Source organism: Triturus cristatus, chromosome 9, assembly GCF_964204655.1.
Source record: "Triturus cristatus chromosome 9, aTriCri1.1, whole genome shotgun sequence".
Classification (NCBI taxonomy): Eukaryota; Metazoa; Chordata; class Amphibia; order Caudata; family Salamandridae; genus Triturus; species Triturus cristatus.
In genome coordinates, this window is record NC_140592.1 from 957148863 (window position 1) to 957437220 (window position 288358).

Below are 288358 nucleotides of genomic sequence, written 5' to 3' on the forward strand. Positions count from 1 at the left end.
GTGATGTCAGTGTGTGGAGTATGTCTGCCACGCGTGGCTGTGCCTACACAGTACTCCATTCTAATTATCTGAGCCGAAGTGGTATATAAGGTGGAGCTAGAAGAGAGCCCCAGACAGCAATGTGAATTTGTGAGGTCCTTTCTAGTGGACCAGACTCTAAGGTGTGTAGGGTATGGAGACAGAAGGGGGAATACACCCTGTGCTTTCCTGCTCCAGATGAAATCTTTATTTGGTTAGTTAATTAAAACCATTTCAAATCAGCAATAAAACCCATTACAGAATCGTTATAAAAGTACCAAATGAGAAACCTCACAAAATTAATTAACTCAATCAATACAAAGTGCTATTGCGCTCTAATCCCCTTTCCTGCTCCATTTTTCCCTGGAAGGGCTAACCCCATAGGTTAACTTGTAGTTAAGTGAGGCACCCTCTCGTTCCTTTGTGTCTGGTTTTGGGTTTCGCCAGACAGAAGGCTCCTAAATCGACCCTACCTTCCTGCTACTACCTGAATACAAAGACAAGAGGACCCTTGGACTACACCAGCCTAGTGCGTAAATTTAGTAAAATCATGGGACAGAAATCAGCAACCTGTCAGAATTCACTAACCTGAATTCCAGATCCAGCTGGAGTCGTAAACATTTCTGCAGTTTTCAAAAACCACAGCTAAACATACATTATAGAAATATATTGGCTAGCTGTAGGCCTGGAGAAGGAAAAGAGATAAGAGAGAAACAGAGAGACAGGATAATCACACTCTGATTTGTTATTCTGTTGGACACTGGACTCCACTTAGTCATAACGGATATCAAAAGGCAATCTTCAGTACCCTAGCTAAGTAATGCAGCATCTAACAGTTACTATGACAAATCATATACCTTCAGAATAGCTCACAGACTCTCTGTATTCTAATTGAACTATGGTATTCCTAAAATTGAAACATAAAAAAGAATTTCGATGTAATCAAGATCACACACCGTCTAGGTAGAATATATGTATTCAAGATTGTTTTCCAAAACTAAAAAAACACAAAAATTAACCAGAATTATAGAGTATATCATTACCTTAATGGCTATCTCTGAAATGACACCTTAACAATGGAAATTTGTTTCAATAATACAACCGTACAACTAGATTCCTATGAATACTTTTCTGGAACTTGAAAATTGGAACTCATAACACGCTTCCAAAATAACATTTAAAAAACAATCTTCAAGGTTTTCCATGGCTTCTGGTAAGAAAGTTTTGGCTGCAGCAACAATGTATCACAATTGCCTAGTAAGGGCTTTCTGAAGCCGGAGGAAGTACTTCATAACTTAAAAATGGCTACCATTTGTACAATTGTAAGAGTTCTGTGGTTTCATGGGAAATGTATATTCCTGGATTAAACTCATATGCCTTGATTAGTGCATCCTAAAAAGGCACAAAGCCTCTCTCTAAGCAGCGCCAAAACTCTGTGTGCTCTGCCAGATTTTCCTTAGTCTGAATGAACACAGGGCCCTCACATTCAGAGTATTGCACTTGTGCACCTGCTAAGATGGAGAACATCATTTTCAAGTGTTAAATCATGACCCAGCCAGTGTGCAATAATTTCTCTACCAGAATCTGGCATCCTACAGCATTGAAGACAAACAGACAGTTCCATGTGTCAGGGTTGGGGGGTCACTGACAGCCAGGTTTAGGTTTAGGAACAGGAACCTGGGAAGTTATGCGTCATGTCAGCAAAAGACCTACCTGTGGCCTGCCTTGAGAAAAGTAGCTGGCTTCTGAAGAGTAGTGCTGGAGGAGCCATTGCATGAAGATGTTGCTCAGTTGAAGAGAAGGACTGCTCGGAATGGAGGCAGGAGATGCAGAACACAGCTGGACAAAGGATCAACAGTAATACTGTCAGAACGGGTGGTGAAGCCTGTGCTCCCTGTGGCCCCTGCAGTGTGCCACCTAATTGGAGCACATGTGATGTTTTGGCACTTATGGAGATTGCATCCCCACATTCTCCTTCCCTCACAGTAAGGTTCAGTGTCTGTGACTGACAGGCACCCTGAAGAATCATGACTGCACATAAGTGGCCACACTCAAACAAACCAAAGGCACGAAGAAGAGGTGAGATGATACTACGATACTTCATTGTACAGCACTCTGCTGTCTTTTGGCTAGGTTAGGTTTATAGAAATAGATTATACATGCCAATATGCATACTGCAATCTATATTGGAGTAATTCCCAGACTTGCATTGGACCATAACCATGGTCCATGGTGGGCTCTTTGCTTGTTTGGGTGGAGGGATTTGTGGTGGCACAGGGGAAGAGTCATCGATGAAGTGCCTTCCGACACCGAGCAGTCAGCTGGAGCATGGCATGGTGTGTCCTCACATCCCCTCACTTCTTCAGCCAGAGAGCAAAACTGCTGCTTAGCATAAATTCAGAGACACCAGTGTTTCCATCGGCCATGCTGCAGCTGAGTCACAGAGACTGTTCCAGGTAGGATGTGCAGGACTCTGCGCCACCAGGAGCTGAGCCATGCTTGCTATCCTCTGGCAAATGTAGGCCGCCTTGTGAAGCACTGAAAACCAAGAAGACTGTACTTGATCATTTGAACGTGGGGTGGGTTGCAAGTTGGGAAACCTGTGTTACATCCTACCTAACTAGTACCCAGAAGTGATTTTGGAGGGATGGTATAGACAGTAACCTGAAGGGGCACGCGGAAAAACAGGTAGCAAGTGATTTCCTCACCAGTGGCTATCAGCCTGCTTTTTGCGCTGACTCTAAATAACATACTACCAAAAAGGAAGTAGCCGAGTACATGAGTCCTAGTTTTCATCCACACAGTGATTCAAACTAAAGTCTCCCGGTATTAGTAGTCCAACCTCTCAACTGATATGTGATTTCATGTGTGCTAGACCTAAATTAATTTTTCTGAATGGACCTTCAGTTATTGTTATTATGTGTGTTGGAAAGTAGGATCTACTTGTATGGTTACCCCCACTTTCTGCTTGATGTGATGCAGTTTTTGACTAGTCTGACTGGGATCCTGCTAATCAGGACCCCAGTCTATCTGCTTTTCCCAACATTGTTGTGTTCAATACTTAGGTACATTCCAGATTGGATACTGTGGTACCCTGATAAGTCCCTAGTATATGGTACTCAGGTACCCAGGACATAGGTACCCCAGAGGTCTCCCATGGGCTGAAGCATGTATTATGCCACCCATGAGAGACCATTCAAGAGCCATTGCAGCCTGTGTAAGTTGGTGATTACAGCACTTACTAAAGATATAGGTTTGCTATATCTTGAGTCACTGTATTTAAAACCTATACGTCATCCCTATAGCAGGCCTTTTGCAATCCTGAAGACAGGGTGCTTGGTTCTAAGTGAGAGGGTGCCCCTGCATGAGCAGAACACACCTGCAGCCTACGGAGTCCATTGTCCCGGGTTGTCAGTGAAGCATCCATATACTATATAGAGGGGCATCGCATAATCACGCGTTGACCATCTCGAAACTGGCTGCAACAAACACTATCATGTATGGTATCAAACATGTTGGAATCACACCCCCACACCGTAAACAGTGTGGGAGGTATGATACCAAGCACTGGAAGAGCCCTTCATTAGGCTCTCCCTGTTCCCGGTGCCAGTCTTCCAGACCCAGACAACACAAATTGGTTGCTGCCCACCAGAGACACTTTTCTGCCTTCCTGCTGCTGAGCCAAGCTCGAGCAGGGGAAGGCAGAACAATAGGCATCCTGTCACAGGGAGGTGTGACCACCTCCCAGATAGGATTTTGTGTATTGGGACCGGGTGGGTGCACTTGCCAGTGCCAGAAAGTCTGCATGAGGGGCACATTTGGTGTCCCTAGTCCAGTTCAAACCAGTTCTGGGAGCTGTTGGCTTCTGCTCTGGAGCGAAACTGGACAAAAGACGTGGGAGTAACCTCCCCCTGTCCTGACCCTCCCCAGGGAGGGTCCCCTGAATCTTCCCAACCCTTTCCCTAGGATACTTAAGGGCTTACCTGGGTTTAGGTCCCTAGATTCGTTGAGGTATAAGATTCAGATCAGACACTACTGCACTTCTACCGTCTGGGCACTCTGGACTTCACTGGACTTTGTTTGGGCCTGACTTCGTCTCCCTTCCAGTCTGCTGCATCATTTGCGCCTGTGCACCATACAGGATCTGTGCAGGACCTTTGGAGCATCAAAGAAACTTGAAGGAATCTCCCTTGAAGTGAAGGAGTCACTTCCCTACATTCGCAGGCACCTCAACACTGCTGACTGGTCTGCTGATCCCAAGCTCCTGAGGACCCGGAGGGTTCAGTAACACAGGTGGTGGTTTTCTACATTCCTTGAGGCCGGAGCTGTCCTCTCACCAAGTTTGAAGCCGGTATCCCTTGTGGGGGCTGCAATAACTGAACCCCTGAGCACTGTGTTCTTTTCCAAGGGCAAAGGCTTGTTGGCAACTTTGCAAGAAGTGCATTGGGCTCCAAGTCGTCCAAACCTCCGGCAACTTCATCCACCAAGATCTTCAGCCACACCGCCTTGTGGGCACCATGGCCTGCTCCATTGGTGAGCTACCCCTTGTCCTCTCGCAACTCCATTGCCTCCGGCCTGTGGGTCCATTTGAGGGTCACCTTTGTTTCCTTTGGGCTCCCTTGATTGCTTGGGGCCTGCCCTGGCTCCCCTGCTTGTGGTGAATCCCCTGGACCTTGCTGGTCCCAACTTTGCACCTGCTTGACTTCCTGCATGGGCTGCATTTGCCAAGGCTTGTTGGTGCTCCCGCTGGACACCAACCCCTCAGCATTCAACATCCTTCGTGAGACAGCTCGTATCTGGGTTCTGGTCATCCTCAGCATCACCTGGTCTTCACAGTCGCAGAGTCAAGGTCATCGTCATCTTTCCCGAAGCACCCGACATCGGAGGGCATTCGTCTTCCAAGTCTTCTGGTCACTCCCGAGTGACATAGACTCTGTCCCCTCTACTTTCAGGTACACCTCTTCAAGAATCCATGTTTGGATTCCCACGCACACTTTCTCTTCTTCCAGCAGCAGCATTTCCCTGAAGTCCTCCACCGGGTTCGACGACGGTTTCTGACACCACTTCACCCCTATGCACCCGGCGTCCCTGGTGTAGGTAACGTGGGTACGAGGGTATCCACGGGTGAGGTGGCTCTCCAACCTTCTGCCTTCCAAGGGGTTTCTTCAGGGTCCGTTGGGAAGGGACCCTAATCTTTAAAAACAAAAGTGAATGGCACATATGCTTGTACGGAGCACGCGGTCATGTTCCCACACTGCACACGCTCTCCGTTGGGTCCCTGTCTACTTTCCTTGGGTGGTTCTTTGGGTCCCCAGCAATTCTACATCCTGACTTGAGTCGTTTTTCTTATACCAGTTTTTTAATACATGGTTTGGTCCCCCCTGGGGTCCACTGTGTATATCGTGCTATTTACTGCATTTCTAACTGAAGTATTGCGTGCATTGTGTTTATCTCCATGTTGGAGATACCTGAACATTCTAGAGAGTATTATATAATAAATACATATTTGTATAAATACCTGGTGTGGTTCTTTTTCACTCAATCTATACTATATTGCATTCTGGTAAAACAAGCTGCTTTACACTCCTTCTGGACTAAGCATGAAAGCTGATCTCGACAGCTACCACTTAGAGAGCTTTCTAAGGTTGTCTAAGACCTCTTAAATCACAATAAGGGTTGTCTGGACTGGTGCAAGGTGCCCACTTACATAAGTGGACATCATATACCAGGCCAGCTTCTCACAATGTGTTTTCAGTATATGCTGTGAATTTCTACCCAATACCACCTCCCAAAATCAGTTTTCGACTGTGCAACTTTACTATCCTGATGGTATGTACTAAAGGGGTGTACCTGTTGCTCAGTTTTGGGCTCACTGGTAGGGTAAAGCTCCATGACTGGCCACCAGTTTTAAAAATGTCTAATTGTAACAATGAGCTATTGCCTGCCATAGGACTGCTGAAAATGTTCCCACAGCGTAGCATACCCTAACTTAGTACCACATCCCACATCATAATATTAGAAGCTGGGTTAGACTTGGCTTTTTCAGCGGGTTCACACCCAGATTTTTTTTCTTTTTGGCCTTCTGGTTTTTACCTTGTTTTTGATGGATTTAAGAATCTGGGCACTTTTACCACTTCTATTCAGTGCTAACGTGCATCTGCTCTCCATGTAAATTGTGTTTAATGGATTGGTGTTCCCATAATTGGCGTATTTGATTTATTACAAAGTCCCTAGTACAGTGCACAGGTGTGCTCAGGTCCTGTAAATCATATACTACTAGTGGGCCTACTGTGCAACCCACACATGTATCTTTTCAACGGTGTCTCAGACCTGCCACTGCAGTGGCTGCATGCGGTTTTTAACTGCCTTTTCGGCCTGACAAGTGCACACACTTGCCAGGCCCTAACCTTCCCTTTTCTTACATGTAAGACACCCCTCTGGTAGGCCCAAGGTACCCCTGTGGGTACGGTGCAGTGTATGCGAAAGGTAGGGCATGTACTGGTGTGTGTTACATGCCCTGATAGAAAAATACTGTGCAGTTCGTTTTTCTCTATTGAAAGGCTATCTGTCCCACAGGCTAACAAGGGAAATGAGTTGTAATATCTTGCAAGCCTAATTTTCCATTGGTACAAGATAGAGAAATAGAGTTTAGTATGCCTTAACTCAGGATTAAAAAGTACATATTTTAGTAAAGATGATTTTTATATTATGTGTTTGAAAATATCACATTTAGGAAGTGGGTATTCTCTTGTCTAACCATCTTGTGTGCCTCTGCCTGTATGTGTATTCCCAGGGATGTGCATCCACACTAGATAGACACAGAGGGGCAGGCTTGAGGTGTGTTCTGCCTTTCCTGGGTGACTCATATCCAGGCTGTATAGCCCTGGCTGCATTCAGAGCAGTGAGAGGTGTTGTCGCTTGCACCTGAATGGGCTATGGCTGCCTCTCACAAAGCTGTCACCACCTCCTGTGGTGAACCTGGCCTGAGTCAGGCTGAACTGGTTTATGTGTGCAAGAGGAACTTTGTTTGTACCAACTTCAAAGGAAAATGTGATATAAATATTTGGGCCCTGACCCCAGAACTTTAGATGACTGCCGGACTAAGGAACCTGCCAGGAAGAAGAGCTGGAAGAGCTGTGAGGAGAGTCTACCACTAAGCTGTGTGCTTTGCTGGGTTGGCCTGCAGTTGCTGCTTCTGTTTTGGGCAGAGAAAGGACTAGACTGTGCTTTCTGCATCCTAAGTATCTCTAAGGGCTTGATGTAAAGCTTGCCTCCTGTTGGAATTCTCAGAGAAAGCAAAGACTTCAAAATCTGGATGTTTCAGCTCTGTGACCTGTAGGCACTGCAGTGGGCGCTGTAATTCGCACCGCAACCCTGGTCTCACCGACAACCTCATACGACGCCACCACCGCTTGCACCATGACCTGTGGGCACCGCACTCAGCACTGCCTCGCTTTACACCGCCGCCCTGGTATCCCCGATGCTACGTCATTGCAGCTGCCTGCACCGTGACCTGTGAACACCACTTGTGGAGAACACAGAGCACTGCCCCACTTCACACTGTGGCCCTGGTCTCACAGATGGCACTGCTCCAAGCTGACATCGACACTGCTGAAGGAAATAGGCGCAACCATTTTAGTATGCACAAAGATCACACGTTCGAAACAAAACAACATCCATTGTAGTGACAATATATTTATCATCTACATAAACCCAATAATGAGTACATGCAAAAATAGTTCTTACCCGAAATGCATAAGGGGGATACCTCACCTCACCTGGCAGCGGCTCAGGTGAGGTGAGGTATCCCCCTTATGCATTTTGGGTAAGAACGGTAATACGATAGGTTGCGCCTATTTCCTTCACTGTGTTACAGAAACCGTCAGCAGTACGGGATTTGCAGAAGGAAGGAGTGTACATTCCTGTTTGCAGGTGACTCAGTTGTATCTGTTCCAACCGTTTCAAGTGTACTTATATTGCTAATATGTTTTTAGTTATATTATATTTTTTCACACTTGCAGTAGCAATATAGTTATGGTCCTGAAGAAGGCACTGGATGAAAAGTTCTCCATATGTGCTGAAACATGTTGACCTCTTTTTTGAACAACAGACAGTTATTTGCTACAGACTGTCGTTTGCACTGTTTTTAGTTTGGGCTGTGAGGAACACTAATAAAGGCAGGGTTACTCATAGGTCAGTTTTAAACTCACATATCACATTATTGTGCACTGCATTCTTTTCCCACTCATACTCAATCGCTGTCATCTGGGAGGTTAGACAGGAGTTTGGTTACTCTCTCACGCTTAAAAATATGGTTACCCCATATAAAGCCTCAAGACCCCTTCGCTCCGACGCTGAACATCTTGCTACGGTGCCCAAATTCAGGAAGGCACGCACCGGCGGTCGCCGCTTTTCGGTCAAAGCCGCCACTGCTTGGAACTCACTCCCTCTCAGTCTACGCCTGGAACCCTCCTACATGGTCTTCCGTAAGAAACTTAAAACCCTCCTGTTCCCCAAATAAGACACGCCCTCCTCCTCCTTCAGGATCTTTATAGGTTGAATAGCGCGGGGATGCCTACGGGTCACCAGGCGCTCTAGAAATCGCAAAATAATAAAATAATAAAACATCCTCGGGGTCCCCCATCCTTCTGATGAGGTTGCAGCCCTTAGTGTCACTAGTGTGACATCAATGAGGAGACCCAGATGATGAAGCATGTCACCTGGTGGTGAGTGATGGGAATCCGTTTACTTAAATAGGACTTTCCATTTTAGTGATCTTAATTAAGATAGCTGGCGCACACCCAAATATTGTTCTGCTCTAAAGTTCACAGCGTTCAGAGTTTTGTTCTTAGACCCTTGGATATTTGTGTTGTACATATGTTGTTTTGGGGCAGGTTATCCAGGCTTGGTCTCTAAATATTGCCTCAGACCCTACTCAACTGTGTTTTTTCTTTTCTTTTCTCTTTCTCTTCTTCTCTACTTGACACACTGCCCCGTACCACGCTGCAGTCCTGGCCCACCAACATCAGCACCATCGACTCCAGATTGTCAACCAATGTGGCTGTTTGCACCATGACCTATGGCCCCACACAATGCATTGCCTCATCTCGCACCGCAGCCTTGGGTCAACCTATGAGAGCGCTTCAGCAACGACGACGCTGCTGCTTGCCCCGTGACTTGTCAGCAGACCAAAACGAACACGCCCCACTTTGCATAACAGCCCTGGTCTCACTGACACTGCAGGATGATTGCCACTGCATGCACTGCAACCTGAGGGCACCACACGTCGCTCCGCTCCGCAGCCCCGACGCCTGCTGATGCCGGCATTCCTGACTTCAAACTTACGGGTTTTGACCTGCAACACGTGTGACTTCATGGGCCCGACGACTCTTGCACCAACACCCAGACCCGACGCCTGCCAATGCCACTCCTCCGGAGTTCACCGCAAGGAACTGTTTTATGTGTCTTCCCTACACCGTAGCTGGCCCGCGATGCTGCAACAGGCCAGAACTATTGGATGTGTGTGTTCACGACACCGTGATAGCCCCAGAAGGAGCTATGAAATGAAAGGAACTGTATATAAATTAAGCCTATTTTTGCTTTCTTCGTATTTTGATCACTGTATGTTGGGTATCTATCATGTTGGTCTTGTTTTATACAGATAAATATTGGATTTTTTTCCAAAACTGGTGTGGTATCCTTTTGTAGTATTTTCATTGTATTACTGTTTGTTATGTGCTAATGCTTTACACACTGCCTCTGGGATAAGCCTGACTGCTCGTGCCAAGCTAACAAGGGGGTGAGCAGGGGTAATTTTAAATGTGTAATCCTCTTATCCTGACTAGAGCGGGGGATTCTGCCTGGGCTAGGTGCATACCTTAGCCAACCAGAAAACCCATTTCTAATAAGCTGTGACCGTCGACTTCCACATTGATATCTGCAGAAAGTGCATCAATCATCTCACAATCTTTTTTCTTTTCGAATTCTGAAGTACATTTATATATATTCAACAATGAAGTATATTTGAAAGCAATCCTAACGTCTTCATTGCTTTTGATATTGAAATGGAAAGTAAAGACTAAAAGAAAAAAAAGGTCATCTACCATGCACATGTTTGAAAGTGCTATGGTTTAAAGGAAGGAAATGAGTACTCCAAACAAATTGAGTATAATGTTGACCTTTGCTGTTCATATATGATCTTGTGCGTCTCTCCCTCCATGCCAGGATACCCTCATAGGTGACTAACCGCGCTCTACAAATTCACATAACATAACACAACACTCAGTGGCAGTCAGAGCTAGAAACTGCCTTATTAGATCCAGGCAGACCATGCATTCGATACATAACAATGTGAGAGTATATGAATCATGTGATCATTGAAATGTGATGCTGAAAGCATGCATCTCCATGTTACTGATATTTACTAAACTTTAAATCTCAGAGAAAGGGATCAAAATGGGAGAGATTGTTTTACTTTGGCCGTTAGTAAGACCTACTAATGGGACCTTAGAGCAGACAGGGGTTACTGCATCCCAAATATGATTGATGAGGTCATTTGCCACTGATGTTCTGGGGTCCATCCTACTATATTTCTGCAAATTGGACAACATGCATCCTTTCCGTACATGGCTCTAAGAGTAACGAGGACAGGTAGTTAAAAGGTTCTCTGGGAGGTAGTGTAGGCGGCAAGAGCTCAGAACTCAAGAACCAGGCGACACAATAGCATACAAATGCCATTGATTAGTCGCGGGTAACGTTTACTCCAAAGTACCCCACTGTCTAGATGTGCAAACCAGTTTCAATGTAGGTTTCCCCAATTCAGGTTCACACTGCAAAAGTCATAGGTTCATATGGCAAAATTCTTCTATGCTTCCAGTGTCCACTTACATTTAGGACCCTGTTTTACCTCCTCAGATATCTGTTGTTATGTGAAATCAGATCAGCAGGCTCACACAGCAGTATTCGTCTTTAGCAGTGGCTGACTCCCATAACCTGTTGCAGACAGGCTGTTGGGTATGGCAGATGTAGTCTCTGGGTCCTACATCAGCAGGTGGGTGTCTGGCAATTGCAGAATCCAGGATGAACAGGATTTCTGCATCTGTGAGAACCAGAGATCTCTGTCACCGACATCAACAGTGGCAGCACTAGTCTCTCAGGCACACATGGCAGAATTCCAAATGACACGTTGATGGTTGGCATTTAAAATTTGTGGAGCAATTCACAGTAAGAAACGTTCTGTGAGACCAGGGAATCCCTTCACTTCCTTTTAGTAGTTTGGTCCTCTGGGTGTTCTCAGCAGAAACATGCTGGACTTCTCCTAAAGAATCTCTCCTCCTGCAGGGCAAGCACTCTCGTTCCCTCTCGCAATAGACAGGCTAGCTTCTGGGCTCTAGGTAGACCATCAGCTTCTCCAGCAGAAGTGCAGACTTCAGATGATGTCTCCTCACCGCTGGGAGACTGGGTGTCATAAAGACACCAGCCCCGGTCACATAGCATTGCTAATATTCTGTGGAACACTCTTAGTCATGAAGAGCATGGAACTGGAACAAAGTTGGATGGATGAGATCTCATTTTTAAATACAATTGTCAGACAAAGGATGTGGATTGAATACACACTGGGGGGGGGGGCTAGAGGAGATTTAAGGACCTGCGTGGGCCACCTCCCCACTCGTAATATCAAAACACAAAAAAAGGCCAGTGGTCCAAAATAGAGTGGTGAAGGGTGCAACAAGGTCTACTCAACCATGTGCCGGAGGGGAAATCCCTTTAAGGACGGTTCCCCTCACACACCAAAGGTGTCATGCTTCATCATAGGGGTGCCTCCTCGCATGAAAGATCTAGTCTCTACATGGGCTACAACCCCCTCGCTGCGAGGGAGGGGCACAGGTATGTTTTGGTATAGATGAGGTGGGTTGAACTAAAACCCTATGTGAGCTTGGTGTGCTTCGTGAAAAGTGAAGTGCTAATGTGAACGTGGTTAAAACTGGCTACAAGGTTAGCTATGTAACAACTTTAATCGGCTACCCTGTGACAGGATTAAAAACAAATATCTGATAACACAGCTGCCGTCATTAGAGGCTACTGTGTTAGTGCATGACCAACATGTTTCGGCCTGGGAACCTATTTAGAGTGTCATGGCCTTCATCAGGGTCGAGTGTGCAGCTACTGCAACTAAGTGAAAATACAAGCACATGAGAAAATTAATGTGCATTCCATCACACAGGGCAGGGGTACATATCCGCTCAACATGCAGCCTTATTTAAAGATTCAAAAAAATGGCCAGATGCTAAAAAGTGAAAAAAGTGGCGGGTTTCCTGTCTGCCACATTTAGAGTGCCATTGACATCAATGCACTCCTACTACGGCAAATGGAAGAGCTGCCACTTTTGGGGGGATGTTCCAGATTTGCACTATTATAAACAAGGCCCTAGAGGCCCTAAAAAATGGCGATTTCCAACCATTCCATGACCTAGAGGGGAGATAATTACATTACCTTCTGAGTGAGTTGGACACTACTGCAACAGTGTACCAGACTCAACAGAAAATGATCAAATAAAATAAGCTCAATATGTTTACTTATTTATTTATGCATTTTAATATAGACCAGACATTACTAAAATAAAAGGTGCTAGAGAGCTTTATAATAGAAACGAATCACCGCATACGGTACAAATTCAAATAACCCAAAAACGTTGATATTTCAGAGTATATAACAGCAGGTCACTACGAGGGCACAAAATTACATTATCTGAAGATATAGGTACATTTTAAAAGCTGCAAACAGTGTAGTATATGTTGAAACATTCATTAAATTTGCGTTGCACGATATTGACTAGTGTCATGTTCAATATGGAGTCTAATGAAATGGAGGTAGTGTAATAAATTACAAGGCATTGATCAGGGCGGAGACTAGACCTGAGTGGTCAAAACTGGGAAAGAGAGGTTAGCTAAAATTTCCTGGAAAGAGGAGGGAATTGAGTTCCGATTTAAAGATAACCTTTGAAGTGATGGCGCATAAGTTTGGAGATAAGGGGATAAATATTCTGGTTACACTTCGTGAGATGGATTGGGGCATAAGCATTCCTATTTAAAGGTTGGTGGTTCAAGAAGCAGTGCTTTGACATTTTGTCTAGTGCCCCCTAATGGTTCTGGTTTATGCTATCAGGGAGTGCCACTATAATATAGTTTCAATCTGCCAGTGTTGCATGGGGAATGGTACAAGTTAATTGGAGAGGCAACTCAGTGTTGCACAGGAAGGGCAACAATCTGTATTTCAGTGATAAAAGTATTCTCTTCTCTTGAAACCAACCTCCATATACTGTATCCTTCATCTTGCTCTTTGGAATGTAATGAATTTTGCTTGGGTGACCGAGAATCACTCCCAGAAAGTCACTGACTCATCTCACACTCATAGCCGCTGGATGTAGAGGTGCAGCGGGTGCTGCAGCATCCCCAAAAGTAATTGCGCTCGAGTTCAGAAAGTGAGTAAGTAATAAAGATGTCTTTAAAATTCTGATTTATCTTGTCACATTTGCTCTGCATTAAAAGACAAAGGTCACAGGCAGGCTACGTATTCTGACAAATTGCTGCTTATTCTTTTAAAATGGACATTGGTGTTTACTTTTCACTCTAAGACTAAAAACTGAGAGGATTTTACAAGATGCATTATGTGACAATCTTATTGAAGTACAACAAGTGTGAAAGGAATGGCTGTAGGGCGTTAATTGTATTTCTAACACAACATAATGCAATTACCTGTAAATGGACTGTACAATGATAAAGATATATCAGCAGTTATGAAACTTCAATTGGAACACCTTTTTGTAATTCTGAAACAAAACTTTATAATAGTATTGATAGAAAACAAGAAACTTTACTTGCTGATATGCAAATGACAAATATTCACTGAAACCTGATTTACACAGACTGTCATTTGTGGGCTAAATACTTTAATCCATGAAACTGTAGATCTGTGCAAATTTAGTGTACAATTTTATTGAAAATGTGCTGTCTGTAAATGACAGTACGCTACCACACCATTCTTTAGTAATATATTTCTGACTGTGTGCTCCAAAATGTAGCATCAGCTACATACCACATCCTTACTACTCTCTTGCTACTCTTCTTTGTGTTACACTTGGGATTTTCGTAATTCATTTGACTTTGGTGATGTAATAATGATGGCAGCACCCCTAGTCTTAAAATTGTTCCAGCACCACTGGTTAGACCGAGGAAATGCAATTTTTTGTAGGGAGATAATTCAGATGAGCGTTGTTTTACACCCTACTGTTTCAGGCGTTTACATGACTCAATGATGTTGCTTTGTGGATCCTGGGCCCCACCATGTGGTCTCACGCTGCCTCGGCATACTGTCTATTGGTGTTACTTAAGAATGAATCAGAATGAGTGGTGGCTTCTGCTGTTGGTTAATGATGTGAGGATTGGTTAAAGGACTGGGGGGCAATGCCTGTTAACAGAATACCTGGAGTGAGAGTTGCATGAGGTAGGTTGACTTGTGATTGGATTGAGTGCCTTTCATCACTGGTGTGTCTGTTTTGTATATGTATAAGAGATCATGGCAAAATGCTAATCCTTCTTGAGTGAGTGTGAGCAGTGGTGCTAAAACAATTATCAGAGGGAGGGGGGATGCTATCAATGTAACATCACTGAATTCATAAGGGTTGCGAAAACTCCAAGTACTTCAAAAAGAAAATGAGCCGTGTTCATTCATCAGGAGACTGGTATGTGTGTGATATGTGGTTGATGAATCATTTTGGAGCACACTGTTGCAAATACACGGCTAACATATGGGGTGGTAGCACACTGTCATTTGCAGACAGCACATTTGTCATTGAAATGGCCACAAAATTTGCAATGACATGGAGTTTTACTGATAAAGCAATATTGCACACAAACGATAATGTGTGGAAATCGGCTTCCAGCAAACGATAATGACATTAGTGTACTAAGAGGCTAGTCAGTATTCATCTATATCATACACTTGGCCTAGATTTTTATCAGAGATGGAGCAACATTATCGTCTGTTAAATCTAACATAAAAGGTGACTGTAGAGCGCACATACTGAATGGAAGTATTTAAAAGTGTGCTCATATGTGGTAATTAAGAAAAAGGAGGCTCTATGAAATACAATACTTGCCTAGGATCACACAATTTGGACAAGCAGGGAAGTCGGAATTCACTGCAGGCTATCTGGTTTCACATTTTGCAATGCAGCCATCAGATAGGTATCCGTGTCTCCGGTTACTTCATAGGTCACTGTTTTGTCTTTCAATCTTGGCTCATCTCGAGAGATAGCAGACCCGACTCCGGCCCCAAAGCTAAAGTATATATTGGTGGGTTTCACCCACCAAACACTACGGACCTATTTTCTGCCCCAGTCCAACCCTTGTCAAGAGGCACACCTCATCTTAAAGTTCGATCTCACAACAACACTATTTTTTTGCTACAGACCTTCACATTTTCCAAAAACTAGAGCAATCATGTGAAAGAAAAGTAGGTCACTAACCTTTTTTATAAGAACCTATACAGCTACTTTAAAGTAATGTAATACAGAAAAGGTGGCAATGTATTCAATTGCATGGCCACAACTGTTCTGTTCTGCTTGTGATAAGTATCAATCATAGTGCCACATACACGGCATTGAAATGTTGGAGCAGGCACGAGGAGGCTTCAGAGAGAAAAAGAGAAGGAGTGGGATAGATATCGAGAAGCTCAAGCTAGGCCACCAGAGAGGGAGAAGGGTGAGAGAGATAGGAAACAGAGAGGGCAAGAGAGAGCGAAAGAGGGAGAATAGATCAATGGATAGAGAGCGAACGTGTGAGTTGACGAAAGGACCGGAGCTGGTTCGAGCATTTTTGCAGTGCTGCCCAGTCGGGCTCTGAATAGCGTATTTCTTATAACTGTCCTCTTTCCTCTGTGACAGCGCCATACCAGTCATATATTAGAAACAAAGTAGCTGCAGTAAAATGTTAGAAACAATGTAGCTGTTTTATATTTTAATCAACTAGAATGATAATGCGAACAAATTCCATGTTTCCAAACAAATGTAACTACTGTCAAAAAGACTACTTAACATTTCCTGGTTTCCCTCAAACGTCTACTACTGTATTAGCATAGAAAATATTATTTACAAAAAACATATTGTAGTAAAAGAAGGTGTAAGATTCATGAAGCTGCTTTGTTCAACAGAATGGTGGATGGGGGCACGAATAATGTTTCTTGGTCAGCGCTCTAGTTCTTTATTAGAATGTGGTGTTGTACAGTCTCTGTCATGGTGCAGTCCTTTATCTGTTTCCGAGAAACTCAAAAGACTATTTAGCAAAATGTAAGCCAAAGCGAGGCTTGCCCAGCAAGCTCGTGACATGTCATGTGACTTAGTCAGGCGAACTGCTCTGTCAGGCTGTGCTCATGGCTGTCCCGCCGGGTCTCTTAATACCCCTCCTGCTGTCAAGTTTACTTCTGAGCGTCGGTGCTGCTTTTTATGTATTGGATGATCGTGGAGGGTTAGGTCGGGAGTTCGACGGAATCGGGGGCCTGAGCGGCGGAGGGGTGAGTGCTCTACACAACATTCAGATAATTCTCCATTGTGGCAATATTTATATAAACTGTCACCTCCACTAGGAGACTGCAAATGTTATAATGACTAAGAGATGAATAACTTGAATGAGTCGCATACCTTAAAGCATGATTGTTATTAATCTCCTACAAAAAAAGACGGGAAAGACGCTGTCGACTGTTTTTTGTAGTGAACAGTTTTGTGTTGATATAGCGCTTACTACCTCTAACGAAGCTTTGAAGCGCTTTGTTAACGAGTGGTTCACTGCTTAGTGGAACCAATTGTTATGGTTAACTGAATCTATGCACTGTCATGCAGCTCGTGATGTTTTTCATGCAGATGATTCAGAGTAGTACCGGTTTCCATGGTGCTTCCCATGTGGTTTAGTTCGTGAGATGTTTTAAACTGTTAGACGAATTGTCTTGCAATCATTATTTCACATGCAGTCTATAGATCAATAGGTAATAAACACAGTTTTATTTGTGTGTAAGATTTAAAAAAAGAAAAAATACATAGATGTATCCTTAGATTCTTATAGGATACTCATTTTGAGGTAGACCTGTCCAACCCCCACTAGCTCTGCGAGCTTACTTCGGGCCCTCACACCTTTCCCCCATTTAGCTTCCACATAATGGACATCAAGACCTTTTTTGATGTGAGAGCGGCCACAGTTTATTATATTTTACAAGCTGGTACATACATTTTCCCGATAGCATCAGTCATTCATATGTTCCAGACATGCGGATATCTTCTACGTAACTGGTCATCCAGTGAACATCAATACTTTAATTTCATAGATGATAGGTAGCGCTAATAAGCAAGGGTGGCATTGTTCTGGTCAGAATAGTTTTTGTCCAGCAAGAAACACTTTCCTTCATAAACCGTATTCTTAGAGGCTTATTCCTTTTTGGATGTGCTCTGCAGAATACAAGACACATATAAAAAGGAAGTTACAATGAGAAATTAAAACCTTTCTCCTCGTTCAGCCAGCTTTGAGTAGGTGCACTATTTTGGCCCTAATCCAGGTTTACAGACTTTAATAAATCTGGGTTTACATCAAAATTCTTGGAAAATACATGCTCCACACATGGAACGACTCACCCCTGCAAAGAAATGCTATGCGCTGCCTTACGTTTTTTTTTCAGTAAGCCACGCAAAAGATTTTGTGATACTCGAAATGCATTTAGCAACAGGGCCCCATTAAAAAAAAAAAGATGCAACCCTGAAGCATAATTTTAGTAATTCTGGCCTAAACCTTTTAACTACTCTCTAGTGTTGCTTAATCAAAACCGTACCATCAGGAAGCAATCTTCCTAAATGATGAGTGTTTGTCTACCCAGACGTGCATGGCCATACAAGACTGGGCTGCTGCTCTTTCATAACTGTTTTACAAAAATGTCTAGTACCAGAACACTGTGCCATTGCACCAAGAAGATGTGATGTACTTTACAACAAACACATATCAAAGATACGCATATGGTACTGGTGTGCCAATGGGTTCGTCGATTGCAGATGATAGTACTCTTGAAAGGCATATAGAGCTGGGACATTGTCAAAATACTATAAGCTGTTTGCAACATGCATCTGACTATGTCACTCATTCTGCTTTAGCTCTGTCTGCATTTAGTCCACCACTGTAGTTGTGGTTTTTCCAATCTATGTCCTGTTGATGTGTATAGGTAAAGAGGCACCAGTGGTCGTGCTCCCTAACTAGGTGTACAGCATAAAGGTGGGTTGCTGTGCACACAGTGGAAACTCTTTCTCCTCACTTTGCAGCAAGCAGTAATGCTGTGGTCCTGTAGCTCACTGAGAGTGTTTGTGTTTTATTTTGGCTGTGCATGCAGACATACTCTTTGTGCAGTCCTGGCTCCACTGATTGGCTACTTTCATGTCCACCCCCTGCCTTCCTTTAGACATGGGCATAGAAGTGCCAGGTGCCACATGCCCTAACTGCTTTCAGCTGTGGCCATTTTGCCTGTTAATAATTCTGTAATGAGAGCATATGCACAAAGAGCAGTCCCTCCGTTGCATGACAGCAAACCTGTGTGCAAATAGACAACTTCCTTCTTTAATTGTGCACTAACTGCCACAGGAGTCACAGAAGGGGGTTGTTTGTTACAGAAAGTAGACTTAGTGGTAGTTCAGTACAGGATTTTCATAATTTATGATCTAGCAGAACGCTACCCATACAGAACGTATTACATTTAAAAGGGAGATCTTATATAATGCACTGTGATGGTCACAATACGCATCTCTTCTCAAAAATCAAAGATTCCTTTGCATTCTTTTTTTTTTTTGCTTTTTCTAAAGTGATAATTGTGAACCTGTGCACAAAAGCAAGAAATCAAAAAACTTAAATGGCACTTACCACAGTCAAGTGAACGAAGGGGGAAAAATTGTGTTTTTGAATCTCATTTGTGTAGAACGTTTTAGCTCTTATTGTAATTATCAACATTGACAACAGTATTGGCTGGCTTATGCATTTGGGTCATCCCGGTGAGCAGAGATTTCACGCAAGTAAATATAAACAAGACTGACTGTACTGTCACTTGTTTTTACATGATCCCTATTATGCAAGCGATGTGTCACTTATGCTTGTTGTCCACTGAGCAACTGTTTATTAAAAAGAATTTGGACGAAAAAAAATGACGATAGCAAAGAATGATCCAGATTTAGAAGGGGTTCAAGGAAACATGATTACATAAAGTTGCATCTGGAGGCGGGGAAATCACTACCTCTGGATCTGCTCCATAAATGAGATGTTGGAAAGCATTTTACTTGTTATACCTCCCAGCTGTTTTTTTAGTACTCCCAATGCCAAGTTACCTTTTTGCGAATGAGTGCTCTATAAAAATATAAGTACAACACTTTTCTGCCCAAGTGAGGTTGTGTCTTCAGCTCACATAAAGCTCTCTTTCGTGTCAATTTTAGGTTTACCATTATGAATTCATCAAATTCATTATATGTTTCTAGACCTCACTGCATCATGTTTTTTCCTTTGCTTTGTTACTGTGAAAGGCCCTCTTTTCTTGTACCTAGTTCCTGACATCAAAGACAGTTATGCATATGCCCATTCGTTGACTTGTACTTTCTTTTCTTTCTTTGGTATTTTACGTTCTCTTTCAGGCAACATCACGACTTCTTGTAAATTATCCAGAGCCATACCGCACACAGATCCTGGATTATTTATTCAAGGTAAACACATTTTACTGCTCATCATGCCACTCTGAAAAATATTAACAGTTTCAAATAGTTTTTGGCCTCGTTCTGTTTTTAAGGTGTTTTTTAGATTAGCTGTCTCTGGGATTTCTTAATCCAGATTACCCGATGCACTGATTTTTATTTTGTAACTATTCTTTTTTTAAACCTAAGATAAGTCAAAAGTTTATTTGTACAGTATGTGCTAATTCTTCAGGGTTATACAATATTTAAATAAATTAGCATGAGTTTTTAAAACCCACACGTCATTGAAATCGTAATCAGCAATTGTTCCCTCCTCATAACTGCAAACCTTTTTTTTAAATTTGCTCTCTTATGTCCATGTTTTATGTATGAAATGCATAGTTATGAAATGTAAACCAAACGTAAAATAGTGGAAACAACTTGCTGTTCTTATGTGGTAGCAGTTAAAAGCTACACATCCTATTTACATATGATTTCTGTCTACTGTGACAGGACACATTACAGTACCTGGTGGCCTCAGAAATCATGATTACAGTCGTAAAAATATGTATATTGCTGTTGATTAAATCTTCAAATGTAATTAATCGTGTAGATTAGAATATATTCTTTACCATACTTGTTAAATATTCTTATCTTGCATTCTAAGTTTCTTATGACTGCCACCGAATTAGGAAACGTTCTTAATTTTAGAAACAAAGAAAGTCATCCCTTGAGGTCCTCCCTGACTGCTTCGAGCATCTATTCTGACTTGGAGTTGAGTTTAAGTAATGGCTGCCCATTGCATTCCTAACCCCCACTAAATAGTGCTGAATATTAACTACAGTTACTAAGCAAAGTAGACTTTTAGAAACTATTTTGCTCCTACCCACTAAAACCAGATACCTTTGTGTAAGTAAGTCTGACAAGCAGCAAATATTATCAGTTATTTTATACAATAACAAAATTATATATTTGGAAATAAAAAAGAATTTCAGTGCAAAGAGTTTGTTAGATTCAAGTATGAGTTTTGATGCTCTCTTATTGACTGGCATCAATATATCCCCAGGCTGCAGGGCCAAACATGCCAACCGGAAGACATTTGCTCTTGTAAATATGGACTATTTCCATAACTGGCTTATGACCTAGACTCTGGGCAAACCGGAATACTGCTCCAACAGATTTTTGGAATTGGAGTGATCTCATTTTAGCAGAAATTCCAATTAAAGACAACGTCAAATGGAATTCCCAAGTATTGTAACATTTGAAACTTTAGCTATCTCTTTACCAAAGATTGTAAATGTCTGAGATTTTGAGAATCTGGAACCACTTTTAATGATAAATGATTTAGAGAAGTTTGTCTTCAGACCCGTTCAGACATAAAGGTTTTAAAAGCATCCAAAAGTGTCTGCAGCACATTAGCAATTCCGCCAATAGAACCGTGCCGTCTGCATGTAAGGGAACTGGAATGGGGCAGTAGCCAATCTTGGTCATATCTTTACCCCGTTTACGCAAAACACATTCCAGGTCATTGATATACAGTAAAATCAAAAAAGGTGCTAAAACCTACCCTTGTCGTACACCAACAGACTACTTTATTTTAGGGGATAAATTGCCCTCTTTACTATATTGAATCACAGAAGATATCTGCCAGTGTAGATCAGTGATGGCCCTACCCAACCCCATGCCTTTCATGATGTTCTATAACTTAGGCCGTTGCACTGAATTGAAGGTACAAGTCAGATTCATATAGGCTAAGTGTATAGTTTCTCTCTACTTTTACATATTTTTCTGTGATAAGGTAAAGGTTAAGGCTGATCAGAATGTTGTCAATGTTGAAAGCTCTGGAATTGAACTATGCCAGTGGGTCTCTCAACATGGATGTTAGGCACCCTATGTGATAATTAGGAGTCCTGCGGAGCACCATGAGTTAAGTGACTTGACTCTGAGACGATTGAGTTGAAGAGGTTTAATAAAATCAGGCACTATTTAAATTGGGTACTCCCAACACTACCATCTTGATTTTTTTTATGCCGTCATCAACCAACGCAGCAGGCTTTGTACTTCTGTTGGGGCAAAACCTTTTTGATGCTCATCAAACAGGTCATTAGGTTCGAAATACTCCCTACTTTGAATGGAGCAATAGGTCTCTGGAATATTAACTACTGCGCATAGTAATAAAATAAGATGGAAATTATAGGGTTGCCTAAATCAGATGACAGCCTTTTGGGTGGTTGGGTGATCATCACACATTTGAATACTTTGGCACTGTGCTTGTGTTTAATATCAAATACATTATGAAATACTCTGTTCAGCTTTGTGTTTGCAAGAACACAATCGGAGAACAACACACACTCCACTTCCCTCAGATTGAAAAGCGAAACCTTTTCACTTTCTCATTGAAATGCATTGATAAACAGAAGCAGTACCTTTAAAAACGTTAACCAAGTAAAGATGTAGAAATGACTGACCAGAAATAAAAGTAAGAATCGGTGCTCAAAAAATAAAAATATTTAGTACGTTCATGAGAAAGAAGTACCCTTGAATGGACTGCTGTTCAATCATAGACGCATATTTCCTTGTTCTCAATTCGTCTTAATGAAAGTAGTCTGTTGGATTATTTTTACTGCAATAATGGTACTCTGATCTCTTACCTTAAATGTATATAAACGTTCTTTTTATTAGGTCTCGGCCTGACGTGAGCAGCGCATGCGCTGCACTTGTTCTACGAGGGCTTCTTGGAATCGATACGATTCCAGAAGTCTTCTCACGGCACCGCCTCCAATTTTCATTGGTGCACGTCGTTTTGCGTCATAGCTGATGCAAAACACAGTGTAATGATTGCACCGGAGGCAATCATTACACTTAGGGTTGCCACCCTGTCCCCTTTTGGCCCCGCCCACCGCGATTGGATCGTATACTTGCGGAGGACAACAGCCTCCTTCAATTACTCTGTAAGCACTATTTGCTTGAGTCCTCCTTCTGTCTGTGTTAATGTGTGTTGCACTTGCGAGGCCTGCCCTGTCCTGTTAAAACAGCCGCAGCATGGCAAACAGTTGCAGCCATGATACAGTCAGCCTCAGTTTGAAGCACAGCAGCACTACAGCTACAGACAACAGCGCCGCTGTCACGCCAGCAGCACTAGTGCTACAGTTGTGCATGCACGATTACAGGCAGCAGCTGCACTTATAGCAACAGCACTACTCATAACATGGACAGCACCAGTGTGACACCGTGTCACACCAATGTTACACTGATGCTGTCACTGTGACACTCATGAGTACCAGTGTTACACGAACACCACCACCACGGCATCCGGGAGGCACCAAGAACACAACAGTTACTCCCTGGGGAAGTGGGGAGTGGATGAGAGAGGAAGGAAAGAAGGAAGGGGGGTGGAGGGAAAGGGAGGAAGGAAAAGAGGAAGAGGAAATAATCTCTCCCAGGGGTTCCTTCCAGGGGCTTGCACAGATAGGTGCCAGCCTGGCACCCTGCCCTCTGACAGGGCCCGGCTTTAAGCGCTCGGGCTCTACTGCCCCCGTGCTGTCGCTCACCTGTCCGCTGCGGGGTCGGGGCCTTCTCCTGCCAAGCACCTCCGGGGAGGAGGTCCCCTCTGCTGCGGTCCACCTCAAAACCAAAGGACACTTCTGCCCAAGATCAAACTCAGCATACGGGTACTGCACCCTCTCACTCCTTGAGTTTTTATAGGTACTGCGGCCTGACCCTGCCCCTCCCCACTCCTATCACCGTCCTGCCTATAGAGGTGCCAGCCAATCTGAAAAAGGGGCGCATTCGACAGGATTAAAGTTTTTCATTATTGGGGGTGATGGGGGATGTTTTGAAGCTTTGAAGGATAAGCCCTCTTCCCGTTTCGATTCAATCTGTGATTATGTCTTGGCTATAGCTAAAGAGTGCCTAATTCTTAACCGCCGCCCCCGCCTCCCCCTTTTATAGGTTGGTCGACAAGAAGGATGGCCGGGGCTGGTGTGATTTGTAAATAATATCCACATCTCCCAGAATGATCCATTCTGTCTCTTATCAGACACCTTCGACCATCTATTCGCTCTTTAGTCGGACACCTTCGACCGCCTTTTGTCTCTCACCAGACACCCTTGACGTCTATTCTGTCTCTTGTCAGACATCTTCTGTCTCTAATCAGACACCTTTGACCGTCTATTCCGTCTCTACATCAGACATCTTCGTCCGTCTCTTCTGTCTCCTATCAGACACCACACAGTCTCTTCTTTCTTTAATCAGTCTCCACCTCCATCCATTCGGCCCCAATCAGACACCTTCGTTCATCTTTTTTTTTTCTCTAATCATTCATCCATTTATTCTGTCCCTAATCAGACACCTCTGTCGATTTCCTTCGAAGTGTAATAAAAAACGGTGAACTGTCGACTATCTCTAATCAGACACCTTCACCTGTCTATTCTTTTTCTAAGACTCCTTCATCTGTCTACTCTCTCCCTAACCAGATGCGCCCACTCATTTACTTTGTCCTAACCAGACACCTTTGTCCATCTCTTTCTGCTCTGTACAATCGGAGAGTCACCTTCTATTTTATCTCTAATCAGACACTTTCACCATCGGTTTGGTCTCTAATTAGATACCCCCACCGTCTAACCTGTCACTAATCAGACACTGTCACTCATTTATTCTGCCACTAATAAGACATCTTCATATGCAATCAGACACAGTCAAATCAAAATCGAACTTTATTTTGCATTAAAAATGGATAAAAGTGCATACAATTTCATTTCTTGTGTTTTTACAATAGTTGAGTAGCCACGCAATTTCTAAAACAATAAAAAAAGTATATAAAACCAAATTTACAACAATTAATTCCAATTCAAATATACAAAGGTTGTTTAAAACCTTCTTAAAAATCCTATACAGTATGACGCACCCAGATATCATTGACATTTGAAATAAATTCCGATATACACCCTTTTACATAAAAGGAGAGTGTGCTATATAGATGGGTTAGCTGGTGAGCCAAACACAGCCATCAATTCACAAAGCATTACATACATAAAAAGTAATCTATACATCTATCCATGGACTAGAAGTTAACTGTGTCTCACTAAGCTACCATTGTCGTGGCAGCCCTTCTAGTCTTTACAGCAGCCTGTAACCAGCATTAAAAATGCAATAGGTCTCGTCTTTTATTAAGTTAAAGCCATTTGCTTAGCTATACAATACCATTAGCAAAGCAAATGACTTTAACTTAATCAAAGGCGATACCTATTGCATTTTCAATGCTTGTTTATTGATGGCTTTCATCCAAAATTGTGCCTTTTTAGTGCACTTTGGTCCGGGGCTGAAAAGCTTTAGTGCAAACTTATTGTTTTCTCCCATGGTCAGCTTGCTACCTGGATTGACTGCCCTGTCACCTGCATAAGACCAGCAAAGTGTTTTGACTTCCATTTACAGTTTATTAATTTGTGTTCTTCTGGCCTGAAAAACCTGTTTACAGATTTGAACTCTGTTTCTTATTAGATTATTACTTTTTTTTTTTTTCTTCAAGCCAAACTTTGGAGCCTCATTGCAGATCCTCAAAGTGGAGATTGGCGGTGATGCACAAACTACTGGTAGGCGTCTGTGTATTTCAAGCTGTTTTTTTTTTTATTTGAAAACTGAATTTTATTTATATTGTGTATTAGCTAATTGAACTATGCTCTGCACATAATATTTTCTGAAAGTTTCTGATTCACGGCAAAATGTGCAAATTAAGCACATGTGTGTCTGTGTCTTTGCTAACGTTCAGTGTTGTTTAGAGAATGTAAATCTGTTTTTACCGGTTTGATTACCTATTCCTTTGCAGACTTGACTATCGTGTCCTTGTTTATTGGACTTTTATTTGTTGGTGTCAGTTGCTTGAATAAGAAATTCTGCTACTGTCTGAGTGTTTCAAAAACAAGGTGTGGTGGAATAAAACGTGCTGCGAGTCGGTTCTGTGGTTATTGGTTTTCATTAATATTAATTAAATCTGAATATTCATGCCCATGCCGAGATTCCCATAATGATTTAAAAATGGAGAACAAATGATCTGCAGTAAAAAATAAAATCGATTGCCTGTGTATAGGTAACATTTTGTTTTCATTTTTCATGTATTAAACAAATATTCAATAATATGAAAGAATGCCATTATAAAATCAAAAATTGGCTTAAAATGTATACCAACTTGGCTGCTAAAACCCTATTTCCTATGTCTCTCAAGATACGAAACAATGAAAGAATATTTTAATTGGCATGAAGTCTCCTGCCCCCCTGAAATGTTTTAGTGCTCTCAACGGACCACCACCATCCCAAAAGCAGCAGTGACTGTTAGTCAAGCGGTTCTGTTTTTTATTGCTCATTGTTAAAGGAAAATGAGCACTTTGTTTTAGCATTTTTTCTAACTGAAAAACTCTTCAGTATTTTTATCTTTCGTTTTTTTTTTTTTTTACCATTGCCACAGTTTTATGCAGAGCATTTGCAGTTCTTCACTGTTGGACAGAGGCCAGACATCACATAAAGATCAACATTCCTTGTGTGTGGTGTGTCTGTCTGACAGACACCGTGAGTTTTGTTACAACCCGTTCAAGAGGATGCTAAGTGAAGTGGAATGTTTAGTTGAACCTAAAGAAAGGGACACCCCAAAGGGATTCTCAGCACAATGGCATGCAAAGGGCAGTTCTGACATGCCACTCCGACTCTTCTTTCAAGTGTACTGCGAAGCAGCAGCATTGCAGGTATTCCCACCAAATGATAATGTTGATGCCCATTTTTAATCACTGTAACCTATGACCACAATGTCATCAGTGGTACAAGTGACCGGACTATTAAATGCCGTTTAATGTTGAAAGCTTCTTCATCTCTGAGTGGTAAATTGCCCTTGAGAAGAACCACGTCACCAAATTATGCAGTAATAAAGCTAACATATAATGCTAAAGTCATGTTAAGGTTGAAAGTAGTGTCAAAGATATGTACATCACAATCCATACCTCTCATGATAATATCTGGCTCTTTGACAATTGCAGGGGAATTGATGAACAGATCCGTAGTCAACCCTACCCCACTCCTAACCATACCAGCCCTGGACCTGAGGTAGTGACTTCCTCTACGTTTAATTGAAAGTCCTTCCCTCTCAGGCTTTAGTGCTCCTCCAGTCAATTCTCAAAAAAGTTCTTATGTTGTGTCCCTTACAGCTCTGGGCAGGAATACAATGACCTGCAATTGGGTTGTTCTCCTTTGATTCTCGATACACTCCAATCGATTCACTAGTATTCTATTTTTTACATAAGACCACAGTTCACCTTCTTATCTTAACTTTCCTAAGTGTAGCTGAGCTGATGCCCTTTATTTGTTGCAGCCTAAATTGACCCTCCACACCTTTCACTGTGGTCGTCAATTTCCTTAGTCTTATCAATTTTACTTGTTGGCTGTGACAATGGTGAGGAGGGTCAAGGGTATCCAGTTCTCATTTCTACGTTACCGTCTCCTAGGTTAAAATTTATAGAGCTATCCCCACCACCATGGTGCTACTTATTGTCAATTGTTGTTTATGGAACGGCAATATATCTAGGAAGTGATAGAAAGCCAGAACCATGCAGCAGCCCACTACTATGCAGTGGACCTACAATATCCGCACATCCAGGCCGGTACGAGCCTCCCCACCAGTCATTACTTTGCCACACCGACAGACCATACCCGCAACATCTGCTTCATCCTGGACAGAAAGCTCACCATAAAGAGACAGATCAATACGGTCTCCTCCGCCAGCTTCCACACACTTCACATGCTCAGAGTTTTCAAATGGCTCCCCATCTGCCCATCGGCTGAGTCACTCATGCCCTAGTCACTAGCCGGCTGGACTACGGAACTGCACTGTATGCAGGAACCACCACTGAACACATGCAGAGAATACAAACGATACAGAACTTGGTGACTCCTCGACCTGCCTAAATTGACCAATGTCACCGCACACCTTAGGAACTTCCACTAGCTCCCCATCCAGAAAAAGATGCCAATTCAAGAGAGTGACACATGCCTTCAAAGCCCTCCACGGCCTTGGACCTGCATACATAAACCATCGGCTGAACATCTACCAACCATCTGGAAACCAGAAATGCACCGCCCTTGCACAGACAACTCATATCTGCCAATATCACAGCAGAGGCTGCTCCTTCTCCTCCCTCGCTGCCAAGTCCTGGAATGTCCATCCCCCTCCACCTCCGGGCATAACTCTCGAATTTCAGAAAGAGACTCAAGACCTGCCTTTTCCGACTGAGCCCTGCAGCCCAGCACCTGGATACCCTCACAGGTAAATAGTAGTGCTACACAAATACTGATTGATTTATTATCAACAGGCAGTGCTAGAACCTAGCCTGAACCAAGCACTCCTCTATGCCCCCCAAAGCTGCTATGCTTCTTCAACCTCAGCTAATCCAAATGGTTCTGGTAATCGTTTCATAGCTGAATGCGTTGGCTACCTGACTCCAAAATGCCATCTGCACGTTCCCTTTCACACAACACCCAAATGCTTGGTGAAGGAAGATGAGCTCAGAGGATATTGGTAGTTCAGTGCTATGCCTGTGCCAGCAGGACAAGAGTTCCTCATGACTGGATCCACAAATCCTAGAGTGACGCTGTATCGACTAAACCAGCAATCCAAGTATTTCAGCAGTCTGGCAGTCGAGGATCGGTGCACCACTCTGGGTTCCTGATTCTCAACCTCCACTTCTGTTTTCACCACTTCTGTTCTCAGCACAGTGGCTGCTCCTTAAATCAGCCACAGTCAGTAAAGGAAATCTCTCTCAATCAGGGTGTTCCTAATGTAAATGACTCTACTACTCCAGTGTTCAGCCCTGGCCCCTCCATTAGTTCGTAGAGGAGGTTTTTGTTGATTCTGGTGTAGAGGGCATTTTCATAGTCCAGTCTGCTGGTGATGAGGGCCGGAATCAACAAAAAACTCCTCCTCAGACTCCAGAACGTCCAGAATAATCCTCAATATCCCAAAGCTTAACCACATCACCTAACACCTCCACGACCTCCACTGGCTCCCCATCGAAAGAAGAAAAACTTTCAAGCTGCTCAGGTCCGTCTGCAAGGCCCTCCGCAACAGCGCACTGGAATACCTCAAGGACCGCCTTTCCTTTCATGCCCCCAAGAGAAACCTCCGCTAATCCGACCTCTCCCTAGCCACCGTCCCACTCTTCTGCAGGACCAGATCGGTTGGAAGTTGCTTCTCCTACCTCGCAGCCAAGACCTGGAACAATCTCCCTCTCCACCTGCGGCAAAGCCAGACACTGCACTTTGAAACCTTTTTTATGTATGTATCAGGAGGAATTTGCACTGAATGATTTACTGCTTAGTTATTGACTATTGTCAAAGAAAATGCCAACTTATGTCGAGACTTAAAAGTGTTTATTGCAATAATTAGTAGTCACAGAAAACTCAGAGAAGGAGGCCCCTCCCCCCAATATTGACTATGGAGGCGTGTTTTCCGAGATGAGGTACAACCCAAACATATACTTAATTACACTTGTTTTCTAGTATTGATCACATGAGTAAAATCTCACCTAGAATACAAAAACGTATCTAGTTGTGCTCATAAGAATTAGTAAATGGCCTTCACAAGTGACAAAATGGAGATTGTTTCATCTGAGCAGGTTTGTTTGTAAATTGTATGTCTCTGGTGCCAAGGCACACCTTTTGCCTTGGAGACGGGCACGCCCAGTAAGGTATGGTAGCATGGCCCCTACGGATTGCAGTTACAACTTTTTTAAAATCAGGTTGTGTATGTTTTAATTTCACAATCCTTCCGTCTTGTACTATGTTATTGTACAAACAAGTACATCTTCAAAATAGCTTAATATTCATCAAATGAATCAAATCCTACACCTCTCCATCTTCTCTACTTCCTAAGATACATTCATCAAATTTGTTATCATCATAAAGGGTAAATCGTTGAAGTTCCTTTGCCTCTTGTGTGGTCTTTTACAAAGGCGATACAAGACCAGAATGTAAATCAACAGAACAACCATGGCATTGATAAACATTTTAATTCCCCAACCTTTCAATTATGCTTTCTTTTCTCATGGATACATCTTCCTGCACATTCATCCGCTTATGAATTATCCTTTCAGGCTTCAGATAGCTCTGGAAAGCTTTTCCCTAGCAATACCTCTCTAGTGTTGCCAGGTGGTGTCATGTGGGTTCATCTGAGACTCGTCGACCGGACATGACAACACAGGAGTATATCAAGCACCAACAGGCTCACTGACATGAATTCCTGTTTTTCGGCACCTCATCCGCATGAATATCACATCATGGCTCACCCTGAAATTCCTACTCTGTAAATAGCTCATAAGTCTCTTTCAAAACTTTCAGGTTTCAAGCCTTGTCTAAGATGCCACATGAAGGTATCTTTTCTCGGCTCTACATGACAATTGCATATGCTGTATTGGTTTGGTGCATGTGGTTGATGCTTGCTATTCATGTGGACTGAATGTGGAGTGACTTACAAGTTCACTACCCCATATCACCCACACACTAATGGCCTGGTTGAGACATTCAGCAAGGACATCAAAGGCATGATCACAGGACTCCATGTAAAACTCAGAATGAGATGGGATGTCATTTTGACATGCCTGCTTTTCGCTTACAGAAAATTGCCACAGAATGGAGTATGTTTTCCCCCCTTTGAACTTCTGTTTGGCAACCTGTGAGGGGACCACTTTGTCTGGTTAAGGGAGGCTGGGAGAGACCTCTCAAAGAGCCTAAACAAGATATTGTGGGCTATGTACTAGGCCTATGTTCCTGGGCGGCAGAGTACATGGACAAAGGAAACCACAACCTAGAGGCCAGCCAAGAGCTTCAAAAACTCTGGTATGACCAAAAGGCTGCCACAGTGGAGTGGAGAAGATATGGGTGTTGGAGCCTGTGGTACCTAGGGCCCTACCCTATCATTTAGAGGAAAGGTGAAGTTACCTATTTGGTTGAAATTGGCACTAGTAGGAGCCCCAAAAGGGTTATCCATGTTAACTGCCTTAAATGTTTCCATGACAGGGCTGAAGTGACTATACTGATGGTCACTGATGAGGATCAGGAAACAGAGAGTGAACCTTTCCCTGACCTCCTTTCAAGAAGCCCCAAAGATGGGTCAGTAGATGTAGTGGCCTATTCAGATCTCCTCTCTGCTCAACAGCAAGCTGACTGTAGGGAAGTCCTGGAGCGGTATGCTGGGCTCTTCTTAACACCTGTAAAGACACATTGGTGTACCCATGATGTGGACACTGGAGACAGTTTGCCTGTCAAAAATAAGATCTATCAACAGTCTGACCATGTTATAGAGAACACCAAAGCTGAAGTCAGCAATATGTTTTAGTTGGAGGTTATTGAACCCTCTAACAGCCCCAGGGCTAGCCCAGGGGTCCTAGTCCTCCAAACACCACTCCAAAGGTGGAAAACCAGAAATTCGTTTTTGTGTGCACTACAGAGTTCTCAGTGCTGTCACTAAGACAGATGCTCAACCCATACCCAGAGTTTTCGAGTTGAAATACAAATTGAGAGCAACCAAATTTCTCATTACTTTTGATCTGACATCAGGGTACTGGCAGATCGGTAAGGCTCCTGGAGCAAAAGAAAAGACTACATTCTCACTCCAGATGGGCATTATCAGTTCACTGTTATGCCCTTGGCTTAAAGAATGCCCCTGCCACCTTCCAAAGATTGGTGAACCAAGTCCTCGCTGGTCTGGAAGCTTTTAGTGTAGCATATCTTGACAATATTGCTGTCAGGGCATTCCTTGGCTTGACTGGCTATTACAGGAGGTTTGTGAAGCGGTATGAGTCCATTGTGGCACCCTTCACAGAATTCACATCCAAGAAAAAGCCTAGACAGGTAGTTCTCAAAGGGGTTTTAATGCTGTGAACGGGGCAATGTGCTCAACACCCATTCTCAAAGTTCCAGATTACTCTAGACAGCTCATTGTGCAGATCGATGCCTCTGAGCAAGGTCCTATCCCAAGCCAATGATGATGGCCATGGCCAGCCTGTTGCTTTTATAAGCAGAAGGTTACTTCCCAGGGAACAGCGTTGGAGTGGCATTGCTGTGGTTTGATCCCTGAAGAAGCTGAAACCATACCTGTTTGATACTCACTTCCTTGTCCAGACCAACCACAGACCTCTCAGATGGCTTATGCAGATGAAAGATTAAAACCCAAAACTTTTAAGGTGGTCCTTCTCCCTACAGGGAATGGACTTTCCAGTGGAAACACTCCTGGTACTGACGATGCCTATGCATATGGCCTTTCCAGGTTCTTCTACTTAGACAATGAAGACTGTATTGGGAAAGGTTAGTCTCATCTTCTTTCGTTTGAAGGGGATTGTGTAGGAAAGTGCCCCTTTTCTCATGGTTGCCTACACATTTTGCCTGGTATCTGGTGCAACTTTGACTAAAAGTGTACAGGGTTTCTGCTAACCAGTTCCCCAGCACCGGTGTTCTTTCCATAAACTGTATGATTGTTCTGCCTTTTGCACCTTTTTAGGATCCTTGTAAACCCTCGTAAGTGGTACCCCTGCCAACACAAGGCACTTGGAACTAAAGCAGGCCCCTGAGGCCTGCAGCACGAATTGTGCCACCCTAAGCGACCCCTCACCAAGCTCATGCAAACTGCTTTTGCAGCCTTTGTATCTTGATGCAGAGAAAACCGAAGACTCGACATAGCACACATCCCTGTGTGCGATAGCGGCTAGCACTACATGTTGTATAGGTAAGTCTCCCCTACTCCAGGCCTTACAGCCCTAAGGAAGGGTGCACTATGCCCATGTGTGGGTATATCTGCATGAGTGGATGTGTTCACCCTTGGATTTCACAAATACACATGGAAGACATGAACAGTACATGGGCTGGACACTCATAATTACGAGTCCTCAGCTACATGATGGCTTCACTGCTCCTCAAGGTGTTTATTACCAAACATCTTGTCTTGATACATCCACACTGATGCCAGTGCTGGATTTATTAATAGATGCACCCAAAGAGCACCTCAGAGGTGTCCCCTGACAACCTACTGACTACTAGTGTGCTGACTGACCGGTCTCGACCAGCCAGCCACAAATAGACCGGTTTCTGACCTCCTGAGGTGAGAGCCTTCGCTCTTGTAGCCAGGAAAAAAGACTACTGTGGGCAAAGGTGTTCACACCTCCTCCACACAAGATGTGCATTCCAGGGCGGGAAGCTTCAAAGGCCCTGCCGCCTTTGTTATGTGACCCAGACCTCTCCATATAGTGGAGATGCCCACCCGCCTGTCCTGACCCAAATTTGTGACGGCAAAACAGGCGGGAACATTTCTATCATTAGAAGGCGTTCCCACATTCAGCCAGCACCACCCCTAGGGGGAGGCGGTTGATGTGGACTGTACTTTTCAAATTCGTCCCTCTTGTTTTGGATGCAATTAGCATTCTAGGGTCAGGGTTATTCCCACTTCCCACAGGAAGTGGTCACCTAGAGGGTGTATACACCCTAAAGGTAGGCAGCCCATTGGCTACTACCTGTTGCGACCCTTACACACCCCTCCCTAATGAGTACTTCGGTGGCACACCTGAAACCAAGAACTCCGATTTGAAGGATCAAAAGAAGGATGAAGAAGTGTCTTTGCGGCAGAACTTTGGACTTTGTATCAAAACCTTACCTGTCCTCAGCCCTCCCTTGACAATCGAGACTGACTGACTCCAGTGAGCTGGAAAAGTACCAACGCTTTCGGCAGCATGCCAGCACTTAGAAAATCACCTACAGTCGCCCTTGGAGTAGAGGAGCTACTCCTCTGCAGTCCGCAGGCACCAACAAGCAGAGTCCAGTCCACCGCCTTGCAGCTTACTTGCCAGACCAATGTCGCAGCGGAGCAGGAGAAGGTACCCACACTCTGGAATGTCAGATCTATCTCCCCACCGAGTGTGAAGACATTCGGACCAACCGGTGCTGTGCAGTACCAACACCCGGGGTGCCGAACAACCTTCACCAAACACCAACAGTGAGGAGTCCAGTCCGGATTCTCCCCACACCACAACCGAGCCGCCATCAAGGGAAGTCTGCATCACTGAGACTCACTTTGTGAGTGGCCCAGAGGTACTGATTTTGCCCCTGACGATGAGGTACAGCTTTGCGCACTCAGACCAGCTGACCAAACCACTCTGCACCTGAGCAGCCTGGCCCAGCCCGGCCCGTGTCCCGACGAACTAACTGTGCCTTCTTGCTCCAAGGCCCATTGCGACCTAAGCTCCCCTTATGGAGCTCTCCGATTTGTCCGCAAGTCCCCCTCTGCAACCTATTTCTGATGGCACCCTTCATCGTTGAGCACCAGCTACCAGCCTCACCAACATCCTACTCCCGGTAGAACCCTGACGGTTCCCGAAGAACTGCTGGTAGTACTTTGGACCTTGGCCCACTACAATTCCGAACCCTGACGGAGAACCCATGAAATCGTCTGTACCTACCTTTATGCATCTTTGACTTTTCCTTCCATAGGATTGCATTATGCGTAAAAGCACACAGGTTTGAACTTTTCTCTAACGTGGGATTATTGCTATCGAAAATAGTACTTACCTTTGAAAGAAGTTCTTGGTTTTAAAACCTATATACAAAGTGGTCTTGGATTTGTTCTTTGAGTGTGTGTGTCTCAATTATTTTCTTCCGAGTACAACAAATACTTAGCACTACCCTCTGATAAGCCTAACTGCTCGCCCATACGATCACAAAAGAGATCATTAGTATTATCTACTTTAGCCTCTGTAAACCAATTTGGGACCTACTGGACTCTTTGCACAGCGTACTTCGTTTTAGTACACTATATAGAGAGCCAGCTTCCTACAGCACCTTTCTCATTCAGTTGGAGTCTCTCCACCAATGGAGATGTTGCCCACAGAGCAGACCACAATGCCACTCTTGAAGCTGTTGAAGGCAGAAGACATTGGTGTGGTGACGAAAAAGTTAAACAAACTTAAATGATGCTCCCTTGGCAGAGTACGCTTTTTAAGTCTCAAGAACTTTCCAGAATGAAGAAGATCTTCATCTCTGACTCCGGCCCAATCGTAGCACCCTGACAGAAGATTATGACCATACAGAGACTAATGATTATAATACTGATTTTGAATTTAATAATACGAGTGGCTTGGACCCTTTACTGGAATGAGACATACCTTACTCTTCTGGTCATGCTTCATATGAAGTTTTTTCATGTATGACTGTAGTATGTACAGCAGCTGAAGCCTTGGAATTGACCTTGCCATTTGTGAAGGTGAAGTTGGCTGGGATCTTTCAACCTTCCTCGCAAGTGGCAGAGCCTTTGCATTGATTCAATCAATCATTCTTGGACCCTGTCATGCCTGGTTAGGAGAAACCCTTTTTTGGACCGGTAGTGAATCAAAATAGCTTGACTCTATGGGCTATAAGGTCTTTGTTTTTGGCAGGTTGGCCATCCACATTGTGAAGGCCACTGCTTTCTGTGTTGCTATGTTCATGCATTGTGGGAATTGGCAAAACATACAGTGGTCACCTTGATAGACTACATGAAAAAGCAGTTTTCATGCCTGGTCAATGACTGATTGTATGCATTCAAACAGATCTTGAAGCACATCCTGGATTTTGTGGACACCATTGCTTGATCCAAGGGCATGGCTGTTATGCACCACCAACACACTTCGATGCATGGCTGTTATGCACCACCAACACACTCTGATGCATTTCACTGGATTTTCTGGTGCTGCAGCTCCCCCCACCCCTGACACAGGCTTGCACCCCTTTTGATGGCAATCATCTGGTCTGAGGAAACACCATCAAGATTTTGTTGGACATTACCACCACTGTCTATTATATATAAAAGACAGGGCGAAGTGGGGTACTGGGAGGCAGTTAGCCTGTAGTATTGTTTTTACTGATGGAAAATATTACCAGTGGTGGCTCAAATAAACTGTTCCTTCAATGTGAAGGCTGATGCTGTCTCACTGGAGGACAATGATTGTGAGCTACATCGTGAAGTGATGGAGTTGATCACCAGATTGGAGTTTTCTTTGGTGGATCTCTTAGCCACAGCCCAGAAGAAGTAGTGACGTTCATTTTGTACCATGCACATCCCACTGCATAAGTCCCTGGTGGGGTTCCTTCAGGTATAACTTATTTCAGAATCTTCTGTAAATATTTCCTCTGATCCCGCTTCTGCCAAAAGTACAGCGGAAAGTGTTAGAGGACTGAGCACAGCGTATTCTGGTCGAAACCGAAAGGGCTCAGAAGATCTTGTTATCCCATTTGTTGATACTCCGCACTAGGCTGTCCCTTCCTCTGCCATATAGAACATACCTGCTTTCCACCTTAGCCCCCACACACTGCTAGTGTATGCATGGAGATTGAGCGGTGCCTGCTAGAATATTCTAGCTTCCCTGATGAAGTCACAGACCATGATGGTGAATACGTCAGCCACGAAACCCAAATCCAGGTTGCTTGGCTAGCTTCGTTCAGTGGAGGGAGTCGAGTCCTTAACCCCTTTCATGCTCAACTTTCTGATGGTTTGTGTTGTCCCCTGCAGGGTCTGATAGTGGCAGCAGTTAAGGGCTATGCCTCTACCCTTCTACTATCCTGTGCCTTCTATCAACTTTCTTTATTTAGATTTCCACAAGTGGCACATTTTTTGAGAGGTTTGCTTCACTTGTTTCCATCCACTACATTTATTGTTCCTCACTTAGATTTAAATCTTGTTTTGGCCTTCTTTTTGAATTTCCCCTTTTAAGCTGATGTAAATTTGCCTGGTTTAACTTCTTACACAGAAGACTGTTTTGTTGGTGGCAATAAATAGCAGTGTTCTAGGAGCATTATTGTCATGCCAAAATCTGTTCAGGTGGTCTGGGATGGCAGTTTGAAGTCCAAATACTCTTTTCACTCTCTGGTATCTAGCCCATATCTTGTAAGGTGGGCACGAAGTGATCAGTAGTTTGGGATACATGTGGAGTTCTATGAGAATTGAAAGACCAAATAATATTTTTAGCAGCATTATCTGCAAAAGCCCTGCCCCTGACTTGGGTAGTTTGGTGGGCTCCACACCTAACAATCATTAATTGTTTGGAGTTAAAGTGCATCAAGCAACCTGTTCATGTAGGATCCTTTCTCATTAGGAGTACCAGCAGAGTTCAGGAAACCCTCTTGTATCTATAAAAGTTAAAAATCATGAACAATGCAGAAGGCATATTGTGATTAAAAAAAAAAAAACAATTTCACTTATTCTGAATAGATAGGATACAAGCACAAGGGAGAGCAATTAGTTCAGCAACTTGTGCTAAATGTACTTGCAGTAATGTTGACTCAACTATTTCGTGCAAGGTGCAGAGAGCATTTCTGTGACTAGCAGAGTGAAAGGTTTTGAAGAATGAGACCACCCCAAATTAATAGTATAGGACACTGGGGTTTTCAGAAATACAAAGGCTTCCCCTAGATCAAGGCACAAGCTCAGGGAATGCTTTTTTTAGTAGATCGTGTAATTGTTTCACTATAGTAGCATACCTTAAAATCCACTGACAATAGAAGCCTGCCATTCCTAGGGGAGTACACATTTGAGATACAGTAACATGGCTGGGTAACTTGCAAATAGCTAAAGTGCAATCATTAGACATGGCTCTCTCTCCTGCTGAGATATTGTGACTTAAGACTGAATAGAGCCAAACCTATTACAACTTTTCCCTAGTAGCTTTATGCTCTTGCTTGGCTATATCAATGAGCAGATAGAAGGACTCTTGTTTGCATTCTTTCAGCAGCCTATAATCTGGGTAAAAACACATGGAAAGACCAAGGTATCTACATCTTTCTTAAGTGCTTGAGAGAAGAGAGAAGGTGGCTGTCCTGACTAAGCACATGTCATTAAAGTGCCACCGAATGAGAAAGCAAAAGGAAACTGGCTTCCGGTTGTTTAAGGATAGAGCAGATAGCTGAACATATGTCAACAACATTAAAACATGACATTTAGTGGAATACATGAGAGAATAGTAGCATGTTTGGGTATTGCAGGAAAATTGTGCAGCATAACCGTATAGAGTTTTAAAACCTTCACAAGTTTTAATAGGCTTCTTTACCAGGCTTTTTGCAGAGTAAAAAATATGTATTGAAGAGGCTTTGGGTAAAGATTAAAACATATTATTTTAACAGCAGCATTAACAAGGATGATTTCTTCTTCTGCCTTAGGATGAAGAGGTCGCATTTGTATTCAGGGAAGTTTCCTCATTGGATTTAATCAAATTTTAACAAGGTCAGCAGTTAAAATATAGCTTAAATCACTATTGTGCTAGGGCCATAAAGATAAAGGTACTTGTGCTAAACCATCTGACATTTCTTGCAAAGGCATATTTGTATTGGTAATTATAGCAGGAGGAGATTCATGTTTACTTAAGACCGCTAAACAGCATTTTCATTTTCAATAGGAGCATCCAAAAGACCGAATATCAAAATATACTGTATAGTTCAGCTTGCACAAGAGATCCCTCCTCAGTAGGTTAGATGGAGAGGCAAGTTTTAAAACAAAGTGTTACTGGTCTGTGATTGAGCCCAAAAAAATAGTCACAGGGTTAGAGAGGAACTCTGAGGTCTCAGGGGTGATCTACTAGCACCAGTATCAATAAGTCTTGGACTTTCCATTGATGACAGATCACACATCTGGGCCTTTCTGCTATATGGAGATCAAAGTATGTACAGACTAGTTGATTACTCTCGGACTGTCCTAAAATACCAGATATCTATTTGGGGGGAGGGAGGGAGAAATTGGACTGCTCATGGTGGTCTTAAATGCCCAGTCCTGCTTCTATTGACCACGCTGCCCACAATTGAAACAGTAGGTGTTATTAAACTGAGCAATCTCTCTCTGGCCCCAATGTTGGTCCCTCCCAGCCCTTCTGCCTCAGTGCCACTTGCCTCCTTTACCCATCCCTCTGAAAGTCTGCTTAAAAGGCTGAATTTGCAAAGATATTGGTTTGGACTATGTAGAGTCTTTCTTTCATCTTAAACGATCACATAGTGAACAGCCAGAGAATCAACTCAGAGACTCCTGTTCTACCAAACTACACATAATGTTCTTAGTTGTTCTTGCACCTTTTACAACAATTCTTGTACAAATGAATCCACCACCACCTCTTCTGTGGTTTTCACAGTATCAGAATGGGGACCAAAGATCTCTTTCAACTGATCCAAGAAACAAACAGAAAATTCATCCTTATTATGTTGACAAGTGTTCATTTCCATCTAATCAGTCTTAGTAGGGTAAGTCTCTGTAATGTTTGTTAAACAACGCATCCCTTGCAGTGCTTACTAGTGATTTATTGTGGTCAGTTGATCATAGGAACCAATCGGTTTCGGACATCTCCAGGCATGATATCATGCAACAACTGATTTACATCAGTCCATGTAGGATTATAACATACAAAAATATTGGTAGTTCTTCCATAAACATCTACGGATTTTCTCATATTTTGGAAATCTTTCTAGTATAATCATTGTTGGACGTCCACCCTTCTCCAGGGCCCAGAAACTTCCTCAAGTTGGGTATGTGCTAAAGAAGCCATATTATTCTTTTAAAATTAAATTGTGCATCAAATATAAAATGTGTCTTCCTCGAGGAAACACCTGTATTTATCATCCTAAGTGCTCATAGCTCAGTTAATTTTAAATCTGCATGCAGTAGTACTTAACTGGGGCTGTAGTCCTAGTTGGAACATTATTCTGTGTGGATTCTCTGGTTTAAATTTTCTCCTCTCTTACCCTCTCTCTCACCAAGGTTCTGAGGGTTTTAAGTAGCCTGCCGGCTTTCGTCGTAGCTCATCTCGTGAAGGAGGGAAAAAACGTTTTTGCAGTGATGGAAAGCTCAGTGTAGGAGTGAGGTCAAAAAGTGCACGGACACATGTCCGCTGGCCCTTTCACAATTAAAATAAGTTTGTAGCAACCAGTGTACTTTTTTCAGCATTCATGCAATGGAGTCTGCAGTAGGGACTTACGCAACTTTGCCATCCCTCATAAGCCTCCTGCACTAGTTAGGTAAAATGTCATTCACACCTCTAACTCCTAGTTCCCTAGACTTCCCCCTTCTTTACTTTTCAGCATTTCCTACCCAGATGTGTTTCTGCAATTAAAGTAATGAAACATTTCTTGGTTTTCTATTTCAAAATGAAATCATCCGAGGCAGTGTGATCTGATTGTCAAGCAGAGCAAGCACCAAGCTGTCCTCAATCCACGCTTGCATACAGAGAAACCTTCTTCTTACTTTGGCATCTGGTGTTGTCCAATGGTGGTCTGTTTCAGCTCCAGGCATAGCTCTCCGCTGTATTGTTGTGATTCCCGGCCAATGCCCCAAGTTCTGTCGAAGAAAACTCCATCTAGTGTTTAGGTTCAGCTTGAAAAGTGTTTGCTGCAAAAAATAGTAGTCTGTGAGTCGCATACAGTTTTGATGGTAAGATCCCTAAATACTGTCCGTGTAAATAAACTCCTCAAGAGAAGGCAAGATCCAAATTTGCGACTATCACATTAGAGCAAATGTGTCCATATGGGGTTTAAATGTGAGACCCCTGTACCCTCTGTGGGATAATACCCTTTTCCTGAGGATACTTCTATGACCCTATTGTCAATAGAAAGGAAATAAGGGGATATTAATAAAAGTATACAGGCTGACCTCCCACACAATCCTGGCTGTCATGCTTCATCATCGGTCATCCAGCGCTCACCATAGAATCCTCCAATGGTGGATGGGCCCTCAGCTGCATCGAGGGTACTTATATGTGAAAAAAAAGGCAAAGGATCCAGATGAAGAGCAAAAATCCTGATCACCTCTTCTATGGATATTGCACTTTATTAGACGGGCAGTGAGGCGATCATTAAAAAATAATTTTTGACATCGTAGGAACATACTGCTGCCATCCATTGACAGTGAATATATGTAATTGTTACTTACACTTCTGACTCAGCAAAGTCTTCCAAATTAGTCTCTAGTTTGTTTATGGACTACACTTCAACAGTTCAACTTAACATCTGCTTGTACTTCTGCAATTAGTACAAGCAGATGTTTTGGCCCCTTTCAATGTAGAATGTGGTACCCACTATTACTTCCCTCTCTCTCCAGCAATTTAAATTTAAAAAAGGTTGTTAAAATATTGCAGTTCCCATGGTTGGCCGTGTGTGGCGTTCGTTTAACTCCAGCTATCAGTTACATCTATTTTGGGTTCCATTTTGGTTGTTGTAACTTTCGAAGCGCAGTTTGTGAATAGCTGTATGCTTACTCTCCTGTGGGTAGGTGTCTGTCCCTCCCTAAACCCTTTCTTAGAACTCTCTAAAACCTCCTTACTCCTCGCTAAACCCCTCCCATTTAGAGTAGGTGTCTCTTTTTGCAGTCACTCCCCTGGTCCCTCCAACATTTACTACTTGGTGGTAAACTTGCATGTGGAGTATTTCTCCATAGAGAATATGGGAGAGATGGAGATTTATTCGTGTACTACTTAAGTACTACAAAATGAAATTTGTGAATATGCCCCTATATGCTGAGACTTAAATTTTGGCTGTGAACACTGGCCCAGACATTGTGCCTTGTGTTTATTCTTACAAGACATTCAAGGGTTTGTGTTATGCAGGTTTATCACAGCCCCTTTTAACTCTGCCATGCCAGCTATATATTGTAGAGCACACATATTTGGTATATCTTCATGACATTTGAGGCAATGGTATTAATTCCACAGTAATGTTTCAATTTACTAGTCTAGTGCTTGTCAATTGGATTTTGGTAAAATTAATAGCAAGAACTAACACTGGCATGGTGTGGAAACTTGAAATGCAGTTAATGCTCTGGTCCGAGTTTCTACTCTCATTGGTAGACATGGCCATTTTTATCTATTCCGGGTCAATAACCTTCTACATCTCAAATGTTTTTTTAAGAAATTATAATCCAAAATTATTTTGTTCCTCTGGAGAACCAGAAGATGTGGCTAACAACTCCCCCTTGTACTCCTGTGATCTGGTCCTGGATCAGCAGTACATTTTTCCAAAGTTAACAGATATGGCTGCTAATAAACAACCTTTAAATCAATTGTAGATTCAAATGCTGTCAGTTCTTACTTAGCCTTTCGTAAATCTGAAGTCATCAAAAATGTGTACCATTGTAGTAATGATAAGACTTGTTATCAGCAACTCTGCTGATCTGAAAGCATATGTCAATAACATTTTTGGGCCTAGACCATACAGTTAAATAGCTCACAAAATGCAAGTAATGTCATATGTGCATACACATGCCAATTGCTTGTATAACTCATTATATGCCTGTCCGAGTCCATTTAGGTTACTCAAGGCAAGCAGGGGCTTCTAGGCCTCACCTCTGAGGAATGGGGCCATTTGCCTCTGATGTTGGGGGCCCACCCTACTCTGTCTTTGCAAAATGTGTCAGACCTCCTTCAGTTCTTGACTCTCAGTGGTAGCAATGTGAGCAGTCTCAGACTTCTCAGGGAAGTAACTTTGGGGTGCTTCAAGCTCAGAAATCCAGTCACCCAGCACCACAATAACTGATTGTCCAGCCAGTATTTTACTTTGTTAAAGAAATGTACTTTAATGTATGGCATCCACCTAATTCTAGGAGACATGCCAGCTGAAGGTGCTTTCATGCTTGGGCCATGACCACAACAGGCAGAAGTGCTGGTACCACCCAGAGTCTTTGCAAGTCTCTGGTGTTGTTTCAGATCTCTGGCTGGTGACAAGCCCACTTCTAAGCTTCAGGTGAGATCAGGGCATATACAAGGATGTAGGCTGTCTATGGCAGCATAACCCCACCTCAGCACAGTTCATTGATGTAGCAGTACAGTCAATTTGGGCGCAAACTGTTGCTGCAGTGGCAACGGTTCTTTGTTGCAGTGGCTTATTTGCCTCAGGCACTGTCTGTTGCCGCAGTAGCATGGTTTGCTCAGGCACAGCTTGTCATTACAGCGACTTAGTCTGCTTGGGGACAATCTGCTCAACTGCAGTTTATCGATGCTAGAGTTCCAGACTGAAACCATTTGTCTAGAGACTGGGCTCATGTTCCTTAGAATACACAGATTGTTCTCAATCCATGTGTATGGACATACTCTCATGCTTCTCGGATCCAGCTGCTTCTGTCTCTCCCTGGACAATCTTGTACGGAGTTGGCAGGCTTCTTTTCTATCTCAGCAGGGAGGTTGGCTTCCAGGCGCTTGAGGACAGGGAAACAACTTCTTCCTTCCAGGTAAGACTTCAGGTGATTTCTCTTTACCTCTGGCAAGCTGACTGTTGGGCAGAAACCATCTCCGGTTCACAGCAGTCCTTTGAATGCACTGTGGAGCACTCCCTTCCTTCATATTGAAACTGGAACATGTGTATTAGTGGCTCCCGCTTTTATGCAGTCAAAGCAGAGCAAGAATGGGGATTCTCCGTTTGCCTTTTGAGAATCCATTTGGGGTGGTTCTTATTTCATGTGTCCTCTCCAGGCTGTTCTTAAGAAGGTAGTTTCCAGTCAGGACTACCCATAAAAGAGTAGTAAAGAGTGCTCCTTCTGCACCTGTCTATCAACAGCCATACAGAACAGTGATAAGGACAGAGATAAAAAGATAGCTCACCTGAAGGACCATTCTCACTCTGAACAACAGAAACTGCAATGCCCACCATTCACCCCACCATCAAACAAATGGCAGTGCTCAGGAAGGCTAATCAGCGTCCGCTCTCAGTAAAGGATGCTGAGGGGCCTTGTCTCCTCTTTCCCCAGTTCAGGGTCTGCCTCTTCCCTTGAGCTTCGCAAGTATCAGCAATACACTTCCCACTTTCTTCTTGTGCACAAGAACAGGCTAGGGGCTTCCAAAATGAAATCTGCAAGCCTCAATTACTCTGGTTCACTCATACACACAATGCATATATTACACTGACCATCTTACATGCACATGCATAACTCGCTCAGGATGTTAGTGCATAGAAGTGGAATTTTACATGAGTAGACGTGTAGACCTTCACACAGATGACACCGATAAAAAGGTCTGGTTACAACTACTGAGTCACAAAACATGATACCCTGCCACCTCCGCTCTACATACTGAACCACTGGCAGACAAATAAGGGTATCCTTGCTGTGCTTCTCCAGGTCTAGGACTTCACTCCTGTCAAGTGTCTGCCCAACGCTTGCATGCACACACTGGGTTAATGTGAGGCTGGTGCCAATATCAAGAACCAGGATAACTGACACCACTTGCAGTCGGGCACTTGGGCAGGAGTGTACACCATCAAGGGGATATTCCCAACCCAACAATGCCTTTTAGCCCTAAAACTACAATTCTAGATTGTTTCCAGAATGCAATATGTGTAGTAGTAGAGTTAGCATAAGTGTTGAACTGCACATTTATTTTTAGTTTTCCATTTTTGTCTCCTTGTGAAAATCACTTTCCATGGGGGGAGAAATCAGTCACTTACTTCCCTTGAAAGATGGCGGTATTGTATTGCATTTTAGAATGTATACAATGCTTCCAACCCCTTATAAGACCGTGAAGTGCTCCAAATATCATTAGGTTCCTGGGAGCTATCTGTTATCATGGTTGAAAGGGTAGAGGATTGAATTCTTAAGCAAAAAGTGGTAAAAAGGTGTAAATATAGACACTTCAGTACATGCAAGTACATTCTTCTTAGCAGGGATCTGTCTCAAAGAATCACGTCATTGTAAATAGCAAGTTTTTAAAAGTTTTCTATAATTGGAGGTGTTTTCAATTAACTGAATTCTAGCTGGAATTGAGTTCCAGATCTTGCCATGGGGATTGGGAAAGTGCTTCGTGGGTGCTTTCTCTGGCTTTTGCCTCGTTTTTTACTGCTTTCTCCTTTTTCTCCTCCATATTTCTCTACGACTCCTCCTTTTTTCACTGCTTTCTCCACGAAACAGCTAGCATCTGCAGTGCCTTGAGACTCTCACGGGTGATTTGCCTCGCTTTATAAAGCCTGATTCGTTGATTGATTTATTGACTGATTGATGGAATATTCATTTCAAGTGTGTGTGAAACCCCACAAAGGGTGTTAAAAACGGGCCATTTCTACTTCGAAAAATCCACTACTTGGTTACATTTTCCACTGTTAATAGCGCCATCTGTCCCAGCAAGATTCGGTGATCTTGATTCAGTGCTTGAGAATCTAACATTTGTGGCTTCAGATATCAAAATTTTTAGCGTTCGGTACCACTTCAGTGTGCAAAAATGTGTAAGCATTGGACCCAAAGTAAGTTTACTACTATTGTAAAACCTAGAGAATGCACTAAATTATGAAAATGCTAGAAATTCTACGGTTGGACTATTAGAAAATAGTTTACTGCCAACCTTCTCAGACGAAAGGCAGTACTATAGAGACTTAACACAGTTTGTAAACTAGCTTCAAATATGAATTTAAGTAACTAACTAACCAGTCAACACAATGTAGAAGATTGCTTCTCCATTTCCGGTTGTGCAAGAGTAGCTTATTTTTTTCTGAACCAGTATTGTGCAGCAAAATATCAGAAGGGCCGCTTCATAATTCTGTTCCTGGTTTTCTTTCTGGCAGATGGTACTGAGCCCTCTCACATGCACTATGAAGATGATCAGAACTACTTTCGTGGTTATGAATGGTGGTTGATGAGGGAAGCGAAAAAGAGAAACCCAAACATCATACTAATAGGTAAGCCATGCCATAGTGCCTGCGCCCATCTGCAGCTTCAGCTCTACTCTCTTATTTCAAAATTAAGAATGTCGTGAGCTGTCCAGTGAAGGAGGGGGCGAGGGGGGGAGAGTTTTAAAAAAATGTTGTCCTCAAGCTTGTGAGCCATGTCTGAAGAAATTTGTACTGGGAACGGGAGGCCATGTGGTAAGACGAGAACAGTCAATTTATGTCCTTCCACTTTTGCAATGTTGCAAATTGATATAGTGGCGTTGAGACAAACTCAAAAAGAAAATAGGAGCCACACCTTTGAAAAGATGGAGAAACTCTTCTTTTGAAGATCGTTCTTTTTCCTTGGCACCTCTTGGTGGTAACACCTCTAAACCTTTGAGGAGCATCCAGAGGAGCATAAGTGCCTCATTACAGCCACAATGCTGTACAATTTGAGAGAAAATATTTAGGCAAATCATCTAGTCCAGGGAAATTATTTAGCAGACTTGGAGATGGTTGTTACTAACCTGAAAGGGCTAGTGGATGAAATCACTAGCATGCTTACATTCAGCTGGTGTGAACTGAAAACCCAGTGTGTGATCAGTGGCTTCCATTTGTTTGGTTGTATTGCTTTCAAATGGCTAGGTGTCTTTGTTGAATTCACAGGGACCTTCTTTACCTTGAGATGTCAGCTAGCATGAGCCATTAGAGCATACCCTTTCTACTCTCTGGATAGAGCTGGTTGACTTGTCACCTAGGTTACACCCAGTGAGGTGGATTATCTGCTTCCATTCTAGCAGTGAGGGGCTGAGACATGACTCCAGCCATGACGAACATTATTTTCACCTTGTCTCCAAAGAAACACTGATGGGGCTTTACCCAGACCATTGCTTCACCAACATAGATGGTAATTCGAAAGACAACTAAATGCTAGTATCTATTTTCATTTGTTAAGAGCAAGGACATAACCAGAGTGCGTTTTATTAGACTTGGTTGGACCTTTCCAAACTTCCTTGAAATATATTTAATACAGATTTAGCCATTAATGTGATTACTTAAATTAAGATGTGGACATGTAGAAGAAATGACCACTTTGAAGTGAAGCTGTTGATCCAAAACTGTTATTAGCACTTTGTTAAATGACAGTGACATCAGCTCAGTCACCTGTCTTTTGTGTTCCATTGCATCACTAACATCTCACACCCCAATAAAATCTCATTGCACACCACACACATGCGTACACCAATTTTTAACACCCCACATTCTAAGGCAACCGAACTGCAAATGGAACATCACAAAAGAGTTTGAGGAACCACCTACTGCAATCCTAAATGTTGTCTCTTTTTTTTGTTGAATACCTGCTTCTTTGGTAGGAGACTCACCTATTGGCTCCTTAAGCTTTACTTTCTCCAACAACACAACTTTCTTTTGTACCACAACTTGTTTCTCATTAGCACAGAATGCCCTTTCACTGCAAGATTGGGACAGTGCTGACCGCTTCCCAGTTGCTTTCATGAGTTCAGCTTTTCCTATCCATCTAAGTGCTTATTAACTGGTTTTCTTCTACCTGTTGTTGACACATACTGGGGTAATGCCATAACATAATTTGGAGGTATATGATATGCATAACTCAGTTGCTCCCTATTCCTCCATAACAAGTGTGCAGTTTTTGTAGCTGTGTACAGTCCCAAGGCTATTTTCTAGCTTGTGGTCAGGACAAAGCAGCATATTCATGTATCATCAAAACCTGCTTGGAAAACCACATATATTTCCCGTTGCTGTTTTTGACGCTAAGACAATGCCCAATGTGAGGATTTTAGTCGTCAGTTGGCTCTTTACTTTATTGGTTGCAGGCTCATAAGACAAGCCTTCAATATGTTTTCGACTGTCCACCCCAGCACCTCAGATAGCAGGCAGCTGCTAATAAACGTTCACAGCCATAAACACCCATCAGATGCGTATAATGTTGCGAGAGCTTCTGGCCTTTCAGACACTGCCCCCAATCAGTTGAGGCTTAATTATGTGTAGGGGTAGACCTGCACACTGAATGCGCTTATAATAATTTACATTTATTGTGCAATGCTGCAGACACTGTTATTGGTGTCCCGTATTTTATACAATAACTCGTACTTCTTCTCTTTTCTAAAGGCAGCACATTTTATATTGCAAAGCAATACCTTTCTGTGAGGAACTGAGGTTTATTACATGCTGTGGCTGTGAGACCTCACGATGTAATACACTTCCAACCCTTCTACGACCAATCTGGTTTCATTTGTCAAACCTTCACTCAACCCAGGATAGCTCTGACTTCGAGCAACCTGGCTGCAACAAAGGAACAAGTATAAAACAATTTATCAGTACAAAACCAATTGAAGAAGAAACACGATCCTCAAGAAATCCGATATGCATTCATATAAATATTCTGTATTTTATGAATTTATTGACACAAAAATGAAAAAGATCAAACGAAGGATTCCCATGATGTGGAACAGTAAATAATAACTTTTCACTTAATGTCAAATAAGCATTGGCAAATTCAATTTTGTTTACACAGAATGTTTTCAAGGAAACTTTGAACAAAGTTGAATGATGCTACTTAGAGATATTTTGGGTGACCAACTCTAGCAGGGAACCATAAATAGGAGCAGCAAGGTCCGAATAAACTGTTACTCCATCAAGAAAAGCTGTCTTCAGTCCAGTTCCATTGTCAGTGGCCCCTTGCCATTAACCTCTGTGAAGTGGTCCTGGTGCAAGGGATACAGGATGCTGGAGATGCTCAAGGATGCTGTGCGGTCAACAGGGTCTTCCTAGGGCTGCTCCTCGGTCAACGATCCTGATAGGATGACTTTGTCCACTGGAGTCGACATCCCTTGAAGTCCTTTTAGGTCCAGCAAAAGTCCATTCACCACTGGACTACTGGTCACCAGGCACAACAAACTGAACAGTTTCCTTTTTTTGGAAAAAAACTCTCCTTCTTGGCGACCAATCTACACTCTGACGACTCTCCTGGGTCCAGCAGATGTGGTTGTAACTTTTGAGCATTGAGACTGTCTGCCTGGCTGTACTGTGATGAGGAGGGACGATCTGGTATTCAGGGCTACCAACTTGCCCAGGAAGGCTTCTTCAGCATTTGTGGCCCTGTGCTATGAACAGGAAGTCGGCTAACTGACTCTTAGAGCCCCTGCTTCTGGCTGGGCTACAGGGAAGACGTCTTCATGAGAAGGACACAACAGGTACAGTCCTTTCCTTTGCTAGCCCAAGGAGCTTGCAGGTGCAGTCCAAATTCTGTTCAGCCTCTTCTTTGCCAGTTCCAGGATCAGCAGGGCAGTCTTTCTGCGGTCCTCTTCTCCAGTCCAAGTGAGATCTGAGTTATGGCGGCCAGTGGTGCCCCTTTTGACAAGAAAGTGCCTCTAGGGTCTATTGGCTACATGGATCCCTCCCGCCTGATCACAACTTCCTGTGGAGTGTGGCTCCTGGCTATCACAGAGTGCTCTGTTCTGGCCACCCCCAAGATGGCTGAACCTCTCTCTTGGTGTGTGAAGCTCTGTAGTACGCACTAGAAGTGTGGCAACCTGAGGGCTACATGTCTATGGAAAAATTGTTTGGCCAGTGTTTCTCTGTCCTGATGCCAATCTGTCTTCCCAGACAAATAGCACCCCCTCTCGAGTGTGGTTATCATTTGCCCTTCAATGGCGCATTCCCCTTTAAAGCTTGACTTTTGGGCTAAAGGCCTGCGTGGCTTTCTTCCAGAAAGAGAACACCTCCTCCTGTGGCAGGTCTCTATTGTTACCTGTCCTGGGAACCGTTGACACATCTGCCGGCAGGCAAAAGGCTGTCTCGTGACCAGCTTCTAAAACGTAGTGGAAATTTTCTGAAAGTTGCATGTGGAAACAAGTTACATTAATTTCGCCTTATTCATCCAGTCCGGTTTAATGCAACAAGTTGTTTGATAACTTGAATTACCAAAATTGGTAGTCCCACTCAGAAGTTATCACAGCTGAGTTGTCAGTAAGTAACTCTGTATTCACCAGTGGGGCTACCATCTCTCTTACAGTAAAATGAAAATGTAAAATACATGTTCTACTTTTTAATATGCTGCACACTGCCTTAGGACTCGATAGGCCTGCTGTAGGCGAGTTAGCAGTTTAAATTGGCTCTGTCAGACTGCAGTGGCAGGCTGGTAATCACGTTTTACCTTCTACTCAGGGTGGCACAACATGTGCTAAATTCCCTGAGGGGACACTCTAACTTCCAGGCCCGATGTACAACTGGTACCATTTAATGGGGACAGAGAAATAAGTTAGCTCATGCCATTTGGCTATAGGCTAATCAAACATACACATTTAAGGGCTAGGGCACTTGGACTGAGGTTTGGTTAGCCAACCTCAGTGAAACTTTCCGAGTCGAAAAACCAGCAGCATCAGTCTAACTCTTTGAGGGTGGCCATATAAAATAGAGGTATTTCTTTACACTTCTACTAAATATCTTAGTGGTAAATTTGCAGCTGCTACATACAGGAAATAATTTATAGAGTGCAAAACTCAGTAAACCCCAGGTAAGACTGTCATCTTAAATCTGTCCTACAGTCTTAAGAGACACAGGGGCTGAATTACAGCTAGAGGAAAGACTTGGTTGGGTGGATCAAAGTGCAGTATTCATGCCGGAAACGTTTGTTGCATTTGTTCAAATCTTAAGAAGAAGCATGGACCAGAATGCTTGACAAAGGTACAATGTCTGTCAGAGCTTCAAACAGTCTAATAACTTTGTTATGTGAAACACCCACAAACAAACCATGTGCCCACATGCTACAGCTGAATCAATTATAATACTCTTCAAATATGCCAAATTAATTCTGTTGTTCTGTTATCATAATTCTAATGTGGTGATAGCTATTCCAGAGTATCTGGAGAAGGAAATTAACATTATTTATAATCTGGTGTATGTGGTTTCAGCATGAACATACAAATACATAGAAACCCAAATCATTTGGTTACAGTGATTTTGCGCATGATAGATTTTTTTTATTTTAGCCAAAGAGCAGCCACTTTCTTCATTTATTCCGTTGTCCACAATAAATTGCATACATTTCGGATATTTGCTTGCTGGTGTGCATGCTTCATTATATGAATGGAGGTCTGGATACTGCTATTAGCAAATTTCACAACAGATTTTCAGCTCCAGTTATAGGATAAAAGAAATATCTAGCCCGAGTAATAGAGCGGCTAGGACATTAAGGCTATAATCCTAATCTTTCGTCCTTGGTCCTGGATTTCGGTGAGGTCGACTCGGAGTCTGCTGGGACTGATTGCCTCCTGCACCCTGCTGGTTGAGCACACCAGGTGGCGTATACCGGCTCTGGAGTGGAATCTGAAGTTTCAGTGGTCCCAACATCAAGGGGACCCCTTTGACCACATTCAGGTTTTGGATGAGACCGCAAAAGGTCTGCATTTGTGATTGCTGGTCTGTGATACAGTCAGTGGCAGACCCCTCTCCTTTTCTTGCCCAGTGGTGACCGATGCCTCACTTCTGAGTTGGGAAGGCCATTTATGAGAGGTGGAGATCTGAGAGTTCTGGTCTCTGGTGGAGTCCTGGCTCCACACAAACCTTCTAGAGCTGAGGGTCAGCTGCTTGACTTTGAAAGCCTTCCTTCCTTCCATCAAAGGGAGGCTGGTACAGGTGCTCACAGACGGCACCACCATGTGATACTGCATCAAACGGGGCTGGGTGGAGTCACATACCCCATGCTAGAAGGCCTTGTGCCTCTCTAAATGGCTGGACTGCCAAAGGCTTTTCCTGGTGGGATCATTGAATGCTAGGGCTGAGGAGCTCTGCCGTTGGTGGCTGGCAGGCTAGCAGGACATGAATTGCAGTTGCACCTGGAGGTGGCACAAGGTCTGTTCCGTGAATGGGAAGAACCTTGACTCTATCTATTCGCCAACGCCAATGTCAGTATTCTGCATGTTTGAGTTTCCAAGGCATCTCTCACTCAGAGAATACGTTCTGCTTAGAGTGAAACTGTGGACTCATGAATGTCTTTTCACCCACAACACTCCTGTCGCTAGATCTCAAGATGATCAGGACCAACTGGGCCCACGTCATCCGAATTGCTCAGGACTTGCCTCAGAGAGTATGGTATCCAGTACTCCTGGACTTAAGCATATGTCTTCTGATCAGGCTGCCCCTCAGGGAGGACCTGCTGTCACAATAACGGGACAGGGTTCTGCAGCTGGGTCTTGCAATCTCCACCTTCATGTTTGGAACTTGAGCTGCAATAGCTAAACACCTTCAACCTTCCTCCGTAGGTGGTTGATTTCATCTTGGCAGTCAGGCATCCCTAGAGGAAAACTGTGTACACCTGCAATTGGTACAAATTTTGTGGTTTGGTGCAGCACACACCAGATTGATCCCCTCAATGCCAGATTATCTGATGTTCCCCTGTTCTGTCTCTTGCCCAGCAATGCTTTAGTGCTTGTTGTTTGTCACCGGTTGTGATGCGATTTTTGAAAGGGCTTCAACACATTTGTATCCTATCTCCCTTTGTAATGCCCTAATCGGATCTTAATCTGGTCTTGACGTATCTGATGTGCACTCCGTTTGAGCCGCTTCACATCTGTCCTTTACAGCTCCTCACTATTTAGACTGTGTTCCTCACTACCATCACCTTGGCATGGCGTAAGAGTGAGCTCCAGGCTGTTTGTGTTAATCCACAGAACACTTCCTTCTTCCCAGACAAACTGGTTCTGCGGATGACCGTTGTGACGCAGCTCCACATTGGTCAAACCATCACCCTGCCAGTCTTCTATGCTTTGCCTCATCCCTTTAAGGAGGAGGAGAAGAGACTCCATTGCTTGGACCCCAAGAGAGCACTGAGCTTCTACATAGATCTTACCAAACACCACCGGGTGGATGATCAGCTCTTTGTGCGGTTCTCTGGAGCGAAGAAATACAATGCAGTGCAGAAGAGAACCATTTACCCCTGGATCGTGCTCTGCATTAGGATCGGATACACACTGATCAAAAAGCAGCCTCCAGAAGGTCTGTGTACTCATTATGCCTGGGCCAAAGCTGCTACAACAGCTTTAGCATGTGGACTGCTTGTCCTAGACATTTGCCAAGCGGCTATGTGGCTGTCCCTTCATACGTTCATGTATTGCCTGGAAAAGTCATGTGCGCCAAGAGGGGCATTTTGCCCTCTTGGTCCTGCAGGACTTTGTGGTTTGATTACATTCACCAAGCAACCTCCAAGTAGGATTCTATTAAAAAACTGAGTAATCTGTAGCTAGAAGTCTCTAGCACAAGAACAAGTTACTTCCCTTCTGTAACGCTTTTTCTGGTAGAGGCTCTATCTTGCTGCAGATTCCACACTGACCCTCCGACTTTCTCTTTTCTGTGATTGTACTCTATCCATTAATAGGATCTCAAGTCTAGGAATCTGAACACTGGTCACAACAATCTGCTGTTGGGACTCTGCACCTAGAGGTGTGTACAGTCTCGAAAGCAACTGAAGTCAGATGCAGGAGTAGTACCTATATAGGTTCCGCACGTCATTTCCTTAGCAGAACAACTTTATTGCGGAGACGCATGGTGGCATCTTCTGACATGCAGAGGTATTACTAAAAAGTTTTAGATCCATTCTGATGCCTGGGAAATATTGAAAAGGTGAGGAATCAGCGGCTGGTTTGAGAGTCTACCTGAAAGAGTATTACTGAAGTTAAGTAACTTATTCTTGTGGTCCACGTGAACCAGGTTCTGGATTACTCTCTTCAGCCTCATCTTCCGCACCTTGCCCAGTTTCTTGTTATCTGTGTTGAGCATGGGCAGGGTCTATGGGACCTGCATTAACATGGGTCCTTTCTTGACTTTCAGAAGCTTCGCCATGATTGCCTTCCTCATTGACCTCGGTAGTTCTTTCCTCACCAGAGCTTCTAGGTATACTGTCAGTAATTTTTCTGCTAACATGTCTTTGTATGTCTGATACCATTCCACCAGCAGGCCGTCTACCCTGGTGTCTTAGCCGTATTTAGATGAATACGAATCTTAAGGTCTTCCCAAAGGGGTGGCAGAGCCTCAACTGAACCCTAAATCACATAAAAAATATAATTGCTTTTTTTCTGGCAACAGTGGTCTGCCAGGAGGTTTGATGATACGCAGCATACTCCCTGAATTCTCCTGTAGCAGGATCATTGTGACTAAATGCTGTGAAAGGAGTGAGGCAAGAGAATACATCAGCAGTTGGTGGATAGATGTAATTTTTGCTTTCCTCTCAATGTCCTGCTTCTGCTTATGGCACTTCTATTTGCACTAGATGTAACAAAAGTTCTCTTTTGATGTGACCTGCTAACATAGGCACCAAACTTTCAGTGCAGTCGCACAAAAAAGTTTGAGAAAACACATAGGCTCAAAGACATTTGCCAAGATTCAGACAGGCGTGATGGTGATATCGAGAATCGAGCAGTCGGTGAGCAGTTGTGCATGTCAGAAAACCAGCAAAGAGGAGGTAGAAAAGTGTGTGTTTGAGTGGGTGTTCCTCCTTTCGTGACCAATCTGCATCAAACACACAAAGGCCGATCGTGTGCTTGGGTCATGCAGTGCCATAGAAACCACAAAGGACTTTGATTAAGAGGCTGGTTTCTGTGTCTGGGGCGTACAGCATTACATCATGTCCCACTGCACCCTTACCTCTTCTTCTCCTACCTGAACGAAGTGGTGAAGCATATAGGTGCTGAACATGGTTTAACAATGCACTTAGTAAAGAAAAAAGGCAAAATAAATGTGTTTCTCCTTTCTTATCTTATTTTTGGGATGTTTCCATGGGTTGTGGTGGCGTGAAAATGGGAAATATGACAATGAAAGGACATATATGAAGAGAGAGAGAGAGGGACTAATGGGGACCAGGAAAGGTGGGAAACCGAGCTAGAAAAGGGATATAGTGGGGATAAAAGGAAGAAAAAGGTGAGAGGTAGGAAAAAATGCAGAGAAAAGGGGAAGGAGGAGGTGGGAGAGGGGAAAGGGCGGACAGAGGAGGATGACAAGGGAAAGAAGCTGGAAAAAGAGAAGTAGTGGAAGGGTAGAAGATTAAGGGAGAGAAGAAGGGAGAAAAATTAAAAAGCAAACCGTGGTTGTGATAGGGTTCTGTACACTCATGTGATGGTAATCAAATTACTGTAGCTGTACATTCTGAGATGTCAATTTATTTCTTCATGCTAAAGGGCACCCAGGCTGATATTGTAGGTCTCCGCCAGCAGTGGTGATGTCCATAATTGAAAAAAATGTCATGTGGAGATGGTTGCTGTCAATAGGGAGAAAAATTGCTCCGCTAATCTTCTTACCCCCATTAGGGGGGCTAAAATTAGGAGGAAATCCTGGGCTGTGATGCTGTGAGTTAGTAAAAACATTATGAAGTCCTCATGAAAAGAAAAAATGCTGGGAAAGAAGGTGCTACAGAAAGCGGGAGGGTGAATGGAACATTCCAACATCAAACAAGGGGTTCTGGGCTATTGTGTCTTAAGAAGCAATACACAGTTCCCTCGCACTGACTAAAGGGGGATTCCATCTCTCATATGAACAGACTTGATTAACTACTTAACCACCTGGCCATAGTTGATGGGATTAAAGGGGAAACAGCCTTTACAATGATTTTTAGGTCGAGCCTAGAACAGCGCATGCGCTGTTGCTCGAATTTTTGTAAGGGGATTTTCTAAGTGCTGCAGCCGCTGGCCTAAAGCCTGCGTGCATGTGCGCGTGAACGCGCGCAGCCGCCATATGTCTCCTCACGGTACTGTACTTCATGAAGGCGCTTTTGCTATAATCTGGCACCGGTGCTTTACTTTTAGTGTTAAAAATAAAGCGCCGGTGCCGCGATTATAGCGAAGTAAAGAAATAGATGCTTGTTTCTATTTCTTTACCTTTGGTATAATCGCGGCTCCGGCGCTTTACTTTTAATATTAAACATAAAGCGCCGGTGCCGCGATTATAGCAAAAGTAAAGAAATAGATGCTAGTTTCTATTTCTTTACCTTTGGTATAATCGCGGCTCCAACGCTTTACTTTTAATGTTAAAAATAAAGCGCCGGTGCCGCGATTATAGCAAAAGTAAAGAAATGGAAACAAGCATCTATTTCTTTACAAAGAACAAGCATTGGCATAGCCAATAGGTCTCGCTTTTGGGACCTTATAAGTATTTATTTATGCAGCACAATTTCTTTGGTGCAACAACAACTGTTGCATGGCTAAACACTTACAAGGTCCCAAAGGCGAGACCTATTGGCTATGCCAATGCTTGTTTTACTTTGTTGTGCCTTTGCCACACATTTTTAGCATGCATATTTTTACCACTAGCATGCCTTTACAACACATGCCTTTACAACACATTTAAGGTAAGTTGGGAGGTGTGCGGAGTTTCCCCCCACAAATACATTGTTTTTATATATAGAAACAATGTGTGGTAATGGCATGCGTTGTAAAAGCATATTCGTGGTAAAAACATGCATAGTAAAAAATGTGTGGTAAAGGCATACGATGTATTTACCTGCGTTGTGCCATCGTACAACTGGATTAAAGTGAGTACACCACCTAAAGTTCTGGACCAACCCATTACTAACAGCATAGAGGAAAATGAATTCATGACTAAACAAATGAATGTTTGTATTTATACTGCTTAGGCTATCCATAGAGCCTTTTGACACTGCCATCTAATGTCACATGAAGTAAGTGTGCTTTTAAACCTTTCTTAAGGCTACTAAAGAATTAGCTGTTTTATAACGCATAGGGCTGCGAATTTCACAGAATACCTGAATCTGCATTTAAGGAAAATGGACAAAAGGAGTTGATATGAGCTTGATAGATCTCCAGTTGGCTGGTAGAAGGTGGTTTTGCTCTCAAGTTATTTGGAATCTAAGTTACTTGCACACCTGAACATGATGTATGCTTTAATTTTGATTTATATTTGTAAAGCACAGCATATACCCTAAAGTGTCTTGTTGCTGTGTCTGCACTTCTTACTAACTGGAAAAGACCATAAAGCAATACAGAAATAGTTTAAAAGGGTGATGCAAACTACAAAGTTTTTAAATGTTTTCTAAAAATCATCAGATTTCCCTGTGATCTTAAGTGAAATGGCATTTGGTTCCTAAGAATGGTAGTAGCGTAGCCAAAACTTCTGCCTCCCCAGGAGGCTTTACAGATCTTGGGAACTTTCATAGTTTTAGATTAGGTGGGGCGCAGGTTTCTTCTGGGCATATGTCAAGACATTTTTTTCCTCAGATAGGCTGGGCTCCTTACCATGCAGGACGTTGTGTGCCACCCTACTTTTGATAGTCAACCAATGTAGCTCCTTAAACACCTTAGCCACCGATTCACTTTTCCTCAAATTTTTCAGGAGCCGAGCGGCTGCATTTTGCAATCTGTGAATCTTTATTATCAGCCCTTGTTGCATGCCTAAGTAGATGTCATTGCAATGGTTTAAATGGGAGAGAATAATGGAAACCACCACCATTGTCTGAAGGTTTGGGGTGATAAAAGGTAACACCTTTTTAGGTCGAGCATTCGAGACCTATTGTAATTTCTTATGTTGGGTTAAAGCCATCCCCCAGCTTTTGATTTGTTTGTTTCAATGCCCTTCAAAAATCCTTGCTTGCCAGTGGTCAATACTGCCTCTTTGTCCCTCCTTTCTCTACGTTCCTCCCATGCAGCTGGGACTAAGTACTGTCTTATCACACTACAGTTCTTTGTTTGTTCTCGGGGGGGGGGGAGGACTACTTTTTTCTTGGTTTCCTGCTCTGTTTCTGTTTGCCTGTGTGTAGTTTTAGCACTGTAGCTGATTACATTTAAATATAGTATTCCTCCCTCCCACCTCCTCCTAATTCCACAGTTGTAATGGGGGTACATTTTTCACCATGCCTCCCTCCTTGTTGGTTATATTTGAGCAATTGTCACTTTCCACCGTCATTTGTTTTTTTTTTCCAGTAGGCTGTTAGTTTGGTTTTGGGCTTTGTTTTAAGGAGGATTGGACTTGTTGAGTTTCACTTTCACAGAAGCCTGGACAATGGCGGCCGCTTGTTTGCAATGCCATATGTCTTGCATTTAAATGCGACACCTATAGCATTGCAAATATTTTTTTTATTCACTTTGAAAGGGTGGGTTTATGTGACCACTTGCCTGAAAAAAACATAAGGACGCGTCTTTGTCTTTTTAATTTGAACATGCTCGGTACTGCCTTAAGCACTCAGAATTTGCCGTCAATGAACGAACCCCTATTTGGTCGCCTACATCTTCGCTCTATTTTCGGCCTGGCACAGTTTGTTTAATCTGTGGGCGCTAATCACAAAAGTGACAGCTGGTGACATACTGACAAGTACTCAACTAATAACGTTTCGAGAAGTTCACTGCGCAGCTTACACTTCACAGCTGTGGAAGCAGTCGGGGCACGCAACTCCTAGGTGACATGCAATCCTATTGGCTGCTGACGTGTGGCTCTTTTCTCTGCCAGGATGATGACAGGTTGTGTAGCGTCCTCCAAACCAGAGAGAGATGAGAAGAGGTAACGTCACCGGAGGGTGAAAACACGAGCTTCTGGACGAAAGTTAAAGGCCAACATACACTGCCCTGTGATTGCAGTGGAACAGGAAAGCACTGGCCTCAACATATATATTCTTTTAAAACACTGCCACAAAACACCGCTTCTTTCCAGTTTCGCGTTTAAATGCGAGACCTATCGAATTACAAATATTTTTCGAAAAAGCTGACAACGTTCCCCTCGCAGCGCTTACTTCAGAGAAAGGTTCACCGGCTGGCGCTTGTGTGTGAACGCGCTTACATGAATTTTGTGTGGCAGCTCTTCCGCTGCTGGGCACTGTTCACGCTTGAAGTCATGCCGAATATTGTTAATCACCTAGCGGGGCACTGAAACTCGTGACATTTGTCCAAGAGACATGTCATCAACAGATAGCATAAACGCAACCAAGTGTTAACGTAAGCAGAGCGCGTAACGGTGGTCAACTTCTAGCCCTAATAAATGCGCCCATTTGCGAAATCTGTATGATAGAAATATAGCAGATACTGTATCCGTTATTGTATGAAGCACTGAAACCCAAAATTTAGCGAGTTTAAGGCGCAATGTACGCACACGTGCACACACGAAAGTATTTTGTCTGTTTACCTCCATTATGAACTGTATGAAGAAGTTCATCCTTGCAACACGTGCATGTTTCACCAAAGGAGGTACTCCTTAAGCGAAACATGCATGTGTTGCAAGGACAAATTTCTTCAGTTTCAGTTTACACGACTTGCACTCTTTTCCCTCAGACTTTAATGCGTATTTTTTTGGGTCCTGCTTTTTCCTCGTCAGATATACTTTGGGCACCTGTGTTCAGATTTTACCCTTAAGCTGTGGGCTTCTGTTTGTGCTCCTAGTTCATGGAGTGACTGCTGCCTGGCGTCTCTTTCTCGTCCCAGACCTGTACATTGACGTTTTGTGACTTTGTGTGTATGAGGGCCACAAGTCACAACCTCATTTCTCACATACACTCTTTACACGCGACTCTCGTCTTTTTCCAGTGTCAGATTCTCAATCAGTACTTGATAGATTGTTGTACAGTCGCATATTATGATGTCAAAAGTCTGTTAATCGTACTGCATAGCATCCCTTCTGCACCTTTTAAAGAGCTTTGGAGAAAATATGTACTGGCGAATGCTCTATTTGCTGTGCAACAACCCACAAGTTTCCAAATATTAACTGGGTAATGTGTGATAGTTTACAAGGACTGGACGCCATTTTGAGTAGAAACAGTAAAGGTGAGAAAATATAAAATAAGTGTCATGAAGGAACACAGGGCTGTATAATAAATGCTCTCATGCTGGTTGAAAATATAATGGGTCTGTTTCTGAAAAATAAAACATGGTGAATGAACTCTTGGCCGAGAGGGAAAATGTATCCAAAATAAAAAATACATTTAACCTCTGGTTATTTTTTTATCATTTTTATTGACTACATGCTATAGCAGTGTTTTGCAGAAGACCTACCAACCTGTAAAATGTCAACAGAATAACGTACTTCAAGCCAATCATTTTCATGGCAACTTCTCATAAGTTCGATTAGTACTTTAAGTATGTTAAGTATTTTTTTAGCAGAAACGGGAAAAACGAAACCACCCACTTTTTCACTCACAAAGACACTGCTGGAAAGGACATGGCAGGACATTTCTCACACAATGATGGCTTGTGGTATATTTTTAAACAACCCTCTCTGAAATTAAGACCCTGCAGCGAGATGATAATAATAAACAGGCACAAAAATTAGTTGTTCATCAATGTGGTCTGCAAATCTTGGCCTGTTACCCTCTCCAACGTAAGAAATATTGGAATAATTTTCGATTCGAAACTCACTTTAAAGGAGCAGACCAACCAGCTGATTTATTCTTGTTGCTATCGGCTGAAAATATTAAACCAGCATGTGCAATGCAATAGGTCTCACATTTGTGAGTTTTAGCTATTACAATGCCTTTTATTTATGTGTTTTGAAAACTTGCGAGCCGTGCATAAACACACACTTGTACTTATAGTCCTTACTTATGAGAAACCAGGTTTGCAGTAAAAGTTGCACAGTTACTGCTAGCTTTGCTAGTCGTAAGCAAGGACTATAAGTACAACATGCATGTTTACGCACCACCAGCAGGTTTTCAAAACCCATAAATAAAAGGCCCTATTTACAAGCTGAAGGATATATTTATTGTTTTTTCTCCATGTACCATTGCCTACATTTATCAGCCAGTGAGGAGTACAAGGCCTTTTTAACTTACTTGGTTAGTACTGACAGATAGCAGAAAGAGATGTTGAGGAGATGGCAGACAGAGGGAGCCATGGGTAGGGCACACTGTCATGCTGGCACATTATCCAATGAGACGTCATTGGGCTTCAGAGTGACTGATAAACTCTCAGCGTCCTCAGTATTGGTCAGCCAGAGGAGGGTAAACATAGCAATGGGCTCAACTGAGCTGCCATGCAAATAGTTAGGTCACTTCTTAATCATGGATATAAATTCCATTGTTTTGGTAGTTGTATTGACTAAAAATTACTTGAAGGGGCTTCCATCCAGCCCTCTTAATCCATTGGTCCATTTGTTGTGTCATTCACATTTGTCGTCCGCCCACTACAACATACAGCTTCCGGAAGTGAAATGAAATACCAGCATTTGTAAAGCGCACAGCTACCTCCGAAGAGGTGTCCCAGCGCTGGGGGCCGTCAGTAAAATTTAAGCAAGCTATTGCCCTGAGTCACATGGTGCTGTGCTAACCTGCCGCCCGCTCCGGGGATCGAACCGTGAACCCGGTGGTCTGGAGTCAGGCACCATGGCTGCTGCACCACACCTCTTCCACGTGGAAGTGGATGAGCCCACTTCAGCCATTTGATAACATCACCGTGATGGCATTCTGCCCTTTCTCTAGGAGCTGCATTGATTAGACCACATATCAGAGTAAACATTAATAATAGAGATGTCAATATTGTTTTTTTTAAACTCTGCATCTAAAGTTTGACCTTTAGAGTGAGTAATTGCTTTAAACTTATGTATTATAAGGAGACTGAAAAATAAGAGGCTGATTGAGCAGTGGATACTTCTAACCGGAGATTACAATTGTCTAAAATTTAAATGGACATCCAAAGAAATCTAAAAGAGGAGTTAACCATCTAGACTCTTCTCAAAGGGATGTTCCCAGAGTAACAAAGTGAAGGAATAAGTGGATGTAATCTGCATGGTGATCAGAAGACATTATCAATTGCAAACAGTATTTTTTTTTTTTTTTTAAAAAGCTAAACACTGGAAGGGAGATATAGTATATGATGGCAGCCCCTCCACCATATCCAACTATTAGATAGAATATCAAAAGTCACAGAGACATGTAATAACCATGATTCAGCAAGACAACACATGCCTGATTATTTCTTAGAAAAGTGTGTATTTCTTTTTAATGCTTTACCACTTTTGCCACGTCTACTAAATATCCCCACAGATATTTCCTCAACATTTGAACTGGGGAGAAGCACTAAGCAGAAAAAAGGACGCCTTCATTAGTAAAAGTTGCCAACTGGGAGGATGATGGGGTAAAGTCGGAGCTGCGAGTAGTAACTTTATAGAAAGGGAGCGCCCAGATGGGAGAGGCCACAATGAAAGAAATTAACAATAAAAGAAGAGAAGCCGAGACAAATCTTTATTTTATTATTTATTAATACAAATTTTAGAGCGTACACTGTATAACTGAATTGCTTTTAAGAGAGCGAGCAAGAGGCAAGGCAAACCACGAGGAGCTCAGAATAATAAGCTTTTCTGTTGTTTTTTTAATGAAAGGAACTTGTTATAGTTGTGTATGTTTTGATGCAGTTTATACATCTGCAGGGCCTGATTCACAAAGGTAAACTAACACTTTTATTCAAGTTTACTATTTTTTAGGTCTCGGCTGGCGAAAGCAACGCACATGCGCTGCTCTGGTTTTACGAGAGCTTCTTGGAATCCATCCAGATTCCAAAGCTCTCGGAGGCGGAGGTGAAGCCCCGCCCATCTTCCTCATTGGCTGGCGTCATCGTACACGCAAAACGCAGGCTTACGATTGAAAAGGAGGCTTCTTAGTCCCTCCTTGTTGCCACCTTGTCTCCTTTTGGCCCCGCCCACCGGGATTGGATCGTTTACTGGCGGCGTGTTACCATCCTCTTTAATTACAGGGTGAGGACTTTGGTCATTCCAGCTGGTTAACTTTAAACTGAGCGTAGCGCCGCTTCACGGACACCACGCTCGGATTATTTATATATTTCTTAACTTTAGCACTGAGCGCAGTGCCCGCTTCACGGACACCGCGCTCAGTGTTAAAGTTAAGAAGTATGTAAAGAAACCGAGCGCGGTGTCTGTGAAGCGGCGCCGCGCTCAGTTTTAAACTTAAGCATTTGCAATGCATTCAGACCGATTACATTGCAAATGCTTGTTCCTTCTCTTTTCCAAATGGCTTGCCCGCGCTGTATCTCTCTCCCCCTCACCTGGTTTCTCACCCATTGCCACATTGCAAATGGTTGTTCCTTCTCTTTTCCAAATGGCTTGCGCGTGCTCTCTCCCTCTCCCCCCTCACGAGTTTCTCGCCCACGGCCATGCACCATTTTCAGAGAAGGCGGAGGCATTCTAGTTTTGGCACGCTGGGTCAGTCACGTGATGGGGAGTTACGTCACCGAATGTTGTTGTCGGTACAGGGTGCGGGGGGTACAGTGGGAGTTGCGGAGATGGAGGAGGAGCAGAGGCGGCCCAGGCGGCGCTGAAAGCAGGGAGGCACGGCCAGGAGAACGGGCCCCGGAGCACTCTACAGCAGGTAAAGAAGGGACGACAACCAGCCTTGGGAGGATGTTGGAAGGTTAGGGCAGAGTATGGAAGGCATCTAGAGCTTGGAAGGTGCAAAGGTACATGGTATGTATGGGGAAGGCTAATGGTTCTCCTCTGGGGTAGAGGAGGAAGGTAGTGGGGATGGCTGTAAGAGGAGAGTGGCTGGTCGGAGTGGCTGGGAGAGGACAGGTAGTGGGGAGGAAGCTGAGGTAGAAGTGAGGGCTGTTCAGGACATAGGCATGGACCAGGTGGGACGATGGAGAGCTGGTGTCAGGGTGTATGTACAGCTACAAAGGTGAGGCGAGGAAGCTTATGAGGAGAGTGGTAATGGACCAGAGATACACTGAGTCGGGCAGAGTGTGGTGGGATTACTTATGACCGTGAATATGAAGAGAACAGTGTGAGAGAGGGTCATGGGGAGGAGTGCAAGAGTTACTTGGAAAGGGCAGAGAGCAATATGGGTGCAAGCGGAGTGTCTGACAAACGGGAAGGCAGGTATCTGGGAAAGAGGCAGTGACTGATAAATACCGTGACTTGGACCAGAGAGAGAGCAACAAAGTAACAGTAGTGATAGGAAGAGACTGGAGCGCCGATTTGTGGAGGAGAGTGACTAGGGCCTATAAAGGTGGCGTCTGAATAGAGTGACGGGACAAATGACGAGAGAGGGGCAAACGTGCTGCGGGGGCTGTGAATGGTGAGGAAAATATTGAAGGCCAGAGGGTGAACGAGGAGCCATGTTACGTGAGATGGGAAAATGATGGGACATAGCATTTACGAAGAAGCATAGCACTTACGAAGGGGTATGCAAGACACTGATCGGGATAGTCTGGTCGGTCAGAGACTGAGGAAAGAATGGGCAAGTGACGGATATTAGAAATGACGGGTAGGGACCACGGAGGAGAACCTAGATGAGAAGAGTGGCTCAGTAATTGTCAGGCCATGGAAGGCTCAGCGGAGTTAGGAGGATGGAGAGTAACCAATATAATATTGCAAGTAAGTAGCGTACACCACAAATAGAATTGTCTCTTGGTACCAAAATGATACATGTAAATGGACAGTGGAGTGCAAGGAAGGAAAGACTAGCGTGGCGTGCAATAAAAAGAGAGGTAAAGGTGCCACTCGGAGACTAATCAGGGCAAGACCATAAAGTAGAACAAGGGGTTGGAGATTGTCTTAACGGGAATTGCAGAGACCATGATGGGGACAGATAAATGTAGGACTACTGCTGAGTTTATGTTCGACAGACGCATCTCTCCCAAATACTTTCATCAATAGCTAATCACTGTATCATTTCACTTAATCACCAAAACACATCTGCTTTGTAAAGGGTTATTATGTCTTCTACTTTATTGGCATATCATTATGCCTTTAGTTTTAAAGCATATGCAGTTTTAAAAATAAATGTTATTGCGTTTTACACAGTTTTATCAGAAGAGCATGTACTACAAATGAACATGTTTCCTTTTTTTTCTTACTTGCCGATCGTAAAACAGTTCTTAAAGATTCTCCCATAATCTTGGGGCAAGTATAACCCTTTTCAATCGGTTCCTTGACTTACTGACACTATATGATCATTACAGTTTTCAGGTGGCTTCTCCTGTTTATTTCTGTTTGTAGGTGCTCTGGGGTATTTACATTATTTTATATGGTGCAACACTGCAAACTTAATTTGAGTTCAGGTAAGCCCCCCCCCATAAAAGAGAACTTTTAAGTGACATGGCAGTTGGTGAAAAAGAGATGGCAATTGATGAGAAACGGCCAATTAAATAAAAATGCCTGGCTGATGATGAGAAAAATAGAATATAAGGGAGGGAAGGGACCATTGACCTAGGAGAAATAGGACAGAGGCTGGAAAGTTAGTTACGCTGGAAGTGGAGATGGATGGAAGTTTACATAAAATGGAGAAATGAGCTTATGTCTGTTTTTTTTGTCTCAGGTATCATTCTCTGTGTCTTGTTAAATTCAGATCGGGAAGAAATGGTATTTGTGTCACTTTTCAGATTTGATCCCAAATTGCGCGGGATCCTGGGGATTGTCCCCGTCCGAAGTCCTTCACGCATTAATTGAATTGTGAAATCTATGTCGGAAAAGAGGATAACGTTTTGCTTACTTTAAAATTCTAAACTACACGGTATTTCCTAAAATCTCTCGCTATGCGATAACGTTATTTTCCCCCATTGATTTTACCTTAGAATGTTTTTTATCAGTTTACAGCGAGGGCGCTCAGGGCTCCATTCCGACTAACGCTGTAATTTTAGACTCTGGTGCTGACTGTGTTTGCATCTGAATCCGCATTAAACTTTGTATAGCAATTGCTATCACAAATTCCTCCTGGTACTACCTTAAAGAGTGTGTGTGTGTGTGTGTGTGTGTGTTTGTGTCTATGTAAGAGGTAGCTTTCAAAGGGTGGTATTTCAAAACGAGGGAAATTGTGGGAATTAGGATGTGGTACCTCCATTTCTGCATTCGGAATGGTGAATTGAATTTTCCCTGGCTGGGTTAAGTGCGGTTGGGAGAAGGATGGCGGAGGAGTGGCTGGGTAAACTCAGCCTAAGATCTAGTTTTGTTGTTTGGTTACACATATCAAATCTTAGGCCGTATTTATTACATAATCATAACTTGCAAAATTTCATAATAGTGGACATCATTTCAAAATACAAGGTATAACAGAATTCCTTTCAGCATACATAGCTCGCTAGACATTAACTGCATAAAAATCCTTTTGGTGAACTTGTGGTTTGCCCATCGACCTGGTTCTCCTGGCACCTCTGAACTTTCTGGGCCTTTTAATGACCATCTCAGGGCAGAAAAGTATAATCACTTTTATGCGAATCACTGCTCTCTTTACTCGTGCCAGAGACTCCTTCACCCCAGAGCAATCCTATTTGCGATGCCCCAGACACCTGCCAAAGAGTTAGCTTGAACAACCAGGCCATGTAATGGTCCCCCGGCACAGACAGCAGCCTCTGTCCCTTAATGCAATTGCACATGCATGGGAAGGTGGTTAAGGGCACCAAAAGCGACTGACTCAGAGCCCCAGATTTGCAGCATCTTTACCAAGTGCTGCATGCACCACCTTTGAGGTCCTCGTGACACTCGTATTCTCTGTGGCTTAATCCCTATGAAATGCCGAGGGGGGCTGAAGTGTCTCCGCCAACCATCAATTCCCCCCGCCCTAATACAACAGGAGGCATAACCTAACCCACACAGAAAGTTAAGGCGTAGGAGGAATCTGTCCCACTTCAAACTCCTGCAACAACTACATTCCCACAATATACAAGAGGGACTGTACTCATAAGAGCTGTGATCACAAGTAGGGGGAAACACACAAGGGTGTTAAAACTGCCCTCACACACAGCGAACTGTGTCATGCTTCATCATAGGGCTGCTAATACACCTCCACGCAGACCAACGCAGGAGGTTTCTATTGGTGTGCGTCATTTAGCGTCATAGCTTATGCTAAACAGAGACTTCTAATTGTAACTGAGTCACTCCTGGTTGCAACTCTGTCCTCTTTTGGCGCTGCACGCCGGGATTGCATCGTTTACTGGCGGCGGGAGACAGTGTCTCCTAATTAGCCGCTATGCACTTTTTTGTTTCACTTTGGCAAAGGCAGCCGAGTGTTTATTTTTGCATCGCTCTTTCACTTAAAGTGAAAACACAAGGCAATTATAAACAAGCAGCTGCCTTTGCACACACGAGGACAGTTTACCTTGCATGTAGTCAGTTTACCTCGCATGCAAGCAGCGCAACCATCTCAGTGTTGCTTATGTGTATGCGTACATTTTGGCTCTGAAAGTAAGCCCTCTATGGCTGAGCCTGAAATGCGCCCACACAAGATCCCTTTTTACTGTTCTATAAAAGCACCTCTGGAGGATGAGGTGACCCCCTTCCCTGCCGCTCATTTTTAAGTCGGGAACGAACCGAAGCTCCGTTGAGGAGAGTTTGTAAAAGTTATGTGAGGGCGGAGACCACAGTGACAAAGGTCTCAGCAACAGAATGGCGGAAAAAAGGGAAAATGCTGTATCTCTCTGTTGGCACCTTTCGCTTCGAGGCGCTGCACTTGGGGAGTTTCTGACCCAGTTGCGCAGGTAGTTTCCCGGTGAAAGTGAAATAAAGGCTTCTGGACCTGTGATTGAAAAGGGGAATCCTTGTCTCTAAGGCGTCTGCCGCTAGCCGCCGTCTCGATGATCGAAAACGGGGACGCAAACTCGCCTTACTAATGATTCCCGACTCCGCCCTCTAGTGATGAAGGGAGGAACTGCAGCTTGGTTCCACGGGCTTTCCCTGGTGCTGTTTCCTTCGCTGGTTTGGGGGGGTCAGCATGCATGTCCGTCTCTGTGCACCTTCGTCTTGCGATTCTGGAGCCTCTGCTCAGCTTGCAAGGAGCGCCGTGGCTGGAGGTACCGGAGTCCAGCCGTAGGGTTTCGCCGTGCACTCTTCCCGGCTCCTGCCTTAGGGGCCATGGATGGATTCAAGCCCTGAATGGGCTCGCAGGAAAAATTCTCAGAACGGATATTAAAAGTGACCCTGCCTGGCTCATGGCCAGTGTCTCTTCGACGTGGCCGGCTCCCCCCTCCCTCTCAGCGGCGGCAGATTTAGTTAAATTGGTATGTTGACATCAGGGGTTTACATTGGCTCAACATCCTGTGATTCTGGGCAAATCACTTAATCTCCCAGTTCCTAGAAAAAACAAGCAGACAGTAGTTGCTCTAGTGGGCTCAAGATTGGACTACTGTAATGCATTGTATGCTGATATCAACAAGGGTCTCATCTCTCGCCTCCAGGCGGTACAGAATGCTGCAGCAAGATTTGTTATCGCTGCACCCATTTCGTCCTCGGCTACTTTAGCCAGAAAAAGTCTGCACTGGCTTCCAATCCAGCAGAGGATTTCGTTTAAACTTCTGAGCCTAGTGTTTGGAGCCCTATCTGCTGGATCCTCTAATGCATTAGGTTCTTTGCTAACCTACTATACTCCTAGCAGGTGCCTTCGCTCCTCTGAGAAGAATCTTCTGGTAGTCCCCCATGTAAAGAAAGTTAGATGGGGCAGTAGAGCTTTCTCCAATGTGGCCCCCCGTCTATGGAATGCCCCTCCCGCAGAGATTAAGGCCCAACCGTCACTAGTCCATTTAAAAAAGCGCTCAAAACATGGTGTTTTATTAAGGCCTACCAGTAAGCAAGTCTTTTTTATCTCTCTAGCTTTTTGGTTAGGCACCTTGATGCCCATTGGGCTGAGTAGCGCTTTATAAATTTGCTTTCATTCATTCATTCATTAAAAATGCAATAGGTCTCGCCTTTCATTAAGTTAAAGCCATTTGCTTTGCTATACAATACCATTAGCAAAGCAAATGGCTTTAACTTAATCAAAGGCGAGACCTATTGCATTTTCAATGCTTGTTTTTTGGTATTCACCAACTGCTAGTTTAATTTTACTAATAGTTATTTTACAACTTCAGAGATACCGCACATAAAAAGATGGGACAGGCCTATCGTTTTATACAGGAAGTCTTTACAGTCGTAAAATTACTATCAGTAAAATTAAAGTCGCAGTTTATGAATTCCTGAAAAATAGTAAACTTAAGTGTAAGTGTACCTTTGTGAGTTAGACCTGAAACGTCCAGTCACCCAAAAGCACCAGTATGTTTGGGATTTGCAGTGGGGTTTGACACTGCAAGGAGGTGGAGTCGTTTTCGTGAAATTGCCTGGTCGAGGTGCATTTCTTGATTTTGGTCTGCAGATATTTTGGCCATGACCCATCAGGGTATTTTAAACATGATTTTTTTTTTAATAATACGTTTTTATGGAAATAAAATTTTACCATTGTTTTGATTTTATTTGTGTCGCAGAGGGTGTTTCTTTCAAATTAAATTGGAAGAGGGACGTAGATGGTGGCTGTTCTTTTCTAGAGGTAGGAAGACCTAGACCCATGGTTCCTATCTTCGAGCTGTTGAGTGTGTAGTTGTCTTGGCTCCTCTAGATTTAGATTTCATTAAGGACAGTAGCAACATCTATGAATTCTCTGTAAATTTGAGCATCTTCTGCATAGGTGTGGAATAGGCGATTGTGATAGTGAATAATGTCCATGAGGAGCTTTATGTACATTGTGAAGAGTAAGGGAGACCTTGTGGAACCCTAAGGTTCCCTTTATGTCACATGCAAAGTGCTCACTATTCTGTCTTTTCTAGGATACTATCCCCTACTTTTAAGAGGCTTATTTTCAATAAGACGGACACAGAAAATATTATCAAGCAAAAGCATGGAATGTTGAGACAATGCGGTCAATTTCAATGGAACTGCTTAATCAGAAGCTCGTTGCACAGTACGCAAGATATGCGATAAAAACAATGAAAATGTAAGTGGTATAGGAGCGGATAGATGTTCTGTAGACTAATCTGAATGATAAGCCTAGGTGCTTACCGGTGTCTGCCGAGTAAGACCAGACAGTTTGATAACCGGTTGTAAAGGTTTAATCCAATATTACACTGTCTCGCAAAGGGTCCGAAATAAATCGACCCATTGTGGTGCTTGTGAATGAGTTCTTGTGCGTAGCTCTATTCCTGAATCGGCAGAAAGTTTTCACAATTGCACATGTCAAGAGTGTACTACGCCTGACGGCGAAAGAGTGATAATATCCATGTATAATCTTGACTTTCTTTCACGCCAGTAGGATGAAGAACTTTGTGTTGAGGAAAACAACACGAGACCTGTGTAGTGAACTCTAACAAGAAGTTCAGCTTTCAAATATTTCTGAATTACTGTTATACCATGTCACAGTTAACAAGCAATGCGTGAAATTATATCAGAGCCAAAACCTGCAGGTGCGCATGCTGAGGGAGGCTTATTCACAGGGTGGCGGAGAATGCAGAGAAAGTACACTGTAATTAGGGAAAAGTTGTTTAATTGCAAATCTGCATTAAACGTTGGTAATCAAATAAAACAAAAAGAGAAGTGTTAGTTCCTCAAGCAATATTTAGTGTCTCTTTCTTTGTTGGTGGAGATTTCAATAGCATTTTCAATGAATAGATTATTCAATGAATAGATTATCACAGAAAATGGGTCACAAACTGAGAGCTGCCTGCAGCAGCCACTTGTCAGCGATAGAGCAGCTGATGACTGACGTTTATCAGGATGATGTATGGTTAGTGCTGCACACCACGGAACTTAAATATATGTTCTCAAAGCATATAGTATTTAAAACAAGCAAAAACTAATTGTGTTCTTAGTATTTTAAAAAAATAAATATGGTCTGGATTCGAACAGCTTGCAAGCTGTACTCCTAAACCATAGTCCCATCACTTCGTCAATTTCTGCAAAGAGCATCTAGAATAGCGTCTATTTTTAAGTGCAAATTTGACAAATGTTTGCTCTTTGATAGCTAATTAAAGAGAATAATACAGATCTGGACTGGAGAACACTTCTGCAACAATTGTCGTTCTGCTGCCAAGGGAGTATTATAGGATTTATTTAAAGGCTTGCTAAGGTACCAAGTTACTACTATGATGTTCATAATGTACAGGAAGAATGATCTACTGCAATAGAGTTAGAGAGAAAACACAATATGCATGTCATCTGCATAATTTATAAAACTAACACCCAGTTTTACAAGAAACTGTTGTAGCTGCTAGGCATTGATTAAACAAGAGTGGGGAAACCTGCAGTGCTCCACATTTAGTTGAGATGGTGTTAGCTGTGTCCTGGCCAACTATGTCTCAAGTTTTTTGCTCTTTCGAAAACGATTCCCTAAGACCCCTAATCATCCCAGCCAGTCTATTCAAAAGCATGGGGAAATCAAGGCTGCCGAAAGCCATTGGCATTTTCGTCAACATCAAGAAGGTCCGGTCCCCTGAATCCATTATCCACTACTACTGTAAATTTAGCAGGCAGAGATCTGTTCCTCTATGTCCGCAAAAGCCAGACTGTTTGCCTCTCAGGATATTGTTAAGCTTGATACATTTCTGCAGCTATATTGTGGCCATTTCCTCTAATGCCTTCAGCCATGGAGTTTTGGAAATTAGTTTGTACTTTCTTGCTTCAAAATAAGGAGGAAACACCCATGATTCTTTCAAATTAGCTGAGATCTCTCAATATTGATGATATCTCTTATAAAGGGAGCCATGTTCATCCTATGCTTTAGTTAAAAGGATTTATCCTTGTCTGGCCTCTACTTCAGCTGCTGGCATTCAAGATTGTGGCTGGACCATTTAAGCTCAGCTAGCACCTCATTAAAACATTTGTTGAAACACTGGAAGCCGGTCAAAAGCTTGGTTGATAGAAAGATTACTATAAGGAAATAAAGTAAGCTCCAAGCTCATCTAGCTTTATTGACACAGTGATTCCAGAGTAAACATATGTTATATGGATACAAAATGTAACAATTGCTGGCTACTGCTAATGATTCTAGAATAGTATATGGTTACATGCTGATGCATGTAGAATACTTGAGAATCTCAGCCTCCCAATTGAGGCAGTAGACATCTGTGTCTGTTTATTTGACAAACTGAATGCACCAGTGCCAATAAAGAGTAAAGCAGAAGTGTCAGTGCTATAGTTCTCCTACTTGCAAAGCTGAAACCTGGGTCAGGATGTCTGCTGTACATTTGGTTAGCAATGTTTTCTTAAACAGATTCTAGCAATATACCAGGTTCTCCTGAAACCTTAACAGATTTGGAAGTTCCAAGAGTAGGTTTTTCCCATCTATCTAAGCTAGTAGGACAGAACAGTTTCAATAATGATGTAAAATGACGTCCCTAAGTTCCAAAGTGCGAGCATCTGGTATATTGTTTTTTTTTTAAATCTGGTCCCTAGCCTTATGCTTGTGTACCATGTGTGTGAAAGAAAAGGACTGCAACTTTATTTTAATTTGGTCCCGGACCTGAAGGGGCGCATCTAGTTTGCTCTCCATTGTGAGAGAGGGCTTCTGTCCCTGGTTAAAGCATGTAGTACGGTTGTGGTAAGATACCAGGCGTTAAGTGATACTAGCATGACACACCGGTTTATATGTGATACAGGAGTGGTTGCCTGCTGGCCCACTCATGTAAAGTTCCTTTGCTACAGAGGAGCCCGAATCCCTGCACTGATATGCCAAATGCATGTAAATTATATTTGTATGTGTGCTCTGCATGTTGCTTGCATTGTGCCTGTTTGGGTGAACCAGAGTAAAGGATTCCATTTTGATAGCCCCCGGTCTGTTCATGTGCACAAGGCGCAGGTGAGGTTACTTTCTCAAACAGTGGACATGCATTTCTGACATTCCTGAGACTGGACGGGGAGACCGAGAAAATTAAGTGTGGAACATGGAGACAAACTCCTCTTATAAATTCATTGAGGTCCTTTTGTTACAGAGAGCTGTTGACTAGTCTGCCTTATTACTGACATTTGGTGGAAGGTAAGGGTGAAGTTTCTGCAGATCCTGTTCGATTGTGAAAATCCTTGAGAAAAGAGTCAGCCTTTTGTCCCTCTTCCTGATCACTGTCCGGTGTAGCTGTGATAACCAGGAGCAGAATGCTTACACCTCTTTTTGCTTCTTTTGTGGGTATTCTAACCTGGAGATGATCCTACTTTGAGGAGCATCACTCCACACAAAGGGGAGTCTGGGAGACTGCCTTGGAAGGATACATAAAAGGAGAACTGACTCAAAACGTTTCTGCAGATAGTTTCTGCAGATAGAAAATACACATCCCCAGTATGCTCTACCTTTGTAACAGGGGAGATGTTTATGCACTTGTTTTTACTACCTCTGTTTTCTTCCATCAAGGAGGGGATGACCTGTAGAGTACCCAGAGGACTACTGCTCATCCTGGGCTGGTGTCTGCCTAACAGACAGCGGTGAGGAGACATCACCTGGAGTCTAACCTGAAAGTAGAGTTGCTCTTCATCTTAAACCTGCAGGAGGAGCAGACTACTGGCGTCGGCAAGAGCATTTGACCCGGGTGCTCTGGGTTCATCCTACGGAGACTCCTGGAAGCATGACTGTTGCTTTCCACGCTCTAAGCCAGTGGCTATTGCCGAAGTGGAGAATTTGCAACACCGCAGAAGTGTGCCCAAGTGCATTGATCAGTCAACCCTGCCGTTGCATCTGTGGCACTTTTCCCAAAGTATGCCAGATCTGCGCCTCTGAAGAAGAGACTATTGGTAAAACCGGGTACTCTCCAAGTGTGGCTTAACTGACTTTGTAGTTGCAGCTGTGTCATTTGCACTTAGTGTCCCGAGCAGTCTGCACCACTGAAGAAGAGGCCTGTGTACTCATGTTACATTTGCTCCAAGTGTGCCAGAACTACTTGTAGTGTGACCATCCCCATGGCATTTGCTCAACATCTACCCTTACGGATTACAGCCCCATGGGTGAAGCTGCTGCCTCAAGGCACTTGCTACTGTGTGCTTGAGTGACTGTGCAGCTATGGAAGTGCAAACCAGAAGTGCACTTGATTGAACAAGACTCCTTTGATGCACCAAAGTGCATTAAAGTGACTCCGCTACCGTCCTTTGACCTATGACTAGAAGTGGACTGCATCACTGCCTCGACCCAGGGAGGATCAACATGCTGAATCTACATCTCACCCAGTCGTGGAGTAAGGAGGCCCACCTGTGACCTCTGACCCCATCCCCTTCTGACGCCATGTGCCCGGAAGAGGGCTGCTGACTGAAGACAGCCACATGCCTGGTGCTTCCTCAGGACACTGCTGCAAAGCCCGCATTTGCTCTAGAGGAGAGGAGCAGCCACTTGGCGCACACGTGACTGCCAAATCTTCCACCACAGGGAAGGACCAAGACTGAAGAGCGGGAGGCCGATGTGATGCCTTCCATAGAATAAACTGTGGGCGAGACAATCAGTGACAAACTGAGTTTCCCTCCAGATGAAAGGAGGGGGGAACACTGCATTTGTGCGGAAACCTAATTGGCTGTACCTTAGACTAGGGGATGTGGTTTGAGAGCAGAGAGGACATCCTTGCTGAGAGGCAGCAGTCCCACACCACTCTGAGTATCTGATATATTTTGTGTAGTTTAGAGTTTTCCTGTGTTATCAAGTACTTCTTTTTTTATCACAGAGAAACTTTGGGCTGTACAATCAGATTATTAAGCTGTTGGGTGTCTGAGTGCTGAAACTGTTGTACCCCCACACTAATGCCTTTGAGAAACCTGTGACGGCTTGCCATCGCTACCATAGAGAATAGAGTGGTGAAGTGGTTGGAATGGTCCGGTTTGTTGAGCCATATTAGGACAGACCCTGGAGCATCAGGGGCAAATAACCACAGTCACAACGGCTGTGGTCCAGCAACGCCTCCTTGCCCCCCCAAATGGGGGTCTGACATGAGCAAATAGTGAGAATCCACAACAACCTTTTATGTTCTCAGAAAACTTCAAATATATATTTTAAAGAACACCTCTTTGTTGCAAGCCATATCTTATGAGGAATGTATACAAGATATGTGCTTTTGAAATAAAATGTTTCCAACAAATATTTTGATCGGCTATTGTGCATTTTTGAGAAAACTTTACATGCCGTTTCTCTAAGACCTCATTGATTAAAATATGCTTTTCATGCATAAGGTATTTTGAAAGAAACAATACTAGAGATTCATTGTAAAACCATGGGAGTCATAATAACACTTTGATCAACAACTTTGCCGAGTTCATCTTTTGGAAAGTGTGAATGCTTAGTTATTGACAGACTGCTGCTAAATTATCATAATTCTGCCAAACCGAGGAACATAAAAATGAAGGGGCTATCCTAAGATTATACATTGTGGTTAAGAGAAGACCTCCTGTGACCAGTTTCCTTGATCATGAATATACGAAGGATTTAGTTATAGAAACATTTTCCTTAATAAGCGGGATGCACTAAAGTAAATATTGTTTCTCTGCAGGGACAATTTACAAGCCCCCTTTTCAAAATCAAGGGAAAAGGATAGCCCTATCTTCATCAAAACCATAAAACATTCAGAATTCTTCTGAAATTAGAACTGTTGCATGATTGAGGATTGGGCCTATTCCTAACCCTACTGTGATAAAAACATTTTGATAACCTAAACAGAAGGATGAATAGAGCTCTTGTAAAGAAAAATATAAACAGAGCCCTTTCTCATTCAGCGTGCTGTAATCACAAATATGGCATATTTAGAATCCCTGTACCCAGGCATAACATGATCCCTTACATATTTACAAACTGTAATATCAGATGACTGATTTAATGATAACAGTGCCATAATAGGTAACCTCACTGCATAGCAACTAAGTTGATTGTTCTATACAACACAAAGCTTTGTGGAGCATTTTATCCCATGGGCAAGTAGCTTATGTAAAACTCTCATATCCCTAGCTTGTTTTTGTATTATCGAAGAGTGATGGTATCAATCTTAATTGAGAGGCTCTCTCAGTGTAGGTTTTCTGTGATTTGTACTTATATGTTCACCCATACTTAATAATGTGGGTATTCAGGTTTGCGGCAGCTCTTCCATGTTACCCTTTGTTGAGCTGCAATGGTGTAGGTCTTAGTGTGTTCCTTTCACCTTTTCCTTCTGGCTACACTCAAATCGTCATTTCATTGAGCAGTTGGCAGCTTGCATTTTTTTAATTGTCTTCTGCTCCTTTCAAGGGTCCAGGATGTAAATAATGCACTTAGATGTCTTACTATTCAGAACCTAAGACTTTGAAGCTCTTATACCTCTCTCACTGATATTGGTAGAGACAGTGGTGTTGTTTTGACATCACACCATCCCAGTGTTGGAGTTTGATATAATATCCCAAATGCTGATGGATAATTTTCAGTGAACTTGAAGTGCACTCTAGTTGGAACGGGAATGTACCCTGCATGGTATACTTGCATATAACTGCTCTGAGTGCCTGACTACATGTGAAACTGGTATCATGACTTTTTTTTGTTGGTCCTGTTTTCATGAGGCCTGTCCATTGGGAGAGGAAGTGGTGTAATTCCCGAAGCTGCCAACTTAGGAGCTGGGAATCCAGGATTGCGTTTTGACTTCGGCTCAACATCCTGTGATTCAGGGCAAATCATTTCTAATTCCCGATGCCTGAAAAACTAAAATATTGAATGTGTCCATGTGTAATATAACTGGTGCTCATCTAAAGAGCTTGTATACCTTTGGTCAGGTCCGTGCTATATAAAACTACAACAAATAAAACAGAAGATCCACAACCTGTTCTGCGAACTGGAGGGGCGCTCCCAACATATGCTGATAACAGACATGGAAATACTGTCCATGTCCTGATTTGATCACATGAAGCAGTGGTAGCAGCATGAATTATCTTTTGACCAGACCTGTTTTCTGTGTCATAGTAGAGTCTGGTCTATTGACCCACCTGTGTAAATCTTCACTGTAGTCTGATCCCAAGATCTTGTGCTGACATTCTCTGTGACTGTTGAGTCCGTCTATATGCATTGGATGTGTAGCACATTTGTAATAGTGAGAGTCTGAGTACTGGGACAATCGGGCTCAATTTTTGGTGGCCCCTGGTTTAGCAAGGCACAAGATGGAGAGTGTAGATGGTTTTCTTAGTCAGTGGAAATGTATTGGCCTACTTCCTGTGGCTAGAGGCTGGGGCCCAGAGACTCAGTTGGGGAGGATGAAGACAAGGTTGTCTTTAGAAATTAACTGATGTCGTTGTTAGCAAAGGGTTGCGCATTCTGCTCACTACCACTTGGTAGATAATTGGGTTGAGGGGTAAATCAATCAGGATTTATAAAGAGTCAATTCACCCGATATGGTATCCAAGTGCTTGCAGGTCCTGGAGGCTTATTCAAACAGCCAGGTCTCGAGCGCCAATCAGAATTCTGGAAGTGAGGTGATGGTCCAGTAGATTAGCAGGATGTTTGTAATTAAGGCTAACTCTTTTGTCTGTTCCTGATTTCTGATTCAAGAAGGCTGGTGACAGCCAGGTGTAGAGATCTGACACTTTCGTGTCCTTTTGTGGTCCTCCTGCTTGGAGCTCAATTGCTACCTGCTTTGAGAGCTGTCTCTTGGTACAAAGATTGTGTGTTACCTTTAGCCTGAAAATTACATTTGAAAGGGAACCACCCAAAACCCTCAGTGGCTCCACATGGCCTTTCGGGAAAAATAGTTTAAAAAGTGGGGTCCAAGAAACATTCCTTTGTTCCTTTTCCAGGTTGTTCTTCACCAATGAAGGAACTGCCTCAGAGTACTCAAAATAAGCAGTGTGACCAGGGCTAATATTGATATAACTGCCCAGGAGACATGACCTAAAGACTTTAATGTGTTGAAGAAACTGAGGATCTGCTTACAGCCTTGAAGCCTGACTGTAGGCTCAGAGAAGGAAGTAGAATGCCTGTCACTACAAGAGGAGAGACTATCCTGTAGGAGAAGTTCAGCATGTCTCCAGTGTGTGGAACACTCAGAAGCAGACAACTGGCTTCAGGGAGTTAAGCTGGTGGCGACCAGATCCATGAGGGTTCACCAAGTCTCCCAGGACAGTTCCTGTAGTGAGCTGCATGAAAAAGCTAATAATCAAAACATTATCCTGCTGTCTGGCATTCTTGGCTTCAAAGTTCTGGTGTTGATGTTGACCCTGCTTGAGTGTGGTGTTCACCTACGAGGAGCCACCTGCACTGGCCCTGAGGCCGCTGCTGCCTAAGAAGAGCACCTGACTTCACTGGCCTGGGAGTGCAACTTCTGAAGACTAGCACCCACCTGCACTGGTCTGAATCGACAACTGCTGATGACGAGGGCCCATCTGCACCAGCTAGGAGACTGTGACTACCAAAGATGAAGTGCCTACTGAGCAGCCCTACACTGCTTGACGCTGTTGGCCAAAGAAGGAGTGAGACCACTGCTGCAGTCTCCCCTTCACTGTTGTTTGCACCAAGGGTGCCAGGTCACCAGTCTGCAACTCCATTGAGCAGGGAATGTGAGGCTGAACTCTGATAAAGTAAACTTCTGATTCTTCTAAAGACAAAACCTGCTGCAGAACGCTAACCTTTACCAGTATGAACTCTGTGGACGGGAAGAGGATTTAACTGGCCTGCAAACTATCCGTTGGCGTAACTGATAGTGATCTGCATCTAGTGATCTGCATCTTTGCCTAATCAATGCCTGTACCTTTATATTTGTCTAAGTTACCATAGACTTTGGGGACTTCCCAGAGGCAGGACAAGAATGTGTAGCGCTTCACTTAAACTTGTAGATGAGATTACCACTCTGTGACTGAACAATACTTGGAGCAAACCTTAGAGCGTTTAGTATTTTGTTTTGCAAAGAGTTTGGTTAAAAAAGTATTATGGTTTTTGTTTGACTGTTGAGTTCTAAGCTCTTGCACCGTACAATACAACCCTGAGAAGCCTTTGACTGCTTGACTTTGCTTGCTTGAGAGTCAAGTGCCAAAGAGGTGTACTTGGCTAAGTTTCCAAAGCCACAGTATAACGGACACAATGACATATAACCCCAAACACCATAGTTGTGGCCCAATAACACTTGTCTGCACTGTGCCCCCCCTCTTTCTGCCGATGGGATCTGACAGTTCCTTTTTTCAATCCGTTCTCTAAGGAGTTTTTTTCTGTTTCCATCTGTGAGAGCTACTCGAGTTCAAGCATGTGCCAAGGCAATAATGGAACAATATTCGAATTAGGCCTGTGCCATATAGGTTATACTCCTCTCATCCCTCCACTGTTTACTTAAGTTACTCCCATGTATAATGTTACATCCTGAAGGTTCTATAATGGTAGTTGCAGACAGTTAATAAGAAGTAGCTCTGGTTATGATTGGTACACTGATACTGTGCTGAATCGAAGACAGTTATCTACTTTCGATGTGTCCTGTCCTGTAGATTGCTACATCCATTTTGGTGACGGATGGAAGGGGCCCGAGTCGTGAATCCCATGGGCATTCTGTGTGATGCCATCATGAAGATGTGCCCAAGAACTTCATACTGTGAGACACCCCCATATATGTCCTGTGTTTACCTCGGCATCTAATGGCACAACTATTTTTGTGGGCTGAGCCAGTGAAATATGCACTTAGTTGTTTGAAAGGTATGTCTCTGCCCATCACATTTGGTCCTGCATCTTTGAATCTCCTCAGCACTCCTGATGAAGCCCCTGCAAGCAGCCTTAGGCAGCACGATCCTATGACTCCTTGTTCTCAATTCGGCCCCATCCATCTCTGTACTGAAGCATAGGACACCATCAAAGGGCCGACATAAATGCCACAGTTATTCAGGTGTCAATGTTGTAGAGATGCTGTTTTCCTGGAGTTATAAGCCTCACTGTAGATTTTAGCTGCCATTTTTCACAATGGGAAATGTATTTCTCTACGCTTCAGAGAAGATATTACTAATTGAGCCTAAATGAGACTGGCCTTTTGACTGTGTTTGTTCAAATTGAAATATTTTACCTCTTCGACTTGTTTTATTTTATACCTTTTTTTTCCCAAAGTCATTTGTAGTCGCAAAAGCTCTTCAGATTAATTACTTATAGGTATTGCAAGTTACCTATACTTATATTTTTTCTTTGCCAAAAGGCAGTTCAAACTTTCTCAAAATAAAGTTGATCCACCTCTTCAATGGAAGAGATTAAAAGAATAATTTCAAACATGTCTGGTTGCAATTTATGGTAGCAGACAGACTGTGGAGCTCAGTAAAGGAGTACTCCTGCATGGTTAGGTTCAAGGGACAAGATATTTTTAGAACTTTACCCAAATTAGAAGCTCCAGTGGAAACATAAAAATAATGATCATGATGAGGTGAAGATCATAGTCTTTTTTAACCAAAAACAAGTATAACTTTTCAAAGATACCCTTTTTATGTATATGAAGATGAAGGGATAATTAGTCTTTCTATGAGTTTTAAATGCTCTCGGGGGGGGGGGGGGGTTTATCTGCTGCACGTAATTTTAGTGCTTCGATTGACAAAATGATCAGGGGCCAACTTATGGTGTACATCAATAGTAAAAGGTTCCAGGAGCTATTATGGCTTATTGTAGACCCTATTGTGGAGGAAGTATTGAAAATGGATAGGTCTATAGAACAATCTGTTTCATGGGTGACAGAAGTCAATGTGGGGACGCTGATTGAAGAGGGCAATGAAATATGTGCTCTTACGAAGACTGGTTGAATACTAATGAAGGGTTGGTGCCCAAAGATTCGTTAGTTTGAGCAATCAAGTATGCTCCACCTCCTAATAAAAGAGAATTACTGATATCTTTCACAGAACTAGGTGAATATTATTCAGAATTTGCAAATGGATTTGCAACTCTCTTGGGGCCTGCTTTTCCAAGAGATGTGGAAATGCAGTATGGGTAGTGGCATATGCCTCAAGTGTTACTGAAAGGAGTTGTGGTGTAATTGAGCATGAAAGCATGTGTGTAGGCCACAAATCATTTCCTCTATTTCATTCAGGGGAGCAGATTTGCTTTACAAACTGATCAAAGACCTTTGGTGAAAATGTATCTCCTCATGGTGTTAGATTCTACAGCTCATATTGGAAGACTCTGTTCTGTTTTTTTTTTTTTTTTATCACGTTCACCCTGCCACGAAGAGAGGAATGTTGAGTCTGTTGAAGAGTAAGTGGATATAGTACCAATCATGAGATATGTATGTACCTTGGAAGATGTCACCTTGTCAGAAGAAATTTGTCAGTTGAAGTGGCAAAAGATGAAGTTCTTAAGAACAAAAGACGTATGGTGCAGACAGTTAATGTGATGTGTCTCATTATTCTTAATATACCGATACTTTGCTGAAATAAAGATAATTACCTACCTTCGATGTGTCCTAGAGACTACTGAAGGTTGAGCGGGACATCAAACAGCACAGATAAACTGTTTATTTTCTTCTATTACACTTGTAGCTCACAAATTGAGATTTAAAGATACTCCAACTGAAGCTATAGGTTCAAGGAAAATTAAGATCTTAGATTCTCAAAGAAATAGGAGATGTACTATCGTCTTTTTAGACCAAATGATAAATCGTAAAGAATATGGGCCGATGTTTTGAATATGTTAATTATCTGAAAATGAAAGTGGGTGAAGCTGGTTGTGAACAGTTATGGTGTCATTTTAACTGATGAAGTGTAATTAAGTTGTGTCTTTTTGCCTGTTGCAGAAGCTAGCATAGATTACTCCCTTTTGAATATTAAGGAATTCATATAATGATGACTTGTTCACTGTTTTTGGGTCTCGCCTAGTCAGCGTGCATGCAGTGCTCTAGGACATGACCTTTAGAAATCAGTCTGCTCCTTTTCAAGCACACTCGTGCTTGTGGTGGCATCCACCTTGCGGGAGCCAGCAGCGGCGCACCGACCATCTGCTTTCAATTAGCATGGCACTGCACGCCGCTCCTCGCTTCCGCAAGCACGAGTGCTTGAAAAACAGCTTACCCTTCCCTTCCCCACCCTACCTCACCTCCCTCTCCCTCCTGCAGTGTTTTCACCCGCTCCCCTGGAAACTTCGCGCACCGCTCCTCGCTCCCGCATTACATTAGACTCAATAAAACTATTTTTCTTTTCAACTTCAGTGAACCAGATCAGACTTGTCCTGAATACAGTACAAATGCCTTGTGTCGATTTTGTATTAGACCTGCAGGGTTAATGCCAGTAATGTATTTCTTCCCACAGACGCCCATTTTGTTGTCAAACAACCGACAAATAAAGTTTAAAATAAAAGGTGTTTGAGTTCTTTCTGTATGGCGCTTCATGGTTGCTGTCTCGTGGTTGGGATGCGTATTAAGCCCTCCAGACATATTCGGAATTCCCCATTTTCTTTTTTTCCTCCCCTTTCCTATTTGGTTGCAAAGCTAGCCAGGCAATGTTGCAGCTTTAAGATTTCGTCATCGACTTCAACACAGAGCGCATACGCAACTGCCTTCAATCCCCGCCCCCCAAACACACTAAAAACAACCCGGAATTGTGAGCTGCGCTATAAAGACGGTATTTCTGTTAAGGATTTTTTTTGTACAGCATGCGTATTTCTTGTTTGAGTGATAATTTACAGCTCATGCGTAGACCTTTTCGTCACAAATATTTTTCGGTGACTCCGACAATTTTTTATTCTATGTTGAGGAATTTTCAAATCCCATAGTACAATTGGTTGCTCCCTTGATATCACAAATATTTAAGTTTCCTAGATTTTTTTAATAACTTACACTGGGAGGGGTTACAGCGTGATCTAGTTCTCCCTCATCTGAACTGATAAGTAATCTCAGACCGGTAATATTGCCGTGTGCCCCATAATGTGTTTTTTTTTGGTCGCCAGTTTTGTAAGAATTCTGGCAAGGAGTAGGGGGAACTGCATTTTAAAGTTTAGGCATTTAATCCACTAATAAGGGGGAAAAATACTGGACGATCGTACCACATATCTTAATTACATCTCAAACTTCAGGCTGCGTTAAAAATCACATTTAAGACCTGCTTTTTTATTTTTAAAGCACAAGGTTCAATAATTGTTTACTGCAGGTTAACAAGTCAACTGGTGGCAGAAGGAAATCATGTAAGCAAATGGAGACAGTACCATCTTTGCATAATGTTTCCATTTTAATGAGGCTGTGGACTAATACGATAGTTGATTTGATTTATTTTTGTTCTGTATATGGGTTCCATGACTAGTCCTGTTCCTCCTCCGTTGGTGTAATTAATTTATTGATGGCTAGCAAGTTCTTGTTTAGTAGGTAAATAGTAATATGCCTGTGGGATGTTTAAAATATCCATTTATATAACCCAAGTATGCTTGGTATTCCTTCTAAACAAACATGCTTGTCCCATGAAGTGATGTGGAAATTCCGGAACTCGATGCCACAAAATATTCAAAGCTGCTTATGCATATAAACTTGGTTTGAGTGTGTAGGCGTTGTATTGGCCCAGAAAAGATTATTAACAGAAACCATATTTGTATGCATAAAATCTACTAACTGGCGGTAGCCAAAAGAATTCTGCTGTTTGAGGCCGACTTTACTATTCCAGTGGATAAAATAACAAGCATTGGCATAGCCAATTGGTCTCGCCTTTGGGACCTTATAAGTGTTTAGCCATTCAATAGTTGATGTTGTTGCACCAAGGATATTGTGATACATAACTAAATACTTATAAGGTCCCAAAGGCGAGACCTATTGGCTATGCCGACAGAATGTTATATCAGCAATAACTTCAGTGCACTGGTGTGAATCTAATAATGTATTCTATGTGTATCTTTTCAATATTGTTTGGTGACTTCAAGATATTCTCCAGGTTTCATTTATTGGTGTCATTTTTCACTTTTCTCAGGACTACCCTGGTCCTTTCCTGGATGGATAGGACGAGGTAAAAACTGGCCTTATGATTTCCCCGATATTACTGCTTACTATGTGACCTCTTGGATTATAGGAGCTAAACAGTACCATGATCTGGACATTGATTATATTGGGGTGAGTAATGAGAATTTCCTTATATTGTTCGATGACATATTCTCTCTCTGACTTCAACCTTTGCGCACCCAACACCTGCTTAAGTACTACTTAAAACTATTTAAGCAACTGTATATTAGCTTTCCATACTGACTTGGTGAAGAGTTGGATTTTATCACTTTTGTGTTTTTATATCACAGCGAGTGTTTTTTAAATTCTCTGGTCAGTGTTCACTGCCCTGACAATTGAGTGGCTTATCTGAGTCAGCTTTGAAGTGCACTAGATTGATCATTTTTATATATATTAATAAAGTATTTGAAGCTGCTGCTGATGGTTATGCTGTTGGTTAAAGGCCTTCTTCCTGATTTTTAATCCTGAGCCTCAGGCTAGGGTATAGTCCACTAAGAGTAAATGGAATGTTCTAAATTAGACAAAGCGAAACCTGAAAAACCATTTGAATGTTGAAAAATGTGGTTTATTACAGTCATTTTTAGCTCCCTGTCATACTGTTTCCTTCAATGCAACTGCAAGCATTCCAGTGTTCTAATGATGGTTATATTGGAAACCTAGCAGAGGTGTGCTTTATGAACATTGCCTTGATGTAGGGATTTCACAATAATAACTCACCCTTCAGTTCTAGATATTCTTACTGGAGAACAGCAGATGAGGGTATTGAACCTGCATACTCTGTAACACGGGCTTTACATTGTAGTATGTTGAATGAATAAAAGGGATCTAGGCCCTTATTTATCAAGGCCTCTTTTCCCAAAGACGCAGAATGGTTAAAAAAAACCTTTGATACACCAGTCCCCTAATAGTTTCAGTGGCTAGAAGTGCATCGTGTAGATTAGTGAAATACCCCTCTCGGGCACTGTATATGAACTGTCAATGATTTAGTGGAAAAGGAGTGTGTATGGGACTTCTGTTGTTAGATAGCTCACATGGGAACTATGGCATTTAAAAATGGCCTCTTTCAAAACCATTAATTTTCACTGATGATTCAGGCGTCTTTAAGAGCAGTGCAAAATTCAATGGAGAGAAGCAAATATTTAAAATATCCTCTCTTCTGCCTTAACATCCCCAGTACCTCCTCACACCTCTCCCATTGGCCCATTAGATCTTTGCCCAACTCATCCATGGGTGCGATCATTGGTTGTACTATTGCCGTATGTGCATTCTTAATGTGTTAGTGATCTTCTGCCTCTTGGGAACATGGAACCATGGTACTTCTGAAATTGGCCGAAGAACAGGCTTCAGACTATAGAGTCATGAGACGCCCGGGTGGGAGAGCACCTAATGCTGCCTCCTGTTTGAATGCTTAGTGGACTGTAGTGCCTAACAAGAGTGGAGGGGAGGAGGCTGAATGTAAGCGGAGCTGTGATCCTCCCTCCAAGGCACTTAAGAATCTGAGCGTCTCACTTCGGCGGTTATCCTTGTGGCAGCATGATTTACAAAGCGCATTAGAGGAAATCCAGGAGAATTGTCAATGGAACAAATTTCTCCTCCATAACATGGTAGGTAGGAAAGTAAAGAAACACAAAGCGGCTGACCAGAAAATCATATTTGCTCTCTGACAACCAGCATCCTTCATTTTGAGACTGAACTGACAAATACGACTTCACAGGCATAACTAGAGACAGGTGGGAGATCCTGGGTAACATGTAAGACACATTCCGGGAAGGAACAGTACAGTCACCAAGGTGGACTCCAAAGTCAAGGTAATAGAGGTTACAGCAGATACCATTGGAAGTAAAATGGCTAAAATGGAGACTGTGAAAGCATGCGCCAGTGATTTAAGCAACTACGTGGTGGGCTCGGTCCTGAAACTTGATTCACAAATGAAAAAACAAAAAATTAAAATCTCCCAAAGTGCGAATTCAAGGTCCTCATTATTGAATAAGGATAATGAACAAAATAACCCTCTTGGCTCTGAGACACTGGTACAGATGAAGAGGACTTGTAGGATTCCCACCATAAGAAGTAAACAGTAGCGGAAATGATAAGAGCATTAATTGAATATTTAGCAGATTGCATCAAGAGTTAAGCTGGGATACAATTTACCATTGTTCGAGTGGAGGTGTTATTCAGAGATCAAAGAAATCTGCTGTTCAGAGATCCAAGTCCAGAGACACTGTGAAAGAGGCTTGAGATACAGCAAATGTGTATATTAATGCATACTAGCAGTCTAGATTCCCGTATAAGGTAAAAATTGCTATTTTCTATCAGATTTCTACACTAAGATCTTTGGTAAATTCATTGATCATTGACACTGCACAGGGAATAGAAACTGGGAATTAAAAAGCCACTCGATGGTGGAATCACCCGAGTCAGAGAAAAAGTAAGAACTCTGCATTCGTTGGAGTCTGACAAATGCATTTATTAAAAAGAGGCCCGCAGTTTGTAGGAAGGGGTGGTTCCTTGAGCCTAGGCAGAACTCACTTTTGCGGCTGTGATTGGACCCTTTTGAAATCGGATCACCTAGTTAGATTTTAGTTACTTTGTAGCGTCAGGCTCAGGAATGAAATAATGAGAAACAGTTAAAATGAGAGTGAGTTACTTTCAACAATATCAAAACAGTGTTCACTAACCTCGTTATTGTTTGCATACGCAGTACAATTTTGAAAACCTTACTGCAGAACCCGGGCTTGCTGCAAGGCAAGCCCTCCCAGTAAAAGCATCAGTATGGTCTACTAAAAATGGCAACTGCAGCTTGAATGAGCGACACTTTATTTTGAGCAGTATTTTTGTGCTTTAAATTTTTAGGAGGTGTTTCGAAGTCTTGTGGACCAATTAGGACCGGTGCTAGGACCGGCCGCCAGTGGTGGCCGGTCCCGCACCGGCAATTAGGATGCCACCGTGGCATCCTCAATTCACAGCATTGTGGCGGGCGGTGCTCACAGCACCGCCCACCACAATGCTGGGTATGCACGATGTGCATTGTCATGCACAAGGTGACCGGCACCGCGTTGTGCCTGCCACCTTGTCCATGACAATGTCCCCCCCATGTGCACACCCCCAATACCCTGGGGGCCCGCAACAGGCCTCCGAAAGCAGACTCCGCATGGCTTTCCATGGCGGGGTCTCCGCCATGGAAAGCAATGCACCGCTGCCCATGCTAATATGGATGGCGGTGTCTAGCAGACACCGCCAACATATCCGCCCGGTTGACTGGTCTTTCCATCCGCCGGGGTTCCCCCCGCCATACTAGTATGGCAGGGGGAAATGGGTGACAGGCGGGGTAAGATGTATGACGGATCGCCACTGCCATGTGGGGGGTGGCGATCCGCCCTGCATCCTAATAGACCCCTTAATTTGCATTCTGCTAACTCCTTCCGTGATAACATTATTTTTTCTGGCCTGCTTAGAGCCTAGTTTCCTAATGTTTTCAGACTAAAGTTTTTAATTAATGGGCAATTGTTGTGAAGACAAATTAGTTATGTGGCAGCGTACACACACCTGACTGATGGTGGTCTCCACCGTGGTTTACTTTGCAGCATCAAAAAGCAGCTTCAAGTCTCCCCCTAGGCAGCAGAATACCCACTGGTTGGGAATAGAGGAATATTTTGACCTAGTACTGATAACCAACATGGGGCTAACTATATACTGATTTAATTTTGGATTTGCTTGGTGACGGCATTATAACGATGTTTGATGGCTGTCCAATATCAGAATGTTTGAGCAAATAAGTGAAGACATTTTCAATGCTGCTTATTTGGCAAAGATCCGGTGAATACTTAAGCAGGATGAGATTTGAAATAATGTGGCAGACGTGTGGTTCAATATTCTGAAGGATGCAATTTGTGCTGATTAACTACGTCATTTGCAGAGCATTACTACTGCTCCTAAGGTAAACTAGACACTGATAATCCGACTGGGTGTCTGAAGAGCATCAGGAAGTTGATGCCTAGTTTTCTTGTTATCGGTTTTAAACAGGGTGTCGGGGAACCTGTGCTGCAGGTAATCAAGAGGCCGTCCGTGGTTTAGACGTGCAGTTCATCTGCGCCATTTACGAATGTCTAGACATGCTTCTGGAGGATATTAGCTTGTACGGCACTGCTCTGAGTGGGTTTTGATTTCTACAGCTCGTGGAGGGAGATGCTGGGTTGCAACCTACCAGTGCTTGCTCTGGGTGTATGGTGCTTAGTATGGGCACATGTTAGTTCTTTTTCCCCAGGTAACTGAAACCGAAAAGGTTCACTTAGTAGATGGATGTGAGCTCAGTCTCGGACACCAAGCACTGCAGGAATGTTATCACTGTATTCACTATATAGGTACTCATAATGTTTCCAGAATCAGTAGTCTAGTTCTTTCAAGACCAGCTGCTTTCCTTTTGGTGTGATAGGGGGTAAAATTAGTTTGAAGAGAAAGTGTGTTCGTGGCTAGACAAGGCAGCTTCAGTATTGGTTGTATTTAGTTGTTTGCTGCGAGAGTCCACTGTATTAGAGTCACTGTTTGTTCTTAACCAGATACCAGTTACCGGGTCCAAACTGGCAATTTGTAACTGAACACTGAGACTTTTGGCACTAAAACGTCCTCCATTTCCATAGAACTTCTTGTTTAAACAGTGAGTTTTATGGGTGAGGGGATTGTTACTATTTTAGCAATTAATTAGTCAGCTGAGGCTTCAGGTGATTAACTGACAGAATATCGACACCTGAAATATCCCCATACCACAATATAGAGTTTTAAATATCGATGTCAAAAATATAGACCTCCTATATTTATAATGGTATGTACAAAAATATCGAAAAAAATATAGTTGTGCAAAATATTATGTGTGTGTATATATGTGTATATGTATATGTGTGTGTATATATATATATATATATATATATATATATATATATATATATATATATAGGTGTGTGTGTATGTGTGTGTATATATATATATATATATATATATGTACATATACCAATAACCTAAAATCCGTTAAAAATATTATCACATAAAATACAAAAATAATTTTCAAACAAATATTTTTAATTAGATTTATTTAGAAACAAAAGCATTAATTATTAAATACATTTCGGTTTTTTGTTTCCTACCCTATAACACCACACTATTCACAACCCACATCTACATGTTAAAAAAATGTACTTACATAATTATCAATTAAAGAAATATTAATTAAACACTTAAATAATTTAACTTCCCACCCTTTACCCCTATAATCCCCATAACTCACAGCTAAAATTAAACTGTAAAAAAATAATTACACAAAGTTTATTTTCAATTAAAAAACTAATAGTATTTAACTAATTATAAAGTAAGTAAAATTAATTTACTTCCCACCCTTCCCTGAATAAAACAAAAATCCACACACCAAAAAATAAACAATTACCTTAATTATCAATTAATTTTATTAATGATCAACTAATTATCAATTAAACATAAATTACTTCCCCCCCTTTATCCCTCTAAACCCCAACAATCCACACCTAAAATTAATTACACAATTACTATATTTAATTTTTAATTAATATTAATGAAGAACGAATTATTAATTACAAATAAATTACTTCCACCCCATAAACCCCACAACCCACACCTAGCATTAATTGCGCAATTTCCATATTTAATTTTCAATAAATGAAGTAATATGAATTAACTAATTATTAATTAATGAAAAATGTATTACTTCGCACCCTTTACCCCTATAAACCCCACAACCCGCACCTACATTTTTTTACGCAATTACCATAATTAATTACCAATTTGGTAATTAATATTAATGAATCGATTAATAATCATAAATTCCCACAATTAACACTATAAAATATTAATAAATAAAAAATAATCATTAATTTATTATAATTAAATTACTCCCCACCCTATAAACCCACAACCCCCTATGAAACTAAAATGCAAAATGTACTTAAAATAAAATTGATAACTACTAACAATTTAACAAATATATTAAAAACATAGACAATACTTATACAAAAAAAGAATTCACATACATTTAAAATGTATACTAAAATACATAACACTAATTAAAAAGCTTATACAAGTCAAACAATATTAATGACTTCTATATTTTTTTAAACGATGTGTATTACTTTAAAATCGATATTCTTGACCTCGATATTCTTGCTGTCGATATTTCTGTACCACGATATTTACAACTCGATATTTTTGTAAGTCGACATTTGTAACTCAATATTTTGTCTGAATACCGCTTGAGGCCACTACTTTGTTACGTGTTGAACCCAGATACCATTGACACAGAAGCTCATATGTAATATGTCAAAGTTGCTGCATTGTATTTAGTTGCCTGCCACATCTTTTTCATCAACTCATGCATGAATGTTAAACTTTGTACTATGCTCTGGTAGGTCCCTGAAATCTTCAAAGTTCACCTGATCTCCAGGATCTAGAATAGCGTAGACTATTGGCCAGTTTTCTAGAAAATCTTATTTGTCTGTGAAGACAGAGCATTGACTGGACATTGCATTTATTTTGTGTATTTCTGTGTCATGCTGTTTCTGGCTCTCTGATCTTTACTTCTTTGTAGAGTGAGATTAGACTGCTTGGATTTGCTACTCTTGGAGAGTCAAGTGCGCACCAGCACTAACTTGGTTATCCAAATGACATGGAGTAATTCTGGTTGCAAACTACAGTGCACATATGGATGCTCACCAGTAACTCCCAGTTTCTCCAGGATCCCAAGTAAAGGCCTCACAGACCCTTCTGGTTAGAAGGCAAGATATACATTAAGAGCAGAGACATCATTATCAAAGAGGCTCAGCCTGTTCAGCGATAGTCTGCCTGACAAGAAGCCATCAATCAAAACAAGCATTGACAAAGCTAGTTGGTTTGGTGTTGGCTGCTAGACTTCTGACTTTGTAAATGCTTGCTTTATTATGTCATGGTTTTTGCAAAAATATATTGTTGAGAAAGCTGCTGGGACTTTGTTAATCTAAAAAAATGCATTTTTGGTTTAAAAAAAGCGCATGCTGCCATAATAGTCTCTGGCACTGAATGGAACTGCTTTGTGTGTGGATGTGCACTTTTTGAGAGGGTAGAATTCCTCCACTCACCATGAAGGGAGCCAGTGGCTGAAGTGGGCTAACCAATTACCACCTGTTGTACCGAGCACCTCTAATCCCCCTCCTACCCACTCCCCATTCATAATAAACGGCAACAAAAACTCAAGCAGGCCCATCTAGTCTGGATCCCAGGGAGACCTTAGTCTCTGACTTTACCAGGACACCACACTCCTCAGTACTTTTAGGTAAGTGCCAGACTTTCGAAATTCTGTTTCTCTGCTTCTTTCTGGTTTAGTGATGGGCCCTTTGAAGTGTGATTTCCAATACTGGATGTAAACAATCTTAAATGTACTTGATTTGGGAGTTGCATGAATGATTGCTTAGGACTTTTTGGGAGGCGGGGCCTTGGTAAATTGGCAGTGAGGGAGCTCAATTGATAGGCTGTGTCATTTTCGTCATAATCTGCAAGCACATTATACGCTTTATTTTACAGATCTGGAACGAACGTGCATTTGACATCAAATACATCAAGGTATGTGACGTAAGGCATACATTAGGATTTTTGGTTGAGAGTTTCACTGTTGAAAATATGTTAACTTGATGTTGAGCATGTGATATGTTTCGGTTAACATGCTAATTGGTTGTTTTTGCGGTCAGCGTTGCGACAATTACTATTTTAGTGATACATATTTTTGATAAGTGGGGAATAATTCACAGATTTCCAAAAATCTGTGGTTTTGGTTTACCTTAAGAGTCTACAGGGTGAATTTCTGATCTTGCAGTGATGTTGACTGTGCCAGCATTTCTAGTCTCTTGCAGCGTGTAGAAATGGAATTTGAAGCCCACGGAATTTCCAATATCTTCTGCGTCATTTAAAAAAAGTTTAATTCTGTTCTGTGCGTTTGCTGAACTATACAGATCACTTTACAATAATGGAGATGATGCAGTGTCCACTTTGAATTTCTTAATGATAGTTTCAATTTTCAAAAGAGAATTCAAGTTGTCTGTGCATAACTCAGGAGCCCATGCTGTTTGCATTATTTTAAACCCACACTGCCTTCTTATGGAGAATTGTTGCCAGACTGTTGGTGCTCATTGGCTAATTGTGCCAAGGAGCTCATCAGATACCTAGTCAAAGGAGAGATTCTGATTTTGACAAGTGCCTTTATGGACATGTTGCTTCTTATATCGACGGTGTCCAAAGCAAAACTGTCCCAGCAGCAGAAAGGTGAGTGAGGTGTCCCTGCAGAGGGTGCCATTAAAGTATTGGTATCATATAATGAATACAGATCACCAACTTGTCTTTTTGGAAGAAATTTAAGAATAACATTGGACTTGAGCGAGCCAAAAACACTTCATAAGCAGCTTAGTTGTTTCTTTTAAATGGCCTTACTCAAGTGATGTCATCATCGGAACAGTTTGTGTGATAAGGGTTTTTTGCCCATGAAGACCACTTTGGAGATAGCAAGAGTAGCCATCATGATGTGGATGACATGTGTGCATTGGAAACAGAGTGGAGGAGGGATGGAACGTTTGGGGCTTTGTACCCCTGAAGGGCAACAACCAAGCAAAATATAGGAGTAGTAAAACGATTTATAAAGAACCTGGAAGAGCAGTCAGCTGACCGTATGGCAATTTATTATATGCCTGATAGTTTTCTAAACGTAGCCATTTAATGAATCTGGAAAACGTTCACCTATTCAAGGTACAATGTAATCTGCCCCTCCTCATAGAAACTACACAACTAGTTTACTTTTTCTACTTCCTCTGTCTCTTAATGGATTGTAAAAGGTACTGGGATATCATTAGCTTTTTGGACTGCTGCTATTCAGATCACTGTGTTTACTTCTCCTCACTGCTTTGCTTAGCAGTAAAGGAGTTTGAAGCTTGTGTTGCCTTCAGTGTTTGCACTCATGGGTCACAATCTGCCTTCTGTCCATTGCAGAGGAGCAAATACATTGGGGCAAGTCCCATACTGCTGTCCCTGTGAGTTCGGGTTGACCAAGTGAAGGACACTAGTTTACTTGCAAAATCTAGTGTGATTCAATGTTACTGTAAGATTGTTTAAGTGCATTTAATTATTATATGTGTCTGTGATGTAGTATTTGAGAAGACACATAGAGGTTAGTTCATTTCACTTGCAATAGCGCCTAGAATAAAGTCTATTCATGGGAATCCGTTGATATTTAAGGTTTACAGCAAAATTCAATGCAATACATTGTTTGTCAGTACAGATCATGAAAAGTGTGAATCACAACTTTAATCAGACTATGATCAAATTGAATTTTTTGTGATAAGTAGCTTTCTTGCTGTCCGTAAACCCAGTAAGTTCATTGTTGAATTAAATACGAACCCTAGTGATCTCATCAAGTAAGATGTTTAGCAGTTAAAGTTACAATGCTAAGCAAGTGACTGGGTTCTGCGTGGGTTCTGGTATCATGTGCTTTTTTGGTGCATGTGAGCATGTATGTAGGGTGTTCACGTTCACTCTTTGTGCAATGTTGATTTTATTTATGTCATGTACAATTTTGTGATTGCCTTCCTCACTTTCATTAGCAGAAACAAAATTAAAGTCACTCCATTGAAAAAAGAGTTGCACACCGCTCATATGCTTTTCTAGGGTTAACTTGTATGACACTTGCTCCATTCATGGTGAACATATTGTATCAGTCCACGTGTTGAATTTTGGCACGAGTAATTTTGTGTCACCATTTTTTCTATTTACTGTATGGGTGTATCCTTCTCCCTCCGTTTGAATGTACGTGGGCATATTTTACATCTCAGATCAGTTGGCGAGCAGCCCGGCAGTACTGGGAGGTGAACACTGGGAAAAGCCACAATGTGGTTGCCATCTTGGAAGCATAACACAAGAGGTTGTGAGTACTGTTTCATGAAGGTTAGTCAATGAGCGACTCAGTAGCACTAGTGAGGAAGAGTTGACAAAGGCATTTGAAAAAAAGGCCTGCTACATGAAATAAAGCAACTCTTTTATCGGTGACATACCTTTTAGGTTTTGCCTTAGTTCAGCCTCAGAGGGGCTTCCTGGAGTGAAAAAAAGTGAGAGAAAATGGACATTCAGCATGTCGCAAAGCATAACATTCAACCCGTTCCTAGACAAACTGAAAAGTGTATCCTTTCGCTTGCACAGGAAGAAGTCCCTGTGAAGCAATGCCTTCAGTGGCAGAAGGAACTGAATTTCTCTGACGGTGCCTCCATTGTACCTTTTCCCTCCTCCCCAGAACACCTGATGGCTGCTAACATGCCCCACTGCTTCCCATTTTGCATATGCCCTCTCTCCCCCAGACAGGACATGGGCCGGTTCTCCTCTCCCACTCTTGCACTGAAGCTTAATTACCCCTCCCTGCAGCACTCCTGTCCTATTGGGCCCAGAGGTTGAACTCGCTCTTCTTTCCCTTCACCATGATTTTGCTTCATTACCCCACCCTGAAATCCATTTTGGTTCCATTGCTTCATACTTGCCTCTGAGCTTCACAAGTTACTCATACCCACTCCTCCCTTGCTCCTATCTCTCCAAAGCTGCCAAAGGCCTCTCCCTGCCTCTTCCCTCCTCCTGGAAGAGCCATTTGGAGTTGCATGACGAAGAGAAAGAAGAGACCGGCCTACTGGAGTAGCAGCGGCAGTTTACAGTAGACGCCAATTAAACCAGCATTAGCAAAGCCAATAGGTCTGGTGTTGCCGTCAGTCTTTTGGCAATTCTTTTGTTTTGTCTTGACTTTTGCTTAACTCTATTGCTTGGAAAACTGATGGGTGCTTGTCAATGTAAAAAAAAAACATTCACCAAAGGCAAAACACATTTTTGGGTCAAAAAACGGCACACATTACCATAGTATTCCCTGTCACTGAAGGGAACTACTTTGTATGTGGATATGTCCCTTGTGAAATGTAAGCATGCCATAACTCATAGTGCAGTTGGCAAGTGGCTGAAGTGCGGTGACCCGCTGCCCGTTGATGCATGTTTGAGTGGCTTGGAGTAAAATGTGAATGACACAACCACTGATAAATGAATGAAGTGTGGCTGAAAATCCCACTAAGTAAGTATGTCATACACATAGGTGCCGATTCCGATCCTGTAAAACCCGGGTACAAATGGTCGTACGGAGCGTTTTCTCCGTACGACTCGTACCCGGGAAATCCACCGTACAAACCAGCAAGTACGATTCGTACAGAAATGCCATTTCCGTACGAATCGTAAAAAACACCGTGCGGCTAAAAAATACATACAATTCCGATCCTGGACAGCGCGTACGCGGCGTCCGCACGGAGTCAGGCAGCGGTTTACAGAACAGCAAGTACGATTCGTACCCACAGCACTCCGCATGGCTATATTTTTACGGGAGCCAAAAAGTGCCGGAAAAGCGAAGTACGCCATGATGCACGAGGAAAAGGGGGCCCGGTACGCGCCGTACCCCCACCCCGTGTAGGTACGCGCCGTACCCCCACCCCCATAGGTACGCGCCGTACCCCCACCCCCATAGGTACGCGCCGTACCCCCACCCCCATAGGTACGCGCCGTACCCCCACCCCGTGCGCGTACCTACGGGGGGTGGGGGTACGGCGCGTACCTACGGGGGGTGGGGTTACAGCACGTACCTACGGGGGTGGGGTGGGGTGACGGCGCGTACCTACACGGGGTGGGTGGACGGTGCGTAGCCTTTGGGGGTGGGGGTACAGCGCGTGCCTACGGGGGGGTGGGAGTACGGCGTGTACCTACGGGGGGGGTACGGGGGGGGGGTACGGTGCGTAGAGGTACGGGGCTGGGCTACGGTGTTGGGGTACGGTGCGTAGAGGTGCGGTGCTGTGCTACGGTGTTGGGGTACGGTGCGTACAGGTGCGGTGCTGTGCTACGGTGTTGGGGTATGGTGCGTACAGGTGCGGGGATGAGCTAGGGTACGGTGCGTACTGGTGCGGGGCTGTGCTACGGTGTTGGGGTACGGTGCGTACAGGTGTGGGGCTGTGCTACGGTGTTGGGGTACAGTGCGTACAGGTGCTGTGCTACGGTGTTTGGGTACGGTGCGTACAGGTGCGGGGATGTGCTAGGGTGTTGGGGTACGGTGCGTACTGGTGCGGGGATGTGCTACGGTGTTGGGGTACGGTGCGTACAGGTACGGGGCTGGGAGACGGGCCTGGGGTGCGGCGCGTACAGGTGCGGGGCTGGGAGACTGGCCTCGGGTGCGGCGCGTACGGGTGCGGGGCTGTGCTACGGTGTTGGGGTACGGTGCGAAGGGGGGGTACGGTGCTGACATACGGGGGTACGGGGCTGACCTGTGCAGGGTGAGGGGGGCTGTACGACTCGTATCCGGGCACAAGTTTACCCGTGTACATGTAGGCTACAGCGTTCGCTCCGTACGGGGCATTTTACATGTGGTTGTGTATTCGGACGGGCGGTACGGATCGTACTTGCGCGCTCGGACTTCTGTTTTACGATTTGCACGTAAAAATGTCCGGCTCCCTGTCGGACACTTTTCCCGACGCTATTCGGACGTAAAAATTTACGGCTCCCTCTCGGACCATTTTCCCGACGCAATTCGTATGTATTTTTCACGTACGAATCGTACTTGGCAGTTTGTACGGTACTTGTACGATTCGTACGTAAAAAAATACGGATACGAGTCAGACGCTAAATTTTTTTCACTGATCGGAATCTGCACCATAATGTTAGTCAAGTATGTCATACACATAATGTTAGTCAAATCAAAAGGTCTTGGTGAACTCAGAACTAAAAAGCCAAATGTTATGCCTTTGCCTGCCAGCCTCTTGCCTTTGAGAAAGAAAGGAACAAGGGAGGAAAGAGGGAAAAAAGAAGAAAAGGAAAGTAAGAAAAAGGATGGAAAGAAAGAATAGATGTAATGCAAGGAGGAAGGTAAGAAAGAAGGCAGGAAGGAAGGAAACAAAGAAGCCAATAAAGAAAGAAGGAAGGCAAAAAGAAGAAAGGCAAGAAAGAATGAGAATAGAAAGACAGGAAGCAAGAAAGAAGGAAGAAGAAGAAATTAAAGAAAGAAGGAAATAAATAAGGAGAGAGAAAAATAGGAAAAAGAAATGAAAAGAGGGAAAAAGAAAGAAAAATAGAAAGCAATAAAGAAGGGAAGAGAACAGGGAAATAGAAGAAGAGAAGAAAGAAGGCAAGAGAGAAGGAAGAAACAAAGGGAAGCAAGATGAAGGAATGAAAACTAGAAAGAAAAAAATTAGGAAAGAAAGACGGCAAGAGAGATAAAGAAAACAAGAAAGGAAAGTAATGGAAGAAAAACCGAATCCAAGAAAGAAGGAACGAAGCAATGAAAGAAAAAAGGAATTAAAGAAAGAAGGGAAGAAGCAATGAAAGAAATAAGTGAAAGAATAAAAGAAAGGAAAGCAAGAAGGGAATGAAAGAAAAATGGAAATCAAGAAAGAAGGAATAAATGAAGGAAAAAAGAAAACCAAGAATTAAAATGAATGAAGAAAAAAGGAAAGATAAAAGGAAAGAAACAAAAAGGAAAGCAAGACAGCAAAGAAGGAATATAAGATAAAAGGAATGAAAGAAAAAGCAAAGCAACGAAGGAATGGAAGAAAAAAGGAAGGATAGAAATGAAAGAAAGAAGGAATGACTAAAAAAGAAAGGAAAAGGGAATGAAAGAAGGCAAGTAACAAAGAAGTATGGAAGGAAGGAACAAAAAAAGAGTTACACGTGCTACAAATTAAACACTATAAAGGCTAGTTTTCTTCCTGGGCACAGTTTATTAAGGAACTGTAACATACTGCGTTTGCCACAGTGGTGGTAATTCCCAGTAAAAATACTGGTTCTGGTGCAATGATCGAAACTTTTAAGAACATACGGGCACTTGCACAATTGTGGTAACTCCTGGCAACATATTGGACTTGGCACTTTGACGAAAGGTTGGTAAAAGGTTGGCCCTGGTACAGTAGTGATAATATCTGGTAACATTATGGCTTTGGCACAATGGTGACAATATCTAATATATTGTTGCCAGTCATGGTGCTATTGTGCCAGGGCACAGAAAGTACATCATTTTGAATACTTTAAATTCCAGGCATACTCGGAGAGGAGGGCAACCAGTGCAAGTGAAAATATGTAACGGGAATGTTAGTGTACACACTTAACTAATTTTCAACCCAATCAAGTGTCTTGGCCAGTGCCTGAATGAATTGGACAACTCGAAACCTTCTGCATTTGGAAATGCTTGTTCTGATTCTTTTGTCTGTGCCTGCTCCCCAGTACTGCCAGGCCAACAAGCACTTCAAAATCCAATATCTTTGATTATATGGCATTGGCAAGCCTTATCTGCACACCATATAAAGATCAAACTATTGGCTTTGCTACTGTTTGTGTTGTTTATTTTTCCCATCTCCCACCGCCCGAGAAGGTTACTTAAATAATGAAAATCCCCAATTAGATTTTAATGGCAGATGAAACCTAATGTGATTGAGGCCAGATCTCTTATTTACAGTTGGCGCACCCCTGGATTGTTAGCTTTGATCACCTACCTTCACAGACACAACCATCTCTGATGTAATGACAGGAAACTCCCGATTAGCATGGAAAGTGTAGCTGTTCAAAATCAACAAGAAGTAAATCGCTTACCCCAAAACCGTCACTTAGGAAGTTTCAAGCTTCGTTCAAAACTTCTCCAGTGCATAGAAATGTGAGAAATAGCACTCTTTTTGTCTTATTTAAAAAATATGTTTAATTAAATGTCCACCATACCAGAAGAGGAATTCAGCCATGATTCTATCAGTGGCTACTTGTACGACTTCACTTCCACCGTACAAAGCCTATTCAATGGCATTTGCCCATCCACAGATGATTCATTTTGTGGACAAAACTCAATTCCAGACAGTATATTGATTAAGGGATATGTTTTGTGTACACATACTTTTTGGATAACTGTTGTATTGGCCACTGCCAAAGTTTTGAAGTGTGTTCTCTGTCACAAAGGTTCTTCGGAATACTTTAGACAAATTGGGTTTGGAGAGAGTTGGAATCATCGCGGCGGATGGAGACTGGGAGATTGTCCGCTCGCTAGTTGTTGATCCTTCTCTTAATGAGGCTGTACAGATTGTAGGGTAAGTTTCAAATTGCCTCGGACTCTTAAGTTTTGTTTCGTGCCTGCCACCTAAATGGCAAACCGTGTACCCCACTGCTAATATTCTGTCTTTTTTCTGAGGTGTTTGTGGGCTAGATCACTATACTATGGACACTACGATTCTTGGATTTATCAAGCTCTCTGTCTTTCAGCCTAAACCCCACACTTGCCTTGGTGATCCGGATGGCACAGTTCTCACTTTTCTGATTGATATACCTGCAAAAGTTCAACCTGTGGTCAAACAGATATTATTACAAAAAAATCTTTGGCGATGTTAAACACTTTGAAGAGGTCATGTCAAAAAGCAAATGTAGAGTTACTGGATGGTAATGAGCTCTAAAACAAATGTGGATGCTGTTATAAGATATACATTTCTGCAGTATATTGGGGTTATTCACAAGGATAAATTACAGTTGTGAGTAATGTTCACTTGTAGGTGCACTCTAACCATTTTGAGTAACTTTACAACTTTTTGCTATTTACCATTTACAAGTGAAAAGTTACCCAAACACATACTCTTACATGTCTCCACCCCCTGAAATTCGGGGTGGAGCCAAATTTATGAGCCAAAAGGAGCAGTAGTAAGTCCAGCTTCACACACGGCTAATCACTGATACTCTGATGCCTTCCAATAGAAAATAATGGAGGTAGGGAATTGAAATAGCACCCCACAGGAAATAATGTAAGGTTAGAAGAACTAATTTCGACTTTAAGAAAAAATATAAATTGTATTTATTGTTAAAAAAATATATATATTTTAAATATTAATCTCGTTTAATGACAAAATAGTTACAATAATTTTTAGTCATTTAAAAATAAATGCAAAAACATTTACATTAATTGCGATGAATTTTCTACATAACGTTTTGTTATGTTTGGCAAATAATAAGTAAATACAACATTTTTACCTTTGAAATTTTTTATTAAATAATTTATATGTAAATTAAAATTACATTAATAGTGTTGTAACTTTATTTTATAGTGTTACATATAAAATGAATATATAAAATTAATTTGCATTACATATTTTTACTATCTTTTCCAGTTTTAAAAAACTTTTCTACTTTTCCCTGTACTTTACCATAAGGAGATCGCCCACATGGGGCGGACTTACTCCAGCTCTGATCTGGAGTACATTTGCTACTGTTTTTGGACCTATGTTGCAGTAGTAGATTTAGAAGTGCAGTTTCTAAATAGCAATTGGCCTATTCTTGTGGGTGGGTGTCTAGTCCTAAACCCCTACTTAGCCCTCCCTTAACACCTCTTTACTCCTTCCTAAACTCCACCTATGATGTAGTAAAGTATGCCCATGTTTCAACCACTTCCACTGGTCCCTCCCACATTTACTACTAAGGGGCTGATTTTGATGTCGTTTGGAAAGCATTCCTACCGAATCGGTCCAGAATGCTTTCCGGACGACTCTGTTCGGGTGAGTTTTTCGATGTATCCGGATACGATTCGATCGGAGTCCCATTGACATCCATGGGAGCCTGTGTTCCGAACGAGAACACAGGCTTCCATTGAAGAAAGGAGTGTCTGGGGAAAACCTTGCACCCTGTGGCTGGCACCCCATGGTGCCTGCCACACTGTGCAAGGTTGGAAAGGGGGATCCCTTGTGTACCCCCACAGAACTGACTCGGAGGGCCCCGGGTGAAGGGGGGCCTGCTACGGACCCCCAAATACATTCCAGCAGCCGATTAATTCCTAAGAAACTGAATCGGAACGGCTGTCCTATTCGATCATTGTAATTGTTTGCTCGGAAAGCTAGGCCATAGAGCTGTACGATTTGACTTTGAAAGACTCTGGCTGTCCGTATGCCTTTTGGAACTGATTCAGTCTGCTCGAACGGTTTCCGAGCACCGTAAACGGTCACTGGCAAAACTATACGATTCGGTCGGAAGCAAGAGTTCCAAATCGGATTCGACAATACTGAATCCCATCTGGAGCCTTTCCCAAAGACATTGGAATCGGCCACCAAGCAGTAAACTTACATTTGAGGGTCTCCCCATAGAAAAGATAGGAGATGTCAAGATTTACAGTTCTAGATGTGTGAATAGCATTTTGTAGTGCTTTAACCGTAGTACTATTAAATGTACCACAAAATGCAGTTTGTGAATAGGCCTTTTGTAGAAACTCCAAGACACAATAATGCAGGTAAGTAGGTACTCTTTATTGGAGCAAGCAGGTACATCCTACAGCTTCAATAGCAACCTTCAACAGCCGACCCACACCCAATCATTCTAGAATCTGTACAGAACCTGGGGTATCCTGTTAGCAAGGAATTGGTAACCAGGATACCACATCTCCCTTCTTTACACAAGTGAAACCCAAACTTTATTTATTTTAAAAGCAAAGAACCATTGAACCTAAATCACAATTCCAATAGGAGGTGCAACTTCCATGGTATAATTTTGCATACTGATACAACAACTAGAAATAATAATTAAAAGGTTTCCCAAATACTAACAAAATAAGCTAGAATACTAACAAAAGGTTTTTCAAAAGATAACTAAGGGGCCCATTACGATGGTGGTGAATCCGCCACCGACAGACTTTCGGTGGCAGGTTCACCTCCATCGTGAGGCCATTTCCCGCCCGCCATATTATAATGGCGGGCGGGTCCATGGCATTCATCCGACAGGCTCCTTGAGCCTGCCAGTGCGGCGCAGGCCTTTCCATCCCAAAAATGGTGGCGGTGCCTACTAGGCACCGCCTTTGGGATTAGGATGTGCCTCCCTGCCAGCCTTTTACCATGGAAAGGCTGTCGGGGATGGACTTTGGGTGCCTTTTGCGGGCCCCCCTTGAGCAGGGGCAGCTCGGTTTTGCACTTGGGGGGACACCTATGGTGCACCCCTACATTTCCCTGCACCATGTGTGCTACGTAGTGCAAGGAAATGCAAAACTTGCATTTTTTCCATTGCGGCGTGTGCTGCAGCCAGCAGCACCCCCCGCAATGTAAAACATGGCACTTGCGGCCGCGGTGGTGGTGGCCGCATTGTAATGGCATATGTGGGACCGTCGCCTTATAGGCAGGCGGTTCCCATCCCCAGGACGATGATGGACAGACAGAAGTCCATACACCATCATAATCAGGCCCTTAATGAGCTGGCTAGAACAATGGAAGGATGTTCAAGTTGAATGCAAGGCATAACGTAGATTCACATTCTCAAAATCATTAGTTACACCCCATCCTCCTCCTTAATAAAATTAATTCCATGACCGTGTTTATCACTTTTCTTCCCTTCTACCTTGAAACTGGACCCATTACCAATCGTTTCCCACTCACTATTGTTCTTTAGAGCTGCTTTAGCACATCGCTTAGCCATTTCTGCCTTTTTCACTATCGTCACAATTTAATTCAGAGGAGACTTTCCAAACAACCACAATTTTTCTTGTATCCCTGCATTGCTAGAATGCTTCACAAGTTGATCTCTTATAAAATCATAATGCAAAGCACCAAATTTGCAAGTTACAGCCATTTATTTTAACACTGCGACATAATCTTCCACAGATTCTATTTTAATTTGCTTCCTTTGGAAAAAAGAGTGTCTGTCAATGCCTTCACAAACAGAACGATGGTAATGAACATCTAAATCGTCCAGCGCTTCAAAAAAACATTTTCATTCTCTGTTGGCCTTGAATTTTTCTCCATCTGGTTATACTCTGGTAACCCTTCTGTCCCTAAACTATGTAGAAGTTTCTCTTACTCCTTGAAGGTGTAAACTCCTCTACATAATTCGGGAAATTTTCCGTCCAGTCAGGCCATTTCAATAAAGGCTCACTAGGACGAGGTAGAAATGGTACCGGAGGTGTAAGTCTGCATCTTGAGAAGACATTTTAAGTTGATAAATAGGTTTGCTTAAAATGTCTAAGAAGCAACACCTAACTTTTGAAAGAAGAGAAGAAGGGTAAAAAAGCACTCCCAAAAAAATCACCTAGAATGTGCTATAACTAGTAAGTAGTGAATACATCTGTTTCAATCAGTACCTTATTCCTTTGTCAATTGCACAGGTAGTGTTCATATAAACCAGTGCAAATACTGCTATCCTCGTAATAACATTACAACACACGTGTAACTGTCAACAAACAGCCTGCAATGGTTGTGTGCATCACCAAAATACACACACAGTAATATTTAGTATGATTGCCTCAACACAACAATTTTCTCAGCCACCCACGCTTGAGCCAGCACTGCACTCAAAACTAAGGGGAAAACGGGACCGCCAGCCATATGTGCGGCTGTCCCGTGGGGGGGATAAGGATTCGCCTGCCACATTGGCGGCCGCATCCGCATTTTTAACATTGCGGCGAGCGATGCTTTCAGCAGCACCCGTAGCAATGGTAAAAATACATGTTGTGCACTTGCATGCACAAAGTGGCAGGCCCCATAGGTACCCCCCATGTGCACCCCCACCACCCCAACTTCCTGGGGGCCCGCAACGGACCCCCAACTGTGAACTCTGCATGCCTTTCCGTGGCGGCGTTGAGGCTGCTCTCCGCCTGCATAGTTATATGTATGACAGTGTCTAGCAGACACCGCAACCATATTAAACCCTTTTCCGCCCGGTCGACTCGTCGACCAGGCAGAAAAGAGGCAGACGGTCTTCCTGTCCGCCGCGGTACCCCCCCGCCATACTGATATGGCGGGGGGTAATTGGCATGCGGGCGGTGTAGTATGGCGGGCGGATCGCCACCGCCGTTTGGGTGGTTGCGATCCGCCCGCCATACTAATAGACCCCCTAAGTATGCCCAAACTTTATGGTGTGCGCGTCACTGAAATATACACACCATTAATCAAATTTAGACAATTAAGTTACCGCTCACAGCCTACCTAAATTACTGTATCTATTCAATAATATTCCGATCCAGCCTCCGCCAGAAGTTTTTCGCAGGATCTCCACTATGGTTCTTCGCTTGATCTGGGCGGGTAAACAAGCCCGGACCTTACTGCGCGCTCTCACACTGCCTTACTCGCAGGGAGGGTTTAGGGTTCCGGATTTTTTCCTTTATTATCTATGTGCACAGGCGCAATATGCACATGTTTGGTATCATCCAATCCCATATCTTACACATGCGGCGATTGAAGAAGGAGACGCACACCGACTCCACTGAGGGCTATCCTAACCCACCAGAGGCCCCCGCTGCACAACCGCGATATCAATACTATTGATACGACAAATAATGCTTGGCGAACTATGGGTAGAAAAGCACGTAAGTTGCCATTGTACGCTCCGGCGTTGCCAATACACCATCACCCTGAGCTATCTGTTACCCAGGAAGAAGTGGGCATGGGACTGCTTAGGCAGGTGGGCTTTGATACCATGGGAGATTTATACGAAAATGGGGTCTTCAAACCACTTGTAGAGTTGTCATTTATTCATAATCAAACGTTACTATTCCAATTCACGTATCACCGGCTACAGGGAGCGCTGAAGGCGTTATACCCGACACACCCTGCGGAGCCACCGCAGCTGACCGCTTTACAGTTACTGATCACGACCCCCACTGCTAAGCGACTGGTTTCCAGACTATATGCAACCCTACAGGAAGACATAGCGGGCAATACACATAAAGCGATGGGCAAATGGAGTAGTGACCTAGGAGATCCGCTAACAGTGGAGGAATGGACCACTGCTTGCTCTCTTACTGGTGTGTTGACACCAAATGGAAATCTGCGTATGCTACACTACAAATACCTCCACCTGTCCTATTACACTCCAGCAAGGCTTTGTAGATATGGTCTGCGGACAGACTCCTAATGTTGTTGCTGTAATGCGGAGGTTGCAGATTTCATACATCTGGCAGGGTATTGCGATGCAGTGGCTGGGTACTGGGCAAGAGTGATATAGATGGTGGGAACAATGGTGGGCGTAAATATTGCATGCACTATTCGTACATGTCTGCTGGGACTGCTGCCTGAAATACGGGCAAATAAGCGAAAGTTCTGTGTGGTTGCATTGCTCCTGGCCAAGCGGAGATTATCGTTATGCTGGGGCAGCAAGAGAGCTCCAAAGGTTAAGCAATGGATTCAAGACTTGACGTATTGCAAAGACACCTTGCAAACTTATGAGGAGGAACTACCAATGGGTTCTAAACCTAGAGACTACTGGCAATATTTGGTTCAATACTTACAAACGTACCAGGTTGACTAACTATGATTAACAGTTGCACTGTACATGATGTGATTTCTAGTAACATGGTTAAATTATCAACAATGGATGAAGGATGTTGTTGTACCATGGCCTGTAAGTTGCCTATATGTTGACTCTGTATGTTTTCTATTGTTGAAATATGCTAATAAAAAATAAAAAATTAAAAAGTTACCGCTCACAGGTGTGCGCTTCACTGAATGCGCATTGCAGACGGATGCGGCCGGGACAAGCCGCAACAAAACGTGTATGTTGATTAAGATGGCATCAGCATCACATAACATGCGTACAGAAGCTTCCCAGAAGGGCGCTTAGAGCCTTGTCAGAGCAACCAGCATGATGATGCTCCAGTCACGAGCTGGCCACAGTTGGGGACATGATAACGAGTTGCTTAGCTACCAGTTGTACGTAGAGCTCATGCACAAACCTCTTACACTGCCTCTCATGCTGATTGCTCGTCAGACTCCCAAATTTCTTCCGCTTTTACAGCAATGCGACCTCACATCATGGCCCCTCGATTCACGGCTCACAAATCCGGTTTGCACCAGCTCCCTTTCTGTGCTTGCTCTCCGCTCGGAACGCCATCGGCGCTGGTAGGATGCAGCATGCTAGTTTCACGTGTGGCCACCAAAACAACTTCTAGTTCCACTCGTTGCCACTTGTAGAAACTCCAAGACAGGGTAATGCAGGTAAGTAGGTATTCTTTATTGGAGTAAGCAGGTACATCCTACATCTTTGATAGCCGCCTTCAACTGCTACCCACACCCCATCATTCTAGAATCTGTACAGAACCTGTGGCATCCTCTTACCAAGGAACCGGTAACTAGGATACCACACCTCTGGGTAATTATTGGGGTGGGGGAAGTGGAATTGGTTACAGTATTCAGCCTGAAACTCAACATTTGGTGTTAGAGTATTCAAATGTCAACATTTTATGTAAAGTGAAATCAAGTCAAACTTGAAGCAGAGATAAATTACAGATTATACCTGGAGGGATTGCGCAGGAAAAACATGGGTTATAAGTGCAAATATCAGTCCCTCAGAACCTGAAGTCAGTCACAGTTTCCTCCATGTTCCAGGAGTAATGTTTTTGAACTGTATTTCGTTGTATTTAAACTAAAAGCTAAATAGTTTGCAAGGCATTGAAGGTAGGCTTGTGGAGTGACAATAAAGATGGTGGAAGAAAGTGTTGTGAATGTAATCACTTTGAACCCCTCTTTATAGAGCCATTAGCGTCTTTTTCAGTCAAGTCTTGGCTGTGAGTTGATGTCAAAGTTGGGCCTTCAAATAACCTCCAAAACCCACTCCATCATTTCACATAAATTAGCATGCTGCAAGCAGTTTTAGGGTGCCAGAATTGCCAATAGCATGTTGTCAGCCGTAGATTTTCAAAAAGTATGAATACAATTTTCTAATAGTTAAATATGTTCAGATTTGCGAGATAGTTAAATTTCTTGTGAAACAACTTCAACTGTTCGTGGCAATTTAGTCAACAGCACATTGCATTTATTTTCACATGTAATATTGTAATGGTTGATGGGGTTAAAAAAATCCTGCTTTCAAAGTGCTTCTGGCTAAAATATCAGGACTGGTGAAAGTGCCACACTTACTACTTGGGGCCATTTATCAGCTTGGTATGGTACTGTGGCAAAATAAAAGTCGAGAACAAACATCAGTTTTTGTCAAAATATCTTTCTTTGACGCTCTCGTTTATGTATCTAATATTTTTACAATTCCACTTATGTGGTTTATTGTAAAAGGTTAGCTGAAACATTGATTTTTGAAATTTCTTTTAATATGTCCTGCAGCCCTTTTATCTCCCTTTTACTAGCCTTACTATGTTTTACTCTGATTATTTTTATTGGGATGAACTGAAAAGCACCACTGGCAGTTTTGTTTATATTTTTTGGAAGGAGTGCCCTCGCTACTCTTTTATTGAATATATGTGAGAAATTGTTTTTGGGGAGTTCTGGTTTTACACGAGAGCGCACAGCATTAAAACGTTTGCAGACCATAGCTGTGTACTCCATATATTCACCCCCCAATCCCTAAATGCATCTAGTCTTAACACACAACTCTGAGCCAAGGAAGAAGCACTCTTTGCTGTAAATATGCTGGATATGGCGCTCACCAATTTAAATGCTTGCTGCTGATAACAGTGGGTCACACGGGCAGGGCCTAGTAAGCTACCATTCTTTTTTTTTTTTTTTTTTTTTTTTTTTTTTTTTTAAATGCAGCAAATTTTGATAATGGTAGCAGCATTTAGAAAGGGAAGAACTGTGGGTAAAGTCATGATATAGTCCAGCACTCCCTCGCTGAGTAAGTGGCTTGCAAATAGGTTATAAAGCCTGGAATCTCCCTCTCACCCATAGTGTAAATCAAGGCATTCTTTAAATCCTTGTGGCCTACGGAGCAGGAGAATCTCAGATGCTGTGTCTACTTCTGATATTGCCTTGGGTATACAAGAGTGGAAGCACAAACACAAAGCTGCTCAAAAGAACACCCCATTTACTATTAACGTGAGGTAATATCTTTGTTACAGGATATCAGCGTAAAGGCAGAGGAAACTGGGATCATCAAAGTAAAAGATACCCGTAATGGGGCAGAGGAGTAGGACATTGACATGGGATAGAGGTTGGAGGATGGGCAGGAGCCAGGGACACAGGCTGTGAGTGGGTATATGAAAAGGAACAAAGGCGCATAGGGCATCATGGAGGTGAGAGACTTAAAGCGATAGATGAGGAGGGATGGAATAGTCTGGGAGAATGAGTATCATGGAGGCAGAGAATGCGCAGCATGATGACCGCAATAAACTTTAGATTTTCCCCTCTCCTTTCTTTTTTTCAAATAACCATCTCCTTCCTTTACAAACTCTGCATGTCTCCTATCTCAGAGTATTTAGCCTAATTGTGTGTCAGGAAAGTGCCCACACATCATTTTGTGATCACAACCACTCAGTTGAAGCCATATGTCGGCACCCAACAGTACCTAATCCACACTAGACTATTTATTCATCCCATCAACCATTTGCATGAACCCATATATCCTCAACTAATGGTCACACTTAACTACTTTTAATTTAATCTACCATAAAGAAACTAGAGTGAATGCATGGAAATGTTCCTTGGGAGCACAAGGCTAATGCCAATAACCACTGGATTAGTCACTAACCTTTGGTTCCTGAACAGCATGCTACTGGCTGTAAATCGCTTCAATGCCTCGTTAAGGGTAGTAAGTGCTATATAAAAGCAACTTTAATACAAAACAGTAAAGCCATATATGGTCTTCACGTCTAGTGTCTCAACTATCAACTCATATATGGTTATTGTCGCTGTTAAGTTAAGGCCACATCAAATTTCTTGGTCATCTTGAACACAAGGTAAAATATAGGCTAAATGCATTTTAAACATCTCCGAGTTGCTGCCGGTTTTTAGGTCGAGCCTAGGCAGCGGCAGCGCTTGTGCTGCTCTGCGAGGTATGCTGTATTGAGGTATGGAATAGAAGCTCCGCCCATTTCTCTCCCATCTTATTGATTGGCTCCTGTTACTCTCCTTTCGAAATCGTTACTTATCATGTATGAATAGGCGTAGTAGTCCCTCCTTGGTACCGCCTTGTCTGCATTTGTAACCTCCCGTAAGGACTGGACTTTTTACTTATGTTGTTACACGGTCTGCTTTATGTAGTTGGTGAGCACTGTCTTCCCAATTCCACCTATAAAGTCGCAGCACGCCGCCCGCTTTTATATTGTTATTAGTAATGTACTTATTTAATTTACAGCGCGGTCCGCTTAAACTATAGCGGCCGCGCGTATTTATTTATAGCGCGGTCCACTTTCACTTTAGCGGCCGTGCTACAGAACCTTTCTTTAACTATTTTTTTTTTTTTTGTGTGAAAGCTCCCCATACCACACTTTCACGTAAATATTGTCCGCGCCCTTTTCTTTTGACGCTGCTCACTGTAACCTGAATGCGGAGAGCAGCATCTAAAGAAAGGGGCACAGCCATGTTAAACTTAAAAGTACATGTCCAACCTTTTAAATACACTGCACCCTTCCATCTGGGCTGTTCAGGGCCTACCATACGGCTGACTTAAATCTATTAAAAGGAAGGTTTGGGCATGGCAAAAGGGTTTAATTTGTCCGATAGAAATGGCAGACCAAGCCAAGGATGTCAGACCAAACAAGCTGCTCTTTTGTTATTTTATTTAGAAAGTTTTTTTTAAGTGCCGTGGTTAGCCTTAATGTGATTTTGGGGCACTAACCTAGGTTATACAGGAACATAGGAGTGGAAGTGGTGGCAGTGGAGACTGATCAGATATGTGACGGGTAGGTGAATCTGATGTACTTCGTCATGACCTGTATTAGGTGCCTAGTGTGCACATTGCAAGCAACACAAATAAAATACATACTTAGGGCTTGAATATGAGTTTGGTGGTGCGGGAGGGACCGTCACATCGGCCTCCCACTCCACAAAACTCGTGTGCACACCGTCTGCCAGATTACGAGTTGCCTCGTGTCTGGTGGGATTTTTTGGGCGGTCACATCGCGGTGATTCTGAAAATGGGCACCGCAATGGGAACCCCCAAAACAGTTCCTGCATGGCATGGACTACAAAGTCCGTGCTGTGCAGGAACAGCGGTACATGCATTCAGGGGGGCACATGTTGTGTCCCCCTAAATGCATCCCCATGCACATGGCGGCCCCCTTTGTTTCAGGGCTGCCAGCCTTTTCATGGAGTAAAGACCTCCATAACACAGCTGGCAGTCTTGAAACTCGCAGTTCCCTAGTGGTTGCTGCTGTGCAATGGCGGTCTTTCCCCCAAACGTTGTAATTGGGCACTCGGACTGCCGGTGTGGCGGTGGCTGAACCGCCACCTCTGTGCCCCGCTATTCTGGCGAAGAGTCGTAATTAGGCCCTTTGTCTTCTGGCAAATCACAAATTTCCTCTGATTTATAAAAAATGTCAATGGGTTTGCTAACATCGCACTCAACGTGGTCCTGCAGAACATTTGAGATGTAACCTAGTTAGTTCAGATGAATTAGATAATTTTAGGTGTGCTAGATAAAGAACTACCTTGTTTGCGTTAATTTGGGGGTTCTGGTGCTTCAATTCCATGTTTATCAGATAATTTTTCATTGAATGAAATTTTTCGGTGATGCAAAAAAAACATGGTCATATCCACGGTAACCGAAAAACACGATCATACCCATGGTAACCTGCACTGTAAAAAAAAAAAAAGTAGTATAAAAATAATAAGTAAAATTAAACACAAAAGTAGCTTATGCACACACCATAATCAATTTTACTATTTCAGCTTCATTATCAAAACATCCAACTTATTTCGTTTTTCTTGATTTTCCATTCTGTCATTTGTGCCGCATTTTTCACTTACTTGCACTGAGAGGAGTATTACGTCTTTGGTTTGTACTTCCATTTAAAGCTTTATGTAGGCATCTTACATCTCTGTATCCAGATATGTCGGACTGTAAGAGGATGCCACCAAATTAAGTTCTTAACACCGACCAAGTTTGAGTGCCCCTTATTCCATGTGGTCCTACACCAGACTCAAGCCCTCTGCCCCAATAATCAACCCAGTTCCCTTATTTATTTATTTATTTTGCTTATCTTCAAGAGGCAGATAATGGGCATTGGCTCTTATTTCTATGTCTCTTGTTCCTGAATGGGCTGTTTTTTCTTGTGATCCTTAATTCTTATTGGCTTGCCACTTCTTCCTGATATGTATTTGCAATCCAATCCATGTACTCACGGCAGTATTTTCTTTTTGGTGTCCGATCCACACAAGTTTTGCAGGTGTTATTTAGGTAATTCCTGTATGTTGAGTCCTTCCAGAGTCTTCATCACATGGGCACGCATCTGAGTTCGCTAGGGCTCAGACACCAGTCTATGTCAAATGGTTTGTACTGACTTGAATAGCTGAACCCCCTGTGAAGGTTAGCAAGCCCCCTGCCATATCCCTTACACCACAGTTTGTGCCATAAATATGGGTGCATCAGAATGATCTGGAAGCCACTTGAATTAGTTTCTCCTCGTTGACATGTTCCTCAAGGAAATTCTGGCATAGTTTCTGGTGGTTGTGCACCAAAGTGGATCGATTAGCATCCGCAGATATTCAAGATACTTACTTAGATATCCCAATGAAGAACAAGCATTAACAATGCAATAGGTCTCGCCTTTCATTAAGTTAAAGCCATTTGCTTTTCTATGTAATACCATTAGCCAAGCAAATGGCTTTAACTTAATCAAAGGCGAGACCTATTGCATTTTCAATGCTTGTTTATGGTATATGCAGCGACCGAGGGGGGAACCATTGGGCAACGGGTGCCTCTGGGAGATAATTGTGCTACTCTATGGAACAAAAGGTTGTGTGTTCATCGCATGTATGTTATCGCTGTATCGGCGCTGGACGTAGGACACAGAATCCTTGCTATGTAGGATAATGCAACGCAACCGTGAGCCAGGGCTGCTCCAAGAGCTCTTCATAGGCAGCTGGGCGCAGATCCTGAGCGCTGCCCTCTTCAATGCTTGGGCCGTGGTTCTGCCACTCGGAAAGGCTCAAGAGCTCCAGGTGAGAAGATAGCTACAGTGTAAGGCCACATACTCCTGTAGAGGGGATTGTTTCCCTTATCTAGACCTTACGAAATACATGTGGCAATGAAAATGGGTGGGTGGGTGGGTGGATGGGTGGGTGGGTGGGTGGGTGGGTGGATGGGTGGATGGGTGGATGGATGGATGAATGGATGCATAGACGGACGGGTGGATGGATGGATAGATGGATTGACAGGTGGATATATGGATGGATGGACTGACAAATGGATGAGTGGATGGATGGACTGACGGGTGAATGGGTGGATGGATTGAATGAATGAATGGGTGGATGGATGGATAAGTCGATGGGTAGATAGGTGGATGGATGGATAGACGTGGGTGGGTTTATGGATGGGTGGTAGGACTGACAGGTGGATGATATACTGACGGATATGTGGGTGGACGGATGGATGGATAATTGAATGGTGGATTGATAGATAGATGGGTGGATGGACGTGGGTGGCTTGATGGATGGATGGACGGAGGGACTGACGGACGGACGGATGGATGGATGGATGGATGGATTAGGTCGGATGATTGTTTTTAGCTTAATTTATTAATTTATAATGCAGACATAAGCACCAGGAGAACCTAGCTTCAACGCACAGAACAAATAAAGCCAAAAGAACAACGACAACAACTCACAATATAAGCATCAAGCAGAATGCCACCAAGAATGTAGCGTTGATTCATTTTGGAGTCAGCCCTCACTCTGGCAACCTTGGCTCCCCGCGGAGGTTTTTTTTTTGTGTCCGTAACTAAACACGAACATTCATCTTTGCTGCCAGAAAGCAGCTGTACTTGTCGCAAAATGAAAAGGAGGAACACAGCGCACTATTCCAGTATTGCAAGGTGTGATCTGGTGCAAATGAACATTCAGCGCAGTTTTCCACTACTCTAGCAGTCTGTTTAATCCAGTCTCTGTACTTTTGTAGATATGATCTGAAGATCTGAAAATGTATAATTCTCTTATTGCTTTTGGGAAATAGCCGAAGCCAGGTCTTCCTGAAGGTGACAGCATGAAATGGGGCAACGTGAGGGATATTTTAATCTCTCTTTGCTGAGGTATTCAAGAAATGTCATATAATTTGGGTAAAACTGTAAATAAGCATTACCAGTCTGTAGGGATGGCGGTAACCTTCTGGGAAGACTCCAACATAAAGAGAGAGGTGGTGGAAAGCATGCAGAATACTGTGGCAATGATGTTGTGACTATGGAATAGATTTCTAGGTGGGAGGCTGACATAATGACATTTTGTCTGTGTGTGGGGGTGAAGGCTGAGTGGGCATGCCACACTGGATCGCAGCACCACCCAAGCTCTGCTGATCATGGTTTTCCTGAGAAATCTCTTCTACGTCATCTCCGCCCCCTAAACCTGTGCAAACCCAGTAGATGTTAGCAATCTTTGACAAAAATAAAATAGAAGCAGCTCCACACGTGCAGTACATCTGCTCGCCACGCCTGCAGCCACCAGCGGCTCTGGATTGATTTATCACCTTGCTTGAAGGGGGAAGTGAACATTTCGAACGGGAAAGGGAGGCGCCAGACAGCAGCAATTGCAAGCCTTCTTACTAAACGGCTCCCAGCCTCAAAGGGGGTCAGATGCCTCAGCGAGGAAGGGAAACACCCGCTCACAAAAAATACAAGACTGAGGCGCAAAAGTGAAAGCAGGCTGGCTGGCGAGTGGTGTGCGATGTGCGCGCACTATGATGAGAGAGGAAAGCCATATGTGCGCGTAACCGCACGCTCGTCGCCAGTGCATGCGCCAGTGGGCTGAAGCGCTTCCCCAAAAGTGGATTGCATGGAGGCACGATGCACGTGATTGTGCGCGCGCTCCCCATGCAATCCACTTTTGGGAGCCCCTTACTAGAGTCTCGCATAGCGATTGCTATGCAATAGCTAGGCGAGACCTAAAAAGCAGAACCTTCAATTTATCTTGGAGGGCAACATTATCAGTATAAGTCAATGGATGACCTAAGTCTACTCTGCTTTTATCCTTTTTATTCAGTTTGCATATCTTATTTGCCAACCAATGGATGATGTGGAAGTTGGGAGACACTATGGCATACATCCCCTGCAAAACCGTCTTCCATGGGGTGGGTGGCCATGGGCATAATCCATGGCATAAATCTGGTGGTTGGCATTTATCACACATGAGGCCAAGCTGTGCCGTGCAGGTGAGTGAAATGTTACTCGGAGGACTGTAGAGATGATTTCACCTACAAGCAACTTTGGCAGTGGCAAGGAAAATGTTCTGCTCGGTTTGATCAAGTTGTGTTAAGTCGCCCTCAGGATTTGGAATCATAGGGAAATTAGCGGGTCTTTTTTAAGCGAGAGGGAGTGTGTTTCTTCTTGATCCTGCGTTTTGAATTAGTGACATATTTTCTACTCGCTGCTTACTGGAGTTCTCCATCCTCTACTGTTCTAGTTTGCTGTGTTCCTCTAATCCTTCCAAAAGAAGGCCGTTGTTGGTTTCTCAAGGAAACAAGGTCACAGTGCATGCAGAAACACCATTGTACTTTATTATATCAATGGGGTTAACATGTAATTTGGTAAGTGTGGAAGGTGATATTTCACACTGAATGGATTGAAGAAGTTATGTTCCCTCAAGCTAAGTATCAGTCAGTGTCAAAGCAATGGTGGGCAAAGCCAGCTTGCTTAAAGACCTTTCTGGTCAGTGAATCAAGGGGCGGTCTATAAACAAAGCATTGGCAAAGCCAATAGGTCTCAACTATGCAAGAGCTATTGGCTTTTCCAATGTGCTTTAGTCATGTTGTAAACCAGTGTGGCTACTGTTCAGAATGGCTAAAATGTAGTGACGGAGTGGAGTGGAGTGGAGTGGAGTGGAGTGGAGTGGAGTGGAGTGGAGTGGAGTGGAGTGGAGTGGAGTGAGTATTGTCGAGTGGAGTGTCATAGTGTCATGGGGTAGAGTAGACTGTTGTAGATTGGAGGGGATGGAGTGTTGTGGAGTGGCTTGCCATAGAGTGGTGTAGAGTGGACAAGTGTAGACCGTAGGGGCATAGAGTTGCATAGAGTGGGGTGGCAGAGTACAGTGGTGTAGAGTGGAGTACAATGCAGTAGTGTGTCAGAAAGGAGTGGAGTGACTTAGAGGGGAGTAAAATGGCGTAAATGGGTTGCAATGGAGTAGAGCGGAGTGACACAGAGTTGTGTAGAGGGGCATAGAGTGGAGTGGCATAGAGGTGGATTATTATGTTGTGGAGTAGCATGTTGTGAAGTGACATAGAGTGTCGTAAAGCAGAGTGTCGTAAAGTGGACCGTCTTAAAATAGAGTGTCAGAGTGGTTAGGCTATAGTGGCGTAGAGTGGAGTAGCATATGGCAGAGGGTTGTGGAGGGGCATGCAGAGGCACAGAGTTGCATAGAGTGGAGTGGCATAGAGTGAAGTAAAGTGCAGCAGAGTAGAGAGGATAGTTGTATAGTGGAGTAAAGTGCTGTAGAGTGGAGAGGTGTAGAGGGGAGTAGATTGTGGTAGAGTGGAATGTCGTGGAGTCCCGTAGCATGGGGTGGAGTAAAGTGGCATAGGTTAGAGTAGAGAGGCGTAGAGTGGAGCGGTATGGAGTCTCGTAGAGTGAAAAAAAGTAAAATGGCATGGAGTGATGTAGATTGGAGGGGCGTAAAGTGGAGTGGAGTAAAGTGTCATAGAATGGAGTGTCCGAGTGAAATAGTGTCATAGAATGGAGGGGCGTAGAGTGAATTGTTGTGGTTGTGGAGTGGAGTGGCATTGAGTGTCGTAGAGTAGAGGAGCATAGAATGGCATAGAGTAGAGTATAGCTGCATGGAGTGGCGTAGAGTGGAGTATGCATGGTATGGTAATGCAAAATATTTTCAATTGAAATGACCATACAATTTTACTGATAAAACTATGCAGTGCACAAATGATTGTGTAAAAAAGCGCATCTTCTAGTGTATTTAATGTTTTGATCATATTAAAATATTTGTTTCAAGCACACTTCTGAATTACAAAATAGTGTGAAATTTGTGCTTTCCTAATTCTGATATAGTCTGAAATCTTTGCACAGTTCATTTACAGACATTTACATTTTGTTGTTTGCTAGAAAAGAGCCTTTCCTTTCATGCCCCCAGATTGTCAGATAAATCCTCTTACTTTGAAGTCGGAGAAAGAAAAGTAAACCCAAGCTCCCTCAGAAGACAGAGCCTGACATTTACCTCTGTCTTTGAATGCATAGCAAATGTGACAAGATGAGAACAAAATGTATACCGATCCCTAATCAGCAATGCCCGAGACACTATCAGATCCCTACGGGAGACAGTGGCCTGTGGCCTGGGACCCCTCGAAGACGAGGATTGGAGAGAAGCATTGGTCTCTCACATTGCTTCCCAAAACTGCATCATACAGCTGTGGTAACTACATAGAGTTTACTACACCAGGAAGAGGCTCTGTGGGAGGGGGGCCGACTGCGGCCGCAGTCTACCTGTGCTGCTATTTGGGTGGGGCGACCTCTTGATGATAAATTTGTAGGGCGCGACAAATACCCTGGGGTGTCTAGGCGCTGCCTTCAATGCAATCAGTACAGAGGAAGTAAGACAAACCAAGACCAGCCAAGTCTTGAGGACCTTCCTGAATTTAAAGAGACCGTTCTCAATTTTCAACATGATAGTCAAGGAGTTCCAAAGGCTGGCCGTTGTGGCTGTCAAGCTCTTACCGCCCCATCTCACCGTGGTGATTCTAGGAGCAGTTAGGTTTCTCAATTCGGCCGATCTAATGGCTCTAGCAGGAGTGTAGGGTTTAAGAAATTTCGTCAGCTGTAATTGCCTCATTTTGTTAAGAGATTTAAAAGCGATACATAATGATTTAAATTGTATCCTCTTAGCCACCGGAAGCCAGGGGAGTCTAATGAAAGCTGAGAAGACTGAGTCAAATTTGGGGATGCCCAAAAACAATCTTGCTGCTGCGTTCTGGGCAGTTTGGAGTTTGTTAATGCTATGCCGTGGAACACTAGAGAAGAGGGCATTGCAGTTGTCGAGTCTTGAGGAAATCAACACTAAAAGCACCATCTTCCTTAAATCCATAGGTATTACCTGGAGGATTTTCCTAAAACTTTCAGGATGAAGGATGCAGAAGTGGCAGCATTGATTTGTGTTCCAAAGGATAACTTGGAGTCAAACAGAATGCCTACATTTTTGGCTTTAGGTACTGGCTTGGGCAGCGGGCCCAATTGGTCAGTCCACTACCTGTTAGTCCAAAAGGAAGGATTGTTCCCCAGCAGCAGTCTTCGAGAAATTCAATTTCAGACAGTTGTCTACCGTCCACTTTGCAACGTGGCTCATACAGTTGCAGAACCTGGTAGCCGTCTGGCTGGCAGAGCTGCTCACCGAGACGATAATCTGTGTGTCGTCCGCATACAACACGAGGGCGAAGCCATAGCTTCTCTCTAGACTAGCCAGTGGGGTGACGTAAAGATTAAAATGTGTTGGGCTAAGGGAAGAGCCCTGGGGAACCCAACAAGGCAGCACAAAGGGGGGTGACACCATGTTCCCCATAGCCACCTCCTGAGACCGCTCAGACAGGAAGGAGCTTAACAGGGAGAATGCCTTACCCCTGATCCTGATGGTGCACAACCGGTCCCGCAGCAGCCCATCATTGACCGTATCAAAGGCTGCTGACAGGTCCAGTAGGATCAGCGCTGCATTCCCCCCAGTGTCCAGAGTCAGCCTGAGCTCCTCTGTTGCCGTGATGAGAGCCAACTCTGTGCTGTGCTGAGCGCGAAATCCGAATTGGGAGGGATCCAGGATGTCATTATCTTTGAAAGCATAGAGTTCAGTGTTTATTGCTTTTTCAGTTACTTTTGCGGGGAATGGAAGTCTTGAGATTTGTCTGTAATTGAGTGGCTCCTTGACATCCAGATTAGGTTTCTTTATAAATGGAAGTATGGAGGCTTTCTTCCAATCTATTGGAAAGTGTCCTGTTGTAAGCATTAAGTTAAAAATCTGTTAAAAGAATGGCTATAATTTCTGGCGAGATATGCAGAATTTTGGGGGGGTATGGGTCTAATGGAGAGCCAGATTTGGTAGCAGCAATGAGTATGGAGGTTTGTTGGATTGACAGTGTATTAAAATAGGAAAGGGTCGGGTCTGGTTCAAGGGGAACTAGTACACTATCAGATAGAACTGATTGAGTCTTGTCAACCTCAATCGGTGATTGAGCCGGACGTTTATCTTGCTGCACAGATAAGTCAAAGACCGACTTGACCTTGTGTTGGAAGCATTCTGCTAGTGCATTGCAGAATTCTTGACTAATACTAGTGTTAGGCACAGATGGCAACTTTACAAGATTCGTAACTGCAGTGAACAGGGCTATAGGGCATCTATCGGCTGCCAGAATTTTCTCCGAGAAGTAAGTAGCCTTTTCTCTGATGATCAGTTTCTGGTAGGTTAGGAGAGATGCCTTGTATTTCAATGGGGTAGTTGCGTTATCATCAAGTCTCCACTTTGTCCCAGATTTGTGACATTGTTGCTTCTGAGCTTTCAATGTGTCATTAAATCATGGTTCTGACGGAGTTCTCCTGAATTGTTGACATAGTTTGGGGGGCGCAAGTAGTGTCAAAGCCGCATCAAGCCAGAAATGGTATTGCGTTGCGGCTTGATCGGAATTCATAGACCGTTTTGGCAGTGTTTTTAAAAGAGCAGTGGTTAGAGAACAAGCCTCTACTTTCTTCCAGGGGCGACTAACATAGTGTTCTCTGGGGGCTTTTAAACAATTTTTTTGCGGCCGTGTTATATCAAATATGATAGCCTTATGATCTGACCAAATCAGGGGCAAAACTCCAGTCCAATTTAGCAGGGGGATGTCTGAGGAGATACCATCTAAACAGTGTCCAGCATTATGTGTTGGGCCCTTAACAAATTGACACATCCCTGCACTGTCCATTAGGTCTAAGAGTAATTTGGTATCGGGATCGTCAAATTTTTCTAGATGGAAATTAAAATCCCCTAGCATCTTGCACACAGTCTGGAGTTGCACTGTCTTGGCACTCTTCCGGACTGGAGTTTTTGACTGGAGGGAGAGCTGGGGCAGGCGCTGCCAAGGACCCCAAGGTGCGTCTTGTTCTTGATCTCCAATGACCTAGTCGGAAACAGATGTATACGGGTCCTGCTGTGGCTGGCCCTGGTTAAAGCCAAATGCGCAATCACAAAAGCTTGGAAAAATGCAATTGCTCCTCCACTGGAAAGGTGAGAGGTTTCTCTCAGGAGTACTATAAAATCTGGGAGAGATGGGCGGCCTATCGTGAGATACACCTAGAGCCATGCTCCAGACAAAGTGAGTCACACGAAGCCGAAATCAGAGCCTTCACTGCATAACTATACTTCACGGGGGAATGAGAGACATGGGCGATGTGGGACAGTACACAGTGTGTTTCAAACGTACTGTGGTATTACCAGTGGGTGTTTTGTTAGTGTTTCTTGTTAGACCATCCATATCTGCGGATAAGAACATTGTTATTGTTGCTCACCTGAATGTCTATCAATCTGTATGTCATTACTACCTTGGTGGCCGGATTTTGATGTATGTTTTACTTGTTGAAAGAGAGTGAATAAAAAGTCTTGGAAAAACTATTAGAAAAAAATATAAAAGACCTGTTTACAGAAAGTGAGTACCCATGGGTTAATACTGTTGACAGGCTATGCCCCACGTGGGGACAAAGACATGCTGGACAGACTAAAACAAAAAAAGCCACCTTATAGAAAACAAGCAAATGTGAGTTACAGACCACAAAGCCAATCGTAAACAGTGGGAGGAATGCATTCCTATGGCAGCTTTTCGAATGCCCCCAAGAGTTCTTTAGCCGCTTGACAACTGCACTGTCTGATAGGCTTCAACCTAATAAGAGGAACCCCGATAGAGCAATGCAGAGTATGCGAACAAGGGATCTCGCTGCATCGGTATGTGGATGGTAACAGTAGGCTTTCTCCCCAGAGAGGTGAAATTCTTACTGTCCCTTTTCCTGGTATATTCATTGAGCAACTTGAGACAGTTAAGTAAACTTGCAATAAAAGAAATTGAGAGCTTACCATACCCCATGTTTGCTTCTCTTGCTTCTTGCAAGAATGGACCCCCTCAGGCAGACATTGTTGTCTCCTGGCTTCTCCAGAGGAAGATGGAGTTTCAAAAACGTCTGCTTGAGGTGTGAGAAAAGAAGCATCTCTTCTCAAGCATTGGCAAAGCCAATAGGTCTGGCATCATCTGCAAGCCTTTTAGCAATTCTTGTTTTGTAATTGCTTTTGTAAAACGTTATTGTTTGGAAAGCTACCAGGTATGTGTCAGTGTGAACAGAACATTGACTAAAGGCAAAAAAAAAAGTTTTGGTCTCTTAAAAACACATATTTACATAGTACTTCCTGACACGGCACTGTAGGGAACTACTTTGCAAGTGGATGTGCTTCTGGTAAAAGGGCACCATAACTCATAGTGAGTCAGCCAATGGCTGAACTGGGGTCACACATTTCTTGCGAGGGGGTTGGAGGAAAATGTGAATGACACAATCGCAGACCAATAGATGAAGTGTGGCTGAAAACCCCTATAAGTAACTGTCATACACATCATTTTAGTAAAGTGAAAAGGTTTTAGCTAACACAGACCTAAAAAAGCCAACTGTTGTTGTATTAGCTGCCAGCCTCTTGCTGGAAAGAAAGTTGGAAAGCAGGAAAAAGGAAGGAAAGAAAGAAGTCAAGAAAGAAAGAATGCAAGCATAAGAAAGAAATATATGAAGCCACGTAAGAAAGAAGGAAGGCAAGAAAGAATGTAGGCAAGTAAGAAGACTAGATAGAAGGAAAGAAAGAAAGAAAGAACAAAGGATAGGAAGACAGAATGAAGGAAAAAAGGATCAAAACACAACGGAAGAAATGGAATAAAAGCAGGAAAGAGAAAAGAAAAAGAAAGGAAGCAAGAAAATAGGAAAGCAAAAGAAAGAAGGTAAGAGAAGGAAGGAACAAAAGCAGGAGAGGAGGAATGAATGCAAAAAACAAGGAAAGAAGGAATTAAAGCAAAGAAGAAGAAAAGAGGGAAAAAAGCAAGAGAGAAAGAATGCAAGAAAAAAGGAATTAATGAATAAAGGAAAGAATGAATGAAACAGTGAAAACAGTAAAGAAGGAATAAAAAAGAATAAAATGAAAGAAGGAATTAATAAAATAAAGTAGGAAAGCGAAAGAAAGAAGAAAGGAAATAATGGAAAGTGCTACAAGTGCTGCAATTTAACATGCTAAACGTTGGTTATCTTCCTGGGTAAAGTTCATTAAAGAACCATTGGTGAAATAGAGCCCAGAATGAACGTGTGCTGAAGAATTGCCTGTTTATGAATTTACCTGTATAATATCAAAACTTTGACAAATTAATACAGAACAGTTTCAAATACCAGCAGCCTGATAAAGGAAACTCCAAAAGGAAACCACAACAGCATTAGCCAGAGACGGGAAGTTATAAAGTGTGGAATGCGACCTGCGCCATCATCCGGTATAAAGAGTCCTTCTGTCACATCGAACACTAAACTCAAAGGGAACATCAAAGTAATAAATTAGAAACAACAAGCATTTGCAATGCAATAGGTCTCGCAGTTACATGAGTTAAAGCTATTGGCATTGTAAATGACAATGCCTTTTATTTATGTTTTTAAAACGAAAACAAATATAAAAGGCATTGTTATTTGCAATGTCAATAGCTCAAACTTGCGTAAATGCGAGACCTATTGCATTGCAAATGCTTGTTTAACTCTGCAGCAGTACCACCCTTTGCTGCCTTCGATTTAACTTCAAAGAGACTCGTTATAGTTATTTCACAGTCTCATAATTTCAGAACTGACGCATTTTCAATATGCTGTATAACGAAGCGAAAGTTGTTGCTTATTTAGCTTGTGCACCTAACAACTATTGGCAAAGCCAATAGTCCTGGCTTGCTGTAGGTGTATTGTTACTTGTTGTATTATTGATCTGGATGCAGTCACAGAAGCAGCAAATTTACCAGTTGGGCGGCACACTATGCTAAGCACAGATTTTTTAGTTTATGTGCTTTTAAGCCACGCCCTTAATTACACCGGCCACGTCCCTTTGAGAGACCCCCTAGTTTTCGCATCCCACGTAAAGCCCTGTCTGCAGCTAAAAGGGAGCCGGTAGCAAATGTGTTTAGTATCATTTTCGCAGACCTTTTTGGTCAGTGCTGTGCATGCATGGGTTAGCTTACATGCCACACTGCATGGACTAACACATGGAGACAGGATGCCCAAATACCCCGACTGCTCCAAAATTCTAGAAAATATTAAAATGAACCATCTTTATAATTTTAAGTTATGTAAAACATAGCTCTGATACGGAGGCATTTATGTGTGTTTTCATTGGAAATGTCTTTCATTGACATCAACACTTCTCACATTTTCCAAGTTAACGTTCCTTGTTTCCCCTCTTCAGTGACAGGAATTCCGTAAAATCAGGCTGCACTTTTATAAAAGCGTAGACTCAGCGCTGATTTCCAATTGCTGGCGAAGCCCTTACATACCACTTGATGTTTCCCCCGCCGCGACGCGCTCTGCTGCCCTGTTTATTAATGATTAGAAATCTGCAGTTTGTCAAACCGTCTTTTCCCAATCATCCGAGATAAATGGCCCTTGACTTTAATGGTGCTGTAGATTTAAGCACCTACTGGCCGTCCTGAACTTACTCACACATTAATTTGCCCAATGTAATTTTGTTTCCCCTCTCCCCGTTTCCCTAATTGCTAAATTAATTACCTCCGTCTTGCTTTTCGTTTTCTTTCACCAGCCGATACCGCTGCTGAAACAAACAAGCAACGCTTTGGTTCACTGTAAGAGCCTGGGGACAGGTGCGAAATTAACAGGGATGAAAGGGAGTGCACATTTCCTGTCCCCCTTCAGAGGAGACGCCAGAGAGGAGACGCCATGCGCGTGCACATCGCTTGTCCGTGCGCGCACATGGTTTGTCTCCCTTCCGAAACCAGACCGACAACAATTGGCTCGCCAAGGCGAAATCAGCGCATACGCTGCATTCGCTAGGCGAGACCTAAAAACATTAGCACTGATAGGAAGGAACTAGCTTGTATGGGGATGTGCTTCTTGTGAAAGAGCAAAATGCAGTCACTCAAAGTGAAGCTATCCAGTCACTGAAGTGGGCTGACTCAGTGACTGGATATGCTGTAGTGGGAGGAAGCAAAATGTGAATGACACACAAACCGACCAAAGGATGAAGATGGCTTGCTGAAAGCCCATTTAAGTAAGTATGTTGTACATGTATGTATATATATATATATATAAATTATTTTAGATCAAAAGGTCTTGGCTAACGCCAGACCTAAAAATCAAAGGTAATAATAAATAATGCAGAACAACCAGGAGGCTGCTGAGATACAGGCACAACACTTGGGTTGCTTTAATGCCAATGAAGAGATTTTCATTACTTGTTTTTGTGCTGGGTTGATCTTTTTTATTTTACTATGCAATCAGCATGTAGTTTATAGACTATTCTGCATTAACCATTTCTCACGCAGCAGTAACATCGCTCTCTGCAAATTCAACTTGGAGGTTAAGTACGATTTCTTGATTGGAATACTCTTTTATTCGACTTTTGGGTATCTGTTTATTTTAAAATGTAGCTTAATAGATGGATGCGTAGTACAGTATTTGTTTCAAGCTGGCCCGCAAAAGCAACCTTTGCGTGAAATGTTTGTGTGTTTGGATTTAAAGAGATTCAAATAAATGGCAACTAACATTACATTTTTTTAACTGACAGCTTGGGAACTGGGGCTGGTGTATAGCAAACCTGCTTTGCCAAATCGTTTGCAATGTTTACTTGTACTACTATGTAAATTATTAATCTTTCAGTTCCTGCTGAATATTTCTGCCTTTTCTATGGGAGAGGAATGTATCTGTGTCCTACCTGCTGCTGGTGCCTTCTGACATCTTTTGCTTTTCTTCTCCTTTTGCCGTTGAATGATGCATCTTGTCATTTCCCCACAGAAAAGGCTCAATTGAATCTGCAATTTGCCTTTTTATCTCAGAAGTACTCTTTGTATCTGCTGCACTTGATCAGCTATGCAGTGTCACATAGTCACCTACAAGCAGTTGCTGACCTTTCTGCACCTTCTCACTAAGGAGCATGATTGATATGCAAGTCGATACAATTTCTTCCTCTTTAAAGGGGAACTCCGGCTTCTCTATACTTTAGAGCCACTTAAAGGGGATCAGGGATAAAAGACCTGTGAGCCTGTGGGCTGGAGATCTCAGCATCTCCTGTTTTAAAAACAAACACATGTTCTGCTGAATGAAGGTGCTGGAAGACTGTCAATGGCCACACTACCTCTACTTCCCTCTTGTGACAGCCAGTCCCTTTTCAGCATTTGTATATGGCTCGAGGTGAAAATGAAACTTCATAGGAAATTTAAAAAGCATATTCCTGTAAGTGGTCTTGAATGTTAAATTTGTTGTGTGCTGTAATGCAATACATATAGAAGGTGGTGGAACACCGGTCACAGTCAAAACACTTCGACACTAATCCAGGTTGTTTAAAATAAGTAGTGAATTGTTCGACATATAACTAAAGGAAGTCATTTCAAGGATACAAAGAGGAAAGCAAAAACAGTATGAGCACAAGGTGCTGAATTGTGTGGATAATAGTGTCATCTAGCTATAGAATTGTTAATTGTGCGAAAGTAAGCAGGTTATTTAGGTCTGGTTTATCGTTTACTCTTATTAGACTGTTTGAAGAAGTCATAGTGGTCAAGGTCTGGAATAAAGGTGTTTTACACGTTGGCATGTTTTATATAACGGCCCGAAGCACAGGAAAAAGAGTTTTAACTGAAAGGGGTACCTTTTCTTTGGTATGCTTTAAAGGGAAGAGCTGGTGATAATATTGCATTCTAGTTCCTTGAAAGAAGAGCAATGAGGTTGGCCTGCCTACTCTTGCACAAAAAATTAGGTAGAACGTGATCACAGCCTAATGTTTCAGAAATCTTCATACCCTAAGAAGGTCCAAATTATTCTCCTTTTTATATTTATCATCAGCATCTCACATAATTGGTATGCTTTACAAATTACAAATGCTGTTCACATTAACTTCAACAGTTTCCTAACCAGTCTTCCAAGATGTGTTGTTTAAATAAGTAATATGCTATCAGTGTGATATACTGGTACTTGATGTGCATAAAGAGTCTCCTAATAGAACTTTTAAGCTATTATTGTGGAATTATCTTACTTTTAAACATAAATGCCAATTGAGGGTTACATCCCTGACCTGCTTGGGGCACACCTTATCGAAACTGGGGACCCATCTCTAAATTATTTGAGTGAAGGCTTTTTTTAATGCTCCATTCCAAATAGACAAGTACTTTGTTTTAGGAGGCCTTCCGGTAATGCACCTTCTTTGGGCAATTTGGAAAAACAAGAGGTTCAAGAATATGTGGATGATGGGCACCTTCGTATAAGGGTAGCAAAGGGGTTGGTTTTGGTCGGAAACAGTGATTGATGTTGAGGATCAATGAAGCATTGCAAGCTTGTGCTTAAATTAAGAAACACAGTTACGCTATAATTGACACCTTTAAGCGTAACAGAGCATCAATTAGACCTACTGTTTTTTAATATAATTGGTGGATTAACAATACTTTGTTCAGCTCTGGGGTATGATCTGGTCGTCTTAGAATGTCATATTAAAGTGACAAGGTGTTTGAATTGTGACAAGTAGTGGTTTCATATTTGTGAACATAAGGTTACCAGAAGAATTAATAATGATGTTGACGCACAAGTCCCCTCAAAAGATATAAACACTTTTTTGTGCGAATTTGCAATATACATCCATTGACTCCTAAATAGCTTTGCAGACTAATGGGTTGATGGAATGAACTAAATTTCTATTTTCAGTTGTCGTTAACCATTATATTGCAAAATGGAAGATGCACACATTATTTTTGCATGTTTTAGTTTGCATGTGTCAAAACGTTAAAGGCAGACACACTGTGGGCTTGATTCACAAAGGTAAACTTACACTTTTGTGTGAGTTTGCGATTGTTTGCTATTCACAAAGGTAATTAACTAGTAGTATATTTACAACTGTGGAGTCTCCTCACATAAAAATATAGGAATGTCCTATTTTATTAAGATACTACTAGCAAAATACATTTGTGAACAACTACAATTCACAAAAGCACATAAAAGTGTAATTTTACCTTTGCGAATCAGGCCATTTGCCTTTCAGAAGCATCAATTTGGTCTGATATATCACTAAGTCAACGAGTCACTGTCAGTTGTGTAAGAAGGCGGTCCCATCTCCCTTCATTGAGCTCAAAACATGATCACGAGGAAATGTTAACAGGTGCTTTTGAAATATACATTCATCTCTGCTGGGTGACCTATGCATATGTGTCCACATCTACAATGAGGAATAGGCCAACAGAAAATCGTTCAGTGCCTTGGGAGCATGGCAGCTGTGCTTCAATTGTTAAAATTGGATGCTCAAGTCTACTTGGGTTAAACTTGTGCCAGGGCACAAGAACAGAAAATTGGACCTACTACGAGAGTGCTTCCAACACCCTGCGGCTGTCTAACGTGAAATTAATTGCTATTTCCTGGCTCTCATCATGCTAGAGTCCAGGCGGTACCACAAAGCTTAATTATTTCAAAAAGCATTGTAAGTAAGATGCAGATTATAATCGGTATACTTTACAAAACACCTTGAACATAATTTCAGTTTCCAAACAAGCCAATGGCAAAAGGGAGCAAACCCACAGCTCATTCTCTGTATTTTTTCGTAGCAAATGGTCTTAGTTACAACAGGCTTAATGTTCAGCTGAAACGGGACTCTGGTAAAGATACCAAATATGGGGGCATGACACCTAAAACCACTGCAACTGCAGCTATGAAATGAAGGTAATCTGTAATCTAAACAGATGAAACAAGTTGGCAGAAGCTGGGTTATTCTGAAACTTGGCTTGTCTCGCTTCTAGAGTGAAAAATGTAGATGTTTGGTGACTTGGTGAGATTGTTGTGACTGAGATCAATTCTGCTTCGAAAACACACCTGCATTTGGTGGTGAATGATCAACTTTTAGGAGCAATGTAGTTGAAAAGGCAGAGCCAGTAATGGGCTAACTCCTAGAGATGCGTTCTGTAATATCATTAATTGAGCTTACTTTGAGTTGAAACATCAGACAGTGTGTGCATGCTCTAATAAGAATAAAATGGCCGTTGGATGATTTGTGAGGGTTTATTTGTTTGTTTTGTGGTTTAAGAACAGAAGCGGGTTTGTAAGTTTACTGAATAAGGCTTAAATTTGGAATTTTGGATAAAGAAGAATTGGGTTGTAGATCTCTGTGCACGTATTGGAGCACATAACCTCTGTGGAAATGGGAAATGAGATATAAGGATTATCTGCATTGGTCATACGCTCTTAGTTGATGGGTTGCTCACCCGTTTCTGAGCCCACTTTCACACATGTTTGAAAACCATAAATAAATGTTTTAAAAAAATATGCTTATTAGTTTGCAGGAAGTGACCTTCCTAGCTGCCTTAAAAGCCACTAAGATGGTTCAAGAGAATTCCTTGCCATATTGATTTCATACACGTAAAGGAGAGTTGGTGTGGCCAAGCAACAGGCTTCAGTTGCATCTTAAAGGGCTTCAATCTCTTACTATAAAGTTCTGGACATTTCATCACTTACACGGCTAAAATGAATGCAAATTAAGAAAGCCCCTTTAAGCTGACATTCTTTCCTGGATTTTCTTTTTTTTTTTTAAGAGGAACATGCTTCCAAAGAGGCATGAACCTAATGACTTCACACGATGAGAATAATCTCATATTAGCTTGTGGTGAAATATAAATGACTCGCATTGTTCATGTTATTCGTTGCTTTTCATGTAATTTACCACTCTTCAAGAATTCGTATTTGCTCTCTTTCTTTTACTTTTCCTATAACCCCGCCCCTAAATAAAAGGGACTTACTCATTTCTATCTTTCCTATGAACTGTCATTTGGTTCAACTGTTGTTTTCATTTTGGAAATGGTGTTCAAATTTGGAAATCTATTTTTAACCCCAAACTCCAAGCTTGGACCGCATATATCAAGAGTAAAAAAGTTGTGATGGTTAGAGATCTGGTGTTCTTCTCTATTGTCACTCTTGATTAATAACCAATAACATTGTCATCGAGGACAGTACTTATAATCCACTTTAATTCAAGCTGTTCAGTGATGAAGAAGTGCTGCAGTGCTCCTCTGTGTTCTAGTCCTTATTAGTGGGGAAATGCTTCTGATCCCTGTTCCATGCTGAATGCCCCCAGATTGTTAAAAGCTTTTTACTTTGTTTCTCACCCTCTGCCCTTTCAACACTGTTTCTTCTTCCCAAGCTCTTGAGGTACACCATGGATAAGTATGACCTGGAGAGAGTGCGGATCATAGCCAGCGACAACCTCTGGCAGCCTATTTCTCTATGCATGCTGCAAGATCCCGAACTCCTTGAGGTGATCGATGTCATAGGGTAGGACTTACTTTCCTTTTAAACCCTGGGTTACTTTGTCTTGTGAATATTGGAAGCCATTACAGTGGACAAGTCGGGTAGCTTGATGTGCTGGCTCCAGATTTCAAGGTTTCTTTCGCCCTAATATGCAATACATTTCCATGCTTCTATACGGCTGTGCTTTTGACGGATGCACGTAAGAATTTTTCTTTTTCTTTTTTTCACAATTGTGTCCGTGTTGCACAACTAGAGATAAAGTGAACCTTTCTTTGTAGAAATAGAAATAGGTTTGCATGTGGCAGTGGCAAACACTTTTATTGTTGTAAGTAATGTAAAAGCAGACCCAAGAAGACCTGGTGTCCCTTTAAGTAGCTGAATTAGAATTGCTAGAGTAATGTTTTAGCGTATGGATGCAATCCTATTGAGTGGATGGGACCCTCTTTATGACAGTGGAGTACATGCCGATCTCATTACTAAACAACAGGGCAAAACTTGTGGGGCGTTTATTATTAAATTGGTTGAAAGAGTGGGCAGGTGAAAACAATATTCTAATGCAATCACAGTATGACTTCCAGAGTGGTAGGGGCACTATAGATCAGTGCCTCAATTTATCCCTAATTACTGGGAAATATACTAGAGTGAAGCCCGGACAGATTTTTATGGCGTTTATGGATTTAAGCCAAGTGTTTGATTGTGTAATCCACTCAAAACTCTGGGAAATAATGAAGAAGTTGGGTGGATTTGGCAGTAATCTGTTTTATCCCACATATGTATTCCAACGCCTCTGCTCGTGTTAGATTTGGTTAAGAGGGAGAGTTAACATGCCCATTTAAGGTTGAAAGAGGTGTTAGACAGGGGTGTGTCCTTGCCCCCTTTTTATTCCCTATATGTATACAAATGGAGTTGAGGCAGTCCTTCTAGGAATAACCCCAGATGTCCCAAAATTTGACTCCACTGCTATACCCATTTTAGAATACGCAGATGATGCAGTTTTAATTGCAAGAACAGGTGTGGCCCTTCAATGTTTAATAACGGCCTGCGTTGCATTCATGTCTTCACTGGGACTGGAGGTGAACGTATCAAAGTCTTTTGTCCTTATTACAGGGACTCCATCTTCAAGAATATCCCAGAACCTCACAATAGGCCAACGAAGAGTGGAGGTTGTAGACTCTTCCCCATATTTAGGGGTCCTCTTAGACAAAAAAACATTCATGGGCACCTATGGTGAATAATAGGGTGCTAGTAATGGAGCGGGGTATGGAAGCAATCCGGTCTTTTGCAAAAGACTAGGGTCTAAACCACTATCAACAATAACAAGCATTTGCAAAGCAATAGGTCTCGCACTTACGAGAGTTTGAGCTATTGTCATTGTAAATACCAACAGCTTCAACTCTTGCAAATGCGAGACCTATGGCATTGCAAATATTTTTTTTGTTGTTAAAGCCTCCATGCTGCACTTCCACATGCATGAAGGCTGCACACCTTTCTTTAAAAAAGCTGTGTCTAACAAAAGGTGCGCGGCCGCTATTAAAGTGAAACTGGGGGCTTTTACCCAACAAAAAGCATCTGTTTGTCAAAAAAATGCTTTTTTTTGTAAAAGTCCCAATGCCGCGGTTTCTCTTTAATAGTGGCCGCACACCTTTCCCTAGACACGGCTCTTCTAAAGAAAGGGTTGCAGCCTTCATGCATGTGAAAGTGCGGCATGGGGGCTTTGACAATAAAAAAACATATTTGGAATGCCATAGGTCTCACATTTGCTAGAGTTTTAAGCTATTTGTATTTACAATGCCAGTAGCTCAAACGCTTGTGAATGCGAGACCTATGGCATTGCAAACAAGCGCCCGCTGTTGTCCCGGCTGCTTTGAAAGTGAAAGCACGCATGGTGTGCTGAATGTAAGGAAAGCACATCTTGCCTGCAGTAGGGCAAAACCCATCAATGAAAATAGTGCTTACAGACGAATTAATATCGTGTCACAACTGAAGTAAAAGGGACAGTCGCCATGGGAGGCTTCAAATGAAGACAAGGTGGTAGGTTCTAAGGAGAGACTAACAAGCCTAATAATGAATCAGGAGCCAGCATTGCGCTGCCGCCTCTGGTGCAGGAAACCAGGGTTCGAGCCTCGAGGTCGCGTCCACATCCTGTGATTCTGGGCAAATCACTTAATCTCCCCGTGCCTGTATGTGTAATGTAAATACGGTGCTATGTAAAGCGCTCCAATACCTTCGGGTCGAGTTCGCGCTATATAAAAGATGCAAAAAAAAAAAAAGGACAATGACACAAGCTAATGACAAATAAGGGCAGAGAGTGGGCGGGGCTTTAAGTACATACTCCACTACAGCATGGCTGGCAGAGCTCGACCTAAAAATTCTCTCCGCGGCTTCCTTATAGCACCGCTTTACTCAATGAAATCTATGCTCAGTGGGAGGGTGCTCAGGCAGAACTGAGGTGGCCGGAGGTGACGCACACAGCCAATCCGGCAAAAAGAGGGAGGAGTCTCAATCGAGACCCACAAATATCCATGTGATTTCGGCTGTTGTGCAACACTGTAGTGTGAGCATGCGCACTAATGAGCGGCTGGGCCGGTTTACGTATGTTATACAATTTGTCTCGTCTGCGTGTGTTTAGAAAGCTGGCTTGAAATATCCCGTACCAGCTTTTGGAGATTGAATGGCCGCAGACTCTTTAACTCACTATGGCAGTGAATCCGTCTGTTTGTGCAGAAGTGCAGGAGCTGATGGCAGCCTTGGAGCGGGGCAGTACTCCGCCGGATGAGTTCTTCTGTCTCACCTTATCCCTGCTGGGCCACGAGCACACCAAAGTAGTCTTCCCCCACCTGGTGCGGAGATATAAGTGTAACAACCCCCAACTACACTCCGACCTGCACGAGATATACACCGACTACTTCCAGAAGCAGACAAGTAGATGTCAGCACTTAGGTGCTTAGTGGATAAATGCACTTTTAACCGACATTTGTCCGTAACACGCCGGTGATTAGTTGTATCTCCGTGTGTGCAAGCAGGCTTTATCATTTCAATGTCGAGCAAAATTTGTACCATTCATAAGAACTGTTTTTATTTACAAAACTAAATACGGTGGATTCTGCCGCGTGGATCTCTATTTAGAACTGACCTTATTGGTATTACTTCTGTTCTTCGTCACTGCCATATTCCTAGAATGACCAGATTTAAAACAAGCGCGTCCGGTCTGTCTCTCTTGAGAGGCATCTCGGTGGCGAGGTTTGTGCGCGCGCGTTAACGCGGACGCGGTGAGGGGGGGTCGGCAGCGGCGGGGTGTGTGTGCGCCCGCGTGTGCGTCTGCGCATGCGCGTCTCAGAAGCGCGTCCACAGACCCCGATCGCTGCGCGTGCCCCGGTCTGTCTCCCTTGAGAGGCATCACGGCAACAATAGTTCTCGTTGGCGGCAGCGCTTCGCGCTGCAACGCCAGCGAGACCTAAAAAGGATATACCAGAATCCTGCTATTACAAGTTTACTTTGTAATTAATAAAAAGAATGTAAAAATAAAAGAACTGGAAAAAAACCACAAAAAAATGGTATACCAGGCTAAGATAGTAACAGCAGCAACTTACTGGGCAGGGATATGGGGGACGGCCCCGGCAATCCAACTCCAAACTTTGAAGGATAGATTTTACAGGAAATTGTTTGCCGTCCCTATCTCATATTCAAATTACAACTACCATCTCGAATTGAAAATCCTGTATTTGATTGATAACATCAAGGTTGCCCTGGTACTCCTGTGGCATTCAATCTGGTGCAGGGACACTGTGAACCGGACCCAGGTCATAATTAAAAATTGTATAGATCTGGATAATACTCGCAAAATCCCCTGGCTCTGGTATGTGAGATCCTCACTGATGGCACTTGGATTGGAAGACTTTTTTAGCAACCTAAGTCTTTGTAGTACAATATCAAAGGGAAAACTGAGGTCAATATTTTTAGCGACATTGATACATGAACGCCAAAATTGAAATGATTCTAACGTTACTGTGATGTCTCTTAAAGAAACAGTTAGTTATAGATTCCTTACCTTAGAATTACCCCCAGGCGTCAGACTGGATCCGGAGAATTTTTTCGTCAGCAGGACCCCTGCTCGTCGAAAGGTGGCTTCGGTCGGCTCGGTGTTCGCCGTTGCCGTGGTGGTCGCCGGGATGACGTCACGGCAGCTACTTAGATGCCGCCCTTGTATGCTGACATCAGTTCTTTCTTTTTCTGCGCCATCTAGCGCAGATCCGGAGAGAGCGGTTCCTCCAGTCACTTTTTGACTGACTTTTTATCGATTTTGAGTCTTCGACTCCTGGTGCACGTCAGGGATGCCCGGTTTCAAGGCTTGTGGCTCCTGCAGCTGACTGATGTCGGTAACGGATCTGCACCACGTGTGCCTGTTTTGCCTGGAGCGCAACCACGACCCAAGTCGTGCTCCGACTGCCGGACCATGAATCCGAAGTCTTTGCAGGAGCGGTGCCGAAAGCTTCTAGAGGCCCGGAAGTCGGCTCTGTGCCGTTGGAGGTCCCGGTCACGTGGGAGGTTGAGGGACCGGTTGCGCAGCCTCCACCACCAGTCTTCTTCCAAGTCTTCGCACTCCTCCTGTAAGTCGAAGCACAAGAAGAAGTCGCAGAAGCACCGTCACTCTTCGACTTCTCCCCGCCGGTCTGCCGACGCGACAGGGAATGGGGGTGGTGCCCCTCCTGCGGCTCCGTGCACGGAGCCCCAAGGGTCGACTCCGAGTTCCCCCCCCCCCCCCCCCATTCCCGAGACCCGGAGCGACCCCTGCCCAGCTTCGTACATTTTACGAAGCGATGCATGTCATCTATGGGCAGCCTGACTCTGCCAGCGCGCCTTTGGGCCTGGATCCGGATCGGCGCCGGTTGACCTGGTTACACCTCCCTCGGCTCCGATTCCATCGGCACCACGTCCGCTGTCGATGCTGGTTGTGCCCCCAGCCAGCGTCGATCCCATCCTCCACCTCGATGTAGACACTGAGCCGGACCGGCAGCCAACCAACGCCGGATCCGGCACCGACGGGTACTTTTGTGCCCCTGTTCTACCATGACTCTTTGAGACCAGATTGGCAGCCAGTGGAGGGTGAGGAGGACTGGAAGGGGTCTGGAGACCCTTTTGACTGACCAGCTAGGTTTCCAACCAGACTGGAGAGAGGAAGCCAGTGGTCTGGATACCTCATCAGACCATGGCATGTTGTCTCCTCCTACCGTGACTATGGAAGAGGTAGCGTCTTACGCCATGATGTTGCGTAGGGCGGCTGAGGCTCTCAACCTCAGGCTACCTACGGTGGCAGTCAGGACTAACCTCCTGACAGAGGTGCTTCAACCGGCAGTGAGCTCTTCGGAGCCCCTGCTACCATTTAATGAAGCCCTCACTGACATCCTTTTGGGCACCTGGTCCAGGCCCAACACAGGGGCTCCTGTGGATAGGATGATTGCCCAACACCACCGCCCAGCTCCGGGAGACCCCACTTTCCTTTCCCAACACCCCACCCCTGAGAGCTTGGTGGTCCACGCCTCCACATCTAAATGCGCATTCCCTAACGCACCTCCTGATAGGGATTCCAAAAAGCTGGACCATCTTGGGAAGAAGATGTTTTCTTCCTCCAGCTTGGAGCAGCGGTTGGTAAACACCGCATGTCTGTTGGGCCGTTACACCCACTCCATGCGGTATACTGTGGCGCAAGTGCTGTCCCAGTGCCCGGAGGAGGCCTGGTTCGTACTCTCCTGTGCAGTTGCCAAAGGGAGAGACTCAGTAAAGTTTACCATTCGCTGTGGGCTGGATACCACCAACTTGCTAGGCAGGACGATTTCCACTTCGGTAGCCTTTTAACGCTATACCTGGCTGAGGTTGACTGGATTTTCCGGGGATGTCCAAGCTATTCTTATGGACCTGCCCTTTGATGGCCGTCGCCTGTTCGGCGACAAGGCAGAAAACGCACTAGAGCGGTACAAGGACTCACGGGCTACGGCCAAGTCCTTGGGCCTCTCCACCACTGGCCCTGTGCAGTCTGCCTTTCGTCCCTTTCATGGCTACGGAAGGGGTGCCCCACCACGTTCGACCCAGGGCCACAGGCCGGCGCAAGCTGTTCAGCCCCTGCACAGCCGGGGACGTGGGAACCACCGTTGTGTTTCTGGGGGCCAGCGAACGGGCCAGTCCACCACCACCCCCTCTGCAGCAGCCTCCAAACCCTCCTAGTCCGACCTTCGAGGGCCACCAAACACCAGTGGGCGGCAGGATTCCCCATCACCTCCCCCACTGGCGCACCATCACTTCGGACAGTTGGGTATTGCAAATAGTCTGAAGGGGCTACTCCCTCCCCTTAGAGACTGCCTCTCCAGCCATGCCACCTCAGTACCATCGCATGTCGTAGGATCATCTGGCCCTTCTCCAACAGGAAGTTATGGCTCTCTTGGCCAAGGGAGACATCGAGCGAGTTCCTGGCCCAGAAGTAGGCTGTGGTTGATACTCCCACTACCTTCTGGTGCCCAAGAAGCACAAAGGCCTGCGTCCTATCTTGGATCTCAGGAACGTTACCCGCTTCCTCCGGAAGGAGAAGTTCAAAATGTTGACGCTAGCTCAGGTCCTGTCTGTCCTCGACCCTGGAGACTGGATGGTAGCATTGGACTTGCAAGATGCCTATTTTCACATCCCCGTCCTGCCGACCCACCAGCGTTACCTACGGTTCACGGTAGGCCACAAGCATTTTCAGTTTTCCGTGCTCCCTTTTGGTCTTACCAGCGCCCCTCGGGTGTTGACGAAAGTGATGGCGGTGGACGCAGTTCATCTGCGCAAATCATGGGTTCCAGTCTATCCCTATCTCGATGACTAGCTGTTGAAGGCGGGCTCATCCCAGGCTGTTGTCTCCCACCTCCAGACTACGGCTGACCTCCTGCATTCGCTGGGGTTCTTTATCAACGTGCTGAAGTCACACCTGACTCCCTCTCAGAAACTCCTTCATCGGAGCGGTTCTGGACACGATGCAGTTTCGGGTCTATCATCCCGATCAGCGAGTCCGGGATATTCGGGCTATGATTCTGATCTTTCAGGTCTCTATCCCGGGTTTCGGTCAGTATGACCCTCAGGGTACTGGGCCTGATGTCTTCCTGCATCCTGCTGGTGGACCATGCCAGATGGCATATGTGGGCTCTGCAGTGGTACCTGAAGTTTTAGTGGGCACAACATCAGGGGAACCTGTCAGATTGTGTCCAGATCTCGAAGGGCACTGCACACCAATAGCAGTGGTGGCTAATGAACCAGGATTGGGTCGACGGCATATCCCTCTCCCTTCCCCAACCAGAGTTCACAGTGGTGACCGGTGCATTACTGCTGTGATGGGGCGGCCACATGGGAAGGCAGAGATCAGAGGCCTCTGGTCCCTGGCGGAGTCTGTTCAACACATCAACCTTCTCGAGCTTAGGGTGATTCGTCTTGCACTCAAAGCCTCCCTTCCCTCTGTCCAGGGAAGAGTAGTGCAGGTGTTCATGGACAACACCACCACCAAGTGGTAGTACAACAAACAAGGCGGGTGGGGTCATGGACCCTATGGCAAGAGGCCCACCGCCTCTGGACATGGCTGGAACATAAGGGCATATCCCTGGTGGTTCAACACTTGGCACGTTCGCTGAACGCCAGGGCGGACAAACTCAGCCGCAGGTGCATGATGGATTACGAATGGTGTCTTCACTCGGAGGTGGTGCAAGGTCTCTTTCAACAATGGGGAAAGCCCTGGTTAGATCTATTCGCCACAAAAGAGAACGCGCAACGTCCGCAATTCTGCGTGTTGGAATTTCCAAGGCGGCACTTGATTGGCGACGCTTTTTGACGCGAGTGGAGTTGCGGTCTCCTATACGTCTTAACGCCTATACCACTTCTGCCCAGAGTGCTGAAGAAGATCAAGAGCGACTGGGCCCAAGTCATTCTTGTGGCTCCGGATTGGGCTCAAAGATTCTGGTATCCCGAGCTGCTACACATGGTCATTAATCCTCCGATCAGACTGCCTCTTCGAGAGGATCTTCTGTCGCAGCAATAGGGGACGGTCCTCCACCCGAACCTGTTCAGCATCCACCTCCTTGCTTGGAGATTGAGAGGCGGCAATTGACGTCATTTGACCTGCCTCCCGAAGTCTGTGATGTTACTTTGGCTGGCAGGCGTCTCTCCACTAAGACGGTATATGCCTGTAGATGGAACAAATTTGTGGCATGGTGTGCAGCAAAGGCTGTGGATCCCCTTTCTGCCTCTCTTTCTGAGGTTCTTTTGTTCCTGTTTTTTTGGCCCAGCAGGGCTCTGCTCTGGGCTCTCTTAAGGGCTACCTCTTGGCCATTTCAGCCTTTCTTAGGCTTCCTTATCAGCATTCTCTTTTCAAGTCCCCTGTTGTAAAGTGCTTCCTCAAAGGCCTTACTCTTCTTTTTCCTCCTATTCCCTTCATAATGCCTCAGTTGGACTTGAACTTGTTTCTGATTTAACTTATGTGCGCTCCCTTTGAGCCACTTCATAACTGTCCTCTCACCCATCTTACCTTAAAGACTGCTTCTCTGGTTGCCATCACCTCTGCTCGCAGGGTGAGTGAGCTCCAGGCTCTTTCTTCAAAACCTCCTTTCCTGGCTGTTCATCCGGGCAAGGTCGTACTAAGAACCAGACCTTCCTTTCTTCCCAAGGTGGTTACTTCTTTCCACATTTTCCACATTGGCCAAACCATCACTTTGCCCACCTTCTTTCCGGCTCTGCATCCTTCAAAAGAAGGAGAGGCTCCACCGTCTGGATCTAAACAGGCGCTTTCCTTTTATTTAGATCGCACCAAACAATTCCAGGTGGATGACCAACTCTTTGTGGGCTATGTGGGCGCCAAGAAAGGTCGGGCCGTGCACAAACGGGCCATCTCTAGGTGGGTCATTTTATGCATTAAGGCTTGCTATTCCTTGGTAAAGAAGGACCCTCCAGTGTGGCTGCGCGCCCATTCCACCTGGGCGACGGCAGCTACTACTGCTTTCGGGATGAGGAGTCCCCCTTCAATGACATCTGTCAAGCAGCTACGTGAGCATCTCTGCACACATTCACTAAACACTACTGCCTGGACAGCCAAGTTCGGAGAGACGGCTTTTTTGGCCGTTGTGTTCTCCAGAACTTTCTGGTGGGAACTTGGTTTGCAGACCCACCTCCGGGGTTGGTATTACTGGGGTATCAATTTTAAGGTAAGGAATCTATAACTAACTTTTTCTTTCGGATGAACAAGTTACTTATCTTCGGTAACAATATATCTGTAAGAGACATAGGTTAATTATAGATTCCTTACTGCCCCACCCATCCTCCCCTTTCTGCGAACTGACTTCTAGAGTTAAGGATTTCCTTTCAGGGCCCTAGTTTTGTGCACCAGTGGTCAGTGTCTTGCATGGCTCTGCTCTTCTGGCCTGGAAGGTCGTGTACAGAACTGACATCAGCGCGTGAGGACGGCATAGAAGTAGCTCATGCGACGTCATCCCGGCGACCATGACGCCAACGACGAATGTGCAGCCGTCCGACTCCACCTTTAGATACGCAGGGATACTGCTGACGAAACAATTCTCCGGATTCAGTCTGACGCCTGGGGGTAATTCTAAGGTATGGAATCTATAATTAACCTATGTTTCTAACAGAAATATCGTTACCAAAGGTAAGTAACTTGTTCATCATACCTCCCCGGAGTTACTATCTGAGGGCTATTCATATTTAGAACATATAAGAAACTCGTAACCTAGATTTAATTTGATTAGATTCCGGCTGAATCTAATCCCCCCCCTCATGTTAGGTTTCCCCGTGAGGAGGTTAAGACATGCTGACTTGGTACCTTGTCCCTGTGACTGTGGATCGGTGCAGTCTGTATATCTCCATATACTCTTCTTCTATCGGTTTTTATAAAAAAGAATGTATTCGATTTTTTACGCTCAATTTTAAAGAAAATTAATTTCAACCAATGCCGTCTTGCATTATATTTCTTAAAGAAACTCTCGGATCCATTTGTATGTTTTTCAATAGCTACCTTTTTATTGGCATGTCTAAGGAGAAGGAACACACTAGAGATTAGTACTTCAATAGGGGTGAGGAGGCGCATTGTGCAAGGTAATGATTGTCTATCTAAAGAATGATGTAATCACAGCTTGAAACCTTTATGAGATTGTCCCTGCATTGTATACACCCCAGCATTAGAGACGAAACTACTATTCTATCAGTTTTATTAATTCTAATTTTTTAATATGTATAATAGTTTCAGTGTTTGCCCAATCTCTCTGTACATGCCATGTGAATATTGATGAACTAGTTTTTAGCTTTTCTATCCCAAATGTAATGTGGATATTAGTAATTAGTATTCATGAAATGAATTTTTAATGTTTTTAGCATGTTTGGTGTCAAAATCAAAACAGGAATTGTGCAAATTGAGTTGGATAAAAATTGTTTTTTTACTCTTTTTGTACTTTTATGATCAGTATTTTACTATGGATCGAATAAAGTTTCTTTGATTGGTTGATTGACTGTGGAGGCAACTTGAATACATGAAATTCAGACATCACAGTTCTAAGTAGCATAGCACAGTAAAAGATTTGTGTGATGCACTATTTTTTCTCTTTCTTGTCTAATTTCTGTGTGTATATTTTGTACAGCATCAAGAAACTAGACCTAGGACAGCCAACACGTGCTTTGTCTCTTTCTAGCAGGAAGACCTGGGTTTCTTTCAAGTTTAAGTGCTAGAAATCACCTTAATTGGTGGACAGTGCCCCACAGAAAGAGTAATTTCTCAGAGAGCAAGAGGATTTATGCCTGTAATTGGAAATAACCATGTATCAGTAGGTAGGCTCCTCTGTCGCCTAGACCGCAGTTGACCCGCCAGACTAGCTGTTCTGCTGCTATCTTCCTGTGATGGCTCTCCTGATAGAGACCACCTGCCCCGGGGCAGTAAGGCATGATGGATCACTCATGAGCTGTATTTTGAACACTTCCTGCTGTTTCTTTCAATCAATACTCTGCCAACATACACAATGACCTTCTTACCTTTAGGAACATTTGACCTGATTCCCCTACCTATACATGGCGATTACCAATTGCAGGCATAAATCCTCCTAAGCTCAGATAAATTATTTTTTTCACGGAGTTAATCATTTTATGAGCATTCTCCACCAATTACCGTGATTTCTACCAACAGCCCCAGTCCTGCACGCCAGAGACGACCTAAACCCTTTATGCATTTCCATATTTAGTTTTTTGAAGGAGTACGGAATATAAACCATAAGTAAGAAAATCTAAAGTAGGCTTGGGTGTAGTTTGGGGAGTTTTGCTACACAGAACTCCGTGAAGTTACATAAAAACTCCACAAAGTGCAGCGAGTGGCGGAGTGCAGTGCGAACTGCAGTTTGTGCTGGTATTCCTGCAGCTCGGGTAGAAATTCTACCCGAGCGGCAGCTCTCTCGCTAACTTACCGTTCGTTATCGCAAACTTACCGTTCACGAGCAGGGACAAAACTCCGCTGCACATCGCGAAGTGGAGTTTTCTGCACTCTGCGAGCTCCACGGAGTGCAGAAAACTCTGCAAACTCCGCGAATGGAGCAAAGTTCACCGCCCAGGCCTAATCAAAAGTGCATCGTACAAGTCTTTATTGAGCCTGTGAAGTCTTCATGGTGGGACTTCTAACCTAGTGTTGTGCAATCAGTGGTGTATGATTTGGGGTTGTTTATCCGCATATATTTAAGGGCCTCAATTAAGCATATGAAAGCTGGCTTTATATACGGGCTGCACTTTTTCATAGCTGTTAATTAAAAGAAAAACGTGTTTCTGTGCTACAGAATTCTAGCTGGCTCAATTCCAGTGTGAGTGGCTTTGAACAGAGGCTTCAGACCTTAGGATGGGCATAGGAGGCAGCATGAGATGTTCGGTTTAACTGAGGAATCATATTTTATGTTTATGGCTGATAGTGTTAGAGCAGCTGTCAATGTTAATAGCTGAGTTCCTTATAAGTAAGCGCCAGTTTGATCAGAGCTTCTAGTAAAGAATTGCAGTCCTCCTCAGTTCTAAATGCACCCTTTGTTTTTATTTGAATACTGGGCATGTACTCTTAACCTTGACAGACAAATTCCACTCCACAACCTGACAGGCATATTTAAGTTCAAATCCTTTTCCTCACTATGAATATATACAATGTTGACTGATTACCTTGCCACTGGTGAGTGGCAAGCTAGGGACCATGAAACCCTCTGAATAAACTATAGGATGTGTCCTTTTGTCATCTACTAATTCTGAGGGTTAGTATACATTTTCCCTTCCCTGAAATACACTTTTCTGCCTCGCATACATTTCTGTATAAATATCCTTTTAAGACTAGCTCTCCTACATGAAAAATCACCAAAGGCTACACAGCGGTGCCGCATTATGTTAGTCAATGTTTAAACTATATATACTACTGTATTTAATTACCTTCTTTTCTTAGTTCAACTAGTCTTTAGACAAGGAGATCATCAAGTTCTTTGTGGACATTTTCAAGATAATCTGATGTTAAGAAATTCAGACATTTTAAAATAAAAATGTTCTTCTTGACTTTCATTTTAGTGATAGGAGTAGCAATGGAACATGCATCTTCCTTCACATACTGTCGTTGTTTGTTCATATACCCTTTCAGGCACATCCTCAGTTGCTGAAAGCTGCTTTCCTAGTTAGAGTTTTTGTAGGTGTTTTCCTAAACCTTCGAGAAGAAGTCCAAAAAGATCACTGAGACTAATAAATGTTTTAGCAGTGTATTTCATACTTGTGAATGTTTGTCTAATGAGAGTGGATGATACGCGTAGCAACACTTATCCAAGGCCATCAAATGATCAACAAAAATATTGCCGTCCCAAACATTTCGATTTTGAGTCTTACAGATGTGTATAGGTCTAGTAGAAAATCCATGCCAATTAATATTGTGTTAATTTTTTTTAATTATCCAGTATTGGGGTGTCTTTCATAGATTCACATGCCTGAATCATTCCCCGTCGCCGAGGCAGGAGTCCCATGGTAAAATATAAAAGCAGTACCTAAGTAAGTAATAGTAGTAGGCTAAAAGAAAGCCAGAGGCCTAAAACTTAGTAGCCTATCTACATCATTATACGAAAAGAACTAAATAGTTCCAACCAATCAGCTACCAGCACCCTCTAGAACCTTCCCAGCAGAGGCAGTTCTCTTCAGATTTTCACCGCACGTCGTGTGGAAGGGAGTCTCCCTGAGAGCCTACTCAGTTCTTCATTTTTTTTCTTCAGAATGTCTGATAAGAAAGCTCTTTTTAGACCTTGCAGGACCTGTGAGAAGAAGAGGGTCCATGTGGACGACCAACATGAAGATTGTATCCACTGCCTACATCCTAAACATGTTCAGTATTGTAGAATTTGCCTGACCTTCCCTGCTAAGACTCTAAGGGACAGGGTGGCAAGGCTGCTGTTATGGTTAAAATCTTCCTCGACTGAGGAGTATGACAGGGCCTTGACGTCTAGCAAAAGGGCTAGATCGCATGACCGCTCTTACAGTGAGGGCAGAAAACATCACAATGCTTCTCATGAAGTTTCTGACCATTCACAGAGGTCACTAAAATTCTCCTCTGTGTCAACGCTGTCTTCGCCCTCTGAGGTATCTAAAAGACCTTCAGCCTCTAAAACCGTGAGTAAAACCCAGGTGAAGACTCTTACTCTGGTTTCCTCTCATACGGTTTCTGTGACTTCTGCTGCCCCTCTGTCGACGGCTACAGTCTCCACTACAGCTATCACTTCACCTATTGTGTCTTCCAAGATCTTTACTACGTCTAAAAAGCCTGTTTTGAAAGATTCGTTGATGAAGAGTTCATCTTCGAAGTCTCCGTCGACAACCACGTCCACGTCGACGTCGAGCTCGTCGACGAAGGTCCCATCGACATCCACCGATTTCTTATACTAATTTTCAACTAAAGACTTACCATAGACAGAATTACAGCAATATATCTCCTCTTCTGCCTTCTCATTCTTATGTAGAGGATGAGGACTTTGATGAGGAAGATGGTGAGGGACCGTTCGGCACAGCTCGGCACCCCTCGGAACTTCACATAAAATGCCAAGATGACGATGAGGAAGAGGATTACCAGGAATACTATTACCAGGAAGGCCTCTCTACACCACATCACAGACCTCCCAGAAGGGATTGGGATCATAGAGAGACGAGCCATCTTCCTCCTACACTCATACAAGATCTCCAGGCCAGGCTGGTGGATTTTCGTGAACGGTTTCCCCCACAACAGGTTGTCACGGACATACCAGCTTTACCTTCTAAAGTACCAAACTCACTGCCGCAGAAGGAAGTTCCTAATTCGCCGCCTCACCCTTCTGCCTCAGTACCACAATCACACCATGATACTTCTTCCTCGGATGAGGAAGAGGTTGATGAGGGTGAATTGCCTGATAAAGATACTTGCGTGGATCCTTGGGATGATTATATCATACCAATGCCTTCTCCACCCATTCCTCAGCCTTCGGATTCTCCCCCTGAGGATATTGACGGTTTTCACAACCTGATGCATCGTGCTGCAACCAGATTTCAATTGCCAGTCACAGTAGAACACACAGATTGCTTCTTACAGTACTTTAAAGAAGAGTACAGGAAGATCACAAGAGCGAATCCCATCCTTGAATATATTTGGAATGAAGGGATAAAAATTAGGAAAACGCCTGCCTCTATACCGGCTGTCCTCCCTCGCATTGACAAAAAGTACCGTGCTCCTCCGTAAACTCCGTCTTGTCTGATTGGTCATCCCCGACCAGATTCAGTAATATCACAAGCCGCCCAGCAAAGATCCAAAAATCCAGCTACGCCAATATCAACGCCGCCGGATAAGGAAGGACGGAGGTTGGACCTTATAGGTAAAAAGTTCTCCACTATGGCAGCAGCCTCCATTAAAGCAGCGCATTCTTTGGCCAAACTCGGCCGTTATGACCGCCAGATGTGGTCAGATTTGTCGGAATTTATGGACCTCATCCCTGAGGACCTTAAACAAGATGCAAAGAAGATACATTTGGAGGGAGAAGGAGCCGCATCTGAGATTATAGACTGCGCTCTGGACATCGCTAACACCAACTTTAGACAACTCGCTGGTGCTGCAGTACTTAGACGCCCAGGATGGCTTAAAGCAACATCTTTTAGGCCACAAGTACAAACAAAGATTTTAGACATGGCCTATGATGGTGATTCCTTATTCAGAAAACACATAGATGAGGCCCTCCTTGCTATAAAAACGGATACCGATACGGCTAAATCTTTCCGAGGTGCAAGAGGTCGCTGCTTTGCATCAAGAGGAGGGTATCAAAATCAACAAAATAGACAATATCAGACACAGTATAGACAGCCTTATGGGCGATCATCTTACAGACAATCCTCCTCAATTAGTTTATCTCGCCAGGGCTGACGAAAGCGATCGAACAATCAAGGTCGCAATGCCAACAGAAAACAATGAGTTATGCAGGACGCCAGTCATCCCTCCCTCCCTCCCTCCCTCCCTCCCCGCGAGCGCAACAATTTCAGCGTTTGCCCACAAGTGACAACAGATCACTTCGGATCGATGGGTTCTCGACCTAGTCAACAACGGTCACACCCTGGAATTCATTACCGACCACCTACTACTTCGCCCAGGGGTCCCCCTCGTCTTCAGTTACTGTTCAAAGAAGCCTTAAAAATGCGCTGCAAGAATGCAATCGAGAAGGTTCCATCATCTCAAAAGGGGACCGGGTTCTATTCTCGCTTCTTCCTCATCAAGAAAAAAATCAGGAGAGTGGCGCCCGATTCTGGACCTCCGCAAACTCAACAAATGTCTGAAGAAACAGAGTTTCCGGATGGTTACGCTTGCCGAAATTTTGAGCTGCCAAAACAGAGGGGATTTTATGGCTTCTCTAGATCTGGAGGACGCATACTTTCACATCCCAAACATCGCAAATACCTTTGATTCACAGTGGCTGGCGTCCACTATAAGTTCAAGGTGCTTCCGTTCGGACTGATATCGGCACCAAGGATCTTCATGAAATGTCTCGCACCAGTGGCAGCGACTCTGAGATCTCAAGGAATACAAGTGTTTCCTTATCTAGACGATTGGTTGCTCAAGGGTCCTTCGGAGCAGGCAACCGAAGATGCTATCTCAGCATGCCTACATCTTTTCAACGCTAGGCCTCACTCTCAATGAAAGCAAGTCTCAGCTGCGTCCTCTTCAACTGATTCCTTTTCTGGGAGCAATGCTGGACACCATACAGTGCAAAGCATTCTTGTCAAAAGACCGCCAGCTGCGTCTGCAAAAATTGGCTATATCAATCACAAAAAGAAAGTCAGTTTCTGTCTGGATATTTGCTTCTCTTCTGGGGATGTGCTCATCTGCAATAAACCTTGTACCGTTGGCACAACTCGGACCTCTGCAGGAGGAATTGCATCTGCAATGGCAGCAAGCCGTAGGGTCGTTCGACTCCATCAGGGTCACATCGCGCATGATAGACTCTCTGCATTGGTGATCTCAGACGGCAAACTTGGCTCCGGGTCTTACTTTCCCAACAACTCCTCCAGAATTCGTTCTAACAACAGACTCTTCCATGGAGGGATGGGGAGGCCATCTCCAAGACTTGCAGATTCAAGGAAGATGGTCCCAAGAATACCGTCAACAGCATATCAACAGAGTGGAGATCCACGCCATCTTTCTCTCTCTGCAAGCATTTCTCCAGAGGATTGCGGGCTCCTCAGTGCTGGTCCGTACCGACAATACAACCAGCATGTATTACATCAACAAACAGGGGGGAATGTGGTCACTGTCTCGTTCGCAGGAAGCTCAGGAACTGTGGGAGTGGGATGCAGCCCACAAGATAATCCTAAGAGCAGAGCACGTCAAGGGGCTTCAAAACACTTTGGCCAACACCCTGAGCAGGTCTCTCTTGGGCTGTCACGAATGGGAATTGGAGCAGAAGCAGGTGAACAGAATCTTCCAAGTTTGGGGCAAACCAGCACTGGATTTGTTTGCTACAAGAGAGAACTGGAAATGCCAATATTGCGCCAGCAGGTTCCCTCAACAGGGATCAAGAGGGAATGCCCTGTCCATGAGAAGATCAGGGCTTTGTGCATACGCTTTTCCCCCAAATACCTTTGATTCTGAAAGTGCTCCGCAAAATGAAGATGGTGGGTTGCCGTCTCATCCTGATTGCACCTCGTTGGCCAAGGCAATATTGGTTCCAGGAACTGCTTCTACTATCTCAAGACAATCCTATCCGTCTAGTACCAACACTCACGATGTTGTCAAGGGAGAGGGGTCAAATACTTCATCCAGATCCACAGTCGCTGCGTTTGCACGCATGGCTCCTGATTTCTTAGAATTCAAAGATCTGAACAGCTCTCAGGACTGCCGTGAAATTCTGGCCAAATCTCGTGCCCAGAGTACAGTCAAAACTTATCGCTCAAAGTGGAAGCGATTTTGTCATTGGTGTGATGTGAATGATGTCCATCCTATCCAAGCTTCTGTGGAACAAATTCTTCCTTATTTATTATCCCTGGCCAAAGCTGGGCTTGTGTTTTAATCAATTAAGGTTCGTCTTGCTGCGCTTTCCAGATTCAGGAAGAGTTCTAATAAGCCTTCGCTCTGTTCCTCTTCGCTAGTCAAACAATTTATGAAAGGACTCTTTCGAGTTTTCCCTCCGATACGTGCACCTCCTCCAGAGTGGGAGTTAAACACAGTGTTGGCTAAATTAATGAATAAGAAGAACATTTAAACCTATCCACAAAGCTGAACACAAGTTTCTCACATGGAAGGTTTCTATTTTGCTAGCTCTTACATCAGCTCGAAGGGTTAGTGAAATCCAAGCTTTCACTATCTCAGAACCCTTTTTGCATTTCTCTAGGGATTAAGTAACTCTCCGGACAAATCCCAAATTCATCCCTAAAGTACCGTCTCAATTTCACTTAAATGAACCCGTAAAGCTTAAAGTCTTATTTCCGGATCCAGCCACGCCAGCGGAGAGAGCATTACACTCACTCGATGTTAAACGTTTAAAATTCTATTTACAGAAGACTAAGGACATCAGGCAATCCAATCAATTGTTCGTAGCCTATGGTCAAGCCACACTCTGGACTGCTGTAACTAAGGCAACAATAGCCAGATGGCTGGCTTCTACAATTCATTTCTGTCATGACAAAGCCAACAAACCTTTACAAAGAAAGGCCAAAGCGCATTCTACCAGAATAATGGCAGCTTCTACTGCACTATTTGCCGGAGTAACATTGGAAAACATCTTTCGTGCTGCGACATGGAAGAATGTCCACACATTCACTAAACACAACTGTCTACAATCTGCTCTGCAGGACAATGCAGCTGTAGGACAAGCTGTTCTTCAACATCTTTTTCACTAAGTTTAGACTTACGTTTTTATCTGGCACGGTTTCATGTGTTAAAAAAAAAATATATATATATGTATGTGTGTATATGTATGTGTATATGTGTATGTGTATATGTGTATGTGTATATGTATGTGTATATGTGTATATATATGTATGTATATGTGTGTGTGTGTATATATATATATGTATGTGTATATATATGTATGTGTATATATATGTATGTGTATATGTATGTGTGTGTATATATATGTATGTGTGTGTATATATATGTATGTGTGTGTGTATATATATATATATATGTATGTATATGTGTGTGTATATATATATATGTATGTATGTGTGTGTATATATATATATGTATGTATGTGTGTGTATATATATATATGTATGTATGTGTGTGTATATATATATGTATGTATGTGTGTGTATATATATATGTATGTATGTGTGTGTATATATATATATATGTATGTATGTGTGTGTATATATATATATATGTATGTATATGTGTGTGTGTATATATATATGTATGTATATGTGTGTGTGTATATATATATGTATGTATATGTGTGTGTATATATATATATATATGTATGTATATGTGTGTGTGTATATATATATATATATATGTATGTATATGTGTGTGTGTATATATATATATATGTATGTATATGTGTGTGTGTATATATATATATATATGTATGTATATGTTTATGGCTTCGAATTCATGCATTTCCTTGTATTTTAAATTTGCTTTTCATAGGTACTGTTTCTTAATGTGCATTCTGTTTATTTGACAGTATAACTAGTTTGTTAATGTTCTAACCTTTCTGGATGTGTTTTGGGAGTTTATGAATCCTGTCTTCCACCATCCGCAAACGACACTGTTTTAGCTTACTCTGATTCAGGCATGTGAATCTATGAAAGATACCCCAATACTGGATAAGAAAACAAGTTACTTACCTGTAACTACAGTTATCCAGTATTGGTATTTTTCATAGATTCACATGCGCCCACCCTCCTCCCCAGCGAGACAGTTCTTTGGTTGGGATCCATGTTTCCCACTTGTGGTAAGAAAATCTGAGGAGAACTGCCTCTGCTAGGAAGGTTCTAGAGGGTGCTGGTAGCTGATTGGTTGGATCTATTTTTTAGTTATTTTCGTATAATGATGTAGATAGGCTACTAAGTTTTAGGCCTCTGGCTTTCTTTTAGCCTGCTACTATTACTTACTTAGGCACTGCTTTTGTATTTTACAGTGGAACTCCCGCCTCGGCGACGGGGAATGATTCAGGCATGTGAATCTATGAAAGATACCAATACTGGATAACTGTAGTTCCAGGTAAGTAACTTGTTTTCTTATGATTTGCCTAGGTAGCAAAAGGTTGTGATCATTTACATAAAATGTGTTAAGTCTAAATTAAATTAAATTAAAAAAATCTTTGGCTTCTTCTTGTAATGGGCTGGTTTTAAAACATTTTAATTTGTTTTAATAAAGAACAGTAACACTTTACAGGCACTATAGATCTTGGCAGATAGAATATTGGGTTGGATAGGGTCTCAAGGAGCTAGGGGGACTACAGGTCCTACTATGCCCTGAGGTGTAGTCGAAGAGCCAGATCCTTCCTGAATTGGGCTAGCAACCGGGATAGTCTGAGGTGGAGAAGCAGGGTGTTCCAGATTTTGGCAGCAGAGTAGGAGGAGGATCTTCCTCCAGTCCCGGTCTTGTGGATCCGAGGGACGGTGGCGAGGGCCTGTTGGGTTAGAGCGGAGGTGTCTGGTGGGTTCATGGAATGAGATGCAGTGGTTCTTGTATGCTGGTCCAGCATTGTAGAGGGCTATGCTGGCGTATGTGAGGATCTTCAACGTGATTCTTTTGTTGACTGGGGGCCGTGGAGTTCTCGCAGGTGCTTGGAGATGTGACTGTGGTGGGGGATGTTGAGTACCAGTCTGGCTGCGGCATTCTGAACGTTCTGTAGTTTCCTGAGGAGTTTCTTGGTGATACCTGTATAGAGTTCATTGCTGTAGTTGTGTCTGCTGCTAAGAAGTGCGTCGGTGGCTGTCTTTCTGGCCTTAGTGGGGATCCAGCTGAAGGTCTTTCGGAACAGGCGCAGAGTGTGGGAGCATGATGAAAAGACGGTGTTGATTTGGCGGGTATACGTAAACGAGGAGTCCATTATGATGCCTAGGATTCGTGCATGGTCCGTGGATGTGGGGAGGGTTGCTAATACGGTGGACCGCCAGGAGTCTTTCCAGCTGAAGGTGTTGGGCCCCAGGATCCACGTGTCCATTTGGTGCCATGTAGTGCGGCGACAAATTATGGCAGCAATCTCAGTCAGTCAGTCAAGAATGCTTTATTCGACAAATTAATGTCATAAAAGTAAATATATTATACAGCAATACATTTAATTGAGACATTTTTAAAAAATCTGAATTTAAAAAAAGCATTCTTAATATAGACCAGGAAACCAAGGACTAAAATACACAAAAACTAAAACGTTGCATAAATGTAAAGTGCAAATACAATCAAGTACAATAATCCCCACTTATGTTGTTCATACTATCAGCCGGAGAATTAAAATCTAGAATGCATACAGTATAAACACAGTATATAAAGTGTAATAGTAGAGCCGACTCAGTCAGGCACAATTATCCCCTTTTGTTTCCTCCCTGATATTAACCAAAGGGCAGAGGGTCCAAAACCATACAGTACGGAAGCATTGTGTAAAGTGCAGAGTGCGATAGGGCCAACTCGATCAAATATGATGATCCCCCCCCCCTTATGACTCCTGGGGAGCCTGAAAAAGCAAACTTATAAAAGCATACTAATAGCTAAACAACCAATTTTTTCCTGCACCTAATGGCTCCTGTTAAAAAAAACTTGCAACCCCAAAACAGACAATTGGGGAAGGTAACATTTGAAGGTACAGTAGGGCAGGCCTAACTTGGGCAAAATGACAGTCTCTGAGCAATGGTAGTATGAATTTCTTACGTAAAGTGACATAGTAATCACAAACGAAAATAAAATGAAGGGTATCCTGTTCGGAGAAGTTGTCACAGGGACAAGGTTTTAAAGTACCAGGTTTAGAAAACCCTTGAGGGACCGATAAAAGCCAAGGGACCATTAGCAGACATAATCTCGTTAATACAAAGCGGTGAAAGGGATTGCTGACAATTTGTAGGTATGGTTGAACTTGGAGGGGTAAAGCTAATGTAATATAGCCTCTCACCGTTGGTTTTAGCAACTCCTTTTCTTCCCTTAATCCCTGGCGCTTAAGCAAAAACTGTTGTTTGATGTTTCTAATTTTGAGTTAGTCCAGATGTTTGGGGCTTAAGAATAGGTCAGGGCAACCTAGCCAATTTGTCAGATCCCTTAGGTACTTTAGCCAGGGAATGTGTTCAGCTCTGTCTAACGCTAGACAGTCAGTCATTGTTATTTGATTTAAATTTATTGTAGGACTTGCCCAGACCCTTAGCCAGCGCATTAAAGGGGCAACTGCAATCTGGTCTGATATATATCCCACCCCTAATTCTTCATGTATAATATAAGCAGGTGTAGAATGCGGGACTGCCAAAATCTTACGTAAGAACTTATCTTCGTCATACTCAATGTCTTTTCCTTCCTTATATCCCCAAATATCACTGCTGTAGGTTACCATTGGGATGCATTTTCCTTATATATCTTCATCAATGCCAAGATAGGTTTTGACCCTAGTCTCTTAGCAAAGTTTAGTGTTGCCCCAGTTGATCTAGTGAGAGTATTCTTTTTGTGCGTAATTTGTGGGTGACATGATGCACAATCATCAAAAAGTACCCCCAAGTAAGGGAAAGTTGGGACCTTTGCGAGTTCTGCACCTTTACAATAAAATGTGATCTTTTTTTGGGACTTACCAATGCCAATGGACATAGTGTGCGATTTCTTAAAAATTGTTGACAGATCTAAGGAATCCATAAAAGCAATAAATGCATCTAGTAATGATTGGAGGCCCACTGCCGTTCTAGCAAGTGTCATCCGCGTATAAAAGTGCGGGAATTGTTTTGTCACCAAACCTGGGAATATCTTTACAACTAGCTGTTAGAAAAATCTCCCAATTTATTTATGTATAATGTTAATAAGAGGGGTGCCAGGATACAACCTTGGCGTACCTCTCTTATCACATCCCAAGCGGCTGTCAAATCCCCATTGCTGTTGTATCTAACAGCTGCTGTGTTATTCTCATGAATAGCATGTAAACAATTCACGAGCTCAGGTTCGAGACCCATATTACTTAGAATTTACCACAATTGTGATCTATTAACACAGTTGAAAGCTTGAGTCAAGTCCATGAATGCTAGATGTATTATGCCTTTTTTGGCAATGGTGTATTTCCCTACCACTAAATGTAAATTTAAATATTGGTCCAAGGTCCCTTTACCTGGCCTAAAACAATTTGCAGGTTGCAGATAACATTTCAGTCATCCAGCCATGTCGTTAGGCAGTTAAGTACAACTTTACCCATTATTTTGGCTGCGGAATCTAGGAGTGAAATCAGCCTGTAACATGTGGGCTCATCCCTTTTACTCTTTTTGAAAATCGGGACGATGACTGCCCTCCCCCAGGATGCTGGGTATCCATATAAACTCGCGGCATTAAAAACATTTGTCAAGATACTAGCCCATACATTTGGGTCCGCTTTATATAATTTGTCTGGAACCCCATCGGGGCCTAGGGCCTTTCCGCCAGATGTAGTTACAATGGCTTCATAGACCTCCCCTACGCTGAAGTGGAGTGGTGTACTAGTTTGTCCGCCTTCACTATAATCTTTTGTTTCGCCCAGATTTACATCACTAAAAATGTTTCCAATATGCGATACCCATTTATCTGCTGGGATTAAGCAATCAGTGTCAGAATTGGGAGTTTCGGAGAGGAATGGACTATTAACTTCCAACCAAAATTTGGAGCTATTTTTCAATACACTGGTCTGTTGTTGAGCGTCCCATGCCTGCTCCCTTAGCTCATTCTTCCTGATATGGACTGCTTTCTTATAGGCCTTTCCTTTATCCCCAACTTCTGCTCTATCTCTAGGGGTAGATTTTAGGGCTTGTACAAGTTCCATTGAACCATCTTACGTCCTTTGGGCCTCTGGTCCCACCGATAACTGTGAGATCAGATTGTATTTTTGTTAGTTTTCCGAAGGCTGTTAAAATAGAGCTGTCCTACGTATCGGGGTCCAGACAGGACTCTATTTAAGGGACACAGGCTGTGTATAGATTTTTTAAAAGGTTGTCTTGGACTATAGTTTTCCACTTTAGCCTGCGGGCCTGATCTTTGGTACTAAAATTTGTGTTTGTCAAACAAATAGAAGGTTCTACAGTTTCAATAACAGGGAGTAGTATGGCAACAGTAAGTGAGTTATGGCAGCAATCTCATTATATAAGAGCTCTGATATAGCCTCCGATTATGCCAGGGCCCATACCATAGTAGTGTTTGAATACTTGCAATCCCCTTATGTTGCCATGTTTCTGCAGATCTACATACTGAGGCTGAAGGTAGTGGTAAGCAATAGTTCCAGGGTTAGAATGCCCTTTTGAGTCTGTGATAACTTGCATATTCTAAGGGTTTTTAACAACTCTTCTCTAATATTTTCCCATCCTGAGAAATGTTATAAATTTACTCGTGACAATTGCAGATGTGAGCCTTCTTCCAGAGTTGGGACAAAAGTGGTTGGGGGAGAAGTGATCTTGCAAACACTCGGATTTTCGCATGAGCAAATCTACACATGCATATTTGCTCATGTCACAAATATTTTCTAGGAGTACCATTTCTTGTATGTCTTCTGTAAATTCTTGGGAATTCGCGAAAGCTGTATAGCTGCACTTAATGTAAGGACATATACCATGGGTGCATTTTTGAGACTCTCTTTAATAATTGGGCCCTAAAATGGGTCTGGCGTTGACCATGACCGTATGCATTTATCATGCATGTGTCCTGCTGCGTGCTTTGGAGAGGTGACTAGCTGCTTGAGTCCGATGTTGGTTAGGTTCTCCAGAAGGAATGAAGTGTTCTGGTCTCAGGTGGAAGTTGAGTTCGCTGACTAGGATGTAATCTGTAGATGTGAGTGCATGAGGTGCGATGAAGTCAATTATGGCATTGGTGAAGTCCGGGCGGGGGCCAGGAGTTCTGTAAACGAGGGTGCCACAGAGGGTGGTGTTGTGGTTGGTCTGGACCTGGAAGTAGAGATGTTCCATGGTTGTCGTAGGGTCATCCGAGTGGGTGGTCATGCAGATTAAGTTCTTGTGGACAATGGTGATGCCTCCTCCTGGTCGGTCGGTGCAGTTCTTGTGGGTGATGTTGTAACCATTGTGGATGGCACTGCGATGTCCAGATCTGAGCTGGGATTCGCCCAGGTTTCCGTAAGGATCGAGATGTTGGGAGAGACGGAAATGAGGAGGTCCCAGATTTCCGTGATGTGTTTGTGAAAGGAGCGCATGTTAAGGAAAAGGATGGTGAGCCGGTCTGGTGCACTGTGGGTCGACGAGGTGGTTGGAGTAGCTGGAGTGCGCAGGTGGATTAGTGTGCAGCTGCAGTATCGGCAATGGAAGGGTCCTTGGGTATCCTTCGGCGAAGCCTATGTGGCAGTCAGCGTGGCATCCGGTGTTGAGGGCGAGGAGGGTGCTGGCATCATATCGGAGGAAGGTCCGAGAACCAGGGTCCATGGCACTGGGCGTGGTCCATGCACGGATGAGTGCGACGGGTTTGCTTTGGAGCACCAGGGGTGCGGCTGCCATTAGGTAGTGAGTAAGATGCAAGAAAAGTGGCGCTTGAACAGGGCGGGGCTGGGAAGTGGCAAAGCACAAAAGAAGAGAGTGAGAAAGTGAAGAAAAGTGAAAAAAAATCAGCAAAAAAAGGGGGAAACAAGAAAAAGCAAAACAGAGTGCAGGGGGAAAAAGAGGCAGAAAGCACAAGGAGAGAAGGCGGACCAGCAGCAGAGCAAAGATGCTCCCCACCAGCCCACCAGTGATGAGGCGCAGGCAGGAGCTTTCGGGTGGAATTACGACCCAGCAAGGGTCAGTGGACCTGCAAGGTGGCAGCAGCTACCAGGCGGAGCTGCACAGGGAGGGAAGCAGTTCACTGACCATGTTAGTGAAATTGCTCCTTACCTGGTGCTGTGACCTCCATTAAGTAGTGGCTTGGAGACGGGAAATGCGGCACTGGAATGGGCAAGCCGCGGGGATCCAGCCGGGGCATAGCACAGCAAAAGAGAATAATAGAGTGAAGAAAAAGTGAAAAAAGGAAGCAAGAAAATGGGTAAAACGAGAAAAAAGTTAAACCGAGTGCAGAGGCAGAGGGGAAAAAGAGGCAGAAAGCACAAGGACAGAAGGCAGTCCAGCAGCAGAGCAAAGATGCTCCTCACTGCCTTCAGTATTTCTTATTACACTTATACATCCCATATCCTCATTTCTCATCCCCAACAATGCCAGCAGTTTACCTCTTTTACTACTAATCTAATTTGACTTTTGCTGTGTGTCCAAGTAATTATTTTGGACTTTATTCTCAAAGTGCCTACTGTTTTAGGTCTATTAGATGTCTTGTATCATATTCCTGGGCACGTAAAAACCTCAATCAGGGCTCTTTCTAGCTTATTGCTTCTGCCCACATTTTCTTTCTTAGTGTGGTGGCCTGAGAAATTGGTTGATCCCGAATTGCTGTCTTATTTGTTTCCCTGTCAACTCTCAGAGCCACTTGTCTCCACATTTTCAACAACAAAAAAGTGCTCTGCAGATAATCGTAATTCATCTGCCGCCCTTTAGTTTTAATGAGCAAGTTTCTAGTTTTTCATCTTCTATAATCTAAGGATCTTTGTTTACCTCTATAAGCCATCAGCGGCGAGTGATCGGATGCCCCTGGCTATTTAACATTGTTATATTTGCCCACAACTCTTGTGTGATGAGGTAGTCCACCCTGGAAAAGAAGCCGTAGGCGCTAGAGTAAGCAGGAGAATTGCTGCTACAGTGGATAAAGTTGTTGTCAAGCTTAGCTTAGGCCCAAAGCACCCATAAATTGACTAACGTATGGTTTCAAGGCATTCTTTTCCACAGAATTATCTATCCCTCTCTGGATCCACTGAAACATTGCAATCTCCCCCTTTACCATTATAACATATGGCATTTGCAGCAGTGATGTACCCAATTTATCCAAAAATACTGATTGGAGCGGGAGACAGACTGAATAGACCAGAACTTGTTTCCCACTCCATGCCCCACCACAGTTGCATCGTAACCATTTGGATCAAGGTTGTTTGCCTGAGAGCCAAGGGAGTTGATGTTTTAAAAATGATAGCCATCCCTATAGTCTGTGGTGACAGCCAAAGGGAGCCAGCTGTCAGTAGTTTCTTCTTGAATGAATGAAGTGATTTTAAAGTGCAACAGATACTCGAAGGAGTGTCCTGGTGCCAGCATTTGGCAATGGGTGCCTTTGTGACAGGTCTTCTATAAGAGAATTACACCTGGGATGTGACGTCTGAGGAATTGATACATTACGTCTCTTATTTTTACTACCTAATCTATTTACATTCCAGGATAGGACCATAAGAATTGGGTCCTACTGTTACTTACTGCCATAATGCTTACTAACAGTACTCTCAGCTCTTATGGGCACAAGCCTTCTACTGTCCTTCTCCATCATTTATGTGTGTTGTACTACACTATGTATGACTATACAAAACCACCATCTTTACCTCCGAGCCTCCCACATCTGACCTTCACCCCATGCGCCCTGCCTTTTTAACCATCCACCACCTTAATTCACAGAGAACCTATTGTCCTAGTCTTACCGTCATACTTTCCAACAACAAGTATTAGCTAATGCAACATGTATATATAACAGACTAGGCTTTAATCCTCATTCACAGGTGAAACAGCATACTGCTGTTTAGTGTGCCTTGAAATTAAAAGCACCATAGACTGCATTACCATCAAATTTCACCGAATGATAGTCCAAACCTTCGGTGATCACTTCTCTTACTTGCATATCTAGCCATATGAAAACATTAGTCCTGGCTTTGCATTGTCTCATCACCAACAACCTTTCTAGTTGGCAGTACCAGTCTGTTCTTCCAGGTCATGTTCTCCTCTCCCACTTGTGGACTCTGATATGGTTTCTGTTAATTACTCACTGACAACAGTGTGTTATCGAGATTGCGAGTGTGGCACTTCCTCTTGACTAAAGTGGCCTGTTGCCAACCCTCAATCCACGCCTATGTCTCCTCCGTGGTAGAGATGTTTCATGACTTCCGTTCTGAAATGACAATCGGCTTTGCGGGGAACAGCATCATGTATTTTACTTCCTTTTCTCTGAGCTTTCTATTGACCTCATCAAAGCTGCGCCGCTGCCTGTAGATAGACTATCTAAAGTTTGGAAATATCATCACAACTACATACTTGTATGTTAGATCTAGCTTAGTAGCTTGTAGTGATGTTTAGCATCAGGGTCTTCAGGTGAGGTTGGTTGGTTTTGATGTGTCCAAACCCCTCGATCTGTATAAAACTTAGTCCTGTTCAAATACCTAAAAATAAAGCGTATAAATGTTACAAATTTAGACCTTTCGGATGCAACATGTAGACCTTATCTACGGAGTACGTATTTTTGTATTATTTTTTTCCCTTTACAGCAGTATCACTAAGCGGATGAGTTGTGGTTCTATGAGATTTTTTTAATTTTCGCGAATTTCCCTATGGGTTCATCGATCCATAGATAACATAGATAGCTTAGGTTCCAGTAAGTGGTATTCCCTGAATGCACGCTTCCAGCCACTACTTTGATTTAATTTAAAAAACATGGTTTAGGGTGCCTTAAGGAGTCCTCAGTTGTAGACGGACAGTTTACTTATGGTGTGTAATGGACATTTTTATGCACTTTTTAAGACTCAATTAGTAAGATTCCTTTTCAGTTTCTCAGGCTTTTTGAGCTGATGTTTAAAATACAACCTTATTTAAAACTCCACCTGTTAAACATTTGCAATGCTTTTGAAACGGATGCGCAGCAGAGGATGAGATTCGATATGTGCAGTCAAAAAGTATACTAAAAACTATGGCGCTTATTGCAATGACATCCCAGCAGGAGTGGAACCTCCAGACTAATAGTCGTGGGTTCGACCCCCGTATTACAATGCGACCGCCAGTACGGTTGTTGGAAATATGCCTTTTTCCATTGCAGCTTGTGCAACGGCACAAGATGCAATTGAAAAAGGCCTATTTTTCATCATCTGTGTACCAGGCACCAATTGGTGACTGGAAAATGGATGTTTAGAGAGGGGCACCACATGTGCCCCCAAGGCCCAATAGCAGAGGCTCAGGGGCCCTTCTAGAGGCCCCCAAAGTCCCTTTCCGTCTGCTTGTACACAGTGGACATAGAATTCCCTATGGCATTGCCTGAGCAGGCACTGCCCCTATTGTAGGGATTACAATCCCACCACTGCCCTGACGGGCTCCTTGAGTCAGCCGAAAAAGCAGCTGTAGGTCCCTCCGACCGATGGACCATAATCCAACGGTCGGACCGCTTCTGTGATTGTCGGTGAGCCCGCCACGAACGGCCCCTTGGTGGCTGGCCTACTGAAATCGGAATAAGGCCCTATTTTCGGTTTTAAAATTCTGCACTGCAGGTGCTTTAAATTCCCAAAATGTTTATGTCCGTAACCTCTTTCTGAGACTTGGGACGATGGCCATCATAGTAGTTTTAGTGGTGTTTTTGTTCTAAAAGGTGGAGGACTTTTGCAGTCAAAAGAAAAGCAGGTACAATATAAACATAAAGCACCGGTAACATTATAGTGATTTTTAACAAGCAGATCTAGTACCCCCTCTGTCTCTGTCACTGAGAGAGCACAGCTGACAGGCTTACCCTTTTCAGTTGTTGTTTAGATTAGTAGATTGTCCACCCGGGAGTTCACAAAAAGTGGTAAAATTATGCATTTTTAAACACATTTGTCATCTATGTTGGTGAATTAAAATAGGTTTAGCATCCTTTAAAGGGCGGCTCCATATTTCCTTTAAATATCACAATATTTCTAACAATAACCAGAATCATTGTGCATATGCAAAATCAACAACAAAAAGGTTAACAAATATGACTTATGCAGAACCAGGTCCATTGTTTCTCCGAATATGATGCTTATATGTATAATGTCCACAGGCCTGGCTAGTTCCTCTCCACCCTGTACTTACAAAGGAAATGTTTTTGTTATGTTCAACCTCACCAGGTAGACAAAATATAAAGCAAGTAGAAACAAGACAAGATGTGGTGTATTAGCTTATGTCGACTGCTTTTGAATTTTACCTCTCAACATTAACAAATTCTGTGATCTTTGGCAAATCACATTGGGCCTCATTACAAGTTCTCTGGTATTGGGGGGGGGGAGGTTATAACGTAGCCGTAAAGTTAACAATCCTGGGGTCCAGTAAACTCAGGGGTATATAGTTAATGAGAATTCCAGGTTAAACCCTGAAAATCCCCTGAGTAATGAGGAATTACTGTGGGACTTATTAATTCAGGGTCTGATTCACCTAGTCCTTTTCCCACACAGTTTTGCTCAAAGATTTTGGTCCATTAAGCAGCCGAAATCATCAGGAGAAAAATGGTAAGTCTGTTGTGTTTCAACAGACCTTATAATTCTGAGGCATTCACAGTGAGGCTCTGTGCTTCCCTGTACCTCACTCCCCTTGTTTTCTATTAAAATGTCTAATTCAATTTGTGTATTATGAGCGAACACAAGTGTATGTACTGGAATTAATAAATTACTGTTAGATTTGGCACATTGGTGTTGGTCTCCCTTCCATTTGTTTGCTGTTGCCACGTGTTTTTGCTGTTGTTAGATGCTTTGGGCACTGTGCCACTGCTGTCCAGTGCAACAGTGCAAGTACTCCCTATGCTAAATTGATGTATGGATTAGTGATTCCTTGATTGGCTGGTTTGGTTTACTTGTCAGACCCTAGTTCAGTGCACTGAGTGTGCCCAGGGCTTGTAAACCAAATGCTGATGGTGGGCTTGCAGCACTGGTTGTGCCACCCACAGAAGCAGCCTGTAAAAGTGTGTCTCAGGTCTGCCAATGCAGAGCCTGTGGGCATTCTGCTACTGCCATGTTGTCTGGGCAAGTGCGCCCACAGAAACTAACGCATCACCTCCCCACACCGAGAAGAACCAACGCATCCCCTACGCATCAGTAGGAACCCTACGCATCACTGTTCTTGCGTGAAAGGAACCGACGCATCACCTTCCCTGCAACACTTTCATTGTTTAGCATTACGCATCCAAAGGTACATTGAACTTAAAGTGTCGCATTTACCATCTTAAGAGAACAAAGCTATTTCTACCCAATTTTTAAGTACAGTATTGTGGATTTTTGTCGTTTGTGGTCTTGTGATAAGTTTATGTAAAAATACTTATTTTTATACTACAACTTGTGTGGTGTCCATCTATAGTGTTGTCATTGGGTTACTGTATGTGTTCACAAATGCTTTACACACTGCCTCTGAGATAAGCCTGTCTGCTCGAGCCAAGCTACCAAGGGGGTGAGCAGGGGTTATTTTAGGAGTGTACCCCTTACCCTGACTAGACGCAAGGGTCCCTATTTGGTCAAAGGTACCTACCTCTGCCCGCTAGAGACCCCCAAATCTAACATTTTCTTACCGGTAATCTTCATTACTCTAATTTTAATTTTTCGTACCAGTCCTTACTTTAGTGAGGCATTCAGCTTCCCAAGACAGAATACCCCCATCATGAGGTTGGGAAGGAAGACTTTCCCTTCTATCTTTGCATAATCTGTAGTCCCTTCTGGTTGCATCTTGTATAAGACCACCCTCCTATAAAATTCTTCCATTTATTAAGGAAGACACCAATACTAAAGTAGAGAAAAAAGAAAGGAGGCCAGAGGAATGATAAGGGAGGTAGGGCAAGGAAGAGGGCTGGGATGAAGAAAACTTGGAATCAGAATAATGAAGATTATCAGTAAGTAATTTATTCATTACCCCCTCATCCGTTTTCCTAGTCATAGTCCTTACATAAGTGAAGAAAATATATATCGGCATTTATGGGCACCTCATCAAAATAAATGAACAAACTGCTACACATGCAAAAAAATAAAACGTTATTTATTATAATTATGTTAAACTCGCATTTACTTTAAGTACTCCGGAGGCAAAACAGAAATTGGTACTTAACACATCTAAACGATTATTCCAAATAAAAGTATTAGGATGAGCCCATGTGGATGCCCTTCAAATCTTATGAAAGGGCAATTTTTTTGTTTAAGCCCAAGAAGTCCCTACACTGCTGCTCCATGAATAATCTTTGACATGCCTTTGCCAGGGGAGTCTGAAAATTAGCTCATCTGACTCAGCTGCTCATAGTGGAAGTAGAAGGCTTTTTTACCTTTTGATGGACCACAATAGGACAATAAGAGACAAACAGGGCACCAGTAGTTCTGATATCTTTAATTCTATTCAGATAAATAGAAATGGCTCTGTAAAAATCCAAAGTTGTTCAGACTCTGATTTGCTTTCTAGATAAGACAGGCAGAACTATCTCTTGAGATAAATTAATTTGTAAAGGTATTTTAGATAGGAACCCTGGTCCAGGTTGTAAAACAAACTGTCTCGAACAATTAGAAAATATGCAGGAGAAATAATGAATTAACCCATTTATGCTTGTATGAACTGAGGTTATTGCTAAATGGAAAATAAATTTTAGCTGAGTCATAAAAAATGCTGATTTTGTTTGTTTGTTTGTTTGTTAATTCTTCTACAATGGCCCTAAAGAGGAATAGGATACTGTGCAATGGGTCTTTTATTTATAAAGCTTTTTAAAAGCTGAGAAACCAAGTGCACAATACTTTGTAAAGAATCACAAGATTTTCAAAAACCTTTAATTGCTGCCCTCTAAGACAATACGGTAGACAGGGCTAAACCTTAAAAAAACATTCTCTTGAAGTAAATCTAAAATAAGAAACGTTTCACACAGTTTAGGATCTAGAGAACATTTTCCCTACACCAGTGGTCAAATTGGTTACAATGTTTTACCTAGGAAGCTAGTAGTAGATGAATTTTAGACTCTGTAATATCTTTGGCAACCTCCATGGAACAACCTTACAGTTAAAGTTTAAGCCTCTTAAACTGCATGTCATGAGGCGAAGACGAGCGTGGGTTGTTAAAATAGAGAAGAGCTGGAACCAGAGAAAGATGAAACGGAGGCGCTATTGCCATGTTTGAGAGATAGGGAACCCATGGATTGCAATGGCAAAATGTTGACACCATGATCACTAATCCTACTTCCTCCTTGGAATTGGAGGACAAAGTTAGGAAAGACCCTTGGGCCAGCTGAAAATAAGAGCATCTAATCCCCACATTTCCTGACTCTAGGTCTCCAAAAACCTGAGCAGTAGAGTTGTGTCTTGAGGCAAACATGTCTATCCAGGGCAGACTCAAATGATTGAAAAGCAGCTGAACGTTAGTCTCTGGTAGGTGACAGTTGACTGACATTGGCTTTAGTCTGCTTAAACTGTTACTGTTTTGTTCTGTTGACTTGTAATGTAAGCTGCACGAAGAGATAACAGGTCAATCTCTGCCCAAGATTGCTTTCATTTTTTTTAGCTAACTGGCTAAGGATGTAATCCTGGGTCCGGCCTGTTGTCAATGTAAGCTTTCACTACCTGGTTGTAATTGTAAATTGTATTTATAGTTCACTTACTACCCTTGGTGAGGCATTGAAGTGATTTGTGGCAAGTAGCACATTACTCCAGAACACAAATTAAACTATTATAGTTAACAGATTAGTAATGTATTTTCTTTGTGCATTATTTGTGTTGGGTTTGTGCTCTTGATTTCTTCTGTTTTATTTGAGTTTAGAGTAGGTACAGAATGATGGGAATAGATTTGAAAGGGTAATTAGGTAAGTTGTTTTTGTAAGGGGTTTAGTGTGCCAGTTAAGTTGGGTGACATGGCTAAAAAAGAAGGGGAAAGTGTGGGAAGGATGTTTGGGGGTTCCTAGTGGTCCAAAAGGTTTGGGACGAGTCAGAGAGAGGAATGGGACAAAGGTTGAAGGAAGGATTTGTTTTATAACAAAAAACTGAAATTAACTTGTACATACATATATGCACATGACAAGGTTTTTTTGACTGGAGAAAACCCCTCTATATAAATACCCATATGTGCATAGAAGCAACAATATTTACATGGTGTGATGTACTCATTTACATGGACCTATGCCCCATTTGAATAAGAAAATGTAGTCAAGCGAGGGCCAGCGATAGCAGTATTACAAAGAGGGTCACACAAACAGCTCCAGTCCCTTCTGTAATACCAGAGTGTCTAAGGGGCGCGCACATCCGTTGCCCCCCCCAGGCCACTGTACCTAATACAATCCCTGCACTGCAGCTTGGACAGCGCATGAGACTAACCATAGAGATATGATACACCCATGATATAGTTGTCTGTTCTTATTAACACAGGTTTATCTACAATTAATGAAAGGAGCTCCTGTTGGGATAGATACATTGCTGAGTTTCCTCTTCAATTTAAAGAGTTGTTCTGTTTGTTTTGAGCCCAGATGCCCTCACCTTCCTGACTCTCCAAGGTGGCTCTCCTACCGCAATGGCTTGCATCAGTTGTAATGATACCGGTCTGCAGTCACTTAAGGAACATTTGAAGATGGTCTGGTACCAACGACTAAGCTATGTCTTTGAAATTTGAAGGAGTCACTGAAACAGGCTAGTTGCAATTGTGGTACTCAGTAGAACAATATTCCAGTAGATGAGAACTAGAGGTTTCACATGTAGCTGAGCCCAGGGTACTACTGATGATGTGGATGCCATGTATTCGTGAACTTCAACCATTTTCAAGTAGATGCATACAGTTGTATGAATAGATAAGCGAGATGAGCGTAAAGATAAATACATCTGCTGTCTGGAAGTGATACTGATGCCAGATCAGGACCAAAGATGACATCAATAAATTGAAGTTCTTGAGCTGGAATCATTTGATATTTCTCCATGTTCAACAATAAGCCCATCTCTGACAAATGACGGCAGACCTTGAGAGTATCTTTCTGTGCCTTAGAAAACAAGCGTTTTCAATGCAATAGGTCGCACATTTGCGAGAGTGTTAGCTGTTGGCATTGTAAATGACAATGCCTTTTATTTATGTGTCTTTAAAAGGAACAGACTCATGAAAGGCATAGTTATTTAGGACGCCAATAGCTCAAACTCTCGCAAATGCGAGACCACTTTAATGGTGGCTGCGCCCCTTTCTTTAGACGCTGCTCGCCCTATTCAGGGTACAGTGAGCAGTGGCCAACATTAAAATGAAATTGCGTTATGGGGTGCTTTCACCCAAAAAGAAAAAATAAATAAATAAAGGTTCTGTAGCACTGCCGCTAAACTGAAAGCGGACCGCGTTGCATATTAAATAGATTAAGTGTGGCCGCTATAGTGAAACCCAGGACCGATTTTGCCCTTGCAGGCATCAGGCGTTTCCCTGGGACGCTGGAAGGGTGAGAGCGGGCTTCACTCCAGAGGGCCAGTTTAGTTCATGGGGGCCATTTTATCGCTGAGCTGGGGGGGCACTGTGTTTTTGCAAATTGTTATTGGTGTACATGCACCCACTGCAGAGTACTTTTTATATTAAGCTGTTTTCAGGCAACCATATAAATGTCAAGAAAACTCTGGTTATTAATGTTCTTACTGGAGTGGTATCAGAGTTTTGTTTAGTGGTAGTTTTAACTCAACTAAAGTAGAGCAGAGTGTTAACATTCCTGCTACAAAGAACGTGTAACATGCAGCTCGCAGAACTGTATTTTATGTGGATAGCTCAGTGGGCTACTACTTCTGTCATAGATATCCTCTTGTTACTTGTTGTTCATAAGTTAAAATCGTAATGTGGTACTGTGAGCTATGAACTGCCATCAAAGAGCCACAAGCAAACGTAATGCTACTGGTTAGAAAGTTATGTTTTTACCCTAGTCTGTCATTATCCTAATGTTTCTAAAAAGTTTGGGTAGAAATAAATTATTAGTATTAAAGCCAACCCTGCCAACTGGGTTACATTTTGAATATTGAGCGTATGCTTCCCCAGACCAAGAACTCTTTAGAAAAAAAAATGTAAGAAATAATACTGTTTACCAGTATGTATGTATGTCATTTGAATTCTACAGCTTCTAGTCACCTTTGTCTTATGTAACATTTTCTACACACTGATTACACTTGTATGATTCATTTTCAGTATGTGTGTGTGTGATGTAAAGTTTTCCAACACCCTATACTGGTATGAGAGGTACTAGAAAACAAATGAAATACATGTGAGAGAGGGAATATGGAAAGATTAGGGTCACTGTTGGAAAGAGAAGGGAATCTGTGGAGGAGGTGTTTGTGGGGAAGTGCCCAAAAAAGTTGCACCGGACTCCACCTGCCTTGCCGCTTATTGGTGTGGAGGATGCTATCATCCCTCGAAATGTTCTTTCATTGTTCTTTCAGCTTCTTAGCAGTGCTTAACAGTGAATGTGTACACTTATGTTCTATTTAAATTCATATTTAAAGCTTGACATCTTATTTTTGTGTTCTCCCTGGGTATCCTGGTGCACCATAAGGTCACTTTTGCTATGCTTTAAAAACTAATACATTTGAATATATATATTTTTTTTAATGTGTTGTAGAATGCACTATTTTTGCCACGTTTTTTCAAATTCTGTTTGGGAGGTGGGGGTACACACTCAAACTGGTCTTGTAGTGGTCAGGCTCGCGAACTGTGCACCACAAGTGAGCTGATCTGACAAAATTTGCAAAAGCCGCTCTTAGTTGCTTAATTTTTTTTGTGTGTGTGTGTGGGAGGGTTGGGAGCTTTATATAGCGCGAACTCAACCTGAAGGTATCAGAGCGCTTTACATGAGCACCAGTTACGTTACAGACGGACACATTCATTTTTAGGCACGGGGAGATTAAGTAATTTGCCCAGAATCACAGGTTGTTGAGCATCCCTGCCGAGACTCGAACCCGCTTCCCCAACTTAGAGGTCGACGCTCTAGCTGCTAGGCCACATCCTTTTGTGTTGCTGCTGCTACGAATCGGTGTAGGAGGAAAGATGCAGTTGTGCATGTTGCTACTGCCTACCAGTTTTGGATTGGTCTGTATGCTGCTGCACCAACCACTAGTACACCGACGTGAAGGATGGCACTCCTAGTATCAGTGAGTGATATCCAGGCCTTGCAGCTCCCGCTCTGCCAGCTCAGCATTGTGCTCCGTCTCATAAATCGGGACATTTTTATGATCAGGAAACTAATAAAATTACACGTGCACGTTAATAATATACAAACGATGTTCCCGCTGTGTTTTAGCCTTGACGAATATTACTTCTGTTACCGCCCCCCCCATTCCCCTAATAGGTCTTTGTGTGCCTTTAAGAAGGTCAGGATTGTCTCTGTGTGTAACTGCTCTGACAATAGCTATCTTTGGCGCACACAACACAGCTTTTAGTATTAAATTAATTGCGTGTTACTACCCAACTAAACCGATTTGTCAACCTTACCATAAAGAAGAATTAATTTGAAAATCTACAAGGATTAACTGCTTCCTTACATTTTACATTCAGTTCTTCGGGTGTTTGCATACCTGACTGAACTATTGTAACTTGTGACCTTCAGTTTGAACAAGGATCTGTGCTACAAATGCATTAGCAGGGCTGTGTTCCATACATTAAGTAGACATCTGTATTGTAGACATCTGTATTGCACACCTTACATTGATTTGGATGCAGCAGAATCCGTCACCATCTGAGCAGTTTAATGATTCAGGACTGAGGTCACACTCACATCTCTGCAGCACGAACTTTAGCCACTCGTGTCATATTATTAGTAGTACGCCTTGAAACATAAATCTCCACTACAGGAGCCATATTTCGATAATCTTTCCAAAAATGCAGGTTATATGTGACCAATTAAGTAAACCAGCACAGATTTACTGTCACTTGTTTTCATGTTACCAATTTCCGTGAGGTAGAAGAGTTTGACGTATAATACATAAAATGGCTTCAATTCTCTTAATTTCTCCTGAGGGTTCCCTCCTACCTATGCCTCTGGTGATGCCACTTTTTTTCTGTTGCCACTTCTCTGCTTCCAGTTTGTGGGTTCACGCACTAAATCGGTTCTGTTTCCAATTCTTGGATACGTACATCATTTTGCCACGTACAAAAATAGAGCTATCAAAAATACAGGAAATAAAAATGTTACTGAGTGGTCTCCCGCTGCAGTCTGAATTAAATTGTCTCCTTGTGAGAGGTGGGTCAGGGGTTTACTTTTTAATGGTAAAGGAACATATTGGATGGAAGCTTTGCTTGTAGATTTTTTTGTCATACTAATTTGAGATTCTCCTTTGTTATTGTTCTGCTTTTTACCGCTTTCTTTCTGGTAACCTTTTATTACTTCATAGGGCTCACTACCCCGGCACACATACCGTTCCCGATGCCATAAAGACGGGGAAGAAACTCTGGGCTTCCGAGGATTACAGCACCTTCAACGATGCCGTGGGTGGCGGCTGCTGGGCCCGGATCTTGAATCAGAACTATGTGAACGCCAACATAACCTGGTGAGGACCTGACGGGCGCGGTTTCATTTTAGAAATCCAATTGAATTTAGCCCTGAATAAAGGTAGCCTGGTCGGAGGAGGTCACATGTAGAATATGTCCAAATCTGAATACAAATATGCAAAAAATCAACTGAAATAATTTCAACACTCTGCGAGAAAAGGAAACAAAATCTACATAACTATGGAAAAAAATCCTGAACGTTTGAAAAACAATTGAAGTATGTAGGGTCTCTGTTCTCTTCGCGATCATCTCTTGTCAGCTGCAATTCTTGTCTTCTGATCCAAGGTCAGATGCCCCCCCACCCAGCACATGTTTCAGCAGTTTTGTTCTCTTGTCTTCATTCCATAATTTCTGCACCACCACACGACCTAAAGGGACCAACCTGCATAGAGAAAAAAACACCGCTCTTTTCATACAGTCTTGCATCGTTAACAATTACCAAGAATAGGCATTTTAGAAGGCTCCTTTGTTTTGGTGATGACTGCATGTGCTTTGAGACATATACTGTGATATTATTCACTGGATGGCCTCTTTACCTCACTCCTCATTCCAGTCTCACAGAAGGTCTTGAAGCTCCACGCTGGTGGAGCAGATACGTTTGAAGTGGTCTCCTGAATGCCAAGAAGTTGGCTGGGTGCAGTTCGGATCTCTGCCATAATTTCCACAAGAAGGCTTGGTCACTAGGTATCTCAAGGTGCGAAGGTTGTCCCTTTTTTATTTTGTTAGTTTAATTTTATTGTAAACATTTGTATTCATGCAGTTCTAAAATCTTCAAGATTAGCTGCTTTGCCTCAAGAAGTGCTTCGAAACTCTTCCTCTGAGATCACAGTTAGAAAACAACATACTTTAAACATATACATCAAGAACTGCATCAGGTGGAAGGCCCCTGTAAATATACATTGCAAAAAACTTAACTGCAGATGTACATTCTACTTACTATGTTGTCATACATAACTAGGCAGTATCTCAAAATTGCCGTTTGTTTTTCCCCTATATACTTCAGCCAGACCTTCGAAATTGACCCAACCTGCCCATATTTTGCCAAATTTAAGGGAGCACCCACAGCGTAAATAGGTCACCTTCTCAGACCTCATGTACTAGTCCATATTCACACACCAGTTATCAAAGTACGAAGTTACTGGATTACCCCATACATGAGCTACATCTCGCCTAACAACCATCTACCAAGTATTCTAGAAGAGATGAGTGTATTTGGATGGTTGCTGTCACACCAAATTCCCAGTATAATTGCCTTAGACAGTAGTGCTAGACCTCGTACAAGGTGACTCACAATCTTGCCCCAAAAAGTATTCAGCAGGGAATACTGCCACAGTGTGTGGAGGAAGGTTTGCTAAGTTTCACTTCCACGAAGGCATAGGTTAGGATTTTCCTGCACAACAAGACTGGGTATGGGTGTAATATATGCAGTGAATAGTCTTTAAGTTGAGCCATTCAGAACCTACATTGTATTGCCACATCCTTAATCCCCATATTATAATGCTTCCAGGCCTGGCATCCATTTCTCTCTCAGCTTAGCCAAGGAATAAAGAATATTATTGATTAGTGATTTATAGATCTGAGATGTGGCTTTCCTCCCAAGATGCTCAGGTAACGCTATGTGTTCCAGTGTGGCACCATTGTGGGGGTCAGTAAGTCTGTTTAAATGTTTAAAAATGTCAAATAGCTTTTCAAAATGTTTCATCTCCGCAGGACTACAAACATCCTTACAAAACTTTAGGAAAGCCACTTCTGCTTAAAGCATGTCGATTTGTCATCAGCCATGGATGTTGTAGGGGGGTCAGGCACCCCCCATTCACAAACGTTTGTTAGGATGACCAATAGTATTTCGTCCTGTTTGGAAGAACAATACCCCCATTATAAATACCCATACAGTGTGTTGGCACAGTTGTTTTAGATGTATCCATCCAGTAAGAGAGTGCGAGTGGCCACAAGGACCTTGAGAAAAATTCGTCGGATATTCAGAAATGTGAGTTATGTAATAAATATAGCAGGAAGTGTCTGAGTGATCTCAGTGTTCCAAGTCTACTTTAAAGTGACACAGAACACAATCAAGATTTTCTCTTATAACAGCCTTCAAAAGTCCTAACATGTGTAGTTACCTAATTATTTTAATTCCTGTCTAGAAATATGAAACTGGAAGTCGGATTACTGGTCAGGGAAGGAATCTGAAGGAGGGAATGGGATTGACTTTGAGCAGTTGATCCAAAATTGGAAATAACAACATTGTAGCTTGAAGACATAAACAAACCTGGATATAGAGTATTCGGGATCTGCAAGATATAAAACAATCATCTGAAAATAAGTTGATTTGGTCATGTCAAGTTTTAGTTAAGAACACTTATCAGTCATCCTATCTAACTCAGCAAGCTAAAGGCTCCAGATTAAGGACAATGAGCAGGAGGAAAAGACACACTTGTCTGGTAACTCCGCCCAAATCAGTCTGTGACACCACAACACGTGTCACTCTCAATCAAGCCCTTGATGTTCCATAGAGCAGCTGGATCCAGGAAACACATGCCGAGCGTACTTCCATCCTTTCAAATACAGTGTGCATAAAAGACCACTCAATTGAGTCAGAAGCCTTCTCGTTCTCACGTGACACTATCACAGCCCATTCAGCAGTCTTTCAAGCATATGCCATACAACAATGGAGACGTCTATAATTCAATTGTGTAGTGTTAAAAACAATAAAATAAGACTGGAATGGGTGGAATGGCAATCTCATTACCCAGATCAGGCACTTGGTCAGGATCTTAGCCAGGATATTAGTTCCTATATTTAGTAATGTGATAGGTCTATATGAACGGAGATGATCTAAGGGTTTCCCAGGTTTAGGGATCTTTTTTATCATGTCAGATTGCAAATCCACTATTATTGGGACAGGAACGCCTCTGCATGCTATACAGTCCCGTTCCCCTAAGTGCACGACTGCATGTAGCTGGTATCCATGTTTTTTATTTTCTATTCTTTCACTAATATAGTGTGTGCACAGTGGCCTATGCTGTCCCTTGGCATGAGAGAGGTCTTGGGCATCTCATATGACCTGGACGGATGCACTAAGCGTGCCCTCATTGTACAGAGAGTAGTCTTATGTTCCTTTCATGGGTTAAGTACATAAAGCGATGGTGACAGCATACTGTGTTTGTGCATCTATTGTTGTGACCAGGTGCTACACTGGGCACAGTAAAGCCCCTCCTTATATGGCCTAAAACCTTTTTAATTGTCTCACGGTCGTGGAGGCCTGTTGGCCCACTTCTGAGCACTTACCTAGATCCTAGGAGTAACATCCCAGGTGTATGTTGTTTATGTTTGTTTGGAGCACTTGTAGTACATACATGGTTTGTGTGAGTAAACCAAAGTCATGGAGGTCCGTGGGATCCATTTTGAATGTCCTTGACCTTTTGCACAAGATGGGAGGTGAGTTTTTTCCCCAAGCAGTGGAAGTGTTTCTGACATTCCTGAAGCTGCAGAAAGGAGACCTAGCTAAGGCAAAGTACTCCTTTAGAATTTAAATTGGCCTTTTCTGAGCAAGGAGTGGCTGATGAGTTCCTGAAGCTCTGCCATTTGGCAGATGTTGGGGGCTGAAGGATGGAGCTGCATGATGTGTTGTGTAAGATTAAGGGGTTCCTTTGGAGGAGCCCAGACCTTTTGTCTTTTTCTGAACACCCCTTCAGTTTACTGGACGACAGCCAGGTGCAGAAAGATCACACCTCTTTGCAGCTCTTTTGGCGGCACCATTTGCTGGAGAATAGCTGTCTGTGAGAAGCATTACTGTACTCTAAAAGGCTGTCTTTAGATCAGCCTAGAATGGACACTTGAAATGAGAACCCCCTCAAACCAGTCCTGAACATGCACACAGTGGATACACATTTCCAGTCTGATTTTGATAAATAAAAGTTGGACCCAGTAACTAACTTGTTGTTTCAGTTCAAAGTTCTGTATTACCAGGGAAAGGAGTGCTCTGCAGAGGACTTGGACTGCTTTGCAACAAGAGCTGGTGTCTGCCTACCAGCCAGCTTGCCAGACATGAAGTGACTTTTGCTGGTCTGGTGGCTTAGTGGACTAATGTGTCCACTGTAGGGGCCTGTGTTTGATCTCATGGTCTCCGGTTTCAGAGCCCAGCAGGTCCACTCAGCCTTTCATCCTTCTGAGGTCGATTAAATGAGTGCCATTGAGTTGGGTAACAATAAACATCTGTTATTCAGTGCCAAGATACCATTGGGCGAACGTGCACTTTACAAATACACGTTGCGCTAGGTTACTTCACCTGAGTGACCGCTTGGATTCGGTGCATTATTGCCCACACAAACACTGAGGAGGGCGAGAAGAACCGGCAGTTTGTGCTCTGTCTGGATGAGCGCATATGAGCAGTGGAGGAGCAGGGTGGCTGCCTGAGAGTGCTGGCAGGCAACTGATTGAGAGACTCGTTGGGTAAGAAACAGAAAACTGAAAAGAAAGACTGCACAATAACAAGTTGAGAGGGGGGGGATCTGCAACTGAGCCTCATCACACTAAGTATTGAACCGGGGAAGCAAGCACCTGGACTATAGCAGAGTAGCTTGAGCTATTTGCAGGAAGCGTCTCACATACTCTACCTCCAAGACACTAAATTGCACTGTCGACATTTTCATATGTTTAGTATTTAGCTCTAGTGTTCATTTAAAGTATTTTTCTTCGTGAAAGTCAAGCATTGGGTTGGATAATTCTTTATTATGGTGATCACTGTTTATTGAGTACTGAATGCAAGAACCCCACACTTCCTCCCTGAGAAGCCTGTGACTACTCGCCATTACTACCAAGTGATCCAAGTGCTGACGGGGTTGTACTTGGCCCGGTTTGCAGAGCCATAGTGGGGCTGACCATCCGACATCCAAGGCAAACAGCCGTAACCCCCACGGTTGAGGCCCAATAGCCAATACTTGACCCATGGTGCCCCCCCAAATGTGACATGCCTTTATAAAGTCCAGCTGGTAATCCATCATGGCCTGGCGCCTTCTCTCCCTTCAGCTGACTAGTTGCAGCAGAGATCTCTTCCTCAGTCAGCTCTTGGTCTAACCCTGGTTTAATAGGGCCCTAGCAACAAGTCTTTCATAAAATCCTCAAGCTCCTCATCATGGGTGTCCTTTCTAACCAGTAAAAGAACTGGTAATAAAGGGCAGACGCTTTAGTATTCACTATATAATCTATTCCCATCCTTCCCTCAACATTCTTAATCACAGCCTTGTTTTCCACACTCCTTAACCATTACATCCCAAACTCATGTTGAATTTCCGTGTTAAACAGCTAACTACAACAGCTTTAAACAGCGACATCTGATGCAAGAGAACATGGTATTGTCTGAAATTGTGTATGATGGTTACTCCTTGGTTACTCCTTGGTCACGTTTTCATCTACTGTGGCCATGCTCATGCAAGGTGCAGGCTCTTTCCTACCCTTCATAGACCATAAATGTTTTTTTCTTCTTTCCTATCTGATAAATGGAGAAAAAGGACCTTGAGTACAGGAACTGGCAGAAGCCCCAAGGTTGATTAGCATGTAGTGTCACTGCGACTTGATCCCCCCCCCCCCCCATATAATGCATCTTCATAATCAACGATGTTTCAGTCATCGCCAAGATATCCCATGAGTGCGGGGTTAAGAAGGGCTGTGGTCACTACAGTCTGCACTAAAGCACCCTTAAAGAGAACTCATGGCATTTCCTGGCTTGAGATGTTATTAATGTCTCGCCTCCCTCCGTGTGGGATGAGGAGTAGGTGGGCTTCCCTGTTTCCCAGTCCTGGTTAGGTGATTCAGTTGTTTGGCAAAGCACAATTCACTAAGGTCCAAGTTGTAGACTCTCGTTCTGCCACACACAGGGTTGAGTTAGAAAATCCAAGATTGAGGTGTTGTTAAATTAAGCCCCCTTACTGCATTGCTGTTTGTGATTGATAATGTCACAGAAGATGCCATTTATAATGTAATGTTTTGTGCATTTTGGCTTATAACCATAACAAACCTCCCTTGAAAGACATTATTAAGTATTTCCTATGGCCCATCCACTCTGATAACTCTTGCTTACCAATAAGTTAATTAATATGAATGACATTTCTGCTTGAGGAAAGTCTTGTAGGTTTTGGATTGCTTTACTGGAGCATACTTGTTGAGTGAATATTTACTGATGAGAAATTATATGATTTCTAGCTCTCTTTTCATTTTAACGTGATTGAAAAGTATATTTCTGTCACAGCACCATCTCTTGGAATTTAGTGGCGAGCTACTACGAAGAATTGCCCTTTGGGCGGGAAGGGCTAATGACCGCCAAAGAGCCATGGAGTGGGCATTACGACGTGTCATCTCCTATCTGGATCACAGGTACTTACAAGTGCTTTTAGCCATAGCTGTTATTTAATGGGGGGCAGATTGTTGTAGTCTGAGTCAGTGCTTAATTTGTAAAAAAAAAAAAAAATGAAGTGCCAGGGCCCTTCTCAGAAGGCCACTGCAGCATGCACCACCCATACTGTGCCAGTGCTGCCAATGGCAGTACCAACATAACACCTAACGATGCACTCGTACAAGTGTGACAATTCAGACTATTTAAGGACACACACAGCTATAATAATGGCATGAGAGGCTAGTATTATTCATTTCAATGTATTGACAATATAAAGGGTTGTTGTGCTCATCTCAAAATAAAAAAAAGACAGCGCCACCATGTGGTGGACTGTCACTAGAGAGGGTACTGACAATTAAGTGCTGGTGCCGAGCACCAGAAACCACCGGCACAAATTAAGCACTGGTCTGAGTAAACCAAGCCACTACTCTCCATATGTGGAGCACTGCATCCTGAAATCGATTACAGCAGCAGCTCTAGCCAGACTTGTAAAACGAGACACCAATTCCTTTTCCGCTCATGTTTGTGACATTATTCCATATATACTGTTTATACAGTTTTGTGTCAATAAAAGATGCACACCATTTCTACGAAATGCGAGTCTGCATACCCACACAGACTCTAGGCAGCCATGGCGCGAGGAACAGTATGTTGTTGTTATCAATATTAATTAAGATGCATATCTCTGGAATGCTCTGTTTTGAAACCTACAGGTTTCTATTACTATTGCCTTCAGACAGGTGGCCTGAGACTGAAGCATAATTGCCCTTGCTTGTGTCGTTTGTTTGATGTTTTAGCTCACACCACTCAGTTCACCCAGAGAGGTTGGCACTACCTGCGGACCGTTGGCCATTTAGAGAAAGGCGGCAGCTATGTGGCGTTGACAGATGGTCGGGGGAACCTTACGATCATCATCGAGACAATGGTAAGCAGGGCTGAGAGTCTGTAATGGTGCATGTAAGGAATATACATTCATTGGTTATTGTCTGCACTTTGGGGATTCTCCCGCGGTGCCTTCACATAACTGCTTCCCTGTTTACCTTCCAGTCCCACGACCACTCCATATGCATCAGACCTCCCCTGCCTCGCTACAACGTCTCGGCACAAAATGCGACCTTCAGCCTCCAAGGGTCGTTCGTGAGTATTTATCAAGTATTACCATTGATTTTTTACTGGTACCACTGGTGTCCCTGCGGCTGTGGCATTAAACAAATAAACGTAAACAACTAATAGATATTGTCAAACATTCCATGAAACCTATTGTGACTGATAAATGAGCCTCTTTCCTTCACTCCTCAATATTTCCGAGATGCTTCTTCAATGTGCTGTTTTGTAAAATAATGAATGCCGAAAACAGTGTTGTATTTTTTGGGTTACAAATTACAGTCGTGTTTTTGAATGGCTGTTTCTATGATATATTTTTGCACAGGCACCTTCAACAAATGGCACCTGTGATGTTTATTGTGGGCAGCCCTTGTATTTTCCTCATATCAGCCTTATTTGTGGCATCCTCTGCAAGGGCTGCATGTGTCTGACTCTGATAGCAGAATGGTTTTTCCCCCCAAGGAGACAATGTCTGGCTGCTGTGTGAGTTCTGGAACCTGATCATGGGTCGTTCTAGTCATGCCTGAAGCTGGAAAGGACTTTAACAAGTTGTAATATTTCAGCAGTAGGCGGTAGAAGAGCGGACAGCTTGTGAAGCTGCACTAGAATAAGCGACAATCTGAGTGTGTCCATTTAGGTGTTGCCTTCGAACAGACAGCTTTCAGCTTTATCTGACTTTATATTCAAGAGACGGCTCTGCAATAAAAGACCCCTGGGAGAATCTCTCATCTGTGTGCGAGAGAGACACTCAATATGTCCCTTTGTGAAAGGCAGAATCAAACCATATAAATTGAGCTTCCATGCTTGCCCTGGGCTTCAGAGTGTGCTTACACCACCCACCACCACCACATTGTATTACCAGTAGCAAAAATGTTATACTAAAAGGCTAAAATAACTTCTCAAAGTGTAGTATTTTATTCATACAGATTTAATTCTAAAGCTTTTTTGATACCATGGACACTTTTTGGATACTGTTGACCATGCAATTCTTCTAGAAAGGCTAGAGCAATGGGTGGGCACAGCCAGACTAGCTCTCTCAAGGATCCAATCCTTTCTTAATAACCATAGTAAAAAAATCTGGATTGGGTCAGCAAGACAGTCCAACCTCCGTTTATCTTGCGGCATACCCAAGGGATCATCTGGAATCTGTTGTTAAGTAGCTACGTATTTTGAGACGGAAAAGTCCTCTGTATGGTAATGAACGTGCACCCCTGTCCTGAGTGCCCAATTGTACTGATGTCTGGATTCCTAATGCTGATTTTTTTTTTATAGGCAAACACGAAACATGCGTGTGCACCATGACATGGACCTGTCTCAGCGATTGTGGTTTTGTTGGACCGAGAGAGGTGCACAGTCTAAGGCTTCTGTCATGAGTTAAGCAGCACAAGTGCGGTGGTGGCAGCATAATGTGCAGTGATAAGTAGGAGTGAACAGGCCCTTTTTAACCTGTGTCACTGGAGTGAGGACTACAGGCTAATTCCGTTTTGAAAGTTCCACTGCTATGTGCTTATCTCACCCTTGGCTACATCAGATTGGTGTGAAGTGCTGCGCAGTGCAGAAGTGGTGTATCTGTGCTGGTTATATTTCTACCTGGGAAAGAGGCAATACAGAGATAATGCAGTACTGTGTAATGAGTTTATGGTGTTCGCATGCTGGATGTGCCAGTAGGTGTTACAATACCCGGAGGATGTAGTGCTGTGCAGTGTATGCAGGATAAACACATGTGCTAGGTGTATGTGTGCTGATGATTGGTGCAGTACATGAAGCGTACAGTACTGGACAGTGTGTGCGTGTTAATTGCAAGTGCTGGATTTATATGTGCCTGTGAGTGGTAGAGTACATTCAGGATACAGTTCTGTGCAGTGTGTATATGCTGTATACTTGCACTGAATGTATGTATTCCTGTGGATGGTACAATACACGGAGGGCCCCTGGCTCCATTTTGAGAGACCTTGCTCTGCACAGTGACATGTAAAGGAGGTAGAGAGATTTTCCCAGACAGATTTTGTTACAGCTGCATCCCTGTAAGCTGGGTGGGACACACAGGGGAAGGGAGGACCAGGCCTCCTCTGTACACTTCAAAAAGGTGCTCTTTGATTCAGTGAGACATCATAAGGAAGCGGCCCATGCACATCTCAGGAAGGACATGGGACTGATAGCTTGCTTAGCCTCCACACCGGCCCCAACAGCGCTAAGGATGCCTGGCTTCACCCTGGGGGTGCCCAGGAGTGGACACTTCACAGGGAAAGCCAGGAGGGGTTCCACAGCGGTATGAGTATCAGCGCCAGGAAACCGCAAAAGGCGACACCGCAAGGTGGCCGTCTGGTGACAGTGCGCTCTATAAGTACCTTGACATTTACATTTACATTTACATAAGAGAATCATGAAGAGTAGGGCTGGGAGCTTTGGGCTAACCATTTAAAGCACATATCACTTTGGCTGACATCCAGGTATGAACTGTAGTCACTCCCATGAGCTGTGTTGTGGGGCTTCGGAGACATCCCTGCTGTGAAACACTGCTTTACAAGAGGAATAGGGAGCAGAGGAGTTCTTCAAAAGAAAAACATAAAACTTTAAAGGCTCAGACTCTAAATCACACTGTGTCTGGAAATAGACTATAAGAAGGGAAGTTTTAGATCCGAATAATTGTCATCTTCCAAGCAGCTAGATGGGCTGTATGAGTAGGGGAAGCTCTGCAAGAATTGTGCTTGTAACCTGGACTGGGGAGCTAAGGCTTGCTAGTCTCCTAGTCGCCCTGCTGTGTGAGGGAACATCACAGAGGGAATGCTAGAGTGCCTGCACTGGAGCCTAGAGCACCTGCTTGCCAAGACCGGTGGGCCCTGTGAGGAAGGGGAGAGCGATGGAGCGAGGTCCAGTGGCTAGCCCTGTTGAGTGGACTCCTTATGCGAGGTGTTAGGAAACGTAACCTGCACCAATCACGTCATTGCCCATATACAGGACTGAGTCGCAACCCCAGGATACCAAGAGAGGGCTTCAATGAAGATAGTTGTGTGAAATACTGTTGTGTGGTAAGGGCCAAAGCCTTATGCGTTAGCTGTGCAGCGACCCCATATGCCAGGAAGGGTGTGGCGACCCCATATTCCAGGAAGGGCCTCTGTGGAAAAAACTGATTTACGGTAAGTGCCGAAGCCTCGTGCAGAAGCGTGGCGGCGACCCAGTATGCCAGGAGGGGCCACTGTGGAGAACTTCACTGTGCTGACCGGAGACTGTGGACGATGAGTTGGGATGACCCCGTTCATCAGAGAAGTTCACCTTCAGCACCAGGGACTCCAACATTTCTACCCCACTGGAGAAGGGAGGAAGTAGTAGGAGCACCATCTCCCAAGTGAGGGACCAAGGACTGGATCACTGCAGCCGTGCCCCATCAGGAGCAAACAAACACTTTTGCCACAGTAGAAGCTTCAGGAAACCTCCTGTCGCTGGAGGAGCGCAACCTCGAATGACACGTCCTGTACCCGCTGAATGCAGCCGCTTAGTTTGCGCACGGCCGACTTTCTTGAAGTGAGCTACTGCCAGTGCCCGCAATAGGGCGCATTCCAGAACTTGTAGAGCTTCCCTCCTGCTGGTGCGGGTAAGACTTGTTTCTGACCTGTTGTTGCTGGGGGAACTTGCTGATGGTTATAGCAAACACTATTGAATTTAAGCTAGATTCAGAGTGAACTCTTGAGGGTCTGGCTACTAGTGGGGAATACCCAGGATGGTACCATGGGTGAATGGGAAATAACCACGATCACTAATGTGAGGATTGAGTGGGACAGGGAACAGTCAGAGAGACCTTAGAGCCCTGGCCTCAGGGGAGGACTGTGTAATTTGTTTGTGAATGTCATATTTTTACTTTGTGTGGTAAGTGGTAGAAATAAAACACTTCTAATTTTTCATAAATATGAGTATTTGGCTGGACAGTGATTTATTGCTGCTCGCATTTGAGTTGTAAGCCAGTGTTTACTAATATGTATCCACACCTCCCCCAGGGAGCCTTGGACTGCTTGACCATGCTTACCACTGAAAGTTAAGTGTAGAAGGGGTACTTGTCCCAGTTGCTCAGAATCCATAGTAGGCCTGGCCTGGGACATCAGCCGTAAAAGGCCTCAACCCCCACAGTTGGAATCAGTAGCCTATGCATGTCAGTGGCTTTCTGAACGGGGTTCTGAAAACATACGTCCCCTGGCACAGCTCAGATAAATTACACATTAACTTTTACATGTATGCAGAATTTGAGCAAATTCACTTGCTGCTAGATGACTAGTCAGAATACTCCAACAATCAATAACTTTATTTCGGTTCTTAGAACCATAAAAGTGCACAATGCAGATTTCTAAAAAGTACATAAGGCATGAAATTAAAATCAAGCAATACAGCTAATTAAAGTAGGATACAAATCATGATACCTCCCTTAGGACTAGAGTGCATACATACAAAGACTTAAGCGAGTGACAAAACCCTCAAGAAAGGCCTTAAAATGGCCTCAAAAGGGGTTTGCTATGCCTTCTGGGAAGTATAGACTGGTTACCAATTGTTGGTATTATGTGGCAGTAGCTGGTGTGCGTCAGCTTAAAGTGCACTGTACAATAAAGAGACACAAAAAAATAAAACCATATATAGAAGCCCTTTTAAGGGTATACTTTTCCCAACACTCAATGCCCTAATGTGCCAGATGGAGTGTAGTTTGAGATCCAATAAACTTTACAGCTCTGGCTGTCTGATGTGCATATTCTTAATGTAGTGTGCCGGTCTGTGATCCCACAAAGCCGACAAAGTGGAGCTATACAGTACGCACGCTGCTTTGCATAAGTGCAACAAAATTATAGTAAATGTTCCCCAGTTTCAATAGCATCATGGCCCATTGGGCAAGAGTTTGTGGATATGACTTTTTTGTTCTAGGAGTGAGTGAAAGAAACAACTGGCAAAACCCCTAGGCTAAATTTAATATACAGAGTTCTTGGAAGTGGGATATTTACGTAATCTAAGAACTCTTCAAACTGTAGACCAGTTTTAAAAGGCAGAAAAGAATCTGTAAGACTGCCCTTTGTGACTGCCACAAATCTTGCACTGAGGACAACCTCCCAATAGGCTGACTTGATTGTTTGTCTGGCATTTTCCGGGATTGAGGCACGATGTAGCCAGTAGTCACTTAATCCTAGTTTGATGAGCCAGGTCATTACATGGTATACCCGGGGAATTGTTAATGCCAGCTGGGTCGCCAATATCTCCTCAAGGCATTCTCTAAAAGGGACCAGATCCTTCGTTTACTAAATCCTAACCCAGTTAAAGACTGGTTTCAGACAGGCTATGTCTTCAATCTGTCTAAGATTTAAGTCGAACCTAGAGTAGTAGGGCGCTTTTCGGGAGCCTCAGTAAAGTTTTGATGAATACATTTTTGCTCTTTACTAGTAAGTCAAGGTTGCAGTAACCCCACATGTTTGGGCTTTGGAAATCTCTAACACTGGTGTAATCGGATATGAGAAGACTCTGTTAACCAGCCCAGCAATAGATCTGGCTCTGTGTTTTAATGTCATTGCACTTTTTGCAATCTGGGCCGACCATTTATGGGAATCATTCAATCTTACTCCCAAATAGTCAAATTCAAGCACTGTTCAAGGCTAACCCCATCCAGAGCCACATTGCCCCTAATTTTCCCTAACTCAGTGAAGACCATGCTTTTGGGTTTGCTGGTGTTTATTTCCAGGCCGTGCTCTTTGAAGAAGACACTAGCCAGACAACTCAATCAGTGTTCCTTGATGCTGTATTAATATGTTATTCTTGATGGAGAATTTTCCTTGCATGAAAATATCCTAAATTGAGATTGTAATCATGGGAGCAGCAACGTGAGCCACTTTTACCCTTGTAATGACCCCAGAACCCAACATCCAACCTTTTCGAATGCAAGAGATTTAGGTATTCGATGTGCCTCTGATCTTTTTTTTCCTACTCCTGTGAAAATAAAATAATTTTTTCAGGGTATGAGGAACCAGCTCTCCTTCCTCCGAAAAATACTACCACTTCTTCAAACTCATCATAATGTGGAGCTTAAGCCATGGACTACTGTATTTGTTTACTCTGACTTCCCCACAAAACTGCCAATCTGCAAAAACTACAGAACTTTGCAGCCAAACTGTGCCTAACCCTCTCCACACTCTCCGTGAAGCACTCCAATGGCTCTGTGTAAGTGCTATGATCAATTATAAGGTCATCTGAGCGATGTACCGGTCAGAAAAACAGAACATGTCATCTTTCTGCATAGGTGTCACAAATCTCCTCAGCGGCCCCCATCTGCTCAACCAAAGATACTTTAAGATGGTGGAGCGAGAATTCCAGGACCTACCGTATTGGACGCTGTCAGCCCTGTCTGAGATCCGAGCCCTAATACCAGCTGTTCAGGAAGCTTCTGGAAGCTCTTTATACTTGCATTCAAACGAACACTGCTCCTACTCGGTGTTGCTATTGAAGAACAACAGACACTGTTACTAACCCTTCTGTTTGAATTCTCCAGTAGCAGCTGCTACCATACGGGGGAAGTGGGACTTAACTTGAACGGCCGCCTCCTCTCCTCTGTCCTCGTCCTCTTTATCTTCCTTCTTCCTGTCTCCAGTCCCGGTTGGCAGCAGGAAGTACCCGGGCACACAGGCTCCCCAGAGCCAATGGTTTGGCGCTCAGACTGGGCAGGGAGCCTGTGCATTTTCCTCACCAGGCTGTGTAATGCAGCCTAGTGGGCAACATGCAAGGTGCGCATGACTGTTTGGCCGGCCCTAGAGGGCCGGCCAAACATTCATGCCACTTAGGGAGTGCAAACCACACTGACCCCCTGCTCTAGCCAGCCCCGCCCGCCCCAACACTGACTGCAATAGGAAAAATAAAATGATAATAATGTTACGTGAGTATTACCTCCACCTTAGCGGAGGAGCCGCTGCCCCTGGGACTCTGTTTCTTCTAACTCAACCATTGCATGTAGTGCTGTAAAGCTTCTGAATAAATTAATAAATACATTTAGCCCCTTTTCTGGGAAGCGGACAGAAGATGAATCTTCACATCCATTGAGAAGCTTCAAATCCGGGGAGACGCATACTGTCCGACACAAACAACTATCAACACTTAGAATCCTTGTTCCAATATTTGGTTTTCTTTGCCCAAAGAGAATTCAGTTTTACATTAGCTTAACATTATTTTAGTCTGTTTTTAAACCTGTTTAAGCATTTTCATTTAGAGCTGCTTCGAAAAAGAGAAACAGCTGCAAAAGTAAGCTAATTCAGAAATGAGAGAATTAGTGCTGAGTAGTAATTGGCTAACCTTTTCCTGGGCTCGTGATATTAAGCGGAAGGCTGTATCAGCAATAAATGCATGTAGTTGGTTTGATTTTTAAATGCAAACCACAAGCCACATTAAGTGAGGTCGAAAAGAAGACATTTCCCGGCCATCTACATTCACTACTTAAAACAATAGCAAGAAGCCATCAATTGACTTGAGGATTTATTTTAAGTTTAGCAGCCCTTGGAAGTCTAGTATATTAATTCATCCTTTTGTGATCAAGTGGTTGTTACCAGTGTTCCATTTTGTGGTTAAACAGCGTTTTCTTTGTGAATTGCATGGTTGTTCTTTGAGCAAGCCAGGGTATGTTAAGTGCTTTATTTATGCAGATAGAGCTCACTATTTGATGATGTTACACGAATGTTCTTAATAATAATGAGTACACACAGTTAAAAAAAAATAGTTTACCAGATCAAAACAATTTTTTGCAGAATCATAATTCTAATGCGCAATAAGCACAGGCAGAGACAAAATTCTTTATTAAGTTCCACAGAACAAGCGCATTATTAGTCAGCACAGCATAAAAAAATTAAAAAAATATTTAAAAAGTAGATGACTGAAGTATACATTCTGGACAATGATGTAAAATAATGGAGTATAAAATGTTAATTTGTCACTTGACAAACACTTGTAATAGCAATGTTCTATACTTATACAGATCCAGATGTGTGAATGAAAAGCATATTTTTAATGAATGGTATATCTTCTTTGAATAATTAAACCTGTAAAGGTAAAACAATTCCAATAAGTGGCAGTCTCCAGACATAACACTTTACAAGATACTATAGATTCAAGAAGGGGCCCACGTTTTGTCAATGCATGTATAAGCTGCAGTAAGCTCATATTGTTGCTGGATGTCTTCAAAATGACAGCAAGCCCGCAGGGCTTCAAATATCCCTCAGCTTGGAAATGTTGAGGCGATCCCATTTTTTAAAACCTTGAAGCCTGGACAGGTCCTGCATTCGGGCTGAGTCGCACAGCGGTTCTAATGTAAATTTTTCTTGCCACTCCAGCACCCGGGGGACTTCTCGCCAAACTTTAATGACTGCTGGCCGTCAGCCTTGGCGACCCCTGCCATATAGCTCCCTAGGGTATTCCCTGGCGGTCATGAATTTCCTATCTACCTGTATCGAGGGTTCCTGTAGTTTAGCAAATGCCCAGTCATTCACTGTTAGGCCCAGTAATACAGTTCAGGTCTCATCCCCCTCATGTAAGGATCTCATCAGTGTGTGCAACGCAATCCTAGGAGTGCCCCCATCCCATCGTAGTAGCTTTGTTATACTATCCACTTTTTGAAAAAAGGAATGCGGGACAGCACAGGGCATGTTCTGGAGCAGGTAAAGACATTTTGGCAGGAAAATCATTTTATAGAGTGCTGCCCAGCCCATAATAGATAGCGGCAGCTTTGTCCAGTGGGCAACATCTACTTTGTATTCTTCGAGGCTCTTGTTTAAGTTGTTTCCCATGAATATCTTGCTATCGCCAGTAATTTAAGAGTGGCCCTTGAATGACTGCCTCATATGCTTCCCAGAGTCCCCCCCGCCCCCCCCCCCCTCACCCTAGTCCATTCTCCCCGAGTCCTCTTTAAAGTAGTCATCCGTAGTCTGTCCCACCCAATCCCTAGTGTCTAAATCTTGCAGGACCCATGGATCCAGTCTCCACTTGGATAAGCCCTGGGTGTTTATGCACTACAGCATGGTTTCCAGGGGAGAGTGGTCGGATATCCTGCGTGAGAGAAAGTGTGTATTCCCATAGCTGTCCTTCTTGATTAGCAGAATAAAGAGGCAATCAAGTCTAGAAAACGAGTTCCACATAGGTGTATTCACTGGGAGTGGGGTGCATGTTTTGCAAGAGGTCCAATAGACCAAAGGCGGTCAGGGAGTGTTGCAGTCGTTTTTCTTCATGGCTCTGGGGGGCAGTCGTATACCTATCCATATCTGGGTGTAGTGTTAGGTTTATGTTCCCTTCCATGAATCGGAGCCCTGAGGACCATTTGAATCGGAGCCCTGAGGACCCTGTGCTATCCATGTCCCCATATGCCCCAGCATACTCTATTGTTTTCCTGGCGGTAAGTACATAGACACCACTACCATCTTCTCCACATCCCACTCTCGCAGTATTGCGCCATAGTGGCTATCTCTGTCTGTCCAAACCCGGTCGATCTACATTGGGAGTGATCTGCACGCCAAGATACACACCAGTAAATCCCGAATGGATGAGGACCTTGTAGCAGTCCCTGCCTCTAAAACCACAGTGATTATCCACCAGCAGTGTCTCCTGCAGTAAATCGGAGTCTTGTCTCACAAGGTCACCACTCTACGTCTCCCTCTTATGTCCTAACCGATTCACTTTTCATGTTAGGATTCTTAGTCCCTGTCTTTGCTGACCTGCCAATGTGTAGATACCCAATGTATGAGAAGAGTCTGGAACCCCTGTCTGTCCACATTGTTTACATGTGTAGCAGTAAAGTTACCCCCAAACCTCCCAACTACAATCCCCCCACCATACTGCCACATGCTGCAGGCTTATAATTGCCTGCTGCCCCAATGCTTGAGGTGCTTGTCACCCGGTCCCATAAAATATTTGAACTTGTTAAACTTGGTAAATCTAGCACACTGGGAGTTCAGCATCCTCCGGTCATCTTGTGACCCAGTGGGCAACCCTGCAGTGTTGTGGCTCCATCCCAGAATCTCTTCCTCACCTCCAGGTCTTGTGGCATATAGGGGATATGTGGTTGATGACTCTTGGCTCGCTGGTCATAAATTGGCAGCGGCATGTTCCGGTCCTCCTCCTTAGGCTGTGTCGATGTTGGTCCTGTTCACTGCGAGGGCGTTACCCACGGTCCCATAGGTCATGACGTCAAGCGCCTCTCCCGCTGTTTCTTACTTCTGTATGAGTATCAACCCTCTAACCAATCCCAGTCCTCTGGCCATTTGAAGTACCATCATTTACCTTCCAATAAGATCCTCAATTTGGTTGGAAATTACAGTGTATTCGGCATTAAGCTTCTGTAGCTCCACCTTTGCTGTGTCAAAGCATCTTCGCATTACTTGCTCCTCCTGTGTGTTGTCTGGGAACAGCATGACTGTACAGTTTTCATAAAGTAGTGGGGCATTTTGGCGAGCAGCCCTGCGAATGGCATCACAGTCTCTATAATTGAGGACCCTGGTGATCAGCGGGGAGTCCTAGCCCCCAGTTAATGCGGTGCCCCTGGCACCCTGTGTGCCCACTCTATCACAAACTGGCTGGAGAGGGCCAGTGGCCATACCATGGACTTCACAAACTCCTCGAAGAAGCGTTCTGGATCCTTGCCCTCGCTTTTTTCATGGATGCCCATTGCTTGGATATTATTCTGTCTAGACCTTCCTTCTGCATTCTCTGCCCTGGCGTGTAAGTGTGCCATCTCACGCAGGAGAATGATTTCCCGCTTCAGTGTGGTGAGGAACTTCAAGTGATCCAGCACCGTTTGCTCCAACACGGTCACACTGGTGGTGAGCTTTTTACAATCAGCTCGTATAAGAACAATATCTATAGCCAGCCACAGTGTCAATGTTGTGCTTTAGTGTGGGCTTAAAGTCCCTGATTGCCTGGAGTAAGTCCTTGAGAAAGGGATCTGAGTTCCCAGCCCCGTTACCTCCTCCTCGCCCAGCACTACAGTCAGCAGCTTTACCAGTTGATTCAATTCTAAAGGCTCCAGCCTGTGTGACTGCTTCGATTTCTGGCCCTTGTCACGCCCCTATTGTCTCTCCCAGCCAAGCAAGATGTATCTCTGTCCCTTGGGGCCCAAATTACGGCCACTATGGCTGGACGTCACCCTGTGGTGCAGCGGGAGGGTCTTGGGCTCTAGAGCCCGATGGGTGAATACCCTCTCTGGTCGCCTAGTCCCTCCGAATGTGGCGCATAGGAGAGCAGGTTAGAAGATGCATGACCACATTCCCTGTCAAGGCCGCAGCCACGGAGTGAGCCACTTCAGCCCAGCTTGCTCTTAATGCAGGAGGCGCTCACCACTACTGTCCCTGGCAGCCCAGCCTCACAAGTTACCAGCCCCCCATGCATGGTGTGGCAGGCTGTGGAGAGATGCAGGATCTCAGTGTCCAGTTGGGGCACTATCCAAGTCTGGGCCACTGTCCAGCCTGGGGGTATGAGGCACTTGTCACCGGTGCCGCCAAGCAGTTCTTGCAGCACCTCGCCGGGGCCCCGCTCACCTCTCAAGGGGTCCTTGTCTGCTGGGAGTGCACCAAAGTCCCAGTAGGGCGATCAGCGTGACCCATCACTCCAGGGCCTCCACCCGTCGCAGACACCATTCAGGGCCTCTGACCCCTTCTTTGGAGTGGCCCTGCACTTTGCAGCTGCCGTCCATGCCATCCGCCATCGCCTTTTTGCAAGGGAGCCTCGCCATCGTACACCACCAGTAGCCCTTGCTTCAGACGCCACCAGTGAACTCGGACCACCTCCACTAGAAGCGGCCCCCGCAATCTGATCCTTGTCACATGGGGTGGAGGAGGGGCACATTTCCAGATTTTGCCGAATGGGTGCTAGGAATTCCCTTCCTCTGCAGGAGCCGAGACTCAGAGTGCCATCTTGCCCCGTCACCGAGACCACTCTCTCAATAGTATATATTTATAGCATAAAACCTTGACCTCGAAACAAGGTATGCAAGTGCTTCTCTACTTGAGAATTTAGCATGTCATGTAAGAGGAGACTCCAGAGAGTGAGAGGGATACGAGAGGGTTTTTATACTTTTGATTAAAAAGATAGGTCTTCAACTCTTTATGGAAATTAGGTAAATTACATTGTTTCATCAGCTCCAAGGGCATTGTATTTCATACTCTGCCTGTTATTACTGAAAGTGATCTTCCTCCTATCCTCTGTTTCCCATATCTTGGGACAATTAACAGATTTTGGTTTGCAGACCTCAACATTCTCTAAGTTTATGTTAAATAAGAATGAGAAGGAGCCTCTGGGTGTACTGAGCCGCAGCAGTGCCCCTACAGTTGGATGACAAATAGCCACTGGGCACTCCTAAATGCAGCAGTTGCCTGGTGACAGGAAATAAAGGAGCCACCAGGAGCGCTGTAGCACAATATAGGAGTTGGTGGAGATTGGATGGCTTGACCCCATGCCTGTATTCTTGCACGACTGGACTATTTGGTGGAGATCCTGCAAGACTGGTTGCTGTACTTGAGCTCAGGCTGTCCAGAGCAGCACATTTTTTTTGTGTACCAGTATTTTAGGAAACTAATTAGTATATATAAATAACAAATGCATGAACAAGTCCAAGCCTGGAAATATGTATCCTGCGTGGTATGTACCAAGTACGTAGTGTTCCAAAAAATACCTTGAACATATGCAATTGTTGCAAACGACAGACCCTTCAGACACCAAAGTGCGCACAAGCAAAAACATTTGATGGCAAGAGAACTTTTGTACTGCTATGCTTTTCAATCCAACATCGACTTCTAAAGAAATTGTTAAAGTACCGACAGAAGTATGTTCCCCGTATAAAATAGTTCACCCTTTGACTCCCCGATTTGATTTCATTAGATTTATAGCCAGATTCTTCCACTCCAAACCTAACCTTTCAAGGGTTCCAAATATTCAGTATTAAAACTACCATTCAGCAATTGTTTGAACCCTTCTCCCCTTGTCCAGATGAAACTGAATGTCTTCCAGCTTTTTCCCCTTGGACTCTAACAAGTATTGCTTGGACGCAGTAAGCAGGATCACCTCCCTGGAACAATAAATTCGCTGCTAAACTCAGTAATCCTGTTGTGATTTGAGAAGACGTCTGACATTTTGTCAACTTCTCCAATTGAAGTCATTGCACACAAGTGGAAAATGGCTCTTCCCTCCTTTTCAAACTATGTGTACTTAAACTGGCTGCATATATTCATGGAGGGTTCACAACTGGTATGAGACGTGAGAACGCATGCTGATGTCGGCTGTGTCACTTTCCTAGACTTGCTACCCCTGCTGGACGCCGTTGAACACAGTTTACCGCTAAGGTCTCCCTCATGTGGCTTCAGTGTGTTGACATCGGTTATTGAGCCTGTAACCAGATTCATCCTTTCTCAGTGCTAACTGCCAACATTGCTCTCTCCCTTTTGAGTCTTCTACAAGAGCATTTGCTTGTAACCGTACACCAGACTCTGCCTTACCCCGTTCTCTAGTGAATATTTGGGTGCTCCCCGCTCTGTCTTATCCACTCCTTCGGGTGTCCATTGTATATGTATGCTGCCGGCACCCAGTGGCTTAAAACCAACAAGTGAGGTACAGGCAGAGATTCTCCATGATTATTCGGCGAAGGACGTTGGTTTTAGGGTAGAAACACATGTAAGCCCTAAATGGAGTATAGGAACTTAATGGTAACGGGGCATGTTTCTTGTTTAGAATAAATGAATGATTGTCTAACGATGTAACTCTTTTCTTGCCCACAGAATGAGCTGAGTAGATTGCAAGTTTGGTATTCCAAGCTGGACTCCACCTCTGGGAAGGATACCCTGTTTAAGCAGCTTCCTCCACTAGAGGTAATATTGCTGCTCTGTTCATCTTGTATTATGCTCTTTTACATCAGGTGATGAAGACGGGTATGGAAGACCGAAGCTTTAGTCGTAAAATCGTACAACGGCCTTCAATAGACCCCCAAAGCATGGTGTATATATTTTATTCCTATTTTCTGATTTCTTTGCTTCAAAATCCTTCACGAACGTGTACCGTACTGAAGCACTGCATGGTAGATATAGTGTCTGCAGTGCAGGACTAAATCTCATTGGTCCGTTCAAGGCAGACTTTCCTTGTGAGCTAGTTGAAGTTAGAGGGCGCGTCCTAATGGCCATCTATATTCTTCGTCGCTTTTGAAGTTATCCAACCGTTGACTGCCTATGCTGTGCCCTGGAATCTTGTGGACCTGCTTGTGGATTTGTATCCCAAAAAAAGTTCTTACAAAAAAGGAGAAAAAATCACTCTATCACATAATTGTATATAGTTCTATATAAAGTATGAGACAAAGTAATGAAATTGTTGGAATATATGCTTTCAATGTCAAAAAAAGAAGCTAAATAAACAGTCATGTTAAAATTGATTTCACTCTGTATATCTTGGCTGACATGACCATACTGCCGCTTAGCCTATATTGAATTTATTTTCACTTTGATGAAAGAAATATAGGTTGTGTGGGAGCTCGCTATTGTATGTCCTGCTTGTGGATTGTGCTCGGTTTAAAATTTTTGCACATTTGGCATCTAATGTAACTCATACTTGTATTCAGTGAAATATTTATTGTCCTCAAATAGTGAACACTAGTGAAATTAACACTCTTATCAGAATGCACAAGTGCCTTCCCTAGGACAATACAGGCAATTTTGCACTAGTGGCTCCCACAGCTTCAAAACTGGCCCCCACTGTTCCGACACACCGGGAAAACGCACGGTGCCCTCTACGGCCAGTCCGGCCCTGTCTTTAAGGAAAGTCTTTTGGAATAAACTATAGTAAACAAGAAAATGGGAACCGGGATAAGTCCAAATGAAGTATTGTGTGGAATTGGAATATACAAATCACAATGTCACTGAAGTCTGATGTCATTGACATAAATTATAAAGCCACCATGATGCTGTGATTGTCGAATTGTGTGTTCTGTCTTGTTCTAGCTCAGTCAAGGCAACTTCACATTGGAGCTGGATGTGGACGAAGTTTACACCTTAACGACGGTCACGACTGGAAATAAAGGGTCCTATCCAGACCCACCGGCCTCACAGCCATTCCCCACCAAGTACAAGGATGACTTCAAAACCGGTAAGTCTCTGAATTGGATAGCATAGTCCAGACGCACTCCTTAATATTCTGTTATTGAAAGCGCTTCAAATTGATCTGAGTCCATTAATTTTAGATGACCGATGAGAATAAAAATGAATAGTGGAACTCTGGCTATTTTTTCTGGTTCATTTCTTTAATTCATCACCCAAGTAATTCAGATTTACGCTCCTTTCGATTAGTGGGAGTCAGCTCAGATAACAAGGATACATTTGTGGGAACACACCTTTCTGCTAGCAGAAAGGCTATCAGAGGTTGAGGAAATGCAAGTGGAAGGGAAGCGATGGACTTTGAAAATGGGAGTGGTGTAGTATATTTGTATAGAGATGTGAGAAGGAAATTATGGTTAGGTCTGCAGTAGGGTTTGGTTGGGGTGGAAGGAAAACAGTGCATTATTTGAGGAAAAACGAATGTTTTACAGCAGGACAATAAAGGATAACATTAATGGAGGGGGAGGGAGTTAAGCGTGAAGATTACAATGGCCCACCAGACAGAAGTAGAATGGATTATACCCATTTACGGTTGTAAATATTGAGGAGGTTTTGTGTTTAAATGACTTACCTTCATGTTAATGCATCCACAAGGTGAATCGTTTATTACTTCTGTTAGGGTTTTTGTGGCACAGCATAGAAGCAGCTTCAGAACACTATTGACTGAAAGGAGAGGGGTAGACAAGGAAGGTGAAGCTAAACACATTACAAAGCTATTGAGAGAGGGAAAGGTACCACAGAGAATCATACAAGATGCACATTAGATGGAAAACATTGCAAAGCAATATGACTTCAGAGTTGTCCAACAAGAGATTTGGGTCCAGCTGTGCACCTTTAACTGCATGCACGGGCGTAGACGGTGCCAGGGCACCCTATGAATCCACTGTCTCCTAGCAGCCACAAAGTCACGCCTGCCCGGAGAGCAGCACATTAGTGGAAGGTGCACTCGTTGTGTGAAGCTGCCAATTCGCCTTTCATTGTGCAGGAGACAGCCTGACCTTCATGTGAAAGGGGGCAGATATTCCCCTGCAGGCAGCTGGAGCGAGTGACTGCACCCGCCTGCAAGAGGGTGTCTGGGTATAGAGTTACGGCTCCTCACCACCCCTTCCAAGGGGCACCCTCGAGGAACACACTGACTGTGCGACTCCCGATAGTCTCTTTGCCTCTGTACCCACCTCTATAAATTACTTCTCACCACCCCTTCCAAGGGGCACCCTCGAGGAACACACTGACTGTGCGACTCGTGATAGTCTCTTTGCCGCTGTACCCACCTCTATAAACGACTCCTCACCACCCCTTCCAAGGGGCAACACTGACTGTGCGACTCCTGATAGTCTCTTTGCTTCTGTACCCACCTCTATAAATGACTCCTCACCACCCTTTCCAAGGGGCACCCTCGAGGAATACACTGACTGTGCGACTCCTGATAGTCTCTTTGCCCATGTACCCACCTCTATAAACGACTCCTTATCACCCCTTCCAAGGGGCACCCTCGAGGAACACACTGACTGTGCGACTCCTGATGGTCTCTTTGCCTCTGTACCCACCTCTATAAATTACTCCTCACCACCCCTTACAAGGAGCAGCACTGACTGTGCGACTCGTGATAGTCTCTTTGCCTCTGTACCCACCTCTATAAACGACTCCTCACCACCCCTTCCAAGGGGCAACACTGACTGTGCGACTCCTGATAGTCTCTTTGCCTCTGTACCCACCTCTATAAACGACTCCTCACCACCCCTTCCAAGGGGCACCCTCGAGGAACACACTGACTGTGCGACTCCTGATAGTCTCTTTGCCTCTGTACCCACCTCTATAAACGACTCCTCACCACCCCTTCCAAGGGGCACCCTCGAGGAACACACTGACTGTGCGACTCCTGATAGTCTCTTTGCCTCTGTACCCACCTCTATAAATGACTCCTCACCACCCCTTCCAAGGGGCACCCTCGAGGAACACACTGACTGTGCGACTCGTGATAGTCTCTTTGCCTCTGTACCCACCTCTATAAACGACTCCTCACCACCCCTTCCAAGGGGCACCCTCGAGGAACACACTGACTGTGCGACTCCTGATAGGCTCTTTGCCCATGTACCCACCTCTATAATCCGTCCCGGGCGCAGAGGCAAAGGGTTTCCTTATTTCAGTTATACCACTAAGAGGAGCCTGTTGCATCTGAGAGCGAGGCCCGATGTGTTGTAATGCCAGAGCCTGCTAATTCATTCATGTTTTCTATTCACCAACCACAGAGTTCATTTTATTGTCAGGATGCAGGACACCGATAACTTGAAGGGATTTTTATCAACAAAGTGAAATGGTTATCAGTGTGTTGTGGGGGTCTCTTGATGTGTCTGTTTCTCACACAGTCTACCCGCCGTTCAGTGAGGCACCCAACTTTGCTGACCAATCCGGAGTGTTTGAATATTTCGTGAACTCCTCAGACCCTGGAGAGCACGTGTTCACACTGCGCCAGGTCCTCACCCAGCGACCCATCACCTGGAGCACAGACCCAAACCAGGCCATAAGTGTCATTGGCAACTACAAATGGTAAGTCCATTTGGGGGTGAGGTGGGAAAGGGCAAGCAACTGGGTAACGTACAGCAGGTTTCTGTTCACTCGGTACAGCTGTTCTGGCTTCTGGTTCATCCTGTTGATTATAGTATGTGTAGACTGGAGAGCTCTTGAACAAGAGGCCCCACTGGTGATAACAGAGCAGCTAATCTCAGCTCACTGAAGCCTTCTCCAGAACAGTCCTTCATTGGAGCTGTGGCCTTGCTCTTTATTCATCTTCGCTTAGTTTCGTTTTTCAGGATATAGAAGGATGTTGTCAGACATTATTTTGCTGATCTGTTTGTTATTAACAAAAAAAAATGTAACGATAAAATGGTTTCAGTGGAATGGAAGCCAGCCAGCCAGCCAGCCCTCAGGATCGTCCTTTGATATTTAGCAGGGCAATTGTTTGTCCTTTTTGTCCCTTAGACCCTTGACTACCAACAACCCTTAGACATTGCATATTTAAAAATCAATATGGACTGCAGGCTTTTGTTGTCCAAGGATCGACAAAAACCTATTGATGAGATCCAGCAAGACTATATAAGACTATATAACTCATGACTATATAACTCATGACTATATATATCATAGTTCGGAATTTGGACTGCACCACCATGGGAATATATTTGTTCTTTGCCTCATAGACCTTCCTGTACCTTAGGTTTTGATGTGATTGTTGCGTTGTTGGAGGAAAGGAATTCCTTAACAGAGCAGCATCTGTTTTCCAACCACTGAGGGCTCCAGATGGTCTCTAGATTTTACCTGTTTTCTTTCGCTTTTAATTCAAAAAGATTTGTGAAAGGGTTTTTTTCTGTTCACTGTTGGTAACGGTGCCTGTTATTCCTTGAATTCGGGTTTTTACAAAAATAAATAAAAAAAATTAGCAAGTGAAGCCAAAAAATAGGCAATTACATTTTCCCATATTTTTTTTAATTACTTTTCTATGAAAAAAGTTGTTTTAAAACGTGCTCCATTGTCCCTTGCATGGGAAGGACTTATCAGAACTTGCAACTTTAATTTCCTGGAGGAGAACCAAGTAAGTTCTTTTTTTCTTCTTAGGCTTCTCAGGCAGCAGACCGATTTATTATGGGAGATTGTTGTGGAGGATGGTGGTTTTTGGAAGCCAGACAGCAGAGGCCAACACCTAACGCCTTCGAGCAATGACAAACACACCTGTTGCAGCCCTCTTGTAAATGCCTTGACTTTTCTTTCAGGGCTGACATGCTTGTAAGTTGTGATGTCTACATAGAGACCCCCAACACTGGAGGCGTGTTCGTTGCTGGAAGAGTGGATCGAGGTGGGACACCAGTATGGGGCGCCAAAGGGATATTCTTCTGGGTTTTTGCTGACGGAACCTACAAAGTAACCCTTGATTTACGTAAGTCTCGAAGACAAGGACATCAGAACCAAACCTTGGACTGTTTGCCCCTATGGTTATTATTGTGAGCCTTCAGTCAGTTTTACTTTGATGGTATGTGTTATACAGCTATAGCTCGCTTTGTATGTTTTGAGAAAGTAATTTGTGGCCAGCCTAAAATGAGGCCCTGGCGTTACTTCGCAGAACAATGAGAGTTAACAGCCCAAAAGACAACGTTGTAAGCCCAGCATTACTGGCCAGCGCATGGCAAAGTTTGGGAATTATTGTTTATATCAAAATAAGATAGCTGATGTGTCAACTCCTCACTTGTTAGGTCTTAATTGTGCCGCTGTGCTCCATTTGTTGTCCTCTTTTTGAAGCAGTTTCTGCCTTTACGTATTTATGAAACTATTTTTTCCTAACCGGCGCAGTGGATGGGTGGTGTCTAGGGTGACCAACCGCCCGTAAATTTCACAGACTGTCCGTAATTTGGATCTCACGTCCGTTGTCCATGAGGATCCCTTTTATGGACGCCTTTAATCCGTAATTATGGCCATTACAGGGAGCAGGACTGCTCCCCTGCGAGAAGCCTCGGCCCCCTGATGGGGCCGCCTCGCACTCCTTCTAGAGCACACGAGCAGCCCCGCCCCTCCATTGTCATCCTGTATGCTGGCTAATTGCCACAGTCAGAATAACAATGGGGCAGTCTGGGCTGTTAAAGCATGTGGTGGCCTCCTCCTGCCTCAGTGTACTGCAGGGAATTCTGTTAGATGGATAAAAGGTAAAACGCCCATGCTGCAACGTGAGAAAACAGTTTATACAAAGAAGTTCAAAATAACGGGTTATAGTTCTTTCACTGTCATCATTTTCGAACTGACGCATTTTCAATATTATATTCAACAAAGCCATGGCCGTTGCTTTTTTATTTTAAGCAACTAACACTTGACAAAGCCAATAGTCCTGGCTTGTTGTTGGTGTACTGATACTTGCTGTATTATATATCTGGATGCAATGACAGAAACAACATAATACCAGTCGGGCGGAACAGGATGCTAAGAACAGATTTTTAGCCTAGGTGTTTTAAGCCATGCCCTTAATTACATCGGACACCCCCTTTGAAGAGACCCCACAGACTTTTTACCCCCCTTAAAGCCATGGAAGCAACACAATGTCACAGTCACCTCACGTCCTGGCACTGTGTATCATGCATGACTCATGACTTCTACGTTTTCAGATTGCCTATGTGCAGGGGCATAGTAAACCCACCTCTTGCTTTAGGAACTACAGCGAGGTGAAGTTCTGCAATTCTGCAGACAAAGGCTCAGCTCATAATGTGAAAAGGTGGATGAGTAAATAAGTGAAAGAATGTGTGAATGGCTGGATGGATTAATAGATCGATGAATGAAAGGGTGAATAGATAGATAATGAAAAAGGATGGATGGATGAGTGATTGAGTGGAAGGATGGATGAGAGAAAAGGTAGATAGATAGATGGATGTATGGGTGGAAGGTTAGATGGACGGGTAAAAGGATGAATGGGTGAGTGAAAGGATGGATGAGTGAAAGGGTAGATGATGGGCGAGTGAATGGGTGGACGGATGAGTGAAAGGATGGATTGATGAATTGATAAGTGAAAGGATGAATGGATGGATGAGTGAAATTGTGGATGTAAGGATTGGTGAGTGAAAGGGGGGGTAGATGGACAAAAGGATGGATAGATGAGTAAAGAAGTGAAAGGGTGGATGAATGAGAGACGGATGGATGGATGAGTGAAAGGATGGATGAGTAATAGATCAATTGATGGATTCATGAATGGATGAGTAGATGGGTGGGTGGGTGGATGGATGGATGAATGAAAGGGGGGTGGAGACAGAAAGGGAGAATGAATGACTGAAAGGGTGAATGGGAGGAAGGATAAGTGTTAGAACTGGCGATTTATGGTTGGCTAGGGCTTGCGCCAAAGCCAGGCAGAAACCACCACTCTAGTCAGGGCAAGGAAGTTACACGCCAAAGATAACCCCTGCTCACCCCCTTGGTAGCTTGGCACGAGCAGTCAGGCTTATTTCTGAGGCAAGGTGTAAAGCGTTTGCGCGCGCACCCAGCAACAACACCCAAGGCCCACCACAAAGGAAACTCCACACAAGGTATTCTATAAAAATAGCCTTTGTATTATACACAACACATTAGATAAAAACACACACTTTACAATGTGCCAACAGGCACGGGCAGAATTTACAAGGGATCTGTACAAGACCGGGCCAACTGGACCACTGTCAGGAATTAGCCCTTTTAGAACTTAGCACAAAAATATAAAATTACTGTAGCACAAAATACACATATAACACCACCAGTAACCACTGGTAACATGTAAGCATCACCTACGCAACCCTAACCACCTTAGGGAAATCGCGCAGGGAACCAGAACCTCACTAGCACCACCTGTACTGGGAGAAAACAAACAACCACCTAAGTATCACAATACCTGTAGGGGTAAACGCACATTACACATGATGCCTAAAACATTCAGAGGTGTAGAACATGGCACATGACGCATAAACTCATTCAGAGGTGCCGGGCAGGTAAACACATGAGGCATAAAACATTCAGCGGTGTTATGAAAGAAAACACATGATGCATAAAACATTCAGCGGTGTAAAACAAGGCACATGACGCATAAACATACATTCAGAGGTGCAGGTTAGGAAACTCACATAAGCCACCACCTGTGGCAGTCCCTAGGCCAACTGGCCTTGTCGGGGCTAGGACGCTCTGTCCCAGTCAGGCTGCGCCAGCTGCGCAAACCACAAGCGTAAGGTCCCAACCTAAACGTTGCAGCTGCCCACTAAGTGCTGGGCAGCTGTAGAACTGAGCGTAGGCACCACCAATGTGCCCTTTGAACACCAATCGCCGTCACTCGTGGAGCCTCTCTGGGCCCTGCCAGAAGAATGCCCCCTAGAGCCTTTCAGGGCCCTAAACGTTACTGTGGGCAAGGGGGGAGTCGCCCGCTGCCATCTGGGGCCACTCGATCGCTGAAGAAATGCCCCCGGGCCGTCGGAGCGTATTCGCGCTCTGTCCCTCAAGAAATGCCCCCCTCGTTGGAGTCCCTCACGGGGCTCGAGGACACTGACACCACGTTGGAGCCACACGGGGCTCTAGACACACTGTGGCTCGTGGGAGTCCCTCTGGACTCTACAAACTACTGCCCCCGTTGTTGGAGCGCCACGCGCTCAGAACTTTACAATGTCCCCCACGTTAGAGAGCAGAGCGAGGCTCTCAGTAGGAACGGCCTGCGCCGGAGGCGCGGGCTGCTTACAAGGTTAGCCGGTCTGGGACCGGCACCCATGATACTCGGGCGGAGTCCCCAAGCCCTTCCCCACTAACCGGGCTGTCCTCGGGGGGACTCCGCTCCTCTTGCCGTACTTCCTGGTCGCCGGAGCGCGGGGTGGGCTCCCGCCCGCTCCCTTCCTCAGCGCGACGTCTCTCGGGGCCGGGAACACGTGGGTCACACCCCCTCCCGCTGAACCAATCACAGCGCGGCAGGGGGATGACGCGGCCGGGACTCCGGGCTGCGACGGTGATCGTCTCCTGCGATAAGAGGGGTGGGCTCCCTCGGTAAATGCAATCTTCGGCGGGGTGGGCACCCGCCGCCGCAATAAGCAAATAAGCGGGGTGGGCACCCGCCGACAAGCTCCAAAATACGGGGTAGGCTCCCATCACCCGCAGCACACGGGGTGGGCACCCGTTGTCATAAGCAAAGCGCTCCTGAGCGCTAAAGGAAAATAAAAGCGCTTCCAGGCGCTTAGGGATGCCAGAAAGCCCAAAGTCCAGCCAAAAAGTATTTCAAGAGCAGGGGGCCAAAGACTGGGCCCAGAGCCAGCTCACAGGGCCCTCCAGCAGGGAGGCAGTCCCCAGTGGCGGTCTCTCCTGGCGCCCAGCAGCAGCAGGCCCCCCCTCCAGAGGATCCTGCAAGAGAACAAGTTGTAAGGGGACACAGCCCCTTTTTATACAGTAAAACCCTTTGTCTTCAATGTGCAGGGAAGGGGCGAACCAGTTACAACTGGTCCCTGAGCACTTTGTTTTGCTCAGCCCCTCTCCCTATTCAGTGGACAGGCCAGAGTCATCAGTCGCACCACAGGGGGCGGAGCCAGCATTGTGTGGGGAAAACCCTGCCCTATTCAAGACCCAGGTGTACTCCTCCCACCCATCTAGCTGCTGATCTCCCCATTCACCACTGGGTGACTCATCCTGACTCTGGGGATTTCCCTAGCCCATCACATGACCTCAACCAGCCAATCACCAGACAAGGCACACATTTCATACTGCACACTGAAGTGCCCACTTCTAGAAGTGGCACTTCCACACTAGGTACATGCACGCCGCACACATCATCGCGCAGCATTCACTCACACGAGTCCGCACATACCAAACTCGGGCCTGCACACCCCACGCATCAGGAACTACCAGGACACATACATTCCCCCATGCATTCCTATGGGAGGGCAGGCCAACCTCACAACACACACGCACTTTACCCTGGGAGACAGCGGTAAAGTGCGCAGAAACCCAAAAATCACTAAACCAAGTCACCAATAAAAAGCAAAAAGTTTCGGGGTGAACCTGCCAGAAGGGCCGGGTCCAACAATAAGTAACTGGGTGGGTGGATGAGTAAGTGAAAGGATGGCTGGATGGGTGAAAGGGTAAATGGCTGGATGGAAAAGTGAATAGATGGATGGGTGGAAGAGTGGATGGATGAGTGTACGGATGGATGGGGTGAAAGGGTGGGTGGATGGATGGATGAATAATGGATGGATGGATGAGTGAAATGGTGGATGGAAGGATACATGATGGTTGGGTTTGCAAATGGTTGAATATGTTTGGATATAAATGGGCACACAGATGGAAGGACAGAATAAATGGTGAAAGACTGAATGATAGATAAAAGAGTGATTTACACCTTGTAGCACCCATTATCTTAAGTAAAATTTCCTATACATTGACTTTCACGTTTGAGTAATTGTCTCTATATAATGTGTGTGTGATGTTACGCACTCCGACACCCTGCGCTACATACTTTGGATGAGTAATACTATAAAAGAAATGAAATACACAAGACACGGTCTATGTGAAGATGAGGGGCACCATTGGAGGGTGGTATCAAGGCCGGACTGGCCGGACCTGGCATTGGGCGTTTCCCTGGGCGGCTGGAAAGGGGGGTGGTTTTGTTACTGGGGGCTGGCACTGCAAAGTTCCTTGTATATCCAGTAGTTTTCAATCAACAATAAAAGCTGCCTCACTTTAATTCAGGTGTGGTTCACCATTGTCTGGTGACTAATGTACCTGCTGGAGCGAGATGCGAGTTTTGAAACATCTATGGTAGCAAGCCGCGGGCATACTGAAAAACCGTGAAGTTCACGATTGTCTCAACCTAATATAAGCTTATTTTGACTTGTACTTAAGTGGTTGTCTATTTACTCACTGATATACTATTGCGCGACCTCCTCTGATGTGTCTGTAAAAGTTACCTTTTGTCCCGAAGTTTTATCCTGAATTTCGACCTCGTTTCCTAAATTTTTGTCCTGAATTTTGACCGTTTGTCCTGAATTTTTACACTCACCGCCCTGAATCTGCACCCTTGCCAGTTGGTCACCCTAACGGTGTCTGGATTTGGAACACAACTCGACTCGCTCATTCAAGAAATCTGTCCGTTTGTCTGCCAAGATGCGGTGCATGCTTTGCATGCTAAGCTATAGTTCTTTCAAAAAACGAGTCCTTGGCTCAGCCATGGTCCAGGATTGTCGCCTTTCAGAAGGATCCGGATGTTACTCTATTTAGATCAGAGCATCATTGCTATTCCTAGAGCCGTTCCCATTCATTCTCTGCGGGTCCTTCAAAGTGATGCGCCATTTTTGTTTGTTTTGTGTCTGCCCAATACTCTGCTGCCCTGTCAATGACCTTTTCACTCTCAGTGGTCCGTCCATTATTTTCATGGCTCTGATCATTTCCTCCCTTCCCTTGAGGCTCTCCTTTTCTTCCCCTCCTCCTTATGTCGCTCTTCCTCCTTAGGATATCTAGTCTTCCACTAGGTCTCTTTTTTCAGTTCAATGCTTTGAACACCGTAGAGATGGTTTGAACACCTTCCCTCAGGTCAAACGTCAATCCAACTATCGAGTGCAGTAGGTAGGTAGCCCTTAATTATGAGGATAGCGACCACCTCACTCCGTCATCACTGACGCTGCTTCCTGTCCATGGCTTCTATGATTGCTGTCGGGTATGCAAATCTAATGATTTAATCTAAAGAAAACCAGGAGTACTGCACCTAGAGTCCGTAGGGTTCTCGCATGAAAAACCAGGACTGGAAAGAGTGTGATACAATAGGGAGTGGAGGTCTCACACTAGGCGTCTGGCCAGGCCCTCGGTGTGGAGGGAATTCGAATTAATAATGCTCCTTCCTTTCCTAGACAGCAGTGCAGGCCTCCAGCTGTCCCAACTAGCGACAACTTCTGTGTTGCTGATGGTGATGGGCAGAAAGCGGTCTGCAGGGGGTGGGCCGGGAAATGGGTGCAATTATCTGGTGTTGGATATTGTTACCCAGTATTGTTAGGTGATGACACCAAGTGATCAGGACCCCATGTTCCGGTCTTATGCTTTCGCTTTCCAAATTAGTATTTTAGGGTATGTTAACCTAATGTGTTTGTTTGCCTTTCAATAAAATTCGCACGAATGAAATAGGTCTTAAAAAGAAACCCTGAAACAGCGACATCGGTTTCTTGGTGACCTGGAATCATTACCCACGAGAAAAAAAAACAGAGTAACAAAGCGAGTGGCGCCCCCCAAAAAATCTAATGTTCTCAGTTGTTCTTTTCTAAAATGCATAATCAGATTATTGGCTCTAGAAGTGTTTGTGGACGTTCTGCAAGGAGATTTGGTGAAATGCTGCCACCTCGTGCCTGTAAACTATAATACGGTTGAAATATTGTACCTCTGATTAAGGTCTTTTTCGTTCACTGATCGCAGTTGAAGTCTGTTGGAGGGCTAGAGCAGTTGTATTTTCATGTAATACCTGGTGGATGAAGGCTGATCTTATATTTTTTCTTTGCAGTTGGCAATATCGTGCTGCGGAAGGGGCCGTCAGGAGTCCGTGCTGGGACGTGGCATACGCTGTCGCTGAAAATCAGTGTAAGTCAGCGCTTTAATTGAGAAAAGAAAAGTGCAGGTACTCGCCCAATTGAGTGGCCGTGATGATGAGGTGGAGATTGCAGTGGGGTCAGGGCGGGCTTGGGTGGGGCTTAGAGCAGGGCGAGATGGGGGTATTGAATGGGATCAGATTTTGAAGGCGCGCATCGATGGCCACTGGGGTCATCACAAGTGGGTTTCCGCAGTCACACAGTCGGGGACTCAGGAGCTGGACAACCAGGGTAGTGAGGGGACACTGCTCACGTTACCCCCAGAGTGAAAGTCTCAGTCAGGCACATATAGCTGGTCAGTTGGCTGTCATAGGGTAGTGAAGTGCTCTCCTCTGGTCACACAGAGAGGCAGTTCTCATTTGTTTCTATTTTCACGGATACAGACCTTTCCAAATACTTTTTTTCTTTTTTATCAAAAGATTTATTTCTAAGCAAAGATTTAATTTACAATGAAACAAGACCCTCACCTATCCATCAAGACCATAAACATCACACCATAGCGTCAAACATACATACCACACTCTCTCTCATGCAACACATTCGATTAAAAACAAAAATAACAAGCACAATGTCTCCATATTCTCATAGCTGCTTGTTGTACTGTGTGACGTTTTAACTTGTATTGTGCAAATATCATATAATGTATATATTACAAACGAAATCGGGCAAAAATGGACATTTCATAACTTAAATATTATATAATAGAAATCATAGTTTAATTTGATCAGTAGACAATGCACAAGGTTCAAGGCTAGCTCTAGGCAGCAAAGCAGTCCTTCCATGTGCAGGAAAGCATGGAGTACACAGCAGGTAGCAGCAGGCTGTCCTCCGAGAGTCCTTGCACAGGTCCAGAAAGTGAACTGAGGGTCCTATTGTTATACCAGGTCCCTTCTTTGGTGTACAAGAGGCTTCTAGGAAATTCCCTTTGAAGTTTCCTGCTTCCACTGCCCTGGCTCTTGTTTGTCTGCATAGAAAATGCGGGGTGACAAGCCCTTTGCAGGAAGGCAGAACACAGCCTATTTAGTTGCAAGTTCAGTGGCGTAATTAAAGTTGAAGGGGCCCCCCTGTAACGTACACAGAGGGGCCCCCGCTCCGGATTTAATCCGAAGCCATAGCTGCCAAGGTTTCTGATTGCTATGTGTGACACTTTTCTAATTTCAGTGTAATTGTGAGTGACATTTCAACGACTATGAGTGACACTTTCTCGCGAGCAAAATCAAGCAAATGAAGATGAGGGAAAAATAAATATCAGAAATTACACCCATTTGAGCAACAAGAAACTCTGAGAAGATCTTAAAACATCTACAAAGCACGAGAAATTGAAGGGGGTGACTGCAGTTCACAGTAACAGAGGGCAGACACTGCAACTGCTCAGAAGATCTTATTAATCGGATCTTTCATGACCACGCAGTAGCCTAAAAAGCAAATTTTGCAGCATAGCAAGTGCAGCAAGGAGATTATACTGTCTCGGTCTCAAGCACGTACTCATAGCTGGCAAGGTTTCTGACTTCTTATGTGTCACATTTTCATGATTTTACTGTACATATGAGTGACATTCGATGGCAACATGTGACATGTGTAACACTTAGACACTTTTGCAAGTCAAATCAAGCAATGAAGTGCAATAAATATCCGAAATTACAAACTTTCAAGTAATGAGAAGTTTTAAAAAGATATTTAGGTTACTATAAAATACCTGAAAAGGAAGTTCATTAACCTACTGCCCCTTTCTAAGATGATCGTACTGTCATCTGTCAGGGGCTCAGTGCTGCACAGAGTGCTGGCATACATTGCACTCAGCTGCTGTCCTCTAACTGTGACATCAATACTGGAGGCTCACTTAGGATTGCCACTTTTTGCAGAAAAAATACCGGGTACCATTCCAGGTTTTAACAGTTTGCTAAGGCCTTAAGGGAACTTTATATGAAACTGTCCGTATTCATTTTTGAAATGCACTTTCTGTTTTTGTTTACGTTATCAGTCAGAGATCATTAGAGCAGCTTGGGATCAGTTTGTAATGTTTTCTTATGATATGCACTGTTTAAAATATGTACAGATATGGTTAAAATACCTTTTATATCTGCCAGGATATTAACATGCTTTTAGTGCTGTTGATAATTTAGCTGAATGCTGCTGGTGCTGGTGCTGGCGTGGTTGTAGGTAGGTTGAGGCAGAGGTTATCCTTACTGGGGCTGAATGCTGTAGAGAGTTGTGGCATTCATTACACTCGACTGCTGTCATTTAAATTGGGCATCAATGCTGGTGTTCACTGCACCGGACAAGCTGAGGCAGGAAATTGAACATCGGACCCATGCACTAGTTGGACATGTGTTGCTGGGCCAGAAGAAAAATAATTAGATCATAATGCCATTTAGCCAGCGTGTGACGACTGGGACCCCTGGCTCCTACCCTGGCATTTGCAATCCTAGCATAATCGTGCATTACAGCACTTTGGACTCCAGGCCGCTCTCTGGTCTCACATGGGACCGGGTGGGGCCAGGCCGACACTCGAGTCTCCATCAGGATGTGAGAGGCCCCAAGCTGCATAATTATTATACATAGACACTGTTAGATGGAGTCCGTGGACTCACTCGAGCCAACGATACCGGACATTATGTCTCTAAAAAGTCGGTGAATAGACGAGGCTGAGGCGAACTGAGGCACAGGTCAGTCACATAGGTCACAGCCAGGCGGCCTCAAGCTGGCTGTATTATTAAAAAAAACTACAAAGTTGTTCACTCACGGCTGCAGGCGCAGGTAGTCAGCCTGTCACATAGCCCTAGACATAGCTGCACCAGCTCACACAAGCTGCATGCACGGTGCCCCCAGCATCGGCTCATTCACAGAGCTGAGCAGGGGCAACTGCTGAACTTAAGTGATAGGAGCAAAGTAATCACTAACATAAGCAGCAACTAAAGTCATTGACACTCCTCAGACACTTTCTTTTCTTGCAGCGAGCAGGGCAATTCGATAACGTCGGTGCTGACAAGCCACAACATTACGAATGGACTAAAACCTATTGGCACGACCCTGCGGCCGGCAGGTGGCAATGAATGGAAACTCCCAGGCAATCACGGTTCTGGGCGTCTGGTCATGTGTGCTAAGCTCTGGGCTCCAGCTGCACCGTGCGCTGGTGTGATTCAGATTACCCACCGCCGTGCCAGGAGCCAAAAGTTATTAATTTGCCGCTGCTGCAGTGCGCACGCACTGATAATTGAAACTCACCCTCATTCATTGGCTGGGCAGTCACTGACTCCCGATGTCACTTGAAATGCTGCGGCGCGAGGTCCGCGTTGGGTGAAAATCAGTAGTGGAGCTCTTAGGCCTCAATACTGTGCTGCGGGGGCCTGTGTTACACCCCTGGCTGTGCCCAGGCCCTCCCCCCCCCCCCCCCATCCTGCCAGTTGCTGACCCATCCAAGCACACCTAATCCTTCTATTGTGTGGCTGTCTAGGAGGAATAAACAAAGTCTAACTGCCAATTACACCCAGTCATGTGAACCAGTGACAGGCTGCAGGCACCAAATAATTAGGATAGGAAAATGCCAACGTTCTAAAAGTGGCTGTCATTGATTAGCCAGTGGAGAGCCAAAAACTATCTTCACATTGCTCTATGCAACGTAACACATTATTAATTAAAATTTTGTTTGTTTGAACAAAATTAATTTTGTTTTTTAAAAATTACTTTTTTCTGCTACACCGTCCTACATTTTTGTATTTGAAAGTATACTGTTCCAAAGTAAACACATAATTAAAGTCCACTGTCACAAAGCAAAAACATATGGATATTGAAATTCATGTAAGTCCCATAAAGGATTTTTTAAGGGCAATTTTAACCACAACCCTATAACATATAGATATTAAAGTTGTTTTGAGTTCCATGCATGATCCTAAGGGCAATTACAGCCACAACCAACACGTGTTTCATGGCAAAACGCCCGCTTCTTCAGGGCTATAAAGGTAAGCATATGTTTCATAGTAAATATTATATTATAAGGTGAAACATTCACTTTTCGATAAATTCTACGCATCTTGAGTGTGAGAAGTTGGCCTGGTATATGATGTTCACTAGTTAAAGTGACCACCTTGTACCATGCCAAGCAACCCTTATGGTGTGGTTGTAAGTCAACCTTTTCAGGCTAGCTGCCCTAGTGGTAGCGTAGGCTAAGCAGTCTTTGAGGCTAAACTCGTGAAACGTGTTAAGCAGGCTGTTTTACCAAATGTAACCCCCTTTTATACCAATGAAAGGACACCACACAGATATATATTCAAAATATATATGGATTTATTTCTCAAAGTAACCCCTAGACTCTATGAGCACAGGAGCACAAATCGTTAAACAAGAATACGTTAGAATACACAGAAGTTGCACTTTATATGGATAGGCCCTGGTGGCCGCTCAAACCATATACTAAAATAGTGGTATAAGTACCACGAACAGAAAAGGGAAAAGGCCTAGGGCCTCTAGAATTGCTGGGCCTACAAGGAGCTAACCTCAGTTAGTGACCAGGAGGTCCACGGGTTGCGTGTGCAGAGCAAATAGTCACACGCGAGCTCCCATAGGTTCTCAATGGGTGCGTAAAAGTTACAAAGTTACTGCAAAAAGGATCTTCCGGAGGGACTATGAACTCAAGATTGGAAACAGACACTAGAGATGATACTCTACACTTGGGCACCGGAGTGCCAGCTTTACCTCACCCACAGGAAACGGGTGCATAGGTCTCGAAGTGCGTCGGGTTTCTTCTATCTGTTCAATGGAGCCTGTAGTCAAAGATGCTGCAGGCGGTCGGCCCGGAAGAGATGCGGTGGATCCAAGAGTGGATCGGAGTTGTAGAAGACCTGTAAGCAGAGGGGACAGTGTTCGCAGTCACTAGCCAGTGACCAGCGTGGCACCAGGTGGGTACCAGGCGATGTCGGGTGCAAACAGGAGGAAAGGTGCAGCTTGTCTCTGCAGCCACGTGGTCCCTGAAGGTCGACGACGTCCAGGAGTCGGTTCACGAGCTGTCCCACGCAGGCTCTCGCTGTCGGCGGTGTCGGCGACTTGATCGAAGCAAACAAGCCTTGGCAAAAGCAATTATTGTGGAAAACGAAATAAGCTGATGGTTCTGACCAGCAAGGTCAGAGGGGTTGCTCCTTTGGAGGGGAGCAAGGGCCAGTCTGGAGCAACCAGACCAGCGGTGTAGTTCTTGAAGTTCGTCGCCAAGATGGCCACTAGCCAGCGGGCCAGCAACCGGTTAGGCGCGTCGAGTGGCAAAATGCAGAAGGGCCCCACGCAGATCGTGGAGATGCTGGAGGGCTCACCTTTGGTGCAGATGCTGCTCGAGGGTTGGGCTTCTCAGATCCCAAAGCACAACTTGGAGGGAGCCTTGGTTGTTGCGCTTGCAGCTTGTCGTGGTCTTTTCAAGATGGCTGGCTCCACGTGTCTCAGTGCCTCCACAGGTTCCTTCTTTTCAGGGACTGTGGATCGGGCGGTGAGAGGTCTGGAGGTCCAGGTCTTGTCAGTCTCTGGGCTCGGGCTCCGGCGGGAGGCGGCGGCAAAGCAGACGTTGATTCGCTGGATGGTGCTTGCGTTAGCAAGGTGGTCACTCCCTGACCACAGGGGAGATTGGCTTCAGTCCTCTGTGCGGCAGAGCGTCGAAGTTCCCGTCTTCTTCTTGTAGTTAAGTTGATTCCAGGATGTCTGAAGTCTTAGGACACAGCTCCTACCTTTAAGCGGATTCTAGGGGCCGGACTACCTGCTAGGTCCCTCCCTAAGGGTGGGACCAGGAAGGGGGGTGGTTACACCCCCAATCCTTTGTCCAGCTCGCCCCAGGCCCGGGACTGGTGTGCCCCAGGACCGGATTGAACTGGCATATGCACCGAGGCTCCTTGTGAGCCTCAGGCATGTCTGGTTTCTTTCAAGCCCTACCTGACCAATACACAAAATCCTGTCTGGGGTGGTGCTCGCACCTCCCCTGGCAGGAAACCCTTTGTCCACGTCTCCCAAGCTGGAAGGACTCCCAGCAGCAGGAGGACAGACTTGTGTCTGTGGTGGCAGCATCCATTTTGTGGAGCTGAGGCTATGTCTGATTTTACCCGGGTTTCAGGTACTGTACATGTCGTGTCCCTCTAGAAGGGTGGAATGCTAACCCCGTCGCCAGAATTGGCGAGGGGTTAGTATTCCAATTCGTATGACACCTTACTCGACATGTTTTGATAAAGCCAAACCAAAGATAGCATTTAACCGCGAGGTTCATAATGCACTTAAGAGTATATGGTATGACGATATCTGGAAACAGTAGAAGGAAGTTGTTCCGACCACTGCAGACAGGCACAGCTCATGCCAGAGCACCATCTCACATGGAACCAAGCACTCTGCCTTCAGGCCTGCCATAGGAGTGACTTATAGGTTAACATGTGTCCCATTTAAGGTTAGGTATAGGTATACTACACCTAAGTAAGAGGTGGTTACACCAACTTACCCCAGCTGAGTGATCAGCCAGTTGTGTCAAATTTGTTAGGCCAGGCCAGGGGTGGCACAATACATGCTTCAGCCCTTGGTGGCCTTAGATACACCAATGCCCTGGGTACCTAGTGTACACTGGTACAGGGGCTCACAGGGTGATCTAGTTCCAATGGGTTATGCACCTAGGGTACATGGAGTCAATTTTAAAGAGAGCAGATGGGCTGAGGTCCTGAATGGCAGGATCTCAGGCCAACTAAGTCGAAAAACCAGCTAGACACTAGGCAAAAATTTGGGGGTAACCATAGTCAAATATCCACCTTCCTACACAACCCCCCCCAAACGAAGGGAGATAAGGCTGACCTTGACCAGGTAAGCCTATATTGCCCAAGTGGCCATATAAGGAGGAACCAGCACTGGCATGGTTACCCCCTGTCTCATGGTCCACTAAGCAATCCCTCACCCTAAGGGTATCAGAGGGTCTCCACCATAGGGAATCTCTACCTTTGGTGTGTCTTTGCAAAGTAAAAGGCTGGTGTGGAGATGGAGTACTGAAGTGAGTGTCCTCAAAGTGAGGTTTCAGCTTCCTCCAATCATCCTCCACCATGGATGCCTTTCTTTCTTTAGCTGAGTTGCACTGTGCTCTCAGGGTCAGCCTCTGGCTACCTAAAGCTGGAGGCTGGGTCCCTTTTGTGGGCTTACTGGAGGGACAGGTCAGGTTTGGGGCCCTAAGGTCCCATGTTTGCCTGTGCCCAACAGAATCCCTCTGGGGGAGGTCCCTAACTACCTGTAAAGGAGATCCCTCAGGAATGTTTTTACCCATCACCTGGCTAGGGCTACTAGCCAGGCAATCCTCATTCTTTTGATGGCGGGGTTCTTGTGGACAGGGGCCCTCTGGGGGTCCACTGGCCTCCCTGACCTCTGCAGCCCTGGGCTGACTGAGGCAGGGTAGAGAGAGGCAGGCTACCTGCATCAGACTGGGTCCCACCTTGGAAGGGGCCACTGACATCAGAGGCTCTGCCAGGCCAGGCCTGGCTACCTCTGGGGCAGTTCCTTCACAAGGGGTGAGGTCAGATCCCTGAGGAGGCTGACCTTTTCCTAATGTCTGGGGAGAGGGAGACTTTTCTTCCTCCCCACTACTCTGTTTGTGTGGAGTGATCCATTGTTTCAGGCTTCACTACACCTATGTCAGTCTGAGTATAGGCTGAGACCATTACAGCCTTGCCAACCTTTTCAGGGGGGCACTCAGTTTGTGTTTGAGCTGTGACTGTCACAGCTCTGCCAGTCTCTACAGGGAAGTCTGTCTGTGCCTGGGCTGTGGCTACCACTGCCCTTCCAACCTTTCCAGGGAGGAAATCTATTTGGACAGGGGTTGTGAATGGCACAACCCCACTACCCTTTGGTGAAAGGCCTACCATTTTAGAATGGGTGTCTTGTTCAACTCCAACCCAAGCTGAGAGTTCTAAGTCATTCCCCAGTAAGCAGTCTACAGGCAAGGTTGGGGACACTGCCACCCTTTTAGGGCCAGTGACCCCTCCCCAGCTGAGACATACCTCTGCCATGGGATGACTGTTCTGTTTGCCATCAATGTTAGTTACCTGGTAGGAGAAACCAGGCAAAAGCTGCTCAGAGGGAACTAGCCAATGGGCCACCATCGTGATGCTAGCTCCAGTGTCTCTGTAGGCCTCAGCTTTTGTACCATTGATGTAGGGCTCCTGTCTGTACCTACCCAAAGTGTTGGGACAGGCAGTGAAGTTGGCAAACCCCATGCCACCATCACAGACAAGAGTAGTTGCTGTAGGGGAATTGGCTAAGCCAGGGTCCCCCTGTGTTCCCCAAGTAAACCCACCCAAATTTCTGGGGGCACTACCACCACCTGGGGGATTACTGCTGACAGTAATAGGTGGTGTGACAGGAGAAATTGGAGGAACAGTTTTGTTTTTAGCCTTTAGGCAACTGCTGTCAGTTTTCCAATGCCCAGGAATTTTACATTCATGGCAGTAAGGCTTTTTAGCTGTGGTAGAGGAGGGAGCTTGGGACCCACCACCCTGTGTGGAGTTTTGGGGCCCTGAGGAAGATTTCTCTTTTGCTTTATCCCCACCCTTCTCTTGAGGCTTGGTGGTATCTTTCTTTTGGTCACCACCCTGGTTTTTAGGCCTGATCCTGGTCCTGACCCATTTATCTGCCCTCTTTCCCAATTCTTGGGGAGAGGTCAAATCTGAGTCTACCAGGTGTTGATGGAGAAGCTGGTTTTGACAATTACTTAAAATCTGCTCTCTCATCATCAAATTGTACAATCCTGTATAATCAGACACCTTACTTCCCAGCAACCAACCCTCCAAAGCCTTAGTGGCACATTCAATGTATTCAGACCAGTCCTGAGTCTGTGTCTTCTGGGTGTCTCTGAACATTAACCTGTACTGTTCAGTGGTTAAGCCTAACCCATCAACCAGGACACTCTTCAGGGCTCTGTAGTTTCTGACATCCTCCTCTCTAACAGTGAGGAGTCTATCTCTGCCTCTTCCTTCAAAGGAGAGCCATAAGATTGCTGCCCACTGGTCTTCAGGAACCTGCTGCACTTTGCAGGCTCTCTCAAGAGCAGTCATCCATTTGTGGATGTCATCCCCACTTTTGTAGGGGGGCACAACCTTGGACAGGTTCCTATTATCAAAGACCCTATCTTTGTCCTTGGGGACAATGCTGCCACCAGTGGGTATAGACCCACTCTCTCTAGGTTGCCTAGCCTTGTTCAGTTTCTCTTCCATCAGGGCTACTTCTAGCTCCTGCTTCCTGATTCTCAGCTGGGCTTCCTGCATTCTGGCCTCATGTTCCCTCCTCTGAGGGGTGGTCATCCTTCTCCTGGAGTGACCTTGAGAGCCTCTAGAGGTATGAGAAGCATTAAATTCACCTGAGTGATTCCTTTGCCTCCCAAGCCCCTGGTTAAGTCCACTGGGGAGATCCAATGGGATGATCCCATTGTCAGTCCCCAATAGCCTTAGGTTAGCTGGGCCACGTATAACACTTGGCACTGGGCTAGTTCTCCCTTCATCCCCACTACCTTCTGTATCAGTACCCTTCTCACTTTCATCCTCTGTAGTATGAACCTCATCTAAGGGGTGACTATTGGAAAGGGGTACCTCGGTAGCATCTTCAGAAGGGGGGCCTCCTGTTCCTGTCCCTAAGGGGCCTAACTGGGAGGCTTTGCTGAGAGCTTTCTGATCTTCATCAGCCTGTAAAAGCTCTCTGAGTTCAGCAGAAGTAGGATTCTTGGGCTGTTTAAGGCCCCTGATATTTGCCAACTGCCTGAGCTCATTTTGGTTAAGGGTAGCAAAGCTGGATGGTGCCCTCTGGGGGTCACTCTCAACAGAGATGGGTACAGTGGACCCCTCTGCCCCGGCCATTGCTCTTAAGTGTGGGTGGATGTGTTGCAATCTACCTACACTTGGGTTTACCTACTAAACCGATCTAGTAGTTGTAGTCAGGGTGTGCTACTCCCTTTGCTCTACAACAACTAAGTTCAGTAGAACTTAAGTATATCTAATCTTGTTTTATATGTACCTACAGGTACCTATGTGATCTTTCAATTGGTAACCAAGAGATTACAATGGTAAAACACAGCAAGCTCAAATCCAACCGCTGCTCACCAATGTGAGAAGTTGGCCTGGTATATGATGTTCACTAGTTAAATTGACCACCTTGTACCATGCCAAGCAACCCTTATGGTGTGGTTGTAAGTCAACCTTTTCGGACTAGCTGCCCTAGTGGTAGCGTAGGCTAAGCAGTCTTTGAGGCTAAACTCGTGAAACGTGTTAAGCAGGCTGTTTTACTAAATGTAACCCCCTTTTATACCAATGAAAGGACACCACACAGATATATATTCAAAATATATATGGATTTATTTCTCAAAGTAACCCCTAGACTCTATGAGCACAGGAGCACAAATCGTTAAACAAGAATACGTTAGAATACACAGAAGTTGCACTTTATATGGATAGGCCCTGGTGGCCGCTCAAACCATATACTAAAATAGTGGTATAAGTACCACGAACAGAAAAGGGAAAAGGCTTAGGGCCTCTAGAATCGCTGGGCCTACAAGGAGCTAACCTCAGTTAGTGACCAGGAGGTCCACGGGTTGCGTGTGCAGAGCAAATAGTCACACGCGAGCTCCCATAGGTTCTCAATGGGTGCGTAAAAGTTACAAAGTTACTGCAAAAAGGATCTTCCGGAGGGACTATGAACTCAAGTTTGGAAACAGACACTAGAGATGATACTCTACACTTGGGCACCGGAGTGCCAGCTTTACCTCACCCACAGGAAGCGGGTGCATAGGTCTCGAAGTGCGTCGGGTTTCTTCTATCTGTTCAATGGAGCCTGTAGTCAAAGATGCTGCAGGCGGTTGGCCCGGAAGAGATGCGGTGGATCCAAGAGTGGATCGGAGTTGTAGAAGACCTGTAAGCAGAGGGGACAGTGTTCACAGTCACTAGCCAGTGACCAGCGTGGCACCAGGTGGGTACCAGGCGATGTCGGGTGCAAACAGGAGGAAAGGTGCAGCTTGTCTCTGCAGCCACGTGGTCCCTGAAGGTTGACGACGTCCAGGAGTCGGTTCACGAGCTGTCCCACGCAGGCTCTCGCTGTCGGCGGTGTCGGCGACTTGATCGAAGCAAACAAGCCTTGGCAAAAGCAATTGTTGTGGAAAACGAAATAAGCTGATGGTTCTGACCAGCAAGGTCAGAGGGGTTGTTCCTTTGGAGGGGAGCAAGGGCCAGTCTGGAGCAACCAGACCAGCGGTGTAGTTCTTGAAGTTCGTCGCCAAGATGGCCACTAGCCAGCGGGCCAGCAACCGGTTAGGCGCGTCGAGTGGCAAAATGCAGAAGGGCCCCACGCAGATCGTGGAGATGCTGGAGGGCTCACCTTTGGTGCAGATGCTGCTCGAGGGTTGGGCTTCTCAGATCCCAAAGCACAACTTGGAGGGAGCCTCGGTTGTTGCGCTTGCAGCTTGTCGTGGTCTTTTCAAGATGGCTGGCTCCACGTGTCTCGGTGCCTCCACGGGTTCCTTCTTTTCAGGGACTGTGGATCGGGCGGTGAGAGGTCTGGAGGTCCAGGTCTTGTCAGTCTCTGGGCTCGGGCTCCGGCGGGAGGCGGCGGCAAAGCAGACGTTGATTCGCTGGATGGTGCTTGCGTTAGCAAGGTGGTCACTCCCTGACCACAGGGGAGATTGGCTTCAGTCCTCTGTGCGGCAGAGCATCGAAGTTCCCGTCTTCTTCTTGTAGTTAAGTTGATTCCAGGATGTCTGAAGTCTTAGGACACAGCTCCTACCTTTAAGCGGATTCTAGGGGCCGGACTACCTGCTAGGTCCCTCCCTAAGAGTGGGACCAGGAAGGGGGGTGGTTACACCCCCAATCCTTTGTCCAGCTCGCCCCAGGCCCGGGACTGGTGTGCCCCAGGACCGGATTGAACTGGCATATGCACCGAGGCTCCTTGTGAGCCTCAGGCATGTCTGGTTTCTTTCAAGCCCTACCTGACCAATACACAAAATCCTGTCTGGGGTGGTGCTCGCACCTCCCCTGGCAGGAAACCCTTTGTCCACGTCTCCCAAGCTGGAAGGACTCCCAGCAGCAGGAGGGCAGACTTGTGTCTGTGGTGGCAGCATCCATTTTGTGGAGCTGAGGCTATGTCTGATTTTACCCGGGTTTCAGGTACTGTACATGTCGTGTCCCTCTAGAAGGGTGGAATGCTAACCCCGTCGCCAGAATTGGCGAGGGGTTAGTATTCCAATTCGTATGACACCTTACTCGACATGTTTTGATAAAGCCAAACCAAAGATAGCATTTAACCGCGAGGTTCATAATGCACTTAAGAGTATATGGTATGACGATATCTGGAAACAGTAGAAGGAAGTTGTTCCGACCACTGCAGACAGGCTCAGCTCATGCCAGAGCACCATCTCACATGGAACCAAGCACTCTGCCTTCAGGCCTGCCATAGGAGTGACTTATAGGTTAACATGTGTCCCATTTAAGGTTAGGTATAGGTATACTACACCTAAGTAAGAGGTGGTTACACCAACTTACCCCAGCTGAGTGATCAGCCAGTTGTGTCAAATTTGTTATTTCAGGCCAGGGGTGGCACAATACATGCTTCAGCCCTTGGTGGCCTTAGATACACCAATGCCCTGGGTACCTAGTGTACACTGGTACAGGGGCTCACAGGGTGATCTAGTTCCAATGGGTTATGCACCTAGGGTACATGGAGTCCATTTTAAAGAGAGAGCAGATGGGCTGAGGTCCTGAATGGCAGGATCGCAGGCCAACTAAGTCGAAAAACCAGCTAGACACTAGGCAAAAATGTGGGGGTAGCCATAGTCAGATATCCACCTTCCTACATTGAGCAATTACAATTTTAAAAAATTAGTTATCTCCACATGTATTACAAAAATATTAAACAAATTCCATGAAGGTAATGTTGACACCTTCTAAGGACTTTTATTGTTCAAGAGAAATTAGCAGACCCTATGTCTTCATTAGTCCTCGTGCATTCAATTCTACACAATTTCATCTCATTTTCTTAAGTTCTACTAAATGAAGTTCAATTGTTCATAATTACGTTATGAATCCAACCACAGACACCTGTCATTGGGCACTAATAGGGCCATCATGAAACATATTCTTACCTCAGAGATTGTGCTCTATTTGTGCACTTTCACTGCGTCATCACTAATTCAGTAGCAGCTTGTTATATTATTGAAACTACTGAGAATCCTAGTTCCATGCACAAGATTAATATGTGAATAAATAAATGCACTAAACACATAAAAAACCTTACTTGCGAGAAGGGATCTTGATAAGTATTGCCATGGAAGTGGGGGGCTACACTTCCCCCATAGGGACCATTTGTGTCTAAATTAAGTCTTACCCAGGTCCCAGGGTTACTGGGTTGCCCCTTTTTGCGAATATATGATTTTGTGTGAGGGCTGGCACCTTTTACATGCACAGCAGGATGTTATCAGAGACACCATCCTTGTCCGCCAAAGGGCTGTGTTTATCCAAAGGATTATATTTATGTAACACAACCTCTGTTTACCTAGTACAACTTTGTTACTAGTCGCTATTCTGATTGGAGCTCAACTCCTATTTTTACCTTTCCATTCCGGACTTCATACCTATGTTAACTTTTATCACCTAATCTCTTTATCGGTTGCTCTCCAAATGGCGGCCTGTGGGCCTTTGGCACGCTGTGCATACATTGCAAACTATTTTTAAGCCGTTGACCGTGCATTTTGCAGCAATGTGCAAGCATGTGAACTGGGTTCATCAATCAGTTCAAAACAAAAATTGCACAAAGCTTCCAATAAGAACATTTCACATTGCCCACCCTGAAATTGCTTAAGCCTTCTCCTGCGTGCTTTAAAAACAAGTATTGGCAAAGCCAATGGGTCTTGACTACCCAATATCTATTGACTTTGTCAGTGTTTTGTTTAGCCATGTTGTACAGCATCGCAGCTGCTGTGCGGCATGGCTAAATGTTTTTTTAAGAAGCACTACGACATGGTCAGTGCCAACTGATTCCTACTGCTTCCCTTTACTTTACCCATGCTGCAGAACATCTACGCAGAAGTACCACATGACTACAACACATTGACAAATTGCGACCTATTGACTTTGCCATTGCTTGTTTTCCATCACGACCACTTGCATGCACCCACCTCTCTGCACAGTTACAGAAACCGATTAACTTTGTGACTCGAAGACAGTGCGCTTGCATATGGTGAAATGTGTCTTAAAGTTTCCTAACAATAAATCTCTTTAGTAGTGTTGTACTGCCATCTAGCGGTTAACGAGGGTGATAACTATATATCTAGGAACACCACTTGTTCAGCCTTGTTTTTAACACGTTGTTCGTTCTTGTCTTCGCAGGGTCTGTCTGCTTCAGGGATGTTAAACGGTAATCCACTCTGGAAGATCGATATCATAACGGGTTCCCTCAACGGCTGGGCAGCCATCGGAACTAACGCACTCGAATTTGCTCAGTTTGACAATTTTTACGTAGAAGCCAGTTAATCGTTTTCAGTTGACACACTTATTGCCACCATTGCGAAGCAACGGAAGCACTTCTACCTTAAAAGGGTTAAATACTACTTGATGCCGCACGAGGAGGTTACAAATTGCCTGTACTTTTCTGCAGACCAAAGTAATCGGGCAGGGGTGAATGTGTTCTATCATTGATTGATTATGCCTAGATTCCAAACCTCTGAATGTTTATGGAGTGGCAAAAATCATGAGTGTCTTTTTGCAGCTTTAATTGGGTGGAGATGTGCTATGTTTTCTGATTATAATTTTGATTCATACTGAATTCATGTTTTTCCTTCGGTCGGCATACATCTCATCAAGAAGATTGTAAATCCTTGCGGTTACTTGGTTGATGGGTACTAACTAAAATGAAATTAACCTGAAAATGCATTTCGTCATAAGAGTTAAATCTTCCACCCGAGCTAAACTATTTAGAATAATGTAACGCACTATTTAAAAAGCTAGCACCTTGTTTTATTCCTTCCCCCACCCTAATGTATTTCTACCATTATATGTCTCGTGAAGTACTGTTGCTCAGGATTGTGTACTTGTAGTTTGAAAGATGCTTTTAATTCCAAAGAGAGCCTGGGAGAAGATATTTATTATTGTTTTTGACCAAACTTTAAAATCGCATGTATGATGCTTTTGATTGCACTGTGATGCATGTGACTCGTTTTGGTCTTTCGCCTAGAAAATCCACACTGGTCTTTCATTTCTAATGTTCCTGTGTTGCAAGACCAAGTACCTCTCGAAATTTGCTGTTCACTGCGAGATAAAAAGCACTTATCTTTTAATCCGAGACATTCCTGCTTTTTCCTCCCTCTTTTCGAATGTGCTTGGGACATCCATGCAAGGGAACAGCCAGGAGAAACATCTTCCATTTTGCTTAGAGGGCACGCAGGGTCTATGCCGCATCTGGAAAAGCGGCTTTAGAGGATATTATTGCTGCTTGGACCTTATCATGTCTACTGAATTATTCTACCCAGGGTCTCTCAACCCTGATGGAATCTGTACTATTTCCACCAGGGCTAGGGCAGCATCAGATGCTGTTTTTGAGGCCACACCTGGAAAGCAGCCACTTGGGTTACACATCTTGTTTGCAGTCTCTCTGCTTTGGATGTTGGCTGCGGAGCCAGTGTTGGGTTCAGCCAAGCCTGACTCAGGATGCTGGACTTATAGCAAGTTATTACCGTCGTAGCTTGTGTACTGACTGAGTTCACCTCTCAGTCTAGTCAAGCATACAACCATGATAGAGAGTGAGAAAAGCAATTGTAATAGGAAATACATGCAGTTGGATGGAGGGCTTTCCTTGGGGGTGTGAAGTATTCAGAGTACAGAAATTAAAGTGGTGAATCATTTGTTCATAGTTTAATATTCTGTGGCCTTTAATTTCTGGAAGATGAAAGTATTTTTTTAGAAGCACTGTGTCAGCATATTAGTACCTTATGAAAATATGGGTTGGGGGTTGCTTTTGGGACTAGAAACTTCCTCAATGAAAGATGGCATTACTGTAATGACCCCAGTAAGCAAGTGCACTTTAAGCTTCATCAGATTGATGGCTGCAATGTGTAAAAGCCAGGCAGCTACTAGGTGCCTTTTACTAATCTACCTCTCAATAAGTACAAAGCCACTGGATAAAGGGTTTCTGGGACCTGGCATTCGTTCTGCCTTCGCTACATACTGCACTCTAAAAGTAAAATGCAATAATGTTCCTTTATCTGCTCTAGCTACTATCCAGTTTCACCAACATACTATCCTTTTTTATAGTACATCTTTCATAAAAAGATGCACAATTGTATTTTATGTGATAATGCCTCTAAATGTTTAGTAATATTGCACTCTTACTAAGGCTTTTCACATTTGGTTTATCGTGGCAAAGATATGTCTTTCTCCAAATGTGTTTATCTGAAATCTACTGACCTTCAGACACAGGACATGCGATCCCTTTAATTGTGTTTTGAACTCTAAAGTTGGTAGTGCCATTACTTAAAGCTCCACAGCAATGTGAAACCCCTCAGTGGGTATGTTTGCTGCCAAGAAGTGGATGGGCTACTTAGCATGAAGTCTAGCAGAGTAGTGTTGTTGACTCTGGTGCTTTAATGACTTACACCAATCTTGGCAAACACTGTTACTTGATGAGTAAACTGCTCTTCTTTCCCAATTTACCATAGCTTGACAAGAATTCTAAATTTGGTATCTTCTGTAAGGGCAGAAACATTGGCCTTGAAAAGTAGTGTAAAGACAGTTATAGTTGCTAATGTGGAGAGACAAAGACCAGTTTGCAAGAGTGTGAGGCCTGCAAGTAAAGGCATGTCTCAGAACTGTGCTCAGCAGGTCCTGATAACTTGGAGGTCTGGCCTACCTACATAATTACTGTAGCCTGTCATTTACTGCACAGTTTTGTTGCTCTCACCCCACAACGTAGTTCATTGCCTGGTCTATCTCATAATAGTTGTCCCACAAAAGATGTTTCTTATGGTAGAGTTTCACACAAAAAAAATCTAAAATTCATTGTACTGGGAGGTACAGTGAGTGTCTGTTTTTCATCGTATTTTGTATCTTCACCTTTTCTAACTAATGAATGTGCCTTGGAGCAGTGTGATTCTCAAAGTATAGAAAACGCTTTTTACCTTCTATTGAGATTTGCCACCTGCATACCTAATACATACATGAGCCACATATTAAAACAATAATTCCATTCCCAACAGAAGAATGCAAATAGTGACAGTGTACCGCCAAGCCAGGCTACGAGCTTAAAATGAAGCAAAGTTTCGTAAATGTTGTCTTGAACTGCAGCCAGGCCCGTGCATAGAAAGAAAACCGAGTAGGACATGTAGAAAGCACATTAAACAAACAGAATAAAACTGACCAGAGGGCTGTGACAGGGATCGCGAAACTTTGGCAGCTTCACTGATGTTGCTTGTGGCATAGTGTGCACCGGAAGCAGATATGTCCTAGAAGCAGAGCTAATAACGTTGAAGCTGATCTCTTGAGCACATGAACTGTGTGGCATGTTTGCGGTACGGGTCAGAAAGCAATAATTATCAACCCATGCTGGCCAAACATTTAACATCACTTCCTAATGTTTCTTGTTAATTTCAGGTTTTACATTAGCAACCCTGTTTCTGTGTGGACAGGATGGATCTGAGTCCGTTTCTCTTTCTTAATGCTTATGATTTGTCCTGGTCAGTCTGGCTCTTACTTCTTGGTCTGTCCTCACTAGTTTAAAGCCAGTTACCTGACCGAAGGGCGCGATCAGAGTTAGCAGCACTGTTACTTTTAATCACGGATGCATCAAAAGGCAATGCAATGGGCCAAACTTTGCATCAGTTAGGTTAGTTGAGATTAAGTTGGTTGACTATTGGATTGTGTGGCTTTCTTTACATTACAGGTTTCTAGGTGCAGGCAGTTCATTTACCGCTATTGTGATGTGTGTGATATATTGTGTGAGAGCCCTTGTAAAAATAAATGCACTTGCCAGTCCGCTGTCTACTTTAACAATGAATTAATACTTGAATCTCAAGGGTCTCTTGAAGCCTGCTGAGAATTGAACCTATTATTTGAATTGACGGATTTGCAAAAATGTGAGCAATACATCAGTGAATGGATGGAATTTAATGAAGATTGTAGTAATTGACCGCAAAGAATAAAAGTTAATTGTGCCTGTACTTATGATATCAGCTAAACCAATAACATTGTTTTACAAGTCAGATGTTTCTAAAAAATGCCTTTTGCTACTATTAAAGTGGTATTTGTGTTGTTAAATAAATTGTAATCTTTGGGAGAACTGTTTTCATGTCACAGTTGCTTATTTCTTCATTTCCCTCAACCCATAGGCAGTCTGGTCTGTTTCAGCGAGTCCGGTAGCCAGTCAGATGCGGCATTAGCTGGACATCTAAGGGTAGAAGGGTTAATGCCACATAAGTTGCTGTTCACACAGGGTTGTCACTAAAAATAAGCAACAGCAGATCTGACAACAAGGACACCAGGACTAACAAAGTCATGGAACTTCTACAAAGGTCCTTTAGTGAAAGTGCAAAAAAGGCAATCAACATTAAAGATAAATTCTCAATAGGAGATGTTGCAACGTAGCTGCAGTTACTGATATTTGTTTTTTTAGACTTACTATTTCTCTGATTTATTTGCCATATTGTGGCTTCACCAAACAGTCCCAGGTAATTAGCGGAGGCTGGCAACAGAAAAATAGTCCCCTGAAGAGAAGGCAGTGAATGTTTACACCTCTTTTTTTGCCAGTAAGAAATAAAATAATTCAGATATATGTGGCCTTGGTCTTAGTTCCTCTTTCTGGTCTTTTTTGTTTCCTGCAATATAATATTTATGATGGGTTTACCTTAGCTCATGTTTGCACACACAGTGTGCAACTTTGGAAGGCATTGAAAAACTAAGAGCAGCATAATGTTTGATGGGAGGCGCTATCAGGATGGGACTCTTCATTCGCAAAATATGCTTTCACCGTGGCCTAGAACATTACATCTAAATTAGAGGTCCTCTTTAATGTAAAAGCCATTTTATACATGAACAAAATGACAGAATACAGGTACTCTTGACCTTCTGTTGTGGATATCCAGATGTTAATATGCAATTCCAAAATGATATGTAACTTTACCTAACAGTGTTGCATTTTGATAAAAATACAAAAAGCCCTGTAGCAAATACTTGCCAAAAGTGATTTTTCTACCATTAGTGTAAGAGAACAAATCTCTAAAAGGAACTGTGGCACAGTGTTATGTGCCTGCTTTATCTGTCTGTGTGTGATTGAGAAATATAATATTGGTCAAGAATGGGCAACTCCCGATCGGAGGAGGTATGGTTGGTATGTTGTCTCTAAAGTTTAAGAAAAGAGTCAATATGAATATGCAAGATAATCTCCCAGATATCCTCCTGCTTCTGCAAACCCGGTGATCAGATCTTGGAGATTCTTCACCGCTCAAAGGGGAAAAAGGTTTCTATAGTGGGGAAAGACTGACCTCTTTAGGCACCAGTTGCCTCCAAGCACGTTTCCAAGCTGAAACCATACTGCTGATAGATTCTTCTAACCACAGATTCACACCTTGTGAATTTCCTCATGCTTCACACTGGACCATTGCAGGAAAATGGGTTACTAGTTGAGGGGGGGGGGGGTGAAACCCTTCTCAAGCAGCAACCACAAAACTTGTCAGGGTGAAACGCAAGCAACCCCAAATTAACCTGTGCTTAACCATCTGGTAGTTTGGTACAAAAGCAGTCGGGATTAACTTAGAGGCGATGTGTAAAGTATTTATGGAGCACAAAAACAGGAATAAAGTGAAAACACAAGAAAAACCCCACACCAATTTAGAAAAGTAGAGTAAAATGTAATAAAATACTTGACACCAAAACAACAAAATTCAAATTAATAGAACTGAAGATATGCTATTTTAAAGATTTGGATACAAATAGTGCTTAAAAGCACAAAGCGGCAACTAGTTATCTGGTATCACTGGAGCAGGACAAAGTCACAAGTTCAGGCCAACTGTGTGGGAGTGCTGGCCAGATACTGGCACCAAGCTAGTCCCCCTGAGAAATATACCTCAAATCCTAGTTGCAGAGCATTGCACCGCACAGCAGCTGGTCCAAGAAGCGATGTGAGGTCTGCTTTGAAGATGCATCGCACAACAGTATTTCCAACTAGCTGCGAGTCGGGCTTACGTCAAGAATGTGTTAGCTCCGATGAGAGGCTACGGGGCCCGTGTTGAAGATGCGTTGCACCGCGACTGTTCAGTTGAGCTGTGCAGGCTATGATGTGAGCTAGCCCAAGGCTGCGTCACACTGCACCGGTTCTGATGAGGTGCCAAGCGCTGCATTGGTTCTTATTAGACCATAGCTGGGCCAGTAGAGCACCTTTAGCCCCACTTCCAAGGGTCCAGGACTGGAGGGGCACCACGTAGGAGGCTAGAATCACAGCAGGCAGAGTCCAGGTGATGGGTTCAAGATAGATAGAGCCTTTTATGTCCCTGAGGCTCCGATCAGGAAGCCAGCCAACTAGCTCTTGGAATCACTCGGTGGTCCTGGTTGCAGGGTCTAGTCTTTCTCACTCGGTCAGAAGAGTAATAGGACAGCAGGGCAGTCTTTTATAGAGTGGAGCAGCACAACAATTCTTCTGAGGCTTCCACAGGTCCAGACGTTTATTGAAGAGTAGGTCTGAGAGTCCATTATTTATACACGATGACCACTTTGAAGTACGAGAAGATACTGGAGTCCTCCTACTACAGGGGTGTCTGGAAATTCCTACCTCCCTGCCCTGGCCCCAGCTTGTCTAGGGGCATGAAAGACTAGTGTGAAATCGTTTGTGAGTGTGATAAGTGACAGCTCCTGCCCCTCATTCTGATCGAGATGGTCCATCCTGCCACCACTTATTGACCCTGTGTTTTACTGGGGGTACTACACGAAAGTGGCATTTTGAGAATTGTGACTTAATATCCAGCTTTACCATAAAAGAGAGTTTTAAGTTACAATTATTTAGACCCCAAACTCAAACTTCATATTTGCTCCCAATTGAAAGTTGTCAATTTTTAATTGTAGTACAGTGATCCAATGTTATCCTATGGGAGGGGTAGGCCTTAAAGTAGTGAAACACAAATGTAAGAGTTTTTTACTACGTTGACATGCAAAACTTGAAAGTATGTGTCCAACTTTTCAAATACACTGCACCCTGCGATATGGGCTGTTTATGGCCTACCCTAGGGGTGACTTGTTTGTATTAAAAAAGATTTATAGGCCTGGCTAGAGGTTTATTTTGCCAGATGAAAATGGCAGTTTAAACTACATACGCAGGCTGCAGTGGCAGCCTAGGACATGTTTAACAAGCATTGGCATAACCAATAGGTCTAGCTTTTGGGACATTATAAGTATTTAGTTATGCAACTGTTGCATGGCTAAACACTTATAAGGTCCCAAAACCGAGACCTATTGGCTATGCCAATGCTTGTTTAATTGTGTGTGAAGTACTTGCATCCTTGTTAGTATTTACGTCAGTGAAAGGCAAGGCCAGTTGTGATATGTTTCACCCGTTCTTGCTTCTCAGCAGCCTGTGCTCAGCAAAGGAGAGGCAGTTTGCCAAGCGCCTCTGCTCTGCCACTCTGAGGCTCTGTTCATTTAACGTGAAAGCACTTGATAAGTGAAAGTGCTTGATAAGTGAAAGCGCTTCTTCTGTTGCCAGCAGTGGGCGGAACACAATTTATGCAGCCTGCTTTGTTCGCGCCCTGCCTGCTGGGGATTTCGTTGCGGATGTATTCTGTTCTCAAAAGCCCAGAAACTAAAAACAAGCCTGCCTGAACCCATGCTAAGCTTTCCTCTGACAGTTGATGGTAATGAACTTATGTGCCTATTAACGGAGTGAATTATTTGTGCAGAAGGGGTCAAATCTTAGCTGTTACCCAAGTTAGGCATCCCTCCTCTTATGTGGGAAAGGTTTGGGAACAGATCGTAATCATTAGGGTATCTCAGTCTGGGTATCATTCACTTGGAGCGAGGATTATTATATTTGCTTTTGCAACGATCTCAATGCCAAATATTTCATTTCCTAAGAACCCCCTTCATCACACACATGTTTATCAGCCTCTGTGGCGTTTACTTTTTCTTGCAATCTCGAGCCCCATCTAAGTATTGACGCTGATCCGATCCTCCATGGCCCAGCATTCATTCGAAGACTTCCAATGTGAATATCACTCTGAGCGTGTGTGCTTAGAAGACACCCATTGAAGTGGGCGCTGTGTGTATACTTTGTGTATTGCAGATTACACACAAATTATAACAGGAGCCATTCAATCAACTGAGCTGACACACCTGCATTTGATAGCAACACCTAACGTTTTACATGAATGCGGAACCATCCACATCTTTGGCAGGAAATGCAGTATTTCTCCAACATGCCGAGGCATTCCAGTTTAGTGCATACAATTGTTATTCGGCTGCAATGTGCACTGTAACAATTTAATGCACAAAATTGAACTGCTTTATCTGTTTAAAGAAACACTCTATTATTTTAATATGCAGAATCGTTTCAGTTAAGGGCATGAGATTATATCTGCATTGAGTGGTATTCATTGGAAATGAGAGCCTCTAAACATGAACCCTGTTTGCCCCTCACCCCACCGACTAGACAACGTAAAGAACGAGAAACACGTGATTTAGCATGTGCACTTTGTATGTGACCTAGGTTTTGAGAGCATAGATGGGGAAAGATGATTGGCTACTAGAAGCTGCAGGAATGGATTTAGTACTTAGTATTTATTGATGCTTTATCAATCCAGGCTTTCTGCTTGACAAAATTGTGGGATCCTATGCAATTGCCTTATGTCACTATGACTCTCTGTCCTTAATCATCACATATGATTTGAAATAGGGCAATTGCCTAGGACCGCAATTGCCTAGAATCACATCACATTTTATGCAGATTAAGGCAGCTACGTAGGATTAAACAATGTAATGATAAGGGGAAAGAAGCTAAATCAAATTAGGCAATTGCCCAGGATTACACAATTAAGTCAAGCAGGGTAGCCCGAGATTGATCCCAGGTTTCCCGGTTTCATGTTTTGCATTTCAGCTATTTGATGTGTTTCTGTGTCTCTCATTTTGCACTAAAGGGGAAAACACAAGCCCTCTTGCCTTCTGCCCACACCCCCGTTGGGTCATACAGGATTGTCAAGTCAGAAATTGTATGACATGGTTTATGAGTTTTCCTTTAAAATAGCTGCTTAGCTGCTTTTGATCAATTTATTAAAAATATTGTGCGGGAAAACGCACCATTTTGCTTCTTGTTTTAAAAATGTTCTCAGTTGAGAACCACTCTGAACTCACTATTGAAAACAAGAGGTGTGCGTATCCACCGCGCCATTTCTGAGAAATCAGCTGCAAACATGTAGTAGAAATGAAAGCTCGTTGTGTCTGAGTGACTTCTCAGCACTCTCCCACAGTAACTGCTCGCCCGCTAACTTTGATGTGCAAATCACCACAGCGTGTCTCAGAACACAGCTGTCTACATGAACTAACAAGACAAGCCCGGCGGAGCGTGGCGCGCGCGCTTGGCGGGGGCGGGGGAGCGGACCCTTTGAAGTGGGATGCCAAACTGATTGCATGGCGGCACGATGCGCGTGATTGTGCGCGTGCTCGCCATGCAATCCGCTTTTGGGAGCCCCTTACAATTGTCTCGCTTTGCGATCGCTTACGCGATAGCAAGGCGAGACCTAAAAAGGGCACTTAAAAGGGTGGCTGCTGGCCAACTAGATGCATTTAATTTACAGTCCCTGTGTACATGCAGTACCATGTCACTAGGGACTTACAAGTAAATAATATGTGCCAATTGAGGGGTAAGCCACTTTTACCATGTTTAAAGGAGCGAGTACAATTACTGTTTAACAGTAGTAAAGTGCACAGAGTCTTAAAAGCCCACAAAAACTAGTTCAGAAAACATGAGAGAGAAGGCAAAATGTTTGTGACTGACCCTTCAGAGAGAGCCAAGTCCAACAATCGGGAACACCCAAAGTGGTGCTCCTGCATGCCAGTGGGTGGGGCTGTGCGACTCTGCGTCAGTGATCTTCCAGTCTAGAATTGACAAATGGAACTGTAATATAAGTGCCACCCAGGTGCACTGACATCAGGTCTTTCTTTCTGCGCCTTCAGATATGGATCCGGGGCTCCCAAAAATAGTTCCAGTGTGCCAGGGATGTTACCTCCAATACAATGCTGCAGCGTCCATTAAGTAGGTTCTGGGAGGAGGAAGGGGTGCTGGTGGTGAGGACTGGCAAGAGGCAGGAAGCGGGCGGAAGAGCGTTGAAGCAAAAACCAGCATGAAAAAGCAGCCAACAAAGGAGGTAAAAACAGCAAAAACAATACAGAAACAATACAATACCCAAAAAAAGACTAAACAGTTGGGGCACAAAGCAGTTTAGAGGAAAACCCAGGACAGTACCCAATACAAGACAAAACAGTGGGGTCACGGCATAGTTAATAAGACTAAACAGAGAAGTAACAGAGGTACTAGCAAGCAGCAAGGCAGTTAAGGGGAAAAAGGTAGTTTGGACAGCGGGGGTAGCTGGAGTGAGGACGTGCGTGCTTTAGGCCCACTAGCAGCATTTCATTTAAAGGCCCCGGGTACATGGAGTACCATTTACTAAGGACTTACTTAACTGTGCCAATTTCGTGTATGCCATGTTTAAGGGACAGAGCACTTGTCCTTTAGCACTGGGAGAAAGCAAAAAGTTTGGGCAACCAACACACAAAGGTGTCGGGTCTAACACCTGCCATATCTGCGAAAGGAACCAAACTGTTGGGGGGGATTGCCTGATAAGAGCTGAAAAGGCCCATGGAGCATGCTGTGGCCTGGCTCTCCTCAAAATGCTTGAAGGCCGAATCCACCTTCTCACCAAAGAGGCAGGAGCCATTAAACGTCATCTCTCTCGAGGCCAGTCGACTTTATCCAGGTGTAGCATCAAATGACAATGCGGATTCCCATTTGCATATCTAGACAGTCCGTGGTGTTCAGGCCTGAGCGGATGACAAATTTGGCCTTCTGGGACTGCAGGTAAGATATCACCCACCATGTCCCATAGTGCGTGGTTGTAGCGACCTAGCAAACAGCTTGCGTTAGCTGACCTCAAAGCAAGGCTGGCTGAGATGAACTTATGCTTTCCGAATGTGTCTTCTAATTTTTACTGCCGTCAGGTGTGTAGTTGGAAAGGTGTTAGGATTGCCCCTACTGGTGGCCGCCTACAACACCAGACTTTCAGCTGTTGAATGCTGTGTAAGGAAGCCTGGCAATCCTGGAGCAGATCTGTGGTGGCAGGAGACGTGTCAGTTGGCTGGGAGCCCAGAATATGGTTTAGTCCAAGTGCCCAGCAGTGTGTCAGTGACATTGAATTTATTGAAGGGCAAAAAAGAATCGATTGGCTCGTGGCAAGGCTGTAGGACCTCTGTCAATACATTTTTTTTTAACCTCCACAACGAGGAGGTGAAGGCCAATGATATCCGTGACCTTTCTGATTACTGTAGCAAATGAAGTGCTTTCCTCTGTTAGTGGCCTGGAAGGGAGCCAACCCAGTATTGGCTGAAGTGTCCAATGCATTGACGTCCTGTAGGTCCATGTATCAGTTATCATAGTGGGGGCAAACCTTTCGCCGTCCCCACCATTGTCATCTTCTTAAGGTTGGCTATGGTAAGAGTCCAAGACAAAATGTTGGTGCAATGTCCGATGTATTCAGTAGGGGCTGTGGCATATTGAGATCTGGATGGTGCTACTGTCAAGATGACGCAGGTACGGAGTCAAACACCGTAGTGGGTCGAGGGACCTTCCTCCAGTGCTTTTGCATTGGTTCTAGCGTCAACACTCTAGGAACTGTTACCTGTTTGGGCACCAGCTAAATGCCACAATGGAACCCAAAGCAGGTTCAAGGGTGAACCATCGGATGGTAGCCGGACTGGGAAACCTTGCCTATCCTTGGGGTCTTTTAGAAACATGTCAAAGATGTGCAGTATGGCCTCTTGAAAGGCCTCGACCTGCTGTGATGTCACTTATGGACTAGGAACTCTGGGTGCAGTGGGACCAAGGATAGAATCTGTTCCTCACTGGAATGGAAGCAAGACTTGGAGGAATGGTGATGTCCACACTCATTCTCTGGAGTTTGAGAGGGGGGAAATGGGTCTAGTCCCACTTGGATTTCTTATGTTTCTTCTTCGACTTACCCGAAGACTTTGACCAAAGGAAATCCTGCCTCTTGAACGACTTTAGAAGCGAGTCTGGGAAGGGGTCCTGGTCTTCGATCTAGAGCGGGACTGAGGCAAAGCCTTCCAGAGTTTCACTTTGAAAAGCTTCACCTCACGCTCTCAGATGGCTTTAGGGTTCATCTGGGTGCTGATGTTGCAGACTCTGAAGTTGTGAAGATAACCTAAGCATCAGAGACATACCTCATGGAGATCTGTCACAGACATCTGTTGTTGACAGTCAATACAAGAAAAGACTGCCCTACTGCTTGAGGAAGGAAGCCTGGACATACTCCTTGAACCCAGGACCACCAGTGTGACTCCAAGGGCTAGCTTGCTGGCCTCCAGTGTAAGCTAAAGGGACATAACAAGCTCCAGAGACCTGACCTCCATCTGCCTAGCTGGCCAGACCTGCAACTGGACCTGTCTGAACCTTGCTGTCCTCTGCTAGATTAAGTCCCTGATCCCTAAAAGGTCTCTTTCCAGGTCCTGGACCCTAGGTTGGCATCGGAGTGCACTCCTCTGCGAAGAAGGGTAAAATCCAGAAGTTTTGGGCATTTTGCAGCCTCAAATGGGCCTGTTTGCGCTGAGACTCTACTGCACGCAACGGCAGCCAACGCAAAGCGCTGGTGAACCCAACTCTTTGAGCTACAGCAGCCGCCAGCAATAACTGGCAATGTGAGATCAGCACTTCATGCTACATCAACGACCGCCTGCGGGGACTGTCAAGCTCCTGCATCGACAGTCTGCAACACCAACTGGATCTTTCCGCTATAGCGGCGACCATACGTTACGCTCTCCCAGCTCTGAGCGGCTTTCTCCACTGTGAACTGAAGTTTTAGCACCGGACTTTGAGAATGTAACTTTTTCAGCAGGGCTAACCTGATCCATCGCGGTCAGCCAGGACTTGTGACTTGCCCCAGGTCTAGCATGACCAGATGACAGTGAGTGGCACTTTGTGCTCTTAGTCGCTAGATTTACTTAACATTTTGAAATTGATAATCTCAGATCTGCTGATAAGATTTCATTGTTCTGGTATCATTTTAATTAATAAAATGTATTACATTTTTCTAAATTGGTGTGGGATTTTTCTTGTGTTGTATTTTCACTTTATTACTATTTGAGTGCTGCACACATGCTCAGCACAGTGACTCTACATTAAGCCTGACTACTGTTGTGCCAAACTGCCAGAGTTAAGTGAAGGATAATTTAATTACTTATTTGGTTCACTCAGATGGGGATAGTGGTTGTTACTTGAAAAGGGTCTACACCCCCCCACCCCTCCAAATCAAAATCCAATTTCCTATACCAGGATCTTGAAGTATTGGCAACATCAGGCCCAACTGCCCACACAACAGGCTTCCTAGCCCTTTCTAGGATGGGTCCCAATCGTCCACCCTCCAGCCACAACTACCAAGCCCCTTTCCAGTGCACAACCATTCTGGAGGGGTAGGATAAGCCACTTCCTGTAGGGGTGCCAAAACATTACATCGGACAATGGGGTCTTGCATATTGTCCAACTCCCTGCCACTCCTTTTTGACCCACCGCACCTGCCACCTACCTCAGTACACTCCTCATCTGACATATGTCTTGTTCATGCCAGGAAGTGCAGTCTATTTTGTTCAATGGACTCATAGAGAGGGTACCAGTGTCGAAAGGGGGAACAGGATGCTATTCCTGCTACTTTCTTGTGCCGAAGGAGAGAGGACACTGTCCTATCTTAGAACTTTGCCATCTCAATGCCGTCCTGCTCAATGACAAATTAAAAATGCTCTCTCTGCCCTTGATCTCAGAGACTGAAATGTGGGGTTAGACCTGCAGGAAGTTTATTTTCACATTCCATCCTCCAGGTCCACAGATGCTACCTGCAGATCAATGTTTGGAACGGGCACTTTCAGTTTGCCATGCTCCTTTTCGGGCTCACCAGTGCCCCGCAGATGTGCAGAAAGGTGATGGAGATCGCTGCTGATTATCTGGGTTGGGAGTACCAGTCTTCCCCTACCTCAACAACTGACTGTTAAAGACTAGTTCACCACAGTTCGCCATGTCATTTAGTCATGAACCTCTAGACGTCATTGGGGTTCCAAATCAATCTGTTGAAGTCACACTTGACACCGCAGAGGCTCCCCTTCTGTAGAGCCATCCTGGACACTGTGTGTTTTTGAGCCTTTCTTCTCTTCCATCAAGTCCAAGGCATTCAAACTATGATCCCGATGTTTCAACCTTGGTCCTATCTTTTTATGTGCAGAGACTCTGCAATCGTAAACATACTACTAGTAAAATACCTCTGTGAATAGCAAACAGTCGTAAACACAAAGTGTAAGTTTACCTATGTGAATCAGATCCAGAAAGTTTAACAATTTCCCCTGCTAGAGCGTGAAACAGTACTACTAAGTTTTCACATGATTTGGAGAAGGTACCATGCCATTGCTTCAGGAAGCTCATCCAAATGCAGAAGAGAAGCCATGTCAGAATGCTTTGTTGGGGTTGGGGTTGGGGTCATTAGCTAGTTCTGCTGAAGAACAAGGAATGTCACTATTAAACAATATTGGCAAAGTGAATAGTTTTGATACACACACTCAAACATTGACAAAAGCAATAAAACCTGTCTTCTGCACTACAAAGTAAGTAAAATCAGAGGTATTGATTTGAGTCCACAATGCATGGATGAATGAGAGAAAGCTAAATGTATAATAAGAGTGTCCTTTTCAGATGTAAAACAGTCCATTATTCAATTCATTGGAGGTGGAAAGATGCACCCAAACAGGCAACAGAATGATTGTGAGAATAAAATACTTCTGTGGGCTGATACAGGGATTGCCTGATAATATACCAAGCCAATCAGTGAATGTTCCTGAACCAAAGCCACTGTTGACTGTAGGAGCCCCCTAAAATAGTTTAGAATATAACATTACCCCCATAAATCATATTGCATTTTAATTGCATATATATAGCTTTTACCACCCCTGAAGAGATGTGAATTGGTTTATTAAGGGTAGCATTTTACTATGGAACTCCACGTTAGTGGTTCATTTAGTGAAGATTTGTTAGCCTTGTGCTTGCGGGAAACTGTTTCATGCATTTGCTCTAGTTTCTTTATGGTAGATGTGATCATTATTATTAGTTCATGCACATGCTCTGTAGGATGAGTAGATAGGCTAGAAGATGGTTATTTTTAGACTGCAAATGAATGGTTGCAAAGAAGTAGAGTTGGAATTTTATGTGGTGAGGTATGACCAGTTTACAGAATTACAGTAAAGCAGGCAGGGTTGCAACAGACTAGGCAACCATCCGAGACAGTACACACAAAGGATGGAGGGTATGGATAAGGTCATTCAATAAAAAGAAAGGAGAGAGAACAATCTATAGATTAAATTCAAGGTACGTTTCTCATGCAAGCATATATAGAGAGGAGGATAAAAATACAATCTGCTGATGTAGAAAGGAAGGAGGTTTGCTACCTGTGGCCAGTTACTATATGTTTCTGCTTACTTGGTGTTTCCGATTGGTTGATGAGAGTTCTGAAAAGCATGTCCTTTGCTAGGTTACACTAACACCAAATATTATTTCAGTTCTTATTGACTTTGTATTCCGCTTTTTTTGATGTGGGATACATATTATGTGAAATGTCCACATAGTTGGTTGTTTGTGTTTGACAGATAAGATTTAGAGGAGTGGCTCACCTCTGCGATTTCCATTAATTGTTCAGTTATGTGTTTGTTTGAAACAGTCGTATGGGTGGCATGTTTGTGAGGGGATTGGTTTGATATTGGTTCTCCCTTAATGTTATTAAGAGATTGCTAGTAAAAGGATTGTGGTGGTTTGGTTCTCCCTTAATCTTAGAGGGTCCAGCATAGTCATCTTTCTGAAGGTAGCGAGGCCCAAATTTGTGATTGCACTCGTGTTTTGGAAATGAGGTGTAGTGAGGTTATGGATTCACTGCGTACGTTGCTAAGTTAACATAAGTAAGTATAAGCGTGGCTACCATGTTGCCGCTTTTGCACACATTTCTACATACATTTGTTTTTCACAACTCCTCTGCCTGTGCTCGCTCACATGAGAACCGTCTACCTTTCACTTCTCTTGCTGTTCTCTGAGGCTCTGTCTGCAAAGCGTGTTCAAGGTCAAAAAACAATGTGCTCTGTTAATCTGCTGTTGGTCAGTCCCACTCATGTTAGACATAATACTGCCACAGGTGCACTACTGAAAATCCGGTGCTTTTAATATTGTATTGCAGGCATGTTAAGACACTCGAAGAAAACCTTTCAGAGAAGAAGAGCTGTATTTGTCCGGAGATGTAAATCCTTGCATCTAAACCTGGAGGTATGGGGTCCCCCTGACAAAGCCCAGAGGTCTTCTATAATTATAATAAACTAGTTCCTAGCAAGGGGAGGGTGGCAAGGCACATCAGCCGTTTTTCCACTAGCTTTATAAAATGATCTCCCTGTTCATATTTTATGGAATTGTAACAATGCTCACTATATTGAGTTTATGCATTTTGCTGCTAGTATTGGCTTGTGTACTGCATTATAGAGCACGTTAGTTACAATAAACCTTTTAAACTATACTGTGTCTCTGATTACTTATGTTGTGGACAAGTATGAGTGATTTGGCGAAAGAGTGTTCTTGCTCCCGCGATTACTGAGAGAGTCTGAGACACTTGTTCTAGGATGTCTAATCATTGGTAGCTTCGCTGTAGTGCGGAGAACGATTGAGACACTATAGCTAGTTGGTACACCACTATACACTGAGGTCCTGGTTTCCTGCACCTAGTTCTGTATATGTGCAGAATCCCTGCAACATGGCGCACCCAACGTTTGGTCTGGCTCTTATCTGTGAGACGCTTGAGTAGTATTTGTGTTTGTCCACAATTCCCTCGCTTCTGGTTTCGGAAACAAATGTGACGGTGTTACCTCCTATATTAATGTTTATATAGGTTTGTTCAAGCTTGATATTCTTAAAAGGTGTTGTCTTCTTATATTTACCCTTTATTGCGCTGCCACGCATTGGGTTCTTATCTATTCTTTTGTCCTCATGGCTGATGTGGATATACCAGCTCATAGTCACGCGGCGCTCTGTTGACATTTAGCCGATTACGGAATGCCGGACACGGGTATTGCCCTTATTTTTGTGGTTGGGGCTGATCCGGTTTACCACTTTGAGGTGTTTTATTCTTGGGTCACCTTTCTGGCAGTGGATGGGACAGACAACCTGTTCCATAGATACACTCATATGGATTTCCTAATGTAGATCGACCTTATAGGACACTTGAAGTTCCGTTGTCGGCATGGCAACACCAAAACTGGTTTAATGGCACTCTTCCCCCACATAGTGACTCCGATCTGTATGGGCCCTTTATCTATTGATGGGGCCACTTGACCCATTTTGGCTGGGTACACACCACATCCACGACATTTGGCAGTTCTGTAGCGGAGCTCTGCATATTGTAACAATTGGGGTAGGGTATTCGCGGCGATGTATGCAAAATGTTTCGGCACTCCCTCAATGACTGTACTCCCCTCCGTGATTATGCGTATTCAGGATGAGCACGGCCCGGCTGTTGAATTGGGGATGAGACTGGTCGGGGTGTTCAACGTAGTTGCTGATCTGATACTTGCTAATGTTAAGGGAGATGCAGTGAACTTTTAAGTAGCTAATGCTCTGGCTCTTGTCCTAGAACCGAATAGGCCGCGCGAACTACCGAAAATTATTGTACAAGCTTATAAGACCATTGGCCGTAATAGTTTGGGTGTTAAGCCTTTTGCTAAGATATCAGCTCAACCGCAAACACAACAAAAAGCTCAGTCTGAGAAAGACAAGTGTCCAGTCTTTAATAAAAAGAATTGGAGAACTAAGAAACAGGGAAAGCAACAACAGAAACCGGGGTCACGTGCGACGTCACTGACACCCGAGTCTTCTGAGCGCATTTATGATTTGCGCGAGAATTAGGTCTTCTGACAGGTTTCAGGTTCCTGATCAGCGTTCTCTTCATTCTTTACAGGAAACATCAGGCTCTCAAGCCGGCGGCGGAGAACATCGGGAGCGCGGCAGAGGTCGAGGCGCCCCACAAGGACATGAGCAGCCTCGACAGACTGACTGAAAGGGAAAACAAGACGATTTTCCACATCAGCGCCCACAGTTTCAGAAAAAGAAAGTTGCAGCTTTAACAGCGAGATATGCCACAGACGGTGAGAACCCGCCTCCTGAATTTAACATGGGCAGTAACGCTGCTAGACAGTGCAACTGAGGTTACAATAGTGCGGCAAGCACTGCGTCCGCTACTGGAGGCAACAGCAACTCACACTTTCATTACAGTTGAAACCGTTGACACTCGAGTGGCTCCTCCTGACAGACTATCTAACATAGTTATTTTAATTGAAGTGACGTACAGCGTGTCATTAAGGTTTTTTATGGGGAAAATCTGACCTCTTCATACGACATTTTATTAGCAGAGATGGACTGGCCATCACCGTTTGTTCTAGCTGCTCCTAAAGGGGAGGAAGTGATACTTTTGAGTTTTTCACGTAATGTCTCCAAAGAGCATGCACAGTCTTTTGCTGAAGATTGGGCCTTGGTGCTTGCACCGGCTCTGTACCGGAAGCATGTGGGATGGGAAAAAGACTCACCGCCCCATGAGATACCATTGCGGTCTATGCCTCACCCACAACCCCAATATCCCCTCCGGCGGGAAGCAAAAGGTCCTGTTTCTGAGATTCTAACACAATTAGAGTATCAAGGAGTGATTGAGACGTGTGTGTCAACAATGAATAACCCTCTTTTTACTGTTACCAAACCCGATGGGTCATACCGCATAGTTTTGGATTACTGGCATTTGAACTCTCACTGCCGCACTTTTGCGGAACAGAATACCCATAGTTCTGCTCTTGTTTGTAAGAAATATAAAACTACGCTTGACATTTCCAGTGGATTTTTCAGTCACAATCTGTCCCCGGCATGCAGTCAATGGACCGCTTTTACGGCCGGTGGTAAACAAAAACAATGTAGGCGTTCAGCTATGGGCTATAAAAACAGCCCCAGTGTTTTTGCCACCCGTGTCATCTTGCTCGACAGCATAGAGTCAACTGCATCATTGTTTTGTTTGAGGACTACGGTTACAAATTCAACTTTGCAAAATCACACTGCAGAGTACACAGTGTTGTTCTTGGGCTATGAGCTCAATAATGAAGGTAGAGGCTTAGCGCCTCTCTACTTGGAGAAATGCGCACATCTGCGACCTCCTACAACCCTGAAAAAACTACAATCTTTGCTGGGATTTTTGAACTTCGGACATACTTGCATTCCCGAATATGCCCAGCGTTTCAAGCCTCTTTATGCCTTGATACAACCAACATTTTCAAAAGCCTGCTGGATTCCGGAACATTCTACTATCCTGCAATCCTTGCAGGCTGATCTTCTTGAATCTAAATACTTATTAACACGTGATAACCACACAAACCTGGTGATGAGAGTTGTACCAGGAGCTGTGGGTTTCACTTACTTGACATTTAATGAAGGTGACCCAGTACCTATTGCTTACAAATCAAATTTATACACATCTGCTGAGATGTGATTTTCCATTGTTGAAAGTCTTGACAGCTGTGCAGATGGTGATCCTGAAGGAGTGCACACTGGCACAGGGTAGACGCATTTTAGTCGTAACACCGTACCCTGCACTTGAAGCAGTGACAAAGGCAAGTGTTCCAAACTCAAAGGCTTTACATCCTCGTTGGATACAGTGGGCTACTTCTTTGATGTCTCCAGATGTTACATTTATCTTTGATTGACCGAGCTGCGTGCTTTGGTGCTTGCACTAGAGTTTGCCGATCCTAATGTGAATACTCTAATTGTAAGTGATTCCTATTACTGTGTTCAGTGAAGTCTTTCAATGACAACTTATTCTTTTGGTCTCAGAATGACTATCGTGATTCCAAAGGCAGCACAATTAAACATAAGATGCTTTGGGTTCGAGTGGCGGATCTTAAACAATGTCTGCCACTCACACATGTTATACATACTCTTGGCCATCAACGTGTGGGCACACACGCTGTTGGCAATAGTTTGGCTGATGAAGCGGCCGAGTCTGCAGTAGCCACGTGTCTAGTTGCAGCCGTTACAAGATCCAGGACTCAGATTGATAATAACATCTTGGCAGCAATTGCTGCTACTGAGAAGGGTGGTAATTACCCTCAAGGGTTCCCTTCAAAGTATTCTTATCATTTAAGTTCCGACAAGGCTCCATATGTCAGAATTAATGACGTTGGTGACAGGTTAATTCCCAACGCTAACCGCAGACTTTCATTGATAATAGCCGCACATAAAGGCATGGCTTCGGCGCAGGCTGGAGTGTCTGCAACGGTTTCTATATTGCAGCAACGTTACTGGTCGTGTGGTTTATATAAACATACCCGTAATTATGTGCTTTCTTGTGACATTTGTCAACAGATTAAACCCTCTACTGTCACGCGACCGCCACTGACACAACTCTGTATTTCCAATAGGTCTTTTGGCTGTGTATATCTTGATCACTGCGGTCCATTCTCTTCAGATACTGCTTATAAATACATCTTAGTTGCAGTTGATTTGTGCACACGTTTCGTTTGGGTTTGGCCACAACGCAGTGCTGACGCTCAAAATGTCATCAAGGATTCTGACCAGGGTCCAGCGTTCACCTCTAAGGCGTACAAGGATGCTATGCGGTCTTTGGGGGTGCAGGTGACATTTTTGTCTCCATACAGGCCTGAGGACAATTCAGTTGTGGAGCGAATGAACCGTGACTTAAAGCAATCCTTGACAGCTAGAGTCTTAGGTACTGGCAGGAACTGGCTGGCCCACTTGTACAATGTACAACGTGCACTTAATAATCTCCCTAGAAGATCTCTGGGTGGGCGGACCCCGTACAAAATGCTCTTTGGCATACAAATGTTTGTCCCGGACCTTGATGGTCTAGACATGGCGGCGGCAGCTGCACCCTTTGACGTAGATAATCATTCTACTATGTTACAGGACTTACAAGAAACCTGAGACGGTCTTGAAAAAGACCATTTGCCCTCTGCCACTGATGCTGCACTACAGATTCCGGTAGTTGGGCGGCTACCTAAAGTTGGAGAACTGGTCCGAGAGAAGGTGGAGAACAAAAAAGAATTTGGGCCCTCTTATTGTGCACCGGTTCCTGTGCTTGGCGTGAATGGGAACTTGTACAGTCATCTTACCACCACTTCCTGGTCGTAAAGACAACCGATATATCTCAGTGGACAATGTCAAGCTACAATATCTGGCCGATCCTGAATAGTATAGCACCAGCTGCATCATGTCCAGCAATATCCAGGTATCCTGTGTTTGGCGCATCTGACGACACACAGCGTGACACTGTCATCAAGATGAACTCTATCACTGATCCCTTGATTACCCAACCAGCCTCCACCTGCACTGGGGAAACTGAATATGCTTATCCCGCAAGCGAGTCGTTGCGTGGTTTGCAACCAACTGCCCTTAGCCAGTCACGTTTTTCTTTTGACTCGACTTCCGACTCATCATTTGGCCCTACAAAATTCTGTCATTTTGTCTCTTGGTTTAAACAGACTTATTTGGTCCCTCCTTGGACATACATCTGGTTGGTGCTAATCATAATTTTTCTGTTCATGTCCATTGGATTTGTGACAGTTTTTTTCCTTCTTATCAATGGTCGCTACCTACCAGAACGCTCTGCAGTGCAGTGCAGTTGGTATCTGGAACTTTGGCTCCCCACTCGTCTTCTCACATCATGAAACGAGACCAGACTTTTGTTAACGTCTCCGCCTTTCCAGTCGGTGATGGCATAGTCTGGGATGCTGTGGATTTCCAAATTCATGGTCCGGCTGAGGTTATTAATGTACCAAGTGTACTTCGTGTTTCAATGGGTGATGTAGTGAAACAGAACATTCATTCAGATGATTGGGATGTGCAAGCTGTGCAATCTTTATTTTCAGATTTGAAGTTTTATGCTGCCTTTGATGCTGAAGATTTGTATTTAAATACTGCAAATTATGGCAATTAATATTGTTACCAGCATTTTGGACATCACTACCTGCATAAAGCTAACACCTTTAGAAATGTTTTTAATTATACAAAATGGGAACATTGCCCCTCTCCATTAGCAGTCGGCTCCAAATCCTTCTTGAAAAAATTCACTTATTTTACAGATTTTGAAAGGTCCAATCCAGAGTCCTTTTATTTTAAATTAAACATATCATCTACTCCCAAAGTGATGTTAACTCTACAAAATTGTTATATTCCAATGTGTTTATACATAGCTTATCATTGGGTGGCCATGACCATTGGAAGGTTACCGTTGATTTGAAATCTGTCTGGGGTTCTAGGTCCTGGTAGGTTCGCAGCACTGAAGCTTTACATCACGCGCGCCTCATCCCAACACAAATTCTATTTTTAAATGATTCGATTTATCAAACCACCTGTTTTGGTTTAGCCACTACAAAACAGATGAATGCCCCTACCATTCCTAAGTTGGCCCTATATCAGAACTGGAGCATGCATACTGATTATTCCATTGAGGAATTACAAGCTTTAGTCCAGAATGTTACGTTTAATGTCTCTAGTTTAGACCCACTAGGATGGTTAGTTTGGCAGACGGCTGCTGATGCTTGGCAATTACGTTTTCATAACAGGGTCCCTGGTTATAAAGAAGATAGATTAGATCCGCGTTTTACTGAAGCACATTCAGTTACCACTTATTCTGTTGGAAAATTGTGTCAAAATGTTTACAACACTCATCCCTATCGTCAGTTAAACAACACCTATCGTTGTTGTCCAGTAACATTGATTTGGCCGATTTTATTATAGGCCTTTCTGGTCCCAGAACAAAGAGATTTCTTTATGCAGCTTATAATGAAATCTAGAAGCTTTCTCAAATTGAGGCTGCATCACGTTTGAGGGAAATAGATCAAGCTAATCTAGAAAAGGTTCTTGCTGTTGTTGACAATAGTATTAACACACTATCTTCTCGCATTTACACAGATAATATTGTTTCATCTGTTGTTGATATTGTACAAGAGGATGTATCTGTGTTGTTGTATCATGGTCAGAATCAATTACGTTCTGTGATGCAGTTTGCGTGGACTTTGCAAACTTTGAAAATGGGGAAGGTTCCTTGGAATTTTTTTAACGCCACTGCCTTATTTTTACCTTTTAATTTCACTGACAAGCAACAGTTTATGTCCATGAAGGATGCAACATACACGCTTTTACATATTGAGAAGATTGACCCTTTATCATTCTCCGTGGCTGAAACCGACTGCTGTTTGGGTCATCCACAGGGTTGTCTCTTTACTATTTTCTTTGTTTAATTTTACCCCGTGCATGAAGCATTGCCCAATAGGTCGCTATGAACCCCTGGGCAGTGTTTTCCTCCATGAAGTGTGGTCCTTGCCTTTTACATACAAATGTTTGCGAGATGACAGAGAAGTATACCTTATATCTTATAACTCTGCGTTAAGCCGTTCCCCCGTCTGCAAAAACATACAGAACACAGGGCTTGCAATGTTACCACCCCAAATCTTGCCTCTGTTTTAAAAGGTATTCCAGTATCAGCTATTAAGCCCACTTTCACCCTACTTTCTAATGGTAGCTATCTTCTTTTGAATAACGAAGAATGTTGCGGTTTGCTTTCCGGCATACCGTACATTGTAACAGTTTCACACTGCGTGGCTTGCTGTAAAAATGTGATTTTCCCACCCCCGCATGGGAGCCTCAATACCTCAATTGGCCTTGCGTCCCAACTTTAAAAACAGACTTCAATAAGTTGAGCAGAATAAAAGTGTTATTGTTCCAACAGGAGGTGCCGCTCACTTCAGTGCGCAAGGCATTTGTCCTACAGATAGCGAGTACAAATTCTGAGATTCAAGCCCTTTTAAATACAAACCTCCCACAACATTTCGGTGAACTAATTCATCGAATCTTCAATGCGTCTGATACACATGGCCTGGTGCATTTTTTTAAATGTGTGGGCTCTGGCCTTGTGACTTCTTTTCAGACTATATTTGGTGAAATACCAGCCTTTATTAATTTTTTTTTCTAGCGTCTTTGGGGGGATTACCACTGTTGCTTACCATAGCCGCTGGTGTCCTTCTATTGATTTGCCTTCTATAAAATGGATGCACCACTTGTAGTCCTACATTACCAAGATTGGTTACAATTGCTGCGCGACCGGATGCTTGAATGCTATGGCACTTTGCCACTGGCTATACTCAGAGTGGCTTATAGACTGTCTTTATGCTTTGCATACTACACTTGCATGCAACCCGTCTTTTCATGCTTGGAATGCTCCTTTGAATCGGCGTTGGATTTCTGCCCCTCCAATACGTCATCATCCGACCCGGATTACGACCTGTTGATGAGTCCCTTAGTGGCCCATGAGCAAGAATGCTCCTGGGTTGGTTTTATATCATGCGCCGCTGCGCTTGGAGTATTGTCGCAATGCGATATCTGTGCGGCGGCGCAGGATTTCCTACAACGTAGCTACATTGAATATCACGCAAGTTGTCCTATGATGGTGCTAGATGCACCCACCTGTGAAGACCACAAATGCTCGTTATGCTTGCTAAACTGGATGGCTTCTACGTTTTCTAACGATGACCATGATTTACTGTTGGAAGCCGTTGCTGTCTACTGCTCGTACACTCTGATGGATTAAAAAAGACTGCCGCTCATCTTTGCCTATTTTTTTTATATACGACATATATTTTTTTTGGCACCTATTTCTAAGCCTACATATTTTTTCCCATTTTTTTCCCATCTCTAAATTTGATGGACTATAGATGCTTTTGAACTCTGCTCATACTTGCTGAACTCTGTGTTCATCCAATGACTATATGCGATGGACTTACCAAGGGGAGGGTGTAGTGAGGTTCTGTAGTAGGGGATCTCTGTGTATAGTCATAATCTAGTGAATAGTCCCGCCCATGTGCGCGGACCCCGGAGCAATAAAAAATAATCTCTAAAAGGTGACAAATCATGCAGACCTGCATACACCTTTAAGAGAGAATTTAATTTAAAGACAGATAATGCAGCCTATACCCACAGGCTACACTGTCCAGTACTTCAACTAGAATTCCACCAAAATCCACAAACAGCACTGCCTGTCCAGTTTTTCTCCCCATAGGAAAAAACCCTGCCTCTACCAGCAAAAGCCACTGGAATGATAGAGAGGAAGGAGTGGACAGACAAGCCCCATAGGCTGCCATTATGTGGCTTGGAACAGGATACTGTGCCTTTAAGAAAACTTTCCAGTTTTCCAGAACTTTCCCCAGTATCCCAGAATGCCCAGCAGGTCCCATTTACTTTCAGTTCTTTTTTCCGGCTCCTGCTAGCAGGACCCTGGAGCATTGAGCTCTACCTTTTTCAAGGTTTTTCATTGAGATTTTGGCAATTTTTGTCACTTTTTCTTGTGTTTAATAGCTGGTACTGTCAACATGCCTGGCTTGTTCGACAAGTGCCCGGAATGTGGTCGAAAGAAGGCTAAAACTGACCCACACGAGGTGTGCATAGCTTGCCTTCCCCAGTCCCACGTGCCTGAGAGCTGTACCATCTGCCACTCGTTTTCAGCAAGAACCCTGAGGGACAGGATGAAGAGCAGGCTTCAAGCTCTGGAGGAGCGAAGACTGAAGGCACCAGGTGGGTCTGGAGGGGCTGATTTGGCCCATGCTGAGGCCTCTGGGGGGCTCCCCAGGGGCAGGAAGACCAGTAAACGCTCCCGCTCCCCGTCGACGTCGAGGGCGTCGACGGCGACGTCGAGGAGGATGACCACCGTCTGTTCGCCGTCTCCCCAGGGCTCTGGGGAGAAACGGCGTCGACGATCGGCGTCGAGGGACCTGAATAGGCCGCCGTCGACTACATCGGCGTCGTCGGCGACGACGCAGTCTTCGACTGCGTCCAGCGGTCGACGTCGAGAGAAGACCCGGCGTCGGCGTTCGGCGTCGAGGGATCGCAACTCGCCGTCGATGAAGAGAAGGAGATCGACGTCGAGAAAGCGAAGATCGCCGTCGAGGCGAAGATCGCCGTCGAGGCGAAGATCGCCGTCGAGGCGAAGATCGCCGTCGAGGCGAAGGTCGCCGTCGAGGCGGAGGTCGCCGTCGAGGCGAAGGTCGCCGTCGAGGCGAAGGTCGCCGTCGAGGCGAAGGTCGCCGTCGAGACATAAGTCGACGCCGAGGAGGAGATCGACGCCGAGAAGATCGCCGTCGAGGCGCAGGTCGACGTCGAGGCACACGTCGACGTCGAGGAAGAGGGAGTCGCCGGGATCGGTGTACTCAGTGGTGTATACCCCGCCTCGGAGGTCTCCGTCGCCTCCTCCTCCTCTCCCACCTCTGCCACCGCCTCCTCCACCGCCACCAACACCACCACCACCGCCACCTCCTCCACCACCGTCTCCACTTCCTCCACCGCCTCCTCCGCGGCCGCGGACTCTGTCTCCGCCACCCCAGCCTCTGTTGCTGCCAAGCACTCCTGCGGTGCCGCCGCCGGTCCCCCCGAGGTCGGTTTCCCTTCCACGGTACCCGACTCCGCCGCAAGGGACCCCGAAGCCACGACGACCACGGTCGCCTGGACCAGCGAGACCGGCGGACAGGCCTAAGCCAAAGAGGTCGCGCTCCCGCTCTCACAGGAGGCGACGATCGCGGAGCCGAGGGCGATCCTCGTCAGACTCTAGACGACGCCGCAGAAGGTATAGGTCCAGGTCGCGCTCCTCGGACAGGGACCTTTCCCCGACGCTGTCGGACTCACCGGGGACTAGGGTGTCGCCGGTGGACGACTTGGTCTCGTTCCAGGAGGTGCTGTTACGAGGGGCTGCGAAGCTGAATATCACGGTGACGGTTCCAACACCCACGACGTCCGTGATATTTGAGACACTTCATAAACGACACTTGTCTCGCCCCCTCCTGCCTCTCGTGCCTGGACTGGTGGAACCAGCTTTGGAACTGTTCCTCACTCCCGCAACAGCGAAGGCCGCTCCGTCCAGGCTCATGAAGAAATATAGGGCCCCGGAGTCGGATCCGTCATTCTTGAGAGGGGACCCGAAACCGGATTCGGTTATCGTGACGGCGGCGAGAAAACAACATGCGACCGCCCCGGCCTCCACGGTGCCACCGGACAAGGAAAGCCGCTGGCTGGACTCTGCGGGCAGGAAGGTGTGTGGTACCGCTGCCACCACGATGAAGGCGGCGAGTGCAGGGGCGTTGTTGGGCCGTTACGACTGGGCCCTGTGGGACTCCCTGCAGCAATATGCGGACCTCCTGCCACGAGACAAGAAGGAGGACTTCTTGGAGACGGTGCGCGAAGGCATGCTGGTTTCTAACCAAACGATCAGCGCAGCAGCGGATATATCGCTATTGGCCGCACACGCCTACTGTCATGGCGTCCACCAGCGGCGGCATTCCTGGTTGCGCCTGACGTCCCTTAAGCCGGAGGCGCAGCAGAGAGTGGCCAACTTGCCCTTCTCGGGGGAGACCCTGTTCGGGAAGCATGCGGATGATGAAATGGCCCGCATGAAGGCTGAAGCGGAAACCCTGACGGCCGTCGGGTTGGAGAAGGCCGAGAAAAAGAAACGACCGTTCCAGAGGAGGTTCGGGTCGTCGGGCCGAGGGCGTGGGCAGGGCTCGGGACAGCAGCAGCCACAACAGCAGCAGTTCCGCAAGCCCTTCCAGAGGGGCAGAGGTGGCCAGCAGGCTACTACCACAAACAAGGGCCCGGCCGGGTCTCGGCCCTGAGCTGTTACTTCCCCCTCAACCGTTACCCACTCCAGTGGGGGGAAGCATTCGATTTTTTCCGGCAGAGTGGAGAAAAATTACTCAGGACAAGTGGGTGCTGAATATTGTTTGCAATGGATACAGTCTTCGGTTCATCAGCCCGCCTCCAGCGATTCCGCCGGTCAGCTCTCGCTTCCAGCTGAGGGAGCTCCAGGCGGAGGCAGACATCTTGTTGAGAAAAAAGGCGGTAGAAGAAGTACCTTTGTCTCAAAGGGGAAGAGGTCTGTACTCTCGGTTCTTCCTCGTTCGCAAGAAGGACAAGAACGAGTTCAGGCCCATTCTGGATTTGCGACAAGCAAACAAGTGGATTCGCAGAGAAAAGTTTCGCATGCTATCGTTGCACCAGATTTACCCTCAGCTGCAACGGGGGGACTGGCTCTGTGCCATAGATCTACAGGATGCGTACTTCCATGTGACCATAGCACAGAAGCACAGGAAGTTCCTGCGATTCCAAGTCGGCGCCAATCACTATCAATACACAGTACTGCCATTCGGGCTAAAGTCTGCTCCCAGGACTTTTTCGAAGTGCATGGCGGTGGTGGCGGCACACCTGCGGAGGAACAAGGTGTTTGTCTACCCGTATCTGGACGATTGGCTGATCAAGGCGTCATCCTTCGAGGAAGCGCAAGAACACTTCCGTTGGACGTGCGAGCTCTTGAACAAGCTGGGGTTACACGTCAACATGTCCAAATCGGTCCCATCTCCGGTACAGTGCATACAGTACCTGGGGGCCTCCATAGATACGCGGTCAGCAAGCGTGTCTCCTTCGGAGGAGAGACGGTTATCACTCCTTCGGAAGGCTCAGGACCTCAGGACTTCTCCATCGACGACTGTGAGGAAGGTGTCGTCTCTGCTGGGATCGATGGCCTCCTGTATCTTCCTCACTCCGCACGCACGTCTACAGATGCGACCACTGCAGGAGTGCTTGGAGGATCAGTGGGATCAGAAGACAGGCTCTTGGGACGACAAGATCAGACTGTCTCTACATGCTCGTCAGTCTCTGAAGTGGTGGTGTTCGGCGGAAAACCTCCTCAAGGGGGTTCCCTTCCACAAGGACATTCCCACGACGAATGTGGTGACGGATGCTTCTCTCCAGGGCTGGGGTGCGCATTCCGGGGACCTGCAGATTCAGGGGAAGTGGTCTCCTTTGGAATCGACGTACCACATCAATTTCCTGGAACTCAGAGCTGTCTTCCTGGCACTGAAGGCTTTCCTTCCGTCCTTCCAGACCAACTCGCTGCTGATACAGACGGACAATACAACCACGATGTATTACCTCAACAAGCAGGGGGGGTCGAGATCGCGCACTCTGTCGCAGGAGGCGCAGGCGATCTGGCGCTGGCTGCTGGCCCGAGGATTGACGATCACGGCCACACATCTGCCAGGGGTGCAGAATGCTCAGGCAGACGCCTTGAGCAGGCTGATTCAGGAAAACCACGAATGGGTCATAAACGACGAAGTACTAGGAGAAGTCTTCGCAAGGTGGGGGACTCCAGACGTAGATCTGTTCGCCACCGCCGAAAACAGCAAATGCCGAGACTTCGCATCCAGGTACTACCAGCGGGGGACGCTGGGGAATGCGCTATGGATCGATTGGTCGAACAGCTTTCTGTACGCTTTTCCACCCATTCCCCTGATTCCGGCGGTGCTCATCAAGCTGTCCCAGTCCAGGGCGCGGATGATCCTGATCGCCCCGGAGTGGCCCAGGCAGTGGTGGTTCACGGACCTTCTTCACCGGTCTCTCCTTCCTCACATGCGGTTGCCGTGCAGGCCGGACCTTCTCACGAAGTTCGGGGGGCGGATGGTGCACCCCAACCTCTCGTCTTTGAGTTTGGCGGCATGGCTCCTGAAATAGTGCAATACGGTCATCTGAATCTACCAGACGATTGTATGGACATTCTGAAGGAGTCTAAGCGACCTTCCACTAGGACATCCTATGCTTACAAGTGGAAGAGGTTCTGTATCTGGTGTAAGTCCAAGAACTTTGATCCGACAACATGTAAGGAAGATGTCATCCTTCCATACCTTTTGCATCTGGCGCAGTCTGGCCTTAATTTCCATTCCATTAAGGTTCATCTGGCTGCTTTGACTGCTTACAGGAAGTGCCCTTCACAGACGTCCTTCTTTCAGATTCCTGTGGTCAAGGATTTTTTGGAAGGCTTGAAGAAGGTGTTCCCTCCTGTCAGACTTCCCTCGCCTTCTTGGGACTTGAATGTGGTGCTGTCCAGACTGATGAGAGAGCCTTTTGAACCTATTCACAAGGCTTCATTGCAGCACCTATCCTGGAAGGCGGCGTTCCTAGTGGCCATTACATCGGCCCGCAGGGTGAGTGAACTTCAGGCATTATGTTGTCAAGAACCTTATACTGTGTTTCATGCTGCTAAGGTTGTGATGCGTACTCACCCTAAGTTCCTTCCTAAGGTTATCTCTGACTTTCATGTCAATCAGACCATAACTTTACCTACGTTCTTTCAGAATCCCTCTTCACCAGCGGAAAGGGCTCTCCATTCCCTGGATGTCCGAAGGGTGTTGAAATTTTATCTGGATAAGACCAAGGATATTCGTAGGTCTGACCAATTGTTTGTTAATTATGGCTCAGTCAGGACTGGTCTTGCGACCTCTAAGCAGTCCATCTCTCGGTGGATTGTGTCCTGCATACAGTTGTGTTATCAAAAGGCTAATAAGACCTTAGGGGGTAAACCTAAGGCTCATTCCACCAGGGGCAAAGCTGCCACGACGGCTTTGCTGCGTAATGTTCCGATTGCGGAAATCTGTAAGGCGGCCACTTGGAAGTCGGTCCATACCTTTGCTGCGCATTACTGTCTGGACTCGGATGCCAGGGCAGATGCTCAGGTTGGGCAGGCTTCGCTGCGAAATTTGTTCGCACAGTAGTGGTTGTGTCTTATGTGTTCTCCACCGCTTTTGTTGTGTGGGGATGGGCTTGCCATTCTATTCACTAGATTATGACTATACACAGAGATCCCCTACTACAGAAGGAGTAGTTTCTTTTCTGTAACTCCAGTTCTGTAGTAGGGGTATCTCTGTTATAGTCATAAGCGCCCGCCCTCCTCCCCGGTGGAGAGATACTTATTCATATGGAGAATGCTACAGGTCTGGCGTGCTACGCCTTCAAAAAGAACTGAAAGTAAATGGGACCTGCTGGGCATTCTGGGATACTGGGGAAAGTTCTGGAAAACTGGAAAGTTTTCTTAAAGGCACAGTATCCTGTTCCAAGCCACATAATGGCAGCCTATGGGGCTTGTCTGTCCACTCCTTCCTCTCTATCATTCCAGTGGCTTTTGCTGGTAGAGGCAGGGTTTTTTCCTATGGGGAGAAAAACTGGACAGGCAGTGCTGTTTGTGGATTTTGGTGGAATTCTAGTTGAAGTACTGGACAGTGTAGCCTGTGGGTATAGGCTGCATTATCTGTCTTTAAATTAAATTCTCTCTTAAAGGTGTATGCAGGTCTGCATGATTTGTCACCTTTTAGAGATTATTTTTTATTGCTCCGGGGTCCGCGCACATGGGCGGGACTATTCACTAGATTATGACTATAACAGAGATACCCCTACTACAGAACTGGAGTTACAGAAAAGAAACTACTCCTTATAGATTCACTGCATACGTTGCTAAGTTAGCATAAGTTAGTATAAGCTTGGCTGCCATGTTGCCGTTTTTGCACACGTTTCTACATACATTTGTTTTACATAACTCCTGCCTGTGCTCGCTCACATGAGAACCGTCTACCTTTCACTTCTCTTGCTGTACTCTGAGGCTCTGTCTGCACAGCAAGTTCAAGGTAAAAAAACAATGAGCTCTGTTAATCTGCTGTTGGTCAGTCCCACGCACGTTAATACTGCCACAGGTGCACTACTGAAAATCCAGTGCTTTTAATATTGCATTGTAGGCATGTTAAGACACTCGAAGAAAACCTTTCAGAGAAGAAGAGCTGTGTTTGTCCAGAGATGTAAATCATTGCATCCATACCTGGAGGTATGGGGTCCCCCTGACAAAGCCCAGAGGTCTTCTATAATTGTAATAAACTAGTTCCTAGCACGGGGAGGGTGGCAAGGCACATCAGGCCATTTTTCCACTAACTTTATAAAATGATCTCCCCGTTCATATTTTATGGAATTGTAACAATGCTCACTATATTGAGTTTATGCATTTTGCTGCTAGTATTGAGTTGTGTACTGCATTATAGAGTAAGTTAGTTAAAATAAACATTTTAAACTCTACTGTGTCTCCGATTACTTATGTTGTGGACAAGTATGAGTGATTTGGCGAAAGAGTGTTCTTGCTCCCGCAATTACTGAGAGAGTCTGAGTCTGAGTCACTTGTTCTAAGATGTCTAACCATTGGTGGCTTCGCTGTAGTACGGAGAACAAATGAGACACTATAGCTAGTCGGATAGGGGTTCTGGGCACTAAGGTGGGTTGTTGGTACACCACTATACACCGAGGTCCTGGTTTCCTGCGCCTAGTTCTGTATATGTGCAAAATCCCTGCAACAGAGGTCAACTAGATTCTCTTATAGATCATGCTGGGAATAACCAGGTTGTAAACATTGTTCTGAACTCTTGAGTAATTCTCAGTGTCTTCTCTTTTTAGGTAGGCAATTGCATGATTTGGAAGTTTGTCACAGCAACTTGTTGGACTGCATGATTTCCACCTCTGGCAGAGATTTTCTGAAAATTGTTACTGTGTATGACTCCCCTTTGCAGATTGCTGCAAGAAGTTGTTTCTGTGCACAGCTCCCCTGTTCTATTGTTGCTAAAAATTAAAACTTGTTTGATGTAATCAACTCCATTTCACAAGTGTCACTAAATCTTGTTCGTGTATGCAAATTCCTCCTGTTTTAGGATGAAAAGTGCCAAGTCCAGGACGTTGGCGCAATTTTAGGCTGGCCTCGATGGTGTGGGGTTGTCCTGGTCAAAGAATTTTACCTTCTCACTTGGTCACTGAAATGGAAGTTGAAATCCAACAGCGGGCCAATGTTGCTGGCGGTACTCTGTAAAGATCTTTTGAAGCTGGATAGCTGTCAGCCTTTGAAGACATTGGTTTTAGCGGCAAAAGGTAAAAGCAAGAAAAATGCTCATTTCCTAGCTGTCGAAGTACCCTTATCAGGTGGATACTTTCGGGCTTAGTTTCGGTTTGAAACTCAAAATCCTCCAGTGGAACAAGTCTGGAACCAATATCTGACGAATATCTCCCAAAGTCAGACAACTTTGTTGCAAGGCTCCCCTAACCTGTCCTAAGTCTTAACTTTTCAGACTTTCTGAAGCAACTCCACTTTGTCAGTTCTGAAGCTTCCAGGACCTCAGGGACAGCACTTAGGGACCTGAACTTACTCCAGCAGACGACACCAGCAGGGTCCAGTCCTGGCCCAGTTGCTACTCATCAGCTGGTCGAATCAGATAAAAGGCCTCTTTCAGCTCGTTGTGTCCCTATAGGGCAAGCTGACCCTTGGAGTCCACTTCTCAGTCATGGGTGCAAGTGGGACTAGGTCCACAGGTCACAGACATCAGGTCCAGTCCTTTTCTGCTCTTCTACAGGTCCAGATGTGTTCTGATGAGCTGTGGGTGAGATGTACCTTTTGTAGTATTCACTAGCTAGTGGGTGATGCGGCACATGGACACTCCCTAACCAATGACTGAAAGGTTCCCAGAGGCAACCCTTCTCATAGTTGTAGCACATCCTGTTAGTGTTTCTGTAAACTACACCACAGTCCACCATTCTGAGTAAAATCCATCATGCAACATCCTTCTGCCCTTGGAGGTTTCTGATGTCCCAGTCAAAGATGTGTTGAGGGAAATGAGCAGTCCCCTCAACCCCACCAAACTGGTTCTGGGAATAGCTCCCCCTCTCACTGAGCTAATGCCAAGCTGCCTGCATATTGCCCAGGGAACACATTCTCCTCTTCCTCAGGTATCCCTTTAGACCGAACTATGAATGGACAGGCCTTATTCTGGTCTTTTTCCAGTTATTTAAGTTGTTGAACTTTCCTGCGCTGCCTTTCTTCAACTGAGGGGAGTCTCTTTCTTATACCCAGAGCTTCCTGTCAAAAGGCCTAATTCTTCTCTAGGAACAGCTTTCACACCTCATTTAGGAGAAGCACCGACAGGAGCCAGCTGCTGGCAGGCTAAAGGTCATTAGCCTACTGTGGGATCAGGGAGGCAACGTTTAACTTTTTTAGAGTTATTTTCCCTTTTTTTTAAACGAATAATAAGTTAGTGGTGTAATCATTCTAATAGCTTATCCCAAACCTGAGGTAGCAGAAATGTCATTTTATTCTGCACTTCAGTTTTACCTCATGGGACATCTATACCGCTTTACAGTGAAAATTGGTTTTTAGGGCTGTCACTGTAGGAACATGCAAACACTTAAGTCTTACATGTACTACTACTTATAAATACTAGGCACCATACTGTAAGAAGTTGGGTTAGTAGTGGTGCATGTTGTAAATCCTGTGCAAGTAATAGGTCCACAATTGTCTCCTTAATGGGAGCCAAGCAATCTATGGAGCTTTTGACTCTCTCACAGTAGCGAAGCAGAGCAGTCCAAGGCATAATCAGGAGAGGTGGTGTGGACTGGTAATCAAGATCCACTGACTCACATTAATAAACACTCAAAAAATGATTGTTTGGTCAGTACTTTTTCTTTGAAAAAGGAAACTTACATTTATTACACACACTTCTAAATATTGCACATTAATTTACAAATATAAACATAAGGTAGATGATAATACCTTTCATGACATTCTGAAATCACATTTGACCGCCTCTCCTAGGTTAATCACAATACCCCCCACCTATACCAAACTGAACATCACAATCTAAGGGGCATCTTGTTAAATAAAGCAGGCCTATTAGCTTTGTCAAGGGGTCAGCACATCAACATATGAAGCAAGCCTACTGGCTTTACCAAAGGGTCAACACATTATAGGAACAATAATCACTTGTTAAAATTACCGTCTTATTACTAGAATCAGTCACCTTGTTTAAACACAAACATTATTGATAACAGAAGCATTGCAATATTTACCAAAAATTATTCTCAGTAATGTACTATAAATAAAGCATTGAAAATCAGTATGAAATGTGTCTAAGACTTTCATTTAAACATTGAGGCACAATTAAATGTAGCCATAGGACCAACCACTAAAGGTCCCTGGCACTACCAAACTAAAGACAAAAAGCTCCAGCACTGCTTGAAATAAAGTTAAAAATCCCTCAACGTCATGCATCCTAGGACCTAGGAGACATACAGTTAAATTCCTGAATGAATCCTGGCAGGCCTGCTGCACCGCCTGGACACCCACAATGCTCTATAAGTACATTGACGGTGCTCCTGCCCAAATCGGGGCACCACAAAGCCAGGTACTTTTGCAAACTAACGCTCTTATGGGACACTCCAGCCGGGAACATAAGTATTTTATTAGCGGCTTTGGCCATGGTGAGGTTCAAGCATGCGGGCCTCATGCCATGGGTCTCCTTTGTTTTCTTTATTTTTTTGGAAGGGGTGCCCCTGCATCAACTGGTACACCCAAACTGCTTTCATAAATTTGAGTGGCACAAGGAGCCCACTCTCATACTGCCCTGCCAGCTCTTCGCCCTGTCCACACTGTGCTGTGCCAGCGCGAGAGACTGCATTCTTGCTCTCTCGGGAAGCTGCCGGCTGCAGCCCTCCTTTGATTATGGGGTCCCGCAACTATGCCTTTGTCTTTGAACTCTGGCGTAACAAAAATTGAGGGGGCCTCCCTGCAAGGTATGTGGAGGGGCCCCCTCCGGGCTCAATCAGGAGCTCTCCTGCCAGAGTGCTGGGCTGAGGGGGCCCCCCGCACCGCGGGGGCTGCGGGGGCCTTTGTTACGCCCATGTCTTTGAAGGCCCAGGGATGGTGTCCTGGGTCCCATCCAAGCTTGCACTGACCCAGGGGATGGGATCCCAGGGCTCGGTAGGAGCCTGCGGAGCGGGTCCTCCACACACGCTTCCCGCCTTGGAAAATTAAATAAGGTGGAGCATTGTGCCGATCCACGGATGCTAGCCCACCCCGGAAGGTAATTTTAAGAAATTGCAGCGGTGCCCGCATGCTTCGTTTTTCAAAAGGCTTCTGAATAGGCAATCTTTAAATATATATATATAATTTGTGAACCATTGGGCAGATTTCTGTGATCTTGGGCTCATTTTGCTCCTGGTAGTTAGCTCAGCAGGCCTCCTGAGCTCTAAAGTGTATCACCTTGCAGGGAGCTGGTTTCACTGGCTTTCTGTGCCAGCCTTCTTCTCTGCTTTGCCCTCCCCAGATGACATGGCCTTCTGGTCATCATGTAGGGTATCTAGGGCAGCAGTCCAGTACAAGCCCTCACCCAACTAGTCCACACGGGGCATAATGGGCCAGTGCCTCTGACCCTGGAGAGACACATAACTTGCTGGGGGTCAGCTGCAGGCAAAGACTTTGGTTCATCAGGTGGTTCCTCCCTCCTGCTGTCTACGGTTCTGGTGTTGTCGCCATCGAGATCTAGGATCTTACTCTCTGTCTCTCCCTTATGCAGGGGTTTATAAGTGTGGGTGGAAAGTTCTAGATCCCAGTCATCCCATGTCCAGTCCTAGGACGCCACATCATCCTTCCAGACCTGTCCCAAACCTCCTGCACAGCAATCTAATATGAGAGAACCCTTGGTCCTCAGGTCAGAGCTTCTATGCCCACCCAGAGTGTGGCTATGGTAATAGGCAAACCCTCCCTTGTGGTCACTCCAAACTAGTTCTGGAGCCACTTCCCTCCACACCCCGTCCTCCGCTGGGTTTGGAGCCAAGTTGGTTAGAGGCTTGAAAGAAAACAGTAGGCCTGGTGTCTATTTCATCTACTTGTGAAAAGGGAGGCTTCTATGAAGTGTAACTAGTCCTGGAGCACAGCCCCCAGTCCATCCTGTGAAGGGAAGGTAGGCCACGGCCCACACCCCAGTCCTTTGTCCTCTGTCTCTGAGCACTACAAATCTCACCATAGGGAAACCATCCAGCTGCCAGGTGACAGTTCAAGGCTTACATGTGTTAGGCAGAAAATTGTATCTTTTTCAAATTGCCCTTTGCTCACTAGTGCGACAAATTAAATTTCACCAATAAATACAATTTTAAATTAGGATTAAAATAAGTCTTTGAAATATTTTTCTGTCTACAACTAATCCTAATTTAGCATTTCTTAAATGTGACCATGTAGTCCAATGTTTCCATATGGCAGCAGCCAGGCTTGCTACCTTGAAAATAGCTTTTGGGGATATTTCACTCTAAGGACATGTCAGCATTAACTACCACATGTCATACTTTCTTATGTCATGCACCCTGCATTAATGGGCATTAATTAATACTTAAAAGTAAAGTTTAGGCTTGTCAAAAGAGGATAATTTGACAGGTCGAATTTGCTGTATAAAATTGCCACATGCAGTTAGTTACCTGTGCCCACGACTGTTGTCTCTCATGCGCAGCCCCCACACGTGCACACTCGTGTAATGAGCTCAGTGCCCCTTACTCAAGCAGCGTCACAGCAGCCTTATTATAAAAGGTGGGCACTGGCAGTAAACATGCGCAGTCTAATTTCCATACAATTACCTTGAGTGAAACTCACATACAATAAAGGCACAAAACTGGTAAAAAGTAAACCTGGCGTACTAAATGAGTTAAACCTATTTGCAACTCGTACCCTGTAGGATAAGGGTGGCCTATTTAATATTTTAAAGTAGGGGTGTTTTCTGACAAAAAAAATGTTTTTCAAGTTTGACCGCAGGTTTAAAAGATACAGCAGTCAGGCTGCATAGATAGGCCTGAAGGCATATTTCCTGATGAGCATAGTCAGCGGTGTAACATGTGCTGTAATCCACAGGAGACGTTGAACTTCCCATGCATTGTGTGTATGCTCCTTCAACTATGACTTTCTTGAAAGTTAAATATGCCAGTTGAAGATTTGCCAATTTTGCAATGTTTTAGGGGTCAGAGCCCATGTCCATGGGACTGGGCACCAGGCCCTAGTGTGCAGAGTTTTAAAAAAAACTGCAATACAAGTCAGCAAGTAATGGAGGTGGTCACGCAAAAAGTGGTGTTTTCTCACTCCACCATGAAAAGCCATAAATACAAAATTAAAGAATTTCCTCAAGCTTGGAGAAAGTGGCGAAAGTGAGCCCGCTAAAAATGAAGGATTATTTCTGTGATAGTAACACCACTATGGAGACATCAGGAACAGAGCCAATAACTGTGCCACAATGACTTAGGATCAATAACTTAAATATTAATGTAGCTGCTGAGGTGAACATAGGCAAGGTGGTAGGAAAGGATAGGATACAAGACTCAGTAGCCAAATCATCTGAGTGAAGGCATTAAGTGGATATTATGACAGAAAAAAACCAATCCAGGACTGGTTAGGTCTCGGCTCGAAGGCTGCGCTTGCGCAGTCTCGCTCCGAGATTTAATGTTAGGAGTGGGGCTTTAACCCGCCCCTTTTTTTTTTACCTCTTCTCCATTGGCTGGCCTCTGAAATACTGGTCAGCCATTGGAGAAGAGCATTGTCTCTCCAAACAAGCCCCGTCTTTTTCGGATTCGGGGGCGTGTTTTTCCGATTCTTTCTCTCCTCTGGAATGTAAACATTCCAGCCAATGGCAAGAGGAGAGAAAGAAAAACACGCTCCCGAATCCGAAAACGCCACTGCGTTTCTCAGAGGCATTTCTGCTTGACCTCGGAGAAAGGCGGTGGTGTTAATGGCGTCCTCTCCCTCTGCTGTCGGCTCCCGTGTTCGGCTGCTGCTCTGGTCTCCTCCCCCCTGTCCTCTCAGGCTGGCCCGGCGTGGGGCTCCCGGGGGCCTTTTGTGCGTGGTAATTGGTTAAAGATATATGGCACTGTGCTGCAGTGGAGAGTCCCGGCTCTGCCAAGCTACGCGCCGTCTGACCCTGGACACTGGGCTGGGAGTCACCGAATTTACGCGTCTGGGGCTGACTCTGGCAGTCTGGCAGGACCCAGCAACATTACACTTACCTTCAACAAAAAACGTTGTGCACTGGGCCCATTGTGATGAAGTACATGCAATACAACCACTACTGTACAAGACAGCCTAGCGTCCACACGGCACTAAAAACAAACAGAAGAACCACTTCCTGAGATCTCCAAACCACAACGTCCATATTTATCTCTCATTACCTTTTCAGAGATGTCTCTTTCGGTGTGCAGCTAGGGCGAGGTGGCACTATGAATAAACTCTTACGTGACAGAGAACACTAACATTAATAAACAAAGAAAACAGACTGCTTCTAACAAGATATACTTATTGCGCTATTTAGTGAGCTGTATGTACACAGTAACAGAAAAAAGTTCTAAACATAAAACCTTTTCTGTTTCTCGAGTTTACTCCCAGGGACCGTTTTCAAGGTGACTAACACAAATTGGCATTCAGCCTCCGTTACTTGGTAGGTAGTATTTTCTGTGACTGACACGAGCGATTTCGGGAAATAAATTAAATTGGCCTTTCTACAGATATTCAGTAGGCAACCTTGCATATGAGTAGAAGTAACGTTACTCCCGGTGGGAAAGAATTAAGGGTAAAATATTAGTGACCTCATTTATCACACGGTGACAGCCACCAAGACAAAGTTTATAGTTCCTTCGGTAAGTGCTGCTTTGTGGAGTGTAAAGGCACCCGACAGGGCGATCTGCAGGCCCGGTTCTAGAGGGTGGGCCGGGTAGGCCAGGCCCACCCAAACATGAGCCTGGCCCACCCAAACACGAACCTTGGCCCTGGCAGCGACATTAGCAAGGCCAACAGAAAATGGGCACTGCAATTTAAAACGTTCTCTGAACGTTATTTTTCTTCTTTCCATAGGAGTTGCGTCATTGGGCCTTGTTTCGCACCCCCAATCACGCATCTACTATTAGAAAGGTGGGCTGTGTCTCCACCCACTCGTGCAGGTACAATAGGGGCATGGTGAAGGTGACAAATCCTTTCCTTGGCACTGGATTTGTGCATGGATATTTCATTCTTTTCAGCGCTGGTGAAGAGGAGTTTTTTTTTTGCCGATTCATTTTCCTGGCCTTCCTGACCCCTTGAGCTGTTTATCAGATGGGCTGTGACAGAGTTCCTAAGGAGGGGGTAAGAGAATGTGTGGCTATTGTTGCGGTTTTTTCATCTGTGAGCAAGACACATAATTTGTGTGCTGTGTATATTTTACTGAAATCGTTTGTTTAAATCGTTTGTATCATCATCATGACTGGCTCTGCTAAGGAGGCACGACAACTATTAAAATGTCCAGATAACTCTGAGGATTAATGATCCTGCAGGAGAGCAATCTTTTGTCTGTTTGTAGTTTGTAAATGCAGATAAACTGTAATTAACGTGGATAGCTCAGTGAGTTTCTGCCTTTGTCACCAAGATCGTTTGATTACTTGCAGTTCAGCAGTTACAATCCTAACATAGGACAGTGACCTATGGACTGTCATCAAAGACCTGCATTCAAACCAGAATAGTATATTTTGATTTTTTTTTTTGTATTGCTAGTTAGTTCAAATTTTCCTAGTCTTTCATAATTCTAATGTTGCAATAAAGAGTTTGTTTGGGCAGATATACATTCTAATCAGTAAAGCCAACCCCCAACCACTGGGTTATGCTTTAAATCCTGTGTTTCTGCTTCTCTAGACCTAACCCTCTTAAAACACATTTCCCAGCAGTATGGATGACATGTGAGTCCTACACCTGGTAACCCTCATTAGCTTATGTGACATTCCGTATAGGCTGATTTACATACTTGTATGATTCATTGTCTCTGCATAATGTGTGCGTGATGTAAAGTACTGAGACACCCTACACTACGAGTAGCGCTATACAACAAATACAATGCCTATGAGAGAGGGGCTATGGAGAGATGATGGGCACTGTTGGAGGGTGGCAATGAGGGAATCCAAGGGGGACATCACTGGGGGAGGGGCTATGGAGCGCTGAGGGGGAATGGTGGAGGGTGGCAATGAGGGAGTCTGAGGAGGAGGTCATGAGGGAGGGGCTATGGAGCGATGAGGGGCAATGGTTGGAGGGTGGCAGTGAGGAAATGGGAGGAGGAGGTCATGTGGGGGAGGGGCTTTGGAGCGATGAGGTGCCCTAGTGGACGGTGGTATGGAGGGAGGGAGTATGAGGGAGAGGTCATGGGGAGGAGCTACAGAGAGATGAGGGGCACTGGTGGAGGGTGGTAGGGAGGGAGTCTGAGGAAGAGGTCATGGGAGAGGGGCTATGGAAGCGATGAGGGGCACTGGTGGAGGGTGGTAGGGAGGGAGTCTGAGGAGGAGGTAATGAGGGGAAGAGGCTACGGAGAGATGAAAGGCAGTGTTGGAGGATGGCAATGAGGGAATCCGAGGAGGAGGTCATGAGGGGAGGTGCTTTGGAGCGATGAGGGGCACTGGTGTCATGGCTTTCGTTTAGTAATAGGGACTTCCTTAATCTTGAACGCTTTATTTTATGCTTAGCATTCAAGTACTTGTGTTGAAGCCTAGCCAGCTGGAATTCGAGGGTTTGCAGTTAGGTCCAAACCTTGGTCTTACTTTCAAATAACTCTCCACATGCTCCGTGTACACACAGAAGCAATCCATTGTATAATGCTGCCTGTTTGCAAGTACATATGATGTAATCAGGGCTTGTAGGCTACCTCCAGAAGCAACAAATTGGGCCCGCAGTGGCCCACCCGATTGCGTCCTTGGCCCACCCAAATAAAAATTCCTGGAGCCGGGCCTGGCGATCCGGAGGCCTCCTTTTTTTTTTTTTTTTTACCTCTTCTCCATTGGTTGGCCTCTGTTCATTCATCTAATCATCCATCATCAATAGAAATCCATTTATTATATTGGGCATTTTTGACTCATTTTGTGATAGTTTAACAAGCTGCATGGTACTAGAGCGTTAGCATAAAAAAAATAAACTATAGTGTCTGATAAAACTATCACCCTAAGAAAAGCAAGATGCATGTATAAATTTGAAAAGTATAGTCTGGATTACCTATATTGCAGAGTATTATTTTATATAACGCGAACTTGACCCGAATCCAATCAGGTATCAGAACGCTGTTCAGTGTCATTACTGAGACTCAAACCCAGTTCCCTGGGCTCCTTGATGGGGGAAGGTTTCTCCTAATCTTGAGAGAGCCTGTTGAGGGGTTTGTCAGTTGATCCTGCAAATTTTGAGGTTACTGTGTGGCTCTGTGTGTGTGTCGGGGTGGCTCTGTGTGTGTGGGGGGTGGCTCTGTGTGTGTGGGGGTGGCTCTGTGTGTGTGTGTGGGGGTGGCTCTTTGTGTGTGGGGGGTTGGCTGTGTGTGTGTGTGTGTGTGGGTGGCTCTGTGTGTGTGGGTGGCTCTGTGTGTGTCAGGGAGGGTCTGTGTGTGTGTGGGTGGCTCTGTGTGTGGGTGGCTTTTTTTTGTAGGTGGCTCTATGCGTGGTGGGTCTGTCTGTGTGTGGGTAACTGTGTGTAGGTGCCTCTGTGGGTGGCTCTATTTGTGTGTGGCTTGCTCTATGTGAGTGGCTCTGTGTGGGTGGCTCTGTGTGTGTGGGTGGCTTTGGGTGTGTGGCTCTGTGTGTTAGTGCAAATGCAATAGGTCTCGCATTTGAGAGTGATTAAGCTATTGACATTGTAAATAACAATGCCGTTTCTTTAAATGTTTTAAAAACAAAAACATAAACAAAAATAATGTCATGAGCAATGCCAATAGCTTTAACTTTAACAATGCCGAGACCATTGTTTTTAGTGTTGCGGATACCAAAAAAATCTCTGCCTGTACTTTTACTTCTTTTTTTAATGAAAAGAGCCCCCTGTGTGTTTGTTACACTCTGGTCTGCACATGTCCATTTCGGATATTGAGGCCTGCATGTACTCCTCTTCATTTGCTCAAAATTAGTTGTCAATTTGTGGGGCGAGGTAGCTCAAAATAGACAAAGCCACAGTTTCCCTAACCCTTCTCCATTCCTGTTGAATTTCCTTTAGAAATGGATTAATGTCAAGGGTTCATGACCTTGGCACGCGGTAATTACTTTGTGATCAGGAATCATACTCCTCAGCATTGGGGAGGTAGCTCTGGATTTGAAAAATGGGGCCTGCTTGATTGCCAGAATCTGGACATCAGGAAGAGAAAATGGGCCGCTCCGTCCAGAACTCAAAATAGTGCAGAGAAAAAAATGAAGATCCATTAGAGGGACTGCTAGTGTTGCACCACTTCTCCCACTAAACTGGAGCCAAGTTTCAGAAGCATCTGAAAAGCTGCCCTGATGAAGCCCTGGACAGATGGAGACGTACCTGCCTGTTGAAAAACTGGACTGCCTTGACCAGCATGAGTAATCTGCTTCACAGCATGACACTCTCAAATACCATACAATTTAAGGCACTGTGTATAGTGTTTAGGGCCTTGCATGGACAAGGCCCCAAAGCCCTGCAGGAAAAGTTCACATGGTATGTGCCTCCCCGAGTGTTGCGCTCTTCGTCAGCAAATCTGGTGAAGGTGGGCAGAATAAGGAAAGTCAGATCTGGAGGCAGAGCATTTGGTACGGCAGCCTCTCGCCTCTGGAATAAAATTCCATTTGACATTAGACAAATAGATAATATCCTGCAGTTTGGAAAAAGGATAAAAACCTGGCTCTATCCCCGTGCATGCACTTCCTAATTCCTCTGCAGGCAGGGACACAGTTTACGCACTCAGCGAGACACTAGTATCATAGTGCCAGGTTACCCGTAGGGTGTCAGATGCGCTCTACAAGCATTAATAATAATAATAATCTGCTGAAAGAACATGCTTGGGTGTCAGGCATACAGACCACCGTTCACAGTTGCATCTAAGAGTACATCATACTCTGAGATTAAAATGTACTCTACTTTCCCACTTCACAGACCATCATAAGCTATGGAAACTTTGGAACACTAGCAGGTGGTTCATGAGGGGTTTTCGGTAGCTTGCCCCTTGGAGAGTTAGCTTTTGGCATCACACATTTTAGATGATGGGTGGTCAATTCCAGGTTAATGTAGATAGCAATCATACAATATGTGTAGCAATTAATGAGAGAATCAATGCCTACGTCTCAAAGCTGTTATGGCTTATGCACACTTTGCTCTAGTTTGCAATGCGTTTCTCGTTAACCTGTTCTTCCTTCTGGTTTTCCTTGGTTTTTCTCTTAGCCCTAAAATATGGTGTTTACGTTTTTCTCCTGCAGCTCCTGATCATCTTGGCTCTCCAGCCTTCACAAATGTTTGGTTGAATTCCTAGTCTTCCCAAACATTTGTTACAACGTTAGAAACTATGATGACTAGTAAGTGAAAACAAAACTGTACTTACCTGTTAATTGGAATTATAGGTCTTCAGTGACTAAACCACACCCTTCTTTGTATTTAGTATGAGTACAACAGAAAAGTGAATTGAGGAAAGAGTACCAAAAAGAAGCACTGTCTCTGATGTATGTTTCTCTCCTTCCTTCCCCGTGTTCCCCTTGCTCCTTCTGTGAGGCCCATAACAGTGCACACCTGAGATGGGGTTTGCGGAATGGGTGGGGTTCTCTACTGGAATCTCTACAGTCCTGGCCATATCCTGACAACAGGACTGCTTTGAAGGTCTGAGCTTGCCCTGTAGTTGAGCCATACTCTTCTATCTGCCAAGAAGAAGCAACATTGAATAAAACAACATCTGGATCCAGGATGGATCCTATCATTTTCACCCGTCAAGAAGGGTGGTGTTGCTCCAGCCTCATCCCTTCTATGCCTGTAGTTACCTATTACCACAACCCTGGGAAATCCTGCACAATCTTGATTAATCTACAGGGATGGAGTCCCACACCATCATCTGGAGGGAGTTGTTGGGCATCCAGAAGCATTGGAATCCTCTTCCTAGCTCTTGGGTTCAGAAGATATTGTTGTTTTCATCCTAATACTACCCGCATTTCAAGCCCATGCTTCTCTAGTTGCTGAACTAACTGGTGCCAGTTGAGAAAGCCCACAGATCTGTGGTTGTCTCCACCACAATAAATTCTCAGGCACAAACTTTGGGTTCTGAGATACAGTTACCTTACCCCTATATCACCAAAGAGATATTAAGTATGAACTGGCATTCTGTCCAGCCACTGACAATTGGATTTGGACTCCAGTGACAGTATCGATCGACCCCCCCTGGACAGCATTAATCAGACACCGGGTCAGCTCTGCCCCGCTCCCTTTGCCACCACTGAAACACCCCTAAAAAGAAGGTCTGATTACCAGAAAGGGTACATTAGGTGGTGGGTCCATTGCACACTTCTTCACATAACCCTCAGTATCACTAAAACTAAATCAGTGTAAACACAAATCGCATAACAGCTACTTTTTTCACTTGAAGGAGCTCCAGTAAAGAAATTGAATTCATACACTTCCGATTGACCCTATTTGTATCATGAGGTCGTCCTCGCAACTCTAAGATATTCCCCATAGCCAGTGCCACTGGAATTATGCAATTGTGAGGTCGCTGCGATTTTTGCATAATTGTAGATTTGCCGCATTTGCCACATAATTCATCATCTGCTGCAGTGGTACAAATAAAAGAAATAACGAGCCAGGGGCTCTGGAAGAATTTATCACCAAAAGCTGTGGCAATCACACAAGAAGGAAGAACCAAAGTATGATCAAGGAGGTAGCTGTATTGACATGAAGGGACCCCTCACTGCACCACTGCACTCAAGTGTCAGAAGCCAGCCGCGGTCGGTAGTAGGAGTAACTGCAGGGCGGTGACGTGGGGGAGGGGGAGGGGCAGGGTGGGAGGTAGGAAACTATGGATTACGGAGGTTTACAGGTAAATTAACATATACATTAATAAAACGAATTTTGTTGCGTGCACAGCATCCCCAAATGCGATGCAGTGCACGCAACGAAATTCGTTTTATTAATTTATATGTTAATTTACCTGTAAACCTCCGTAATCGATAGTTTACTACCCCACACCCTGCCCCTCCCCCTCCCCACGTCACCGCCCTGCAGTTACTCCTACTACCGACCGCGGCTGTCAGAAGCCCCTCAAAAATCCCAGGGTTTATAAAAAACATTTCACCCTAACGCTCCACAGACAGGTCTGAAAAGAACAAAGCATGAAGGGCAAGGGTATAACATGCACAAGGGCAGGAATGATTCACACGGCACATACATAGGAAGAGGAACAACAATGCCACAACAAGGGTAAGGAACCATATCCGAGAACACCAGACAAGCAAAACATATGGTGACTGAAGTCCCACACTCATTGGAATAGGCATGTTAAGAACTTCACCAGATTGTCTAATTGATGCTGATTCCCTTGTTCCCTGGAAATCCTGTATTACTGTGTGGATCCACATGCAATAATAATACCGAGAAACATTGAACCAAAATCAGGTGGTTTGATGTGAAGGGCCCTATTTAAAAACAAGAAACTGCAAGACCAGTTGAAAAATATTATCTAATGGTCATGTAGAAAGAGACCCGGAAGGCTTGCAAAAGCATGATGCAACAGAAGATAAAGGGGCCTATTTACAAAGGCATTTTGGAGAATGTAAAGTGGTACTCCTGTAGTTTTGTTTATGTACTGTTACATGTACTTGTCATCTGGCCTCAAACATCTAAAATAGTTTTTTTTTTTTTTAAAGTTGCCTAGTCAAGAAAAAGTAATATACAATTAGTACACATAAAAAGGGTCCTGTTTTCACTTTTACTAGTGAGATGACCCTTTCTGGGTCAATTCACAACAGCATGTAAGAGTAGGTAAAAGAGTATGCCTGTAATGCACCTTTCTTTACTCATAAATACCTCTGTGAATTGGCCCCGAACGTTTTGCACATAGTGCAACTTCCTGGCATCCTAGAACAAGCATTTGCAATGCAATCGGTCTCGCCTTTGGGACCTTATGTGTATTTAGCTATGCAGCACATTAGCCTGGGTGCTGAAAAATATACTGTTCTTTAACATGAGGGGAAAGTAAGCACCAAACTGCGTGACATGCCAGGTATGGGAAAACATGGAGAGAAATTTTGCCTTTTAGCAGGAAATGGTTTAGTCCGAAGCTCTGTTTGTAATATTAAATCAGAGCCTTCGGTTGCCATATCACTGAAAATACAAGATTTGAAAAAAATATTATTGTCTACGGGTGCTCGTGGAAGACAATGTCTATGTACTGAAATCTGGAGAATGCTAAAGTGATTCTGGTATTTTACTGACCTCTGCTGTTCGTTTTCTATCAAGAAAGTTAAATAGAGGCAGTTGCCAGAATTTTTTTTAAAAAAAGGAAGTCCCTCAGCAAAAAACAATTCTGTTATTTTACTGACCTCTGCTGGTGTTTTTAGGCCTCGGCTAGCGTAGCAGGGCATGCGCTGCTCGCTTTGCGAGGCATGCAGTATACACTATAGTGGGGAAGCTTTGAGGAAGCTCCGCCCACTCTCCGCCCATGTTTTCTATTGGCTTATTTCCTAAATACAGCGTTCTTATGACGACCATATCGTCATTTGTATCCTGCCACGGCTACCGGCCCCTTTACTCAGGCACTATTTGGTTCCCCTACCTCCCCTCCCTCCGTCCGTCCTCCTCGGCCCCCCCACCCGCGCACCCATTCTGCCCTTTCTCCACCGAACTCTGCTTTGTCAGGCTCTCCGTACTGAGGCTCCCTTACCCCGTCCGTCCTCCTCGGCCCCTCCCACCTGCCCTCCCATTTTGCCCTTTCGTCCACTTCTGTCCGCTCTGTCAGGCTCCCGTACTGAGGCTCCGTTTCAAAATAATATTTAACAAAGGCTGACAAAGAATAGTGTGAGGCCCACTGAAGTACATTCCTTTTGCAGCCGTTTGTTGGAAGACAAACGGCAGAAGGTCATTGCTCTTTAATTTATTTCAGTTGGTTTGAACAGATTGACGAATCTGCGGTACTTGGAGCCGTGTTATATCGTAAGTAGCTAACGGGCCATTTTTTTCCAGGAAACGGGCAAAGAGTGACTTCCATTACTGTGCAGTTCTTCACTTCTGGCGATAGACTGTGCAGTTCTTGGGTAACCGCTGCGGCGGGCCGGGCCCTTCTTTCACCCAGGATGAGCGCTATGAAACACCCAGAGGTGGTGTCTGCTGCACCCCTGGATCTTTCACAACACAGCCTGTGCAGCCGCTGGTTTTATCTCTGAAGCTCTGGCTGCAGGGAGAAAGCGACAGACATCGTTCTGTCTCTCTTTCGATTCCGCTAGTTCCACTTCAGGTGACCATGTCGTAAGGAAGGACTCCATGCTGCTAACTGTTGAACAGGCAGACATGAAAGTAACGTATTGAGTTTTACAATGGCTTGAAACTTTCCCAACTGTGTATTATATTCTGTATATTGTGGGTAGCTTGTTCTTTCATACCCATTGCAACTACTTTCCTTTACCCAGTTCGAGGTGTGCAAGTCTGGAATGTAAGCACTTTACTCGCACGATTTGTTCGTAAGTTTTAATTGACAAAAACATACGGAAAACATGCCAGATGCTCCATTACCGCTCCATTTATAATCGTGAATCATGTGCAAATTAGCGTTTGCAATCGAACTGGGATTCGCATCGGAAGGGGCATGGGGGCTTAAGAGCTCTGTTTACTTTATGTACTTTCTATTTCTTGCCTTTCTGCAGCAAATAGGATGATGTTGAGGACAGAAGGGTGGGGCAAGGGCCAAACTTCAAATGCCCACAGGGGTCAGAACGTGAGTGATGTCACTTGGCCTTAGTGCTATGCCGTTTGCCTTCTTAAAGCACCTAGCGCCGCTTTGCTTCATAACGAGGCGCTGGACGATAATTGATCGCCGTGTATAATGGCCTTTTAGCTGCTTGTTTGCGACGCATCCTTTCGTTACATTTATTTAGCAACAAGTGATGAAGCAAAGTTGTGTTTTTGGACCTTGACGCGCCCCTAAAACATGCGTGTACGTGTGTGATTAAAGTTTAGTTGCTCCAAATAGATGGTTCATAAAAAGCCTCATGTTTGCGCTCAGACTCTATTTTTTAATAACTTTAGCTCCACACTACTCTACAGAACGAGGCTGGAAGAGTCACGGCATTGTTTGCATTACTAACGACCACGTGACACCCTGTTGCTTCACTCCCCTCTGCCCGCCCGCCCGCCCTCCCAAGACATTCCAGCAGCAGGGGAGGGGCTCTCTGTCCCTGCAGGCTTCTGCTGTCTCCAGGTCCCTTTCTCCAGTGCTTTCAATGGAGAATTCGCAGTGTATGTACCTGCCGTGAGCTCAACCGCTGGCAGTGCTTGCCTTATGAATAACATTGCTGTGCTCCTTAGAGATGCCAGCCCTCTTTGCTTGCATTGAAGTCGGGCAGCAGCCGCCGTCTCCCGATACTTACTCCCCAGATTAATATATGGCACTGTCTGTCCCATTGAAGCTATAACAGCGGGTTTGGCTTAAAGCGTCAGTACTTGTTTCATCTGGAGCATCGCGAATAGTGCCCAACTGAAAGACACCTTTTGAAGTACTTCGCAGACTGTGTATTAACATCAAAACACATCCCCCAAACATAAACACCACAGCAATTAACGTTTCCAGCACCCATGTAACCAGACTCTCAGAAATGTTTTCACCCTGAGAGTAGCTACACCACGGACTAATTAGCCCGACTGGCAAACCTCAAACTGTCCCACGCCAGGAGTGTGCAGCCCTTTCCCACAATTTAATTATTTACAGTCTCATAATTGTTCCCTTTCCTGAAAACGGTGGTGTAACCCACAAGGCATCAAGGTCATTCCCTTTAAGGTTATGGCAGTTCAGGTGTTGATACCGGATAGTACATTTGGGCTCAGTCTTTTTTGTGCATTTTGGAGCTCAAATGTTCACTTTTCATAAACGTTCATGGTGAAAAATATTAGCGCAGGATGACATACTCGCATCTGAAATAAGACAATGTGAGAGTCTGACTCACCAAAGGTTTATCGGCAGTAACTACAAAGATGTAACTCAATTGTAGAAACACCATCAGTGCTTTAAGTGGGCTGGGTCCTGCTGGTGCTCAGCACCGACAGTTCTTAAAAGCATGTGCTGAGCCTGGTCCCTATCTGGCTTGCCATGATTGCAGCACCACTGCTCAAAGCCTTTGATGTAACTTCGAGGAGACTTTTCTTAGTTTGTTCACAGTCTCATCATTTCACAACTGAAGCCTTTTCAATATTATACACAACAAAGCCATAGTTGTTGCTTATTTATCTTATGCAACTAACCATTGACAAAAGCCAATAATCCTGACTTGTTGTAGGTGTGATGTTACGTGTTGTAGTATATAGCTGGATGTAATGACAGGAGCAGCAAAATACCAGTCGGGGAGATTATATGTTTTTAAGCCATGTCCTTAATTGCATCAGCCATGCCCCTGTGAGAGGCCCCGCAGTTTTTTGATTCCACTTAAAGCCCTGAACACCATGGTACCAAGTTGAGAGACTCAAGGAATGAGGTTTAATCCAACAAACACCTCAGATACTCTTCTTCAGCTGTTTCTCTTCCTTTTAAAAGATGCTCTCAGACTCCTTCTCTGTGCATCATTCTACATTCTATGTGGAATAAGTTGTTGTACATGTATAGTATTTATATTGTCTTCCAGTCTCCGACAAATTGAAAAGCTGACTGTTTGCTTTAAAACTTTAAAGGCCAGATGTGTGAAGCGTTTTAGGTCGATACTAGCAGATTGCATGCGCTGTGAGGCACAGTGTATTCAGTACATAGACTTCAAGCCGGCCCTTCGCTTGCCATTCATTGGTTGTTCAGGGTGCCTTTCTAAATTCTTTACTTTTAAATGGTAAATCGTGCCCAATTGTCACTCCTTTTGGTCTGTCATCCCCTCCCATAGTGACTGGCCCCGTTACAGGGCTCATTTAGCTTCTTTCCATTTCAGTTTGCTTCGGGCACTATTTTTTCTGATTGCCTGCCTGGTGTGCTGGCAATGTTGCAAACATGAGCAGCTGACCAGTGTTACTGCTTTCCCCTAACACGCACCTAACTCCGTGTGTTCTCCCTTTCGCACCTCAGTTTCCGCTTATAATCTACAGAGTCTGGGCTACTGAAGATCAAGATGAGCAGTCACAAAATTAGAATGTTAGAAATGTGACTTTACTCGCTAGCTCCCTTTCACACAAGCTTTAGTTTTTAGCATTAATTATCTTTCACTCGCTGTGAGCTCTGTTGCTCCGTTTCTGTAAACAGAGCTGTAATTCTTGTTCTTTTTCTGTCACAAATGTTGCAGCTGTGTCTCTGATCCCAGTGGTAATTCCCCATTCTTAGTCCTCTAGGCAGTCCTCCAGCTGCGGCTATGGACCTAGTGCTAATTCCTCATTCTTTGTCCTAATGACAGTGCTGCTAGCTCCTTCTCTAGTCCCAGTGGTAATTCCAGAGACGTTTTAAGGCATGAGCAAAGTGGGCTCTGGCCCAGGGCCCCAGCCTTTCAGGGGGCCCCCTGATGGAGCCAGCTCTGTTCTGCAGAGAGTCTTGCCCAGATTACCTTGGATAATTTTTAAACAGATTGTTGCAAATAGCGTTTTTCTATTGTTTATTTTTAATGTGCAAGAGTCTATTACAGGCATTTTGCAGACAAAATGTGTTTGTTTCATGCAACATCCATATAAAAAGTTTCTTTTAGATCACAACAGGACCTCACATTTGAGAGATGGGAGGGTGTCACGGAGATTATTTGTAGTAATATTAGTGAGCTGCTGCTGTGTTACAATACTGAATACACACATCACTATTCCTGGATATAAGATGTAAACACATTTAGAATTTGACCAAAGAGGACTTGAAAGAACTGAAGCTGGATCATAAAATTAAAGCAGTTCCAAACAGGGGTCCCCAGAATATGTTTGGCCCAGGGCCCCCAAAATCCTTAAAAACGTCCCTGAGTAATTCCTAAATCTAAGTCCTTTAGACAGTGCTGCTAGTTGCTTCTCTGGTCCCAGGGGTAATTCCTCACTGTAAATGCTGTAGGCAGTGCTGCTAGTTGCTACTCTGGTCGGGTCGGTAATTCCTCATTCGAAGTCCTCGGCAGTACTGCAGCTGTGTCTCTGGACACAGAGGTAATTCCTCATTCTGAGTTCTCTACAGAGTGCTGCAGATGCTTCTCTGGTCCCATTGGTAATTCCTCATTATAAGCCTTCTAGGCAGTGCTGCAGCTGTGCTACTGGTCACAGTGGTAATTCCTCATTCTAAGTCTTCCAGACAATGGTGCTAGCTGCTACTCTGGTCCCGTTGGATATTCACACATTCTGAGTTCTCTAGGCAGTGCTGCAGCTGTGTCTCTGTTCTCAGTGGTAATTACTCATTCATAGTCCTCTAGGCACTGCTATTGTTTAATATTTCTGGCAACTGCCTCCATTTAACTTTTTCTTAATAGAAAACGACCAGCAGAGGTCAGTGAAATACCAGAACCACTTTAGCATTCTCTAGATTCCAGTCCATAGAAATTGTCTTCCACGAGCAACTGTAGACAATAATATTTTTTTCAAATCTTGTATTTTCAGTGATATTACCACCGAAGGCCCTGATTTTATATTAAAAACAGAGCTTTGGACTATACCATTTCCCACTAAACGGCAATATTTCTCTCCCTGTGTTCCGATACCTGGCGCGTCACGCAGTTTGATGGCTTACTTTACCGCCAGGCTAAACAACAGTAGATGTTTCAGCTCCCAGGCTAATGTGCTGCATAGCTAAATACATATAAGGACCCAAAGGCGAGGCCGATTGCATTGCAAATGCTTGTTTTATTAAGACAGTTAAAAGGAGGCAGTTGAACAGAAAAAGAAGTCCCTAAGCGGAAGCAGACAAGTCCTAGGGCTGATCTCCAGAGCCCACAAAGTACATAGATGTATCAGTATATAATAAGTATATACTAAAGTATATACAAGAGGTCTCGAATGCCCGCAAAAAAATTAAAATATATATAGATATATATACACAAATAAAGACGTGAACGAACTGCCCAGACACATCATCCCTGGCACTAAAGTGGAATCTTTTTCAGGTTGGTGTGCACAAGTGACCCAGAAAAATGCTATCATTCACAGTGCAAGAAAGACAGTGGAGGAAGTGGGCAGAACAATTGGCCTATGCTGTGGTCGACGAAATTAAAGTGTAAATGAAACTTGAACAGACCAGTGGGGCTGACCAAAAGACCCTGGGCCTCATTTACAAACCCATTGCGCAAAGTCATCTTGTGTGACTTTTCATGGCCTTGTAAACATGGGCCCCTTTCACGCATTACTCTGCATGAAAGGGATGTTTCATGGGTGTTGCTGTGGGTGTGGGTGTTCCCACGCAACATCCATGGAACCTGACACAATCATATTTACAAAGTTGTGTAAAACTGGGAATGCGTCAGAATCCTTCGCCTCCCCAATAAATACTTTTATTTCTCCTTGTTTTCCCCTCTTTCTATGCATGCTGCATTCTGTAGCACTCACAGAAAGAGGAAAATCCCATCAATTATTGTTTTTGTGCAGCAAGGTGTCTGTTCCTGCACAAAAACAATGATACCCACAATATAGGCACCCTTGCAGCATGAAGCAAGGGTGTCTGCATTGGCACACAACTGCTGTTTGTGCGCAGGGGAGAAGAACAGGGATGCGCTGTATCTTGTAGATACGGTTCATCCCTGCCCTTTTATGTTGACGCATGGCAGAGAAGTAGGAAGGCTTGAGCTCTGACATGCATCAAAATATAGTAAATGAGGCCCCCGTGTCTATGTACATAAATGTATGTAATTTGTTTATGAATTACCTGGTAAAAATGACATTGCAAGACAGGTAAAGCTATCTCTGGGTCAGATCTAAAAAGAGATAGCCAACCAATACTGGAAATGTTTTTGTAAATTGATCCTCAAAACAATAGAAGACTGGATGGAGGATAAGAAAATTATCAGCCACCTTCAGTTGGGCTTTTAACAATGTCCTTCAACAATCTAGAAGCAAGAGCAAACAAGCATTGGCAAAGCCAACAGGTCTCGCCTATGCAAGCGCTATTGGCTTTGCCATTCTATTTTAGCAATGTTGTACACCATAGTGGTTGCTGTTCAGCATGGCTAAAAGCTAGTGGGATAAAGGAGAGTGGAGTAAAGTGGAGTGTTATTGAGTGGCATAGAATGGAGTGGCATAGAGAGGAGCGGAGCAAAGTGAAGTGGAGTGTCATGGGGTAGCATACAGTTGTGTGGAGTGTCGTGGAGGAAAAAGAGTGTCTTAGAGTGGAAGGGAATAGAGTTGAGTGGCGTAGAGTGCATTACAGTGCCTTTTTTGGGTAGAGTGGAGTGGCATAGAGTGGTGTAGAGCTGAGTGGAGTGTCATAGAAGGTGTTGTGTGGAGTAGAGTATTGTAGGGTAGAGTTGCTTATAGCAGAGTAGATTGTTTATAGAGCTGAGTGGCAAAGAGTGGAGTAGTGTTGTAGAGTTGAGTGACATTGAGTGGTGTGGCAGAGAGTGTCATAGAGTGTAGTGATTTAGTGTCCGAGTGGAGTGGCATAAAGTGGAGTAGAGTGTCAGTAGAGCAGAGTTTAATGGAGTAGAACATCATAGAGTAGAGCGGAGTATCGTGGAGTGTCGTAGAGTGGAGTATAGTATATTGGAGTGCAGTGGCCTAAAGTGAAGTGGCATAAAGTACAGTGGTGCAGAGTAGATTGGCATTAGGGCAGTGGTGTGGAGTGCATTGGTTTTGAGTAAAGTGGCATAGAGTGCAATAGTGTAGAGTACAGTGGCACAGAGAGAAGTAGAGTGGTATAGATTGAAGTGACAAAGTGGAGTGGTGCAGGGTAGAGTGGCAGAGGTATAGAGTGGCGGTGGCGTAGAGTGTAGTGGCGTAGAGTGTAGTGGCGTAGAGTGTAGTGGCGTAGAGTGTAGTGGCGTAGAGTGTAGTGGCGTAGAGTGTAGTGGCGTAGAGTGTAGTGGCGTAGAGTGTGGTAGTGTAGTAGTGCAGGGGCATATAGTGTAGAAGCATAGAGTGGTGCACAGCAGAGTGGTGTAGAGAGAAGTGACAGAGTACAGTGGTAAAGAGTAGAATAGAGTGACGTAGCGTGCATTGGCGTAGAGTGCAGTGGCATAGAGTTGAATGTTGTACAGTGGTGAAAAGTGGTTGGCGTAGGGGGCATTGGTTTTGAGTAAGGTGGTGTAGAGTTCATAAGCATAGAGTGAAGTGGTTTAGAGTTCAGTGGCATAGGGTAGACTGTAGAGTGGTGCAGCATAGAGTGCAGTAGTGTAGAGTGGTGAAGAGTAGATTGCTTCAGAGTGAAGTGGTGCTGGGTACAGTATAGTGGTGCAGGATAGAATGCAGTGGCATAGATTAGTGGTGTAGAGTAAAGTGGTGCAGTGACGCAGAGTGGAGTACAGTGCAGTAGCCTGGAGTGCAGTGGCATAGAGTAGATTGTTTCAGAGTAGATTGCAGTGGTGCAGGGTAGAGTGGTACAGGATAGAGTGCAGTGTTATATTGTAGAAAGCTGACTAAGGATATACTACACCGAAAAGAGGTATAGTATGCACGGAGTCTAGTGAGTCCCCAATGGTTTGGCGGAGGTTAAAGTAGATAATACCTTATTCTCAATTTAGTGATAGCTGGGCTGAGCAGTTAGGCTTGTCAGAGTATTGTGTGAATTTACTTGGTGTACACACTCATACAAGGCAGGAACACATACTCAATGATGGACTCCAGGCCAATGTTTGCAGAATAATGTTACTTTAGTTACTTTTATTTCTAGGAACCAAGTTGAACTCAGTCACAGGTATGTAGACTTTTTCTGGGAGGTAATACTTTCAACATGTAGTGAAATGCTTTTTAGTTTTGGAATTAATTTCGTACTTGTCAATCAGAAACAGTAACACTGGGCACTTGAAACAGTTAGACGGTTGAATGCAACAGATGGAATGCAATGCAATCTTAAGGAAGGAAAACCATGTTATGCATCAGTAGGTAAGTAAGGAACTTACTTTTCTGGTCTTCAGGGGGTTTAGACCAGCACTAGGCAAGGGTCAGTTTCAGGTAGGTACTCCACCACCAGTGGCTTTGGAGTGGCTGGATGCAGAGTTTGCTGAGCCCAAGGCAAGTCAATGGAGACTGGGGGCACCCGAAGAGTTGCAGGATTCAGTATCTACTCTGCTACGTTCAATATCGGCAATGAGAGTCGCTCTCACGGTCAGTTGAGAGCAATGGAGGTGACGGGGATTCAGTAGACTGCCAACACTGGTACCATCGCAGTAGTCGTCAGCGGATCACTTTAGATCGAAGGGAGGCACCACCAGCCCGGCAGTCGCGGTCATGGGGATGAAGATGCGCAGGGGATGTAGGAATTCCGCTGGGGTTGGGTTGTGTTCCAGAGGCTGCGGTCAAGCTGGAGGGGCAGACAAGGCCACTTGAAGGAGGGTACAGGCTCTTGAAAATGGGGCTGGAAACAGCTTGGGTAATAGAGCCAAGGTGATCCCCTAAGTTGTGGAGACCGTCCAACTGCAGTGCAGTGCAGGGCAGGGCAGAGTTACGCTGGCACAAATGTTGGTCCTCTTCTGCTGCTGTCTTGGGGTTCTTTTGCAGTAGTGAGCCACACCGACACAAGTGTCGGTCCTCAACTAGAACCGTTTGTGTGCCAGCAGGTGCCAGGGACTAGAGCCTCTAGCCCAAAGTGAGGTTCTTGGAGATTGGTTGAAGACTGGAAGGTCTCCGGGGTTACGTGGAGGACTTGCAGTGTTTCTGCAAGGGCATAAGGTACAGTTGTCAAACAGACTACAGGTGGCAGGGTTCTTGCCAAATTCTGACTGCAGCAGTTCAGTTACTGGTCCGGCAGCGTTTTTCTTCAGCCATCGAATCCGAGGAAGAAGGTTCAGGGAAGCCCTTAAATACTACATTTAAGGGTGTTAATGGCAATGGGGGGACAGTAGCAAATGGCTACTGTCCCCTGGGGTGACTACACGCAATGGGTGCCCCCTCCCTTTGCGGAGAGGGGCACATCCCTATTTGACCTAATTCTCCACTTCAAGGTGGAGTGTTTTTAAGAGAGGGGTTCACCTAAGCTCCTGGCCACCTTAGGGGTGTGCCTGTTCCTGTCTTTTGCTGCCCCCAGCAACTGGCTCCCACCGGTTCTGGCCCCCACTTTGGGTGGGAGAATCTGTAGGAAAACCGAGTTAGGAGGAGAGGTGTGCCAACCTTTGCCAACCCCACCACTTAGGTGGCGAACGCGAGGTAAAGCACACAACTCAGTCCCCTCCATCTTGAAGATTAAGTGACCCAGCCAATAAAGAAGAGGCTCATGCACCCTCCCACTGGGGGGGGGGCATAATAGGGGGTGTATTCACCCCAAGGAAGGGACCCATTGGTCCTGACCTGCAAACCCCTGTTAATGCCCCTAAGTTTAGTATTTAGGGACGACCCTGAACCTTGCCTCAGATTTAAGGAAGAAAGGAGGACAAAAGAGCTGTGCTGACCCAGAAAGAATAGGACACCAACTGCTTTGACCCCAGCCCTACCGGCCTGTCCCAACACCGACCTTCCAACAACAGAAATCACAGCGTGTTCACCAGCCCCCCTGAGCCTGGAGGACCTGCCCGGCACTCATCTGAAAGACTGTCTCCCGTGTGCACCGGATTTGCTCAGCAAAGACTTCAAACACACAATCTAGATCCAGGCGGCTCAGCGGTTCTTCAGCACTCTGCACCCGACGCCCACGGCCCGAGATCGAATAGCCCAACACCACTAGGAGCTCTCCCCAGTGGTGCAGAGTAGAGTGCAGTGACGTAGAGTTCAGTGGCAGAGAGGGCAGTGCTACAGAGTAGAGTGTCATAGAGTGCAGTGGTGGGGAGTAGAGTGGTAGAATGTGCATTGGTGTAGAGTGCAGTGGTGTAGAGTGGTGCAGAGTGAAGTGTCATAGTGCAATGGTGTGGCACAGAGTAAAGTATATTGGCTTACAGTGCAGTGGTGCAGAGTAGATTGGAATTGAGTGCAATGTCGTTGAGTGTATTGGTTTTGAGTAAAGTAGTGTAGTGTGTATTGGTGCAGAGCGGAGGGGCGTAGAGTGGAGTGGCACAGAGTGGAGTAAAGTTGCGTAGAGTGCAGTGGCATAGAGTAGATTGTCCAGAGTAGAGTGAAGTGGCATAGATTGCAGTGGTACAGAGTAGAGTGTCAAAGAGTGCAGTGGTACAGAGTAGAGCTGCATAAAGAAGATTGGCAGAGAGTGCAGTGTTGCAGAGTACACTGTCAGAGTGAAGCGGTGTGAAGTACTGGGTATTTTAGTCCCAGCGGTGCAGGGGCACACACCCTATGACTTCGGGGTTTCTCCCTGTTCCGGACCTACAGAAACACAGAGTCTTCTGGGTGAAGTCAAAGAATCGTTTATTGGCTGCAGACCAATGACAGGTATCCTAGAAGTACACCAGCGTGTATGTTCTCAGGAGACTGCTGAATATCATAGGAACGGACTTCTCCTTAAGTACAAAATATCATGCTCCAGGCACACATTCCTTGGTTTATGATATGGTCATATAAAGGCATACATTACAAACGAAAAAGCAGAGTCATGATGACCATCCCACATTCCAGTTCGGCCAGCCCACAATGATTTACACCGGAAGGTTCAGATCCCATGTTTGAAGTAAATAGACCCCCCAATAAACATGAGCATCTCCTGTTTTGGGAAACAAGTAATAAAGCAAGAACAAGCAGGTGTAGAAGAGATTAGCCGGGGGATTGTGTAGGATGAAAGGGTTTTATGACGGGTCAAGCCCTGATACGAATCATAGGTGGAAGGAGGAAGGGGAGCTCGTGAGACCGGTTTGACCCGGGGCAGCAGAGCCAGCTGCCCAGGTCACGGAGAAGTCAGAGGGGAAGCCCGTGTACTGTGAGGCCCGTATTAACTCCATCATAGCCTATGTGAGGGCAATGAGAAGATGGCCACTGCTTCCAAAATGGAACCCGCGTAGTTGAGCAGAATACGTGTACACAGTGCGTTCGTAACTAGAACGACACGCAAAGCACTCGTACGTGCCGCATTTACCATTCGCGGTTCGTTAATACCAAGATAGACAGGGGTAAGGCCCTGTCCCCTACGCGGTCCCCGAATATCAAAGTACGACAGACCCTCCTTTTGCCCTTACATAGGCAATCACTATACTCATCTTAATCCAAGTCTAGGTCAATGTTCACGAAGTCATGGAGATGTTGCTGTAGCATCATCCTATTGCTTAGCTCGTCCCTCGATACAGGCTTCCTTACACATAGGGTAGCACAGAGGCCACATATCGCAGGAGCACACTGTATACATAGACAGAACAGGAAAAGAATGGCTAAGATCATTCCAATGACCATCAGAACCTTCCAACCCCAGGCAGATATCAATTCCCAGAACCATCCCATCAGTGACCAATCTCCCTTATCCACGTGTATGGCTTCAGATATTTTATGGAGTTTGGAGATGGCTTGATACACTGTTGGAGCATTATCTGGTATGAAAATGCAGCAACTGGATTGGATGACCTTGCATACCCCACCGCGGTCTGCAAGAATAACGTCTAGGACCATGCGGTTCTGTAAAGTCATAAGGCGATCCGCTTGGAGCTCAGCTGTCAGATTACTAAGGGCACCAGCCGTTATATTGACGGTGGATTCAACCACACGAGTCAGCTGTCTCAGGTTCCTACTATTGACCATAGGTCCCCAAAACGGCAGGAAACCCAAGAAAAAGTCTCCTGCTTCCTGACCGGCAGTGTCCTCCTTACTGATCACACCTCTCACAACTCTGGTCTTGTGATAATCAGAGGCGGCAGTAAATGTCGGCGGTAGCAAGTTCGCAATATAACATGTGCCCGAGAAATCAGGGGGCAACCATGTATATGCTCGGTCATGACAGATGAAATATGTGCCCTTAGCAGCCAAAAACGCAGGGGAAAACTGTGACGGGAAAGTGTACGTTTCAGTACAGTCACTTCTTCCCAGTTGAGCCCTAGGGTTCTGACCATTACCCTGTAAGCAGAACCGACCCATGTGGGGTACGACCCAGATTGGAGATGAGATTTTTCGCTGTCTTTCACCCAGACTAATACTATACCCCGTCGCGTTCCATCCCATATAAGGTCTCAGCTCTTCTTTGGGAATGGATGAGTATGCATTAATATCTCTACTCATATCGGCAACTCCTTTCATCAAAGCCTTATTATTGGTGATGGGCCTGATGGAACGCGGTGGGCGAGGGGAGTATGTATCTAGAGCGTAGAGAAACATGGTCTGGAATGCCCATGACGATCCATTGTAACTGTACGGTAGTACCAGGTAGGGAATACCCTTGTTAATGGTATGTGGCATTAACCCACAGACCCAGCAATTGGTCGTATTCATTACCAGTTGGTGCTGGTGCAAGAGTTGGATAAACTAGTTATTTACGAACTCTGATCGTCGGGTCTGTTCGTGCTCAGGCAAAGGGTGAAAAGAGTGAGAGGAGGCAGTAGAAAGAAATATAGGCTGTTGAGTGGGTGCAATGGGTTTTGGAGCAGAGAAAAACACACATCCTACAATAAACATCATGATACTACACAGTGTAAAAAGGCACAAAAAGACAAAACATCTACTTTTTACAACTCTACACATCCTAGCTTGAAAGTTCATTTCTCCAATCGGTCTCTCCATCTTACAAAACTCCATCCTCTACTCGGGCCGCTCGCGGTGGATGAGTTTCTTCTGCTAAGGAGTACGCCTGTCAGTCCAGGGAAACGCCCTAGACCAACCAGAACCGTCGACCTAGCGTCTTCGGCCTGTACCCCAAAGTCTTGGCACCGCGACCCTGCGGCAGAACCCGGATGGTGGTTCGAAAAACAAAAATCAAGAAAGTCCTTCAGATGGGAGAGCAAGAAATGTCAAAAGGGAAATAATGAGGGAATCTTTATTTGTCCATGGGCCTAGGTCTCAAATTATAGCGGAGACGGCCAGGTGCCGTTTGGTCTTGAAAAAGAAGTTCAGGCTCAGTGGTGTCCAGTCGATTCGATGGCGGCACAGCTTCCTGCAGAATATTGTCACTCTCTTGGACTGAAGCTGTGTCTTTTAGGCGTGCGTCACTGAATGGTACAAAACGAGGCACAATGTCTGTCTCTGAGTCGGCGATACCCTCCTTGACCCACTGGTCATATGGCAGAGGCAAGGGAACTACCTTGCAGTGAGTACCATGGATCCAGTGCTTCTTCCCTTTCACTCGCACTGCTGATCTTGTCGAAAGAAGAACAAGATGAGGGCCAATCCAACGAGGCTCGTCGTTGCTCTTACGCTGGAAATTCCGTACTAGGACCCACGAACCAGGGTTGATGGGGTGTCCAGGAGGTTCAGAGGCTTGGGGAAGAGTATCATGTACCTGTTGGTGCAAAACACGCAGTTTAACGGTCAAATCATACAGGTAATCGAGCAGTACTGGATGCTCTATCTCACTGAATTTAGTGGGCCTTGGCACACCCCATACATTAGCCGGGCGGCCAAAGACCACCTCGTAGGGACTAAGTCCCACTCGTGAGTGTATCGTCATTCTGGTGGACAAGAGTGCTAAAGGCAGGGCATCAGGCCATTTAAGACCAGTGCTCGCCTGGATTTTGGCTAACTTGAGCTTTAAGGCTCCATTGTAGCGTTCAACCAGTCCAGCTGATTGTGGGTGATTTGCAGCGTGAAATTTCTGCCTTATGCCTAAACCTTCACATACATTCTTCATCACTTTACCCACAAACTCACTCCCGTTATCACACCACACCATTCTCGGCATCCCAAACCTGGGGAAAAATTCCTTCACAAGGGCTTTGGCTGTGGATAGGGCAGTGTTATCTTTCAGAGGATAAGCCTCTACCCATTTGGAAAAAGCACAAACAACCACCAATACATATTTCAGGTTGTTGCACCTTTCCATGTGAATAAAGTCCAGCTGCAAAACTTCGAATGGACATGATGGGGGTGCAAAGTGACCGGCCGGAGTTGGGGTTCCCCTACCAGGGTTGTACTTCAAGCATACCATACAATTCTTGACCACATTCTCTGCACATTTGGGAATTCCAACATTCTGCCATACTGGAGCCAACAACTTGCATATACCTTTCGTACTGATATGTGCCATTCCATGTGCCATAGTAACCACTGGAAGCACATATGCATCAGGCAACAACCATCGCCTATGTTCTGTCAGGTCGATCCAACAACCATTCTCATCCAACTTACCCATACTCTCTCTCCACTTGCTCAACTCTTCTTCTGTAACTTCAGCCTGAAGCGACTTCACACTCTCTATTGTGTTCTCACACATTCCCACATCATTAACCCATCTTGCGGGACCTGCAACATACATTCTAGTCTTCACATTCTGTGCGGTTTCTCTCGCGGTCTCATCAGCAAACGCATTCCCACGTCCAACATCATCGGTGACTTTCTTGTGCGCACTGCATTTCATGATCGCAACTTGCAAAGGTAGGGTCAGTGACTCAAGGAGATCATTCACCAACTTGCCATTCTGAATTTTAGCTCCATGCGACGTCAGGAACCCACGCTCCTTCCACAAACGCCCAAAATTATGAGCCACGCCAAAGGCGTATTGGCTATCTGTGTAAATATTCACTCTCATTCCTTCAGACAACACGCATGCTCTCGTGAGGGCAATTAATTCTGCTGCTTGGGCCGAATTATGTGGCACTCGTGCAGTTTCCACAACCGTATGTAAAGTCGTGATAGCATATGCAGCAGTCGTGTCACCATTAGGGAGCTTGAAACAGGACCCATCTACCCATAAAGTGCCATCACACTCAGTCAGGGGAGTATCTTTGAGATCTACTCTCCCTTTCGTCTCTTCTTCTGTTCTGAACAGACAGTCATGTTGCTCAATCTCATCTGAGTCTGCTGGAATCGGCAATAATGTAGCTGGATTCAGCGTATTGCATCGTTTTATGTGTATATGATTCGCTAACAGTGTGAGTTCATACCCTGATAATCGCGCACTAGTCAGGTGTTGTGTCTTAGTTCTATTTAATAATGTGTCTACAGCGTGTGGAACCATGACAATCAGTGTGTTGTCCATTACCAGACCAGCAGATTGTCGGATAGACATCGCTGCAGCAGCTGTCGCTCTCAGACAGCTTGGCAATGCCCTCGCTACAGGGTCCAAGGTGGATGAAAAATATGCGCATGGGCGCGGTCTGTCGCCAAAAGGCTGTGTTAACACTGACAACGCACATCCATCTTTCTCGTGAACATACAATGTAAAAGGCTTACTGTAGTCGGGAGTGCCCAACACAGGAGCTGAACACAACGCATTACGTAATTCCACAAAACTTTTCTGGCACTCTTCAGACCATGGGATAGGATTCGGTGTGTCTTTGCATGTTAATGCTAACAAAGGTTTTGCCAATAAAGAAAAACTAGGGATCCAATGCCTACAGTATGAGGTAATGCCCAAGAAAGCACGCACTTCTCTCTGTGTCTTTGGCACACTCAACTGTGCAATGGCTTGAATTCTCTCTGGGGTCAGTTTCCTTCCCTCCTTCGATAAGAGATGACCTAAGTAGGTCACTTCTTGTCGACAATATTGCAGCTTAGAGAGAGACACTTTGTGATGGTAAGCTGACAAATGGCGCAACAGTGACAATGTGGCTTCTTTACAGATCTTCTCAGTATCCGCGGCGATCAGTAAATCGTCTACGTACTGGATCAGGATAGCGCCACTAGGTAAAACAAGTGCATCAAGCTGCGCTTTCAAAGCTTGACTATATATGGATGGACTCTCGCAGTAGCCTTGGGGAGCGCGTTTGAAGCGGAAGCTTCGGCCTCCCAAACTAAAACCAAAAATGTCTCTGCTCTCTTCTGCAATTGGGATACTAAAGAAAGCATTCTTTAAATCGATCACTGAAAACCATGCAGCAGAGGCTGGAATCATCGTTAACAAGGCAGTTATATCGGGGACAACCGGAAACTGAGGCACGACAATCTTATTAACCTCTCTAAGATCGATCACAAATCTGTAAACAGGTGGCTGTGAAGGATCCGTTCGTTTTAAGACAGGTAAAATCGGGCTATTGCAAACGTTGCCTCTTGTCTCTTCAATCACACCCTTATTAATCAAGTCGCTGACAATGTCCAACAATGCTTTATGCCCTTCATTAGAGATCTTGTACTGGGGAATACGTGGCAGTCTGACATTAGCCTTTAGAGTCACCACATATGGTGGTATTTCCAAGAGGCCCACATCATTGGGACCAGTAGCCCAAAGGGCATCCGGAAGGGATGACAATTCAGGCGGCATCGTATTTTTAGACAAATACATTGGGGAAACCACTTTCTTGCCTAATGTAAGTTGTACTCCTGAAGGAGAACAATACAGTGTAGCGTGCAATCTTTTCAACAAATCTAATCCCAGCAAATTCTCACCACAACCTGTTGTCAGGATCAGGGGCGCTTTCAGCTCACAAGGTCCAACAGAAAGTGACATGGGACTGGAAATCGGGTTCCTAACTGGGGCGCCAGAAAAACCTACTGAAACATTTACATCGCCAGACAAAGGTGCGCCAGGGAGTTTGGAATGCATGATTGAACTCTTTGCAGCACCAGTGTCTAGCAGAAAAGGCTCCGTTACATTTGCTGTAGTCACCTCAACATACGGTCCACTCTGATCCACTGGCACTGAAACAACTCCCTCTCTCTGTCTATGGCTGTCCTAGTAACCATTATTTTCTGCATCGCCATCTTCTGCATAATAATCATTATTGTAATACTGTGCCGTATTACCAGTCGCGTTAGCTTGCTGATCAAAACTATTAATTGCGCTTTGGGGCGGAAGAGGACGCGCATTTTGGGGAACACTTCCACGCCCTCTGCCTCTAGGAGCTTGCTGACCACCTCTACCTCTTGCGCCATACGTATTACCATTCCGTTGCATCAATTTAGGACAACTATATTTAAAATGACCTTCCTCTTTACAGTATGAGCATTGGTTAGGACCTACAGGGACACGTGGTTGATAATACCCATTCATTTGCTGGTTTGTCTGAAATTGTTGGGGTTGGTGATAGACACCTTGGGGTTGTCTATAATTATTACCACCGCCACGTGGTGGATAGGCCTGCTGTAGAAGAACCTTTGTCTTTAGTTCCTTCGTTTTCTTCTCCGTCCTATCTTTCTCGTCTTTATCTCTGTTTTCATAATACTGTGCAGTAGCCAGTATTTGCGCTGAAGAGGAAACGGCCCAAGAACTCTCTGAATCTTTCAACTTTTTACACAGGTCAGGGAGTAAATTCTGCACAAACTTGTCCACAAACAACCGTTGTCCACCCTCAGTACTCATATCTTGCCCACTGTGGTCAATAAACGTTTCTTCAAACCTAGTAAAGAAGTCTGACACTGTCTCATCTTTCTTTTGCTTGCATGCAGATAACTTGTCCCAATTTACGCGCATCGCAGGCATTATTGTCTTCATATACGTAATGATTCTACCAGGCAATTCAGCTACTAAAGGTTCTGGTTTCGCACCACCCGTTTGTCTAGCATCAGCAGCAATAATGTTAGCCCATGTATCCCCTAGTTCTGCATTGTGATCTACATTACGAATTGATCCCCATAGAGGCTGTGGAACAACATTACCGAACAACATGTCTATGTCGGCCAGATTCATAACGCATGACCCTGCCGTCTGTGACAACTCTTTATAATAACCTGCTGGGTTTTTACGGGGATCAGGCAATGTCTGCTTAAGTGCTAACACCTCAGAGCGCTTCCACGGAACGTGCACCCAAACACGTTGGAAATGCGCTGGCACAGCGGGGTTATTGCCGACAGCTGCAACTGCTTCCTTCCACACCGGGGGAACTTCTCTCATAGGGTATTGTCGCGCTTTTGCCTTTTTCCCCACAAGGACCTCATGTTCAAACAATGACTGTTGGCAATCGTCATTCCTTAAGGACAGTACAATCGCAACTGCTTTATCTACTTCGCGATCCACAATTATACCAGTTCCAAAATCGCACCTCACTCTACACAATTCCTGCGGGTTCGGATTTCTACCACTATCCTCCAATTCTTCACAGAGAATTTCGCACATTTTCTCAAATACATATCTCTGTTTCGGTGCATCCCATTGATGGAAAGTGTTAACAACCGATTCCACATCATACAGTGAAGGAAAAACAATCCATCTGCGCGCCATGTGATCTATTACCTTTTTCTCATCAGGGTTAGGCAATTGGCTGCGCAACTGCTTACGCTGTACACCAGGAGTTGCACCAGATGACCCAAAGAGAGGCGACATTAATGTAGTAACCACATTAGCCAAACGCTGTCGCGCTGAAGGAGAAGCTGAAGCGAGAACAGGGGGAAAAACAGAGGGAAGAAAAGAGGATGTAGAGACAGGTACTGGAGTGGTAGAAGGAAGAGTGTCAGGGGAGGCAGTTGCTGAAGTAGGCAAAGTCGCAAGAAGTGCAGAGGTAGTTGGAAGCACAACTGGAGGCGCTTGAGAAGACTGCGCTACAGGAATAGGAACTGGTTGCAAAGCAACTGGCGGTTGCGGCAAGGCCTGCAGTATATGCACTGGAGGCGGCATATTTACAAGCTGGGGAGGCGCCGTGGCAGTTTGAGCATACGGGGGTGGCGAACTCAACAAATGTGACATCAAGGGATCTTTCTCCTTTTCTTCTGACTCATCCTGCTTAGAATATGGCAAAGCCGGGTAACATTTGTCAATCCCTAACTTACGTTGCCTGTGCAATTGCTCATTCATTTGCTCCTCTTCATTGTCTTTAAATTGTACAGCTGCTTGCATTACTGACATACCTCTCTCTCTCTTATTCTTTTTCGCTAGCTTAATTTCCTTCTGTTTGGCTTCTTTTCGCCATAAGCGGAAAGAGTCAAACATCGCCGGCCGGGCTTTCTTCTTAAACAATTTAATTTCCAGATTGTCTAGAATATCGGTATCGAAACTACCATTTTGGGGCCATTTTAAAACACCGTCTTTCCTAGTGTAGTGGATCCACACTTCGTTATATGCAATGGGGCCTACGCCATGTTTCACATAGAGCTCATAAGTTGGAGTTCCAACCGGAGGAACCGGACATGATTCCTCTAGCTGGAAATCTTTTCCACAACCCAAACAGAATAATCTACCAAATAGTCTAGAACCAGGCATCTTTGCTCACTAGTCTAGATCCAAACGTCAAAGGATTATCGATTACGATAGCCTCGTGAATACACGAGTCCTCTGGCTTTGGGGTTTGCAAACACCAAATCACCAATTACCAAATCAAACCAAACGATCCCGAGGGATACCAAAACAAATGGGAGACGCTCCACTTATACTTAACTGAATATTGCTGATCGATGACGTCACCAGAAGACTCTCTCGATTGTTTCGCTCTCTCAAACTCGTCAAGGGTCCAAAACAGGTCGATTAATCAGGGCAGCAGTCCTTCGTAGCCGTCGGGACGCGGAGAACCTCGCAGAAAAGACTTTCGGACCACGTCGACATGCAGGGGTCGATGAAGTGGCGGCCTTCCTCCGGAATTTCCACACGAAGCTCCTCACGAACCTCTGGCTTGGACTGGTACCGCTGAAATCGGCCCGAGTTGGGCGCCAAACTGAAGTACTGGGTATTTTAGTCCCAGCGGTGCAGGGGCACACACCCTATGACTTCGGGGTTTCTCCCTGTTCCGGACCTACAGAAACACAGAGTCTTCTGGGTGAAGTCAAAGAATCGTTTATTGGCTGCAGACCAATGACAGGTATCCTAGAAGTACACCAGCGTGTATGTTCTCAGGAGACTGCTGAATATCATAGGAACGGACTTCTCCTTAAGTACAAAATATCATGCTCCAGGCACACATTCCTTGGTTTATGATATGGTCATATAAAGGCATACATTACAAACGAAAAAGCAGAGTCATGATGACCATCCCACATTCCAGTTCGGCCAGCCCACAATGATTTACACCGGAAGGTTCAGATCCCATGTTTGAAGTAAATAGACCCCCCAATAAACATGAGCATCTCCTGTTTTGGGAAACAAGTAATAAAGCAAGAACAAGCAGGTGTAGAAGAGATTAGCCGGGGGATTGTGTAGGATGAAAGGGTTTTATGACGGGTCAAGCCCTGATACGAATCATAGGTGGAAGGAGGAAGGGGAGCTCGTGAGACCGGTTTGACCCGGGGCAGCAGAGCCAGCTGCCCAGGTCACGGAGAAGTCAGAGGGGAAGCCCGTGTACTGTGAGGCCCGTATTAACTCCATCATAGCCTATGTGAGGGCAATGACAAGATGGCCACTGCTTCCAAAATGGAACCCGCGTAGTTGAGCAGAATACGTGTACACAGTGCGTTCGTAACTAGAACGACACGCAAAGCACTCGTACGTGCCGCATTTACCATTCGCGGTTCGTTAATACCAAGATAGACAGGGGTAAGGCCCTGTCCCCTACGCGGTCCCCGAATATCAAAGTACGACAGGTGTATAGTAGAGTGGATGGAGTACATTGTCATAGAGTGCAGTGGCAAAGAGTAGAGTGGCATAGGGAGCAGTGGCATAGAGTATAGTGATGCAGAGTAAAATAGGGTGGTGTAGAGTGAAGTAACAGAATACAATGATGTAAAGTGCAGTGGTGTAGAGTATAGTTGCATAGAGTGTAATTGTACATAGTAGATTGGTGTAGTGTGCATTGGTTTTGAGTAAAGTTGTGTATAGTGCATTGGCATAGAGTACAGTAGTGCAGAGTACAGTGGAGTGGCGCAGAGTGCAGTAGCATTGAGTGCAGTGGCGTAGAGTAGATTTTTTCAGAGTAGAGTTCAGTGGTGCAGAGTAGATTAGAGTGGCATAGAGGGGATTGGCATAGAGTGCACTAGCGTACAGTGGAGTGGTACAGAGTAGGGTGCATTGGTGTAGAGTGCAGTGGCATAGAGTGCAGTTTTGCAGAGTAGCGTGGCATAGAGTTGAGTGGTATAGAGTGCAGTGGTGAGGAGTGCAGTGATGTGTAGTAGAGAAGTGTGGAGTAGAGTGCAATGAAATACTGTGAAGTGGTGTAGAGCAGAAAGGAGTGGAGTAGTGCATATACGTGTACAGTGACACAGTGTGGAGTAGAGTGGCATAGCGTGGAGTGGTGCAGAGTAGATTTGGGTAACATGGAGTATGCATGGTATGGTAGCATACTGCCATTTCAGACAACACATCTTCAATTGAAATGACCCTTACTTTTTGCACACACAAGCAGTTTTAATGATAAAAGTATACAGCGAACAAACGATGTGTTGAAATGTCATCACCCAATGTATTATTTTGATCATCAGCATAGTTCACTTACAGACAGTTAAATTTTGCTGTGTGCTAGAAAAAGAAATAACATCATACAGCCTTCCTTAAGCAGACGAGCAGTAGCCAGCATGATTGTCACAAAAATCCTCCCACTTTGAAGTCTGAGAAAGAAAAATAAACATCACGCTTCCTGGAAGACACAGCCTTACATTTTACCTCCATCTTTGAATGTACAGCAATTGTGCATTCAAAAATGCAATTGTGAGAAGATGAGAACAAGATTTAAAGGCCTATTTGGAGGAAGCAAGTTTGTGGAAGAATACAGCAAACAACGTTTGGGCAACGGGAGGGATGAACTGGAGCTGGACAGCCTAAATCAAATAAAGCCAGCAAATAGAAAACCAGAATATGTGAGATACAAAACCACAAACCCAATGGTAGGCAACGAGTGGAATGCATTCCTAGGTCAACTTTCTGAATGTCACCAAGATGTCTTTAGCACCAAACTGCTGCACTGTCTGGTAGTCTGTGACCTAAAAATGCTATTCTTAATCCTGGTTCAAGCTTTCCCAAGGTACTATTTGTCTGATAGGCACAGGTCAGCGTCCGCTTTCTGTGGTTTTGAGTTGACATGCTGCCATTTATGAAAGTTGAATTTATAATACAATATTGCTTACATCATAAGGGCTTGAAGTAGATGAAACTGGGTAATAAATTAAAAGCTGTGTTGAACAGGTGACCAAGGGACCCCAAAAACCTTTAAAATGCTACTTCCAGGGTGTGCCCGCACAACTGCAAAAACTTTGTGGTGAAAGGTAACAGATTAATTCTATGTCAGGACCGAAGGCGAGGATTATGCTTTATCTTTCTTTACTTTCAAAGATAGCAGCCATTTTAAAGTCAACAACAACAAGTGTTCCCATGATACATTGGGAAACACACAAAAAACAATAGAGTGTTCGCATCTAGAATGTCTCCTGCTGTATAATCCAAGCACAGGTTCCCTCAGGTACAGGTAGTCCTCTTTCACTGTTTAACCTCCCTCTTTCTTTGCTGCTGCAGCCTGAGATAAGTCATGTTTTCTTTCTCTCAATTTCATGCGAACTGTTAATTTCATTATACTTATACATTATTTCGCTAGTAATCTGCTCCTATTGCGAGTACTTTGATTTTTGCTAGCGAGTGCTTGGTTATTGACAGCATGCTTTGATTAATACCAGTGAGTGCTTTGTTTTTGCCAGCGCGTACGGCTTTAATGGTTTCTCACCTTCCCTCGCATCAGAGCGTTCACGCTCTTCGGTCGGTGGATTCTGTTTTCCCCAATGCTTCTGTTGTTTAGAGTCCCTTCCGGATTCTTGAGGTGTCGCGGGTCAGCCGCTACTCGGCTGACTCGCTATTAGGCCGTGGGAGTGTTCCTCCCTAGCGGCCGCGTCTGTGGTGCGGCTCGCGGTGCCTCAGTTCACCGCTAAAGGGCGCGTCTACGCGCTGTCGTCGTTGCTTGTGTTCCGAGCATTCCGCGCACGTGAATCTCGGAAGGCATAGCAGCGAGTGAGCCCCTGCCTGTCCCGACGCCATTTTAACGGTCTGTACGTTGCCTGTGGGCATCTATTCATACTTACGCCCCCTAGACGCCTGAATAAAGGTCTGTAATAGCTTTAAGGCTGCAGTGGAGTGCACCCGGTCGTGGGGGTCCATATTTAGGCCACTTCTCAACGCTCCTAGGAGTCTGTATTTTGCAGGGGAATCCCGCTGAGACCCAGTGAGAGGACAGGATGCCCATTCATTTTTTGCACCAGGGCTGTCGGGTCTCAAGGCTTAGTGCCTGCACGCAAGAGTTTCTTACCCTGACTTGGCTGACACCCAGCCTTCAATTCACGGAGTTTACCTCCTTCGAAGTTTCCACTTGTTCCGTCGTCTTTCACCATATACTCTTGGAGCTTATTGCTCTGTGTGTCCCTGTAATGGAGGCCTATGACGACGCTACTTACCTGGATGACCAGGATGAACAGTGGGATGAAGATCCGCTTTCGGCGCTGCAGTGGGACGACGACTTCTACGACGCCGTAGACTCCTCTATTCATAAGGCGGTGGAGCAGGCCATGGCTCCATTGGAGGAACGCCTCTCACGCAAAATTGAGCTAGCTTGCGACAGGTTGGCCAGAGCAACCCACAAGATCCTGGCTTCTCATCCTTCTAGTACACCTAATGAGGATCCCCTCCCTCCTCCCGCTAAACGGGTACTGGAGTGGACGTGGACGCCTTCGCCCGTCTCAAGCAGGCGTTCCTGGCCAACAGATCAACTCTGGCGGCGCCTAACCCGAGAGTTTCGAATCAAGGGAATGATGACGGTGCAGGGCCTTCTCGTCCTTGTGGTTTGCCGCAGCCAGAGCCCGCTGCGTTGGATTCGGGCGCGGGTCCCCGGAACCTCGTTGCGGATATGCTCGATCCTGAGGATATTTTGCATCCTAGGTCCTCTGACTGGGCGCCCTGCGACAAGGTGGCCCAGTATGTAGCCAGTTGCATTTGACGACCTCTGGAGGCCTCTGTTCGTAATTGCCTTAGGGCAGAATGCCCGCGGCCGTCATTAGAAGACAAGGTTGCGGCGACTCCTGAAATTGATCCGCGTATGGCAACGTTTCTGCAGAAATGTATCAAGGACCCCAAAAAAGGAATTGATAGATCATGGCGGGCTTGCCAAGATAAACTGTTGGATATTCTCGGGCCTATCACCAAAATACTGGATATGGCCGATGAAGCTAAGTCGTCAGGGCCCCTGATATCTCTAGACAACCTCTCCTCTTGGGCCCAACATGTGGTCATTTTCTTAGGGAACGCAAACTGTGTGTTGTCGACGGAGCGAAGAAGGTCCCTGTTGATTAAGGTGGACCCCAAGCTGGGGGATTTAGCAGACTCCGAGGCGGGCCTGGTTGCTCAGGGCGGCCTCTTTGGTGAACCTTTCATAATGAGCTAGGGCGTTAAGTGAATACCTTCACAACTTTGGATAGAGCGCAATCCTCCATCCGTAAAGTCTTTCACCCATGGGTTTTCAGGGGGGCCGGTCGAGGTAGGGGCCTCTCGTCCAGCCAACCAAATCAGCAGAGAGGAGGCTCCAACCAATCGGCATACCAGGACCAAGCCAGATTCGGGAATTTCTACCCGACACGAGGACGACGAGGGAAGAACCGTGGTGGCAGAGGCGGAGTCGTCTCGAGTTCTTCCGGTAAGTGTTCTCCCTTCTTCCCAACTATAAGTGGGGGGCCGGCTGGCGCATTTTTTCCAGGCTTGGACTTCTGTCACGGGCGACGCTTGGGTGCTCCAGACTGTCCGGGGATTTCATATCGAGTTCAACTGGGAGCCTTTTCAGAAGGCTCCTCCGCGTCCCCTAGTCCTCTCGGTAGAGGACTCCGCCTTAGTAGATCAAGAGGTCCAGTTTCTTTTGCTCAAAGGGGCGGTGGTTCAAACCACTCTACATTCTCGAGGGTTCCTCAGCAATCTCTTTTTGGTAGACAAGGCGGATGTGGGGCAGAGATCCGTGATCAATCTGCGCGAGTTCAGCGAGTGGCTAGTTTACCGCCATTTCAAGATGGAAGGAATCCATCTTCTTAGCGACCTCCTCAGACCCAACGATTGGCTGGCGCGCCTAGATCTAAAGGATGCGTATCTGACCATTCCAATTTTCCCTCCTCACCGGAGGTTCCTACAGTTTCTTTGGAGGGACATGGTCTTCGAGTTCACCACTCTTCCTTTCGGACTATCCTTGGCTCCTTGGTGTTTCACCAAGGTATTGCGTCCGGTGATCGAACGCCTGCGATCATCCGGGGTGCGTCTCATAGTGTATCTGGACGACATTTTGCTGATGGCACAATGTCCCACAACCCTTTCTCGTCATTTTCAGACGGCGGTCAATTTACTCCAGAGTTTGGGCATCATAATCAATGAGGCGAAATCAACGCTCGTTCCCTCCCAAAAGGTGATTTTCCTCGCGTTTTCCATCGATTCGGTGGCCGCTACGCTCAGCCTTCCTTCTCGGAAGATGACGAAAATCCGTCGCGAGTTAAGGAGAGCGCTTACTCAACATCAGCTCTCGCTCAGACAGATAGCTCGCTTGGTGGGCCTGCTATCGGCGTCAATTCAGGCCATTTTTCCAGGCCCTCTCCACTACAGAGCCTTACAGCACCTCAAAGCGCAACACCTGCAACGAGGTCTGTCCTATTCACGGAAAGTACCGTTCTCGGTGGAAGCCAAAGAGGAGATTCAATGGTGGCTTTCCAACATGGAGGCCTGGAATGGCCGAGCGATTTTCGGTTCGGCCCCAGATATTATCGAGTCTGCCAGCAGATCAGGCTGGGGCACGCGGTGTGGCGACTTCGCTACCGGCGGTGTGTGGTCTCCTTTGGAATAACAGTTGCACATCAACTGCCCTTTGAGATCCAGTGCTGGACCAAGGAGTCAGTCCGTTCTTGCGTCCTTCTCAAGATGGACAATATATCAGCCGTCCGGTATATAAACCATCTTGGGGGAACACGCTCCAGGGCACTGTCGGACATGGCAGCGAATTTCTGGAAGCATTGTTTGGACCATCATGTGTCGGTAACGGCGGAATATCTCCCGGGCCGAGACAACCAGGTGGCGGATTTTCAGTCCCGGCATCTCCACGACAGCAGTCTTTGGAGAATGCATCCGGGGGTTTTCGCGGACCTGCAATCCCTCTGTGGTCCCTTTTCAGTGGACCTCTTTGCCTCTCGCCTGGACTTCCAGCTGCCCTGGTTTTTCAGTTGGAGACCGGATCCCCTAGCAGCGCAAACTGATGCATTTCTGCAGGATTGGCGGACTGAGAGAGGTTATGCCTTTCCCCCGTTTGCCATGATCACGAGAGTTTCCGCCCAGGTGCGTCGTCAGTCGGCGGACGTGGTCCTTGTCACACCGATTTGGAGCTCTCAAGCCTGGTTTCCAGTTCTTCTGGAACTTTCCTGGGATTCTCCAATCCCACTCCCCCTATTTCCAACGCTTCTGCTCAATCCGGACGGAGTTCCCCATCCGTTGATACAGCAGGGCGGGCTTGCCCTCATGGCTTGGAGGATTACAGGGGACGCTGGGCGGTCCCAGGCCTTTCGGGAGCGGCTGAGAAATGAATGTCAAAAGCCTGGGCCGAAAGCACAATCAAACGGTACCGTTCCACATGGAGACGGTGGGGTCGTTGGTGTGTGCGACGGGGTTTCAAACCCGTGGCAACCGATGTGACTTCCATTTTGAATTTTTTGGACTCTCTAGCGGAGGAAGGTTTGGCTTATAGAACCATCCATACCTTCCGTTCGGCCATCTCCGCGGGCCACAACATGCTGGACGGTTCCCCGGTGGGTGAGCATCCCCTGGTCTGTCGCCTGCTTCGAGGCATCCGCCTCTCGCTACCCCCGGAGCCGTGGTACTCCCACCTGTGGGATGTTAACCGAGTGTTGAATTTGTTTTTATCTTGGCAACCGAATTGGTTCCTCTCGAGGAAGGAGCTATCGTCCAAACTGGCGCTGCTTCTCTGCCTTGTTTCGTGCAGGAGGGTTTCTGATGTTAGAGCCCTGGATGTTACCAGTCGGATTTTTTCCCCCGACGGGGTCACTTTTACGATCCATAGGCGAACGAAGTGTGGAACGCGTTCTATATCTTATCCAGCTTTCCCAGACTCCCCGAAACTGTGCGTGGTATCTTGCCTTAAGGCATATGAGGAAATGTCGGAGGAGTTTTTTCCCCCTGGGGAACGACAATTGCTCATTTCACTTAGGAAACCTCATAATGCGGTTTCTTCCCCCACCATTGCCCGTTGGGTACGGTGGGTAATGCAGGAGGCGGGCATTGACCTGAGGATTTTTGGTGCACACTCGGCCAGAGGGGCGATGGCCTCTAAGGCTTTTACCCTGGGCGCTCGTCTGGAGGACATTCTGAATGCTGCGGACTGGTCTTCCGACTCCACCTTTAAACGGTTTTATTTTAAA

At 44.5% G+C, this 288358-nt stretch overlaps 1 protein-coding gene across 2 annotated transcripts; it reads left to right on the plus strand.

Annotated features, from left to right (window-relative positions):
- The first annotated feature begins 16351 nt into the window (after positions 1 to 16351).
- GALC (galactosylceramidase) lies at positions 16352 to 217404 on the plus strand. 2 transcript variants are annotated; one of them, XM_085626587.1, is made up of 17 exons: positions 16352 to 16587; positions 19721 to 19789; positions 25284 to 25347; positions 45320 to 45433; positions 82973 to 83112; positions 90577 to 90615; positions 127305 to 127435; positions 165247 to 165402; positions 171651 to 171775; positions 172592 to 172719; positions 172842 to 172931; positions 186659 to 186748; positions 187868 to 188012; positions 190387 to 190567; positions 191788 to 191951; positions 199029 to 199105; positions 213468 to 217404. In XM_085626587.1, the coding sequence occupies exons 1-17, from the start codon at positions 16447 to 16449 to the stop codon at positions 213609 to 213611; spliced, it is 1998 nt and encodes a 665-aa protein (XP_085482713.1). In that variant the 5' UTR covers positions 16352 to 16446; the 3' UTR covers positions 213612 to 217404. The 2 variants fall into 2 exon arrangements, with proteins under 2 accessions (XP_085482713.1, XP_085482714.1); XM_085626588.1 differs by lacking the exon at positions 127305 to 127435 and adding an exon at positions 98035 to 98162 and having other exon boundaries at positions 16353 to 16587.
- The last annotated feature ends 70954 nt before the right edge of the window (positions 217405 to 288358 follow it).

Excerpts from the sequence above, each read along its gene's own strand:
- GALC (XM_085626587.1), top strand. The coding sequence starts at position 16,447 with ATGGCTGTCCCGCCGGGTCTCTTAATACCCCTCCTGCTGTCAAGTTTA. Across the intron at positions 83,113-90,576 it reads TGGACATTGATTATATTGGG|ATCTGGAACGAACGTGCATT; the intron begins GTGAGTAATGAG and ends TTTATTTTACAG. Across the intron at positions 90,616-127,304 it reads TTGACATCAAATACATCAAG|CTCTTGAGGTACACCATGGA; the intron begins GTATGTGACGTA and ends CTTCTTCCCAAG.